This window comes from Bradysia coprophila, unplaced genomic scaffold (genome assembly GCF_014529535.1).
Source record: "Bradysia coprophila strain Holo2 unplaced genomic scaffold, BU_Bcop_v1 contig_476, whole genome shotgun sequence".
NCBI lineage: Eukaryota > Metazoa > Arthropoda > Insecta > Diptera > Sciaridae > Bradysia > Bradysia coprophila.
Genome location: NW_023503727.1, coordinates 1,065,312 through 1,304,906, shown reverse-complemented (window position 1 = coordinate 1,304,906; position 239,595 = coordinate 1,065,312). Strand labels below are relative to the sequence as shown.

The 239,595-nt window shown below is 37.3% G+C and overlaps 22 protein-coding genes, 1 long non-coding RNA gene and 2 pseudogenes across 31 annotated transcripts; 9 read left to right on the top strand and 16 right to left on the bottom strand.

The window, feature by feature from the left end:
- Window positions 1-12,509: 12,509 nt before the first annotated feature.
- LOC119082628 (1,5-anhydro-D-fructose reductase-like) lies at window positions 12,510-17,748 on the bottom strand. Of its 2 annotated transcripts, XM_037192193.1 has the most exons (6): window positions 17,591-17,748; window positions 17,391-17,495; window positions 15,286-15,289; window positions 13,427-13,596; window positions 12,820-13,371; window positions 12,510-12,752 (listed from the first exon to the last, which is right to left on the bottom strand). In XM_037192193.1, exons 1-6 carry the CDS (start codon window positions 17,621-17,623, stop codon window positions 12,564-12,566), a joined length of 1,053 nt encoding a protein of 350 aa, XP_037048088.1. In that variant the 5' UTR covers window positions 17,624-17,748; the 3' UTR covers window positions 12,510-12,563. The 2 variants fall into 2 exon arrangements, with proteins under 2 accessions (XP_037048088.1, XP_037048087.1); XM_037192192.1 differs by lacking the exon at window positions 15,286-15,289 and having other exon boundaries at window positions 13,427-13,594; window positions 17,385-17,495.
- A 6,522-nt stretch (window positions 17,749-24,270) lies between these two features.
- On the bottom strand, window positions 24,271-51,774 carry LOC119082631 (1,5-anhydro-D-fructose reductase-like). Its single transcript, XM_037192197.1, has 6 exons — window positions 51,541-51,774; window positions 40,091-40,097; window positions 29,159-29,301; window positions 28,554-29,105; window positions 28,296-28,487; window positions 24,271-24,319 (listed from the first exon to the last, which is right to left on the bottom strand). Exons 1-5 carry the CDS (start codon window positions 51,574-51,576, stop codon window positions 28,296-28,298), a joined length of 930 nt encoding a protein of 309 aa, XP_037048092.1. The 5' UTR covers window positions 51,577-51,774; the 3' UTR covers window positions 24,271-24,319.
- LOC119082625 (1,5-anhydro-D-fructose reductase-like) lies at window positions 24,273-78,253 on the bottom strand. Of its 3 annotated transcripts, XM_037192188.1 has the most exons (6): window positions 78,138-78,253; window positions 77,936-78,046; window positions 75,770-75,937; window positions 75,165-75,716; window positions 74,899-75,098; window positions 74,004-74,014 (listed from the first exon to the last, which is right to left on the bottom strand). In XM_037192188.1, exons 1-5 carry the CDS (start codon window positions 78,177-78,179, stop codon window positions 74,907-74,909), a joined length of 1,065 nt encoding a protein of 354 aa, XP_037048083.1. In that variant the 5' UTR covers window positions 78,180-78,253; the 3' UTR covers window positions 74,004-74,014; window positions 74,899-74,906. The 3 variants fall into 3 exon arrangements, with proteins under 3 accessions (XP_037048084.1, XP_037048085.1, XP_037048083.1); XM_037192189.1 differs by lacking the exons at window positions 74,004-74,014; window positions 74,899-75,098; window positions 75,165-75,716; window positions 75,770-75,937 and adding exons at window positions 24,273-24,512; window positions 24,579-25,130; window positions 25,184-25,351 and having other exon boundaries at window positions 78,138-78,247; XM_037192190.1 differs by lacking the exons at window positions 74,004-74,014; window positions 74,899-75,098; window positions 75,165-75,716; ... (1 more) ...; window positions 77,936-78,046; window positions 78,138-78,253 and adding exons at window positions 24,273-24,512; window positions 24,579-25,130; window positions 25,184-25,351; window positions 26,109-26,219; window positions 26,316-26,375.
- LOC119082637 lies at window positions 47,837-53,567 on the top strand. Its single transcript, XR_005088673.1, has 4 exons — window positions 47,837-47,920; window positions 52,988-53,035; window positions 53,106-53,126; window positions 53,211-53,567. It is a non-coding gene; the product is annotated as an uncharacterized LOC119082637 (long non-coding RNA).
- LOC119082627 (1,5-anhydro-D-fructose reductase-like) lies at window positions 54,506-72,609 on the bottom strand. Its single transcript, XM_037192191.1, has 6 exons — window positions 72,527-72,609; window positions 72,329-72,439; window positions 71,483-71,650; window positions 70,878-71,429; window positions 70,616-70,811; window positions 54,506-54,522 (listed from the first exon to the last, which is right to left on the bottom strand). The coding sequence occupies exons 1-5, from the start codon at window positions 72,557-72,559 to the stop codon at window positions 70,620-70,622; spliced, it is 1,056 nt and encodes a 351-aa protein (XP_037048086.1). The 5' UTR covers window positions 72,560-72,609; the 3' UTR covers window positions 54,506-54,522; window positions 70,616-70,619.
- A 12,425-nt stretch (window positions 78,254-90,678) lies between the features above and the next one.
- LOC119082634 (1-acyl-sn-glycerol-3-phosphate acyltransferase alpha-like) lies at window positions 90,679-94,852 on the bottom strand. The gene is made up of 5 exons (XM_037192202.1): window positions 94,833-94,852; window positions 91,609-91,784; window positions 91,410-91,543; window positions 90,998-91,345; window positions 90,679-90,931 (listed from the first exon to the last, which is right to left on the bottom strand). The coding sequence occupies exons 2-5, from the start codon at window positions 91,677-91,679 to the stop codon at window positions 90,783-90,785; spliced, it is 702 nt and encodes a 233-aa protein (XP_037048097.1). The 5' UTR covers window positions 91,680-91,784; window positions 94,833-94,852; the 3' UTR covers window positions 90,679-90,782.
- A 9,566-nt stretch (window positions 94,853-104,418) lies between these two features.
- LOC119082632 (1-acyl-sn-glycerol-3-phosphate acyltransferase alpha) lies at window positions 104,419-109,039 on the top strand. The gene is made up of 6 exons (XM_037192198.1): window positions 104,419-104,634; window positions 107,801-107,924; window positions 107,995-108,052; window positions 108,123-108,256; window positions 108,399-108,746; window positions 108,812-109,039. Exons 1-6 carry the CDS (start codon window positions 104,632-104,634, stop codon window positions 108,967-108,969), a joined length of 825 nt encoding a protein of 274 aa, XP_037048093.1. The 5' UTR covers window positions 104,419-104,631; the 3' UTR covers window positions 108,970-109,039.
- A 10,222-nt stretch (window positions 109,040-119,261) lies between these two features.
- Window positions 119,262-121,360, bottom strand: LOC119082618. Its single transcript, XM_037192177.1, has 2 exons — window positions 121,053-121,360; window positions 119,262-120,883 (listed from the first exon to the last, which is right to left on the bottom strand). The coding sequence occupies exons 1-2, from the start codon at window positions 121,214-121,216 to the stop codon at window positions 119,587-119,589; spliced, it is 1,461 nt and encodes a 486-aa protein (XP_037048072.1). The 5' UTR covers window positions 121,217-121,360; the 3' UTR covers window positions 119,262-119,586.
- A 3,881-nt stretch (window positions 121,361-125,241) lies between these two features.
- On the top strand, window positions 125,242-138,079 carry LOC119082623 (homocysteine-responsive endoplasmic reticulum-resident ubiquitin-like domain member 2 protein). The gene is made up of 5 exons (XM_037192185.1): window positions 125,242-125,838; window positions 136,371-136,573; window positions 136,630-136,833; window positions 136,901-137,293; window positions 137,368-138,079. Exons 1-5 carry the CDS (start codon window positions 125,704-125,706, stop codon window positions 137,705-137,707), a joined length of 1,275 nt encoding a protein of 424 aa, XP_037048080.1. The 5' UTR covers window positions 125,242-125,703; the 3' UTR covers window positions 137,708-138,079.
- Window positions 132,793-134,543, bottom strand: LOC119082617 (carboxypeptidase N subunit 2-like). Its single transcript, XM_037192176.1, has 2 exons — window positions 133,497-134,543; window positions 132,793-133,329 (listed from the first exon to the last, which is right to left on the bottom strand). The coding sequence occupies exons 1-2, from the start codon at window positions 134,474-134,476 to the stop codon at window positions 132,804-132,806; spliced, it is 1,506 nt and encodes a 501-aa protein (XP_037048071.1). The 5' UTR covers window positions 134,477-134,543; the 3' UTR covers window positions 132,793-132,803.
- A 3,345-nt stretch (window positions 138,080-141,424) lies between the features above and the next one.
- On the top strand, window positions 141,425-143,213 carry LOC119082636 (clotting factor B-like). Its single transcript, XM_037192203.1, has 2 exons — window positions 141,425-142,308; window positions 142,943-143,213. Exons 1-2 carry the CDS (start codon window positions 141,852-141,854, stop codon window positions 143,104-143,106), a joined length of 621 nt encoding a protein of 206 aa, XP_037048098.1. The 5' UTR covers window positions 141,425-141,851; the 3' UTR covers window positions 143,107-143,213.
- A 4,961-nt stretch (window positions 143,214-148,174) lies between these two features.
- On the top strand, window positions 148,175-150,620 carry LOC119082629 (zinc finger protein 83-like). The gene is made up of 6 exons (XM_037192195.1): window positions 148,175-148,335; window positions 148,414-149,006; window positions 149,066-149,199; window positions 149,870-149,951; window positions 150,018-150,109; window positions 150,181-150,620. Exons 2-6 carry the CDS (start codon window positions 148,436-148,438, stop codon window positions 150,337-150,339), a joined length of 1,038 nt encoding a protein of 345 aa, XP_037048090.1. The 5' UTR covers window positions 148,175-148,335; window positions 148,414-148,435; the 3' UTR covers window positions 150,340-150,620.
- A 1,199-nt stretch (window positions 150,621-151,819) lies between these two features.
- Window positions 151,820-160,016, top strand: LOC119082633 (androgen-dependent TFPI-regulating protein-like). Of its 3 annotated transcripts, none has more exons than XM_037192200.1 (3): window positions 151,820-152,254; window positions 158,217-158,437; window positions 159,405-160,016. In XM_037192200.1, the coding sequence occupies exons 1-3, from the start codon at window positions 152,090-152,092 to the stop codon at window positions 159,730-159,732; spliced, it is 714 nt and encodes a 237-aa protein (XP_037048095.1). In that variant the 5' UTR covers window positions 151,820-152,089; the 3' UTR covers window positions 159,733-160,016. The 3 variants fall into 3 exon arrangements, with proteins under 3 accessions (XP_037048095.1, XP_037048096.1, XP_037048094.1); XM_037192201.1 differs by lacking the exon at window positions 151,820-152,254 and adding an exon at window positions 153,981-154,211; XM_037192199.1 differs by lacking the exon at window positions 151,820-152,254 and adding an exon at window positions 157,586-157,878.
- A 3,498-nt stretch (window positions 160,017-163,514) lies between these two features.
- Window positions 163,515-166,818, bottom strand: LOC119082616 (zinc finger protein 271-like). The gene is made up of 4 exons (XM_037192175.1): window positions 166,237-166,818; window positions 164,969-165,575; window positions 164,209-164,901; window positions 163,515-164,090 (listed from the first exon to the last, which is right to left on the bottom strand). Exons 1-4 carry the CDS (start codon window positions 166,393-166,395, stop codon window positions 163,693-163,695), a joined length of 1,857 nt encoding a protein of 618 aa, XP_037048070.1. The 5' UTR covers window positions 166,396-166,818; the 3' UTR covers window positions 163,515-163,692.
- A 1,045-nt stretch (window positions 166,819-167,863) lies between these two features.
- Window positions 167,864-169,947, bottom strand: LOC119082624 (tRNA-dihydrouridine(20a/20b) synthase [NAD(P)+]-like). Of its 2 annotated transcripts, XM_037192186.1 has the most exons (5): window positions 169,842-169,947; window positions 169,678-169,772; window positions 169,413-169,610; window positions 168,727-168,785; window positions 167,864-168,666 (listed from the first exon to the last, which is right to left on the bottom strand). In XM_037192186.1, the coding sequence occupies exons 1-5, from the start codon at window positions 169,860-169,862 to the stop codon at window positions 167,870-167,872; spliced, it is 1,170 nt and encodes a 389-aa protein (XP_037048081.1). In that variant the 5' UTR covers window positions 169,863-169,947; the 3' UTR covers window positions 167,864-167,869. The 2 variants fall into 2 exon arrangements, with proteins under 2 accessions (XP_037048081.1, XP_037048082.1); XM_037192187.1 differs by lacking the exon at window positions 169,842-169,947 and having other exon boundaries at window positions 169,413-169,605.
- Window positions 169,948-175,152: 5,205 nt separating this feature from the next.
- On the bottom strand, window positions 175,153-177,783 carry LOC119082535 (annotated as a pseudogene).
- Window positions 177,784-177,840: 57 nt separating this feature from the next.
- Window positions 177,841-179,377, bottom strand: LOC119082534 (tigger transposable element-derived protein 1-like). The gene is made up of 3 exons (XM_037192046.1): window positions 178,988-179,377; window positions 178,259-178,942; window positions 177,841-178,152 (listed from the first exon to the last, which is right to left on the bottom strand). The coding sequence occupies exons 1-3, from the start codon at window positions 179,375-179,377 to the stop codon at window positions 177,841-177,843; spliced, it is 1,386 nt and encodes a 461-aa protein (XP_037047941.1).
- A 160-nt stretch (window positions 179,378-179,537) lies between these two features.
- On the top strand, window positions 179,538-196,350 carry LOC119082621 (piggyBac transposable element-derived protein 3-like). Its single transcript, XM_037192183.1, has 6 exons — window positions 179,538-179,665; window positions 181,601-181,852; window positions 191,903-191,971; window positions 192,673-192,844; window positions 192,902-193,142; window positions 193,210-196,350. Exon 6 carries the CDS (start codon window positions 194,393-194,395, stop codon window positions 195,800-195,802), a length of 1,410 nt encoding a protein of 469 aa, XP_037048078.1. The 5' UTR covers window positions 179,538-179,665; window positions 181,601-181,852; window positions 191,903-191,971; window positions 192,673-192,844; window positions 192,902-193,142; window positions 193,210-194,392; the 3' UTR covers window positions 195,803-196,350.
- A 2,689-nt stretch (window positions 196,351-199,039) lies between these two features.
- On the top strand, window positions 199,040-201,708 carry LOC119082533 (annotated as a pseudogene).
- Window positions 201,709-210,032: 8,324 nt separating this feature from the next.
- Window positions 210,033-211,836, bottom strand: LOC119082619 (mitochondrial ribonuclease P protein 1 homolog). 3 transcript variants are annotated; one of them, XM_037192179.1, is made up of 5 exons: window positions 211,403-211,834; window positions 211,209-211,341; window positions 210,496-211,136; window positions 210,253-210,411; window positions 210,033-210,207 (listed from the first exon to the last, which is right to left on the bottom strand). In XM_037192179.1, the coding sequence occupies exons 1-5, from the start codon at window positions 211,760-211,762 to the stop codon at window positions 210,094-210,096; spliced, it is 1,407 nt and encodes a 468-aa protein (XP_037048074.1). In that variant the 5' UTR covers window positions 211,763-211,834; the 3' UTR covers window positions 210,033-210,093. The 3 variants fall into 3 exon arrangements, with proteins under 3 accessions (XP_037048074.1, XP_037048073.1, XP_037048075.1); XM_037192178.1 differs by having other exon boundaries at window positions 210,033-210,411; window positions 210,496-211,138; window positions 211,211-211,341; window positions 211,403-211,836; XM_037192180.1 differs by lacking the exon at window positions 210,033-210,207 and having other exon boundaries at window positions 210,233-210,396; window positions 210,476-211,136; window positions 211,403-211,833.
- A 5,564-nt stretch (window positions 211,837-217,400) lies between these two features.
- LOC119082630 lies at window positions 217,401-219,218 on the bottom strand. Its single transcript, XM_037192196.1, has 2 exons — window positions 219,150-219,218; window positions 217,401-218,488 (listed from the first exon to the last, which is right to left on the bottom strand). The coding sequence occupies exon 2, from the start codon at window positions 218,474-218,476 to the stop codon at window positions 217,478-217,480; it is 999 nt and encodes a 332-aa protein (XP_037048091.1). The 5' UTR covers window positions 218,477-218,488; window positions 219,150-219,218; the 3' UTR covers window positions 217,401-217,477.
- Window positions 219,219-220,499: 1,281 nt separating this feature from the next.
- LOC119082622 lies at window positions 220,500-223,057 on the top strand. Its single transcript, XM_037192184.1, has 11 exons — window positions 220,500-220,610; window positions 220,671-220,850; window positions 220,914-221,018; window positions 221,080-221,223; window positions 221,284-221,395; window positions 221,540-221,676; window positions 221,736-221,876; window positions 221,937-222,043; window positions 222,566-222,620; window positions 222,689-222,858; window positions 222,917-223,057. The coding sequence occupies exons 1-11, from the start codon at window positions 220,593-220,595 to the stop codon at window positions 223,047-223,049; spliced, it is 1,302 nt and encodes a 433-aa protein (XP_037048079.1). The 5' UTR covers window positions 220,500-220,592; the 3' UTR covers window positions 223,050-223,057.
- Window positions 223,058-225,132: 2,075 nt separating this feature from the next.
- LOC119082620 lies at window positions 225,133-226,764 on the bottom strand. The gene is made up of 2 exons (XM_037192181.1): window positions 225,601-226,764; window positions 225,133-225,535 (listed from the first exon to the last, which is right to left on the bottom strand). The coding sequence occupies exons 1-2, from the start codon at window positions 226,631-226,633 to the stop codon at window positions 225,156-225,158; spliced, it is 1,413 nt and encodes a 470-aa protein (XP_037048076.1). The 5' UTR covers window positions 226,634-226,764; the 3' UTR covers window positions 225,133-225,155.
- A 2,821-nt stretch (window positions 226,765-229,585) lies between these two features.
- LOC119082532 lies at window positions 229,586-233,285 on the bottom strand. Its single transcript, XM_037192044.1, has 3 exons — window positions 232,517-233,285; window positions 229,797-232,237; window positions 229,586-229,621 (listed from the first exon to the last, which is right to left on the bottom strand). The coding sequence occupies exons 1-3, from the start codon at window positions 233,283-233,285 to the stop codon at window positions 229,586-229,588; spliced, it is 3,246 nt and encodes a 1,081-aa protein (XP_037047939.1).
- Window positions 233,286-237,177: 3,892 nt separating this feature from the next.
- Window positions 237,178-238,757, bottom strand: LOC119082615 (N6-adenosine-methyltransferase non-catalytic subunit). Its single transcript, XM_037192174.1, has 3 exons — window positions 238,580-238,757; window positions 238,330-238,488; window positions 237,178-238,271 (listed from the first exon to the last, which is right to left on the bottom strand). Exons 1-3 carry the CDS (start codon window positions 238,643-238,645, stop codon window positions 237,318-237,320), a joined length of 1,179 nt encoding a protein of 392 aa, XP_037048069.1. The 5' UTR covers window positions 238,646-238,757; the 3' UTR covers window positions 237,178-237,317.
- Between the last annotated feature and the right edge of the window lie 838 nt (window positions 238,758-239,595).

The window sequence follows — 239,595 nt, the reverse complement described above, 5'->3', positions numbered from 1 at the left end:
ACACCGCTCTCCAGTTTTTATATGAAAAAATGTAATTTTGGCAACATTTCGGTCGAGGTGATTTCAACTTACTTCGAAGCAGAATGAACCAAAAATCTTATAAAAATTTAACTTCGTGTCATTTGGTCCAATTGTGGAATTATAGCATTCACTTGAAATGTGCCGAATCCTGACATTTTGCTAAACCCTAAATGTCAGCCCTTCCAAGTGAGGGCGTTAAGATCTACAGGGAAATAATTTTACAGAAATCATTTGAGATTTATTGAGAATATCTTGGAAAGTCGAATACAAAAAAACACTTTTTGGTCATATCTCCCCGAGACGTTATGCCAATGACCTCATATTGGTGTCAAACTACGCATCTTGTCAATAGCTTTCAGCAAAAAAAAGTTCAGTGAAATCGGTTCAGATTTCATGAAATAAACTAGAATTTTCAAAAATTTGCGAAAAACAAGCATACACTTTTATGGTGGTATCTACCCGAGATTTTCGGCCACCGACCTAATATACGGCTTTAACGTCTGGTCAACAACTTTCAAGGAAAAAAAAAGTTTACCGAAATCGGTTGTCATTTGGTGAAAATATTTCGAAAAGTTTCAAATTAGCTGGAGTTACCCATATACCGTTCTATGGTGACACTGCATCACAGACAGTATATAATCAAATGTCTATTCTTGCTCGTGGTGTAGATCAAAATGTATGAATGAATGCGTTTAGCATGAAAGCGTTTTTTTTTTTAAACACCAAAGTACCCTTATAGCGTTTGCATCACCCAAGCTGCTCATGTTTCCGGTCCAGATGCTATTGTTTTCGTTTCCTTTCTAAAGAATTACAAAAAAACCATCCCTCGTATCAGATTTCCATTTCACATGGAACGTTCAATATGTTTTTTGCTGCATTTTGCATGAAAGAGTGCGACTTTGGTTTACTTGCATGCAAAATTAAAGAGGCACGGAAAAGCATGGGAAATTCGTTATCAGCAAAAGTTTTAGAGAAATACGAATTTCTTTAAATAAATTTTCTTTCATAATTTTTCGCCAACAATTTTTGTTGTTGGTGGAAACGTTGGTAACGTTCAATGGCATGTGGCATCCCGGTCTGTGGAAATGAACTTAAAACTCATTTTGCAGTCAGAGCACGTACTAGGCTTTCTTCATTTTGCCAATGAAAAACCTAGGAGTAGCTGTATTTTGTGTACATTTGTGTTTACGTGACTGGTTTTTCAAAATGTCCTTGTACACTGCTGACTTTTCCCCATTTTGCGATTGTCTCGCAAGTATTTTATTTTCCTGTGAACAACGCAGTATGTTTTTTGGGGTGGTAATAAAAAAAAAATTTTGATCGATTTTTTTGGCTCCGTTATCGTATCACATGAATTTGGAAGTAGATGTTGAATGCTCATTGTGTTTATGTGAATCTTGTGTAAACTGTCCGCGACATTTGAAAAGAACAAGTTTCTGGATGCGAAAATAAATCTTTTTTCTTCAACACAATTTCCTCGAAGGTATGAAATTCTTGTTCTACTGTTGAAGATTAAAAACGACAGCACCGACCATAAATCACCTCCATATACTTAATTAATGATACAATTTAATTTAATTACATTCTTTTTACCCATGAAATCTTGATCAATTCATTATGGAAATGAAAATTGATATAAATTGACTGTAACAGCCTTCTATCACGCATTGAACAGAAATGTGGTGGAAATTGACTTAATAAAATGAAATTATTACAACTTATAAGATGTGTAACGGTTTCTTCAGGATTGCATGTTTGTGATATTTTTGGTTTGTTTAAGTTTTGTTTATTTTATTGGCTTAATGGTGGAGTATCCCCGGCTTCGCTTGGGACCGCTTTAATTTAAAAATATTCAAATAGCTTTCTCTCAAAGATATTTTGATCCGTCAAAAGTAAAAGTTTTTGCAAAAATATTTTTGTGCGTGAAAAATAAATTTTTGGTTTAAATGCCCACGCGTCTAATAAGTTCACGCGTCAAAAATGTTCACTCGCCAAAAATGTTGAATCGTCAAAAAAGTTCCTGTGTCAAAGTTGTTCGAGCATCAAAAATGTGTCAAATATATTGATGCACCAAAACTTTTCACGCATCAAAAATGTTTATGCTTCAAAAATGCTCATGCGTCAAAATTGTTCACTCGCCAAAAATGTTCAATCGTCAAAAATGTTCACTCGCCAAAAATGTTCGATCGTCAAAAATGTTCTCTCATCAAAAAGGTTCATGTGTCAAAAGTGTTCGAGCATCAAAAATGTGCATGTGTCAAAAATGTTGGTGCACCAAAACTTTTCACGCATCAAAAATGTTCATGCGTCAAAATTGTTCATGCGTCAAAATTGTCCAAGCACCAAAAATATTGACGCACCAAAAATGGTCGTGCATCAAAAATGTTCAATTGTCAAAAAAGTTCTCGCATCAAAAAAGTTCATGTGTCAAAAATGTTGATGCACCAAAACTTTTCACGTATCAAAAATGTTCATGCGTCAAAATTGTTCATGCGTCAAAATTGTCCAAGCACCAAAATGTTGACACACCAAAAATGGTCGTGCATCAAAAATGTTCAATTGTCAAAAATGTTCTCGCATCAAAAAAGTTCATGTGTCAAAAATGTTGATGCACCAAAACTTTTCACGCATCAAAAATGTTTATGCGTCAAAATTGTTCATGCGTCAAAATTCACCAAGCACCAAAAATATTGACGCACCAAAAATGGTCGTGCATCAAAAATGTTCAATTGTCAAAAAAGTTCTCGCATCAAAAAAGTTCATGTGTCAAAAATGTTAATGCACCAAAACTTTTCACGCATCAAAAATGTTTATGCGTCAAAATTGTTCATGCGTCAAAATTGTCCAAGCACCAAAAATGTTGACGAACCAAAAATGGTCGTGCATCAAAAATGTTCATGCGTCAAAAATATCACGCACCAAAAATGCTCATGCGTCAAAAGAATAAATTAACGTCGGAAATGGAAAAAGAACGCGTCAAGTAACGCATGAAAATTAAAAAAGTTTCAAGTTTTTGAAAATTTTATTTTGACGATTCCGAAAAATTCAGAAAAAAAATCCTAAAAATATTCTTACAGTCAGAGGCAGTGAAATTTCAGCAAGAATCAGCTGTTTTTCTGCTAATCCACACATGCAATCAAAACTGTTTTTACTTGTTAATACGCATGTGCGTACGGGGTAGTGTTAAAACCGTGTAAAACATAAGCAATTTTGATTCGTTGTGTTGATCAGCTGAAGAGCAAATTCATCCTGAAATTTGACTACCCTTAACTGTAGGCATTTTTCGGAACTTTTTCAGAATTCAAACCCCCGAAAATAGGCCCTTAACTTTATGTTATAGATTTTCGTTTCCTTTTGTCGAAACGACACAAACCTTATACCGTGCAGCGATAATAATAAATTAAAAACAGAAAAATTAACGATATATATCCATACATCCAACCAATTTCAGTTGCTCTATTATTATGAAACGACCATAATCATAAACAATATACAACAACAAATATTATTGATTATTAATGGATTTATTGAATTACTCAATATAAACGCAGGACACAAAAAGTAAATAAACATTAAACTACACGCTCGAACCGTATGATATGTATACATATTCTCAATTACATTTCATTCAAGGACCATTTGCTACATATTCGCAAATATTTACGCAAATAATATGGACGAGAATTTACCCGCACATCATAATCATTCCTGCATGTTCTGTATATAGAAATGTAGAGTGTAGAGCTATGTGGACAGGAGGCAATATGTATAAATTTTAACCAAACAAATTATGTCACAACGAGTATAATATCCCATTCTGATCGTCCTGTGTTCGGTTCTAAAACATGAAATTTCATCATGCATATTATTCGCCGTATATATAAATATACAACACAGTAGTGGCGTCGCTAGAGATATGAGTATGCATCGCACATGTTGTATTGTAATGTATAACATAGTCAACATAGTACATGGCTTTATAATGGAAAATATTTTATGTTTTATTCATTGAGTGTACGTACATACAGCCGTAAAGATAACATGATACTAAAGTTTTTGCCAGGAGTCATACTGGAAAATATTAACATCGAAATGTTCATTATAATTTTCGACGAAGTTTCGTAAGACATTAAGATAAATCACATAACTGTCTCGCTTGAAACACTCAACGTGATGTTGCAATTTTTTATCAAGTCATTCTCTCCCAAATTGACAAGATCAGGTCACAGTTCAGGAGCAAAAACACAAGCAATCCTTGCAACTGTTTCCAACATCGTCTTCTAGCTTTTATAATCGGAATAGAAATCGACCAACCACATAATTGATATCAGTGGGGAGTTTCCTCGTACTCAGCAGAACATATGAAATGATATGGTCCACACGAAGTAATTTAGCTAATATATGATATTGAATGTATCGGTAATATGTTGCTTAAAAAACGTTTAGTACTGCGGGGTTAAGCGGCTATTACTTTTATTTATTATACTGATATGGTTGGTTATTTCAATGAGGACATTATGATCGATCGTATTTGTTCAGAATGGCACTGCTCAGCGGAGATGAACGGGTTGTAATGGTTCACAGCGAAAAAGTTTAATTAAAATAGAAAACGTGAACCGCGAGATCCTATGATATAATATTAAATTGCATAAGCAGTGGGTTCCAGCACCTCTGTTTCTGGTCTCTGATACGAGAGTCTGATAGAGACCTATTAAAAGAAACAAAAAAAAATTGTTGAAAGTCAAGTCGTGCATACATGACAAGTTGTTAGAAAAACGTCTAATTAAACCTTTCTCGAAACGGAACAACCAAAGAGGATTTTATCAAAACATGCTAAGACCACTTCATGTAAGTGTGAGTGATGTAACAAGACAATGGTCAGTGTCAGAAGTGTGCACTGTGCAGACAGTAATGGAATTACCACGTTTTGATAAAACACTCTAACGAAATAAACAAGTTCAACCCACATTTAACTCGTGTTTGTTAGAAGTACTTGCCTTGACGCTAACAGAGAAATTGATTTTGATTTTCCTATAGATCTCACTAACAACCTTTTTAAAGCCAATATCAACAGCATGTAGTCTGGACCATCGGCTTAACGTGACTTCCGAACAAGCCAATAACAACTGCATGTAGTCTGGACCATCGGCTTAGTGTTACTTCCGAACAACGCCTCGAAGTAGTAAATGATCTCCGAGGAAAGTTAGGTACTTAATTGATATCTCGCCTAAATTTAGGCTAGATATATGTACACAAATTCATCGTATTTTTGTTATACGTCGTCATACAAGACATTCAGTGTTAGGGTTCCCATTTTTCAATTTTGAAAAAGAAGACATTTCGGCATCAAAACAGAGGACAAAAAGAGGACGCCTTGACATTCTAAAAAGAGGCCGAAAAGTGAATTTCTGACACGGAATTACAGCAACTGTACATGCTCTTTGTGCAACTATTGTGTAATTTACACCAGTTCATGCTAAAAACAAAAAATTCTGTGTTCAATATGCATTGAAATCTTCCTGATATTCTTTTGGATTCCTTCTCAGTGATAACATCCACTCCATATTACCTGAATACAGACTTCGTTTTACCTTATCCTTGCGTGATCTTTGGTATCTCACACAACGCTACGCTGTTCTTGTAAAATGACTAACTTTTATTTTAATGTATGAAAAAATGAGGTGGTAAAGAATGCGAGCGGAGCGAGCGATTTTTTTTTTTTGTGATGAAGATTTTGTTGTTTAATCGTTCAGAGATTCTCTAACAGAGAAGATTATTAGTTAAATCAGCGCAGCGGAAATTTTTCGTTCTTCAGGTATGAGCCGCATCAAAACTTAAATAAGAAGAAGAGCTGAAAAAAAGAGGACAAAGACGACGTCTTCTTCAAAAAATTGATGTTCTTAGAATTTTTGTAAAAAAGATGAACGAGATGAAAAAAGAGGACATGCCCTCAAAAAAAAGGACGAATGGGAACCCTATATCAGTGTGCACATCGCTACAGTCACCAAATACAATGTAACTACCCAAATTATGAAGCTTGAGTGAACTGTAGGACGATACCAATGTGATATAATCGCTAGAAAAATTCCATGTGGAATTGTCTGAAACATGGGAATCGAAACGGGATCACTTTAGTTGAAGACAAGTACGTAAACCACTGAGCCATAAAATATCATATTTTATCGAAAATCCGGCCGAGAACATTTCACCTTTTTGGCATCGGGAAGAAATTTTAGGCCATAGATGTATTGCCATCTGCATCCATAAAACCATCAAGAGGCGTAGTCACTTGCTATCGACAACGAATACGAAAATAACCCGTTTATTTTCACCCAATGCATTACCTTTTACAGCAAAATGTATGTGTTACAACAAACGAAGTAAAAGATTTTCTATCAAACACTAAGATTTGTCTCAAAGAACTTCAAAAGTAGCAGATTATTCCATAACATTTGTCGTTTTTCTCAATACTTCCGAGAAACATAACTACATCAACGCTGTGAATGTATTGAGTTCAATATTCGATATACGAGCATTGCACTTCATCTAAATTTGAACTGAATACACTGGAGGATAAAAATGCAATGACAATCGAGTGCTAATGCGATAAGTCTGTTAGTAAATAAATTCCATCAGTAAGTACAAATTGAAATTAAATTTGTTCTCCTCAAGCAATTTTCCTAGGGGTTGCTCCGTCATCACTATGACAATCATTGCGGATGAGCTACATTCGCATAGAGGGATTCTTTTGAAAAACAGTCTACCGAAATCGGACACATTTTCCATTTCAATTTGTGACAAGAAAAGCATTCGGGACCAAAACCACTTTCGAAATTTTTTCGAAACTATGGCCATTGGCCAGTGGGAGATGAGCAGAAACCGAAGATATGAGCTCTTCTTATTAAAATTTCTCCAGGTACACGAATCGTGCAGTATCGTGTTGGGTGTCATTAGAAAGGTAATTTCATGCTCCTTGGGGACAAAGAGGGTCTTGTGGGGGTTTAAAAGTATATTAGCGAATTATCAACACTTCTATTTGCCTCGAAAGTACAAACATACAATCACGTTTCTAGTGACGATCCGCACGACCATGTACGTTTTGTTTACCTGATGAAATTTTTATAAGAAAAATGGTTTTGGCGTCTGGGCTAGGGTCTAATACCCTTCTGGCCGCATAAAAAAAATTCCACTGGAAAATGCGTTTGATTTCGGGAGGCTGCTTTTCAAAAGTATCCCTTCAACGTATGTGACAACCTTTCACCAAGCTCACTCCAAATAATTGTTTGTGATTGCTTTAGACGTTCAACGACAGCGAAATATCAAAGGATTCCAGAAAATTAAATTTGAAACTCCAAACAAAAAGGAATCTCACAATATGCATCATCATCATCACGTTGAATAAAAACCTGATCTAAATTTCTTATTTCCCTAATCACACATTCAATACCTTCCACGACGCCGACACATGGTGCATGAATAACAACACACACAACATCAACAAACTTTCTTCTTTGAACGTTTTATTATATCTCCTTATACCCATGAAAAGTCTTGAGAAAATAAATGATTCCCTCGCTTGTGTAGCATACGCGGTCGTAAACTAATTGACGTAGACACATAATTTTCCTTTATATCACTTGATTGTATTAATTGTACTGAATATTTGATCAATTAAATTTCGTTCCCTAAAATAGAGTCAAAACAACGGAAAAAAGACAGATGTTTCACTCCCTCCAACATGTTTACGCAGTGATGTGAATGCCGATCAAAATATTGGTTAGGCAATCAAAATGTTCGTTCGAAGTTTTTCTATTTTTTTCGCATTTGCGGAGAGAGAGGGAGAGAGAGAAAGATGATAATTAAAATTATTAATTCATAATACTCACGGTAAATATCAATTTAATCCACTCTAGATGACTCTGTGGGGATGGGATGTGCACATACGTAAACAATAATTCGGTTTAACTTCTTCAATAATTCACTTCACGTTGACTTCACACAGCTATGAGAACTACACTATTATTAAGTCATTAGAACTTTAAAACGAAAATGTCGTAACCAGTTGGGTGGATACGATGACTTCTACAAGACGAGTCACTATTATCCTCCACTGTGTTACGAGATCTTCTTTTTGTAGTCCGAACTTCAAAACATTTTCGTTACAATCGCCTAGGACTTCGGACATGTGGGGGTGAAATACATTTTTTTTTCGTCCCAGATCACATCACACACAAAATTCAAGTCCAAGTTCTAAGTGAATGAAAAATGATGACAACGTACACAATGCGGCGAAAAGTTTTCCCGAAAAGTTTCGCTTTAAAACTAAAATGAAAGTCATTAAATGATATGGCAATGCATTGCTGGTACAGCAGCTATAACTCTATCAAAATACATTCCGTCGTCTTCGTACGGGGAGAACCGTAATATATTCAAACATATATCTTCTAAATTACCCTCAAACCCCGCACGGTTCAACCGAATGAATATAGAATCGAATAAAAACTGCAAAAATAAGAGGGAAATCAAATTATTCTCACAAAGATGTTTTTATAACAACATTCCGTTACTAGTCCGCTTAGAGAAAGTTCTTTGTGTTTTGTAGGAAGATTTTTGGATGTAGGCACTTGTCGACAAAAAAAAAACTTTTTCTTTTTTGCGTTTCACGACGATAACTTTACAATCGCAAGGTGGAGAATATCAAACACTGCAAGCACAATATCGTAATTAAGATTATTACATCTGATATACATCATCTACACCACAACACTACCGCCTTCACGGTCTTCTCAAAATTGAACCACAGAAAGTATGTGAAACACGTGAAACGTGAGAAAAATATCTTACCCTTCTGTGAACAACAACGGCCGATGTTAAACTAATTTTCAGCTGATGGTGTGTATGTTGATGTTTTCCTACTTTCCGTTTTAGTCACTAGTTCGTACGATAGAAACAGAGTGCATGACATGCGCCACTTCCGCTTTTTTTTCCCTACAAATACTCTCTATGCTCTGAAAAGGGAAAATGTGAGATTGGTTTGAACGTAATGACAAAATTGTTTATTTGCCGTACACGCACATAGTATATGTGTGCACGTTCCGGAGAGCGAGTGAATATTATTTTGGGGCTGACTGGGGATACATTGTTTGGATATATACACAATTCGTGTTTGTTCATTTTTTTTTGCCGATATTTTGGTTCACCTAATGGTATACGTAGGGAGTGCCAGTGTTGAACGGTAGATTGTTTTGTTATATTTTATCCAACTATCGCGGTAAAAGTTAAGTATAACAAAGAATCCACTTGAAATTTGATACGATTTTTGTTTTACTGCGGGTTCATTTTTGGGCGAACACAAACAAATGAACGGACAATATTTTCAACTGTTATTTAAATTTAAAATTTAACATGCTGCAGCAGATGGTAGCGATGATAGTGGTAGATTATAACCAGCATTTTGAATATGAATGAACAATCACATAATTTTGAATCAAATTGCATTTGATTCAGGATAACTTACATTCAAAGAATGGGAATGGTGGGAAAATAACTTAGCGAAATATTGCGTGCTTTGTCATTTACTTTCTTACGTAAAGACACGGCAGAGTAAAGTTAACCAGTTGATATAACGATCTTTTTAACGTTGCGGCCTTAGCAACGGACAACTCGTACATACCTAAATCTCGATGGTGTTAGGACCATCGAGAGTAAGAAAAGACAAACACAATAGCAACGCCAACAGAAACAGACAGCCAGAGTCAACAGGGTAAAGAGGGAAGATTGATGTACACAACATCAAAAGAAACTGTTTCGGCCTCAGATTACAATAGTGGCCCTAGGTCAGCGTGGTCTGACCATCATCAGTTGCTTTTTATTGTACCTTTTAGCAAGACAGTACATATTAACGCATTCGAACATGTAAGGCGTTATAAAGGTAGTTTTGACTGGTCAGTCATGCATAAATCTGATTGATAGGAATGAAGACTAGAGAGCAATAAAGCAGACAAGACAGCAATGGGAGACACATTCAAATCAACAAAACATCGACCTCACTCATATCAGCCCATTTTGCCTGCCCACATAGCATCCATAAATCTTACCTTGAGAATTCTTGACTCTGACAACACTCAACGAACGGAACAGTGTGAGGCTCCGCGCAGATGCAGTACAAAATTCAAATGAGCAAATTCCTAACCGTTTTACACCGAACGAGCTTCCGGGAGGCTTTCAGCAGACCAGTCCTTCAAACATCAAGTCATTCAATAAAGGGCAAAATTCGAACGAGAGAATTCCTTTTCCTTACTTTTAACCACACGTTACCACGGCAAAAAAAACGTTGGAAATGTAAATGAAACGGCAAAAGATAGGTAATGTCGATACCGATCCAGGAAAAAAAAGTTGTTTATTAAAATCGGGTGTATGGCCCGTGAGTTAGGGCCCTAGAAGTGAAGGGCTACTCGGCCCTAAGTGTATTAGTATTTTGCATATAACTCGAGTAAATTTCATCCTTTTTTCGTGATTTTTGTTTCATTTGAAAGGTAATTGAATACCGAATAGAATGTGATGAGAAAAACGTTTGAAATTTGGGTCCTTGGACTGAGGCCGCTCCTCGGTCCTAAGTGTATTTTGCATATAAATCGAGTAAATCTCATCCAATTTTGCTAATTTTTGTCTTATATGAAAGGTAATTTAATACCGAATAGAATGTGGTGAGAAAAATGTTTGAAAATTAGGTCCTTGGACTGAGGCCGCTCCTCGGCCCTAAGTGTATTTTGCATATAACTCGAGTAAATTTGATCCGATTTTCCTAATTTTTGTTTCATTTGAAAAGTAATCGAACGAGGAATAGAATGTTGTTGAAAAAAAAATTAAATTTGGGTCCTTGGACTAAGACCGCTACTCGGCCCTAAGTGTATTTTGCATATAACTCGAGTAAATTTCATCCGTTTTTCCTAATTTTTGTTTCATTTAAAAGGTAATTGAACACCAAATAGAATGTTGTTGGAAAAAAAAATAAATTTGGGTCCTTGGACTAAGCCCGCTACTCGGCCCTAAGTGTATTTTGCATATATCTCGAGTAAATTTCGTCCGATTTTCCTAATTTTTGTTTCATTTGGAAGGTAATCGAAGGCCGAATATAATGATGTTGAAAAAAAATTAAATTTGGGTCGTTGGACTAAGGCCGCTACTAGGGCCCTATGTGTATTTCACATATAACTCGAGTAAATTTCATTCGTTTTTCGTAATTTTTGTTTGATTTGGAAGGTAATCGAAGGCCGAATAGAATGTTGTTGAAAAAAAATTAAATTTGGGTCCTTGGACTAAGGCCGCTACTAGGGCCCTACGTGTATTTCACATATAACTCGAGTAAATTTCATCCGTTTTTCGTAATTTTTGTTTCATTTGGAAGGTAATCAAAGGCCGAATAGAATGTAGTTGAAAAAAATTTTAAATTTGGGTCCTCGGACTGAGGCCGATACTAGGGTCCTATGTGTATTTTACATATAACTCGAGCAAATTTCATCCGATTTTCCTATTTTTTGTTTCATTTAGAAGGCCGAATATAATGCTGCTGAAAAAAAATTAAATTTGGGTCGTTGGACTAAGGCCGTAACTAGGCCTTAGGCCTCTCAATAAATTAAAATTTTAGGTCAACTTGAAATTTGTGTTACATTTGAAAGGAACGTCGTACGGAGCTTCGTAATTGCGCTATGCGCAATTTGTAAGATGTACACATTTCATAATAATTAGACTTCAACTAGGGTGACAGACGCACTAGGGTCACGTGCGCAATAGATGTACGGGTTCGTACGGGGCTCAGTCGCAGCAAACGCTCCGACTGTTCTGACGGCTCGTTTAGTTACAAAAGCTTGCTTTATTCTGTTCACACTAACCTACCCGTTCTTAGGGTAGATTTGCTGCCTAATGCTACTCTTAGTACTAGTTTAATTCTGCCGTGGTAAAGATCATTCACGGTGTGCCTGAACAATTTTTTATTGCGAAGTAGTTGCATATGTCATTTCTCCTCAACTCTGGTAACTGTGGTTATTACAGCAACATTTTTGTTCAGTCACGGCAGAGTAAAATAAACCAGGCAGGAGCGGTTCATTTTCGAAACGTCAAATAAGGGATAAATGACAAAAATTGAAAAATTTTATTCGAAAAAAAAAATATTTCACTACTAGATTATTCAGGTCCCTAGTCAAACAAGCGCTCCTGCCTGGTTAACTTTACTCTGTCGTGGCTCAGTTGATGGAAGTAAAAGATTTTGTATGGATCTGAAACAACTAATGGTGTTGGGGTGTTGGGGAAATCACAGCCCTGTCCTAATAATCGCTTTGCAGCTAGATTTTTCGTTCAATTTTCACTTACAAAATTTAGACTTTTTGCTATGTGTTACACTTTGTAACGGTGGTAAAAGCCTCGCCAAAAGCGTCAATAGAATAAAATTGTTGGTAGTTAGGAGCCAATATTTCTCGTATATTCTTCAATTGTTCTTAAGACTCGGTGTATTTCGGTGTATTTCATTTTTATTACAAAGAAACTTAAAACTCAATGTTAAATGGGTAATTTTTGTCATGAACGGGTTCGTCGATGGCCAACAGACGATTGTTGGTGAGGCCGTCAATAAATTCCATTTCCATTTGGCTCAATTCAAAATCGAAAATGTCAATGTTACTCCTGATCCGTTCCTTGTGCGTCGATTTCGGAATAACGACGGCTCCATTTTGATACTAAAAAATTATCGAAAAATTTAAATAGTTTCTCGTATGATAATTCGACTGTCCATTGAATTCATACCGTATACCGTAGGACAACTTGATTCGGCGATTTTTTATGAGCTGCTGCAATCTCAGCTATATCTGGATCATTTAGTGCTAAATAATCATTGTAATTCCAATGCGGTCGACCCAGCGGTGAATGCGCTGTTACTGTGATATTACGTGCAGCACAAAATTTAATCAATTTATGCTGATTGAAATTTGGATGGCATTCCACTTGATTCACAACTGGCTTTATCGTTGCCACAGACAATAGACGGTCGATCTGTTGACTGTTGAAATTCGATATACCAAGGCTGCGGATTTTACCGTTTTCCATTAGCTTTTCCATGGCACGCCACGTATCCAAATAGTCAATTTCGGCTGCAACATACGTTCCATTATGAAAAAATGGAGACAGTTCCACATCCTCAATATCTGTGGGTGGTGTGTCTGAACGGTCTTTGTTGATTTTCGCATATGCCATCGGCCAATGCAGTAGATAGAGATCGATGTAAGTCAGATTCAAATTATCGAACGATTTCTGAAAGGCGAGTGGAACGTCGGCTGGATCGTGAAATGTGTTCCATAACTGGAAACGAATTGTGTTTCAACAAAATACTCGAAACTACCAATAGCATAAATACCTTTGTCGTGATGAACATATCTTCCCGCTCGATCACTCCTTCATCAATTTTTGCACGTACCCCATTGCCAACTTCTTTTTCATTTTCGTACCTATACGCTGAGTCTATGTGACGATATCCAGCATCAATGGCATCTTTAACAGCTTGCTCGCAGTAATTTTCTTTAGCCTAAATCGGTAAAGACGAAAGACGAATTCACTTCTAACTATTAACGCATTATGTTGGGTTAATCTGTGGACAGTGACGATAAAGTAAACGAACTCTGGTCCGTGTGCTCTTAGCTCTTATATGCGGCAGAACTATGTTAAAACGGATGAGATCAAAAATTGTGTACTGTTGGAAATAGGAAGTGAAAGATTGACGACTATAGTGATCTAAACTGGTACCACAAATGTGACTACAAAAATTGAAAGTGTGCACGGTAACTCAATCTTTTAGAGCATCGCCTTGAAAAGGTGAAGATGATGTTGAAACCAGTACTGGATTAACCTGTGGGCTAAATAGGCTAAGTCCAAGTACGCTGAGAAACTAACCCCAGTACGCTGAGAAATAGAATAACGAGCGCCGGTAAATACCTGCTTTCCGTTCAAAATGCAAAATTTTGTATCTCGCTCCGCTTGTGATTATATGTATATTTGACCAAGATAAGATTTCCAACAATCCAGTGTTAGTCCAGCCCCTTGTGTCAATCCGCTCGCTTTAAGTTTTTCGAATTTTTTCTTTACATTATGTGATTGAGCATGAAAAACTATGGAACTATTTTTTTTTTTGAAAATGGAAAATCGCTTTTCCGGCCGGAAAAGCGGTTTATATGAAAAAATTAAAAGTCAAATATCTACCGAACGCGATAACTTTTTTGAAAAATTCTTTTTTTCCTTGAAAGCCTGATTCAATACCAACATTTCGTGGAACAACTTTTTTTTCTGTAAAATAAAATGGCGTCGATATAGGAATCTTCCCAAAAAATGACCCGGAAAATTTATAAACTTTGAGTTCACCTCACACCGTCAATTCGAAACTGATTTCTAAAAATGAGGGTTCTTTAGAAAGCTAGAGTCAGTACCTTTCGAATGCTGCCCGGCGGGCTTCACGCCGTTTCCTGGATATCGAGATATAAGTCAGGATTTCCACGGTTCCTAGAACTGATATTTTCCAACATTCTTTGGTATTTATTTCTGAGCAAAATAGTGACGCATAATTAATTTTTGCTGATAAGTTTTGAAGAATAGCCTGTCCACATCGTTTTGGAATTGAATCCTAGTCACAAAACTAGCTCAGGATGTTGTGGATGCCATTCGATACCCAAATTTGTATAACTCGTCAAAGTAAACCCTATTTATGCACTAAACTACTTTCGATTCGACAATTTAACACCAGAAGTGTTTTAAATGGTGATAACTAACTGCACCATATACATTCCATTTGTCTTAAGCACCTTCCTGATGTTCCACTGTCTTTTCAACTCTAGAACCTAAAGATTTCTCGCATTTTTATCGAATTTTTTTTATGTTTTTCTGGATTTATGTCATTATTGAGGTAATGAGGGGTCAGTTCCTATCAACTGATCATTCCTTATGGGTCCTCCAACTTCTAGGTTCTAGAAATCTTAGAAGTCTGAAATTATACCAGTATCCTGTGTTATCCTGAGTTATTAAAAGGTGATCGAAAACTTTATGTTTTTGGAAATCAGCGATAGGTGTATCAGTTGCCTCAAAAAATATAAAATACAGATAAAACTAGAAGTAATACTAAAGACTTCAGATTTCTAGAACCCGCCGGGCAGCATTCGAAAGGTACTGACTCTAGCTTTCTAAAGAACCCTCATTTATTGAAATCAGTTTCGAATTGACGGTGTGAGGTGAACTCAAAGTTTATGAATTTTCCGGGTCATTTTTTGGGAAGATTCCTATATCGACGCCATTTTATTTTACAGAAAAAAAAGTTGTTCCACGAAATGCTGGTATTGAATCAGGCTTTCAAGGAAAAAAAGAATTTTTCAAAAAAGTTATCGCGTTCGGTAGATATTTGACTTTTATTTTTTTCATATAAACCGCTTTTCCGGCCGGAAAAGCGATTTTCCATTTTCCAGAAAAAAAATTAGTTCCATAGTTTTTCATGCTGAATCACATGAGATAAAGAAAAAATTCGAAAAACTTAAAGCGAGCGAGACGACTTTTTCTGACACAAGGGGCTGGACTAGGTGTGCTTAAATTGATAACCTTCCCTGACTACAACACTACTCGTGAAATGCACATGCTACTTTCTTGTTCTACAGTATCTAGACCGTGACTGGTGGATAATAGTTTCAGCAATACAACACCCTCTCTAGCAAACGAACTACTTTTATTAATAGGTTTCTTCCATCGTACAGAGGGATTCTTTTGAGAAACAGCCTACCGAAATCGGACGCATTTTCTATTGGAATTTTTTATATGTGCCTAGAAAGGACTTCGACCCTAGTGGCCAAAACCACTTTCAAAAAAATTCTTCGAAGTTTGTGTGGCTGGTCAAAGGTGAGCAAAAACCGAAAAATTGCAATTTTCTTACAAAAATTGCTCCAGTTACACGAGCCGTACAGGGTCGTGTGGGGTGTCATTAGAAAGGTAATCACATGTACTATTGAGCCGAATAGGGTCTTGTTGGGTTTAAAATTCATCCACACTGAAATATGTGCAGCTAAAGTTTTTAACCGAAGACGTACACTGTTCTTACTGAAATTTCTCGAGGTACACAAAATGTACATGGTCGTGTGGGGTATCATTTGAAAGGTAATTTTATGAGCTTTTGAGCCAAATAGAGTTTTATGTGGTTTGGATACATATGCGATGAAAAAGAAGTTGAAATGTTTAAGTGTCCATATTTCATCATAGATGCATCCAAACCACATTAGTCTCTATTTGGCTCAAAAGCACATAAAATTACCTTTCAAATGATACCCCACACGACCATGTACATTTTGTGTACCTCGAGAAATTTCAGTAAGAACAGTGTACGTCTTCGGTTAAAAACTTTAGCTGCACATATTTCAGTGTGGATGAATTTTAAACCCAACAAGACCCTATTCGGCTCAATAGTACATGTGATTACCTTTCTAATGCCACCCCACACGACCCTGTACGGCTCGTGTAACTGGAGCAATTTTTGTAAGAAAATTGCAATTTTTCGGTTTTTGCTCACCTTTGACCAGCCACACAAACTTCGAAGAATTTTTTTGAAAGTGGTTTTGGCCACTAGGGTCGAAGTCCTTTCTAGGCACATATAAAAAATTCCAATAGAAAATGCGTCCGATTTCGGTAGGCTGTTTTTCAAAAGAATCCCTCACAGTAAAAACGAATTTTCACAGGACGAAAACAGCCGACCGTCATCCACAGAAGCAAACATAACCGCAACTTAAACAAATTCGTTCGTTAAAACTTCAAAGTGAGGTTGTATTGGCTTCTCTGTGGATGACGGTTGACATTTTGAACGGCCTTGGAAGAAACCTATATAGTAAAATCATAAAAAGCATAAGGTGTGAATTTGACACAGAGAGCTGAGAGTTTGGTTGCTAGAGAGAGTATTGGTTTCAGCTTATTTTAAAGAACAAACGTCATGTCAATGAGAGCAGCATTTTCATAATTGGACTAAGCAAAACAAGAATTTTTTAAACAAGTTTTTTTATACGTGTGGGTAAGACGTACGTACGTACATTATGCACCAGCTCGGAGAGGGAGTTTGGGTATATCTTTGCATCGACACATAAAACATGATATGCACCTATTGCCCAACCATTTATTTTGACGAGTTGGAGTATGATCCGCTCCTTCGGCTTAGGATCACAATCACCAAATCGTCAAAGTAAACATTTGGACACCGGTGCAGAATCTACTATTCTCAATCGTAGTCAGTACTTTCTTTATTCGATTGTAACACTTATATCATACAAAGAGCAAGTAAATTTTCACAATCTGCTACTTACCGCTGCTGTACCCAATCCAATTGCAGGTATTTCGTAGCCGTTACTCAACCGTATAGTCGGTATTGCTTTTGGATTTGATTCGATCTTGAAGAGTGTCACAGCACCGACACACTAATAACAAATGAAAACAATGAATTTGGCGACGATGATATTGTAAAGAGTTCATCCTCGAAATATTTTGAATTTTCTCGTATAATAATACGTACTAGCAACAGCATAACCAAATTGAGAGAAAACATCTTTGTTCAAATTCTGAACAAAATTGCAGACTTTTTACAGATGATCTCGCGAAGATTCTTGATTGTGTTTGTGCACTGGTCGAACTGAAACTGAATTACTGGTTCTGGTTTGTTACATTAATGTTACATCGTAGGTTAAAAATAATGTGAGAAACTGGAATCTTAGGAAAGTATAAGTAATAGGAGATGAGTATGTGTATAAAAGATGCGTATAAACGTTAACCCGTACAACCACCTCAATCTAGTGCAATTTAAAATAATAAGGCAATTCCTTACGTTTTCGTACCCGAGTATAAAACAAAGTAAACATTTTTGACAGAACTGGAATGTATCGATGAACGGTTCAGTAATTTGATAGTAATTACCACCAAAGTGCTGCCGAAAAATCTGTAAAGCTGATGTCTGTTAAGCTAAAGACAGTGATCTGGAAAAAAAAATATTTTATTGGGATAACTGTAAGCCCGAACGTTGACAACACGAACGACAACGATTGCATCCACAGAGATGAACATAACCTAAACGTCAACAAATTTCTTTGTAAACGTTTCGTTAATCTGAAAGTTGATGTTAAATTGCCTTCTGAGGATGAAATTTGACATTTCGACATGACCTTGGAACAAACCTATGACATGAAAGCACGACTTCGATTGTCAACAGACAAATGACAACAGATGACGTTACTGCCGCCTCACCATGCTATCATTTTTCTGATTGTCAATGATTGATTGTCTGATTGTTCCAAGGCCATATGAATTTTCAAGTTACTGTCAAATTTCATCCTTAGAGACATAATTTCATCACTGTTTATACGAAAACTGATCTCTGAGGATGAAATCATGTTCGTTCGACCAGTAGAAATTCGTGTTTACAGTTACTTGGATCAAACCTATTGACAACAGCCTGTTTCAAGGTTACTTGAGCTGTCATCCACAGTGCCATAACCAAACGAGCCATCAGAACAGTCGGAGCGTTTGCTGCGACTGAGCCCCGTACAAACCCGTATATCTATTGCGTACGTGACCCTAGTGCGTCTGTCACCCTACTTTGACCGTAAGCCTATTGCGCCGGTTAATGTAGTTAAAGTAAAATTATTATGTAATGTGTACATCTTAGAAATTGCGCATAGCGCAATTACGAAGCCCCGTACGACGTTCCTTTCAAATAAAACAAAAATTTCAAATAGCCCTAAAATTTTAATTTATTGAGTATAAATACACATAGGGCCCTAGTACCGGCCTTAGTCCGAGGATCCAAATTTAATTTTTTTTTTCAACTACATTCTATTCGGTGTTCGATTATCTTTCAAATGAAACAAAAATTACGAAAAACGGATGAAATTTACTCGAGTTATATGTAAAATACACATAGGGACCTAGTAGCGGCCTTAGTCCAAGGACCCAAATTTAATTTTTTTTTTCAACAACATTCTATTCGGTGTTCGATTATCTTTCAAATGAAGCAAAAATTACGAAAAACGGATGAAATTTACTCGAGTTGTATGTAAAATACGCATAGGGCCCTAGTAGCGGCCTTAGTCCGAGGACCCAAATTTTTTTTTTTCAACAACATTCTATTCGGCTTTTGATTACCTTCCAAATGAAACAAAAATTACGAAAAACGGATGAAATTTGCTCGAGTTATATGTAAAATACACATAGGGCCCTAAAAGCGGCCTTAGTCCAAGGACCCAAATTTAATTTTTTTTTCAACTACATTCTATTCGGCCTTTGATTACCTTCCAAATGAAACAAAAAATACGAAAACGGATGAAATTTGCTCGAGTTATATGTAAAATACACATAGGGCCCTAGTAGCGGCCTTAGTCCAAGGACCCAAATTTAATTTTTTTTTCAACAACATTCTATTCGGCGTTCGATTACCTTCCAAATGACACAAAAATTACGAAAAACGAATGAAATTTACTCGAGTTCTATGTAAAATACACATAGGGCACTAGTAGCTTTTCACTTCTAAGGCCCTAACTCACGGTCCACTCATCCGATTTTAAAAAACTTTTTTTTCCTGGATTAGTATTGACAATACCTATCATTTGCCGTGTCACTTACATTTCCATCGTTTATTTTGCCATAAATATCACCAAAAGACCTTAAATCACTTAGGTGGCCCTAACTCACGAAGGGCCGACCCGAATATGCCCATCTTCGAACTTAGCCTCACTATTTTGACTATCTTTCAGGGAAATTTTTTTTTTTGAAATCGGATTTGATTTACTCAAGATATCGACGTGACGGACAGACGGACAGACGGCCCAAATTTTTATTGCGGATTCGTCATCTATAAACATAGGCAAACACTTTGCCCTTACCGTCTGCTTCGAATTCCATCAATTACACACGGCATCGTAATCCTATAAGCCCCTTCGTACTTCGTACGGGGCTAAAAAATCATGAAATTCGGTCAAAATTTACTCGAGATATTGACAAAATACTCCACGTTCACTGTACGGCCGAGTAGCCAGATAAGAGCTCATTCCAAGAGACCTAGCTCACGCTCCGGAGAACATAATTTCATAAAAAAATTTTCCCTGATTGGTACGGTCAATACCTATCTAATAAAGCTAAAACAGACGAAATATGTTCAAATGTGGCCGACCTACAAGCAAAAACTGCTTGCCGCCCTGTGCCTGTTTCACACCAAGGGGTCTAACTCACGAGTCGGTCATCCAATTTTCATAAACTTTTTTTTTGTCGATCGGTATTGTAAATACCTTATATTTGACGTATCACTTACAAGTTTAACGTTTAAATGTCCGGAGATATCTTCGAAAAACCGTAAAGCACTTATTGGGCCACAGCTCGGGAGGGGTCGATCCAAAATCACTCATCTTCGAACTTAGACTGTCTTTTGACATTACCAAACGGGAAAAAAAAGAATTTTCAAAATCGGATGCGTTTTACTCAAGTTATCGTGCAGACAGACAGACGGACAGACAGACGGACATTTTTTTTCCGCGGATTTGGCATCTCTAGACAACCACAATAGGTTTCCCCTTACTCAGGGAGTCCAATTCGACGTGTTACAAACGTATGCGTAAACCTATAAGACCCCAGTACTTCGTACGGGTCTAAAGATGTGTATTAAACGTTAACCCGCACAACCACCTCAAACTAGTGCAATTTAAAATAATAAGGCAATTCCTTATCCCAGTTTACGTTTTCGTACCCGCGAGTATAAAAAACATAAAGTAAAAATTTTTGACAGAACTGGAATGTATCGATGAATGGTTCAGTAATTTGATAGCAATTACCACCAAAGTGTTGCCGAATCGTGATTTTATTGATGAAATCTGTAAAGCTGATAGATCAAGTCCGAGTAACTGTAAATCCGAACACTGACAGCTGCACTGTCATCCATAGAGAACCCTAACCTCAACTCGGTGAAGAAAATTAAAACTATTGTGATGCCGTTAAATTTTATGTTGTTCCCGGATCTACAAAGACGTTTAATTTAATAGATTTCCAATGTATAACTTGTGAAATTATGATCGTTTGTTATATGTCGTAAGTGTAAAAGCTCATTCTTTTACAAGAAAACCATGAAAACCATTAAAACATTTGTTTCTATTTTCAAACATGAGCAAAGTACCTGCTCAATTTCACTGCGCATACGTTGAGGCTATGGTTCTCTGTGGATGATTTTTGACATTTCGAATAACCTTGGACTTCATCTATGTCTGTGAAGCTAAAGACAGTGATCTGAAAAAAAAATCTTCACCTAGCGCTATTCAATGACAACTAAAAATATTGAACGTCAAACACGTGCTCCGATGCAATACGTTTGTTCCAAATAACTGTAAACCCGAACCGTTGACAACACGATCTTTGTAAATTTTTCGTTAAATTTTTTGTCAATTTGTCACTGTTTATATGAAAACCGATATCTGTGGATGAAATCATGTTCGTTCGGCCAGTGAAAATTCGTGCGTACAGTTACTTGAAACAAACCTATTGATAACAGCCTGTTCCAAGGTTATTTGCTGTCAAAACGTCATACACAGTGCCATGTTATGCCTCTGTGGATGCTCTCGTTCGTTTTCGGCTTGTCAAAAATCGTTTTTACCGTACGATGGAACAAACCTATTTACAAATACGAATAATTATTTACAGCTCAGTTCAGAGACATCAGCTTGACGGATTTACTGTCAAAATTTTATACTCGAGGATAAAAACGTAAACTCGGTAATTGCCTTAATATTGAAAGCATAACCAAAACTCGTTTTACCTCATTCTTTGACTCTTAGAACCGTGTTCTTAGTGGTAATATTCCTCCCATCAAACAAGTAAATCTACTCTATGAATAACTGTTATGATACAAGAAGGAATGGCTTTGGACGCATCGTACACTGTCCGTTTTAGAAAATGAATATTATAACTTGAAGTTACACCTAAACAGCGATCCATCCTCGTAATCGTATTAAAGCAGTTTTTCGTTCAATTTTCTTTTACAAAATTTAGTCTCTTCTCTTTCACGTTGATATGTGTCACACTTTGTTAGCCCCGTACGAAGTACAAAGGGGCTTATAGGATTACGATGCCGTGTGTAATTGATGGAATTCGAAGCAGACGGTAAGGGCAAAGTGTTTGCCTATGTTCATAGATGACGAATCCGCAATAAAAATTTTGTCTGTCCGTCTGTCCGTCTGTCTGTCCGTCTGTCTGTCCGTCACGTCGATATCTTGAGTAAATCAAATCCGATTTCCCTGAAAGATAGTCGAAATAGTGAGGCTAAGTTCGAAGATGGGCATATTTTGGTGATATTTACGGCAAAACAAACGATGGAAATGTAAATGACACGGAAAATGATAGGTATTGTCAATACCAATCCAGGAAAAAAGTTTTTTTTTTTTAATTCGGGTGAGTGGACCGTGAGTTAGGGCCTTAGAAGTGAAATGCTACTAGTGCCCTATGTGTATTTTACATATAACTCGAGTAAATTTCATCCGTCTTTCGTAATTTTTGTTTGATTTGGAAGGTAATCAAAGGCCGAATAGAATGTTGTTGAAAAAAATTTAATTTGGGTCCTCGGACTAAGGCCGCTACTAGGGCCCTATGTGTATTTTACATACAACTCGAGTAAATTTCATCCGTTTGTCGTAATTTTTGTTTCATTTGGAAGGTAATCAAAGGCCGAATAGATTGTTGTTGAAAAAAAATTTAATTTGGGTCCTCGGACTAAGGCCGCTACTAGGGCCCTATGTGTATTTTACATACAACTCGAGTAAATTTCATCCGTTTGTCGTAATTTTTGTTTCATTTGGAAGGTAATCAAAGGCCGAATAGATTGTTGTTGAAAAAAAATTTAATTTGGGTCCTCGGACTAAGGCCGCTACTAGGGCCCTATGTGTATTTTACATACAACTCGAGTAAATTTCATCCGTTTGTCGTAATTTTTGTTTGATTTAGAAGGTAATGGAAGGCCGAATAGAATGTTTTTGAAAAAAAATGGGTCCTTGGACTAAGCCGCTACTAGGGCCCTATGTGTATTTTACATATAACTCCAGCAAATTTCATCCGTTTGTCGTAATTTTTGTTTGATTTAGAAGGTAATGGAAGGCCGAATAGAATGTTGTTGAAAAAAATTTAATTTGGGTCCTCGGACTAAGGCCGCTACTAGGGCCCTATGTGTATTTTACATACAACTCGAGTAAATTTCATCCGTTTGTCGTAATTTTTGTTTCATTTGGAAGGTAATCAAAGGCCGAATAGATTGTTGTTGAAAAAAAATTTAATTTGGGTCCTCGGACTAAGGCCGCTACTAGGGCCCTATGTGTATTTTACATACAACTCGAGTAAATTTCATCCGTTTGTCGTAATTTTTGTTTCATTTGGAAGGTAATCAAAGGCCGAATAGATTGTTGTTGAAAAAAAATTTAATTTGGGTCCTCGGACTAAGGCCGCTACTAGGGCCCTATGTGTATTTTACATACAACTCGAGTAAATTTCATCCGTTTGTCGTAATTTTTGTTTCATTTGGAAGGTAATCAAAGGCCGAATAGATTGTTGTTGAAAAAAAATTTAATTTGGGTCCTCGGACTAAGGCCGCTACTAGGGCCCTATGTGTATTTTACATACAACTCGAGTAAATTTCATCCGTTTGTCGTAATTTTTGTTTGATTTAGAAGGTAATGGAAGGCCGAATAGAATGTTTTTGAAAAAAAATGGGTCCTTGGACTAAGCCGCTACTAGGGCCCTATGTGTATTTTACATATAACTCGAGCAAATTTCATCCGTTTGTCGTAATTTTTGTTTCATTTGGAAGGTAATAAAAGGACGAATAGAATGTAGTTGAAAAAAAATTAAATTTGGGTCCTCGGACTAAGGCCGGTACTAGGGCCCTATGTGTATTTATACTCAATAAATTAAAATTTTAGGGCTATTTGAAATTTTTGTTTCATTTGAAAGGAACGTCGTACGGGGCTTCGTAATTGCGCTATGCGCAATTTGTAAGATGTACACATTCCATAATAATTTTACTTTAACTACATTAACCGGCGCAATAGGCTTACGGTCAAAGTAGGGTGACAGACGCACTAGGGTCACGTACGCAATAGATATACGGGTTTGTACGGGGCTCAGTCGCAGCAAACGCTCCGACTGTTCTGATGGCTCGTTTAATAAGAATCCAACATTTCTTTAAGACTCGGTGTGTATTTCAACAATTTTCATTACAAAGAAACTTAAAATTCAATGCCAAATGGATAGTTTTCGTCATGAATGGTATGGTTGAAGGCCACTAACCGACTGTTGGTGTTGAGGCCGTCAATAAATTCCATTTCCATTTGGCTCAATTCAAAATCGAAAATGTCAATGTTACTCCTGATCCGGTCCTTGTGCGTCGATTTCGGAATAACGACGGCTCCATTTTGATACTGAAAAATATCGAAGAATTTCAATACTTTCTCGTATGCCAATTGGACTGTCCATTGAATTCATACCGTATACCGAAGGACAACTTGACTCGGCAATTTGTTGTGCGCTGCTGCAATCTCGGCTATTTTCGGATCATTAATTGCTAAATTAACTGCATCACTGTTATGCGGTTGACCCAGCGGTGAATACGCTGTTACTGTGATATTACGTGCAGCACAAAATTTAATCAATTTATGCTGATTGAAATTTGGATGGCATTCCACTTGATTCACAACTGGCTTTATCGTTGCCACAGACAATAAACGGTCGATCTGTTGACTGTTGAAGTTCGATATACCAATGCTGCGGATTTTACCATTTTCCATTAGCTTTTCCATGGCACGCCATGTATCCAAATAGTCGATTTCGGCCGCAGCATACGTTCCATTATCAAAAAATGGACGAATGACCACATCCTCAATATCTGTTGGTGGTGTGTTCGAACCGTCTTTGTTGATTTTCCCATAAGCCACAGGCCAATGCAGTAGATAGAGATCGATGTAAGTCAGATTCAAATTATCGAACGATTTCTGAAAGGCGCGTGGAACGTCGGCTGGGTCGTGAAATGTGTTCCATAACTGGAAACGAATTATGTTTCAACAAAATATTCGAAACTACCAAAAGCATATACCTTCGTCGTGATGAACATATCTTCCCGCTCGATCACTCCTTCATCAATTTTTGCACGAACCCCATTACCAACTTCTTTTTCATTACCGTATGAATACGCTGAGTCTATGTGACGATATCCAGCATCAATTGCATCTTTAACAGCTTGCTCGCAGTCATTTTCTCTAGCCTAAATCGGTAAAGACGAATTCACTAACTAATTAACGCATTATGTTTAGCTTATCTGTTATCGATAGTGACGATAAAGTAAACGAATTCTGGTCCGTGTGCTCCTAGCTCTTATATGCGGCAGAACTATGTTAAAACGGATGAGATCAAAAATTGTGTACTGTTGGAAATAGGAAGTGAAAGATTGACGACTATAGTGATCTATAGTGATATCACTGGTGATCGTGGTACAACAAATGTGACTACAAAAATTGAAATGGAAAGGGTGTACGGTAACTCAATATTTTAGAGAATCGCTTTGGACAGGTGAAGATGTCGTTGAAACCAGTACTTGATTAACCTTAGACGTAACAGTTATAGACTGGCATTTCATTCAAAAATTTTGTTCGAGCGCTGAAGCAAAAGTAAATACGAAATGTATCAATGGTGTTAGTGAGTACCATAAATTTATGGCACCAGAAAATAAGCGACAACGTTGATTGGTATGGAATATTTTTCAAATTTTGCTTGACGTTCGATCGACGTATCAATGAGTTTTTGCATTGTGTGTGTTTTACGTACGTAATAGCGGTTTTCTTTAGCTTCAGTTTTACGTCTCCGTATTTAGTCTAAGGGATTAACCTATGGGCTAAGCCCAAGTATGCTGAGAAATATTTTCACGAACGCTGCTTTCCGTTAAAAATCCAAAATTAAGTACAAAACACATATTTACTATAGCACACAAAGAGCAAGTAAGATTTTCACGATCAGCTACTTACCCTTGATGTACCCAATCCAATTGCTGGTATTTCGTAACCATTACTCAACCGTATAGTCGGTGGTGCCTTTGTATTTGATTCGATATTGAAAAGTGTCACAGCACTGACACACTAATAATAAATAAAAACAATGAATTTGACGACGATGATATTAAAGAGTTCATCCTCGAAATATGTATTTTGGATTTTCTCGTATATAATACGTACTAGCAACAGCATAACCAAATTGAGAGAAAACATCTTTGTTCAAATTCTTGACTCTTGATTGACACTAGTCGAACTGAAACTGAATTACTGGTTCTGGTTTGTTATATTAATGTTGCATCAAAGAGTTGAATAGTTTTTTAAAAAAATGTGAGAATAGGAGACCAGTAGGTGTATAAGATAAGATTTAAACCCGCACAACCATATAAACCATTTTAGTGCATTTTAAAATAAAAAGGCAATTCCCGATCCCAGTTTACGTTTTCGTGCTCGAGTATAAAATTTTGACAGAACTGGATCGTATCGATGAACGGTTCAGTAATTTGATAGTAATTACCACGAAAGTGCCAGATCTTGATTTTATTGATGAAATCCGTAAAACCGATTAGATGTATTTGAAGCTAAAGACAGTGAGCTATAAAAAAATTCTTCACCTATACGTAGCGCTATCGAATGACAACTAAAAACATTTAACGTCCAACACGTGCTCCGGTTCAATGACATAAAAGCACATCTTCGATTGTCAACAGACAAATGATAACAGATGGCGTTGCTGCCGCCTCACCATCTGCTATCATTTCTCTGATTGTCAATAACAATAGGCCTGTTCCAAGGTTATTATTTGAGGTGTCGGTCATCCACAGAGCCATAAACAAAATATTATTGTCGACGAATTGTTCGAAAAAGCGTTGAGGCTATGTGAATGCTTTCGTTCGTTTTCGGCTTGTCAAAAATCGTTTTACCTTGCGATGAAACAAACCTAGCATGATCTCGTTTAAAAATTCGTTTGGAACTCGTTCAGGAAATGCATCAAGCGTTGCAGTTTCAAATGTAAATTTTCTTCTTCTTCTTCTTTTACAGCTGTGTATTCGTTATCTATATTTGAACAAATTTCAAGTACAGATACATTCAGCTCCAAATGTTGAAAGTTCGTAGTTTGGTAAAAATTATTTTCGAGTGAGTTCACGCAATTTGACGTGACATTTTTATTTTTAAAGCAAACTTATTCGCCGATCCAAAATAGGTACGTGGCCATAATTCGGAAGAACTTACGTTGTTGCATGACCCTGACCCAATGCATGTACGTTTGCCAAAAATGATGATTTCCCGAAGCGTAAGGTGCCAGTAACTGCAGCCCTGATTTAAAATTGTTACATACGTCAGAAAAATTGAAATAGACGCGAAGAAAAGTGGAATTATAGAGAATTTTTGTGTTAGTATACTTCAATCAAAATTGAAGCTCAACGAAAGTCGTGCCGCGGTAGGTTCATGGTGTCATGGATAGTAGAGGTCACTACCTACCCAACGACCTTCGAAGTCTATCGTTGTAACTTTTTGAAAACACTCTGCAAAAGGTGGAATTTTTTCCCCCTAAAATAGCTACTGCACCGCATACACGAAAAATTTCGAAATGTTTTAAAGGCCAGCTTATGCGGCGTCAACACCTCTACCAATGACCATAATTTCAGATAAATGCGTTACAAGTTGTTGGTGATATGCAACAAAAACTATTTTGGTCACCCTCGCGCAGTACATTTTTTCATGATTTCTGGCGTGAAAACATAATTATTTCGAGGATTTTTTATTTGTTGCAAATGACTCAGGAGGATCACCTGAATCGATTACTGTGTACCCGCCGAAAATCGCTGATGGCTTGTTTTTAAGTTGTTCGAAGTTTTGGCGAATTGACTCTTAAGATCGAATTTAGAGCTCCGATCTGAAAAGTTAATCAAACATTCGCTAAGTTTTAGGATTCATTTATTGTGCTCTTTTAACGTTACAGTCAATTCTAATTCTCAAAATAGAAAATCTACAAAACTATCTATCTCTAGTATCATTTCGTCTTTTTTATTGAAATAAATTGACCATAAAGGTAATGGCGTCAGTAATTGAGCTCTCTAAGCACAAAGAAAGAACGAAATTTCATTTGTGTCGCACAGGCGGAAAGTAAGTATACGATGTATACGCGTTAGAGATAGAAACTTAAAATTCAATGCCAAATGGGTAGTTTTCGTCACGAATGGTATGGTTGAAGGCCACTAACCGACTGTTGGTGTTTAGGCCGTCAATAAATTCCATTTCCACTTGGCTCAATTCAAAATCGAAAATGTCAATGTTACTCCTGATTCGGTCCTTATGCGTCGATTTCGGAATAACGACGGCTCCATTTTGATACTGAAAATTATCGAAGAATTTCAATAGTTTCTCGGGTGCCAATTCGACTGTGCATTGAATTCATACCGTATACCGAAGGACAACTTGATTCGGCAATTTGTTGTGCGCTGCTGCAATCTCGGCTATTTTCGGATCATTAATTGCTAAACTAACTGCATCACTGTTATTCGGTTGACCCAGCGGTGAATACGCTGTTACTGTGATATTACGTGCAGCACAAAATTTAATCAATTTATGCTGATTGAAATTTGGATGGCATTCCACTTGATTCACAACTGGCTTTATCGTTGCCACAGACAATAAACGGTCGATCTGTTGACTGTTGAAGTTCGATATACCAATGCTGCGGATTTTACCGCTTTCCATTAGCTTTTCCATGGCACGCCACGTATCCAAATAGTCGATTTCAGCTGCAGCATACGTTCCATTATCAAAAAATGGACGAATGACCACATCCTCAATATCTGTTGGTGGTGTGTTCGAACGGTCTTTGTTGATTTTCCCATAAGCCATCGGCCAATGCAGTAGATAGAGATCGATGTAAGTCAGATTCAAATTATCGAACGATTTCTGAAAGGCGAGTGGAACGTCGGCTGGGTCGTGAAATGTGTTCCATAACTGGAAACGAATTGTGTTTCAACAAAATATTCGAAACTACCGAAAGCATATACCTTCGTCGTGATGAACATATCTTCCCGCTCGATCACTCCTTCATCAATTTTTGCACGTACCCCATTGCCAACTTCTTTTTCATTACCGTATGAATACGCTGAGTCTATGTGACGATATCCAGCATCAATTGCATCTTTAACAGCTTGCTCGCAGTCATTTTCTTTAGCCTAAATCGGTAAAGACGAATTCACTGACTAATTAACGCATTATGTTTAGCTTATCTGTTATCGATAGTGACGATAAAGTAAACGAACTCTGGTCCGTGTGCTCCTAGCTCTTATATGCGGCAGAACTATGTTAAAACGGATGAGATCAAAAATTGCAGACTTTACTTTTTCCCGTCGGTGGCAAGCTTTATACGGGAATTTAGAAAATTCGCTTAAAAAAAATACCTTTATTTATCACAATTATCATGTGAATGTAACAATGGCAAACGTGTATAATTTTAACAGACACGCCGACTTCTACTTTCTTGTTGGGTGCAGTGCAGCGCACAATGTAAAATACAAGGAAATGGTTGTATATAATATGCTGAGCTGATTGAGGGGCTTTCAATCTAACGTTACGTATTTAAAGGTTCAGTGGAACAGAATGGAGATAGGAAGAGAAAGGATTTCGCGAGCGGAGCGAGCGAAATTTTTTGATTCTTTGTCATTCACAAACAGTAAAATAGCTCATTTTATTAAATAACAAATTCATTTCATGCTAGCTCAACATTATCATTTACAATGAGAGCTAGAATGGCATCAGTGGCCGCTGAGAGTATAATGAATCTTAGGACAGCCAAAGATAAGATATTCAAGCTGTGTGGGTCGTATTAAGTTCAAATTTGTTCGTTTGTGTGGTTACAACACATTGAGCATGAGCCCCACCTCAAGATGTTTCACCACCCACATGCTCTACGATTGCTTCAACAAGCAGCAACTTAGAAACTACTACCTCACATTTAAAACAATCGAGACCGGAAACTCAAATTTGTTTACAAATAGTCCTTAAATACTGTTGCTGACGGTTGTTTCTCCTTTAAATTCGACTAAGTTCGAAGTAAGTAGATCGTTCAGAGAGAACCACTGACATAAATTAAAGTCACGAACTAACCGGAAATTGGTTTAATGGTGAATTTATGTACTCTTCTTTAATGACTTCATAGTTTGAAAAACAACTTTCGTCTAATTACGAAGGAGTATGCAGGCGCCGTTGGCAACATTTTCGGATTTAGTAGTATTCATAGTGTCATCATTCGTTCAAAATGTTATGAGATTCAATATATTACAACTCTAAGACACTTTGTTATTTTTAGAATTCTCGGATTTGATCGTTGGATGCATTGACGAAGGCTATCACTGAAAGTCGTCGCGCCTGAAAAATTGTGTACTGTTGGAAATGGGAAGTGAAAGATTGACGACTATAGATCATTTTCATTATACGGTACTTGCCAACGTAACCAAGGCTGTATACTTTGGGGAGGTCACGCAGATACAGATACGCGGGTTACACACCACAGTTGATGATAAAATGGCCGATTTCATACAAATATTCACCTACTCTGATGATTCTCGTCGTCTTGATGATGTGGTGAAATTTTTTACATGTAAAATCATCAGACGTGGTGTGTTCCCGCGTATCTAATAAAATGGCGGTCTGCGTGACCTCCCCAAAGTATACAGCCTTGAACGTAACCCCACTTAATTTTTCGTCAAGGAGTCCTTAACCTCAATCAATTGACGTTAACTGATTAACCTTAGACTAAAGTATAGTTTCCACTTAAAAAGAGCACTCCGTTTAGACTCCGTCTACATGACAGTGACAGTTCTTTTGTTCTATTTTACAACTGTCATGTAGACGGAGGCTAAACGGAGTGCTCTTTTTAAGTGGAAACTATACTTAAATAGTTATAGACTGGCACTTCATAGAAAACATGCAAATACGAAATGTATCAATGGTGTTAGTGAGTACCATAAATTTATGGCACCAGAAAATAAGCGACAACGTTGATTGGTATGGAATATTTTTTGACGTTTGACGCTTGACATTCGATCGACGTATCAATGAGTTTTTGTATTGTGTGTGTTTTACATACGTAATAGCGGTTTTCTTTAGCTTCAGTTTTACGTCTCCGTATTTAGTCTAAGGGATTAACCTATGGGCTAAGCCCAAGTACGCTGAGAAATATTTTCACGAACGCTGCTTTCCGTTAAAAATCCAAAATTACGTACAAAACACATATTTACTATAGCACACAAAGAGCAAGTAAGATTTTCACGATCAGCTACTTACCCTTGATGTACCCAATCCAATTGCTGGTATTTCGTAACCATTACTCAACCGTATAGTCGGTGGTGCCTTTGTATTTGATTCGATATTGAAAAGTGTCACAGCACTGACACACTAATAATAAATAATAGTAGATTACATTGGATGCTGCGGAGGTAGTTCATTACATGAGGGATCAATTTTGTGATACGAGCCGAACGCACAAGTGTGGTTATAAGCAACAAGCTTTGGAAACGGTTATTTTGATAAGTGTAGAGTTTGCATATCCGAGCCGAAGGCGAGGTATGCAACTACACGAGTCAAAATAACTGTTTCCAAAGCGAGTTGCTTAAAACCACACGAGTGAGTTCGCGAGTTCACAAAATTGATTCCGAGTGTAATGAACTACCAAGCAGCATCCAATGTATGCTGTTTTATTGCCTATCCACCAGGAATATTGTTGTTACGAGTACATTTTCCCACCCAAGGACCTGAGAGTTCAAAACCAAAAGAGTTCCTGGAGCACTGTTCCAGTAGACAACTGTCAGACTCTTGAATATCAAAAAATTATTCTAAATTAATGCACAATTTCACAACATTTATGTCGCGCTATTTCATTCACTGCCAGACTAATACTAAACATAATAACTACCGATACAACAAAACCAACAAAAATATCTGTTGTTGCATTGAAACGTTTAAAAACGAATCTAGTCTGCTCATGAAATCGGCTCACACTTCTTCATTATATTAATCCCGAAAGCATCACTGGCAACACTACTGTTTTGGTGACATGTTGACAAACTACTTCGACTGTTTTGTTTTTGTGAAGTGCTAGATTCATATTTTGCGTAATATTTGTCGATTTTGGTGGTGTTTCAATAAATTTTGCTGTGAAGTGAAGTGAATACATGATAATAAAAGTAAAAGTGTTAAGTGTTTTTGAAAATAAGTGAAAAATACAAAAATAAAATGGTTTGGCCATTGGTGTTCGTCGAAGTTGAAAAAATTGAAATTATGGCTATAGACAAAATGGCCGTCACTTTTATTTTTCTGTTTTTAGCCCCGTACGAAGTACGAAGGGGCTTATAGGATTACGATGCCGTGTGTAATTGATGGAATTCGAAGCAGACGGTAAGGGCAAAGTGTTTGCCTATGTTCATAGATAACGAATCCGCAATAAAAATTTTGTCCGTCCGTCCGTCCGTCCGTCCGTCCGTCCGTCCGTCTGTCCGTCCGTCTGTCACGTCGATATCTTGAGTAAATCAAATCCGATTTCAAAAAATTTAATAATTTAGGAAATAGTGAGGCTAAGTTCGAAGATGGGCAATTTTGGGTCGACCCTTCCGGAGCTGGGGCCCCATAACTGATTTAACGTTTTCCGAAGATATCTGCGGCCATTCAAAGGCTAAACATGTAAGTGATACGTCAAATAAAAGGTATTTACAATACCGATCGACAAAAAAAAGTTTATGGAAATCGGATGACCGACTCGTTAGTTAGAAGTTGGAGTGAACTAGGTACAGGGTGGCAAGCCGTTTTTGCTTGTAGGTTGGCCAAATTTGAACGGATTTCGATTTTGCTTTATTAGATAGGTATTGACCGTACCAATCAGGGGAAAAAAAGTTTATGTTATTCGGTTTACAGAAGCGTGAGCTAGGTCTCTTGGAGTGAGCTTATATGTGGCTATATGTGGCTATATGTGAACGTGGTGTTTTTAGCCCCGTACGAAGTACTGGGGGCTTATAAGATTAATATGCCGTTTGTAACATGTCGAATTGGAAGCAGACAGTAAGGGCAAAGCATTTGGTTATGTTAATAGATGACGAATTCGCAATAAAAACAAGGCATCAGAACAGTCGGAGCGTTTGCTGCGACTTAGCCCCGTACAACCCGTAATCCTATTTCGTCCGTAGCCCTAATAAGCCCGGAACCCTAATACGTCTACAACCCTCTAATGCGTCTGTTACCAAAATGCAAGTCAAGTTGGGCATTGTCAAATTTACTGAAACTGATCATTTTTAAAATTGCGCATAGCGCAATTACGAAAGCCCGTACGAAGTACCTTTCAAATAAAACCAACAATTTCCGACATTATTTTAGAAACCCAAAATTTTTTGCCAACTTTCCATTGGGTATTCAATTATCTCTCAAATGAAACAAAAACTAGCAAAATCGGTTGAGATTTACTCGATTTATGTGCAAAAAGCACTTAGGAGGGCCTAGTAGCGGCCTTAGTGCAAGGGCCCAAATTTGAAGCTTTTTTTGCCATCATTCTATTCGGCATTCAATTATCTCTCAAATGAAACAAAAACTAGCAAAATCGGATGAGATTTACTCGATTTATGTGCAAAAAACACTTAGGGCCGAGTAGCGGCCTTAGTCCAAGGGCCCAAATTTGAAACTTTTTTCGCCACGTTATTTTCGGTATTCAATTACCTTCCATAAAAAACTAAATCTAGCAAAATCGGATGAGATTTACTCGACTTATGTGCAAAAAACACTTAGGGCCGAGTAACGACCTTTGAGCACTCCCAATAAGCCCACGTTGCATCTTACCCAAAAACAATGTTCAGCAACTTTGTTCTACTCGTCAATACCTTTCATTTGATATATTACAAGCAGCTATTGCGTGCGTATTTCGGTAGATATCGTCGAAAGACTGAAAAACACCTATAGGGCCCTAGCTCTGGAGGGGCCGACCCTACCATGCCCATTTTCGAACTTGACCTTACTTTTGTCGATACCAATCGGGGAAAAAAAGAATTTTGAAAAAAGGTTGTGATTTACTCAAGCTATAGGGGTCACGGACGGACGGACGGATGGACGGACGGACGGACGGACGGACGGACGGACGGACGGACGGACATTTTTTTTATTGCGGATTCGTCATCTATGAACATAACCAAATGCTTTGTCCTTACTATCTGCTTGCAATTCGACGTGTTACAAACGGCATATTAATCTTATAAGCCCCCAGTACTTCGTACGGGGCTAAAAATGTCCGTCCGTCCGTCCGTCCGTCTGTGACCCCTCTAGCTTGAGTAAATCACAACCTTTTTTGAAAATTCTTTTTTTCCCCGATTGGTATCGACAAAAGTAAGGTCAAGTTCGAAAATGGGCATGGTAGGGTCGGCCCTTCCAGAGCAAGGGCTCTATAGGTGTTTTTCAGTCTTTCGACGATATCTACCGAAATACGCACGCAATGGCTGCTTGTGATATATCAAATGAAAGGTATTGACGAGTAGAACAAAGTTGCTGAACATTGTTTTTGGGTAAGATGCAACGTGGGCTTGTTGGGAGGGCTCAAAGGTCGTTACTCGGCCCTAAGTGTTTTTTGCACATAAATCGAGTAAATCTCATCCGATTTTGCTAGTTTTTGTTTCATTTGAGAGATAATTGAATGCCAAATAGAATGATGGCAAAAAAAGTTTCAAATTTGGGCCCTTGGACTAAGGCCGCTACTCGGCCCTAAGTGTTTTTTGCACATAAATCGAGTAAATCTCATCCGATTTTGCTAGTTTTTGTTTCATTTGAGAGATAATTGAATGCCAAATAGAATGATGGCAAAAAAAGTTTCAAATTTGGGCCCTTGGACTAAGGCCGCTACTCGGCCCTAAGTGTTTTTTGCACATAAATCGAGTAAATCTCATCCGATTTTGCTAGTTTTTGTTTCATTTGAGAGATAATTGAATGCCAAATAGAATGATGGCAAAAAAAGTTTCAAATTTGGGCCCTTGGACTAAGGCCGCTACTCGGCCCTAAGTGTTTTTTGCACATAAATCGAGTAAATCTCATCCGATTTTGCTAGTTTTTGTTTCATTTGAGAGATAATTGAATACCTAATGGAAAGTCGGCAAAAAATTTTGGGTTTTGGGTTTTGACCATGCCCAACTTGACTTGCATTTTGGTAACAGACGCATTAGAGGGTTGTAGACGTATTAGGGTTCCGGTCGTATTACGGCTACGGACGTATTATGGTTACGGACGAAATAGGATTACGGGTCGTACGGGGCTAAGTCGCAGCAAACGCTCCGACTGTTCTGATGCCTTGTTTGTTAATATGTCGAGTAAACTTTGACCGAATTTCATGAATTTTTTTTTGTTTGAAAGGTATTATTGAATGTAAAGCAGCTGTACTAATTTACACCTCCTAACAAAATGGCCGTCGGCCGCCATTTTGGATTTTTGTAAAAACAATAGAAATCGGTGAAAATGATACTTACAGAGTTACTGATCAGTGGGAAGTGATTGGTTATGTGTCTGGGGTGTTTCAAGCATCCCAAATATGGATATCTATTTATAAATAGTGTGCCTAAAAAGTTTGGAAACATGTAAAGACAATGTAAACAAAGGAATTATATACATGACAACAATAGAACAATAGAAGCATGTACAATGAAATTTTTATTGTTCTTTTGTCTTCATGTCTATTGTTCTTTTATTTATTAGTTCTCATCAGGGTTCCTTAACGTTAAAACTTTATCATAAAAGTTTCACTTCGTACCGTTTCGAAATAGAACTTTTGCTTTTTGGGTACAGTTCATAACGAAATTGGTGTAACGAAAAATTATTTCGGTATCGTTTAACGTTATAAAGAGAAACGAAATTTTTTCCGGTATAACATAACGTTACAAAGAGAAATGAAATATTTTCCGGTGTGGCTTAACGTTACGAAGTAAGACGAATTTTTTTCCGGTATGCCTTAACGTTACATAGAGAAACGAAATCGTTTTTGGAAAGACTGTAACGTTACAGAAATAACAAAGAATTGGTGACAAAAAAGTTGCGGTTTCCGGAGCTGTAAATAATAAAAATACAAAAATTTCATGATAAATGCTTCGTTTTATAATTAAATTACTTTAAAATTCAATAAAAAAACATTTACAATAGAAAATATTCGTATAAACCTTCATTTAGACCATGCTATTACTGTAATTTTCAAGAGACTGTATTGGTACAGTTAATTGTCTTAACGTTATTTCATTTCTCGAAAAATATTCCGTTTCATGGTAACGTTACGGAATGTAACGGAAAGAATTTCGTTTTCTTTTAACGTTACGATATGTACCGGAAAAATTTACGTTTTCTTGTAACGTTACGAGATGTACCGGAAAAATTTTCGTTTTCTCGTAACGTTACGAGATGTACCGTAAAACATTTCGTTAGCAAAAACCGTTTTAGATTGTGTAACTGTAACATATGTACCATTAAATTTTTCGTTATGATAATAACGTTACATTTGAATCGTTTTTGTAACGTTACGTCCACGTAACAAAAAATAACGTTAAAAATAACGTTATGCCGGAACCCTGGTTCTCATATGTTTCCAAACTTTCAACTGACACTGTATATACAGCTATATTGAGCTATATAACGGTGTAGATAGTTCTTTTGAGCTATATACTAGCATATTTATTAGTAAAATGTTTATTTATAGGTAAATATAGGTTAATATAAATTGTTGCAAAAATTTTTAAGTTTGGGTTACAGTTGAAAGGAACGTCGTACGGGGCTTCGTAATTGTGCTATGCGCAATTTTTAAGACGTGCACATTTCATAAGAATTTTAGGTTAGTAGGTTTAGGGTAAGAGTAGGGCGACCGACGAACAAGGGTCGCGTACGCAATAGATGTACGGGTTCGTACGGGGCTCAGTCGCAGCGAACGCTCCGACTGTTCTGACGGCTCGTTTATTATAATTTTCTTCCTAAAATTTTTCTGGTAAGATTTTTGTTGATAAAACTTTCGCGTACTTCCCTCATCAGCTGCCATTTGTGACGCATACCTTTTTGCGTGTCGAATCTGTAAGCGTCACCTACACCGATATCAGGTCTTTTGTAAGTGGATAACAGGACTTGCGTCACACCTCCACTGTAAGTGGTTTTGGGCGATTTGATATCCCAACAAAAACCTCTGAAGAGAAAAGTGTGGCGCTAGCCTTGTGAAACTTCTAATATGAATGATATCGCTGGAGGTGTCGCTTTCAGCTCTACGCACAAATAGTTGACTTCATGTAAAAAATCATGATAAAAAATTAGCGACCCACATTTGCCAGGTTATTCTGACACTATCTGGAAAATTACTCTTATATTTCTTCAAAATTTTTATATTAGTAGTAGTAGTAGTAGTAGTATTTATTCTTCTTTTCATCAGTTTTGTACAATAATTAAAAAAAATTTGAAAAGAAGGTAATAGCAATTAATTTTTGACAAAACAATAAATTTAGGGCATCAATTCCAGCGAATTTCTTCATTTAAGGAATTTGATTGATAATTTAATAAAAGTTTAATACAATTATTTTTAGGTTAAAATCAATAAAAAATTAGAAATAAAATAAAATTATTCCGTAATTGTTTTGATATTCAATCAGGATTATAATAATCGTAGCTTTGATAAAATGTCAAGTTGGGATCTTTCCAACAACCACAATTTCAAATTTTCTCTGAATTTAAAGAAACTAGACGTATCACTTATTGAATCAGGAATATGATTAAACAAATAAGGACCAATATAACTGATCGCACCCTTACCAATGTTAGTATTCGCGAATTGATAATATAAAGCATTCCTTGATCGAGTCTCATATCTATGCTTTACGACTTGAAAATCAATCGTCGAACATTTTCTTCCCAAAATCCTATCTTTAACGTACAGACAGACCTGGTAATAATATAAAGCTTTAAGTGGAAGTATACTTGTCAGACTATAGAGATCAGCCGTGGAGTATAACAATGGCAACTTATAAATCGATTTAAGTACTCTATTTTGCAACACCTGTAACGGTTTCAAATGCGAAATTACAGCAGAACCCCATAGAATACACAAATAATTTAGATGGCAATGAATCATTGAAAAGTACAGCTGTAACAAAACCTTTTTAGGTAAAAAGTAAGATAATTTTCTTAAAATTCCCACCCTTACAGATAATTTAGAACAAAGATAATTTACATGATTTCTCCAGGTGACGTGTTTATCGAGAATAATTCCCAAGTACCTAAACTCATTAACTTCTTCAATATTAACTCCACTATAATTTAAAAATACCGAAGGCTCTAATTTTCTTCTCGCATACATATTCATAAATTTTGTCTTCTGTACATTCAAAGTTAGCTTATTTAATCTAAAGTATTCGGTTAATTTATCTATATCACATTGAGCTCTAAATTCGTTGTTAGCAAAATCTTTATCAGCATAATGTAAAAACGTATCATCCGCAAACAAATTAGGCATACAATTAAGACCTAAATTACCAATGTCATTGATATATATTAAAAACAAAAGTGGACCTAGAACGCTGCCTTGTGGTACACCACAACAGATGTCCAACTCTGAACTCGAGGTACCATTCACATAAACGAATTGCCTTCGTTCTCGAAGATAACTTTTTATCAAGTTCAGCACTGGACCTCTTATACCTGCCTTTTCTAACTTATACAGCAATATCTCATGATCTACCGTATCAAATGCTTTCGCTAAATCTAAGAAAATTGCAAGAACATAATCACCATCATCGATCGCACTTACTATTTTATCTAATAACTCAGCCGTCGCAGATTCAGTATTAAATTTGTAACGAAATCCATACTGGAATTTGTAAAAGAAACATTTACTATCCAAAAATTCAGTCATCCTCTTATGAATCAACTTCTCAAAGATTTTATTCATTATGCTCAACAGGGATATCGGTCTATAGTTACACGTCAATCTAACGTCACCACATTTGAATATTGGAATAAGCTTAGCAATTTTCAGTGTAGACGGATACACTTGTGTCTCAAAAATTCTATTGGCTAAATTAGAAAGATGACCACTAATCTCTTTGACGCAATGCTTAAGGGCAAGTACTGTAACAGTATCTGCACCGGGCGATTTATTGCTATCTAAGCCTAGTATAATGTTCTTGATCTCTGATTCATCCGTAGGCGAAAGAAACATACTGTCAATTTGTGACGGAATCGAATTAAAATAGTTAATATCGTCATTTTGATTTACTAGCACGTTTTCTAACAGTCGCGTCGAAACTCGTGAATAATATAAATTGAATTCTTCTGCCATCTTCCGACTATCTGTCTCTTCAGCATCATTTACTATAATTTTATTTATATCCTTGCTAGCCTTCTTACTTCCCAAAATTTTGCTAATATTCTTCCAGGTTTCTCTCGGATTCTTACTACAGCTCTCAAATAGATTCTGATAATATTCTAACTTCAAATTTTTACTTTTCGAGACAATGACCCTACTTATCACTCTTAGTTTATGTTTCAACGCATCACAATTAACATTACTTCTGTCTAATCCCTTAATTTTCTTTATCAAACTCGTCTTATAATTTCTAAGTTTCTTTATTTCTACATTATACCATGGACACAACAGGTCCTTCTTTCTCTTTTTTACACTTCTTTCTTCTCGCGCATCAGCGTCTGCACTATTAAGCGCCTGAATAAGAAAATTACAATAACCGTTAACATCTAGTTCATCGAAGTCTTCTTCCGTTAAAAATGAATTCAGCCTTTCTTGAAATCTCTTATAGTCTACACAAGAACTAACTTGATAATCACTTGATACGGAATTAAATTCAAGTTCAGATAGAACTAGATTATGATCACTAAAGTCATTTGCTATCGTATGATTAGTTATACTCATCTTATGGGAGAAATTAGTAATAAAGTGATCCAACAAAGTTCCTGAGGACGGTCTCGTACAAAAAGTATTAGAGACATTAAATCCATACGACTCTATAAGGTTTTTGTAACCATTATTTCCATCAACTTTCAAGAAATCAATGTTCATATCACCACAGATAATACAATTTTCAAAAGAATACGATGATAAAAAAGATTCTAAATGTCTAATGTACAAGTCAAAGTCAGTCCAGTCCGGTCTATAATATGATGCTAAATATATAAATTCATCTTCATTCATGTATATTTTCAGCCAAATCGAATTGAACGTTTCGTCGTACGATTCAACTAACTCAACATTTAAGTTTTCCTTAATAAATACACACACCCCACCCCCCATAGAGCCTGGGCTACGACCACAAAAGAATGCTTTATATCCAATTATATTATAGAAATGAAATAGATCTTTGTTTAACCACGATTCTCCGACGACAATGACGTGCAATCTTCGAAAATCATCAATAACATTTTTTAAGATATCAAATCTATCAAGATCACGAATGCTTCTCATGTTGATCTGGAGTACTTTAAATTTAGTCGACAATTTATCAAATTCATAAATCAAATAATCCAAAATTGAATTGTGCAAAATATTATCAGAAAGATTTTGAAGCGTATCGTCAATATCCATCATACAATTTTAAGTTAATTTGAATTTAGTTAATTTTGATTAGCGGTTGGCAAATTATTTATCAGATTATCAATCATCTTCATCGAACGAATAATAAGAATATTGCTATTACCTGTTTTTCTTACAAAAATTTTACCAAACTTATACCAAACGTAATTGTATCCATGTTGTTTTAGGGACTTGGCATGGTTAAACAAATTGAAGTTAAATTTCGTCAATTGCTCATTGATATAAATTCGTTTAGCATTCGGCATATGATTATTCTGGGCACTGAATACGTCTTTTGTTTGGTTTATGAACATTTTTTTCTCCTTTCTCTTCGTCAGGAACATATTACGAGTTTTTTCATCTTTGAATTGGTATGAGTAATTCACGATCTTCAGTCGTTTGTTTTCCAACTTAGAGATTTTTACGATATCTGAATTATCGATCTCAATATTAAGTTCTTGAGCTACGTCTTTGATCGCTTGTACTTGTTCTTCATCATTCAATTGTGGCAGACCATTAATATTTATCGATTTGTTCAGCTCTCTTTGCTCAATTTCTTCAAGCTGGTACTTCAGTTCGTCTATTTCTTTTGTTAAATTATTTATCATCGAACGATCCATTTCTCAACATAAGGCTCACACCAAAAAAATATATTTTTCTCGTGCATTTGATCAAATAGTTATAGTCTTAACTTCAGTTGTTAAAACAAAGTAATTTCGTTTTTTTCAAATGCATTTATTTACAATCGTTTTTATTAATACAGTTCTGCACATGAATAGCGATGGTGTAGTGCAATGTTCAACGCTTGCGTGTTATATATTCTTTGTGCAAATAATTTTTACGAAACACCTTTTCTTTCAAAAAAAATAACGTATTTATCGAATCTAGCAATGGAAACTTTATTCTCAACGTATGAATTTGCTGAAGAGACGCAACGAATTTCAAGTTTTTGATGGGTCTGACTAAACTATATTACGTGTTACAACAATGCAAATGGCGCTAAAAATCTGCGTCGCAAAGTGGCAGATGTTCAGGACCAGAACTACAAGAAACTTCATCTGCCCGCATGAGGAAAACTAAGCCAGCTTGTTTGAACTAATTGAGTGTGAAATTTAATTTTTGCGTAACGAAGCTGAAAGCGTCAACGTCAACTCTAGCGATATCATTCATTTTAGAAATTGTACTACAAAGAAGGTGTCACTCTTTTCTCGTAGAGATTTTTGTTGGGATATCAGTCGTTTTAGAAGCTTAGTCAACACTGCTTTTCGTGTGGCGAATACCTTTCATTTGATGGGTCGCACGCCTCTGTAGGTTTCAATACAGCTGAGCTACAGCCGAAAACGCGTTTCCGACTCTCAAAAACCACACTCAGAAGCCACTCTCAAAACAAAATTCTAATTTTTCCTGGGTAATTTTCTAGTATAGGTAGTGGCTCTCTCCAAAGAAAAGCTATATTTATTTTCTTTGGTAAGTAACTAGCGCCACGCCCTCCGCTACCTATGCCATAAAATAAAACCAGTGCACAATCTCAGTACAAAATTGCACATTTCTTAAGAAAAGCGTAGGATCGGCGTTGCCTTTGTTATTGACGAAATTTTTTCACATAACCGTATCTTGTTCATAAATCTTGTTCGAACTAAATTAACACAAAAGTGCGATTTCAAGACAACCAAATTATAGACGGAAAATTCTTAGCAACAGCTAGTAACTAGTAACATCGATCAATCCCCAATATTATTGTTTCGTCCTACCTGAAGGAATTACATTTTTTCAATTTCTAGCGAAGATTAAAAATCTATTCCCGAAAGAATTTCTTTTTGAAAGTAATCCCCTCGAACCTAAAAATTGTAAACCCATATCAGTGTTCGTTGATATTTTGTGTTTTTATCAGCATCGATTCATAAATTGTGTCTATAATACAGGGATAGAGAGAGAGAGAGAGAGAGAGCTTAACTGCGACACGAAAGAGACCTAATTTAAAATTTTCTTTTCTTGACAGAATTGTTAGTGGACCTGCTTAGGCAAAAAATCGTGCATCTTTGAAAATCGTTATTACGATGATTGTATGTTGTTCCGTATCAATTCCTGATTATAAATTGATGTGGGGCCAAGACGGCAGCTCAACGGTTCTCTGGTGAGCAGCCGTTATGTCCCTTATTTTTCTATGATTTTTCATTCGTAAGCGAGAAGAGATATCAATCCACTTCCAAAGGATAAGTTATAGAGAAAAGTCTAAATTTTTTTTGGTGAAATTTATTTTTTATCCTAAAATTATGTCACTGCACATGCACAATATGTTCCTAGCTCTAGAACGTAAGTATTATGAAGGATATCTGAGATTTTATTGGGTTCCCTTCTGGACTTTTGGGATTGTTGAGGTTATATTATGTTAGTTCCTAAAATTCCACCACCTTACATAGTATACCATGCTATCAGTTCTAGAATTTGAGTAATTTGAAGGATTTGTCAAGTTTTTCTGGGTTTCCTTCTGGACTTTTTGGATTATAGAACTGGTCAGATCCTAAAATTTAACCATTATGGTACATCATCTGGATATTCAGGATTATTGAGAGTCATCTTAACAATCCCGTAAGTTCAAACGATATCCTAAGAAACCTCAAAACTCTAGAACTGGGAAGATAGTAGACCATGTTGGATGGAGGAATTTTGAGAACCAAAATACTACCATATCATTAACACCAGAAGACCAGAAGGAAACCCAGAAAAACTTGACAAATCCTTCAAATTACTCAAATTCTTGAACTGATAGCATGGTATACCATGTAAGGTGGTGGAATTTTAGGAACTAACATAATATAACCTCAACAATCCCAAAAGTCCAGAAGGGAACCCAATAAAATCTCAGATATCCTTCATAATACTTACGTTCTAGAGCTGGGAACATATTGTGCATGAGCAGTGACATAATTTTAGGAACTGACCACCTCAACAGTTCAATAAATCCTGAAGAGAATCCAAAAAACCCAGAGATCCTTCAAAATCCTTAAATTCTAGAACAGGGAGCATGTTTTCGTGAAAATATAAAACTCGGTTACGCCTTGCGTTACTAAAATTTACAGAAAATACAACTTTAGGTCGATTGTCATGGAAATACGTATGATTATTTACTCTAAAGAAATAATAATAATTTCGATGTATTTTTCCATGAAGAGCATGTGGTGACTTCACTGTTACGGACATAGCTCCGACCGAGCTGCCCGATTTCAATCAATAAAAAACGAAAACGTAGCTCTTTAAACTCTCTATAAACCTTTTGAAGAAAATTTTTGCGAATTTACAGTCTTTCTAACGGTTTCAGAGATTTTCCTTTGAGGAATAAATATTTTTCGAATTTGACCAATTTTTTCCGCCATTTTGGATTCAAATGTCAAAAAATAAATTTCACCAAAAGAAAATTTAGACTTTTCTCTATAACTTATCCTTTGGAAGTGGATTGATATCTCTTCTCGCTTACGAATGAAAAATCATAGAAAAAAAAGGGACATAACGGCCGCTCACCGGAGAACTATTGAGGTGCCGTCTTGGCCCCACATCAATTTAGAATCAGTAATCGATACGAAACAACCTACAATCATCGTTATAACGATTTTCTAAGATGCACGATTAAGCCCATTTTTCAGCCTAAGCAGGTCCACTATGTTGAGACGTTCGGAATGTAATCCTCGCCTTCGGCTCAAAAAACGAACTTCCCACACGTCTCAACAATAAACATCCCTGTGAAATAACTTTAAACGTTACTTGTTAAATTTTCAAACACTTTATTATAATTATTTAGTTTCACAAAATCAAAGTTCTTTCTTATTTAATTATTCTTTACTTATGCTATAGTACTGACACTAACTGTGTTCAAATATCAACTGACAAATGTTCATGGAGGATGAAGGCCTTTTAGAGCGACCAACTACATTGGTTCTTATGGGCTCCATAAGAACCCATGTATCTAAATTTAAAAGTCGTCACATGAAAATTAAACGACGGCTAGAGACATTTTTCTAGATACTTTTTCTATGTTGTAAATGGGAAGAATGTGGTTGACGTAATGTCTTGAGACGGGTTAACGTTTGATGGCCACATTCCCACATTCTCTGTACGGGTTAACAGTTGGGTCTTCTCAATTTTATGTAAACAAAATTTGTTTTCTCATTTTGTTCTACCAACAGACGACATTGAATATTCCCAATGGTTTTTTCATTATAGGTTAATATGTACAATGCGTTGCGTATATGTTGGATGAACTCGTAAATTTGGGAATGCAAGCGATCTCGTTGCTCATTCCTTAGTACCGACCTCTGTTAATAAATGATTCGATCGCTGATGAGCTTTTACAATTTTACATGTTCAACAGTCCCTTTACTTATCAAGCTTAATTATGGTTATCCATATGTTTTGTAGTGTGGTGCACTACAGCCGACAATATAAGTTTGTGATTGAGTAATAACTCCTTTACACCTGCGAGACAGTAATGCACTAATTTCTTCCCCCTTTAACTATGCGCGGGGTGGATCCTTGGCACCTGAAACCTCTCCGGTACAGCACTGAGCCTTAATATTTACGCCACCTCGTCAATAATATATAAAAAAAATCGTTCATACCTGCAACACCTAATGACATAAGAATTCATCGCAATGTTGAAACAAATGAAAACGAAAAAAGTGTTGTGCACATCTATTTAAAAAAATTACCTAAAAGACCATATGGAGTTGAAAAAAAAGTTTATTTTCTTCGCATAAATATCGTTCAAGGCGAGGTTCAAGGCTCAATTTCGGGACTGTTCATAAATAACGTCTGCGGTTAGGAGGGACGGGAGGTTCAAGACGGCCATAACAAAATGGAAGAGACTATTGGCACCGGGTGCCAATAGTCTTTTTATAATACTGTGGCTAATGGCCACAGTATTATAAAGAAACTATTGGCACCTGGAAAAATTAAAATTTGAATAAAAAATCTGGACATTTTGAAAATTAAACTTGTTTTGTACACAATTGAGTTACAAACAAATTTTTTTTTTATTTTTTATCGATGGAGAACCTAATTATAAGACACTTTGTCTCGTATCATATGCCAAAAAAAGTTAAAACTTTTTTTATAAATCATTTTGAAAGTCACTGAAAACACGAAAATTCGAATCGAAATACAAAAATTTTTGATGACATACTGTATTTCTATTCGAATTTTCGTGTTTTTTAGTGACTTTCAAAATGATTTATAAAAAAAGTTTTAACTTTTTTTGGCATATGATACGAGACAATGTGTCTTATAATTAAGTTCTCCATCGATAAAAAATTTAAAAAAAAATTGTTTGTAACTCAATTCTAGAGAATTCATTCTTTTTCGAAATGTAACGTAAAGGTATCAAACAATTTGCCTTTACGTTACATTTCTCAATAGGATGGATTCCCTAAGATCGAACAAACAACATTTACGTTACATTTCGTAAAAGGATGAATTCCTTAGGATCGAACAATCCGCCGTTACGTTACATTTCGTAGAAGGATGAATTCTCTAGTATTCTACACATTTGCGTTATATTTCGTAAAAGGATTAATTCCCTAGTATCGAACAACCCGTCTTTACGTTATATTTCGTAAAAGGACGATTTCCCTATGATCGAACAAACTACCTTTATGTTACAATTTGTAAAAGGATGAATTCCTCAGGATCGAACAATCCGCCTTTACGCTACATTATGTAAAAAGATAAACATCACCTAGGATTGTGTACAAAACAAGTTTAATTTTCAAAACATCTGGATTTTGTATTCAAATTCAAATTTTTCCGAGTGCCAATAGTCCAATAGTACTGTGGCTAATGGCACCGGATGCGATTAGCATTAGTATAATAAAGAGACTATTGGCACCTGGTGCCATTAGCCACAGTATTATAAAGAGACTATTGGCACCCGGTGCCATTAGCCACAGTATTATAAATAGACTATTGGCACCCGGTGCCAATAGCATATTCGTAACAAAATTGGGCCAAATTTGACCATTTTTGCTCGACGATGGGGTCGGGGATCTAAAGCCGACCAAAAGTAGTGGACGTCATTTATGAATGGTCCCTTTTTGTAAACTGTTGTTTGTTTTTTTAATCTGCGTGTCAGTTTTTGGTTTGTCTATGGAAGAGATAATGGCGAGGGGGAAGCGCCTATTCAAAATGGCATGAATAAAATGTTTAAAACAAAAAATGTGACGGTTTCTAAAATTCTGAATACAAATACTTTATCATAGATTAAGACCGCCCTTTCTGACTACGAAGTTAAACCTAGTTAAAGCTAAGGTTTTCTCATACAGTTAAATGTCAATTGTAAAATTATGATTCAAATTATCGGTCTTAGTTGAGTCAACAATTAACAAATCCAGAAATCAATGCGAAGTGGTCGCATGAAAATATTTTACGAATACGACGAAAAGGTTGCACTCGATGAGCTCAGCTTTTACGAAGAAATTATATGAAATTTAATTTTACGACCCATTTTACGAAATCGCGTAAACTTTGCAGTTAACGTCAATTGATTGAGGCATTGAGGGTAATGATAACTTAACGAAAACTAAAGTTATGTTGACGAGTACCGTATAATGAAAATGATGTATACAAATCCACTTTTCAGTTATCATCTCTTAGTGAGCGTTCGACCAAAGTATATAAACATTGAACCTTTGCGATCGACAGCCTTCAATTTTTTTGTCGTCATTTTCCAGAACTCAGTGCGGAATCAGCGTACGTCAGAGAGCTTGGCCCGAAAAAACGTCCAACTTTAATCGAACGTTTACTGAGCGATAAGAACTGAAAAGTTTTCGTTTCTGAATCCTGAAACTTTTAGTTAAAATGTTAAAGCCAAATCAAAAAACACCTGCTCAACAGGACATACAATACGTCACGAAATTAAGTATATTTTGGCATAAGCCGGTGTCGCAATAAACATGTGCATTCAGTTGTTCATCCACTGATTTGACTGATACGACGTGAGTTCGGCGAGAAGACGGATACCATATGCTAATAACCCCTCACGCCAATAATGTCAGCGTAATTTTTCGCGAAAATATTCCGATATTTGTTGAACAGTATAAAAAGAGAGATTTTTCGATGTATTAACAATATAACTTCGGGAAACTTTGACAAAGTGAAATCGAAATGAAAGTCTTGTCAGTAATTTTATTGGTTGCTCTGTGCACCGTTTTCGCCTATGGTAAGAGATGTGCTCAACATATCAATTAATTGGAATTTAATTATTGTAATTGTAAAATAATTGTATACCTACCACAAAGTGTATTTCATTTTACTTTCGATTGCATATTAATGGTCGGATGACTTTTTTTCTCAATTTTTTTTTTGCATAAAGTAGTTAAAAATTGAAAATAAAGATACCCGTGTCTCGTCTTTCGACGAAAAAACTTGAAACCGGAAAGATTTTTCACTTTATAAATTCCTGAAATATGTGCCTCATTTTCCAACCAAATTCCACATAAGGTCTTAAGTTTGCGACATTATAATTACAGTAGTATTGTTCAGTCAGTTCACTCAGGTTTCACTAGTTCAGTGAATTTTGTTTTTGATGAAATGTCAAATCGCCACAGTAAATTTTTAATCTTAATGCTCAAAACAAACGAGGCATTGAAAACGTGTTTTGGTCCTAGTTTTCATTGACAGATGCAGCAGTCGCGATTTTGAATAGAAAAAGTTCTAACTTCATTTGACAGTTTCGAAAATTTCGTCATGAAAAATAGGACCACGTTTTCAATGCCTCGTTTGTTTTGAGCATAAACAATTTTGTGTCCAAAATTTGTAGTATTTCGCGTAAAGCGAAGTGATTCAGTTTCAATTTCGGTCAAAAATAGTTCCGAGTGCATTAAATAGAATTTGGGACAAATTTCCCGAAATAGTTTTAAAGTCGAATTAATTTGGCGAAACACTGTGGGTATTGTGAAAATGCGATTTTTTAAAGCAAATACGAAAGATTCAACTGTGTGTGTGAATTAAATTTATGTTACTTACGTATTTTCGTACTTACAGTGGATTTTTTTTAGTTCGAAACATTTTTGAGATTTTTTAGAGTTTTAAATGCTTTTTACCAGTCAATAAAGTGCTTCCAGCTCATAATAGGTAATTTTATTTGGTGTGCATAACTAGCAACAGCTGGTTTTCCATCAGCTGACACGCACACATTAGTAATTTACATTTACTTAATAGCATATTTTGATACAAATAATAAGAATTCGATCACCATATGAAGCTTCTGCCATCTGTATGTAACTTCAAAAATTTTTATTATTTGAATATTAGCAAACGGATAAAAATTTAGTAATTCACTTCAGTCGATATCAATGATAATAGGCTTAAGTCCAAAAGTATTATAAAACTGAATAAATATACATCTTACATAAATGGCTCCAACAAACATCGATGTAATTTCGATCAATTTTTGGCTGAATTAATTTAAAATTGTCTAATTCCCATCTCTTGAGTGTCAGTGCTACAATCAAATTTTTTTTTTATTGTTTGAGACCCATAAGTCAGTCAATGACAGCAAGCCAAATGACTACACACAGCGTATATTTCCTATGTGGAAATTTCGAAAATAAAAATTTTATTTACGCAATAAAGTTCAGCGAAGGAAAGTGGTACTATTTTGACGAAAACTACCCTTTCATCCAACATCATACCAGTGTTTCAACACATTTGGAACATCACATTGACCAATTAAGAAATGAATTGCGACCATTGTTTGTGTCGTTAAGCGACGAACAGTTCCATGTGTATGTGAAAGATGGAAAGTTTGTTTTTGAAGGAGTCGCTCTGAAGACGCGTACGTTGCTATCAACAATTTAAATAAATTCCTTCTTTAAATGCATATGTTCCTCTACTAGATACGCAACTCAGAAGTCAACCAGATCCGCCTTCTCCAAAACAGAGATACAGGTCAAATTCAACTACTGACCGTCTGGTATTCAAAATCGGCAAGTCTTATCCTGCAGATTTTTTGTTGGATTTTGAAAAGTGTACAGACGTGAAAGTGGAAAAAGATAAATTGTTCAAGATCCGAGACTTTGTAAAACGCGAAGACAGACAGGAGTTTAGTACTCTATTTTTCAAAGGCGATTGGGAGGCTGCACGAAATTTGTTTCTAAAGAAGTACTCCTATGCCTTCACTGAAAACAAAAAAAAATCGCTTACTTTAGCTTTCGATGGGGAGACAAGTCTCCAAGAATTTTTTATCTTAGCTTTAAAAACCAGTTTGACATGATCTTGGCAGATCTACCAAACGAAATATCAAATCTATTTATTATTAAGGACAAGACGAATTGCTCAAAAGCCGAAATTTTAAAGTTTTGCGATTCAATTCAAGAATTCGCGAATGAATTCAACAATGTGAGTTCTGGAAGCACAACTCCCATTGCTCCGTCTGAAGAAGAAGATGTAGTTGAACAAGACATGGAGATCGTTTGTGAATTAGATCCTGGATCAGAGGTTCAATCTCTGTCGGGTTTAAGTTCAAGCTCACAACTCTATCGTAATCGAAACAAAGAGCGTGGGATTCAACTTGATCAAGGTGAACCGTCAAAAAAACGAGCCGTCAGAACAGTCAGAGCGTTTGCTGCAACTGAGCCCCGTACGAACCCATCCATCTACTGCGCACGTGACCCTAGTTCGTCCTTCGCCCTACTCTTACCGTAAGCCTCCTGCGTCCGTAAACGTCGGTAAAGTAAAATTCTTATGAAATGTGTACGTCTTAAAAATTGCGCATAGCGCAATTACGAAGCCCCGTACGACGTTCCTTTCAAATGTAACACAAACTACACTTCCCACTGATCAGTGACTTTGTAATTATCATTTTCACCGATTTATATTGTTTTTACAAAAATCCAAAATGGCGGCCGACGGCCATTTTGTTAGGAGGTGGAAAGTAGTACGGCTGCTTAACATTCGTTAGTACCTTTCAAACAAAAAAAAAATTCATGAAATTCGGTCAAATTTTACTCGAGATATTAATAAAAAAACACCACCTTCACTGTACGGCCGAGTAGCCACATATAAGCTCACTCCAAGAGACCTAGCTCACGCTCCGGTAAACCGAAATTCATAAACCCTGATTGGTACGGTCAATACCTATCTAATAAAGCAAAATCCATCTAAATCCGTTCAAATTTGGCCAACGTTCAAGCAAAAACGGGTTGCCGCCCTGTACCTAGTTCACTCCAAGGGGTCTAACTCACAATCGGTCATCTGATTTCCATAAACTTTTTTTTTGTCGATCGGTATTGTAAATACCTTTTATTTGACGTATCACTTACATGTGTAGCCTTTGAATGGCCGCAGATATCTTCGGAAAACGTTAAATCACTTATGGGGCCCCAGCTCCGGAAGGGTCGACCCAAAATTGCCCATCTTCGAACTTAGCATCACTATTTCGACTATCTTTCAGGGATTTAAATCGGATTTGATTTACTCAAGATATCGACGTGACAGACGGACGGACAGACGGACGGACGGACAAAATTTTTATTGCGGATTCGTCATCTATGAACATAGGCAAACACTTTGCCCTTACCGTCTGCTTTGAATTCCATCAATTACACACGGCATCGTAATCTTATAAGCCCCTTCGTACTTCGTACAGGGCTAAAAATGAAAAGACGACATATGTACGAGGAGTCTGATACGAGTCAGACTGATTCTTCGATTCAATCAGCAACGTCTCCGTGCTCGGACTTTTGAAATAAAATTTTGTATTTGCGATATGGAACGGTTTTTATTCGTATTTAAAACTTACATACAGTTACGCTTCCGATAATCAATCAGTTTAAGCACGATATTTTTAACGTTGCGAAGTGGCAACGGACACATTAGAATATCTATGAGTAAGTGTTACGTTACATAGAAAGCTAATGAAGGAAAAATCATCTTGCCCAGCCGCAGATTTGAACACGGGACCTCTCGATTATGAGTCGAGAGCTCTAGCGCCAAAGCCACGGGTTCAGACAAAATGATATTTACTTCGAACGCCTTTATGTTGTGTAGCATGCTAGATTGAATGTGTAGTGTATGTGTAGTGGGTCTGAACATAGATGTTACATTGGTCTTTCACAAGAATTAAAAAAATATTCCGCCTTTGTGAGGTTAGCTATAATTTAGTAGTTAGCACACAAAATATAGTCAAAGTGAACTCGGCACTGTCATTAGTTTCGCCAACTTAAGTATAGTTTCCACTTAAAAAGAGCACTCCGTTTAGCCTCCGTCTACATGACAGTCGTAAATTAGAACAAAAGAACTGTCACGCAAACGGAGTGGAAATTGAAATAAATTCAATTTCCATTCCGTTTGCGTGACAGTTCTTTTGTTCTAATTTACAACTGTCATGTAAACGGAGGCTAAACGGAGTGCTCTTTTTAAGTGGAAACTATACTTTAAGAGATCTAATAAAATTCGCTTTCTAAATATGTATGAACACATTGTATTTTGAAATGTACGCGCGAAGGAAATTTGCATTTCTACTCTTTATTGGAAATTGTTTTGAGAGGTTCCGAGTCTTCAGTTTCGATACAAACCAAATTCGCAATAATTAAGGTCCAAATTAAGTAGTCACGTAAAATGAAAAGTAAAGGAAGTTTAGTCGGAAATCAACATCGTCAGTTATTAAAATTTCGGGACATTTCATTTTAAAAGTTAAAAAATGTGTTCTAAAATTGGTTAGAAAATGTTTGTAATTAGGTAGTGAACAGTTCAAATGTAATTGAGAGTACCAGCTAATAGAAGAATGGTCGGTTAAAGTTAATTTCGTATAAGTCCGCAACAATTCTGTGTATCTGTGTCTCAAAATCATAGATCATGGTTATTCGAATGTTAAAATTCATACACAGAGACCCTTACCTGAAAATATGTGTAGTGAGAATGAGCAGGCACTTCGTTTACGTTTGAAAATGGAAACAAATGTTTGAATGGTTTTCTTGTAAAATATTGAGCTTAAACACTTACGCCATACAAGAAATTTCGCGCCTTATACATTCGGAATTTAGTGTTTGGGTTTACAGTTACTCGGACTTAATCTATACGCTATTTTATTTGCTGATACCAAGGTAAACGAAATTTCCCTCTTCCGAACAACCCAAGAAAGAACAACCCAACAATGTGCGATATATTCGACAGAGACACATAAATGAATATTACACTCGGTTTACTTTCGCTTTACGATTTCGTCTACGTAATTCTTGTCTATCCTAACTTTAATGTCACTGAACATGATCATTAAATTTTATAGGTCAGTTATGCGGGTCCGGTCTTTACACTCAACCTCGGTGCTGCTCTAGTAAGTAAATAACGATTGACTTGAACGATATTTGTACGTAGACAATAACCTTTTTTTTCTACTCTATTAGTTATTGGATTCCAATTATTAAGTATGAACGACTTTCTTTTTATATATATTTGACAAGGTGGCGTAAATATTAACCGGCAAACTCTTGACTGTCTTTATTGTACAGATGTCCAGTGCTATGGCGTGATTCAGCCATTTTCGACCGTAGATGAGTTTAAAATGGCTTGTCAACATCAAAGAGGCGTGGCTCAGTGCTGTAGAATTGCGGTTGTAGGAGTTGCGTTACTGTGCCGAGATCCGTAGTGAAAGAAGGAAGTAATTAGTGCATAACTCTCTCCTAGCGACGTTTATTGTTGAGACGTGTAGGAAGTTTGTTTTTTGAGCCGAAGGCGAGGATTACATTCCACACGACTCAACACAAAATATCACAGCGAGACAGAACGGCTTTTGTTTTGCTTGCGCAACTATTTTTTTTGTTCTTTTTTGTCGCGTGGTTGTAATTTTTTTAAATAAATAAATGAAAGTCAACGCAGTTTTTTGAACAATAATTTTTCGTTTGTTTGCATTATTACTACACATAGCGACGCGAAAGAGACCTAATCCAAATTTTTCTTTTGTTCTTTTGTCAAGAAAAGAAAATTTTGAATTAGGTCTCTTTCGCGTCGCATTTAAGTTCTCTCTCTCTCTCTCTCTCTCTATTAGTACTAGGCCCCACCTTTTGGGCGGGTCAGGTCCCTTGACTGACAATTTTATTCGTATTATTATTTTTAATCAATTTCATTTTATTTTCCGTTGATAAACTTCCGAAACATCACAGATAACTGATACGAAAACCTTCGCTTGAGTTAAAATTCTTTGGAAAAGCATTTTTTGTGTTTTCAATTTTTTTGTAAATTTGCGGCAAGATTTTTAATCAACCATAAATCATAAATTAAATACAGGGACTCTTGTTAATTACGGCCCTCGCTCCGCTCTAGCCGCAAAGTTCCCACTCGTATGAGTTATCTATTATATTTTAAATTTTCTGATTCTCTTCTTTAAGAAAAGACGATGTAGCTCAGTTGTCTATCTAATTTATATTTTTCGCCAAATATTTCGCTCATCACATCGGATGGCATCTTCAGTGGCTGTAAAACATACATAATTCTTAGCACTATTTACAGATTCAGATTTCGTTTAACATTTTACCTAAATTTCACTGAATTTACAGTTTCGTCATATAATTTATCACAGATTTTCCAACAATCATGACTAGGTTCAATCACTTTTTGTTTGTTTGTTTACTCGAAATCCCAACAAAAATCTCTTCGAGAAAAGTGTGACGCAGTCTTTGAAATACAATTTCTAAAATGAATGATATCGCTAGAGTTGACGCTTTCTGCTTCGTTACGCAAAAATTAAATTTTACACCCAATTAGTTCAAACAAGCTGGCTTAGGTTTTCTCATCATCTGCCAAATAATTTTTACAAAAAAAAAATTTTACTGGAAACAACCAAAATTTTACCAAAAAAATCTGCGTCGCATGTGGCAGATAAATTTTCTTGCTGGTCTGTTCCTGAACATCTGCCACTTTTTGACGCAAACTTTTTTATTATAATTTTCTTCCTAAAATTTTTCTGGTAAGATCTTTGTTGATAAAACTTTCGCGTACTTTGCTCATCAGCTGCCATTTGTGACGCATATCTTTTTGCGTGTAGAATCTGTAAGCGTCACCTACACCGATATCAGTTCTTTTGTAAGTGGATAACAGGACTTGCGTCACACCTCCACTGCAAGTGGTTTTGGGCGATTACAAATAATCGACAGAAAATGTATTGCCCTAGAATGAGGTCGGAAAATTAATAAAGATAGGGAAAAACAGTTAGAAAATTAAAGTTTTATCTGAAATTTGCAGTGTCACGTCGATATCTTGAGTAAATCAAATCCGATTTCAAAAAATTTTTTTTCCCTGAAAGATAGTCAAAATAGTGAGGCTAAGTTCGAAGATGGGCATATTCGGGTCGGCCCTTCGTGAGTTAGGGCCACCTAAGTGATTTAAGGTCTTTTGGTGATATTTGTGGCAAAATAAACGATGGAAATGAAAATAGCAAATGATAGGTATTGTCAATACCAATCCAGGAAAAAAAAGTTTTTTAAAATCGGGTGAGTCGACCGTGAGTTAGGGCCTTAGAAGTGAAGTGCTACTAGGGCCCTATGTGTATTTTACATAGAACTCGAGTAAATTTCATTCGTTTTTCGTAATTTTTGTTTCATTTGGAAGGTAATCAAGGGCCGAATAGAATGTAGTTGAAAAAATTTTAAATTTGGGTCCTCGGACTGAGGCCGATACTAGGCCCTTCAAAAAAATAAAATTTTAGGGCGATTTGAAATTTTTGTTCCATTTGAAAGGAACGTCGTACGGGGCTTCGTAATTGCGCTATGCGCAATTTCTAAGATGTACACATTTAATAATAATTTTACTTTAACTACATTAACCGGCGCAATAGGCTTACGGTCAAAGTAGGGTGACAGACGCACTAGGGTCACGTACGCAATAGATATACGGGTTTGTACGGGGCTCAGTCGCAGCAAACGCTCCTACTGTTCTGATGGCTCGTTTATTTCATTTTTTCGAAAGTTTTTAATGAATTTGCTTAGATTGGTGTGCACTTAATTCAAGTGACAAAGTTTGTCATATTAAAACTAAAATAACATCGCGAGTATTGTTTCTCAGTGCTAAAGAATATTTCATGTGATACATTTTTACTGATGTAATGAAAATCTGCTGGTATGTAATGAAAATCTCCTGATATGTAATGAATTTTCACTTGTGATGTAATGAAAAAGTTCCCATATGTAACGACCGCTTTCCGCGGGTGGGAAATGTACGTGTAACAACAATATTCCGGGTGGATAGGCAATAAAAACAATGAATTTGACGACGATGATATTAAAGAGTTCATCCTCGAAATATGTATTTTGGATTTTCTCGTATATAATACGTACTAGCAACAGCATAACCAAGTTGAGAGAAAACATCTTTGTTCAAATTCTTGACTCTTGATTGACACTAGTCGAACTGAAACTGAATTACTGGTTCTGGTTTGTTATATTAATGTTACATCAAAGAGTTGAATAGTTTTAAAAAAATGTGTAGGAGACGAGTAGGTGCATAAGTTTTCAACCATAACCCACACCACCATATTAACCATTCTAGTGCATTTTAAAATAAAAAGGCAATTCCCGATCCCAGTTTACGTTTTCGTACCCGAGTATAAAATTTTGACAGAACTAGAGCATCGATTAACGGTTCAGTAATTTGATAGTAATTACCACGAAAGTGCCAGATCTTGATTTTATTGATGAAATCCGTATAACCGATTAGATGTATTTGAAGCGAAAGACAGTGAGCTGTAAAAAAATTCTACACCTATAGGTTTGTTCCAAGTAACTGTAAACACGAACTTTGACAACCCGAACAACGACAATTTCATCCATAGCAACGTCGCTTACGTGATATTTCATACAAATCGACCAACGTCGCCTACGCGATTTACACAGAGGTATTATTGGGGTTATGATTATATGGATGAAATTTGACAATTCATATGGCCTTGGAACGAACCTATACGTAGCGCTATCGAATGACAACTAAAAACATTGAACGTCCAACACGTGCTCCGGTGCAATGACATAAAAGCACATCTTCGATTGTCAACAGACAAATGATAACAGATGGCGTTGCAGCCGCCTCACCATCTGCTATCATTTCTCTGATTGTCAATAACAATAGGCCTGTTCCAAGGTTATTTGAGCTGTCGGTCATCCACAGAGCCATAAACAAAAAATTATTGTCGACGAATTGTTCGAAAAAGCGTTGAGTTTATGTGGATGCTCTCGTTCGTTTTCGGCTTGTCAAAAATCGTAATAATGGTCGAGATATGCGTCAAATTCGTCTCACTCTGCTCGGAGGGACCAGCAGTTTCATATGTTTTTTCGTTTCACCCTGCCAAACAACCTAAGTGGTCCTGCGTGAAATAACGCACATCTCGATCATTATTTCTCGATCATTATTCCCGTAGAGTGTGTGTTGTTTGTATGGAGGTTATTTACCTAGCATGATCTCGTTTAAAAATTCGTTTGGAACTCGTTCAGGAAATGCCTCAAGCGTTGCAGTTTCAAATGTAAATTTTCTTCTTCTTCTTTTACAGCTGTGTATTCGTTATCTATATTTGAACAAATTTCAAGTACAGATACATTCAGCTCCAAATGTTGAAAGTTCGTAGTTTGGTAAAAATTATTTTTATGCCAAATACTGCGAAAGTTTGTATTTTCGGTCCTCAAATGGTGACCGAAAGTAAAAAAATTCAGGCCTTGGGCCAAAAGTAAATGTCACTGTCATCATTTTACTTTCGCTCCGTGGGCTTGCGTATTTGCGGGCCGAAAGTAAATGTCACTGTCATCATTTTACTTTCGGTCCTCATATGTCTCGAAAACACATGTTCACTTGATTGAAAGTACGCATTGAGTGTAGTGTTGTGTTGACGATAGCCAAATGTTTTGTGAGCAAGTGAATGTATGTTTACAGTAATTTCATTTGTTAAATTGTTTTTATTTTTATAGCAAGGGGGCTGCCGCCCCCTGGACCCCCGCGCTTTTCGGCATTTTGGTGTTTCTACAGCAAATTTTGTTGATAACTCAACAGTTTAATTAAAATTTTGTTTTGTTTCGGACCGAAAATACAAATCTTCCGCAGTATTTGGCATAAAAAATAGTATGCATCACTAGAGGTAAAAGTAAAAAAATTCAAATCGTGTGATTGCCGCCCTTGCCTGCGGAGCGGGCTGCAAACTTCACACGTTTGAATTTTTTTACTTTCGCCCCTTGTTTTGCAAAATACTATTTCGAGTGAGTTCACGCAATTTGACGTGACATTTTTATTTTTAAAGCAAACTTATAGATCTCTTCGTTTGGTGAAACTGATGACGGAAACGTGAGGAATGGTGGGAAAAAGTGTGCAAACTAATTGAAACCAACTTCACAATTTCACATAGTAATGAATAAGTGCTTTGAAATGAATGTAAATGAACTAAATACGGGGAATTCCCTTAGAAGTAAAGTTGGTTGTCATTAGTTTGCACACAAAACCGAACCGTCGATCGTCACGCCAGCGGTCATTTTAGTGATCTATTACCATAGAACATTGTTGCATGCATCCTTAGCAATGCATTTGAACATTAATCTTGTTTGTTAATGGTGTTGTCATTGTATTGTTTACATAAAAACTTATAAATATCAAGTAAACATCAGATGGTCCGTTCAGTACAAAGTCTACAGCCGAATCGAAAAGATGCAGGTCAGTCAAATACTTAGTTCTGTGTGAAATTGCGCATTTTGTCTCTCTGTCTGTTTTTTTTTAAATTTTGCTTCTTTTTTGGTTGTTATTGTAAACTTTTTCTTTTATTTTGTCAAAGTAGATTGTGATCATTTTACATGGGTTTGTTTTTCAATATTATTGGTGATTAGTAAATTTTGTCTTCATTCTTGAAATTCGTTGATTTATGAAATTTTTAGGATATTTTATTTTCGATCAAAATTGTTGTGATGTGATTAAGTTCTTCATTTGTTGCCCATGTCTGAGGTACCATATGACTGCCATGATATGGCTGCAACAACCGACTCAATGGTACGAGAACCTGTCGCGCAGCTTCATAACTTCATAACCATTGCTATACGGTTCATCCTCTTTATCGCTCAGAATAGGTACATACGTGAAATAAGTTCAATAGAGCGAAAGCAACGAGAAGAGCGTCGTAGTCATCTCAGTTCCAAAGACTGAGAAACATTTTCATATTTTTTGAAGAAAATTCTCCGAAAATCGAAACTTTTAATTTAACGATTAAGGACGAAAAACATGTCACTCGGTGAACATGGAAAGATTAGGTTCGTCGAGAAAGAAGTCATCATGTCATGACAGTATTCTGACTTTCGGTGGTTCAGTGCTCAGCTGAACATTTATACTGATATTTTCATGTATTTTTTGCAAGTTCATCGCTGTGAGCATTTACATGTACCCATTACTCTGTCTATTTTTACAGTCAAGCATATTTACACTCTGTGTACTACCTTTTATGGCAATATTTGGCGCTTGCCAGCTACATTTGACGTGGGTGGACGACTACGGGAACCCAATTTCAGAAACCCATTTCGGTAAGTCCGCATGTATTTCGAAAAAAAAACAGTCATTTGTAATAGTAGATTACGTTGGATGCTGCGAAAGTAATTCATTACACAAGGACACAATTTTGTGATACGAGCAAACTCACGAGTAAGTTTTTGAGCAACAAGCTTCGGTAACTGTTTTCGAGGCAAGTGTAGAGTTTGCATATCCGAGCCGAAGGCGAGGTATGCAACTACACTTGTCGAGAAAACAGTTACCGAAGCTTGTTGCTCGAAAACACGAGTGAGTTCGCGAGTTCTACAAAATTGTGTCCGAGAGCAATGAATTACGTCGCAGCATCCAACGTATTCTGGTTTATTGCCTGCTCATGCGAAAATTGACTATTACACGGCTGTTCTGCAGAAATTCTACATAAATTCAGTATCTCAATAAACCAACACCAACAAAACAAAAATAAATCTGTTCTTCCGATAAAACGTTTATGCTCAAAACAAACGAGACATTGAAAACGTGTTTTGGTCCTATTTTTCATGACGAAATTTTCGAAACTGTCAAATGAAGTTAGAACTTTTTCTATTCAAAATCGCGACTGCTGCATCTGTCAATGAAAACTAGGACCAAAACACGTTTTCAATGCCTCGTTTGTTTTGAGCATTACAAACAAATCTAGTGTACTGACGAAATCGGCTCACACGCTACACGTCCCCTAAAAAATTGATCCCGAAAACAGCACTCGTGTTACATTAGTATTGTCAAAACAGTAGTTACAATTGCGTTGGTGACATGTTGACATTGAATAGTTTTTCGCAGTTAGTATCGATGAAGACGCATTGTTTGTGCAATTGTTTTGTTAGTCCTTTTTAATGTTTTCAAAAAAATGTGCAACAAAGTGTAGTGTTTGTACTATAAGCAAAAGCAATTAGTGTTACAAGTGGAAAATACAACGAAATGTGTGGCCATAAAGTGTTACTTCGGAACATCAAAATTATTGTTACAATAAATATGGCCGACAATTTTGTGTTGTTCTAAAAGTATGTTGTAACCAGATTACTTGCGTAACAAGTTTTTCTGAAATAACTGTGTTCATCGATCAATATTTTTATCAAAGAAATGTTATTTTAGCGACATTTCTTACATTCTTTTTCGATCGATCGATTCATTCAACAAAAATTATAAAAAAAGATAAAATGAAAGCAAGGCAAATTTTACTTGAAAGAACTGTCAACTTGAAATAAACCCCAAATATCCCTAGTGTAATGGATCACTTTCGCAGGGGGTAAACAGCCGTGTAATAGTAAATTTTCGCATGGGACAGGCAATAAAAGTGGTTATTGTGCAATCGTGTGCTAAAAGCTCCATAATTCCTTATTTAGGAGTCTGAATTTTGAATGAGCGGCCTGATTTACAGTAGATATGCATTTTTTTTTGTTCTCGGCTCTCGAAGCGAATTTGAATTTTCGGAGTTGGTGTAATAGAAAAGACATTTGCCGATAACTTATCACCCCTATTTATGTTCACGAAAGTAATTGAAATGCTGAGCATAAAGGAAGGCAAATTAAATTGACATTTTCATGTTTGATATGATGTGAAGGTTACTGTATATCATCTCATATTCACGGTTGAGCTCAACTGAACCTTAATGACAAGGACGACCACAAGTTTCTCCATGTACGAAATGTCGCCGCAAAATTTTGAGCTTTTAAAGACGTTTCTTCGAAAAGAAATTCTGTTTCTTTTGTAGACTTTAGGCAACTGAAAAACAAAAGAAGAGACTCAGTACCGGACTGGCTCGAAAAAGCCCATCGGGGCTCCATGCAACTCAATTTAAAAAGCCCACAAATTAAAAATTCTCATACAAAAATCCAAAAGGCCCATCGGGAATTCCCCGAATTCACCATATGGCCAGTCCGGGCCTGAAGAGACTACTTTAAATGACTATTTTGTTCATTCCCTCTTTTCATTTAGTCCATTCACAAGTTCCTTTCCAACCTCACCCACAAATTGTCTCGGTGCCACAACCGCCGTATGGAGGACAGAATCTTGGAATACCTCATCTTCAACAGCAAATGCGTAAGTTTCGATTGCCAAACTTGAAAAAATAAAATTATGCTGAGAAACTATAATGTTTTGACAGCTTCTCCAAGAAATTCAGTGCCTTGTCGAAATGGGGAAAAGGCATGCTCATTGTTGAATCAATGTATTCCAGAGGAGGAATTTTGTGACGGAACTGTCAATTGTTCCGATGGGTCCGACGAGGTGAATTGTTCGTGTGTATCAAGGCTGAACAAGAAAAAAATATGCGACGATTTCGTAGATTGTCCGAATGGCGAGGACGAAAGTGAATGCGATATGTGCGGCCAAGATTCATATAGTTGCTATTTCGACAGCAAATGCTATCCGAAGAGTACGAAATGTGACGGTACGATTGATTGCTGGAACGAGCATGATGAAGATGATTGTAATTTGTTGACTACATCTGCTGATATTGTCAATGTGAACTCATTCGTAAGAAGCACAGAAGGAATTTTGCTCAAGAATCATCAAAATATATGGTACCCCATATGTGGTGACACAATATTGATGTCGTATTCGGCAGATGCTGCATGCCGGGCAGAACTAGGGTGAGTTTTTTTTTACCGATGACATACATGTGCCAATAGTCAATAAAGTCAGTATTGGCACCCAGGTGCTTACAGTCAATATTAACACTATTAGGCCAGCATAATCGGTACTGCCACATTAACTAAATTTTTGATATTTTGCCACTTCTCGCTAGCTTTATAGTGGTTCTTTTTCGAATAGCACGGCAGCATAGATTTGAGAGATTTGAAATTACCAAGGTAATGCCATTCAGCGCGGCCTAGCACAATAGTTCGTTGCCACTGACATTTGTTTTTTGAAATGGTTGACTAAGATTTACTTGTGTTTCACAAAATGTTGTGCCTATCACAAAACAGATGGCCCAGGTTTCTAAGCAATTTTGTTATTTTAAAGACAGGGAGAGATGGCGTTTATAGCAAACTTTCGTGCCACTGTACAACTGATTCGGTTGTATATGGCATTGCCTCGTCACTATATTTACCTTGGAAATTACTCTATGCAATTGACAGATCATTACTATCTTGTTTTTATTTAATTATTTGAATAAAATGCTTTACCAAAAGTTTTTTTGAATTACGATGAAAATATTTCGTCCAGAGATTTTGATTCTGGTAGTGTACCCATCACGCAGCCAGCATTGTAATTTTGTAATGCCACACTAATTCTTTGAAACAGATATTGGGTTGACCTTCGTTCACCTGATAAGTCTTCGATTCTTTTTGCAATGTTGTAGACACATTTTTTTGCCTCGTCACAAATGGGTCGCAGTATTTCAATTGCAAAAGGAACGAACAAATGATTGTTGTTGGCTAACAGGTCCTTGTACTTGTTTCGCTTCCTTTTAGCCAATTTTTCGGCAATTTTACCGCAAAATGTACTTGATACATCAATATATGAAGTACTTTACAAGTGGCATCCCATGTTTGGATTGATTTAAGTCAGCCGTACAAAATAATAATTTTTCACCTCGACTCAGCTTTTTAAGCGCTAATATCTTTACTGATACCAATCCGATTCACAAAAAGTTTGCTTAACGTTCATTTGTTGATTTGAGCAAACATTTTTACATTCAAATTGATTCAATGCCATCGAGATCAAATGTAATTATTTTTGTAATCAAACCAAACTGTCAAAATTTTGCATACATCTTTATGAAATTTTGACGCTTTAATCGTTCTGCGAAAATATTCGTCAGGCGTGTCCCAGCAACGAGCTGCCGCGCTAATTATTTCTCTGGTAATAACAGAACTGCAAAAACGTTTCTCAATGTGTGAGTGTCATGGATTGCTCCACATCTTTTTGTTAATTATCAAAGCACCACATGCACCCCAGCACAGGATTCGATCCCAAAAACAGTATCTAATGTGACAGATATTGACAATAACTTTTTTGGAGATGGGTCGAGTAGAGATTGCGCTCCCGCAATATTACGAAAAACAAGTAAAAATTATCAAGACATCGAGTTAAGAAGTTGTGTCGTTGCTAAACATATTATGATTCGAAGCTTTAAATAGGATACAAGAATATAATCGGAATTTTTATCTAATTGCTAATTGCCAGCCTCTAACATCAACTTTCGTTTGGAAACCATCCTTGAAATGATCGAATTCATTTTTTTTTCATTATATTTAAGTGTACTAAATTTCGAACAATGTGTCAGCAGTGAGCGAGTGTGGTTATTTTAGTATATTTTGTGGGGCTCTTTTCGAATGTTTGTCGCAATTCGTTGTTCAATATGTGTACATGTTGGAATGAGGCTAGATTTTCAGACACTAAGTTTTGGCTCCGTTACTTCAAGAAAAATGTAAATTCGTTCTATTTTCTTTCTATTTTTTTCTCGAAAAAACCTGAAAAACCCTAGGCTGAAAACCTAGGGTAAAGGATTTTCTAATGACTCACTGAAAGATATGAAGCTCTGGTACTCAAATTTCGATCAACTTGAAATTGTGTTGAGTAATTTTTCGTTTCAAGAATTTCGTTGTATGAATGCTATCTGTCTATAATCAGATTATGTAATCTTGGTAATTCAACAAAATTTCATACAATATTTTTTGGATATGGGATGTAGTAAACGTGAAAGCGCTCTTCTGAAATTTAAGTATTTTTAGCCCCGTACGAAGTACAAAGGGGCTTATAGGATTGCGATGCCGTGTGTAATTGATGGAATAGATCATTGTCAATGTCGTTTGAGATGTCAAATGAGCTGTCATTTTCACAAAGCTAACCAAAATGTTACAAAAATTTATAAGGAGCTGTCATTGTTTGAGGTTAGCTTTGTGAAATTGACAACTCATTTGACACTATTTTGAGAGAAGAACAGTGATTTGACACTGATCTATTGGAAGCAGACGGTAATCCGCAATAAAAATTTTGTCTGTCCGTCACGTCGATATCTTGAGTAAATCCAATCCGATTTTAAAAAAAATTTTCCTTGAAAGGTAGTTGAAATAGTGAGGCTAAGTTCGTAGATATTCGGGTCGGCCTCTTGTGAGTTAGGGCCGCCTAAGTGTTTTAAGCTCTTTTGGGGATATCTACAACAAAATAAACGATGGAAATGTAAATGAAATGGCAAACGATAGGTATTGTCGATACCAATTCAGGAAAAAAAGTTCATTAAAATCGATTGAATGGACCGTGAGTTAGGGCCCTTGAAGTAAAAGGCTACCCGGCCCTAAGTGGTTTTTGCACATAAATTGAGTAAATTTCATCCGTTTTTCCTAATTTTTGTTTCATTTGAAAGGTAATCGAAGGCCGAATAGAATGTTGTTGGAAAAAAAAAGTGATTTGGGTTCTTGGACTAAGGTTGCTACCAGGGCCCTATGTGTATTTATACTCAATAAATTAAACTTTTAGTGCTATTTGACATTTTTGTTACATTCAAAAGAAACGTCGAAAGATGTACACATTACATAATAATTTTGCTTTAACTACATTAACGGGCGCAATAGGCTTACGGTCAAAGTAGGGTGACAGACGCACTAGCGTTCACGTACGCAATAGATATACGGGTTCGTACGGGGCTCAGTCGCCAGCAAACGCTCCGACTGTTCTTATGACTCGTTTTTTATTAAACTTAATTTATTTCAGCGCAGGTTGATCCCAGAGAGCTGAATGTTTATGTGTAGCTAGAAATCTATTAAGGCATTTGTAGTTAGTCGGGCTGTGTCGCATTCAAAGTGCCAGTTACTTGTGTGATTGTGCTTTATCAGCACACCACGGCTAACCTAGCGTAATCTAGGCCAACGACGTACAGAAAAAGATTTTACCGTGAAGGTGATAAACCTATGGATGTATAGAAAAAATAATGAAATTATAAACGAGACAATTTTGTATTAGATGCGGTTGGCTTTGGTACATGACCTGAGTCCCAGGAGTGTACAAATTGACTATTGGCACCCAGGTTCCAATAGTCTATGCGTTTTTCTTAAAAACTTTATTCGTTTTTTTATTAATCGTTGCCATTCAATTTATAAATAGAGAATACAGTACGGGAACACCTATCAGAGTGTTCACTACCTACAACGGACCGTTCATAGAGTTATTAACAAAAGATGGATTGCAACGGCGTCGGTTGGTTCAAAGATGTTATGAGACATCGAATTATTTGGTACATGTAAACTGTAGCATGAATTGTGGCACGTATACAAAAAGTGCCAGCTCGGGTGGGAGAATCTCTGGTGGCAGAAAATCCGATCCTTTATCCCATCCCTGGATAGCTGCATTATATTTGAATGGTTCGTATCAATGTACTGGGAGCATCATAGGGGAAAGCTGGGTAAAAGTGGAGCCAATCTTCGACGCCTTCGTTCGAATACTCATTGTATACAAATTCCGTTTCAGATCATAACTGCAGCACATTGTTTTTACAATAACGAAAAGCTGATAACCGAAAAAGACTACCTTCAAGTCAGGGTCGGTTTTAAACGACAAGACAGCTTTTCACCCAACGAACAATTTGTTAGAGTTCGTCGCATTTTGATTCACAATGAACACAAAATAAAAAGTAAGACAGAAGCAATATTGTGCTTGCTATTGCTAACGTTTTTTCGGTGTAAAAATCATCGACATCTACTTTAGCGCAATGAGATAATACTATTATGTCATTGCTTTAGCGCTACTAGCAACATATTTCGAAGTTGAGCGGTGCTAGTGACGGCAATTATATAGTGTCGCTGATGATAGACAGCGCTAGCACAGACTTGTAAAATTGATTTTGACGAAAACTGACAGTGTGTTTCCTCTCCCACAGCTTTTCTCAATGATATCGCTTTGGTGGAGCTTGAGAAACCTTTGTTTTTCAACCGTTATACAAAGCCTATTTGTCTGCCATCCAAAGAGCGAATAGGTAACGGTGCTGACGGTAATTGGATGTGGAAACCAGAAGCAGGCACTATATGCTACGCAGTAAGTGAATCGTCGATAGTTTGTTGTAGATTATTTCAATTTAAACTTTTCCGATTGATCGATCGATGTAGGCTGGATGGGGTGCTTTGACGATGCGCGGACTAGATCCAGTGGATTCTTTAATGGAGGTGGAACTGCCGATAACTGCCAATGACAAGTGTGTTTCTGATAATACGAGAATTACTTGTGCCGGATCGTTAGGCACAGCATCCGCTGTATGTCAAGGTTCGATTTGTTATAATTCACAAATATATGAAACAATTCAAATTATGATTTGATTATTATTTATGGTCTTTAGGCGATTCTGGCGGCCCGTTAGTCTGTGAAACAGGAAGGCAACGCGGCGAATTTTTTTTGAACGGAATATCGATTAGTGCATACAATCCAAATGCAAGCACCCAGGAAAAAAGTGTCTGCGGCGATGGAAATACAGTGTCTGCATTCACGAAAGTGTCGCTTTATGTTGCTGATGGGTGGATAGAAAATGTAATGGAAAATGCGGCAAATTCTACTGAAATTCGGACGCGATCTGTATGTCCAGGCGTTTCTTGCAAATCAAATGGAAGGTGTGCAATAGCGTTAGATGGGATCGTTGAGTGTTTGAATGGGGAGGATGAAATAATTGAAAAACCGTAGTGTTTGGCTTGGTCCGACTAGTTGTAAATTCGTTTTTGTTAGTAAAATTTAATAAAATTATGAATATGCGAGTGCAACAAATATAGTTTTGACAAAAAGTTAAAATCAACGACACCTCGATGTTTCGATGTTTGACGCAAATTTCTAGTTGTAAAATCTTCTTTCACAAATTTTTTGAGTCAATTTTTTTGTTGATAAAACTTTTGCGTACGACGCACAATGCGTCACCCTCGGCGACATCAGTTATTTTGTAAGTAAGGTAAGGGACTTGCGTCACATTTACCCTTTAAAGGTTTTTTGACTGATATTACCATTTTCGTAAGTATGTCATTTCGACAACATCAAAAAACCTTATGGAAATTTAAAAAAATTCTAGATAAATCAGTCTGAATCCCAAAATCTAGAAACCAATCTTGGAACACCTCACCTATATCGAAAATAACCCAAATCCATCAAAAAGTTCGATGGAAGTTAGGAAGTGCCAGAGGAATCATCTGTCATCCCAAAATTTAGGAACCAACCTTGGAACATCTTACTCATGTCGAAAATAACCCAAATCCATCAAAAAATTCGATGGAAGTTAGGAAGTGCTAGAGGAATCATCTGCCATCCCAAAATTTAGGAACCAACCTTGGAACACTTCAATCATGTCGAAAATAACCAAAATCCATCGAAAAATCCAATTGAAGTTAGGAAGTGCTAGAGGAATCATCTGCCATCCCAAAATTTAGAAACCAATCTTGGAACACCTCACTTATATCGAAAATAACCCAAATCCATCAAAAAGTTCGATGGAAGTTAGGAAGTGCCAGAGGAATCATCTGTCATCCCAAAATTTAGGAACCAACCTTGGAACACCTCAATCATGTCGAAAATAACCAAAATCCATCGAAAAATCCAATTGAAGTTAGAAAGCCAGAGGAATCATCTGTCATCCCAAAATTTAGGAACCAACCTTGGAACACCTCAATCATGTCGAAAATAACCAAAATCCATCGAAAAATCCAATTGAAGTTAGAAAGCCAGAGGAATCATCTGTCATCCCAAAATTTAGGAACCAACCTTGGAACACCTCAATCATGTCGAAAATAACCAAAATCCATCGAAAAATCCAATTGAAGTTAGAAAGCCAGAGGAATCATCTGTCATCCCAAAATTTAGGAACCAACCTTGGAACATCTTACTCATGTCGAAAATAACTCAAATCCATCAAAAAGTTCGATGGAAGTTAGGAAGTGCTAGAGGAATCATCTGCCATCCCAAAATTTAGGAACCAACCTTGGAACACCTCAATCATGTCGAAAATAACCAAAATCCATCGAAAAATCCAATTGAAGTTAGGAAGTGCCAGAGGAATCATCTGTCATCCCAAAATTTAGGAACCAACCTTGGAACACCTCAATCATGTCGAAAATAACCAAAATCCATCGAAAAATCCAATTGAAGTTAGGAAGTGCCAGAGGAATCATCTGTCATCCCAAAATTTAGGAACCAACCTTGGAACATCTTACTCATGTCGAAAATAACCCAAATCCATCAAAAAATTCGATGGAAGTTAGGAAGTGCTAGAGGAATCATCTGCCATCCCAAAATTTAGGAACCAACCTTGGAACACTTCAATCATGTCGAAAATAACCAAAATCCATCGAAAAATCCAATTGAAGTTAGGAAGTGCTAGAGGAATCATCTGCCATCCCAAAATTTAGAAACCAATCTTGGAACACCTCACTTATATCGAAAATAACCCAAATCCATCAAAAAGTTCGATGGAAGTTAGGAAGTGCCAGAGGAATCATCTGTCATCCCAAAATTTAGGAACCAACCTTGGAACACCTCAATCATGTCGAAAATAACCAAAATCCATCGAAAAATCCAATTGAAGTTAGAAAGCCAGAGGAATCATCTGTCATCCCAAAATTTAGGAACCAACCTTGGAACACCTCAATCATGTCGAAAATAACCAAAATCCATCGAAAAATCCAATTGAAGTTAGGAAGTGCCAGAGGAATCATCTGTCATCCCAAAATTTAGGAACCAACCTTGGAACACCTCAATCATGTCGAAAATAACCAAAATCCATCGAAAAATCCAATTGAAGTTAGAAAGCCAGAGGAATCATCTGTCATCCCAAAATTTAGGAACCAACCTTGGAACACCTCAATCATGTCGAAAATAACCAAAATCCATCGAAAAATCCAATTGAAGTTAGAAAGCCAGAGGAATCATCTGTCATCCCAAAATTTAGGAACCAACCTTGGAACATCTTACTCATGTCGAAAATAACTCAAATCCATCAAAAAGTTCGATGGAAGTTAGGAAGTGCTAGAGGAATCATCTGCCATCCCAAAATTTAGGAACCAACCTTGGAACACCTCAATCATGTCGAAAATAACCAAAATCCATCGAAAAATCCAATTGAAGTTAGAAAGCCAGAGGAATCATCTGTCATCCCAAAATTTAGGAACCAACCTTGGAACACCTCAATCATGTCGAAAATAACCAAAATCCATCGAAAAATCCAATTGAAGTTAGGAAGTGCCAGAGGAATCATCTGTCATCCCAAAATTTAGGAACCAACCTTGGAACATCTTACTCATGTCGAAAATAACTCAAATCCATCAAAAAGTTCGATGGAAGTTAGGAAGTGCTAGAGGAATCATCTGCCATCCCAAAATTTAGGAACCAACCTTGGAACATCTTACTCATGTCGAAAATAACCCAAATCCATCAAAAAGTTCGATGGAAGTTAGGAAGTGCTAGAGGAATCATCTGCCATCCCAAAATTTAGTAACCAACCTTGGAACACCTCTATCATGTCGAAAATAACCAAAATCCATCGAAAAATCCAATTGAAGTTAGGAAGTGCTAGAGGAATCATCTGCCATCCCAAAATTTAGTAACCAACCTTGGAACACCTCTATCATGTCGAAAATAACCAAAATCCATCGAAAAATCCAATTGAAGTTAGAAAGCCAGATGAATCATCTGTCATCCCAAAATTTAGGAACCAACTGTTAAGAATTCTACGGTATCTAGCATCCTCTTGAAATGAAAGTGGTCGGAGTGGGCCGAGCTTATAAAACGATCAGAATAAATACAACAGTGAAACGGGCTGGATGCCCTAAATATTTGTGTTTATTTTCAAAGTTATTCGTAGTCGCATCGAAGAAGAATCGAAAGCATCTAAAATTTTCGACACCAACCTTGGAAGATCTCACTTCATTGTCGAAAATGACCCAAATCAGATTACAGCAATTTTACTGCACATCCCGAGGGAATTTGGTCTCTACCTCCTTCGTACAGCAAAATAGCATACACGAGAAAATTTGTGATGGGTTTTTATGTACTTAGAAATCAGTAACGCACACTTTTAAAATAGTATTTTAAAAGCAATTTTATAAACGACTTTTCTGATCGTCCCTTCAAAGATCACTTTCAGCTGTTGGGATCAAATTAAGATCGAATTTAGAGCTCCGATCTGAAAAGTTAATCAAACATTCGCTAAGTTTTGGGATTCTTTTATTGTGCTCTTTTAACGTTACAGTCAGTCAGACACACTTTAAATGAACTTCTCAATTTTCTAATTCTCAAAATAGAAAATCTACAAAACTATTCTCTATCTCTAGCATCATTTCGTCTTTTTTATTGAAATAAGTTGACCATAAAGGTAATGGCGTCAGTAATTGAGCTCTCTAAGCACAAAGAACAAAATTTCATTTGTGTCGCACAGGCGGAAAGTAAGTATACGATGTATACGCGTTAGAGATAGAAACTTAAAATTCAATACCAAATGGATAGTTTTCGTCATGAATGGTATGGTTGAAGGCCACCAAACGACTGTTGGTGTTGAGGCCGTCAATAAATTCCATTTCCACTTGGCTCAATTCAAAATCGAAAATGTCAATGTTACTCCTGATTCGGTCCTTATGCGTCGATTTCGGAATAACGACGGCTCCATTTTGATACTGAAAAATATCGAAGAATTTCAATAGTTTCTCTTATGCTAATTCAACTGTCCATTGAATTCATACCGTATACCGTAGGACAACTTGATTCGGCAATTTGCTGTGAGCTGCTGCAATCTCGGCTATTTTCGGATCATTAATTGCTATACTAACTCCACCACTGTTATGCGGTCGACCCAGCGGTGAATACGCTGTTACTGTGATATTACGTGCAGCACAAAATTTAAGCAGTTTATGCTGATTCAAATTTGGGTGGCATTCCACCTGATTCACAACCGGTTTTATCGTTGCCACAGACAATAAACGGTCGATCTGTTGACTGTTGAAGTTCGATATACCAATGCTGCGGATTTTACCGTTTTCCATTAGCTTTTCCATGGCACGCCACGTATCCAAATAGTCGATTTCGGCTGCAGCATACGTTCCATTATCGAAATATGGATTAATGTCCACATCCTCAATATGTGTGGGTGGTGTGTCTGAACGGTCTTTGTTGATTTTCACATATGCCATCGGCCAATGCAGTAGATAGAGATCGATGTAAGTCAGATTCAAATTATCGAACGATTTCTGAAAGGCGCGTGGAACGTCGGCTGGATCGTGAAATGTGTTCCATAACTGGAAACGAACTATGTTTCAACAAAATACTCGAAACTACCGAAAGCATATACCTTCGTCGTGATGAACATATCTTCCCGCTTGATCACTCCTTCATCAATTTTTGCACGAACCCCATTGCCAACTTCTTTTTCATTTTCGTACGCATACGCTGAATCTATGTGACGATATCCAGCATCAATGGCATCTTTAACAGCTTGCTCGCAGTCATTTTCCCTGGCCTAAATCGGTAAAGACGATTTTACGAATTATTAACGCGTTCTCAACAATGACTACAAAGTAAACGAGTTCCGGTTCGTGTGCTCTTATAGCAAAATCTATCTTAAAACTGAACTGGTGAGGTCAAAGATTTTATACTGTTGGAAACAGGACGTGAAACATTGTCGACTCTAGTGGACCAATGTTATTAAATGTGACTACAAAAGTTGAAATCGAAAGCGTGCACGGTAGATCAATCGCTCAAAGACGACGTTAAAACATTTGCGTCGAAGGATTTATTAAGTAAAGAGCGCTGAGAAAATAGAATACCGAGCGCTGGGAAATACCTACATACTTTCCATTCAAAATGCAAAAATTCATATAATTAACCATGACTTCTAATAGTGCGCTTAAAATCCGGCACTGACTGCAACACTTCTCATGAAATGCACATTCTACTTTCATGTTCTACAGTCTACAGACCGTAACTGGCAGATAATTGTCACAGTTTACAACATAACACGAAGACAACATGTTTGAAGAACAAACTTTAACCTGCATGATAGCAACATTATCATAATGTAAGTAGCAAAAGGTAAAGTTTATTCTCTCAATCGTAGTCAGTACTTTCTTTCTTCGATTTTAACACATATTTACACACAAATACCAAGTAAATTTTCACAATCAGATACTCAACTCACCCTTGATGTACCCAATCCAATTGCTGGTATTTCGTAACCATTACTCAACCGTATAGTCGGTGGTGCCTTTGTATTTGATTCGATCTTGAAGAGTGTCACAGCACCGACCCACTAACAGTAAATGAAAACAATGAATTTGGCGACGATGATACTATAAAGAGTTCATCCGCGAAAGTTTTTGGATTTTTGTATACGTACTAGCAACAGCATAACCAAATTGAGAGAAAACATCGTGATTGTGTTGTATACACTGGTCGAACTGAAACTGAATTACTGGTTCTGGTTTGTTATATTGATGTTACATCATAGAGTTGAATAGTTTAAAAAAAATGTGAGAAACTGGAATCTTAGAAAAGTATTAGTAATTGGAGACGAGTATGTGTATAAAAGACGTGCACAACCATATACGCCATTATAGAGCATTTTAAAAGAATATTAAAATCAGAACCATAGCTCCTAACTCGGGTGCTCTCATTCTCTGACTCTTAGAACCGTGTTGTTCGTGGTAATATTCCTCAATCCTTCAATCAGACAAACCGCGCGAGACTCAACAAAGACCCATATTTTAAAAATCATCCTTTGTTCCACTCGAACGCCTTCCTGCCATCAGCTGTCCTACGCAGATCAAATGGCTCCCATTGACCAATTCCTTTCACTTCGCCCCAGAGCCTAATATTTGGGAATCGTTTTTGAGAATTTTTGGGAATTTTGGGAATTTTAGGGAATTTTTGGGAATTTATGGGAATTTTTTGGGAATTTTGGGAATTAATTCCCAAAAATTCCCTAAAATTCCCAAAAAATTTCTTTTCTTTGCATTTTTATAATTAAATGTTCGTAAAAGATCAGGAAAAGTTCAAAAACCTTTAAAAACTATGTACAAGCAAAAAAAATGGATTTTTTTTTAAATTTTAGTGAACTTTTGAGACTTGGTTCCCAAATATTATGCTCTGAAGGATATAATTCTTGTCGATGTACTTGCACCAGCCAGGGCGTATACTCTACTTGTAGGTCTCTCCAAAGCCGACATTAGTACAACACCACAATAATTTAAGAGCAATCTACACTCCGACCCCCTATGAAATACATTTTTGATGATAACTTTTTATTCGAATTATTTTTGAAAAAAGTGGCCTCATCGTTTGGTGCCAGAGAACATATAAGGTTTCGATAGCCACTGGAATTGTCCAGATTGATGTAGTGTACTGAGAAAAGACTCAAAACTCCTAAAATCTGTGTTTTTTGTGATATTTTTTGGACTTTTGAGTTTTCTCGGCGTAGACTGCATCAATTTTGACAATAAACCGCGAGCCTTTGTCCATATTATTTTTATTTCAATGAACACATCAAAAACACTCTGAAAATGTATATTGATATTGGAAAAGTGGAATTTGAAATTCTTAATTTCAGTTTAAAAAGCCGCTCCAATTTTCAAAAAATCTCGCGCTTGAAAAAAAAAACAATTTCGTGACTTAACAAATTGGGATGTTTTATTTGTTGACAGTTTGTTTTAATTGTGATCACCGAGATAACCAAAAAACCAACACTAACAAACAAAATATTCCTATCAGCTGACAGATACCTAATATCACATTTCGATTCTTTAGAGTTTCCGTACGTGAGTTCATCATGGCAGTGATTTTTTTAATTAAATTCTATAAAAAAATATAAAAAGTTTTTATTACAAAACTAAACTTTTATTAAAAAAGGCTCGCGGTTTGTTCTGGTGGCTATCGAAACTTTATATGTTGTGGCACCAAACGATGAAACCACTTTTTTCAAAGAATATTCTAATAAGAAGTTATCATCGAAAATGTTTTTCATAGAAGGTCGAAGTGTAGACTGCTCTTAAAAAAATTATTTTTGAGTTATAGCCGCAAAAAGGTTTTCGGTACCCTCTGACATGCTTTCACCTTTGAACACTTTAACCGAAAATTTAAAAAAATGTTCGAAAAAAAATGGAAGATACGATTCTCTAGAATTGAAGACGAATCTATCACTCCTTAAAATCGGAGACCACTTGTTCCCCTATCACCATCACCTCCAGTTTTGGCGATATGCCGCTTAAGCTCAATTTACTGAATATATTATATTCAATATGTTCTGAAATATTTGTTGTTTTTTTGGGAATTTTAGGGAATTTTGGGAATTTTTGGGAATTTTTGAGAATTTTGGGGAATTTTGGGAATTTAGAGAATTAATTCCCAAATATTAGGCTCTGCTCGCCCATCCGTTCATGGTCAGTCATCAGAAAATTCAGGAAAATTGGTTGTAGCTATGATTCAGCAGTCGTAATAATGCACGATCCATCCTCGTATGGGCATATATGATAGAGAAATCACAGCACTGCTCCTAACGTTCCCTTTGCATCCAGATTTTGTGCGATTAAAGCAGTTTTTCGTTCAATTTTCACCTGCAAAATTTAGTCTTTTTCACGTTGCTATGTGTTTCACTCTGTAACGGTGGTAAAAGCCTCGCCAAAAGCATCAATAGAATAAATATGGTTGGCAGTTAGAAGCCAACATTTCTCGTATATTGTTCTTAAGACTCGGTATTTCAACAATTTTCATTACAAAGAAACTTAAAATTCAATGCCAAATGGATAGTTTTCGTCATGAATGGTATGGTTGAAGGCCACTAACCGACTGTTGGTGCTGAGGCCGTCAATAAATTCCATTTCCACTTGGCTCAATTCAAAATCGAAAATGTCAATGTTACTTCTGATCCGTTCCTTGTGCGTCGATTTCGGAATAACGACGGCTCCATTTTGATACTGAAAATTATCGAAGAATTTCAATAGTTTCTCGGGTGCCAATTCGACTGTGCATTGAATTCATACCGTATACCGAAGAACAACTTGATTCGGTAATTTGCTGTGCGCTGCTGCAATCTCGGCTATTTTCGGATCATTAATTGCTAAACTAACTCCACCACTGTTATGCGGTCGACCCAGCGGTGAATACGCTGTTACTGTGATATTACGTGCAGCACAAAATTTAAGCAGTTTCTGTTGATTGAAATTTGGATGGCATTCCACCTGATTCACAACCGGTTTTATCGTTGCCACAGACAATAAACGGTCGATCTGTTGACTGTTGAAGTTCGATATACCAATGCTGCGGATTTTGCCATTTTCCATTAGCTTTTCCATGGCACGCCACGTATCCAAATAGTCGATTTCAGCTGCAGCATACGTTCCATTATCAAAAAATGGACGAATGACCACATCCTCAATATCTGTGGGTGGTGTGTTCGAACCGTCTTTGTTGATTTTCCCATAAGCCGTCGGCCAATGCAGTAGATAGAGATCGATGTAGGTCAGATTCAAATTATCGAACGATTTCTGAAAGGCGCGTGGAACGTCGGCTGGATCGTGAAATGTGTTCCATAACTGGAAACGAACTATGTTTCAACAAAATACTCGAAACTACCGAAAGCATATACCTTCGTCGTGATGAACATATCTTCCCGCTTGATCACTCCTTCATCAATTTTTGCACGAACCCCATTACCAACTTCTTTTTCATTTTCGTACGCATACGCTGAGTCTATGTGACGATATCCAGCGTCAATGGCATCTTTAACAGCTTGCTCGCAGTCATTTTCTTTAGCCTAAATCGGTAAAGACGAATTCATTTACTATTATGTTCATCTGTTATCGACTGTGACTACAAAATAAACGAGCTCCGGTTAAAACTGGTGAAGTCAAATAGTTATTTACGTATATGTGGTGCAGTACCGGACTGGCTCGAAATGCAACTCAATTTAAAAAGGCCCACAAATTAAAAATTATCATACAAAAATCCAAAAGGCCCATCGGGAATCCCCCGAATTCACCGTATGGCCAGTCCGGGCCTGATGTGGTGGACCGTAGATTTTAGGCAATTTCGCGGGTTGTAGCCCGAATGAAGTGAGAAATGTCTACTTTCCGTTGAAAATGCAAAATTTTATCTCGCTCTGCTCGCGGTTTTATACTCAACTATAACCAAGAATAATACAGTTAACGTTTTCGTTTTAGTGGTGTGTGTGATATAATTTTTTAACGAATTCTGAGTCATAATTCCTCTAGGTAGTCTACCTCTATGACTATAACCAGGCATGAGCGCCGCCGAAAATAAGCCGCCGCCGGCCATTTTTGAGCAAGCCGCGCCGCAGCCGAGCCGGTGCCAAAAACACGGCTCAAGCCGGCTTGAAACGGCTGGAAAATGAAATAAAGATTTCGAAAGGTGAATGGGTGAAATAATTTTGAAAACCGAGATTCCTGTTGATCCTAAGCAGCTCATGTACATTTTGAATTTTTTTTTTCCAAAATTAAGAAAATTTTGAAAATTTTCTTGAATTTTCATGAATTTTCCAGAATGGTATATTACGTCCTCGCTTCTAAGTTTGTTGTTTTGGCAAGTATGACCTTTGCGGAACGAGCCGAAGGCGCACAATCAGTTAATTCACAAATTTGAGAAAACTTTATCGATCTTTACGAATTTTTTTTATTTACTTGATTTTCGTGAGCTTTCGATTTCTTCTCGAAAACCATTTTCTTAATGAGTTAAATGAGTGTACCGGAGCATGATTTTCCATTTAGTTCAAGTTTTGAGGCAATAAAACTTGACGTGTTAGTGAACCTTAGACTTAGAGACTTGCTTGTAACAAGACCAGTTCCACTTGCACTTTGAACAACCTAATCTACCTACATTTTCGCTTTCCGTACAATTTAATTTTCATGCTTACTAGTTCATTGACCATGAATTTATCTAAACGTTTTTATTTTGAAAAAAAGTTAAAAGGAACCTCCAGCCGAGCCGTTTTAAGCCGGCTCAAGCCGATTTTTTCGCCGCCGCCGAGAAATTTTTTTCGGCTAGCCGCCACCGAGGTTTCTCCGTCGGCGCTCATGCCTGACTATAACTTCAAATAACACAGGGTTCCTAAACTCAAACACTACTCATAAAATGCATATTCTACTTTTATGTTCTACAGTCTACAGACCGTGACTGATAGATAACAGTTTTAGCTTTGAACACGAATATTTTTAAGCACAACCTTTAAGAGGCACCGGTACTTAGCTAAAATTGTAGCCTACATTTGTGTGCCTCTTATTTCATTTTTAATGATATTTTTCCATCTGAATCCTTTTTCAAAAATATACGACCGCAATTGTGACCACGAATGTTAGCTTTCAACAGAAAATACATTCGGTTGTAGTCGTTTGACCAGCTCTGAGAAAAGTGAGCAGCTTAGCGAAATTTTCATAAATTACTCACTTTTCTCAGAGCTGGTCAGACAGCTACAACCGAATCTATTTTCTTTTGAAAGCTACCACATTCGTGATCGGAATTTCGGTCATACATTTCTCAAAAAAGGATTCTGATGGAAAGATATCATCAAAAGTAAACTAAAATCCATTATTTAAGAGTCGCTTTGCCTAGTATGCTTTTCAGAAAAGCACCGATGCCTCTTAACTGAATGATAGCTTATCATAATGTAAACAGCAAAAGGTCAAGTTCATTTTCTTAATCGCAGATTATACTTTCTTCCGTAGAATATTTGCTTTTAACACGTATTTATCCAACGTTCATCCAACGAGCAAGTAGATTTTCACAATCAGCCACTTACCCTGAATGTACCCAATCCAACTGCAGGTATTTCGTAGCCATCACTCAACCGTATAGTCGGTAGTGCTTTTGGATTTGACTCGATCTTGAAGAGTGTCACAGCACCGACACACTAATAGTAAATGAAAACAATGAATTTGAGAACGAGATTAAAGAGTTCATCCGCGAAAATTTTATAGCATTTTCTCGTATATAATACGTACTAGCAACAGCATAACCAGTATAACCGAATTGATAGAAAACATTTTGCTCAACAAAATTTCAGACTTTTTATAAAATGTTTTTTGCGAAGATTGCCTTCACTGGTCGAACTGAAACTGAATTACTGGTTCTGTTTTGTTATATTTGTATTACATGGTAGGTAAAAAAATGCGAGAAACTGGAATCTTAGAAAAGTATTAGTAATAGGAGATGAGTATGTGTATAAAAGATGCGTATAAACGTTAATCCAGCAAATCACATACGCCGTTCTAGTGCACTTTTAAAATAATATTAAACACAGAACCATAACTCGGGTACTCTCATTCTCCGACTCTTAGAACCGTGTTTTTAGTGGTAATATTCCTCCCATAAAACAAGCAAATCTACTCTAGGAATTACTGTTATGATACAAGAAGGATGTTAGGTGTAAACAGTAATGAAGAGTTACTGTATCATAATAGCACCCCAAGCGTTACTTTTCTTACGTGCGATATAAACGAACATAAGAATTACCTCGATGTTATAGTTAATTAGCACGGACCGGACATCAATCTACGAAATAAGTAAAGGCAACAGATGTATAACATTCATCTGATACGAACAAAAGTGTCTGACTATAGTTGTTGAGGGAATGTGAATACGTTTAACTATATACTTACATCACGTTACACAGTTTTTGTGGTAATAAGATAAGATTGAAATGGAAACGTTGATCATTGTGATGACGAAATGAAAACTTTGACCTCGACTTTAACTATGAAGATTGATCACGTAACGTGAGTGAAGTTCTCACTGTGACCACAATGTAAGACTAACCTAGACAATCTCTGCCTTGTATTGACTTCTTCTTCTTCTTCTTTTACTGACTTATATAACAAACAAATAAATAAATGAAGCATCCGATCCTAAGCCCAAATATGAAGTAAATTTTAGTTTTGACCCAAAATGTACCTGAACCTGAAATGTTCAGGATTCTTTCATTCATTCATAATGTAATTCCCCTAAAATTAACCGAAAATATTATTTCATGTAATGGATCATTTTCACAGTGGACAAACTACCATGTAATGGTCAACTTTCGTGTGGGACCGGCAATAATAGTATATTATGTCAATACGCACAAAAAGGCGCTCCGATGCATTCTCCGACGTTTTCACCACCTCGGTCCAAACACGCAACTTTTTGGTCCGCGCGACATACTATTTTGCATTCAGGCAGGTAAAAAAGTCACATTCCGAACAATAGTCACTGTGTCAATCCGCTCACACTACGTTTTTAGAACTTTTCAGTTCTCATACATGATTATGGGAATGAAAGGTTGTGGAACGGCTGCTAGGAATTTCGCGCCGCGTCATTCACAATAATTGACAAAATGACACATTTTGTATAAGGGAAATATCACTTTGTGGGTTATTGTGGCGGCGCAAAATTACTCAACACCTGTGGAACGGTTCGAAAATCGACTTTTTCAGTACATTTTTGGCGAATGGAGCCATTTTTTTCCGACATAATGGCCTAGACTACAAAATGTAACAATAAACTTGAATATTTCGAATATTCGGTCTCCGTATGCACACTGCGATGTATCACTCATATTTACGCGAGTAATCAAAGAAATCCAATCAATGTTACGGAAGTGTTACTCAATTCTGCATAACAGAAATTGTTCCAATATTTGATTTTCATTTCGAACAATAAATAACGAATTCCGTAATAAAATTGACACAAATGGGAACGAAAAGTGTAAGAAAACATGAGAGAAAGAGATGTTGTTTTGGTGCTCTATCTGGTGAGAGAATGTGCCGTTTCTGGTTCGCCTGAATGAAAATTATTTTTCTTCCTGAAGTACCAAAACCGTCACATTCACTCACCAAATTTAGTACCGAAAGAGCTACATTCTCCGACACTTTTTTCTCTCAATTTTCATTCCCGCTTATGTCATTTTCGATCCTATCTTTATTCTTTCCCAAATGTGTCATGTGATATAATGAAGTCAATTTAAACTCAAATCCAGCAATTTATTGTGTGAACTGCAATAACATACACTAATTTATGTTCAATATTCATTCTGTATTAATATTAAGCGTTGCTTCACTACATTTCGAATTTCGGCCTCAATTAATTCCTGATCAATTTCAATAATTTTTACAAATTCCTTACAGTTCACGATTCGACAGCTTACAACACAGGCTGTTGATTCGTGTAATTATAATGTTCCGCGAACGTTTCGCCTGTAAATCAATCAAACTGCAAATGAAAACCTGCACACTTGGTGCTTCACGAAAAAATCAATTTTTACCTCCTTGGCAAACTCCGCTAGCAACAATCGTTATCTCACAACACAACACACTACGTACTTCGATTAAAAGAAATAATTGATCGATTTGAACGGATCGATTTTACGATTAAATTAAATTTACTTCGAGCTTTGAATCACTTGGCCGTTTTCTAATGAAATCAAAAGAACAAATGTTTTTCCGGTACCACGACTGTCACTAATTTACAGCAGAATCAGGCAATCCTGTTGCTGAATGAAATGGATGTAGATCAGTGTTGCCGGTCATGTGTTGCTGCCCAACAAAGAGTATTAAATATGATTTTCTTGTTATAAAGAATGCACTAAATGATAATGCTACGCGCGTATGCATTAATTGGTATTGCTACGCGCTGAACGAAAAATGCTGTACGGTCAACAAATGTAAACAACGACATAAAATTTTTGTATGTTGTTTTGTTCGGAATGTGACTTTGGTACTCCAGGAAGAAAAATAGTATACATACCACGGATCAAAAAGGTGTGTTTTAGACCACGGTGGTGAAAACGTCCAGGGATGGAGCGACGCGAACCTGGGTCTAAAACGCACCTTTTTGATCCTTGGTATGTAACGTAACATACTATTTCATTCCGGCTGACCAACGTCACCAGATAGAGCACCAAACACTTTTCGTTCCCAATCACGTCACTTTTCGTTCCCAATCACGTCACTTTTCGTTCCCAATCACGTCACTTTTCGTTCCCAGTTATGTTATCTTCATTTAGAAATTTGTTAAATTTTATTTTCTTTCTGTAAGAAACAGAGCCTAATATTTGGGAATTAATTCTCTAAATTCCCAAAATTCCCAAAAATTCCCTAAATTTCCAAAAATTCCCAAAAATTCCCTAAAATTCCCAAAAATTCCCAAAGAACACAACAAATATTTCAGAACATATTGAATATAATATATTCAGTAAATTGAGCTTAAGCGGCATATCGCCAAAACTGGAGGTAATGGTGATAGGGGAACAAGTGGTCTCCGATTTTAATGAGTGATAGATTCGTCTTCAATTCTAGAGAATCGTATCTTTCATTTTTTTCGAACATTTTTTTAAATTTTCGGTTAAAGTGTTCAAAGGTGAAAACATGTCAGAGGGTACCGAAAACCCTTTTTCGGCTATAACTCAAAAATAATTATTTTAAGAGCAATCTACACTCCGACCTTCTATGAAAAACATTTTCGATGATAACTTCTTATTAGAATATTTTTTGAAAAAAGTGGTTTCATCGTTTGGTGCCACAACATATAAAGTTTCGATAGCCACCAGAATAAACCGCGAGCCTTTTTTAATAAAAGTTTAGTTTTGTTATAAAAACTTTTTATATTTTTTTATAGAATTTAATTAAAAAAATCACTGCCATGATGAACTCACGTACGGAAACTCTAAAGAATCGAAATGTGATATTAGGTATCTGTCAGCTGATAGGAATATTTTGTTTGTTAGTGTTGGTTTTTTGGTTATCTCGGTGATCACAATTAAAACAAAATGTCAACAAATAAAACATCCCAATTTGTTAAGTGACGAAATTGTTTTCTTTTTCAAGCGAGAGATTTTTTGAAAATAGGAGCGGATTTTAAAACTGAAATTAAAAATTTCAAATTCCACTTTTCCAATATCAATATACATTTTCAGTGTGTTTTTGATGTGTTCATTGAAATAAAAATAATATGGACAAAGGCTCGCGGTTTATTGTCAAGATTGATGCAGTCTACGCCGAGAAAACTCAAAAGTCCAAAAAATATCATAAAAACACAAATTTTAGGAGTTTTGAGTTTTTTCGCATCAATCTGGACAATTCCAGTGGCTATCGAAACCTTATATGTTCTCTGGCACCAAACGATGAGGCTACTTTTTTCAAAAATAATTCGAATAAAAAGTTATCATCAAAAATGTATTTCATAGGGGGTCGGAGTGTAGATTGCTCTTAAATTATTGTGGTGTTGTACTAATGTCGGCTTTGGAGAGACCTACAAGTAGAGTATACGCCCTGGCTGGTGCGAGTACATCGTAGAGAATTATATCCTTCAGAGCATAATATTTGGGAACCAATTTTCAAAAGTTCACTAAAATTCCAAAAAAAATCCCATTTTTTTTCTTTGCTTGTTCATAGTTTTTAAAGGTTTTTGAACTTTTCCTGATCTTTTACGAGCATTTAATTATAAAAATGCAAAGAAAAGAAATTTTTTGGGAATTTTAGGGAATTTTTGGGAATTAATTCCCAAAATTTCCCAAAATCCCCAAAAATTCCCAAAAATTCCCTAAATTCCCAAAAATTCTCCAAAACGATTCCCAAATATTAGGCTCTGGTAAGAAATATAAATTTCTTATGAACAATTGAGTTCATTTCATTTCATTTATTTCATCTTTAAAAAAATTCTGTTTACATGACCTGCGTAACTCTAGTTTGCACTAAACAATTCAAAAGAGCTACTAGAGAGTTAACTTGCGAAACATTGATTAGATTACTTTGATAGACTATTCTATGATCAGAGCGAGAAAACCGAAGACTAGTTAATTATAGCTTGCCTTGGGGTACTTGTCCTAACATTTCTTTCTCTCTCATCATAATAGTCTATTCATTTCTTACTTCGAAATTAATATGAGTGACATCAAAGTGATCGCAGTGTATATAACCCAGTAAACAAAACATTCAATTCAAGTTTGTTGTTATGGTTTGTTCGGAATGTGACTTCTTGATCAGCCTCTTCTGACGCTTTCACCACCTGGATCAGATACGCACCCATTTGTTCCTAGTAACATAATAATGTACTATTAAACAAAAGAACTAACAGATTTAATGATTATAACGCGATGCGTTTGAAAGATTAACAGAAATCTCTCTTAGGTAGATGAAACGTTGCTTCACAATGGGAACAATATGAACCCTTCATTTATTCGATTAGGGAAACAAAACCAAAAAAACAACCACCAACTCGGCTCAGCTTACTTCATTAACACATTTTAACGCAAATACGCATTTTATTATAATTTTGTTTGATGTGTCGTCCGGAGTATAGATTAACGTATACATACACCGAATCAACCATACACACCATGTATGCATTCTCCTAGCCGTCAACATCAATCTAAAATCACCCTTAATTTGAAAACACCCCAACAATCAGATTAAACATACCAACACCCGAGATATAATCTCCACACACCGGTATGTAAAATGTATAAATGGGAAAACATCCTCACCAGTTCTGCCATGGTAAAAGTGTTCGTAATTTATTTCCTCACTTCCAAATTACAATGACATGGGATTGTTCTATTTATTTTATTATGCGAATGCTCTCTTGGCATGCCGACGTATACATCAGTATATATAGATAGATATAGGTGTTTGGAGGTCTATATTTTCCCATTTCCAATCCATTGGAAATTCTTATTCGGTGTCATTTGAGCTCAATAAATTTTACTACACGTTGTTATTGGTAACATGATTAGGATGACTAAATTACATCGTCGATAGAGTTTGGCAAATTTTTGGGAAATGTTATGATTAGCTGAGAGAGAGCGTGGAAGAGAATGGGGTGTAGAAGCGTGGAATGTCATTTGTCTTTGTCATTATCGACTGGGTATATAAATTGATGGCTGACTTATTTATCTACACATTCGTAGTGTAAATACCTATGGTGAGTCCTTTTATGAAACGAATATGATGCATTGGCTAATTACAGTGTCGTGTCGATATTAAATATGTTGATTATATGTGTATAGTCTTTGTGATTATCTCCTATAACTATCCATCTCTTTTACCATCCGTACGGAGTTGAACTCAGTCAGTCAGTCTGATCGTACTTTTTATCTCCAATCTACAGCAAAACGTTTGTTACATAGTCTGGACCCCATATCTAACTCATTCAATGAGACCATTGTCGACCAAAAACTGGTAAAAATAAAGGGTTTTCAACAACAAGGGTTTCAAAAAAATAAGCTTAAAAGGCCCGTCATTGGGAAATGACAGGACAGTTTCCCGAAAATGTATGGAAAATGTTATCACAAAAATTCACCGAAAAAATTCAAAGAAACTCACCTCTTATGCTTTCCATTGTATTCGGACATAGTCTCTTTAGGTCGCCAAGGCATATTTGAACACTAAAACACTTTTTACTCGATGCAAAAACAATTTTTTTTTGTTTTGTCGCGACAAAAACACAGAAAATATTTCGACATAACTGTGACACTCCGCTACTATAAGTAATAGAATGAATGTTTGCTGTGTTCACTTCGGCGGTAAAATATTTTCATTGAAAAATTGTCCGACACTTCAGCGATGGTAGACATTTATTAAAATTGTAACCTCTCCCACTTCTTTAGTAAGCTAACAAGACTTCGCTGAGTCTAATTATGCCACCTCTTTGAATAAAAATATCGGCTGAGGTCGAATAATTCTCCGCTGAGCTTGGGCAAACCTCTAATGAGCTCTAATAATTATCCGCTAGGCTTCAGTACGAGTCCGTCAGACCTTAGCACGTTGTAGTAAGGCAATGAAGCTAAGCGAACACTCAATAAGCATCAGCGGATACCTAATGATGCTATGATTTGATAGCTCCCCTTAGCTTTGGCAGATCTCCGCTGAGTGTCCGATTCGCTCCATTAGGCCTTCCTGCAACTTGCTTAGGCCTAACGGACACTTCCTGAAGCCTAGCGGAGAATAATTAGAGCTCAGCGGAGGTTTGTTAAAGCTCAGCGAAGAATTATTAGAGCTCAGCGGAGAATTATTAGAACTCAGCGGAGAATTATTCGACCTCAGCCGATATTTTTATTCAAAGAGGTGGCATAATTAGACTTCGCGAAGTCTTTTTAGCTTACTAAAGAGAAACGAACATTTATTTCCGCTCAGTGCAGTCTTACGAGAGGCTAAATTTTAATAAATGCTCTCCCATCGTTGAAAGAATGTCCGCTGAGCTCTCGTAAAGCTTTAAAAAATGGTCGATGAGCATTATTAACTGTATACGCTACACTTTGTCAACTGTTTCATGATTTTTATAATATGTCCGACACTTTTTTGAATGAAGATATTTTACCGCCGAAGTGAACACAGCAAACATTCATTCCAGTACTTATAGTAGCGGAGTGTCACAGTTGTGTCGAAATATTTTCTGTGTTTTTGTCGCCACAAAACAAAAAAAAAACTTTGTTTTTGCATCGAGCAAAAAGTGTTTTAGTGTTCAAATATGCCTTGGCGACCTAAAGAGACCATGCCCGAATACAATGGAAAGGCATAAGAGGTGAGTTTCTTTGAATTTTTTCGGTGAATTTTTGTGATAACATTTTCCATACATTTTCGGGAAACTGTCCTGTCATTTCCCAATGACGGGCCTTAACGAGGTACTAGGTACTACATTATGTAACAAACTTCTGTAAACATATGTGGACCGCCTCAGTACATGCCAATGAATACCAGATTTTTTTTGTAGATATAGGAGGGATTTGTGAGGGTAAGAGAAGTAACTGCTTTTGAGAAACACCCTAATGCTTCATGCGTCGAAAACCGTATTTTTCATGTTTCAAACACTTCTGTTGACTCCCTTAATCCATTACAAAACTCGGAATAAACATGAAATGTCACGTTTTCGCGTGTTTATTGACATCGGCGTCGTCTTGGATCAATAAAATTCACACGAAAACTCTGATTTTCATCTTGTGTGTAAAAGACTATTTGCTTCTTTCGATCTGATCCATGCACTTTTAACCTGTTACAGATAGCAAGAATATGACCAGTATTACTATCGGATCTATTACTTCAATCGATCAAATTATTTTTAATAGTTTGATTTCAAATCTTGTACTTCAATTTTTTTAACATGCATTTTACTGTATAAAGGACCATATTATCCAGAGCTTGGCATAATTTTTGTCGTCGTTATCGATAACAGATGAATAGCCGTAAGTGACAGGTTAACGAATTTAGTGTAGTAGCTTTGCAGTCCCCTCTTTGGGAATAGACCGTAGACAGATTATAAGATTTGCTGATTGAATCCGTGCAAGTCAACTGAAGTTAAGTATAGAGCTATCGCACTGCTTACCGGTAAAAACATCGTTTGAGGAACCGGTATACAACTCCTACTGGTTTCGCGCGTAATCCGTCACAGATGGCACTAGGTTTTTCGCTCAGCTTACCAATAGTGTCAGTAAAATACTTCGTTAATTCCCTTGACTGAAAGTCAGGGTCTTATGAAAGAAAATACCCTTAAATGTCCGTAACGCTAAGTTCACTTTGATATTTTGAAAATGTTCTACATTGGCAAAAAACGTTAAATACAGAAAACGTCCGTACACTTGTGGACTCGATAACTCGAGTAATTCTTTATCGATTTGCAAAATTTTGGTTTTAATCGACGGAGAATGAAAATCATGAGGTTAAGTTCGTAGATGGACAATATTGGGGTTATGAGATGGGAGTAATTCTCAAGAGAATTTTATTCCTTGTTACCGCGATAACTTCACTAATTCTTATCAGATTTTCCAATTGTTTGTGTTATTCGACGTAGATTGAAATTCTTGAGGTTGAGTTTGCAGATGGATAATGTTAAAACAACAAGATGGGAGAAATTCTACACAGACGCTTTTTCTTGTGGACTCGATAACTCGAGTAATTCTTTATCGATTTTCAAAATTTTGGTTTTAATCGACGGAGAATGAAAATTATGAGGTTAAGTTCGTAGATGGGCAATATTGAAGTAATGAGATGGGAGTAATTCTCAAGAGAATTTTATTCCTTGTTACCGCGATAACTTCCCTAATTCTTATCCGATTTTCAAAGATTTTGTCTTAATCGACGTAGATTGAAACTCTTGAGGCTGAGTTTGCAGATGGATAATGTTCGAACAACGAGATGGGAGAAATTCTACACAGACGCTTTCTCTTGTTACCGCGCGATTACTTGAGTAATTTTTACCCGATTTTCAATTTTTTTGTTTTAATTGACAGAGTTATATTGGAGTAGTGAGTTTGGAGTAATTGTAAACATAACTTGTTATACGACGACATTTTTGCAACGGATTTCCAGAAAAATTTCTTATTTGACGAGTTGTGAAATTCTGGATTTCTGGTCTAACAATTAAGAAGTACTTCCCAAAAGAGTTTTTGCTTGCTTGCTTGAGAAACCGATAGCTCGAGTAATTCTCAGAGGCTTCAAAAATCAATTTCGACCAGTAGCGTAATTCATGTGGTTAAACTCGAACATTGGAATTTAATTGGACTAGTAATCTGGGATATACGACAATTTTTGCGTGAAATCCGTATTCTTAAAAAGAATTTTTTTAGAGGTAGGCAAGAAATACGCCACCTTTTCAGCGCCTTTAGTAGACTATATAGGAGACTCATATCAGGAGTTAAACGTACTTCGCTAGACCTTCCACTCATTGCGCTTTTTAGGAGACAATATTCAATCGTTGTAAGTATTGTTTGTTTGTATTCTTCTCAGTTGTATAACATACTCAAAAATGCCTCTCCTGATCACATCGTGTTATAATTTCCTATTTTCCATGCTTAGGCTTATGAATATTTGAACGAGTGTGAACTTTGCGGCCAGAGCGAAGCGAGGGCCGTAATTCACACGAGTTTAATTTATTCAAGAGGTAGGCAAGAAATATGCCATTTTAAAAGCGTTGTGATGATGTAGCAAAGAGACTAAGAGGCTTTTTCATCTGACTATAATTTTGTGTTTTTCAAAACAACAGATTTTTTAAAAATGGTAAGACAACTGGGACTGGAATTATTGAAAGTATTGATAGTCAGTCAAGGGAAATGACCCACCCAAGTGGTGGGGCCTAGTGAAAAGGTCTCAAAGAGAAGAATTACAAGCAGCGAAATTAGTATTGTAATGATCAAACCCCAAACCCTTTGTGGGTTGTTTGGACAGATTATTCCCTTGACTGAAAGTCAGGGTCTTATGAAAGAAAATACTCTTAAATGTCCGTAACGCTAAGTTCACTTTGATATTTTGAAAATGTTTTACATTGGCAAAAAACGTTAAATACAGAAAACGTCCGTACACTTGTGGACTCGATAACTCGAGTAATTCTTTACCGATTTGCAAAATTTTGGTTTTAATCGACGGAGAATGAAAATCATGAGGTTAAGTTCGTAGATGGGCAATATTGGGGTAATGAGATGGGAGTAATTCTCAAGAGATTTTTTTACTTGTTACCGCGATAACTTTCCTAATTCTTATCAGATTTTCAAATTTTTTGTGTTATTCGACGAAGATTGAAATTCTTAAGGTTGAGTTTGCAGATGGATAATGGTAGAACAACGAGATGGGAGAAATTCTACACAGACGCTTTTCCTTGTAGACTCGATAACTCGAGTAATTCTTTACCGATTTTCAAAATTTTGGTTTTAATCGACGGAGAATGAAAATCATGAGGTTAAGTTCGTAGATGGGCAATATTGGGGTAATGAGATGGGAGTAATTCTCAAGAGATTTTTTTACTTGTTACCGCGATAACTTCCATAATTTTTATCCGATTTTCAAAGATTTTGTCTTAATCGACGAAGATTGAAACTCTTCACTCTTAGTTTGCAGATGGATAATGTTCGAACAACGAGATGGGAGAAATTCTACACAGACGCTTTCTCCTGTTACCACGCGATAACTTGAGTAATTTTTACCCGATTTTCAAATTTTTTTGTTTTAATTGACAGAGAATGATATTGGACAAGTGAGTTTGGAGTAACTGTATAACATAACTGTTATACCAAGACATTTCTGCAACGGATTTCCAGAAAAATTTCTTATTTGACGAGTAGTGAAATTCTGGATTTCTGGTCTAACAATTTAGAAGTACTTCCCAAAAGAGTTTTTGCTTGCTTGCTTGAGAAACCGATAGCTAGAGTAATTCTCAGAGGCTTCAAAAATCAATTTCGACCAGTATCGTAATTCATGTGGTTAAACTCGAACATTGGAATTTAATTGAACTAGTAATCTGGGATATACGACCATTTTTGCGTGAAATCGTATTCTTAAAAGAATTTTTTTCGTTCCTAAAATGTTTGAACGAGTGTGAACTTTGCGGCCAGAGCGAAGCGAGGGCCGTAATTCACACAAGTTTCATTTTTTCAAGAGATAGGCAAGAAATACGTCACCTTTTCAGCGCTTTAAGTAGACTATATAGGAGGAGACTCATATTAGGAGTAAGACATCGCTCGCTTGACCTCAACTCATAGCTCTTTTTGAGAAAATTTGAGTAAAATGACTGCTGTTTCATAAATAAAAGAGACATCACCTTTTCATGTGACTTTAATTTTGTGATCTGAAAAACACCACCTCATTTAAAAATGGTTAGAAAACTAAGACTGGAATTATAGAAAAAAAAAATAGCCAGTCAAGGGGCCTGACCCACCCAAGAGGTGGGGCCTAGTGTTATCACGGTAAAACATGAGGTTAATTAACTGCTACATGTGTAGAGGGAGCTTTTCTACTAATATTTAATCTAGCGTTTCAAGTTTAAAATCAACGCACATCTAGCATGATTGATCTTTTGTAATCTGTCAAATACTTCACTGTTTTGTTTGCAAATCGTTTACAGTGCCAAAAGTGATACACTCTCCAGTTTCAGTACTCTATTAAGCGTATCACTCATGCTTGAAGTGCGTTGTTAAAATTGATAAAAAAAATCGCTTTTATATGAAACAGGATGTCATTGTGATATGATACATGATAAGTGTCAGGCGGTGTGAACGATAGAATTGTTGTAACTCTTGCGAAATATGCTGTTGCGGTAACTGTTACCATAGTAACCGTGTACAGTTGGCAGAGAAGACATAGTCATCGATTCCATACAGTAGCTACCAATGTAGCTACCGCTACTTACTCAGCACAAGTGTGTATCGATAAAATTTTCTGATTTTGAAATCGTTTCTAGTGTAAACGGTGTAGACACACATAGACTAGACACACTGTTCAGTTTATTGTTTTAATTCTCCGTCTCAAAAAATATCTTTTTGCATTCAACCAAGATACAAAGCGTAATTGTCGCAATGTTATATCTGAGAGGCATACCAGTCGACTGATAAGATAATGTGACACATCTTACAACATCAAAGCCAGTCGAAAATTGATTACTGCTTTTAAGTGTCACTTACGAACATGAACTGAATTTCATCAACATCGGTTCAAGAGAACACGGGCTGATTGCTGGAAGAGTTTGAGGAATTTTAATTACTTCTGACGTTGAGAGCTGACGTTGCTGGTGCTAAATTTAAAACGTTCATTTTATAACAACTCGTCTTATATTATATGTCTCGTGTATACAGAGGTGTAACAAAATTTTTAGTTAACAAAATTTATCTAAAAAGATTTTCGCAAATTTAACTTTTAACTGACAGCGGAATGTTTCGTCTCTTTACTCGTATCGGTAAATGTAGTTTGCATTAAATTTCTAGTTCTTTCTAACAATTGAGGTAGATCGTCTTTAGTCAGTCCTTCACAGGATATCTCTGGTAGAACGGTTATAATGGTATGTCCTGCGAGAAATAAATTCCGAATGAATTTAAAAACCGGAATCAGAACGACAATCCGTTCCGCCTTACCTCTTCCGAACACCTTCCTTCTATCACTGAGGAAATGATATTTGGATACAACTATCGGTTGAATCATACTTTGACTTTGGATTGCAATATGGAACGGTCCCTTTTTGAACGGCAACAGTTCGTCTTCCTGCGACCGCGTTCCTTCCGGGAATATCACGATTTTGTTCGAACGCATTTTGATTGCATCACATTCTTTGTCCAATTTGACGAGAGTGTCTTTGTGGTTTTTCCGGTCAATGTATAGCGTTCCCCACAACCAAGCACCCGGTCCGAACGGGAATACATAGAGAACGAACTTTTTAACGACGGTCGTTCCACGTCCAATTAGTGGCCATATTCGGGCGATAACTGAAAATTGAATTTGTTTGAGTTTTGGGAACACAAACCATTTCTTCGTATTTCATCAACTAACTGGCTAAGTCAATGCCGCTTTGGTGATTGATCACAATGACGCCACCTTTTTCCCTATTTATGTGCTGTTCACCTCTCACTTCATAAGTAAGTCCCATCAGCCACATAATGAAGCGTGTGCCCAAAGCTGGAACTCTAGTAAAATGTAAGCCGAATCGTGAGAAGCGCGTCAAGTTGACAACGTTCCTTTGTATACTTACAAGCCAATCCTTGGATCACGAATGGGATACACTAAAAGACTAGGAATTGGAAGTACTGCGGCGGAGAACATTGCGCCCAAGACGAAAAATGAACACTTGACATAATATTTAACGGATTGTGACAGTGAACAGATGATGTATATGAAAAGGCCAACAGCGAGTGCTTGGAGAACAACCTGGAAATTGATTAAAAGAAAATTTGAATTATTTTCTGACGTATCAGGGACACTCAGGGAATGCATTAATCCTTCAAGAAAGTTTTTAAACCAGGACTTAAGGGTCACTAGTTTTGTAAGCATCTCATGTCGATAACAGCGCAAATCCAATAAAAAGTTAGGAAATTAGGAAGTGCCAGAGAAATCATCTATCATCCCAAAATTTAGGAGCCAACCTCGAAACACCTCACTCGAAAAAATACCCAAATTCATCAAAAAATACGATGAAAGTTAAAAAGTGCCAGAGGAATCATCTCTCATCCCAAAATTTAGGAACCAACCTTGGAACACCTCACTTATATCGAAAATAACCCAAATCCATCGAAAAATTTGATAGAAGTTTGGACGTGCCAGAGGAACCATCTGTCATCCCAAAATTTAGGAACCAACCTCCGAACACTTCACTTCTATCGAAAATAACTCAAATCCATCGAAAAATCCGATGGAAGTTAGGAAGTGCCAGAGGAATCATCTGTCATCCCAAAATTTAGGAACCAACCTCCGAACACTTCACTTCTATCGAAAATAACTCAAATCCATCGAAAAATCCGATGGAAGTTAGAAAGTAAAAGAGGAATCATCTGTCATCCCAAAATTTAGGAACCAACCTCCGAACACTTCACTTCTATCGAAAATAACTCAAATCCATCGAAAAATCTGATGGAAGTTAGAAAGTGCCAGAGGAATCATCTCAAATCCCAAAATTTAGGAACCAACCTCCGAACACTTCACTTCTATCGAAAATAACTCAAATCCATCGAAAAATCCGATGGAAGTTAGAAAGTAAAAGAGGAATCATCTGTCATCCCAAAATTTAGGAACCAACCTCCGAACACTTCACTTCTATCGAAAATAACTCAAATCCATCGAAAAATCCGATGGAAGTTAGGAAGTGCCAGAGGAATCATCTCTCATCCCAAAATATAGGAACCAACCTCTAAACACCTCACTTATATCGAAAATAACTCAAATCCATCGAAATATCGTTTAAATTGCCTACAAATAATCCCAGTTGCAATTACTGCGTAATGTAGGTGTTAAAAGCATCTACCTATGGTTTATGTATAAAGAAATCGTTTTTTCAAATCGAGGCCAATTCATATTTACCCTTAAAACGTTTATAAGGTCAAAGAATAATGGGAATCAATGAATGTCAGTACAACTGACTCAGTTGCAATATGTTTTTCTGTTAAAATGAAATTTTCATTGTTCGACTAGGTCAATGGAGATTATTCTTTTCACATTTACCTTGCCTGTAAAAGTTCTGGTGACGAGTTTCTTTGAGTGTTCGGCACACAAGTGCTAGATGTGAGTTTAACCGCATTTTTTGTTGTACACATTATTGCCAAGTGAAGACGATTGTAAGGTTCTAAGCTTTGATAAGTGATAAATGCTTTTCTGTGCCTTAGGATCATTGGATTGAATTGGATTGGATTAGATGGGAAGGGGGTTAGCCCAGCACCTAAGCCTCTAGTGGGCCTGAGTTGTGCTATTGCACAAGTCACTTGATCATATGAATTGTGATTTTTTCATCATATCTCTCCGGACTCAGATAGTTCACAAATCGACCGTGTAAACGTCCCATACGTTGTGAATTCTCTAAGCCACGAGTGGTATGCGAAGACCACAACCATCACTAATGACTCATGCATTTTTCCCAATGAGCAACTAGTCGATCATAGATGGCGCTTATCCTACAGTCTGTTGTATATTGTGAATTGTGTCATTGCCATTATGTCAATATGGCGTGATTGTTGCGAAGAAATCGAATATTGGATTTCTTTGAAATTTGCGACTTTGTTACGGTCGTACAGCCATTAGATAACTAATAGCGAGTGCTTAATCACCAAGTGATTAGAATAAAACCAGGCAAGCATTTTTGCACCGGGAGTCGAACCCGGGACCTCTTGGGTATGAGTCCTATGCTCTACCGATTGAGCTACCTGGACTACTATTCATTATGATCCTTACGGCACAGAAAACGTAGTTCGTGACTCGTGACGAAAGCAGAATTTTTTCAGGACACGTCTTAAGCTTGTCCTAACGAGGCGAAGCCGAAAAATTCCTGAAAGTCCTGAAAAATTCTACTTTTCGTCACTTGTGACGAAAAATACTATTTTAGGCACTAGATGTAAAGATTATCAATCGTGTGCCCAAAAAAGCATTTATCATCGAGTTGTATACAACGTTTTTCGCAATAAAGGCAACGGAAAGTCATACTTTTTGTCACTTGTTGCGAAAAGGATAAATCGCAGTTGCAAAATCAATTAGATGGTTTCCACCAATTCCGTTTAGCGAATTAACATTTTAAAGGTCCTACCATATCTGTAAGGATTAAATGAGTCATAGTAACGCACTTCAAGCATGAATGTTACTCTAATTAGAGTACTGAAACGGGACAGTTTATTAAACAATTTTTGGCACTGTAAAAACGTCTGTAAAATTTTTTCATACAAAATAGTACTGTACAGCAGTCAATTGAAGCACTTTTGCTTGAAGTGCGTTGGTAATAGGTACCCGATACCCAAAGAATACGTCAACTCCAACGAATAGCGGATGTGGTACTTGATAGCTATTTCAAAGGTCAAAGTGCGATAGTACAATATTTAGAGATGAACGCGTTAGGATGAGTGGCTATATAACCAACAATGGACTTATTACATCTAGACCAACGTTGGGTCTGTTGTCCATACCAACAATGGCTCAATATCTAACGTCTAGACTACTTTCTCATTCAAACTTATAAACATCAACTCTACACATCAAGAAATCGTCGTTGTTTTACGATGTTCATTAGCAGCACCATTGTACTATATGTCCCATAGCAGTTATAACATATTTCTTTCAAAATTATGTTCATTTTTCACATCATCAATGATAAGTCGTTTTTTTTCATAATTTTAATGTTATTTAAAAACGTCCGACATAGTTTTTGCACGCTTCACTAACTGAAGCAAACAGCGTAGTAATCGGAGGAGTTTCTGTTTTGGCAACACACAATCATCTTACTTTATATAGAAGGCAATGTTGTGCGCTGTTGTCTTTCGAAACAGAAACTTTGAATGAGTCGACAATGACAATCTCGTTTAAGATTTGTAAAAAAGACGTATTTCAATTCATTACTTGATTCACTTTTGTTCATTTAAGGTAGTGCATCACTATGGTCCAGTATTCAGTTAGAAAGTGAAAACCGTGTAGTATGATGTTGTTTTCAAAACCCAGCGAATAAATATCCCAAAATGAATGCTTTGTATACACACAAGATATATACCCAAAAAAATCGATATTAGCCACCGTAAAAAAACACACTGCTGGGTAAACATGTTATTTGCGCAAAAATAGAAACGCCAATTAATTCATGAATTTCGTACAATTTACCATTATCACAATGAAGTACAAATACGTTACAAAACTTCAGTGTTTGTATATATATTGTTCGCACTATAAAATTCAGTTTAAATTTACCTAGTAAACGTTCGAAATAATACTGATCGTCAAACAATGAGAATGGATTGCCCGTCAAAAATTTTCTATATATAAAACCCCACTTTTATAATCAAACAGATGCAATGTTGTTGGTATACAACATCGGTTATAACGGTGTATTGGTTTGATACTTGTTGGTGTTCTTGTTATGAAATTGTGTAAACTCTCTAGTTTATGTATATACCTTACGATACATGCTCAATGCTCATGCTCAAATGCTCATGACATTGAAGATTTTAATAATATGGGAGCGTGTATACCGCTGTCTGTATAATGCAATGTATCCGTTGGAAAAAAAAAAACTTTCGTTTAAGAAAAGAAAAGAAAGTGAGGAACTCTGCATCCAAAAAGTAATTTGGATTTGCAAGAGATGGTGTCACTTCATATTGTGCCACTCCACTCGTAACGTACAATAATCATATGCAATGAACACACACATATACATTTATCAACGTTGTAAAACCATTGAGGTAAATATGCTAAGTAGTTACCTCAATGATGGTTAAAACCGTTAAAACATTGGTAATATTCGGAAGTTTTTTTTCACCTTCATGAATAGAAGTAAAAAACAAAAGATTCATTGAATCTAGACTTTACTCGGTTACTGGTTAGCTTATTCAAACCATAGTATCGCATATACCATGGAAATTTATTTCATGTATGATGTATGTAGGTTTGTGTCCACATCGTTAATTACGGCACATATGACTGTAATGGTTCAATAATCGAGATAAATATCAACTTCCCGCTTAAAAGAATCATTAGGCATATAAAGTGTCAAAGAGTACCTTTTGAACAATTTTTATTTTTTAAATGAAGAAGTCATGCTGCCTGGTATATAACACGATGTAGAAAAATTGTCATCCGATCTTATTCAAAAACGTGAGGTAAAGTTAACTTTACTGTACGGATCCAAAACTTTACCTCAAGTTTTAGAGTAAAACGCTTTATTGCCTGCCCCATGCGAAAATTGATTATTACACGGCTGTTTACCCCCTGCGAAAGTGATCCATTACACTAGGGATATTTGGGGTTTATTTCAAGTTGACAGTTCTTTCAAGTAAAATTTGCCTTGCTTTCATTTTATCTTTTTTTATAATTTTTGTTGAATGAATCGATCGATCGAAAAAGAATGTAAGAAATGTCGCTAAAATAACATTTCTTTGATAAAAATATTGATCGATGAACACAGTTATTTCAGAAAAACTTATTACGCAAGTAATCTGGTTACAACATACTTTTAGAAGAATCGCAACACAGAATTGTCGGCCATATTTATTGTAACAATAATTTTGATGTTCCGAAGTAACACTTTATGGCCACACATTTCGTTGTATTTTTCACTTGTAACACTAAATGCTTTTGCTTTTAGTACAAACACTACACTTTGTTGCACATTTCTTTGAAAACATTAAAAAGGAGTAACAAAACAATTGCACAAACAATGCGTCTTCATCGATACTAACTGCGAAAAACTATTCAATGTCAACATGTCACCAACGCAATTGTAACTACTGTTGCGACAATACTAATGTAACACGAGTGCTGTTTTCGGGATCAATTTTTTAGGAGACGTGTACCGTGAGAGCCGATTTGTTTGTAAACGTTTTATCGGAAGAACAGATTTATTTTTGTTTTGTTGGTTTATTTAGATACTGAATTTATGTAGAATTTCTGCAGAACAGCCGTGTAATAGTCAATTTTCGCATGAACAGGCAATAAACCAGAATACGTTGGATGCTGCGACGTAATTCATTGCTCTCGGACACAATTTTGTAGAACTCGCAAACTCACTAGTGTTTTTGAGCAACAAGCTTCGGTAACTGTTTTCTCGACAAGTGTAGTTGCATACCTCGCCGTCGGCTCGGATATGCAAACTCTACACTTGCCTCGAAAACAGTTACCGAAGCTTGTTGCTCAAAAACTTACTCGTGAGTTTGCTCGTATCACAAAATTGTGTCCTTGTGTAATGAATTACTTTCGCAGCATCCAACGTAATCTACTATTACTTGGCAATGGATTAAATGATGGAAATGGTGCTTCTAGTGAAGAATGACCATTTTCATAATTCACACCGTAAGTGTGCCTAAAATTTGAATTTTAAGTGAACGATTTGATGAAAAAGTGAACCAAAAAATACATTTCAACGCTTCACTGTATGAAAATGACGCTACGTTAAAAAGACCTCCGCACTTTCCATTTTGAATTTCGACCGCACTTACGGCGTGAATTTGCGCCATTGATAAGTAATGTACTATTAATCACTTCCCCCCGTGGAAATGAATCATTACTCTATTGACATAAACTCTTTTCACAGTGGATTAGTCAGCAACTTACGTAGTTCACGCCGTGTAAGTGCGGTCGAAATTTCAAATGGAAAATGCGGAGGTCTTCTTAACGTGGCGTCATTTTCATACCTGATTCAATACCAACATTTCGTGGAACAATTTTTTTTTCTGTAAAACAAAATGGCGTCGATATAGGAATCTTCTCAAAAAATGACCCGGAAAATTCCTAAACTTCACCTCACACCGTCAATTCGAAACTGATTTCAATAAATGAGGGATTTTTAAAAAGCTTAAGTCAGTGCCTTTCGAATGCTGCTCGGCGGGCTTCACGCCGTTTCCTCTATGTCGAGATATAAGCCAGGATTTCCACGGCTCCTAGAACTGGTATTTTCCAACATTATTTAGTATTTATTTCTGAGCAAAACAGTGACGCATAGTAATTTTTGCTGATGAATTTTGAAGAATAGCCTGTATACAACATTTTAGAATTGAATCCCAGTCACCCTTCAATACCCAAATTTGTATAACTCGTAAAATAAACCCTATTTTTGCACTAAACTACTTTCAATTAGATGATTTAACTGGACTTATGTCATTCTTGAGGTAATTAGAGGTCAGTTCCTATCAACTGATCATTCCTTATGGGTCCTTCCACGTCTAGGTTCTAGAAATCTCAAGTCTTTAGCATTACTTCTAGTTTCATCTGTATTTTATATTTTTTGAGGCAACTGAGACTCCCATTGCTGATTTCCAATAAAATAAAGTTTTCGATCACCTCATCGAGCCTAGACGTCGAAGGAATGATCAGTTGATAAGAACTAACCTCTAATTACCTCAATAATGACATTGATACGCAGCCAAGGTTAATGAACACACGAAAACTTTTCATTTTTGTCTCGAGTTTTGTGTTGAATTTTACATGCTGAGGGTCGAAAGCAGTGCTTGAAACAAGAAAAGAACTGTTTTCGACGCATGTAGCATGTAATAGTACATTATGTAACTTCTTCAAAATTATTGTGACGTTTACATAATATGTATAATATTATGAGATGAAGGCAAGGGCCACAAATCTAATTATGCACGAAATGCAGTTAAAGAGAACCTTGAACTCACGAGTCACAAGTCATCGTTATTGTCATGCTCGTTGAATGAACCTGACAATAGTTCCTCGTATGATTGATAGATATTCTCTTTCTGAATGTTTTTAGCCCCGTACGAAGTACAAAGGGGCTTATAGGATTACGATGCCGTGTGTAATTGATGGAATTCGAAGCAGACGGTAAGGGCAAAGTGTTTGCCTATGTTCATAGATGACGAATCTGCAATAAAAATTTTGTCTGTCCGTCTGTCTGTCCGTCACGTCGATATCTTGAGTAAATCAAATCCTATTTCAAAAATTTTTTCCCCTGAAAGATAGTCGAAATAGTGAGGCTAAGTTCGAAGATGGGCATATTCGGGTCGGCCCTTCGTGAGTTAGGGCCACCTAAGTGATTTAAGGTCTTTTGGTGATATTTATGGCAAAATAAACGATGGAAATGTAAATGACACGGCAAATGATAGGTATTGTCAATACCATTCCAGGAAAAAAAAAGTTTTTTTTAAATCGGGTGAGTGGACCGTGAGTTAGGGCCTTAGAAGTGAAATGCTACTAGGGCCCTATGTGTATTTTACATAGAACTCAAGTAAATTTCATTCGTTTTTCGTAATTTTTGTTTGATTTGGAAGGTACTCGAAGGCCGAATAGAATGTTGTTGAAAAAAAATTAAATTTGGGTCCTTGGCCTAAGGCCGCTACTAGGGCCCTATGTGTATTTCACATATAACTCAAGTAAATTTCATCCGTTTTTCGTAATTTTTGTTTCATTTGGAAGGTAATCAAAGGCCGAATAGAATGTTGTTGAAAAAAAATTAAATTTGGGTCCTTGGACTAAGGCCCCTACTAGGGCCCTATGTGTATTTTACATTGAACTCGAGTAAATTTCATTCGTTTTTCGTAATTTTTGTTTGATTTGGAAGGTACTCGAAGGCCGAATAGAATGTTGTTGAAAAAAAATTAAATTTGGGTCCTTGGCCTAAGGCCCCTACTAGGGCCCTATGTGTATTTCACATATAACTCAAGTAAATTTCATCCGTTTTTCGTAATTTTTGTTTCATTTGGAAGGTAATCAAAGGCCGAATAGAATGTTGTTGAAAAAAAAATTAAATTTGGGTCCCTGGACTAAGGCCACTACTAGGGCCCTATGTGTATTTTACATATAACTCGAGCAAATTTCATCCGTTTTTCGTAATTTTTGTTTCATTTGGAAGGTAATCAAAGGCCGAATAGAATTTTGTTGAAAAAAAAATTAAATTTGGGTCCTCGGACTGAGGCCGACACTAGGCCCTTCAAAAAAATAAAATTTTTAGGGCGATTTGAAATTTCTGTTTCATTTGAAAGGAACGTCGTACGGGGCTTCGTAACTGCGCTATGCGCAATTTCTAAGATGTACACATTACATAATAATTTTACTTTAACTACATTAACCGGCGCAATAGGCTTACGGTCAAAGTAGGGTGATAGACGCACTAGGGTCACGTACGCAATAGATATACGGGTTTGTACGGGGCTCAGTCGCAGCAAACGATCCGACAGTTCTGATGGCTCGTTTTTTCTTCACTTTACTGAAATCGGAACGAAATTGTCGGGGTGAATCGACTGTAAATACAACAGCATCATATAGCACAAATTGACTGACTAATTTCGTTTAATCATTTGAAACTCGTGTCCAAATATCTAATTCGATTTAGTTTAATTAAAGCTGAAAGATCACCAATGCCCCACATGCTACCATTTGAATAAAAAAAAACTGATTGTGAATGTCTTATCAATCGACGTTATCTCAATTATCCAATAATCTACAAGTGTAAGTACGTGAACTATGGGTCTAAAGATTGATACATCATATATAGTTCGAGTTAGGCTCATATCGATAGGACCGATAACGAGCGAATAAAAGTTTTTTTTTACGTCGGATCTGTCCTGATCTGTAGTCGAATAGTTATTTGTTTGCAGTGAAAAAAATAGGAAATTTTGACAAGGGTGAATCAATTTGTTACACTATCTTTCATAGCAAAAACAAAGTGACATTTCGGGGTAGAAAATTTCTCTTTTCTACTCACTACTGTCGTCCGAAAATAACCGCAAAATGGGGTTATTCACGCCGCACGTATGAAATAGTTATTTGTTTACCGAGGGACGAAGACAGAAAATTCCAACAAAAGCAAAGTTTTCGCCCAGAGCGGGAGCATCGTTTGAGTTGGAATTACCTATCTTCTCCCTCTCATCTGTGCGAGGTGTGATTACCTGTTTTCTCTACGAAACAAAAACGTCAATATGTTACACGGTACACCATTTTTCAAAACAGTAGTGGAGCAAATAGACATTTTAGGTAATTTTTTAGTGATTTTAGGATTCGCGTCTCTTCCTAATTCAGCATCCACATATTTCTACCTTTCATATATCTGAATGTGTTCGTCATTACTGAACAATCCCTTAAGAATGGAGTGTCCGAGACAATGCGGCTGTCGAGTAATACAATTACTTAAGTCATTTACATTGTGAATGTATTCCTCCGCATACACTTAACCTTTCACACTTTCATTAATGTGAACTATTCCCAACTTAGCCATCATAAACTGTATATGCGGCCAGAACCTACGACATCAAAACACGCTCACTCGATTTTCGAGATTCGAAACCGACTTGTTCATAAAATTGGCTTTATTAAGTCGGTAACAATCGTTTGTTGTTACTACATTACAATTTGAAAGAACGTTTATGCTGATAAAAAAAACGGCTACTACACGCAACAAAAAAATGCAATTTGTTGGGGACAGGTGACATTCGGCAATGCCTCGTCTGTCTACAGCTAATATACTAAAATTAGAAAATTAAATGCTTCCGACCCAGGTGAATTTATTTTTCTTCTAAAACCTGAGGTAAAGTCAACTTTACTTTCCTGGCGAGAAACTTTACAATACTTTACTTTCTTGTGTGAAATTTGACGATCAAGGCGTAGCTGAGGTCGGTAAACGCACAAGATATGCCATTTTCACCATTCGTCCTATTGTCAAATCAATAAATATAAACTACCAGGTATGATGTAATGTTACCGCGGAGGACATATCGATTTTAAAAACAGATTAAAACGCACTCATTTTCATTATATTTTGACATGAATAATGAATACGGTCAAGAGAAATTGATCGATTTTGAAGAATCTGCCATACCTGTTATATTCATTGTGCCAATTAAGGTATTGTAAAGAACGTTTAGACGCCAGAGAAGTAAAGTTGACAGTTAAATTTGCCATCGACTCTAATGGAATAAATGATGGGAAAGGTGTGAAGCTTACCGATCCGAGGCGAGGTAGAAGTCGGTAAACACCCAATGAAGTTCCATTTTCACCATTTTGTCCCATTGGTAAGTAATGTACTGGAAAAGTGAACGTTACTACACGACGGCGTAATATTGCCTACATTACAATTCGATAAATTATCGAAATGACTTCTTGTCTATTTACCGACTTCTGCCTGATCGGTGAGTTTCACATCGTTTCCATAATTTATCCCATTAGCGTCGATGTATATGGCTTGAAGAGCCAGAGTCTTAAAGACAAGAACTCTAAAACTTTATAATTCTTACTGATAATGACACGTTACTAAGAGTATGTGGTGGCGGGACATTTCCACACCGTCAATATCGTCTGGAACGATATTATCGTTTTTTTGGACGATACTATCGTCTAAAAAACGATACTATCGTCTAAAAAACGATAATATCGTTTTTAGACGATAGTATCGTCCAAAAAAACGATAATATCGTTTTTTGGACGATAGTATCGTCTCAAAATCGATATTATCGTTTTTTAGACCAAAAAATTTTCATCCAGGACGATAATATCGTCTAAATTGAAAAATTCTAAAATATTGTCTGGACGATAGTATCGTTTTCTTGTCGATATTATCGTTCAAAAAACGATATTATCGTTTTCTGGACGATATTACCGTTCTAGAAAATCTAATGGATATTTTCGTTTTCTGTACGATAATATCGTCCAAAACGATAATATCGTCCTGGGCGATATTATCGTTTAGTTTTGGGTGGTAATATTGTCCAGGACTCAATTTTACTCAGAGGTGCAGCAAGAACCGAATTCTCTTCCAAAATATCGAAAAACAATTGTCAGAGGAAATCACCTACACTTAAAAAAGGCGTTTAGTTCGTCCCTAACTAATTCATCTTTTTACGAAATGAATACCAACTTTGATTGTACATAAAAAGCGTTTTAACACGCCGAGCGATCCGGCCCATTGCCCCGGAGCGAAGCGGAGGGCCGCAATGCGAGCCGGGCGCCGGAACGGTGTCGGAACTTAGGAGTTAATTTTTTATTTCTCGCATCGTCTCACAATTAGTCTGTGTAATTTTTCCATATAAAATTTAAATTTACGGAACCAAATGAACCAATTTTTAATATATATTTGCCGTCTATAAAAAGGTGTTTATCTACAAGATTTTGTGTTTCGTCTTCAACAACCATCCAGAACGATAATATCGCCCAGGACGATATTATCGTCTGGAATTTTTATTTTAAATAAATTAAAAACGATATTATCGTCCTGGACGATATTATCATCTCAAATTAAAAAAAAATAAATTAATTAAAAACGATATTATCGTCCCAAAAATTATCGCCCAGGACGATAGTATCGTCCAAAATAACGATAAATTTGTTCAGAAAAAGAAAATAACGATAATATCGTCCAGCGGATATTTTCATCCAGGACGATGTTATCGTCAAAAAAACGATATTATCGTCTTCTGAACGATAATATCGCTTTTAGACGATAGTATCATCAAAAAAACGATAGTATCGTCCAAAAAAACGATATTATCGTTTAAAAACGATATTATCGTTTAAAAACGATATTATCGTTTAAAAACGATATTATCGTTTAAAAACGATATTATCGTTTAAAAACGATATTATCGTTTTTTAAACGATAATATCGTCAAGAAAACGATAATATCGTCCTGAAAATATTTTAAAATTTATAATTTTAGACGATATTATCGTTCTGTATGAAATTTTTTTGGACGATAATATCGTTTTTTAGACGATAGTTTCCAAAACGTCCAAAATAACGATAAATTTGTTCAGAAAAAGAAAATAACGATAATATCGTCCAGCGGATATTTTCATCCAGGACGATATTATCGTCAAAAAAAAACGATATTATCGTCTTCTGAACGATAATATCGTTTTTTAGACGATAGTATCATCAAAAAAACGATAGTATCGTCCAAAAAAACGATATTATCGTTTAAAAACGATATTATCGTTTAAAAACGATATTATCGTTTTTTAAACGATAATATCGTCCTGAAAATATTTTAAAATTTATAATTTTAGACGATATTATCGTTCTGGATGAAATTTTTTTGGACGATAATATCGTTTTTTAGACGATAGTTTCGTCTAAAAAACGATATTATCGTTTTTTAGACGATACTATCGTCTAAAAAACGATAATATCGTTCCTGACGATATTGACCGTGTAGTTATGTCGCCTCATCAGAAAACACAAATGTTTAAAAAAATGAAGTAACAGATCAAACCCTAAAATACACTTTAAGCAAATGAAGTAATAGATCACAACGCGCCACTTGTAAAAGTGTTCAATCGTCACTTTTCGAATCAAACGTAATATACCGACCGGAGCATATTGGTATTGCAAGGGTGATTGAATAATAATCCACAATTCACTCTACTCGCGACGGTTGCACAGAATATCGGGTGAATTAATTCCGTTTTATCAGTGTATGATATGAACACTGCTCTCTGGGGTAATATCTTTCTAAACAAACATCAATCAGTAGTTCAACGGCAAACGTCAGTAAATCTTCAACTTGATTAGAATTTCAATCAGAGTGTATCAAGTGTCAACAGTAAAGTCTCGGTGCGGTGTGTTACGATAGCCGTTTTCATTACAAAAATGGTATTAATGAATTCAATTTTATTCAATTAAATTTGTTTTTTTAACAAAAAAAAAAAATTGCGGAGACAAGATTATCGTTGTTGCTTTCTTTAAACTTTTTTTTTTAGCGTAAAAACGTAAAATGTTTATTCTTTCGAACAAAAAGTGCATACAGCGATTACACCGCATATATATAAGTGACATCATACCATGTCACTTTCAATAAAAAGCAATTTAAACCAAAATGTGATTATTCAAATTTATGTAATTCAGTGAAATTATGATATTACTTATTATTGACGAAACCTACGCGCACGTCGAAGTTGTATGAAACACGAAACACACACACACACCAGATAAGTTTGTTTGTCCTTTAAATTTTCGATGTTACTCGCCGCGGCGGCGTTATCTTATCATGCAAATGTTTAGTGTGTGAACCTCGGACCTGGTCGAAATGTAATCAATTTCTCACCTAATACCTCTATGTTGCTATGAATACCTCTGTCATATTTTTTGCGTACCGTAAATGACTCCAGCAAAGAAATTATCTAAATGGAAAAATTAATTAAATTTTATCACAACGATGCATATAACAAAGAACCTTTAAAGTCATCAAAACCGAATGTCTGCTTATAATTGGTGCGTTTGTAATTTGTCAAGGGGATACATACTTTTGCCACTTCTGATTTATTCTTTTGAAGCAGCAAAATTATTGTTTTTGTCAGAAAATTCATTCTGTTTGCAAATTTATTTACTCACAAGGCCACCGGGAAGTGTGCCGTTACTTCATTTAAATGAGAGTTAAAACTCATTTTCCAGTGGCTCAGTGAGTTAAATATTTTGCCATAAGTGCGCCAAAAATTTAAATATTTACAAGTGTCAGTTGGACAAAATAACGCTGACGTCATATAATTAATCCTTTTTCCTTTTTTGTCAACATTTTTTTTTCTCTGTCGTCTGTCGATATTTTGTTCAACCGTAGCGAATTCAACTTTTACGAATTGAGATAAAGTTACTGCTAAAATCTGTTGATCCGAGCATTAACTTCTGCTGATTACTCAGATAAGAATAAAACTGGAAGAAACGAGCCATCAGAACAGTCGGAGCGTTTGCTGCGACTGAGCCCCGTACAAACCCGTATATCTATTGCGTACGTGACCCTAGTGCGTCTGTCACCCTACTTTGACCGTAAGCCTATGTGCCGGTTAAAGTAGTTAAAGTAAAATTATTATGTAATGTGTACATCTTAGAAATAGCGCATAGCGCAATTACGAAGCCCCGTACGACGTTCCTTTCAAATAAAACAAAAATTTCAAATAGCCCTAAAATTTTAATTTATTGAGTATAAATACACATAGGGCCTAGTATCGGCCTCAGTCCGAGGATCCAAATTTTTTTTTTTTCAACTACATTCTATTCGGCCTTTGATTACCTTCCAAATGAAACAAAAAATACGGAAAACGGATGAAATTTGCTCGAGTTATATGTAAAATACACATAGGGCCCTAGTAGCGGCCTTAGTCCGAGGACCCAAATTTAATTTTTTTTTCAACAACATTCTATTCGGCCTTTGATTACCTTCCAAATGAAACAAAAATTACGAAAAACGGATGAAATTTGCTCGAGTTATATGTAAAATACACATAGGGCCCTAGTAGCGGCCTTAGTCCGAGGACCCAAATTTAATTTTTTTTCAACAACATTCTATTCGGCCTTTGATTACCTTCCAAATGAAACAAAAATTACGAAAAACGGATGAAATTTGCTCGAGTTATATGTAAAATACACATAGGGCCCTAGTAGCGGCCTTAGTCCGAGGACCCAAATTTAATTTTTTTTCAACAACATTCTATTCGGCCTTTGATTACCTTCCAAATGAAACAAAAATTACGAAAAACGGATGAAATTTACTCGAGTTGTATGTAAAATACGCATAGGGCCCTAGTAGCGGCCTTAGTCCGAGGACCCAAATTTAATTTTTTTTTCAACGACATTCTATTCGGCCTTTGATTACCTTCCAAATGAAACAAAAATTACGAAAAACGAATGAAATTTACTTGAGTTCTATGTAAAATACACATAGGGCCCTAGTAGCTTTTCACTTCTAAGGCCCCACGGTCCACTCACCCGATTTAAAAAAACTTTTTTTTCCTGGATTGGTATTGACAATACGCCCCTTCGTACTTCGTACGGGGCTAAAAACTGGTCGAACACGATCTTCTGTCAAAAAATTATTTTGCTGCTAAAAGAATAAATTTGCTGACAAAAAAGTAGATGTCAAAATGATATCACTTTTATCGTTAGATAATAAATTGCATTTCTCAATGGAAAACTTAAATGCATGACTTTAATGACTCAATTTGTTCGGAAGTTTTAGCGGTCGTTCTTAAGTGACATCCATGTGATGACGAGATTAGAGCTTATTACATAAGACTTAACGTAAAAAAATCGGAAAAGTCACGATCAGATGCAAGACTATCTCCTTCCAACAGTGTCACTAATTTTCTCAATGAAAGAAAAATGTGGAAAATTTCGGGAAAGTTTAGGAAAAGTACTTGTCAAGTCTTGATAGTATTGATTTGAATGGTTATTTAACAACTTACAGTTACAGTTACAGTCAGAGGCCACTAAAATTTCAGCTGATCCACGCATACAATCAAAACTCTCTATACGCGCATGGTGGTGGTAAAACCGCATAAAGTATTAAAAAGTTTTGATTGTTTGTGTGGATCAGCTGAACTGTACATTGACCCAAAAATAACTAATTTATCTGTCAATTTGAATTACAAATTCGAACTGAGAAACTTTGAATGATCCATTTACAGTAGTAACAATGTCAACCGAATTTGTGTCTCTGTTTTACCAGCTGTTTCACTTACACAATCAGACTCCTTATGTGTGCTCATAAGGTTCTACCACTACACTGCCTTGCGTGTAGTTAGCTAGTAAACAGACGTATGAACACTTCGTTGTATGTATGAATGGACCAGATGGTATAACAGCTGAAACAATCTTAGGCTCAAATTTGGTTGACATTCTGCTGTAGGACGTTGTTCATATTTTGTGGATAAAGTTGACGGAATGGAATTGTGATCAGGTGATTTTCATAAAACAATGTCTCCCCGGGGTGAATGTACTCTAGGCGATCGTAAAATCTTTCCCTAACAATTTCTACCTTTTTCCACAGGAATGTTGTTCCGGTGAATTAATCGCTGTTGTAACGCTGGCAGCATTTTTCCTCTACGTGTCTCACACTGCTCGGTATTATGCGAAATTTATTACATTTTTGATTGCATCAACATTATTTGCAAGTAAAGCTTTTGCTTAAATATTGACCAAATTCGCGAATGTAATTTTGATATTTTATTGTTACATCTGAAGCGCTACTACCTCCGTTGGGCTTACTGAAGTATCCGGTTAAAGATCATCGGATTGCATTGTGAGTTGCAAATGAAATGAAATTTAACTTTTCCTTCTCAAGCACACTTCGCTTCCGATTAAAATTTTAGGCTACCAGCATGGGCATGTAAATCAATGCTATCATTGATGGGCTTAACATATGAGGTTCGTGGTCATGATAATATCGATCGGAATAAAGGTGGCGTTGTACTTATCAATCATCAGAGTGGAATCGATTTAGTTGGTATGGTGGTGCAACTAAACAGCCTCCATACAACTTACGCCACACCCTATTGAGAGTGTGCCATCAGTTCTGTGGAGGCTCTTTCATTACGTGTTTTTTTTTGTGTATTTTCCGTGTAAACTAACGTTTCCCTCATCACCAGTTCTGGCTTATTTATGGCCAATACTTGGACGTGCAACTGTTGTCGCAAAGAAGGCGATACTGTATGCATTCCCGTTCGGTACTGGAGCTTGGCTATGGGGTACTCTATTCATTGATCGCACCAATCGAAATGATGCATTGAATCGACTGAACAAAGAATGCGATGCCATCGAACAGCGAGCGAACAAAATTTTAATGTTTCCCGAAGGGACCCGATCGCAAGAGGAAAAGCTACTGCCGTTTAAGAAAGGACCATTCCATCTAGCCATACAGAGCCAAAGTATGATACAGCCAGTTGTTGTATCGAAGTATCACTTTCTCGATTCGAAGAATAAACATTTCGAAAAGGGTAACGAGAATCAGCCGTTTCATTGTTGGATCCGTAATCGAAACACTGTCTTCTTTCCATGCTAGGTCATAATATCATATCAATTCTGCCGGAAATATCGTGTAAGGGTCTGACGAAGGATGATCTACCACAACTGATCGAAAAAACGCAAAACTTAATGCAGGCACATTACGAAGAGTTGAGCAAAGAAAGCCGACGTGTTAATCCACACCTTACGTTCTAAATTAGTTTGGCGGAGAGTTTGGTTTTTGTGTTAAAAGATTTTTATTTTTATAAAATTATTTATTTACTGAGTTAAGGTACTTTTCCCTGCGCATGACAACACCTTCGTTCCACTGCTTTCCAATAGATACTTCATCGATAAATCAACAACAATTCTGCCGTATTTTTACTACCTCCCCATGCGAAAGTAAACCATTAGATGGTAATTTGGCAGCCAACTTTCGCATGGAACAGGTAGTAAACGGGAATACATTGTGTGCTGCTTCGTGCTTCATTATCATTACTTCTGTGACAACTTTGTGATACCAGCACACTCACTCGTGTGTTTTCGAGCAACTTGATTCGGTAACGGTTTTTCGACAACTCTACACACAGTTACCGAAGTTTGTTGCTCAAAAACACTCACTCGTGTACTGGTATCGCAAAATTTTTACTCCATATACTTTCGCAGCATCCAATGTAATCTACTATTGAGCACGGTCTTTAGTGGTTAAGTAAGAGAATTTGTACTTATTGATACGTTCCTAGATTGGGTGTAAAGTAGTCAAGGCGGATGAAATCCCAAGAAATAAATAAATTTTAAAATTAAATTTTGTTTTCCTTACAAACCCCTACACGTAAATCCTTCACTACCTAAAAACTAGGCCCACCTTTTGGACGGGTCAGGTCCCTTGACTGACAATTTTGTCAGTAGATTTTTAATCAATTTCATTTTATTTTCCATTGTTAAACTTCCGAAACATCACAAATAACTGATAATCTTCGCTTGAGTACAAATTCTTTGGAAAAGTACTTTTTCTTGTAAATTTGCGGCCAGATTTTTAATCACCAATAAATCATGAATAGACAAGGACTCGTGTGAATTACAGCCCTCGCTTCGCTCTGCGACAAACTTCCCACTCGTATAAGTTGTCTATTATTCAGTTTCATAGTCTTATTGTTAACGCAATTTTTTTTTTTTTTTTCACACACAAAATTTTTTTTTTATTGTCGGAGAAAGCGTCCTCTCCCGCACTAAAACTCCGAAAAAAATATAATTAAATATTACAATTAAGTTTCATTACAAAACATTTCATTTAAATAATTAAAATAAATCTAAAAAAAAAAAAAACTAAGTAAAAGTAACGAGTATTGATTGAATAAAAGTTCTTCATCGAATTGTGCTCGAGTTAATTACCGAAAAACATGAAAAAGGAAACAAAATGATTAGTATGTTTCCAGACAAAACAAAAAGAAATTATAGCTAGAGCAAATAAAAATCATCAACTCTCTTTTCAAAAGTTCCTAATATACAAGCCGCATTGCGTCTCTGTATTGATATGGAAACCTTCTGAAGCAAGTAATCTAAAGACTTCTTCTCTCCCGAAGCCTTCTTCATCATCTTTCCTAAACTTACGAGAAAAGCTTTGGTCTCTTGACCACAACTACCTAAACTTTCGAACGCTATTGGCTTAAACAAGTGATTCTCTTTCAGACTGACGTAATGATTATGTTTCCTACGCTCTGCCTGATCAGCCACAGCTCCAGCTTTAGTTGTCGAAATAGATAAGTAAGACTGAGCTAAAGTATCTCGAACGGTCACGTCCCATATCAGTGATTTTCCTCTACTCCATGGTATTAACGTCATTCCGTCTGGCCTTTTTCCATCGTCTCTCGAAATTCCTGGCGGTTGCAAAACATTAGGGATACCGGCTGAAGAAAAAGCATGTGAGAATATATTGTTGATATCATCGAGTCCCGGAACCCATCCCTTACTATTCTTACAAGACAGCCCATGACGACCATATTCGTCGACTAGTTTCCCACAAACACAACGGTGTTCTTCACATATTTTGCAGCCCAACCTAAGTGCTACGGCTATTCTTGCCGCATTATTGTCTAAAAGCAGCCCCAGATTACTTGAAGGTACTACTTGCAACCACTTTGAAGATTCTTTTGTTGATGATGCAAGCAACCTAGCACGATCCACTGGAGAACTGGAAGCCAATAACCCGTCAAAAACCTTTCGCACACCTATTAAGTCCCATTTCTTTTGAATACTCTTATCTTTTTCACCTAACAAAGAGTATTCCGAAGGAAGACTTCGTAAGATCGACAAAACGTTATCGTTCAACACTTTCAAACCAAACCTGCTTAGGATCTCATCCGACAATTTCGAAGACTGATGGATAGACGACAAGTATGCAGGATAGGCCAACTCTGAGGATTTCCTAATTCCAAGACCACCGAAAGAAAGAGGGAGAGATGCCTGATTCCAGGAAACATCTCCGAGTTTCGTGTTCGTAATAACTTCAAGAGTAGCGCGAAACGATTCGTCTACTCTGTCTAATACCTCTGGTACTAAGAATGACTTGCATGTACGCAACAGATAATTGAACCTAGGAGCTGAAAGAGAACTCTTAAAAATACACAGAGCAGGATGAACGTCCAAAAGCTGTAAACGCTTGGACAACAGCTCGACGCTTTCAACTTTAGTCGAAAACATACCAATGACGCCTTCCTCGAAAATAGGAGTACCAAGCAATTCAAAATTAGTTTTGTCAACTATACGAATGCCTGGTAAAAGATTTGATATCTCTCTATACATCCTTTCTTCCTCGTCTACTGACGCATTCACGAAAAATACCTCGCACTTTTCGGCGTTCAACTCCATCCCTGAATGCTCACAAAAGGCTAATATTCTTCTAATATCTGACAAGAGAGCTTCTAGTTCGTCACCTATTGTCCCGTCATCGAGATACCAACCATTTAACCTTGAAACTAGAGAATGAGTCATCTTCATAATCCCTATGCAAAAGGCAGGTGGACCTAGAGGATCGCCTTGCTGCACGCCTCTCTTCGATAGAAAGGTCTCTTCGTCGTAGATCAAATTGGAATAACGACTATAAGCTTGTCTTACCATTGGAGACATCTCTGGACAGATCTCTTCTACTTCAGACAAAAGCAATTTCCTAAATAACATGTTGAAAGCATTCTTAAAATCAAACTTGATTATAGCCATAGCTCTTTCGTGTTCCGCTGTAGCGAAACACCTAACCGCATGGATAAGAGCTTCAGCGCCCCCTTTCACCCCAAAACCTATCTGGATTGGAGCTAAAACTTTCGCCAACTCATCTCTGATGTGATAACAAACTATTTTCCCTGATACACGTCTCCAAGTAATACCTGCAGCTAATCAGAAATCAAAGATGCGAATGTGGAACGATTAGGGGACTCTTTCACTTTGGTACAATACAAAATAGTACGGTAGACGTTCTTCCCTTACACTTATGTACAAAAAAGGAAGCCCCCGGTACTTATTACATTCACAAAACCTTTAATCATGAATAAAATAGCTCGACTCGTGCGAATTACGGCCCTCGCTTCGCTCTGGCCGCAAACGTCACACTCGTAGGAGTTTTAAAGTTTTCTGTTTGATTGTTTTTTTAGTGTCATTCCATACATTTGAAAAACGATTCAGAAATTGGTTTTTCATAAAATTTTATAAATATTTTATGTCATGGCGTGAAATCTGCTTCTTTTGCCAGTGATACCTGATTATCACCGTTATAGAAAACTGTCATGCGTGATAGGTGACTTTCACCTGACTATCACCTGACTTTCACCTGACTATCACTGATAGCTGACTATCACCGTGATAGCTGCATATAACTAACCGACAAAATCAAATTCCATCAAAGTAATTTTTTTCGATTGATTGAATTTCCAACAGTGTAAAATACTGTTTTTCTGGAATAACTTCCAGATCCTTAATCCCACATAGCCCATCTTTGAACTTAACCTCAGGAATTCAATTCTGCGTCGATTAAAAAAATAAAATTTGTAATTGGTTGATAATTACTCAAGTTATCGTGTTTACAAGCAAAATATTGGGATAAACAATTCTGTTTTTCATAACATATCATACAACCTTTCATACAAAAATTTTAGGGTATTTTTCAGGGGCGCCGACTTCTAAGGACAAGCTAGGCTCGGGCACCACTACTCGAATGATGAGCACCACTACATCTTTCCAGTTTTACTTGAAAGAGCACCACTACTTCCAGATTCGCTTGTTGTATGAGCACCACTACTCCCAAACACAAGTCGGCGTCCCTGGTATTTTTCGGCATAAGACCCTGACTTACAGTCAAGGGAATAAGTGAATTTACATAACAATTAATAAAAAGTAGAATGTTCGTGTGAATTTTGTTGATCCGAGGCGAAGCCGAGACTTTTCAACTTTTATCCCTTGTTTATGAAACTCATTCAATTTACATCCTTTGTAAGCTAACCCAATTTTCTTGTCTTATCTAGGTGTGTAAAAAGCCACTTTTGACCAGAGGGAAAACAAAAGCATTAAAAATTCTATTGAATCTTAGTGTACGATACCCCGTATGTAATGAATACTATACACCAAAGTACGTACTGGACAGGTTTGAGCAATTTTTCGAATACCGAAAGCAAAAGTCATATATCAGTTCTGTTGCCTTATATACCAACAGTACACAAATCTTGTATACATTCTATTCGATTGCATTGCATCTGTTCATACCGCTTTACGAATTCCTATTTATATTTATGAACTCCTGTTCACAGTTTTTGTATATACGAGAGAAACCGTCGATGAATTGGTTGTTTTGAGGACGTACGGTGTATACGAATTGGCTAGAGTGTATGAAAACCATCTGAGTTTCGTCTACGATACGACCATTTTCATGTAATGGAGCTACGGTCTGTATATCAAGAGGTAGTTTTGAGGACTTTATAAAAATGTAGAAAGATGTTCGTTCAGAATTGTGTAGAACGTTCATGAACGCCTGTTCAAAATTTCGTATATGTATGAAAAATCGGTAGAAATGGTTGTTTTGAGGACCGTTTTATTTATATGAAATTATGGTTTCGGAGATGTGCACATTATGTGTACATGCTGCGTACAAACTGTGCACCGCTAATTCGGTTCTCTCTGTTGGTTGCTGCTGTTAGACACCACCGACTGAAGCTACACTTTAAATGACTGACAAAAGTAAAATTTTCGGGTTTTGGTTATCATTTCAAATAATCATTTCAAGTAATTTTGTAAGGTTTGTAAGGCTCGCTTACTCTTAGGTTCTATTATTATAAATCAGGTGGGTTACATTTTGTTGGTATGCCAAGAGGTCATGTCTAAGAAAAGTTGTTTCTTTCGAAAATGTAATCAGATCAACTTAACCTGTCACATGAGGCTATTCATCTGTTATCGATGACGACGACAAAAATAATGTCATGCTCTGGGTAATAGGGTCTTTAATAGTAAAATGAATGTTAGAAAAATTTGAAGTACAAGATTTGAAATCAACAGATTGAAAATACTTTCATCGATGGAAGTAATAGACCTGGTAATAATACTGGTCATATGCTTGTAGCAGGTTAAAAATCGTAATTTCAAATTGACGTTTTTATCGAAGTTGTCTGATTTGTCGAAAAAGTGAATGAGAATTTATTCCTGTAAAACTGATAGTATGGAGTAAATAGTTCGCGACGCGACGTATCGTAATTTTTCAGACAAGTTAATTGCGATAGGCGGCTGAATGGATGAGAAATTCTGTTTGTTGACTAGCTCAATAATTAATTTTACTATGCTGGTGCATGTAATAAGGCTATTACATGTATAGGCAATAACCTTTACATCACTCGCATAGTAAAACGTCGTACTACACACGGAAAATAAAGTGATATCTCGTATCACGATGAGTAAAAGTACCTCGGGCTGACGCCCTCGGATACTTTTTCTCATCTGGATACGAGATATCACTTTACTTCCCTTGCATAGTAATGTACTATTACATGCCTCATGGGAAAGTTGAACATTATATGGCAATTGTTCCCCTGTGAAAATGATCCATCACATAAAGAAAATTTTCGATTCATTTTTCGCGAATATTTATGTGAATTTCAACTTTTGCAAGTGGTAGACAGTCAAACATAATACATTGGATGCAGCTATGTATTCAAATGACACCCCACACAACCCTGTACAGCTCGTGTAACTGGAGAAATTTTTGTAAGAAAAGTGCTAGTTTTCTGTTTTTGATCACCTCACACTAGCCACACAAGCGAAGAATTTTTTTGATAGTGGTTTTGGCTTCTGGGGTCGAATACCTTACTGGGAACATGCTTTTTTTGTCGACAATCAAATGTTACGGATGTTACCCCTGAAAACGTTGTACTAAGTACAAGGGTGTAGTGATTTCTACAAACTGTTTTGGTTCGTCTGGACATTTTATGAATCATTGAAACTTACTTTGTTTTAAGTCTTTGCAGGTATGTACAAAGTTGAATCCAATTGTCCAAGGTTCTGAAAGAACAGGTTAAGACAACTCTGAGTTGATCACGAGGGCAGTGACACACAATTTTGCGTCAACGGCTGCGAAGTTTATATGTAAAATGGAACTTAACAAAAACAAAATTTTTGAGATAAATGTATTTTCTTTAAGTTGATTTCTTTCACACTATCTGTTTATGAAATTTGGTGTCACCCGCCTTCGTGGTTGTCTTTACCTCTATTCTAAGCAAAAAATTGTTCTACAGTCTGCCTCTAAAATGCACAGATTTTTTTATAAAATTAATTTTGTTTGCAAAGTACGACCCTAAACCGACCCAATTTTGTCAGCCGCCTAAAATGTACCGGAGGCCGTTTCCAAGGTGAATATAGTGAGGAGGTAATGGCATATATATAACCGAATCAGATGTGAAGTGGCACGAAAGTTCGATACAAACGCCATCTCATCCCTTCGTTGAAAGCAAAAAATGGAATAGAAAGTCGGGCCATCTGTTGTGAGATAGCGAAAATATTTTTGTGAAATACAAGTAAATCGTAGGCAACCATTTAAATAAAAAATGTCATTGGCATCGAACACCGCGCGTCTGAATGGCATTACCTCATCACTATATTTACCTTGGCCGTTTCCAGTCTCGATGAAAATAAGCATGTGTAAGGTGTTCCGCAGCAAGGACTACATGGGTATCGACAATTCTGATCAAAATAATTTCTAAAATATATGGCCGCAATTTTGTAATTTTCTTACGGGCGGCTGTACGTTTCGAAGTTTAGACGAACTTTTAAAAAGATCAGGGCGTTTTAGAGACATACCGTTGAACAATTTTTTGTTTAGAACAATGTTTTACGTCGATTAAAAATACCTTGCCAAAATTTCAATCCCCCATTGTCTATCTAACTCTAGACTTCAGAAACTAATTATCAAAAACGATGAAGTCTAAAATAGTGGGTTACATTGGATGCTGAGACAGTCCGTATGTAATGGATCTTTTTCGCAATCGGCAAAATGCTACGTAATGGCCAACTCTCGCAATGCGCAGGTAGTAAAATATTTTTAGCCCCGTACGAAGTACAAAGGGGTTTATAGGATTACGATGCCGTGTGTAATTGATGGAATTCGAAGCAGACGGTAAGGGCAAAGTGTTTGCCTATGTTCATAGATAACGAATCCGCAATAAAAATTTTGTCCGTCCGTCCGTCCGTCCGTCCGTCTGTCCGTCCGTCTGTCACGTCGATATCTTGAGTAAATCATATCCGATTTCAAATTTTTTTTCCCTGAAATATAGTCAAAATAGTGAGGCTAAGTTCGAAGATGGGCGATTTTGGGTCGACCCTTCCGGAGCTGGGGCCCAATAAGTGCCTAACTGTTTTTCGACGACATCTCCAGACATTTAAGCACTACACTTGTAAGTGATACGTCAAATAAAAGGTATTTACAATACCGATCGACAAAAAAAAAGTTTATGGAAATCGGATGACCGACTCGTGAGTTAGACCCCTTGGTGTGAACTAGGTACAGGGCGGCAAGCCGTTTTTGCTTGTAGGTTGGCCAAATTTACGTATTTAGATGGATTTTGCTTTATTAGATAGGTATTGACCGTACCAATCAGGGAAAAAAAAGTTTATGAAATTCGATTCACCGGAGCGTGAGCTAGGTCTCTTGGAGTGAGCTTATATGTGGCTACTCGGCCGTACAGTGAAGGTGGTGTTTTTTGTTAATATCTCGAGTAAACTTTGACCGAATTTCAATTTTTTTTTTTTGTTTGAAAGGTACTAACGAATGTAAAGCAGCCGTACTACTTTCCACCTCCTAACAAAATGGCCGTCGGCCGCCATTTTGGATTTTTGTAAAATCAATATAAATCGGTGAAAATGATACTTACTTAATTTTAGGTCAATTCGAAATTTGTGTTACATTTTTCCTTTCAAATACGTACGGGGCTTCGTAATTGCGCTATGCGCAATTTTTAAGACGTACACATTTCATAAGAATTTTACTTTACCGACGTTTACGGGCGCAGTAGGCTTACAGTAAGAGTAGGGCGACGGACGAACTAGGGTCACGTACGCAATAGATGTACGGGTTTAAAATCGGGTGAGTAGACCGTGAGTTAGGGCCTTAGAAGTGAAAAGCTACTAGGGCCCTATGTGTATTTTACATAGAACTCAAGTAAATTTCATTCGTTTTTCGTAATTTTTGTTTCATTTGGAAGGTAATCAAAGGCCGAATAAAATGTTGTTGAAAAAAAATTAAATTAGGGTCCTTGGACTAAGGCCACTACTAGGGCCCTATGTGTATTTTACATTGAACTCGAGTAAATTTCATCCGTTTTTCGTAATTTTTGTTTCATTTGGAAGGTAATCGAAGGCCGAATAGAATGTTGTTGAAAAAAAATTAAATTTGGGTCCTCGGACTAAGGCCGCTACTAGGGCCCTATGCGTATTTTACATAGAACTCAAGTAAATTTCATTCGTTTGTCGTAATTTTTGTGTCATTTGGAAGGTAATCAAAGGCCGAATAGAATGTTGTTGAAAAAAAAAAAATTTGGGTCCTCGGACTAAGGCCGCTACTAGGGCCCTATACGTATTTTACATACAACTCGAGTAAATTTCATCCGTTTTTCGTAATTTTTGTTTCATTTGAAAGATAATCGAACACCAATAGAATGTTGTTGAAAAAAAAATTAAATTTGGGTCCTTGGACTAAGGCCGCTACTAGGGCCCTATGTGTATTTTACATATAACTCGAGCAAATTTCATCCGTTTTTCGTAATTTTTGTTTCATTTGGAAGGTAATCAAAGGCCGAATAGAATGTTGTTGAAAAAAAAAAAAATTTGGGTCCTCGGACTAAGGCCGCTACTAGGGCCCTATGCGTATTCTACACAACTCGAGTAAATTTCATCCGTTTTTCGTAATTTTTGTTTCATTTGAAAGATAATCGAACACCGAATAGAATGTTGTTGAAAAAAAAAAATTTGGGTCCTTGGACTAAGGCCGCTACTAGGGCCCTATGTGTATTTCACATACAACTCGAGTAAATTTCATCCGTTTTTCGTAATTTTTGTTTCATTTGAAAGATAATCGAACACCGAATAGAATGTTGTTGAAAAAAAAATTAAATTTGGGTCCTTGGACTAAGGCCGCTACTAGGGCCCTATGTGTATTTTACATATAACTCGAGCAAATTTCATCCGTTTTCCGTATTTTTTGTTTCATTTGGAAGGTAATCAAAGGCCGAATAGAATGTAGTTGAAAAAAAAAATTGGATCTTCGGACTGAGGCCGATACTAGGCCCTATGTGTATTTATACTCAATAAATTAAAATTTTAGGGCTATTTGAAATTTTTGTTTTATTTGAAAGGAACGTCGTACGGGGCTTCGTAATTGCGCTATGCGCAATTTCTAAGATGTACACATTACATAATAATTTTACTTTAACTACATTAACCGGCGCAATAGGTTTACGGTCAAAGTAGGGTGACAGACGCACTAGGGTCACGTACGCAATAGATGTACGGGTTTGTGCGGGGCTCAGTCGCAGCAAACGCTCCGACTGTTCTGACGGCTCGTTTTAGATTATGTCTGAGTATCAAAGTTGCTCTTTCCTCCTGATAGGAGTTGTAACTTTCTACAAATTATTACTCTCCAACTGTTGTATTTTTCGGAGGACTTGCACCTCCTGAGGAGCTCTTAATTACCTGCAACTCTCAAGTATATTCGACTGTTTCGCCTTCAACCTGCAAATCGATACGGTTTATTTTTACCTAACCCGCTGATCTGTGACGCAGGCAGCCGTATATATTCCCGCTATAAGTCCGCATTTCACTCTATAACAATGTATAATTAACCGCACAATCAACAATGCCAGTACGATAAAGTATAGTAAGTCGATGATATTGCCGGATAACAAAATCAATCGTCCCAATTATGTTCCATGGTCATGCCAGCCTATCTATCTATTTCAATAACAACGTGACAAATAAACGCTTGCTTGTTGTTGGTTCAAGTTGTTTGCTTTCAATGAGAGCTAAAGTAAAGTACATTGCTTCTTGGAGGAAATTTTCCATTTATTTTTGTCTTAAAAATTATTTTGGCTTTGTGACTACACTCATAACATTCATACAGTCAATTGCACGGAAGGAAGTAAGGAAAAAGCGAAATTTCTGATAATAGAAAAATTTGGAGCAGCAATTTAATTCCGGTCATTCGATGACGGTTGGAATCACCAAGGTTCACGACCTTGGGAATCATGGCATGTAGAAATATCTCTCATGAATTTATCCAATTCACTCAATTGATTCAGTCAGTTGATCGTCGTCTCAGAACAGTGGATTGTTCTTCTTGTTGATGAACGTGAAATCGTAATTTCCGTTGCGATAACACTGAACTAAATCACCACAATCTTCGTCCGAATAAACACTCAAATACGTCAGATTCACGAACCGGTCAATTAACCGTTTCACACCCGCACGACTAAACTCTAATTTACGGCCCATTTCGATGTGTTGAACATTTTCCGGCAACGGTATCTCGTCGAACAAATGGTCGACATTAGTCCGATTCAGTTTTTCTTCTAATTTAAAATTCTTAAAATTACGCGCATTCCCCGTCACAAATCGGATGACATTCAGCAAATCCAGTGCCAGCCCGTTGATGAATAGATTCTCCAAATGCTGGAACTGGTTGATGTTCACCGGTCGTTGAATGAAGTGGTCGCTACGATTGTCGATGGTGCTGCAACCGAACGATTTCAAATTCGGACACAGTCTACCGATTGTTATCAGATCAGCGAATGTGATCCCTTCATACTCGTTGGATATTGATAGGAAAACGAGACTGGCACCGATCTTCTCGAGAAATGGTACGAAACTGTTGCCACAATTCAGATTCTGCACTTCTAAGGCGCGCAGACAGTAGCTCGAATTCAGCAATTCGTCCATCACACCCTGCTGATCATCATATTTGAAGAACACGAGGTACAGCTCCTGCAAGTTATTGCACAGCCGAAAAATCTCGAATAGGCTTGCCTTGGTGGCATTGAAATGTCGCAGAATGTTTATGTTCAGTGCCTCGACATCATCCATATTTTTGGCAATGACCGTACCCAGGTCACTGTACGTTATATCTTCGAGAGTTTTCACCTCCCTCAACAGCTTTCGTATACCGTCGTATGTAATACTGTTCCTTAGGCCCCGAACGGCACTGCGTGGATCGTTGATAGTTAAAATTTTCAATTTCCTACAATTGCACAGGCACGCCAAACCAACATCCGTCACCGATAACGTAAACGATGTAGCATTGCCTCCCTGGTTCACCCGTTCATATTTGCATGTCGCATTCAACCACTCCAGATTCGGACAGTATTTCGGAATCATTTTCAGTATTGCGTCGTTGCAACTGAGCGCTAAGTTCAGAACTTTGACATTGATGAACGATGTCTTGAACAGACATTTCCAATACGATACGGTCAGACGGTGGTTTTTGGCCTGAAACTTTTGAACATTTCCGTGCAGCACGGCTCTGTAGAAATAGTATGAGTAATACGAATCGGTCGTTGATAAAGTTAGGTCCTCATTCTTGGCGGTTTGGTGGCACAGTAATATGTCGTCCAGGATTCTGTAATGGGAGACGTGGATCCGTAAATTATATAATGAAAACTGGAAAATCTTCAAGGTCGACACAATCGTCGTATATGTGAAAAATGTCGTCGCAGTACCCACATATAGATAACAACTCGCAACACAAAACACTTTTCCACCATACAACCAAGGTCTCATCTACTTACTGCGTTGGAATCGTTTTGGTCAAAAATCCATTTAGGTCGGCTATTTTCACAGATCGATTGTCGATTCGATCTTTTTCTAGGTGAGTGCTGTACGAATAAATCACATCGTGAACGGTCTTTATGCAAGTGTCATACAATGACTTCACTGGTTTGATAAACGGCATCTTAAATCCAATGAGCCCCGAATTTGTCGAACATTTAGCAGATTCAGCTCTACGTTTTACACATTTTCGTTTTATTTTTGTTTATGTTTATGTTACGAGCTGTGCAGCACCTCAGGTTTATATGTTTTACAAATGTCATTTCTTTAGTCGGGAGGCACGTTGAAAATTTCGAACTTTGGAGAAAATCTTTGCATAATGTGAAGTGTCAGTGATGACTGAGAGTGGATATTGAGTATTATCCGGAACTTATCCGGTTTATTACAAGGCCCTTCAAAATGTCAATGGTCATCCACAGAGAAGCCAACACAACCTCACTTTGACGTTTTAACGAACAAATTTGTTTAAGTTGCGGTTATGATTGCATCTGTGGATGACGATCGGTTGTTTTTGGCCTGTCAAAATTCGTTTTTACCGTACAATGGAAGAAACCTGTAGTAATCTGTATGAAGTACAGAAATTGCAAATTAAAATGAAATGTTTTTTGACATTTGAGATGAGAGCTTTGTTTGAACAATGGAAAGTTTGCGAATGTCAAAAAAAATTCATTTTAATATGCGATTTCTGTAATCGATTTTGTATAAAACAATAAAACATTTAAAAGTGAGGAAAACAAAATTATTGAAAGCTTCAGCGATTTAAAGTATAGTTTCCACTTAAAAAGAGCACTCCGTTTCTCCGTCTACATGACAGTTGTAAAATAGAACAAAGGAACTGTCAAGTAAACTGAGTAAAAAATTGAAATAAATTCAATTTCCACTCCGCTTGCGTGACAGTTCTTTTGTTCTATTTTACAACTGTCATGTAGACAGAGTTAGCCTCACGGAGTGCTTTTTAAAGCAAAAAAAAATTAGAAGTCTAAAGAAGGTCTGGTTTTTTCTTATTTATTGAAACAGTGTGTTAGTATAATTAACACGTTTCGAATCAAAATATAACACATACAGCCTGGGACAGTCAAAAAAGTGCATTTTTATTCTATACGTGTTTCATAGATTTCAGCTGTTTTGCCATTGTAATTTGTATTGTTAAAACAGCTGAAATCGATAAACACGAAAATCATAAAAATACACTTTTTTGACTGTCCTTGGCTGTAACAACCGTTTTGATGTTTTACTAATAGATCACTAAAATGACCGCTGGCGTGACGATCGACGGTTCGGTTTTGTGTGCAAACTAATGACAACCAACTTTGCTTCTAAGGGAATTCCCCGTATTTAGTTCATTTGCATTCATTTCAAAGAATTGGACGCACTCACTTATTCATTACTATGTGAAATTGGTTTCGATTTGTTTGCACACTTTTCCCCACCATTCCTCACGTTTCCGTCATCAGTTTCACCAAACGAAGAGATCTATGGTAGTAAGTAGGATATTAGCAGCAGTTAGCTCTCATAAAATCCAAACAGGGCACTCCACGTGCAGAGGACCAGACATCTGGAAAAATGTGGTTAAGAGACAATTTATAGAATTTATTTGAGGATTTTAATCGACACTAATTTAAGAAAGACTCACTATTATTGTAACAGCAATCGTCGCACATACTGCGAATACATCCGAAACCAGCTAAAAAAATTTAAATGAAAAACGTTAAGGATGAAACTTTCTTTAACAGAATTTCTAGCTCACAACAATGAGCTCGCCGTTTTTCACGATGATGTTCATCTCCATCTATTTATTGACAAAATATTACCAATCTGTCTGATATATGCTTTTTCAACTTATAAGTTACCATCAGCCAATACTGTTACAATGATCACAATGATAAGGAGCATCATAAAAAGACGTGTAGAGATTTTAGAAGACATTTTCTTTACTTTTTCTACTGATCAGTTGGTTTGATCAACGAATCCTTTTGAGGAATACTTCTCGCATAGTGCTTTTATACTGTAGATCGTAGATGCGTGACCGCCCCAAAGTTTACAGCTTTGGTTCCAAGTAACTGCATAAACACGAATTTTGACTGGCCGAACGAACCCGATTTCATCCACAGAGGTCGGTTTTCATATAAATATTGATGAGGTTATGTCTTTATGGATGAAATTTGACAGTAATTTGACAGTTCGTATGGCCTTGGAACAGACCTATAAACATACGTCCTGTGAATGACGTGTTAAATCTAGCCCTTTTTGGTTCTATAAATGTGACACTCAAATTGTGAATATTATGAAATTACAGATCAATTATTTTTTAATTTGCATAAATGTAATTTCTTAATCATTAATGATTCAACGGTTTCTTTTTTTGGATACTTAAAGTTGTTGTTTCGGAAACGGTATAAAATTCAGATGTTTTTGTTGTTGCAAATGTATTTTTGTTGCGCCAACAAAAATACTATATTTGTAACGTACACTCAATGTTTTTGGTCGATATACAGTGCCGGACTGGCCCTATGGGCGTTTGGGCGATTCCCGAATGGCTTTTTGATTTTTGCATGGATCAGGGACAACGAAGGGCTTCAACGAAGGACAACAATTTCTTCATACATCGCCCGAAGGGCTTTTTTGAGCCAGTCCGGCACTGTCGATATACGTACCTATTTGTACTCATAAATTACTCTGCTCAATCGAACAATTGGCTGACGGAGATCTGATTATCAACGATGTTTTCCCCCGTGATTCACGAGTCGTGCACAGGAGGAACATGATTATGAACATTTATGTGTGGAGTTCGAGTTTTGCACTGAAAAAAAAACTTCTTTTAAAGAAGTCGCTTTATTTCGGTGATTCCGAAAAATTCTTGTTCAAACAAGCCATCTTATCGGCATGATTGTCTTCATGCAACGACACATTTGACATCAAAATAATCCTCAACCATCGAAAATTGTGCCAGCTCTCTGAACGGAATAACAAGAGAGAGAGTTGATCAAAACAGATCTGTTAAAAAGACACGCACTTCATCAATTTATCCTCAACTCAATTATCATGAAAAATGGGTCTCTTATCTAGTTCGGTCAATTTCATTTGCTGAATCGTAACGAGTAATCAGTCGAAAGTAAATGTTTGCTTATCTCTGATGTTGATGAGGTAAATGCAACGTGATCTGAGTAAAATGCGCATGGTAACACCGAAACGCATTAATGCGAGGCTACTAACACGCCGGGATACTCGAAATCGTCAAGGAGCCGATGACAAAGACAAAGGTTTTTATTTTGATTCCATATAATTCGATCAAACATACAAACAGCTCGCCATTTGTATAAGTTTCCCTACAATTTGGACTTGAGGTTCTCCTCGCGTTTGAAGAAGAAACAGGGCATGTTTTTTCGTTGAATCGTTCCAGTGCCACCTTTGGGCAATTGATCCGTTATACGTAAATGCGTTTCGGCACTTTGAATTTGGCAACTTTGGATTAAATGTAGCTCATAAGTAAAGACCCTTAGAACCAAACACTACACTCTCCTTACACAACAAATGCAAATTAGGAGAAGGAGTAACATTCATTTCAAAGACCGAATAGAAAGCCTCGGTTGGTCTGTAGAAGCACCACAATTTTTTTTCAGTACTGCAATCTTTGCGCTCTATTTTCAGGTGATACCAACAGAAAGATGCTAATATGACGACTGGGTCGTTTCGACGGATAGAGCGAATATGTCGAATGATTTTGAAATTGGTTGAGAGAAAATGTATTGAATTCTCTCTCAAAAACCCAACTGTCATTCGACATATTCCCTCTATCCGTCGAAACGACCCAGTCGTCATATTAGCATCTCTCTGGATACCAAAGCAATGTCATCGCTGTGAAGTTGGTTCACGAAAAAAATAGAGCGCTGAAATTAGTTTTGAAATGCACTAGAAATGTAACAGAATTCTATGCAAAAATCTAACAGAGCGTTACTTTCCAAACAGCATTTCCCTATTAGGGCCATGACTAATCATAAAATCGGAAATGACCCCGACTAATTTCCAAGCAACGATATTATGTTTAGAATGTAGATGTCGCTGAATGTGAACTCGACTCAAACGAAACCGATGTCATCTGGGATGCACACACACTGCAAACACGCACACACACACACATCCGAAATTAAATTTTCATTTATTTCCGACCAATCCAGTTCGTACAAATATCCATTGCTTTTCAACACGTACTATAATCAAATCAAATAATAAAAATTTCGAGTTTTTATCAGTAAAATTTATAACCTGCATCTCATTGCCGTCACCGAATCAGTACTCATTGTTCCGATAAACAGAAAAGACGAGCTGAACTGAAATTAAACGACGCAATAAGAAAATTTCGAGTGTTCCCTGCAATCGTGTTGGATTATTATATTTTCATCAGAGTGTCAACAGAAATTGATTTTTTGTTATTTGTTTTTCGGGGTCTGATCCGTTTCGGTTCGAATTGGAAAACATTTTGCTTTTGTTTAAATTGTGTGCAAATTTCCGCCAAGTGCCGTTCAAGACAATCGAGCGAACGTTTTTACATCACAGTAATCATTCAAATAATTTTGATTTAATTGGTGTGTGGCAAATTGAATCCGTATCACAATGGATAACAATCCAGTCACAATCATTGTCAAAGCCCCAAATCAACAGTTCGAAGATCAAACAATACAATGTGAACTCTCCTGGACAATAAAACGGCTCAAGGGATTGCTGTCGGAAGTCTATCCATCAAAGCCTGTAAGTGTTTAGAATTTATTGAACGATATGGACAGTCGGTTTTGATGACATATGATAGCTAAATATAAAAACACGAAAACAAAAACAACTGAGCTTATTAACGACAAATCGAAATATAGTTAAATAGACGGGATATGAGATCATGATTTGAAGAAGAAGAAAAACGAAAAAAATTTTGAAGTTCAGACATTGCAAGTGCTTCGGTCTGACATAATTCGTCTAATAAAATTTACAAGTTTTTATCAATTTGTTTTCGTATTTTTTCGGTATACAAAGTGGAATGATTCGTTCATTACATGCATAAGTGATACGCTATGTCAAATTTGTATAACATAGTGAATACCTACAAAAGTTAATAATATAACTCAAAGACAGCCAGTTCTAACCAAATTATAGCTTCATGTATACACTAGGTCCCACCTTTTGGGCGGGTCAGGTCCCTTGACTGACAATTTTTTCAATATATTTTTGATCAATTTCATTGTTGAACTTCCGAAGCATCACTGATACAAATGCCTACATTTAATATATCGATTACTGTAAACATGACAACAAAATTTGACAGAAAAAGTTCTTCAAATAAACCTTCGAAGACCGAATGATCTTTGAGTTCTCATTTTTCTTATAAATTTGCAGCAAGATTTTCAATCAACCACAAATCGTAAATAAAATGCGACTCGTGTGAATTACGGCCCTCGCTTCGCTCTGGCCGCAAACTTCCCACTCGTATGAGCAATCTATTATTCTGTTTGATTGTCATTTTGTCAAATTTAATCAGAGCGAAGTTTTACGAATGTGGAACGATGAGAGGACTCTTTCACTTTGGTAAAAAATAAAAATAAATAAATAAATGAAGTATGAATTCGCTAGGAACGAACCGCCTTTGCTTTATATTTCCAAAATCGACAAAGTGTGAAGGAAAGACAATTTTTAGACCCGTACGAAGTACTGGGGTCTTATAGGTTTACGCATACGTTTGTAACACGTCGAATTGGACTCCCTGAGTAAGATAAAACCTATTGTGGTTGTCTAGAGATGCCAAATCCGCGAAAAAAAAATGTCCGTCTGTCCGTCTGTCTGTCTGCACGATAACTTGAGTAAAACGCATCCGATTTTGAAAATTCTTTTTTTTCCCGTTTGGTAATGTCAAAAGACAGGCTAAGTTCGAAGATGAGTGATTTTGGATCGACCCCTCCCGAGCTGTGGCCCAATAAGTGCTTTACGGTTTTTCGAAGATATCTCCGGACATTTAAACGTTAAACTTGTAAGTGATACGTCAAATAAAAGGTATTTACAATACCGATCGACAAAAAAAAAGTTTATGGAAATCGGATGACCGACTTGTGAGTTAGACCCCTTGGTGTGAAACAGGCACAGGGCGGCAAGGAGTTTTTGCTTGTAGGTCGGCCACATTTGAACATATTTCGTCTGTTTTAGCTTTATTAGATAGGTATTGACCGTACCAATCAGGGAAAAAAAATTTATGAAATTATGTTCTCCGGAGCGTGAGCTAGGTCTCTTGGAGTGAGCTCTTATCCGGCTACTCGGCCGTACAGTGAACGTGGAGTATTTTGTCAATATCTCGAGTAAATTTTGACCGAATTTCATGAATTTTTTTTTGTTTGAAAGGTATTAACGAATGTAAAGCGTCGGTACTATTTCCGGTCTCCTAACAAAATGGCTACCGGCGGCCATATTGGATTTTATTAAAAGTGATATAAAGTGGGAAAAATGATGCTTAGAGAGTTTCTGTTAACATGGAAATAATGTGTTAAGTGTGAGGGGTTTCAGGGATTCCATATATGGACATCTATATATACATCTATATACAGCTATATTGAGCTATATACAGGCATATAGAGCTATATAATAGCATATATTTATCTGTGAAATGTTTATTTATAGTTAAATATAGCGGTATATAGCTGTTTAAATAGGAATTTATTAGCTATGTTTTTTTTTACTTTTTACTGATTTACTGAAGAGGTGCCAGCGACATGTACCACATTTCTATCGGTATTTTATTATTTTTTATCGGTAAAATTGAATTTTTCTATCGGTCGAATATAATATCCCATAACATATTTACGACTCGTGAGAATTACGGCCCTCGCTTCGCTCTGGCCGCAAACTTCACACTCGTATGGGAGTTGTAACATATTTTGTTTGATTGTTGGAATAATGAATTTAAAAAAAATATTTTGAAATTAGTTGAGAATGACTTATCTTATACTACCTACAAAGAATGATGGTTACATTTAACGTTTTTCATAAAATTTCCTACACTTTTCAATCATAGTGTGCTCATTGGCATTTTTTTCCGTAAGACATTGAGTAAAAAAACATCTTTTTTTGGTAGTAGACGCATTAAAGTTAGTCAACTATCAAATTTGATGGTCAACTATCAAGTTGTTAGCAGTTCACTAACAAGAGACGTTTACCTGTTAGAGGCTGGGCATGTAGTGACGAAATTTTTCTTTCTACTTGTTTCATGCACATTATCGTAAACATACTTATACGATTTACACACACAACGCAACAAAATCAAATTTCATCAAAGTAATCTTTTTCGATTGAGGCTATAATCAACAGTGTAAAATCCTGTTTTTCTGGGATATCTTCCAGATCCTTCGTCCCACATAGCCCATCTTCGAACTTAGCCTCGGTATTTTACTTCCACACATTTAAAAAAAAAGATTCATCCAAATTGCTTGAGAATTACTCAAGTTATCGTGCATTCAACGATTTTTTGTTACCCACATTTAACGTTTTTCATACCATTTCACACATTTTCAATCATAGTGAACTTTTTTGTCACCCACACATTTCGGTATTTTCTGGTGTAAGACCCTGACTTTCAGTCAAGGGAATAACGGTTGGATGTACATACCTATACCTATATAGCTTGAGACGTTGTTTTTTTTCGTTCGTGCTTATCAATTTATTGAAATGAAACGGGCTGACAATAACAAAATAAAGAGAATTATCATGGAAAATATCGACATATCTAAGTCGTGTCGAATAGCCAACCAAAATGCAGAACAATGTTAGTTAGTGGTGCCACTTTCATTTGAGATAAAAATAAATTTTTTATCGCAACGAAGAAAAACCGGGAAAAACCCCAGCTATTACGGCAATTGAATTCAATTTGCAAATTATTATATCAGATCCATAACGACCTGTCATTGTATTTGCGTATTGACATTGGTGAAAGTGTTGAAACTTTTACTTAAGGTCACTTGGCTGAGCAGAATTCAGATTCTTTCATTAACATTGATCTAATGCGGTTAAAAATTCGTCGGTTTTCTTAGAGCAGCTGTCTGATTTACGACTATATTTTGGGCTACAATAGTGACCACAAGTTATCGTCATTGTATATTACGTCCATTACGACGCAATCAAATTAACAGAGTGATAACTCTGAAGTCAAACAAACTTGAAGTAGAACAGAAATGCAACGGATATTAACAGCAGTGCATTTAGCAGAGAAATGATAAGTTGGTATGCCTGTGGCGAGATAGAAGGAACCATAGAAATGATAAGTTGGTACGCCTGTGGCGAGATAGAAGGAACATGTGAATGACAGTTGGCTCCCATGGGAGAGAATGTTTCTCTCACATGCTCTCCCATAGGAGCCAACTGTCCTTCACATGTTCCTTCTACCTCGTCACAGTCGTACCAACTTATCATTTTTATGGTTCCTTCTATCTCGCCACAGACATACCAACTTATCATTTCTCTGACATTTAGCGTCCGTTTGACAAGTAGATCGCGAGAGGTTTAGGTCGCTTGAGGGGGTAGTAAACAGATACTGATAAACTTAGCTTATTTGAAATAAGGAGCCTACTAAACGCAGTTGTCAGTCTTTTTCTTAGAAATTTAGTGGTTTATGTTGGTATGATACCACTGCGGGACCCAAAGGACCCAAAATAAGAAGCTTTTTGACCGTTGTTCCTGTGCCTGTTAATAATGAGTTGATAGAAGCAAATAAACTGAACTTCAACTTAGGCGGGCACTACAACCTACTATTGGTTTTGGCCTCTTCCAGCAAACTTCTCCAATCGGACCTATTCCGCGCCAACGTTCTCCAGTCGCTCACTCTTAGTACGTTTAGATTAGACTCAATTGCATCTTTCAATCTCGCTCTTAGTCTTCCTGGTCTGCGTCTTTCATCGGGATTTGTATTTAGCAGTTTCAGTGATACACGTTCCTTGTTCATTCTTTGTACATGACCGAGCCATCTTAATCGATTGATTTTGGTGAATTTGACTATATCAGGCTCCTTGTAAAGCTGATACAGCTCATGGTGGTATCTTCTTCTCCAGTTACCGTTCACATTGACACCTCCAAAAATTGATCGAAGAATTCTCCTTTCAAAAACCAAAAGTGTCTGTTCGTCACTTTGTGTCATGCACCAAGCTTCCGATCCATATGCTACAACTGGTCGAATCAGCGATCTGTACAATTCGCACAAGGTTGCGGTTGAGTGTTTTTGACCGGATGAGTTTTTGAAGACTGTAGTAACTCCTGTTACCAAGCGTTACCCTTCTACGTATTTCCTCTCCGATGCTATTATCACTATTCACCAGCGACCCAAGGTAAATAAAGCTGTCGACAGTCTCGACGTGTTTTCCATTCGCCTCCAGCGTATGGTCCGTTGATCTGCCATCAGACAATGAAGTTGTCATGTACTTGGTTTTTCTCTCACTGACCTTGAGACCGAACTCAGCACCCCTATCTTCAATTTTCGTGAAATTCTCTTTAACGATGCCAATGTTCCATTAAATTAAGTCTAGGTCATCAGCATACTGACAAAACAACTGACTCAACTTTCTGAAGATTGTACCGCTGGTTTCCACGTCGCTATCGCTTATCACCTTCTCAAGAACAATGTTGAAGAATAAAGCTGCCAGTCCATCGCCTTGTCTAAGTCCTTCCAAGCTTAGAGTAATTATAACTAGAGAGGAAATTTGTACGACGAAATGTGGTCCCAACATCAGTTTGTATAAGATACACATTTCGTATACTTTTACACCAATACATGTATACGCTGACGCTATTTCGCTTTTGACAGTTCAATTTGCCCTCTTAATTAAGAGAGAAAACACACACACCAATAAACATTTCGTATTTCATGTTGGGACCACATATTTTACGTAAATTTGATTGAAATTTCCTCTCTTGGTATAATTACTCTTAGCTTCCAAGGCTTCAAGGGAATCAGATAGATTGTTCCGAATTCTGACCTTGGCTCTCACATGTGAAAGAGTCATTCTAGCCAAATGAATAAGTTTTTTGGGGTAACCAAGTTCCACCATCACATTCCATAGTTTCCTCCGAAAAACCCTGTCATATGCCGTTTCAAAATCAACAAACAAATGGTGTACTTTCGTTAAAACGTCACAGTGAGGTTGTGTCTTGTATTGCCTTCTCTGTGGATGACGATTGACATTTTCAGTGACCTTGGACCAGACCTGTTCAAGCACCTAATCGACGCTACAGTAGGAAATGTTGCCAAAGTTAAATAACTAAACAGGTCAACTCAGGTTCAGTCTGATAGGTCAACCAGACTCAGAGATTTTACAATGATAACATTTAACAAAACAAGTGATACAATAAAAGCCTCTGTCACCTGCTAGAAATTATGCCACATCCGGTCTATTGTCCTGTTAACCTAAAGTCTCTTGAATCATTTTTGCACGATCTGAATTTGATCTGTTCCTCGCCTTATTTATGCAACAGTATTTCGAGGGGGTAACCACTGGCAAAAAATCTGTCCCAACAATTCCACTCAATTCCAAAATGTTCAATTTAATTTGGTTTGGACTCGAAATTCCAAAGATTCTGTTACATTCCAAAAATTGCACAAATTCCTCTTAGGGCATGTCAAGGGCTTAACATATGACAATGGAAACATTTAGCCTTAATTTCAAAAATTCCATTGACCAGTCCCAAAAATTCCACAGTGGTTACCCCCTCGAAAAATTTTAAACGTGCCTGAACAAGTCGTATAGACCGTCTATACTGCGACGAATTGCTGCAGCTGAGTAAATATTTTTGTTCGTTTTTGAAAAGAATGATGAATATGGAACGTACGTAATACTGGGGCATATTTAAACACAACCAAGTGTATGTCAAGTAAATTTAATCAAATGGTATGGTAATATCAGGTCTGGGTTCACATATTTTATGGACTATTGTTCATCCAGGCCTTCAAGTAGATTAATGAATCGATTAAGTTTTTATCAAATTTCTGACTTAAGACATCAGGATTGAGGAAACACTCGCCAAAAGTTAACTTACTTGAAAAGCATTCGAAAGAGTCACATTGTGTTCAGTGTCTCCATCTTAAATTTCGAGCCAAAGATAGAGAAACGCCTCACTATCCCTTCATTCTTTGACGGATCTAAAAATTGGCCACATATTCCAATCCTTTGCCCTTTGAACATTGCCACAACATTCTAAGATACAATAGAGGTGTGCGGGCCGATGTTTTTTTGAAGCCCGTCCGGCCCGAAGCCCGGTCCGAAATTCATTTTTAAAGCCCGGCCCGAACTGGCCCGACGTATTTATAGCCCGTCCGGCCCAAGCCCGATCGGGCCGCAAAAAAACTCGGACGGGCCGACATTTTCGGGCGGCCCGAAAGCAAATTTCATATAAAAAAGTGCGCGAAACTTTGAAAATCGGGCCAAAAATTTAATTTTTTAGGTCCGGTCCAAGCTCGGCCCGACAGATTTGAAGCCCGCCCGGCCCAGGCCCGGTCGGGCCGGATAAAAACCCGGGCGGCCCGACATTTTCGGGCGGCCCGCACATCTCTAAGATACTGTCGAGTCGCTTACCATTTTGTTGTTTGATTGTTTCTACAAAATGCAACATTTTCGTTTTCAATTCTTTATTTTCACATTTCCTGTGGACTAATTTTGCAAATTGAATAAAAAGGTTCACCAGGTTCAAAATTCATTTGTTCAACAGTCAACATTTATAACGGCTGTCCCATTTAAATTTAATGGACTAGCGCAAACGGTGTCATTGATGTGTCTCTGATAATAGGCTGCTGTGACTTCGGCATACTTTTTATACGCATTGACGCTTAAGCATTCACAATTGATTGGATTCCTTTCCACATTGATGAAACTGTCTTCGTTTCCTTTGACCAAACCATCGAAACCGCTCAAATCAGTGATTGAATTCCAGCGAAAATCGAAATAGCCACGAAATTGCGATAGATACGAGATGCGCTCGCGACTGAGACTTTCGAAGCCATTCATCATGAAGTAAATGTTAAATCTATCACTGCCCCAGATCGGTTTTGTTAAAAGATTTTCGAAAAATTGGTCCGAACTTTGGCTGAATCGATTCGAACTGAAATTGATGTGACCCAATTTGGTTTGATTGGCCAGGAAATTTTCCGGTAGATCAGTCAACGCATTATTTCGCATATTCAAATCATAAACGTTCGTCGAGTTCTTGAGTAGATTTTCCGGTACGGATTTCAGGGGCGCCGACTTCTAAGGACAAGCGAGGCTCGGGCACCACTACTCGAATGATGAGCACCACTACATCTTTCCAGCTTTACTTGAAAGAGCACCACTACTCCCAGATTCTCTTGTTGTATGAGCACCACTACTCCCAAACACAAGTCGGCATCCCTGACGGATTTTAGGTTACAAGCGATGATGTAAACGGTTCGCAAATTGGGTATACTCGATAGGAATTCGTCTGGTAATGTGTCGAGACTGGTGTCTTCGTCGCATTCGATGCGAAAGTAGTTAAAACTGTCTGTTTTTATGATCAAACGTTGCGGAATATTTACAAATTTATTCTTTACCAATGACATGCCTTGCAATTTCTCGAGTGATTCAAAGGCATCGGAGTCAATCGATGTAATTTCATTGAACTTTAACGACACCGTGAGAATATTCGGCACACTCGCGAAAAGTTTCTTTGACAAATGTTGAATTTTGCTCTCAGTCAAACTGAACGAGGTAAGCTGAGTCCATTTCTTCAGCACTTCTGTATTGAATTCACCGCTAAGACCGCCGACATTCAAAGCGGTCACATTCGACGGTTGATCGAATATTTTCTCGTTGATTTCCTTTGATATTATTGTCAGATCAATCAAATAGGGTAGGTCTGTGACAACGTCGTCAGCCAGGTCCATTGATGAGCTCGATCTCAAAAACAATTCCTGAAGGTTACCCAATCCATTGAAGTATTCCCTGGTAATTGAAACGCTTTCGGTTGTGTTGAAGTGAAACTCATACAAACCGGAATGAATTTGGCTGAACGATTTGCTTAGCGGCAACGGGCATCCATTGTATCGAATGAACACCAAATTGACGAAATTAAATTCGGAAACAATTTCGTACGCAAAATGATCTGCTGTTGTGCAATTCACGGTCAAATGATTACCACGGATATGAGTGAATTGGGGGGATGGGAGAATCGATGTTTGTCTCAGAATTAACTCCAACGACGACCCATTTCCACTACACTTTGTTTCCTTGTAATAATTCAATTTGTCACAATCACAACTTTTCGGACAGGAAAATTCCGATGGTGTGGGAACGTGTTTTCGTCTGCCAATGGTCGAACTTACAAAGCACAAAATGACGATTAAGAATAGTTTAGCGTTCATCGTTTCTTGTAGTGAGTTTACCACTTCGAATTCTGCAAACGACTGAGGACTGATGAGTTCAATCAAGATACAAAAACTTGAATGATGTGCACCTCACAACCACCACCTAAATATCAAACTATAAGCAAATTTTTGTGTCTCCGTTCCTTCTTCTTTCGTGTAACTTAGAACGCAAATTCGAAATTGCAAAATAGCTATTTATGCCACCGGGTTATTCTTCAACTCGCGTTCATTTATAACTTGGAGGGTCAGAAGGAGGTTCTGTCGGCGACATTTGTGTTACCAAAGTTCCACCATTCAAGCCCTTCTGGTCGTGTGCTAAGGCACCAGGCTTGAATGTGTCTAGTCTGGTCACTAGCTGTGTAGATCGTCATTCAAAAGTTTTACTTTTCGTCACCGAGTTGAGATTTTTAGACCCGTACGAAGTACTGGGGTCTTATAGGTTTACGCATACGTTTGTAACACGTCGAATTGGACTCCCTGAGTAAGGGGAAACCTATTGTGGTTGTCTAGAGATGCCAAATCCGCGAAAAAAAAAATGTCCGTCTGTCTGTCCGTCTGTCTGTCTGCACGATAACTTGAGTAAAACGCATCCGATTTTGAAAATTCTTTTTTTTCCCGTTTGGTAGTGTCAAAAGACAGGCTAAGTTCGAAGATGAGTGATTTTGGATCGACCCCTCCCGAGCTGTGGCCCAATAAGTGCTTTACGGTTTTTCGAAGATATCTACGGACATTCAAACGTTACACTTGTAACTGATACGTCAAATTAAAGGTATTGACAATACCGATCGACAACAAAAAAGTTTTTGGAAATCGGATGACCGACTCGTGAGTTAGACCCCTTGGTGTGAAACAGGCACAGGGCGGCAAGCAGTTTTTGCTTGTAGGTCGGCCACATTTCAACATATTTCGTCTGTTTTAGCTTTATTAGATAAGTATTGACCGTACCAATCAGGGAAAAAAAGTTTTTGAAATTATGTTCTCCGGAGCGTGAGCTAGGTCTCTTGGAGTGAGCTCTTATCTGGCTACTCGGCCGTACAGTGAACGTGGAGTATTTTGACAATATCTCGAGTAAATTTTGACCGAATTTCATGAATTTTTTTTTGTTTGAAAGGTATTAACGAATGTAAAGCGTCGGTACTATTTCCGGTCTCCTAACAAAATGGCTGCTGGCGGCCATATTGGATTTTATTAAAAGTGATATAAAGTGGGAAAAATGATGCTTAGAGAGTTTCTGTTAACATGGAAATAATTTGTTATGTGTGTGGGGTGTTTCAGGCATTCCATATATGGACATCTATATATACCTATATACAGCTATATTGAGCTATATACAGGCATATAGAGCTATATAATAGCATATATTTATCTGTGAAATGTTTATTTATAGTGAAATATAGGTAAATATAGCGGTATATAGCTGTTTAAATAGGAATTTATGAAATTTGTCTTCGTACGGGGCTGTCTATATTGCCTCCGGCAATTTAGTTGTATATGATAACAAGGCAAAGAGTGGATAATGTAAGTGATTTAAAAGGAAGAATAGTTTTTCAGCAGAGAAGAAAATGAAGTAAGAGAAATGAAGAGTTTCACATTAAAGGCTTTTGATACGAATAGGTGTTTCGTACGGGTCGGCGTTAGCTATGTTTTTTTTTTGACTAGAGGTTATCGGGTTTAAAACGCGTTTCGTACTTCGACCGCCAATTCGAATGATAATTAGTTGTCTGAAGAATTTGGTGTTAGAACCGGTTTCATTAGGGAACCATCATTGTTGTGTGACTATGACTGTGGACATTACGTCCAAAAATGTTAACCAACCAACAATTTGTTATTTTGTTTGATTTAGATACAGATCTCCGAGAGTACCAACCAAGTCTCTTCTTTCTTTCCACAGAAAACGGATGAACAAAAACTCATTTATTCGGGTCAACTTCTCAACGATCAAATCGTTTTGAAAGATATTCTCAGACAATACGAAGGCCAGGACACACATACAGTCCATTTAGTTTTGCAATCAAACAAAGTGTTCGAGACATCACGATCCATCAAAAACAGTGCACAGCCCTTGCAACCAGACATTAGCACAGATGGCTTACGGTAAGATTATAACGTTACGTTACGTGGAACCATTCATTAACCGTCCAACGGTACAGGCAACGAAATACGACACACAGTAACAGCTCCGAAACTGATGGTTTGTTCAGACCTGCAGCCGATTGGAGTAACAGTTTTGCCAGTCAGCCGATAGCCGACATGAATCGGCAATACAATGAATGGGTATCACAGCAGTTGCCTTCGTATAATTTGATGGTCGAACAAATTTATCGGCAATACTACAGTCAATACATGAACGCTTTGTAAGTTAGAATCGTTTTGTTAGAATGATCGCGACAAATTTCAACGAAAGAAATTTTTATTTTGCAGAAATCAGCCGAATAATTTGTACATGTCACAAAACGGAGGAATGAACAACCTGCCTCAAATGCCTTACTATCCACAAAACTATTTTCCAACACCAAACCTGTACAATTCGCCAGTGACGCAACAGCAGCAAAATAATCAGGCACAACCACAAGTGCCACAACCGCAGGCCGTTGCCCAGCCTCAAGTTCAACCGCAACAACCGTTACCTGATCAGCAACCGAATCCTGCCCAGCAAAGATTTCCAAACATTGTGCAAGAGGAGGTGGAGAATCGCGATTGGTTGGACCTGTTTTATGCATTCAGTCGACTGATGGTGCTGGTGACACTAATTTACTTTTACTCATCACCACTGCGATGTTTGATCGTAATATTCTTCACGATTTTATATTACGGGTAAGGAAGACATTGCAGTCATTCTCATTGCCCCCGACCAAAAATGCTAAACTTTGTGTCGTTGTCGTCTATAGATACCATGTGGGTTACTTCAGACAACTCAATCGCGAACCAAACAATAACCAACCAGCCAATGTAGCGCCGCCAGCTAACAATAACAACGAGAATGTTGCTGCACCAGTCGTGGAACAACAACCACAACAGCCTCAGCAACCGGCAGCGGACGCTGTCAATAACGAAGAGAATCCAATCAATGAGGCTGAACCGTTAGTCAATGCTGCTGCTGCTGCTGCATCACCTACTGATAATGATGGTGCAGTGAACGAAGCCAATCGAACACCAATGATTGTCCTAGTTCGAACGTTCATTATGTCCTTTTTTGCCTCACTGATACCCGAAACGCCTGCATTGTAATTTCAACTGTGGTCAATTAATTCCAATAAAAATCTAAATTTCAAAATGAACTGAAAACAAGTCATGAAGAGAAGAAGATGAGCAGAACGAACAGAAGAAAGAAAATGAAGATGTGTTGAAGAGCTGCTGTGGAAGAGATTCAGTTTACTTATTTATTTAGTAGCTAGACGTGAGACCTATTTTGATTTTGCACTTTGTACATCCGATCTACCTAAAGAATTCGTTATTTAATACATATTATATTCGGAGGGCATCGCTTTCTAGAGTTTACTCCTAGTACGTAAGCCAAATAAAAAAAAAGGAAGAGCAAGACTCAAGTCTGTGTTGTACATTTTCGATAACAATAAAAATGAGAATTTAATTTATGATCACGACGTGTATCTCGTCTTCCGTCAGTTTGTTATCATGGGCGCGCGTTAGCATAGCGCCCGTGACGCAAGTCCTATTACTAGAAAAAATTTTAAAAATTTTTTTTTGTCGTAGACTGCAGACAGCAAATATTGAAGTTCCACAATTCAAATACAAATGACTCCAAATTACCATTAAAAAAAACTAGGCGTCCGTGCGAGTTCAACGAGCTATAGCACGTTCTTGCAGCTTAAAATTTGGCCACGCAAAAAATCTTCCAAGAAGCCCCATTTCCATACATTTTGGTCAATTTCAGTACTTTAAACGAAATGAAAAAATCCTACGTTACTTTGTTAGTCCGTCCGTCCGTCCGTCCGTCCGTGTTTCCTATCTTCTAAAGTCTTCTTTAGATTTTGTTGAAATTTTGGGAGTAGATTCTAGTCGTCATTCTAAGACATTCCAGAAAAAAATTTTTGGGGGGAACCGGCCTCGTTTCGGAGCTAGGGCTCCTCGAAGTTCCCATATAAGCCCCATATAAGAACACCTTTAAGTGTGTGTGTGTGGATGGGTATGGTAGAACAAATTTGTTCGCTTTTGGTAAGCTCTGCTCGCCTCATTTTTTTTCCTAAATTTAGAATTTTTAAAATTTTTCAAATTTTTCAAATTTTTTTAAACTTTTCAAAAATTTTTAAAATTTTTTAAATTTTTCAAAATTTTTCAAATTTTTCAAAATTTTTCAAATTTTTCAAAATTTTTTAAATTTTTCAAAATTTTTTACATTTTTCAAAATTTTTCAAACTTTACAAATTTTTTAAGTTTTTAAAAATTTTGAAACATTTTAAAAATTTGAAATTTTTAAAATTTTGAAATTTTAAAAATTTTGAAAATTTTAAAAAATTTTCGAACTTTTCAAAATTTTTCACATTTTTTAAATTTTTCAAATTTTTAAATTTTTCAATCTACTAATTCTTCCAAAAGAACTGATCTCAGTCAAAAACACTCAAAGAGTAAAAGTGACGCAAGTCCCTGTGCATACTTCCAAAACAACTGATATCGCTGGATGTGACGCATTCTGCGCTTGTACGCAAAAACTGTAACAGTAAAAATTTGACCAAAGAAATTCTAGAAACAAAATTTTACCAAAAAAATTTTGCGTCACAAGTGGCAGATGTTGAGGAAAGTACTTTTAAGAATTTTTTTAAAATAGGAAAGAATATGTCCTAATACGTCCGGATCATCTGCCACTTTGTGACGCAAAATTTTTTTGGTAAAATTTTGTTTCTAGAATTTCTTTGGTCAAATTTTTACTGTTACAGTTTTTGCGTACAAGCGCAGAATGCGTCACATCCAGCGATATCAGTTGTTTTGGAAGTATGCACAGGGACTTGCGTCACTTTTACTCTTTTGAGTGTTTTTGACTGATTTTTTTAAGGCCAGGGGATATAAACGATCCGTAATTGTCCGCTAATTATCAAACAGCTCGGCATCGGGGAATCTGGCACAAGCGATCATAGTATGCACCCTTTTAAAGTCACGATCGTGGCAGATTCGCCTCGTAGGGGTGAATCTGGCACACCATCACGCCGTTTGATGCAGAATCACGATTTTTTTTTTTTTATAGAAAAATGGGAGCAGTTTTGGTGACTGTGTAGGAAAGAATTTGTTAACTGTATATGATAACTACTCGTAGAGACTGTGGCTTCAATTTAGCATACTTTAAAATTACAAAAATCGTCTCACCGATGAAAAATTGCAAAAAGTGCTCCTGACCATGACTTTTTCAGAAATTTTTGGGATTTAAAGCTTTCTAAAATCTGTGACTGGAAAGAAAAATAGTCGTGTCGTATAGCTCATTTTAGAAGGAATTTCAAGAGCTTTCGAACGAATATAGAGTCGACGTAAAGTTTCACCGGGTTGGAGGTTCATTGTCCTTCTAGAGGTACGAAAAAAACATATTTTTTTTTAATTTTTCACAGAATTTATGCAAAAACGGTTCCAAATTGTTTTTAGGAAGCTGGCGTTAACCATGCAGAAATCCTAGGTAGAAATAGCTGACTTTGGGCCAACTTTAACGGTCACATCTTTATGATAATCGAAAAATCATCACTTCGAGTGACAGCTGCCAAAAGTATGACAAAATTTTACAGTGCCAAAATTTGTTTGATACACTGTCCAGTTTCAGTACTATATTTAGAGTACCACTCATGCTTGCACGGTGGGGCTGAACAACTTTATTTTGCGAGGGTCGTGAACATGGGATATTTTCACTGAAAACGATAGAGGGATATGCTACGAGTAATTATCAAGCGAAATTGAAATGAGTTTGCAGGGATAGCATATAAAATTTCCACGTGTTAACTCTCTCATGGGACACATGGGATACAGAAACAAATCTAATGGATTTTTAAGAATCCAAGTGGTGGTATATGAATGAAAGAAGCTACTAACTTACATCCATTTGAGACTCAATACACTACCATTTACTCAAACGAAATTCAATTTGAGAAGATTCGATATCACCTCGAGGTTACAAATTTCTACTTATTGCATTCGCATCGCTCATTTCTTTATTGAATTGAAATTGAAATCAAAATGTCTCCTGGAGACAGAAGCTTCAATTTGGTGTACTTTGACGTTCCTAAAATTTGGTTTTTCCACAGGTGCATAGCGATAAGTGTTCCCTATAACTTTACGCATGAATTGTTACACTTTTGATGCTCGTAGGTGCTATGAATGGAAACTAAAATAGACTTGTTGTTGATTGTTTTGTAGGTAGGGCTTTCAAACGTTTGTAAGGTTGACGAAAAATTTTCGCGGGTTGCAGTGCTATTCCCTTCCCTATCCATAAAATTTTCGGTTTGTTCTTAAAACCATAAAATTATGGTACCTGACGGAGTTTTTAATATTTTACCTCCTATGTGCTGCGAAAATTCATTTTTGTAGACAATCTGTAGATGTTGCAAACGTTTGCAGAAAGTTTTGCATGGAGGTTGCAAAGTAATGTTGATTACAAAAGAAGAATGTCGAAAAAAATCACGTTCGCCGCACTATTTATTTATTTATTTATTCGCCGCACTTAGAGGTAAAATAACTTACATAATTGTGCGGAAACCGTTGCTTTGACTCGTGTGGTTGTATACTTCGCCTTCGGTTCAGCATACAAACTCCACACTCTTCAAAACAACGATTTTCCAAGTATGTAATCTACTATTACTGATGTGTCTGCCGCTCGTATATTGTGATGGGTTGGTTGTGCCTATCCGTTGATCCAATATAACTCTATGGATTGTCTTTCGCTCAAAAAGTATTTATATTTTGTCGACATTTTACAACCATCAGCGTAAAGTTAATTCCGATACAATTCTCTTAGACACAGCTAGCTCATTTCTTTAATATTTTTGTTTTCGATAAATTTTATAAATAAACTTATGGAGAAACAGTTTCCATGCATTGAAAACCCAGCATTAATGCAGACAGGAACGATTCAGCATTTTTTAAGTTTTTACAAATTATTTAAAAACAAACAGTAACGAGAATGGCTTCGCTTTCTCGATTAAAGTTTATGCATTGTATATAAGTATGTCTGTGATGTCTCACCAAGTCAGGCAGTTTTTGAAAGTGATAAAAAACGGTTCAGTTGTATAGTGCGAAAATGTTGAAAATTGTGGTTCTAGTTTTGTTGATACAAAGTGTAGTCAGTTTCGACGAACGTTTGACCGTTGTGAATGGTTTAGCGGTAGACATAAAAAACGACCCTATCAAGTAGCGATGAATGTAAATTATATACCGTTTGCTTATGCTGACTGTCATGGGTGTGATAATTAGTAGAAATTATGTCTTAACCGCTGCGGACTGTGTGGACAAAACCGAATATACTTACGTTATTCGTGCTGGTAGTTCGGATTGTACGTGGTGGGGTTCTATCTACAACATCAAAAAAAAATTCATTCATGATTTGTTCGTACGTAAACCATCATTGAAATACGATATAGCCGTCTTGGAGACGGCTACAGAAATCCAGTTTACTGATGCCGTACGGTCAATAATAATGGCTGAAAAAGACTTTGATCCGAGTGATGTTTTCGTGGAAATCAGCGGCTATGGAAGAATTTGTGCAGATAATCAATGTCCGAACAGCGACAAGCTGATGAAAGTGGAGATGGAAGTAATCACTCGTGACGAATGCCTAAACTATTTTCCAAAAATTTTATCTAACGAACTGTGTCATATCGACAGTAGCCACCATTCTGCAAGTAAGTACTACAGATTTTATCAGTTAGGACCGACCATTTGATCGATGTACACAGATCAGTGGATCCTTTGTACTACCCTGTCATCATTAGAATCTTGAAGACCAATCTAAGACCTCATCTCCTAACCATTAATCGCATTAATCACAGTCCTGGTCATTAACAATCACAGAGCCCGTAACTCACATTTCGCAAGGCTAGCCTGTCCGAGCGTTCAATTCAGGTTTAGTCGTATTTTTATAGAATGAGAAGACTTTCCTGTCTGGGATCCGACCAAAACAGAAATGAGCCAAGTGTCATCCCTTCTCGGCGGTCCCGTCCTTTGAAGTCACTTAGGTATTTTTCATATTTTCGTATTTCTAAGGGTCGAAAGTGGCCTGTGTCAACGTTAGTGAGGAGAAGCTAGTCGTTACATAACTCGGGATGAAAGCGAAGCGTCATTTTTTTGTGTGATTCACAAATCGTGTGATCGATAACAATTCACACAAAAACTGGAATTTTCAACCTTTCATCTCTAGCATAAAACAATTTGCAAAAAACTTTAACAAGTGAAGAAGCCGAACTAATGTTTAAATAGTTATTATGCTTGCCAAATTTTAATAACAATTTTTAACATAAAATTCAAATAAATTTTCAGTGTGTCAGGGAGATTCGGGAGGACCCGTCACCCTCGCTAGGAGTACCGAGGAATTATTGGTGGGAGTACTCAGTTATGTCTATAAATGTATGCAAAATGATACCAGCGTATCGTCATCCATTCCAGAATTCAGAGACTGGATTAAAAATTATACCAAAATATAAATACCTTTCTCACACATTTATTTAATTTGAATTCAGCAAAACAACCATGAAAACAACATCAAACACAATTTAATTTAATATTTTATTTTTCAATAAAATTTAGTTTGTCCATGTCGATGTTCGTTGGAATTTTTCATTTATTTCTCTCTTCATGTCCATGTTCAGTCCATATCAATTTTAGGCTGGCACAACACTTGAAGAAAGTTTCTGCTTTTTCCACAATGTTCGCTTAACTGCCCGATAGATACACCAATACACAGCAGAAACAACAAGAAGAATGAAGAAAATCAAAATCTAAGAAACGAAATTCCAGAAAAATCGATTAGTTCTTGGTTCGTTCTACCAAAAATGGACCTTTCTCACCAAAAGTGCCTGGTACGTTTCGAATCCGTATAACTCCCATATCCAGCAACCTCCTTCGTGTCTAAATTGCAAGTTTTTATTATTATGTTGATCACATTGCAGTTCCTCTAAATCATTGAAATTCCCGAAAAATCGGCCATCAAATGCGCACACTGCGTCTGAACCTCTTGGTTCATTGTATGGAATTATACACCTCATAGTTTTAATCGGTTCAGAGGAGATTATGAAACAAACGATATGTTTTCCACTTTACAACGAAAAACAAACAGCAGAAAAAATCATCACACACAATCGATGGGCGATATAACACAATCGATGATGGTAATGTCCCAATGTCGAGATTTGTCCTCTGAAGAATGCTATTTTAAATGAAAATTGCGCAGCACCAAATTTCCTTTCTTTTGCTTCCAACATACATCTTTTACATGTTTTACACGTGCGTGGAAAACCGTACTCTTCAACTCCCTTAAAAAATTTGGTGTTTGACTGGTCCTTTCAACTTTTCATCCATAGATAGTGTAAGTTTTTCTGTTTATTAATTTTCTGAAGACAACACATACTCAAAGACCTGTGACCATCTATCTGCAATAGTTATTTACTCGTCTTCGCCTCGGACCAACAAAATTAACGCGAAAACTCTACTTTTCATGTTTTTATCCCTAGTCTAGTCATGTGAAGTACTATTATACTTAGACCACGGCAGAGTAAAATAAACCAGGCATGAGCGGTTCATTTTCGAAACGTCAAATAAGGGACCTAATACACTGTATGAAAATGAACTCAAATGAATTTTGATGTTCCATTTGAAATAGTACTTTGACATCCGTCTCAACGATTTTTTTAGCGTATAAATGATTGATTTTGGGCGCATGTTGTACGGAGCAAAAAGCCGAAACGGATTACTTTTGTGAAAAACGATTTTCATTTACCACAAAGAAGTCAAAAAACATCAAAATCATTGTAGTACAGGTTCTCACAAAAACATTCTCTTTTGGACTACAATTCCGTTGACCTATAATTCTTGTGATTACCGTGAAATAACGTTTCTCACTAAACAATTACGTTTTTATAATACAGATGTTGAAGGAATTTTTCTAACATCTCAAATCGTGCGAATGTCAACTATCTCTTCTCCTGACCCTGAGAACGAGGGTCATGTCACGAAGAGAATTTCCAAATGAAGGTTAAAGTTTCGCGAAAATTAAAGAAAAGCTTGTAAGTAGTGTGACATCAGATGAGATTCAAACGGCTTGTTACCAGGTAATTGTTTCCCCTTGTGGCTTTATATTATTCCACATTGTATTGTGCATAGCAAGTAAGTCATAGTTCTATGTTAACACTAGAAATAATGACAAATATAGTTCCGATATTTTTCAGATTATCCTATAAGACTAAGTTCTCAGGACGAGCAATCACAATTTTCCTATTAACATGCTCACATTTCTTCATCTTATTCTGTCTTTCACAAATATTGTGATCCACCCTGTATTGTTCTAATGCTTGTAGCCATATTTCTAATTGTTAGATGTTCGATAATTTGACGAGTGAGTGAATATTAACTTGGAATTTTGCTTACTTCTTAATGTCAATATATATCAAAAAAGTAGGCAGACTGATAGGAACCTGCCATTTTTCTAAAAAATTTCTTCGTTAAAACTTCTTTCTTAAATACGCTGAAGACCCTGCTACACTAAACAAATCATTAAAACATAGCTAACGCCGACCCGTACGAAACACCTATTCGTATCAAAAGCCTTTAATGTGAAACTCTTCATTTCTCTTACTTCATTTTCTTATCTGCTGAAAAACTATTCTCCCTTTAAAATCACTTACATTATCCACTCTTTGCCTTGTTATCATATACAACTAAATTGCCGGAGGCAATATAGACAGCCCCGTACGAAGACAAATTTCATAAATTCCTATTTAAACAGCTATATACCGCTATATTTAACTATATTTCACTATAAATAAACATTTCACAGATAAATATATGCTATTATATAGCTCTATATGCCTGTATATAGCTCAATATAGCTGTATATAGGTATATATAGATGTCCGTATATGGAATCCCTGAAACCCCACACACATAACAAATTATTTCCATGTTAACAGAAACTCTCTAAGTATCATTTTTCCCAAGATATTTCTATTTTACTAAAATCCAATATGGCCGCCGGCAGCCATTTTGTTAGGAGACCGGAAATAGTACCGACGCTTTACATTCGTTAATACCTTTCAAACAAAAAAAAATTCATGAAATTCGGTCAAAATTTACTCGAGATATTGTCAAAATACACCACGTTCACTGTACTTCCGAGTAGCCAGATAAGAGCTCACTCCAAGAGACCTAGCTCACGCTCCGGAGAACATAATTTCATAAAAAAAATTTTCCCTGATTGGTACGGTCAATACCTATCTAATAAAGCTAAAACAGACGAAATATGTTCAAATGTGGCCGACCTACAAGCAAAAACTGCTTGCCGCCCTGTGCCTGTTCCACACCAAGGGGTCTAACTCACGAGTCGGTCATCCGATTTCCATAAACTTTTTTTTTGTCGATCGCTATTGTAAATACCTTTTATTTGACGTATCACCTACAAGTTTAACGTTTAAATGTCCGGAGATATCTTCGAAAAACCGTAAAGCACTTATTGGGCCACAGCTCGGGAGGGGTCGATCCAAAATCACTCATCTTCGAACTTAGCCTGTCTTTTGACATTACCAAACGGGAAAAAAAAGAATTTTCAAAATCGGATGCGTTTTACTCAAGTTATCGTGCAGACAGACAGACGGACAGACGGACATTTTTTTTTCGCGGATTTGGCATCTCTAGACAACCACAGTAGGTTTCCCCTTACTCAGGGAGTCCAATTCGACGTGTTACAAACGTATGCGTAAACCTATAAGACCCCAGTACTTCGTACGGGTCTAAAAATATAATTCCATCGTCATTCTTCAACATTTCTGCGACAAATTTAGTTAAAAATTGTTATCATTATTTCTCTACAGACGTGACATAACTATTGTTCAGGACCACCCTGTAACCTTCTGGTGCCTCTACGTATTCGAAATATTGGATATGAATAGAGAATTTTCCGGGCAACAATATTGTAGAACATTATCTAAACATTGGTTCCATCTGAAATATGACAAAAACAGTGAAAAAATAGGTGTTTCAAAATATTTATTCACTTTGACCACATTTTTGGACCACCCTATGTTGTACAAAAAATTTGAAATTTAATTCTCTATCGATATCATCCATAATAATACGAAATATTTTGTTCAGAGTGTTCGAAAATGGTCAAAAACTGAAAAAGTGCACTCCAGACTTCCCCTCCTCCTTTTCCCGAAAACTGACAGGATTTCAGCTTGGCATCCGAACTTTTCTTTTTCAGGGTACCAAGAGCTATCCAAATCACCTAAGACATCCCGTGCACCTTTCATGGACACTGGCACTTCTATGGCTACTGCACTAATACCAAAACAGTACGCCAAATGGTGTGCCTTACACTGATGTCGTTCAGAATAATCCCATCGCTCGCCTTGATCACATTGCTAATCACATTGAATAGTATTTTGTTATTTATTGCTCACAACCTTATAAACACATTTCGAATGCTCAATGACACTTCGAGCAATTTTACAGACTCGACGAAATTAGTAGGTACACACAAACGTATTGGGATATCTAGATTTGAGAATCTTGTGCTATATTGCTGATAGATCTCAAACTTAAGCTGAATTTCCCTCTTCTTACTCGCTTAATTTTTAGGGTAAGTTGAATTCCGAAGTCTCAAAAATTAAATTAGGATCGAATATCGCATAGAGTTATACTGTATAGTGTAACTCTATGGAATATCGAGATGCTGCTTACTTTCTGAACTAAAGACTTCCTAATCAATCTTTACGAAAACAATCAATTAGTTTTAGTTTGACGATTGTCACAAAAGATTTATTTTTTTAACAAAAGAAATACTTTTGTGCCAACGATTCGAAATAAGCTGTCACTAATGGCTGAAGAGCAACATTAGCAGGATCGTGGACTAGATATCATGAGGTCGAGAGTTCAAAACTGCTACAAGGTAAACATTTACAAATATTTTTTTTTTCTGTTATAAGTGTATTCACGCCGTAAGTGCGGTCGAAATTCAAAATGGAAAGTGCAGAGGTCTTTCTAACGTAGCGTCATTTTCATACAAGAAAGCGTTGAAATGTATTTTTCGGTTCGCTTTTTCATAGAATCGTTCACTTAAAATTCAAATTTTAGGCACACTTATGGCGTGAATTCAGGTGACTTGTTTGAACATTTTCAACAAAATCTATTACTTCATTAGTTTTAACATACATTTTCTTATAATAGGACACCAGAGCTCATTGCTGATTTTTGTCGTTTCCGTCGATAACAGATTGTCTAATAAATTATAGTCGCTGGGGAGTGTCCGAATCTTCATTGATATTTTACCAGAATCGAAGTTATTTCATTAGAAAATGGTGCACAAAAAATGCAGTACAGCCTGTGGATACTACAGGCTAACGAACTCACATATTTCTCTATCTTATTCTCGACATCTGAATGCGATTTGAACGGTCTATTTCCGCCGATGATTTGTTTCAATTTTGTTCGCGACTTCTGTTTCGAGATCGCACATTTTCAAAAATGTCGTATCGGTGATTCAGTGAACTGAAATCGTATCGAACAGCGCAGTGCATCCAACCTCTGATTCCACTTTCTGTCAGAGAAAAATTTCGAACAGCTGTTCAAAAAAGTAAAATGGATGTCAAATAGCATCGTTTTTGTTATGGGAGGCGTACGAAAATAACTTCACTGATTCTAACCAACGATTACTATCTTAACAAGTAAGCAATCGAATAATGGCCTTGTTTACTGTTGTCGTTACGTAGTATCAACTGACCGGTATTTTCCGTTCCGTGTAGGTACTTAAACTAGCTAAAGAAAATGACTCCCTTTCAATACGCCTCACCGATGCCCGTCAGACCGAACAATCCACCAATTTTAGAAACAATTCAAATCAATCACAGTTGCGGTATTTGTGGTCGTGAATTTCTCAAGGAAAGTGGTTTGAAGCGCCACCTCAAAGTACATACAACACATATCAACACAACAGCCGAAGCCAGTGGCCCATCATTTCATTGCCATATCTGTCGACTGGTGTTCAGCTGCCCGAATCAGTATGCCGAACATGTAAAATTGCATCACAGTCAGTCACAGGCATTGAAATGCTCCAATTGTGCATGCTTTCGTCCGGTCACAACCAGTTGCCAGACAAATCCATTCAAATGTGAGAGTTGCTGTCGGACAAACATTACGAGTCACAATAACGAAGTGCCACCCAATTCTAATCAAATGACAATATCCAACAACGTTCCACAATATCAAAGTCTCAATCAAACGCCAGTAGCAACAGCCACCAAAAAACGATCGAAAAAGGAGAAGCAGCAGGTTCACTATCCAGTACAAACACTCATCGCTAAAATAAAGCCCTACCAGTGTCAACAGTGCGGAAAAGGTAGCAGTGATTAGTCAAATGCCGGTGGTTTGGGTCTTATGCAGATTCTTGTGTTTCAGGATTTTCGCACAGCAGTACGCTGGCCATGCACAAGAAAATACACGCAGGAATTTACAAATATGTTTGCGAATATTGTCAGAAACGTTTCTTCCTCAATGAGTATTACACTCGTCATATTCGAGTGCACACAAAGGTAAGTTTCGCCTTACAAATTGATTGATACGTATACAACATATGCATGAATCGTGAACAGTTGAACCAGAAAGTGCAAAAGCCTTAAAACGATTTTTAAGTGACGGGAGGGGTGTGATCAAATAATTTCTTCAAAAGGAACTAAATCTTCATTGTGCCATTCCAAAAATCTATCGCAAACATTTTGCACAAGTCGAATCTACTACTTCCTTTGATCTGGATATTTTCAACAGAATCTTTTACTTCGTTCAGTTGCAACATTTATTTCGGTATCATCGGTATTAGGCGTCACCATCCAGAGTTTAACGCTCATTTTTGATGTCACTGGTGTTAACAGACGAAACAGAATTATGGAATTTCGTGTCTTCTTTTGTGAAGTAGAAACGTCTGACGTTTTGCAAATTCTAAATGATCACAAGTGAAAAATGACAGCGAGTTTGAATTAAGGATTAAAACAGGTCAGGTTAACCTGAAGGTGTCGATGAACAGGTCAGGTTCGAGGTCGAAGAATTTTGTGTTGGGCCAGACTCAAGGCAGGTCTGGTCTGTCGTTATGAAATTTCCTGTTTTTTATGTCGAGTCATTTTTTGACCGAGTTCGACCGATTCCGAACCTTAGTTTGAATATAGGAGACATTTCTCATGGATTTTTATGATTTTTTTTTATTCTCAGGAAAAGCCATACCGTTGTGATCTATGCGATAAGTCGTTTTCACAGTCAAACACTCTGACGCAACATCGGCGAATACACACCGGTAAATGAGCGCCAAATTTGAATAATTGAATAATTTCAACTAATTTTAACACATTTCCGAATTCAGGTGAGAAGCCCTATAGCTGTCCCGAGTGTTCCAGATTATTTAGTGTACGTGACTATCTCAACAAACATATGCGTACACATACGGGTGAAAAAGTGAGTGCAAAACAATGCCATTTTTATGAATTTATCCGATTAAAATTTCCGTAATTCCATCTCCTCAACAGCCGTACATATGTAACATATGCGACCGAAAGTATTCTCAAGCTAGTGGACTACGAACACATCGTAAGTCCCATACAATTCGTGATCTACCCGAAAACAATCCAAGGCAAATTGAATTAAAGCCACCGATGATGATGGCGACAACTGGAAACGGTCTGTGACTTAGCTAAAGTGGTCGCAAATGCACTCAGAATGCGCTTAAAAAAATTAATTTGAAAAAAAAAAACAAACAGAGAACTTAAATGTAAAACCAATGTCGTTCCAAGGCTTCGATATTTAAACCACTAGTTTATAGTTCCATACATTGTAATAGACGGATGGTTGTATTGCTCGAATGTTAAGATTTTCGGTTGTTGAGTCAGCCCTAACCAATTTTTTTCTTTGTTATTTTGTGCTTTAAGTTGATTTAAGTGGAGCACAATAAATTATTAGATGAACAATGGGACGGATGTTTTATGACAAGGAGAAAGGTGGCGATCATTTTTGGCGTTCCCTTAGAACTGGTCGCAGCGTCCAAAACTCGGAAATGGTTGACCGTGGTCAAAAAATTAGTATGACCAGAAATAAAAGGTTTTTGCGTTGAAACAACCTGACCGGACCTAAATTTCTTAAAGCTGTCAGGCCAGGTTTCAGGTTGACCTGAAAGTTTAAGAAATTTTCATACAAATTTGTCAAAATTTCAGGTTAACATGAAACCTGACCTGACAGGTCGGACATAAAATGCGAAATCAGGTAAATTTCCTTCATAAGTTTCAGGTCAATCAGGTTTCAGATAAATCCAAGAAAAATCTAGGTCTGACCTGTTCCGAGTCTATCAAAGATAGTTGGACCAATTCACTTTTGTTACGATATTTAAACCTTCGGAATGGTCTTCAAAAAGTCCTTTGTTGTGGATAAATATCACAAAATTTTTCCAGATTTAGACCGTTGTCGTTCCTTATTTTTGGTCGTTGGGTCGCCTCGGTCCATTGTTCCAAGCGAAACAATGACCAAAAATAATTTTTGCTTCGGAACAGCAATACAATACCAAAACCATAAAGTTGTTGCTACTCATACAAAATGCTGACAGGTCAGTTTAACTGTGAGAATGTAATTCCACATTCTGCCAAACTCCAAACTGCGAGGACAGACGTTTCGATGCAGAGACTACCAAATCTTTGAAAATGTAAGTCAGATTTTTAGAATGCAGCTGACTGAATGGAGCAATTTTCATTGAATTTTCATTCCATTCAGTTTTCTCTGTTTGTTTTTTTTTCGAACACCATAACATCAACAATCTCAACACAAAGCTTTTCAAGTTCAATTATAGTATCGCACTGACCTTAACGAAGTTATACTTCTCATGATTGGTCCGATTATACACTACATACTATACAGTGTATAACGCCTAGTACATAGTCTCTACAAAGCGATGTGTCGATGCCGTGCGTGAATGTAATTAAAGTTTAAGTGGAAAACAATTAGAATTGCACACGAAATGCAAAATTAAGTGTACACTATATGTAATATTGCTGTATCGCGTAACCATCGCTACAAAACGAACGAGTGTATTATGAATATGGTTCATATAGATCGATCGATAGTCTGTTCTTAGCTCAGCTGGAATGAAAGTAAAAAAAAAATATTTCCTCAAACGAAGTTTAAATAACGGGAAAAGGTTTTTCTGATGTATTAAATAGTAAATGACTTAATGACCCGAATAATTTAGTTTCTGGCATTCAATTTTTTATCATATCAATTGAAATACACATTAAAGTGCATCGGTTTGAAGTTATCTTGTTAAAAAATAGAAACTTAAAGATCAGTGCATCGTTATACGTACGGACGGCAATCTACTAGAGTTTTATGTTCATTCCTAAACAAATTTAACGAAAATAAAATTGTTTGGGTTTTTTTTTGACACGAGTAAACATGGACGGGAAACTAGTTTTTCACGGAATTGCGTTATTCAATTTCCTGTTTGGAATTTACTACGATCAGAACTATGTCAATTTACCGGATCCTTTTAAAACGCTGGTAGAGAGTTCGGGTACATTTCTGAAAGGTCGCACAGCCTTTTTAACATTCTTGAATATGGTAAGTGGAATTAGTGGCGTTGTTGAATGTTGATACCACACTAACAGCATTTAGTGCGAATGGTTGAATGATAGATTGTGTCTTTGGTAATTGATATGGTATAAAGATTCAAAATCGAACTGAATTCAGTGCAGCCATTGAATTTCATTGAAATAAGTATCCTCCTCTCACCCCTGAAAAGAAAAATATCGCGAAAACTGGACAACATACAGTCAAGAGATGACAAACGACCCTCTTTTCCTTCCAAATACTTATCGTTATTTGTCAATCATCGAAAGAATTGTCGATATCATTAACGATTTACACAACTAGATAATTCTAAGTAGAAAAATCCAGTCCCAGTGTTCCTATTTTGTTGATAAGAGGCGAAGAGACGAGTTATTCATTAGATGTACACATTACATAAAATGGGGATAAAACGTTGAAAAGTCGAGTTGACGTGTGAATTTTGTTGGTTCGAGGCGAGGCCGAGGTCTTTCGGCATTGGGGAATCTGGCACACGCGATCAGAGGATGCGCCCTTTTACTACATGTAACGAAAAATCATGACTGTGCCAGATTCGCCCCTTAAAGGTGAATCTGGCACACCATCAATTTGTATGGTGTGCCAGATTACCTCACTCACACCCAACTTTCACACGTAAACATGAATTTTCAATTTTTTTATCCTGATATCTGTACACCACTTTATACAAGATCTATAAAACTAGAAAGCAACAAGTTGTGCAATGGGGTTGTTTTTGGCACTAGGTGCGATGTTATCAATGAATTGCTGTAGCAATTCAAAGAGGTGGTGTTAGATAAGCGTTGCGTTTTGGTGTTTTTATTTACGGTCAATGCTTAAAAAAGAGCGACAAAAAGTACATATGAAGAAACATTTCGTCACTAGTGACAAAAAGCAAATTATAGAAAAACAGAAACCCTTCGAACGTCACCCAAATGACGCATGAAAAAGTCCACTTGCAGTGCTTTGTTAGGCTCTAAATGTGTAATTATGACACGAGGCCGCAGGCTGTGTGTCATATTACACATCTTGAGCCTAATAAAGTATTTTGCATCGAGTTGCATACAACGTTTTATGCCACAGAGGCATCTAAAGTTTACAAATTTTGCAAATTTTGATGCTGAGTGGCATAAAATACTATTGTTCAGAAAATCGTATAGTTTTAACATTTCAAGTATAGTGTTTCAAGAGAATGTCAAAAAGAGAGTCAACCATCGAACTCAGTTAAATTACCATGCAAATTGTGACGTATCACCCATCGAAACCAATTCGTTTGTTTCTCTTTTTTTTTCGCTCTTTAATTCTCTATATGTCTTTTACTTAGCCTTTTAGAAATGGTTCATTTCAAACGACTTTCATTTTTTTCTTTTACAAACCTTTCATTGCTAAGTAGTAATCTCTTACAGCTTTTGCTAACAATATTATGTTTGATGCAAAATCTTTTACTTGATTAGCTTTGTCAATCGCTTTGCTACATAAAAGAACGTATTAGCCAAAATTCATCGTTATTTTTAAAGTCGTCGTCGATAACAGATGACAAGAACTTTTAAGTTAATAAATTTCCTACGATGAAGACCTCTATGTCAGGAAACATATCTAATATAAGTAAAAACTAGTTGACGCTACTTTGCTATCAGTGGAATAATAGGCATAGTCACTTTTAAAAAATAATTATTTCTCAGTCTGTGCACAGTATGAGTATGAGTAGAGTACTGGTATAGACATAATCAAATCAAATTTGTTAGCACATTCATAATTTAATCGTCGTGTGGTAAACTTCAATAAGTAGTAGATAGAAACAATGTCAGCCGGAACCACTGTAATCCATTTAATTGGTGCTATTAGTTTCTGGTACGGAATTCTGTACTTTCATTACGATGTTCAATTCCCGGAATCGTGGACTGGATACGTGCCATTTGGTGGGAAGTTCAAATTTTTAACGTTTCTCAATGCGGTAAATAAAATTGAAATTTTTCGTTTTGTTCAGTTGTTTTGGGGCTTACATCGCCCACATTTTATATGAACGCATTTTTGTGATACGATGGGCAAAGGTTAACTCACATAAAAAATGATAAGTGCTGTTCGATACATTGTTTTTACTATGGAAACCTGAACGTACCGGTCATACATGATTATACAATATTGTAATCTCGATTGTAATGTTCAAGGTAGACAATGATTATCGAAAAACGAACTCTGAGCAAATAGCGAGGCAAATTGTGGTTGTTATAATTTTTGTGATGGTTTCAAATTTGTTACTCGTATACATGTTACAAGTTTCGACTATTCACTGCGAATAAATCGGACCTAATGATTTAGTCTCGGATTAGTCATTTTAATATTTTTTTTTTGCTAAGTTGTGAAGTTTATGTGTGAATCTGATATATTTAAGAGACTATCTATTGCGGGTTCATCGCATAAAATCCAACTTACGTTTTTCATACAATAGTTTATCGAATTAATATCAATAGCAGAAGGTCTCACACACTGTGTTTGATACACATCTATTTTCTAACTAAGTATCACCTGTTTATACACTTTCATATAGTCCACACATTGCTATCAATAAAATGTAATAAATAAGACTGACGATCTCTAAGCTACTATTTCATGTAGTATTTGTTCATTGGCTATGATTCAAAATCTATGCCATGGTTTTGGATGGATTCTGTTGGTTTTGATGAGGCGACAAAACTACACGGTCAATATCGTCAGGAACGATATTATCGTTCAAAAGACGATAATATCGTTTTTTTGACGATAATATCGTCCTGGATGAAAATATCCGTTGGACGATATTATCGTTATTTTCTTTTTCTGAACAAATTTATCGTTATTTTGGACGATATTATCGTCCTGGTCGATAATTTTTGGGACGATAATATCGTTTTTAATTAATTTATTTTTTTAAATTTGAGACGATAATATCGTCCAGGACGATAATATCCTTTTTAATTTATTTTAAATAAAAATTCTAGACGATAATATCGTCCTGGGCGATATTGAAGACGAAACACAAAATCTTGTAGATAAACACCTTTTTATAGACGGCAAATATATATTAAAAATTGGTTCCGTAAATTTAAATTGTATATAGAAAAATTACACAGACTAATTATGAGACGATGCGAGAAAAAAAAAATTAACTCCTAAGTTCCGACACCGTTCCGGCGCCCGGCTCGCATTGCGGCCCTCCGCTTCGCTCCGGGGCAATGGGCCGGATCGCTCGGCGTGTTAAAACGCTTTTTATGTACAATCAAAGTTGGTATTCATTTCGTAAAAAGATGAATTATTTAGGGACGAACTAAACGCCTTTTTTAAACACTGATGTGTAGGTGATTTCCTCTGACAATTGTTTTTCGATATTTTGGAAGAGAATTCGGTTCTTGCTGCACCTCTGAGTAAAATTGAGTCCTGGACGATATTACCACCCAAAACTAAACGATAATATCGTCCTGGGCGATATTATCGTTTTTTTAAACGATAATATCGTCCAGGACGACACTATCGTTTAAAACAACGATAATATCGCCCAGGACGATATTATCGTTTTGAACGATATTATCGTACAGAAAACGATAATATCGTTTTTTGAACGATAATATCGACAAGCAAACGATACTATCGTCCAGACAATATTTTAGAATTTTTCAATTTAGACGATATTATCGTCCTGGATGAAATTTTTTTGGGCGATAATATCGTTTTTTTGGACGAAAAAACGATAATATCGTTCCTAACAATATTGACGGTGTGGAAATGTCCCGCCACCCCATTATCTGCCACAGCTGTATTTTTTGTATGAGGCACTACAGCTGTGGCAGCTATTGAAGATTGCCTGAAAACAAAGTTACCTGCTGCAGGTAAGATTTTCAACTCTTTTTTGTCAGTGTAGTAGGGTGCTAATGTCATTAGCCTAATGTAGGATATTACCATAGCACTGAACAAAGCATTAGAACAGATTTTTTAACGGTGATTTGGCACTTCGTTTGTGACAAATGCTACTGCGGGTCAATTAATTAATTTATTTTTTATGAGAAATTTGGACTACTGCGTCGAGAAGGCCCCTCTTGAAAATTCTGTTCTAGTGCTTTGTTCAGTGCTATGGTATTACCAAGTGTATGATTCAGGATACTTCGCAGATAAAGCAATTCTTGTGAAGGTATTGAACCTCTGTTTACGGATCTACTACTTCATTTAAAATAAGTTTTTCTTAATCTTCTGCTTCAATTTGTTGAGCATGTGTTTTGCTACATAAGATCGGTGTAATCAGTGCTTGTCGTTCATTCCAGAAGTCGCTATCGATAACAGATGGCCGTCCGTTTCCTTTCTCTTTCTATTTTCCTTTGTTTATTCTTTTTCCGACTTCAGTCTTGCCCTTTACTGACAGACTACCATAATTTAGTGTATGATCTTGGGTGGTACTCTAAATAGGGTCAGTGGACAGTGTGTCATACAACTGTAAACCACTCTAAAAACAATTGCATACAAAATAGTACTCTGTTTGGAACAAAATAAAATAATTCTTACAAAATAAAATAAAATTATTTCAGAAATTTTTTGGATTTTTTTAAAATCTAATTGAAGTTTTGTATAGAGTCTGATTCTAAAAAAAAAAGGTTTTTTAGTCCTACAAAACCTATGTAAGTACGCACGTCTGACGCACTTTAACTGAAGATTTCCTTCTCAAAACTCTAGAACCATTAATCTTTCCATTATATCCAGTGCCGCTTTTAGCTTTTGTGCGCCATAGGGCAATTGGAAAAATAGGCGCCAATTTAGTAAAGCCAACTTTTTTTAGGGACCTCGGGCGCCATTTTCTTCTTCTCCACTTCAGGCGCCACGGGCATTTGCCCATTTGGCCCATATGTAAAGGGAGCCACTGATTATATCATCCTCATCTTTCTTATCCTCTTTCATCTCCCCAACAAACTTCGTCTAACAAAAAGACGTATTTTATGAATCGCCTCCTATTGACAGCCACAGTTATCTTTTCGTTTTATTTTCGCCGGAAAGCTGACAAGTTTGCTTCAACATTTGATCATTTTGTGTAAATTATCTACAGATTTTAATTCGTTGAAAAAGATTCCAATGAACTTGGTTATTACCGTAGTGTAATAAAACGTCGAGTTTCCAAGAACACAAATCTAATTTCAATTGCCTAGAAGTCGTTTGCGAGTCAAACAAAGACCTCGCTGTCAACTTGATTACCATGTTCGAATCGATTAGCAGTCATAGGTTATACAATAATCGGCAATGAACGAATTCATTTCCTTCACTTTGTTTTGTTTTGCTTCACAAACTGAGTTTTTCTGAACGAAGTGAGAGAGAGAGAGACCGATTCATAGATTTCGAGTGTTTCTTAATCAATCGCAAATCATTCAACGAGCGAATTACACCTTTTCAATTTATTTGTTTTTCCAATTACAATGGTCACCGGAACCGCAGAACAATGGAATCGGGGTGTTTTTCTAGCCATTCGAACGCTAATGCATTTCATTGCTGCATTTACGTTTTGGTATGCAATTTACTATGATTTTACATTCGTTCGATTTCCTCATGCGGTAACCGGATACGTGCAATTTGGTGGAAAATTCAAGTTTTTGACCTTCCTTGATGCGGTAAATAATCAAATTTTTTGAGAAATTTTCTTTTTGGTTTGAAGTGTGAATGAATGAATGAGTGAATGAAACACATACACGTCCACCATATTTTGTGATAGCAAGGGGACAAAGGTTAATGCCATGGTCAAATTGCATTTCTATTGAATTTTATAATTTTGCTTTGATTTATTGGGTATACAGCGTGTCCACATTAAATTGTGTAAAATGCTGGGTCATTAAAAACAAATTAAAAAATATATAATTTGCTGAACATGTTTCTGTTAGCCACGGAAATAATGCGCGGATCAATAAGAACAAGTTTCATAAATAATATTTGTAAAAAAAAAATGTTTTAGATAATTCAAGCCAGCTACTTTACACTGTGCTTGTTGAATGATATATTCGGAACGAATGAAGTTTCGCCACGGAAATCGTCATCGCTACGACAACTCAAAGATTATGTGTTTGGTGCCTTTGCCTGGCCACTTGCCTTAAACGTTGGCGTATCCTTTTGGACGTTGATGGCCATTGACAGAGAGTTGGTGCTGCCGAAAGCATTGGATGCGTACTTTCCAACGTAAGTGAATAATTACCTAATCACCAGGGTTCCGGCTTAACGTTATGTTTTTCGTTGAATGACTCACTTGACATTACAAAAACCTTGAAAATGTAACGTTACCATCGGAACTAAAAATTTCAAGTTACCAGTAACCTAGGTTGGACGTTATAACATTCGGTTGTAACGTTCGGTTGTAACGTTCGGTTGTAACGTTCGGTTGTAATGTTCGGTTTTAACGTTCGGTGGTAACGTTCGGTTGTAACGTTCGGTTGTAACGTTTGGTTGTAACGATCGGTTATAACGTTCGGTTATAACGTTCGGTTATAACATTCGGTTGTAATGTTTGGTTGTAACGGTTGGTTGTAACGTTTGGTTGTAACGTTTGGTTGTAACGTTTGGTTGTAACGTTTGGTTGTAACGTTCGGTTGTAATGTTCGGTTGTAACGATCGGTTATAACGTAAAGGATACCTGCAATAACTACGGCCAATTATTTCAATCATATTTCGGAAAGGTTCAGTTAAATAATTTACTTAAATGTCAGATTTTGGTAACTGATGAGATTAAGTTGGGTGATAATTCCAGATCTTACGGTTTTTTGGAATTTAGTTCGCAACAATTACCATAGTTTGTCGTTGAGTTTTTTCGAAAACTTTTAAGATTGAAAATCTTAGAGCTTGACGTTGAACTCAGCGAAATGGAGAAACTTTAGTTTGATTTAAGCTTTAGGGGTTTACGAGATCGCAAAGAAATCGTACTGCCGATATTACTATTACTGTGCCTGGAAATCGGTTGGAGCCGTTGGAGCTTTGTTCCAATCAAAGAAATTGTCCTTAATGTTAATGCCAGGTACATCATAGGACAGAGATTACCAATAGATTCTTTACAGAACTTCATCTAGCCAGGCCTGTTAAAAAAAATAGCCAAAAACGAACCGACATTGCCTTAACCTTTGCTAAAGAAACTAATTTCTTCCACTCGTTACAGATGGCTGAACCATGTTATGCACACCAACATTGTCATATTCATTGTTTTGGAACTATTTACAACATTCCGTCAATATCCATCGCGTAAATCAGCCTTAACCGGTCTGAGCATTTTCATGCTCGCCTATTTGGTATGGATTCACATCATAAAGCATTACGCTGGCGTATGGGTGTATCCCGTACTGAACGTTCTTGAATTCGGCCAACGTATCGTGTTCTTCATTGTGATATTGTTGTTCTGTTTGGGCCTGTACTTTGTGGGCGAATTTTTGAACAATAAAATTTGGGCCAGTGAGCTGCGACAAATTAAATCGAAGAGGAATAAGTGAGAAGTTAACAAATGTGTGCAGCAGCAAGTGCAGTATGCGAGTCGTATGTGTAAGAAAACTGTTGTTCGGCGAATTCACAAAACAAAATAGTATTTTGAAGTGCCGCGACGGTTGAATTTTGATAAACACGGGAACTTATATTTAACGGCACTACTTTTAATTTGGAAATTTTTTATATTCGGGATAATGTATTACAAGAGCAATATGCAATGTGACCTTAGTAACTTTCGTAGACCTAATAATACGGAGTAGTTTTTCTGTGTATGATCTCGGACTATTACGTTCAGAATGTTAAACGTTTTATTTTTGCCAATTCTTTTATTTTGATTGTTTGATGTAAGAGGCTACCATTATCGAACTCAAACGAAATTTGTTAATTTTTTGTAATTTTTAATAAATCTTGTAATCGAATATCAATAAATCATAGTGAAGCGTTAAACGAAAGTTTTGATTGAATTTGAATCTGGTGCAGAGCTTCCACAGAGTATTCCTTATTTTCAGAAAAAGAGAGCAGAGCGAAAGAAGAGGTCATTACTTACAAATCAATTATTGTAGATTCGTAGGTGGTGCAACCTTAAATTGAGCGACGGTGGTTGTTGTTATAGTTACCGTTAGTATTTATACAACGACATAATAAGAAAATGCATAACATGTGGCGACCCAGCGCTGTTAACTAACATGCATTTACTATCAGTACTATCATTCAGTGACCAGAAGTACTCAGAAGTATGTTTATTTGTCTATAGACCTGAGCTCTGTCAAGAAACACCAGAATGTATCACCTTGCGTGTAAGGTAAGGTAAGGTTTCGAGTAGGTCGACTTACCCACATATTTGACATTGTAAAGAATACAAACCAGATAGCGAATGGGGCAAGTATTGTATTTTTGGAAAGGTGCGGTCTCAGGCTATGAGATATAGTAGCAACTGAAACTCTACCCATCAGTGGATGAGCTAGACGTTACCAGAGAGCTTCCCGATGGTGAAAAAATCAGTGAAAGTTGTCCACATTCACAAAGTAAAAATGTTACATTTCTTGTTAGCGCATATAATTGTTCGGTAGACCAGAGACAACCAGTAAATGACAGTTAATTTCATTTTTAGTCGAACTTTCCATACATTTCTATTAAAAAATCTCAGAAATGTGGGCACCCATAAGAAAGTTTTTTAAGATTTTTTGAAAAAATTGAAAAAGCCTATCCCAATTTTTTGATATGTTAAATGGGATGTGCTAGCCTTCATTTCAAGCCAATAAAATGAAAAATCCGAGCCATGTTTCCTTCGAAATAATTTATTTTCTTCTTCTACCACAAAAATTTGTCTGTCCGAGTAGACCCCAAACATTTTTTTCCGCAAGTCTCAACGATCGATTTTACACCTGCTAAAATTCGTAGAAGTTTCTCATAAGACCACGTTGGTTAGAGAGGGATGGAGATATCTTTTTTTCACTCTAACCAACGTGGTCTTATGAGAAACTTCTACGAATTTTAGCAGGTGTAAAATCGATCGTTGAGACTTGCGGAAAAAAATGTTTGGGGTCCACTCGGACAGACAAATTTTTGTGGTAGAAGAAGAAAATAAATGATTTCGAAGGAAACATGGCTTGCTCATTGACAAAACCATAAAATTGGACTTTGATGCCTCACGCTCACTCACAGCTACAACCATTCAACCTGACGATACTTTTATTAGAATCGTCTGTCAATTCTCTACAAACTACCATTAGAACAAAACCGGCCGGGTCGTTTCATTTCGGGGACAAATTTTCAGAAAATGTCATGATTTTGAAATTTTCAAATTTTCTAAAAAAAAAACTTATTTTACGAAATAACCACCTTGAAATTCCCGATCGATAGCAAACTCCTGGCAATTATATTGATGTAGATATTGGAGGCATTTACAGGGGTAAGAGAAGCAATTGCTTTTGAGAATCACCCTACTGTCGGTCTTGACAAGTTGAAAATTCGAAACTTTCACTTGTGAATTATCGTACCAATTTCCCTTCTCTACGATGGATGTCATCTTCAAAAATATCCTACCAGATCTATAAAAATGCTCAAATTTTCGTTTGTCACAAGACATTCTGTATCTCAGTCTCCTCTCCATTATTCTCTATCAGAGACACTTTTCAGAATTTTTGAGCACTGAACAAATGTGTCCTAATATGGGTAATTACAGGGTTAGTTGCGTTACAAATTTCGTCATTTCTGAGGCATAAAGTGAGCTGTGTTGGCTATGTTTTGCGGTAACAAATCAGTCTGTAAATTTTCTAATACTCAGGAGACCCAGTAAACTGATTTCTGTTTCCCTGTTGTTTTTTTTTCCCTGAAAGCTATGGTCAAGACGCGCAGTATGAGGTTGGTAGCCCAAAATTTGTGGGAGATGTGTCTATAAAAGTGATATTTTTCGGTGGTCATTAATAGCCAGATTTTTTTTTTCCAAATTGGTGGTTGTTACTCCACAGAAAATGTGCTTTGGCTCAAAACCGTTAAAAAAAATGGTTAAAAATTTTTTCGAGATAACCTCGACGAGTCAAAATTCGAGGATGACACTTATCACCACTAGGAAGCTGATTTCAACTTCTTCACTCACCCAACTAACCTAATCGAGTTAAAGTTATTTTTCTCGTAAAGTCATATGCTGTAGCTTTCGAATGACACCGACCTTCAGTTTTTATATGAAAAAATGTAATTTTGGCAACGTTTGGGTCGAGGTGATTTCACCTTACTTCGTAGCAGAATCAACAAAAAATCTTCTAAAAATTTAATTGCGTGTCAATTGGTGCAGTTGTGGACTTATAGCGTCAGGATCTACAGGAAAACAAGTTTACCGAAATCATTTGAGATTTATTGAGAATATCTTGGAAAGTCGAATACAAACAAACACTTTTTGGTCATATCTCTCCGAGACGTTATGCCAATGACCTCATATTGGTGTCAAACTAGGTATCTTGTGAATAACTTTCAGCAAAAAAAAAGTTTAGTGAAATCGGTTCAGGTTTCGTGAAATATACAAGAATTTTCAAAAATAGTGGTATCTCCCTGAGATTCTCGGCCACCGACTTAATATGTGGCGCACATTCCATTCTACAAACAACGATACACTTCGATGATAACGACAAGATTTGCACAAAAATGAACTCAATCATTGAACTCAATCAAACCTTAACAGAGTATTAGCTCTTCCCTCCCCAACCGATCATCACGTACAGTGAATTTGATAGAGAGTTCTATCGAAACGGAAGTACTGTTTCGGCCTCAGAGTCCGGTGTTGGCCCTAGGACAGTATAGGACTGTCCATCATCAGTTGTTCCACCGGCTCCTTTACAAGACAGCATAAATTTACAACGTTGAACAGGTTGTTGACTATTTTATAAATTTGGATACTTTGTCATCAGATGATGAAGGTGATAGAAATTGGAGTGCTTAGAAAAATCCCCAATACAGCACGGAGTAAACGCTAACTTTGAACAAACTCAAAATAAACGAAATTTGAGATAAATTCACACAAATGAAATCCGAACTCTCCTCACGACAATACGAACTCTCCTCATGACAATATACAGGAACTCAAAATTTTGTAATTAATATAATTGCTACCTGATCCATCCTATCAGCGTCCTGATCCATCTTATCAGAGTCCTTGATGTTCTCTCTTTCCAAAATTAAATTCTTTATTTTTATCTGCATCATAACTACAAACGTAAATTACTGTACAACGTTGTCGTAGTAGTAGTTTGAATTGCTAGCTAACGTTCGGACATGTTTCCTTGTAAAACAACGAATCTAATGAATGTTGGAGCTGTTTATTTCCTGACTCTAATGAAACGAAATTAAACATTGACTTAATTTCAGAGCACAGCTTAACGAGAATGATTTCAGTGTAGTGGTCACTTCCGCACTTAAATGAACAATTTTTTTCCCTTTTTTTCGCATTTCTTTGTCTTATAAATCTTCTTCCACTACTGAAAAGGTACGTAATTATCGTGTAGGCCCAAATTCGGCCACGGCGTATACATTTTCGGCTGGACGCTCGATTGTTCGGTTACAATTAAATTCATCGGAGCCTCATATTCGTTTCTCGGTCGAACGAACGCCATTGGATTGAGCAATTCGTTTTGCGATCTAATGTTTGCATGCAACAGCTCATCTTTTGCGGCATTGTCGGTACTCTCGTGCATTTTCAGGTGCAAGAGCATTGCATCTTTGCGGTTGAATGCTAAATGGCATTTTGGACAGAAATATTCCAAATGCGTCTTCTCGTGTCGCACCAATTTGTCTTTCCTTCCAAACTTTTTGGGACAACTGTTGCAGGCAAATGGGCGGTTTGTGGTGTGAATGGTGGAGTGGCGATCGAGTTCTGTGCGGGGGGAAATATTCAAATATTTTAGTACTGTGGTCTCATCACCTCTGACCCAACATGTCACCCTCACGTCCTCACGTGACTTCCCTAACATTAAAGCAAACTGTAGACTTACCTCTCTTCCGGATGAAGGATTTATTACAAACAACACACACATGATTCCGAATGTCCAAATGAATGTTTCGGTGATTCAACAGTGACGACTGCGTCGCAAATTTCTTGGGACAACTGGTGCAACAGAATGTTTTCGGCTTGACGACTGGTTCTTTGTTCGACTTATTTGGCATGAATGTAACTGCATCGCCAGTCACGTGACGGGCAAAATCCACCGCATCCGATGGTACACTTCCCTTGTACAATAACGAAATGCTTGTCTCTGGTTCCGGTTCTATTTCGATGGGATCGATTGATTGAACGGGCACTGGTATGCTGGGCTTTGGTGCTGGGATGTTGATTGGATTCGGAAGTGACATGTGAATTGGTGGGAGACTAGGTGGAACTGGCGGTATTGGAACTGGATTCATGTGATAGTTTTGCTGTAGAACTACCGGAATAGATTCTGGCTGGTTGAATGCAACGTTTCTGCGTAACGGTAGAGCCTTCAAGTGACTGTCATCGTCCACATTCGAATCTTGATCATTGAATGGGTCCAGCGAAATGACCATATTCTCGGCGTCGTTACGGTTGCGTGAGGTACTGGCCAGTTGATCGTCTCGTTTGATTTGATCTTTATCATGGATTCGCATGTGTTTGGTGAGGTTGGTGTTTCGCGAAAAGTTCTTGCTACAGATCTTGCAACTAAACGGCCCTGGATGAGAAATTGAAATTATTGTCGGCTTACGTGTCAACGTGTCCAGTGAGTGAAGCGAACTTACGTATTCCTGTATGTACAACCGAATGTTTGCGCAGGTCCGACCGTCTTCCAAACTTTTTGTGGCACTGTGTACACAGGAATGGCTTCAGATCATGGCATTCCTTAATGTGGGCAATGATCGTGTTTCTCGATGCACATTGGAATGTGCAAAACGTGCAGATATGGGGATTCTGTTGATCGTGGCTGGTTAATTGATGTCTGAGACATTCCTCCTGACTGACGAATGCCTTATCACAAAATTCGCAGAAGAAAACGTTTTTAATTTGCTGGGCCTTGAACCGATTCACCTTTGCATTCTGTTGCTTAGCCGGCGGTAATGGTGTCGTGAAAATTTCCGTGTCCGACGCAGAGCTTTCGTCATCAGTACTCTGGTACTCTTTCGACGGATCGATAACGGTAACGCTATCGTTGGCATTCAACGGTAATAATCCGTTTGTTGCGCATTCAGCAATTGGTGCATTGGACACCAATTCTATCGATGCAGAAGATATAAAATTTTGCAGTTTAATTTCGCACTGGCGAACACTTTCGCTGAAATCCGTGTACATCTCTGTCAGGTACAGGCAACGGTGACATATGTTTGTCGGCAGACCATCGTTCGGAGACACCTGGAAGGAAGGAGTCGGTTGTGATCAGTTGAGAAAAATGAAAAATTAAAGAGGAACATCTTCCAGCTAGATGGGTAGTTCGTCCTAAAGTGGTGTAATGTCCCTACGGGTGAACGGCATTAGCATCTTTTAATTCACTAGGCAACACAGGTAATATACAACATGGATGGTGACATAGTGCGTTGGATAAGCATTTTTTTGCCCTTTATTCATACGAAAATCAAAATGCCGGGTCTGTATGACCTTGAAGAGCCGATAAACACTAGCCTCACGTTTTAGGCTTGATTTCCACTTACGAAAAAATCGGTCTGTTTTCTATCCGCTTGCTCTTTAAACAATAGAAAAGAGGCGTGGCTTAGGTAAACGGAATGGATTTTTTGTAGGTGGAAATCAAGCCTTACAAATTACAGATTTTCGTACTGACAATGCTCAAAAATTGTCCCGGAAAATTTCAAAAACCTAACGACGAAATTGGAAAAGTGAAAGTGAACGCAATCTTTGTGGCGAACTCGCGCGTGTCATGACAAAAGATTGCTTGGAAACGTTGGGAACGCAAAACTGAACGAATGTCATATGAATGAAAAAATGTCTTCCATCCAATAAATTATCACAAAAAATTGACAAAAAAAATCGTCGAACCGTTCCAAATCGAATTCCTTACCTTCACCGAATACATAGCCCATATTCGGTCTTTCAATGGCTTTTTATTTGGATTTGGATCGACTCGATCAAAAATACTGATTGAAATTTTCGGCACTTTCAGGCATAGCCTACAAATGCTCGTCAAATTTTCACGGGTTAAATCCAAACTATTTTCCATTTTTCAGCAATTTTGCTTTAAAATTCCGGTCGAACATTTGTCACTACGCGTTTATTGTATCACAATTTGTGCAAGGAATCGAAATCCGTTGTTGCACATTTAAATCGTTAGACGCGGAATGCTTTTATCGAAATATTTCGTTTTGTGCGTCTACAAAAAAATTTTCGTCACTGATTCACTGCGTCGCGTATAATCTTAAATATCACAATTTTAACGTCCCGATCTAATATTTCAACTTCAAGATAAACGGTGACCGGAAAACGATCCGATTACATCATTTTCGATCGAGTTACTGGTCGAGGAAAGGTGTACTCCTTCCCAACAGCACAGCCGTGACACACTGAACAGATGTCTTTTTCAAAATGGGGCACATTCGAGTGTGTTCGCGTAATGTGCACCATTATACTCGGGCTTGGTTTTTATGACGCGAAGTTTTTTTTTTTTTTCTTCCTTGTCCATATTGCATGAACAGGGGTACACGTGAGGTTGCATAATTGCATCATTTCGAGTTTATGCATACGGACCTTTGTTTACCTTTTGGTAACATTTAATTTATGGAGTCAGTGTCAGTGCGATATATATCTAGTGTCGTTCGTGGTATATATGTTGGTTTCGTTGTTCGTCGAAATATTTTTTGGATTTCAATCGTCCGGATTGAGGAGAATGCACTCCCCAAAAATACCGGTCATTGTGGAATGAACATGACTAATTATATGCATTTCAGTGATTTAGTGAATTTTTCTCCTGATCAAATGGAGAGAAGTTTAATGAGTGGCTGATTCAGAAGATTTCGTTAAAAAAAAAATCACCGAGCCTTGAGAGAGCAGCGAGAGGAATTAAAAATCCAAATAACCGAGCCTTGTTTTCTTTAGCCTTAATCAAATGACGAATTGTTAATTTTCAGTCCAGTAATGACTGCCATTATTTACGGCTTAATTTGGCAAGGCTTCTCTTTATGGTTATACAGAAGACTAGAAGTGAAATATAACTTTCCCTTTACGGCCCTTTCTGCCGTAGCACATTGGTTCGTCCTACGCGTAATCCCTGCTTTCGAAGCTCTCTTTCTTCCCAATTTCTTTACGAAAACGATTGACTCTCTTAGAGAACCGTAGCAAATTTATCGAAAGGGACAGATTTTGGTAACGACGACGGTTTCTCGCAACACAAATTTCCTTCAGACAAATTGAACTTTTTCGACAGGACTTCTTCCCAACAATTTCCGTAATATTGAGTGATGGTGTGTTAGGTCGGTCCCAGTATGTTGAGTATGAAACAGACCACCCCAGTTCAAAAAAAAAAAAAAATTAAAATTAATAGCCAATGCAGTAGGACCTTCCAGTCTAACCCTCAATGCTACGAATTAAAACTTTGGTTGCCTTTGAACTCTGAAACAATTTTCTTGGTTTTATGAGCACAATTAGTGGCTCCTCTACATAAGGACGACTTAACCCAAAGAAAAACACTTAAAATTCGCTTACGTATCGAATATATTACTAAAAATGACCCCGTCTTCATCACTTTCACCTTCATCATCACTCGTCAATTGACTCTCGAAAAACTTTCCCGGATTATTGCCACTATTGTATTCGATTCGCTTGGCTTCAATGTCATGCTCTGTCGATCGTTGTCGAAACTTACTTTCATCGTACTCGCACACAATCGTTTCACCAGTCTTCGATCGGTCAGGCACAATTCCGAAGTGTTGCTCCAGAAAGTCATGCACTTGCCCTTTGCTGGAAAGTTGATTGAACGCGATCCGTTGCTTCCGTCGCAGCAACTTCTCCATCATGAAACTCAAATGGTGATGGAAACATTGAAATGTTACATTCGGATTCGCATGGACTATGTCGATCCAATTCTGTAGACACGAAACTGACGGCACATTTGTACCCGAAAATAATGTCGGATTCGATAGAATACCCCGGGCGGACATGGTTCCATCACATTTCGTTCGCTCGTACAACTCGTTCGCTTCGTCTAACGTTTTTACATCGCCATTCGCGACCATTGGTATCGAAATGGATTTCTTAATTTCGGCTAAATACTCCACGTTCGATGGTTCACCGATTTTTTGTGTCGGCGTGCGACCGTGTACTGTGATAAAGGTGACACCACATTTTTCCAGCTGACGCACCAAATCAATTGTTATGTCGAGGGGCCTTTGAACGCGAATTTTAGCCGACACACTGAAGTTGGTTGGAAAGTTTCTGCGTATTGTCGATGTTAGGTCTTTCAATAGTTGGGGATCTTTGAGTAGTGCACAGCCATAGCCTGTAAATTTTGCACGATTTCATTGAAATGTACAGTTCGAAGAATGAAAGCAAAAATTACCAGTAGAAACAGCCCATCGTTGAGGACAGCCACAGTTCAAATCGACTCCATCAACATAACTGGAAATGAACAGAGAAAGTCTTTCAGTCTCGAATAAATTGAGGCTGTTGGAATCAAAAGTTGGTCTATTACATCTTTCAAAGTGACGTTTTAAACGTCAAACAAAAATAAATGTACAAAGAATTTGGTTTGGATTATCAGCCAATTTTCATTATTTAAACGTTCTGGCAGTGGTGGTTCAACGGTCACTTTCGGTCTTCGTATTTCTTGGACAATTGTTCGTTGTTCATCGAATGATTTGTTTGACACATATCCTGTCCGTGAGTAAGTCTTAACACTCCGACAGGACACTCAAAAGTGGCACATTTTTCAGTCATACTTCGGAATCATTAGATTTTGCTCTACTTTGAAACTGGTGCAAGTGTACCACAGATGGCCGGATTGGCTCGAAAAAATCTTTAACATTTCTTAAAAGTCCTTCATTGATACAAAAATCCCTTCGTGCATCGCCTGAATTCCAATAGGGCCAGTCCGGGCCTGGTATTCACGATAAACGGTCAACAATTTTTGTTTGGGGTTTCCCAATCGATTCTTTTTAAAACTTCCTTTACAAGTCCCAGCACCTTATTCCTAAGCCTAATCGCCCACGACTACATTTAACGTTGTTCCCATTCCATCATACTTACGGGAAGACCATTTCTGCACAGGACAAATATTCGTATGTTGTTTGTGCTGCGAATTGAGCAATTACCGGCGTATCGTTGTAATTAGTCGAGAATTCATTTTGTCGAGCCTTCTCACTTCGACAAAACGAGTCAGCCATCACCATCGGAGTGAAACACAGATCGACTCCATAGTTGCGAACCAGCGTACGAAATTCTAATCTTGTGAAAGGGAAACACTGATAAATGCGATCATCGAAACTCTGTGCCGTAAAAAGGCTGCACTCACTTGCTGTATCGTACCATCGGTGCACATATTTTGAGATACGAGTTCGCCTGTTTGGCATTGTCGAAGAGATCGGCAATATTGGTTTTTAACTTGATCTGGAATTGATTCCAATGAATTGACTTGGATAATTGATGGACATGCACAGAATTATATGGAAATTATACCTGATTCGGGCCTGGATCCATATTTCAATCGAAAGTGTACAAAAACACACGCGTTTCAACTTCAAAATATTATTTACAATCTTGTGGTCGACATCGATGACGTTTGACAAAAATGAATTTTTTTATGAAAATGAACGGAGCCGGTTCCACTAAACTTTTGTTTCAGTTTTGCACGAATATTTTGATTAGGTGGCGGGACATTTCGACACCGTCAATATCGTCAGGAACGATATTATCGTTTTTTTGGACGATACTATCATCTAAAAAACGATACTATCGTCTAAAAAACGATAATATCATTTTTAGACGATAGTATCGTCCAAAAAAACGATATTATCGGCCAAAAAATTTTCATCCAGGACGATAATATCGTCTAAATTGAAAAATTCTAAAATATTGTCTGGACGATAGTATCGTTTTATTGTCGATATTATCGTTCAAAAAACGATATTATCGTTTTCTGGACGATATTACCGTTCTAGAAAATCTAATGGATATTTTCGTTTTCTGTACGATAATATCGTCCAAAATGATAATATCGTCCTGGGCGATATTATCGTTTTCTTAAATGATAATATCGTCCAGCACGATACTATCGTTTAAAAAAACGATAATATCGCCCAGGACGATATTATCGTTTAGTTTTGGGTGGTAATATTGTCCAGGACTTAATTTTACTCAGAGGTGCAGCAAGAACCGAATTCTCTTCCAAAATATCAAAAAACAATTGTCAGAGGAAATCACCTACACATCAGTGTTTAAAAAAGGCGTTTAGTTCGTCCCTAAATAATTCATCTTTTTACGAAATGAATACCAACTTAGATTGTACATAAAAAGCGTTTTAACACGCCGAGCGATCCGGCCCATTGCCCCGGAGCGAAGCGGAGGGCCGCAATGCGAGCCGGGCGCCGGAACGGTGCCGGAACTTAGGAGTTAATTTTTTTTTCTCGCATCGTCTCATAAATTAGTCTGTGTATGAACCAATTTTTAATATATATTTGCCGTCTATAAAAAGGTGTTTATCTACAAGATTTTGTGTTTCGTCTTCAACAACCATCCAGAACGATAATATCGCCCAGGACGATATTATCGTCTAGAATTTTTATTTTAAATAAATTAAAAACGATATTATCGTCCTGGACGATATTATCGTCTCAAATTTAAAAAAATAAATTAATTAAAAACGATATTATCGTTCTGGACGATACTATCGTCCAGAACGATATTATCGTCCCAAAAATTATCGACCAGGACGATAATATTGTCCAAAATAACGATAAATTTGTTCAGAAACAGAAAATAACGATAATATCGTCCAGCGGATATTTTCATCCAGGACTATATTATCGTTCAAAAAACGATAATATCGTTTTTTAGACGATAATATCATCAAAAAAACGATAGTATCGTCCAAAAAAACGATATTATCGTCCAAAAAAACGATAGTATCGTCCAAAAAAACGATATTATCGTTTAAAAACGATATTATCGTTTTTTTTAAACGATAATATCGTCAAGAAAACGATAATATCGTCCTGAAAATATTTTAAAAGAGGCCGTCAGCCAATAACGATAATTCAAACAATAACAATAATATCCAAACATAAACGATAATTCCCAACAATAATGACCTGTCAGAAAAAAGAGCAATTGTGAATGAGTCTAGACGTACAGATGTGTACCATTCACAAACGGCCTTACTTCAAAATTTTGGTGGTGCATTGGTTCAAATGCAAACTAGATTCAAAATTTTGGTGGCGAAAGACATTTTTCGAAATAGATTGAAATTTTTTTTTGATTTATTATTTCTAATAAGACGAGGGTAGCCCTAGTGTATATCTCGGCAACCACACATCGTGGAGAATCCAAAGTGGTGTCAAAATGAAGGTATTTGAGCCAAATGTGGAATGCCGGAAGGAAAAAGGAATTTTTTGTTGGAAGGTCTAGCGTGCCTGAGAAATCGTTGAACAAATGTTTTTTTGTATTTGGTATTTGACATGACGGACATATGCTTGCCCGAAGTGAAACTGTTGCAAAACTGGAGCAAAAATTCCGAGGGTGGGAGAATCCTCCGCATTTGTGCGGTGACGCTGGCTATCCGTTGTCAAAAGAGCTTATTGTACCATTTAAGGGGCGGGGCGTCTAACCAAAAAACAGCAAACGGTTAACAAGAGAATGAGTCGCCTCAGAGTTTCTGTTGAGTGGGGCTTCGCGAAAATTATTCAGTTGTTTCCATTTGTTGATTTAAAAAAAAAATTAAGAATCAGACATGAGAAAGTTACTGACTTTTATAAGGTCGCAACGATTCTCGCAAATTGCCATACCTGCCTTGTCAAGTCTGCCAATATTTCGAAATGGAACCTTCAACATTGGAGGAATATTTGAATTAAAAGTGATCATCCCTTCAGAAATTTGTAGTCTAAATTTGGGAGGAAAAATATTCGGCTTTTGATAATTTCTCTGAACCAAAATCTTTTTTGAAAAACTAAAACCATTAAAACAAGCAGAAATGTGTAACTTTTAAAGGAAAAAATGTTTTTTGTATGATAACTAATTCCACTTGGAGTAACCTTTGCAGACTGTGTAAATTTGTGTAATCTGCACATGTTTCTCCAAGTGGGATCAGTTATCACCTACAAATCAAATTTTCCTTTAAAAGTTACACATTTTTGCTTGGTTTAATGGTTTCACTTTTTCAGAAAAAGATTTTGGTTCAGAGAAATCATCAAAAAAACGAATATTTTTCCGTCCAAACGAAGGCTACAAATTTGAAAAGCATTCATTGCTCTTAAACTTTTGCTATACTTTGTTAAATGAATGAAAAAATTTACATTCAAGGATAGCAATTCCTTTATCAAATTCCTCCGAATGTATTTGAATAGTAAACTGAACTTTGAATTATAACTATCATTTTACAAATTGTTATTGAAGATGCTTAAATGCTTGTCTTTTATTTAAAAGAAACATCCTGTTAGACTGAGAACCCACACGTATATCAGTCCCTCATAAGGCAGTGGTCAAACACCCATGTCAAATTGCCGCATAGCCGAATACAAAATACATTTGTTCAACAACTTGTCAGGCACACCAGACCTTCCAACAGAAATTCCTTTTTCATACCTAGGACCCGAAAATTACGACTTCGTCGCACTTTTTCTCCGTCGGATATGAAAAATATTATTCGTACCACCGCCTGAAAGTCTTTTTTAGCGTATTCGATTCCAGACTTCGCCTTCGGCTCTGTCTGGAAACCTCTCACACGCTAAAAAAGACTTTTAGTCTTAGTAACATACTATATCCCTCCGGCATTCTTAATTTGGCTCCAATACCTTCATTTTGACACCGATTTGGAATCTCTACGTTGTGTGGTTGCCGAGTAATTACAGTAGCATCAAAAAAGATTTTCAATCTATTTCGAAAAATCTCTTTTGCCACCAAAATTTTGAATCTAGTTTGCATTTGAACCAATGCATCACAAAAATTTTGAAGTAAGGCCGTTTGTGAATGGTACACATCTGTACGTCTAGACTCATTCACAATTGCTCTTTTTTCTGGCAGGTCATTATTGTTGGGAATTATCGTTTATGTTTGGATATTATTGTTATTGTTTGAATTATCGTTATTGGCTGACGGCCTATAAAATTTATAATTTTAGACGATATTATCGTCCTGGATGAAATTTTTTTAGACGATATTATCGTTTTTTAGACGTCCAAAAAACGATACTATCGTTTTTTAGACGATACTATCGTCTAAAAAACGATAATATCGTTCCTGACGATATTGACCGTGTAGTTATGTCGCCTCACCTTTTGATTAGATTGACACTAAGACGATAGAGTAAGGAATTTGTTCCAGCATTATTCATTTCAAAGTTCTAAAAGAGCAGGCTAGGACAACTAGGAAATTGAAGAAAATATTTTTTTGGAAAATTCAGAATAGATCATCTTCATTATACGGTACTCGTCAACGTAACCCCACTTAATGTTTCGTCAAGTAGTCCGTAACCTCAATCAATTGACGTTAACTGCGTTCAATTTACTGGTTTTTATATGAAAATCGTTCGTTTAATTCATTCGATATTTTTCGACATGTCTAACAGTTGGGATCGTGTCTGACGTTTACAAGGTCATGAAAATGATCTATTTTGTTTTTTTTAAGTTGTATTTTTCATATAAACTTCGCAATTTGTGTGTCATGATCAACTCAGGGTTGTCTAAACCTGTTCTTTCAGAACCTTGATTCGTTCGTCAAGCGATTTTTTATTTTTACAAGTTGGCACACATACATTGGTACATTATACCCCTTAACACATATTAAGCGAGCTTGCCCTAATGATTAAGGATTAATCTATTGTTGACCAGTGTCCAATGTCGCTTTGAGTCCCTCACAAGGTCGTAGTTAAAACATATGCCAATTGTTACATTATCCGATATGATTAAGCATTTTTTGTTCAGCGACTTTAATTTTTGAGCCCTAGAAGTGCCTTAATAAGGGTAGACCTAGTGTATAATTCACACCACAAGTGCGCTTCAGAAATTGAATTTTCGATGGATGAAACAATGAACTACAAAATAAATTTATTGATTTTTGTCGATTTTCTTTGACCATTTGATAAGAATGAATTGATCAAACCCGAGAAACTCGCCCAAAAGTAAAATAAATTTAATTTGATATGAAAAGCGAATTCACGCTGAAAGTGTGCCTAAAATTTGAATTTTAAGTGAACGATTCGATGAAAAAGTGAACCGAAAAATACCTTCAACGCTTCATTGTATGAAAATGACGCTATGTTAGAAAGACCTCAGCACTTTCCATTTTGAATTTCGACCGCACTTACGGCGTGAATTGACCAAACACAATGCTGCCTCTGATTTGGTCGTCGTGCGTTTCATTTTGGTCGTAGAAAATCCAACTGTGCGAAGATTAAGGTAAAACTGCAAATTGTCTCCACTCTGGTGTTTCAACGTCGTTGAACTGCATATTTTCCTACTTTTCCTCATTTCCCGCACCTCACTAGACGGACATCTACACTTATCCGATGCTATCATTTCATAAGAGATTTGAGGTAATGTTGCGTTCCGTTTAACCGTATCGTGCTACACATAGATAAAATCAGCCACATTGTAGAAAATCTTTGAAATATTGAATCGGGCTGCATCTGCGGCTCTTATCTGCGGAGGTCTTTTTAACGTACAGGGAAGCGTTTAAATGTATTTTTTGGTTCACTTTTTCATCGAATCGTTCACTTAAAATTTAATTTTAGGCACACTTACGGCGTGAATAGACACACTTAAAATCACGTTGGATGTCATACAACAGGTATACGTGGGTCACATTTAACTATTTGATTAGCTGGTTCGAAACAGGCGTTTGTAATTTCAGCAACGGACAATTGCTCGTGATAGGCTTTTTCAGCTGAGATAACTGGGGCATCTGTAAAAATGAATTACGAGAAATGTATGAGCATCACAGCGTCGAAGGCATCAGTTTCGATTAACTTACAGGTGACCGATGGGAAATGAATACGTGGGTATGGAACCAAATTGGTCTGGAATTCGGTCAAATCAACATTGAGTGCACCATCGAAACGGAGAGAAGCGGTGATTGATGATACAATTTGGCCAATCAATCGATTCAAGTTGGTGTATGTTGGTCGTTCAATATCCAAATTACGTCTGCAGATGTCATAGATAGCTTCGTTATCAACCATGAATGCACAGTCAGAATGTTCCAATGTGGACAGCAGTTGAAACCTGTGGTGCTGGGTAGATAGCGAATTCCAATTTGGATTTCTTGGTTCTTGCCATAGTCAACGGATAAGCGTTCCATCAAGAGGGAGGTGAATCCGGATCCGGTACCACCGCCGAATGAGTGGAAAATCAAGAAACCTTGAAGACGAGTACATTGAGCGGACCTCTTTCTCCAATCCTGTTCAACATTGCAATCGATTTTAGCTATGAGGGAATCTGTGACACGCAATTCGCTGACATCAACGGATATAAGCTTTCGGAAGAGTACGATGAGCTATGTTTAACGGGTTTTCAGGCCACAACATCAAAATCAACAGAATCGGCAGTTCGTACCATCGATTTAATTGGAAAGAATTTTTCGAAAATCGGATTGTCACTGAATCCCGCCAGGAGCCAAGCAATAATTATTAAAAATGGAATTTTGGTAGAAGGCACTCTTCGTCTATCGGACGGTAGCACCATAATTGGATCGAAACCTAACGAAAGGATTAAATACCTGGGTTGCTCGTTTACAACGGAACTAGTTTTCCATCACACCTGCATAGAGCACCTAAACTAGAACCTCAACCTCATGTATACATCATATCTTCTCAAGCCAGGCCAGAAATTGAACATTATTAACCAATACGTTTTTCCGATGTTAGTCTACCCACTGCAGACCGCGCCAGCGAACAAAATTCCGTCGTATGTAACTAGTGGTCTTGACGTGATGATTCACAGAACAGTGAAGGATATAATTGGTTTACCAATGAGGACCAATGACAACCTATTTTACACACCGAGAAAGCTGCGGGGCCTCGGACTCTTTTGCGCTTCTTGGGAGGTTAATCTTCAACATTTTTCCATCGCTAGCAAGCTTTCTAATATCAACGACGGATTATTTCAAAGCGTTACGGATTGCCCAGCGGAAATGGAGTCATGCGTTCAAGCTTTAAATGTCACCGGAAACTCAACAAAAACACTGCGAGCAGCACTAAGAAACGAAGCGTTCGATAAATGGTGCAGCCTCAGATACCAAGGTTCCGGAGCAATTCACTTTAAGAACTTCACCGCCGGCAACGACTTTGTTTACAACAAAAATTCTCTATCTTCGTCGGAATGGGTGTCAGCGATAAAACTAAATATCAACTATGCGAGTCTGAACGGAGTACCCGGAGTCGAAAGCTCTTCCAACCTCTGTCGCAAATGCGACCGAGAGACAGAAACAATTTCTCATGTAACTGGAAGCTGCCCTTCAAACAATCTCCTGGTCACCGCCAGCCATCACAGAGTTAAACATCGCTTGAGTAATCTTCTGCAAGAGAAAGGACGTCAATGTTTTGAAGAAGTTCAGGATACGACAACGACGAACGCTCGAGATTCAGCGACATAATTGCATTCGATACTAAAAAGAATAGAGCGTACATTATTGATCCGACCATTCGGTACGAAAACAATGACCTGGATCAGGACAGGAAAATTGTTGAAGAGAAATCGTCCATTTACGAAAAATGCATTCCAATCTACAAAGAAAAATAGGCGAATTCATTCAAAATCAAAGACTGGTATATACGTGGACTTTGGTTTGGTCGACGAGGAACATGTGGCGTTAGTGTAATCAATTTCTTCAACGAGCTCAAGCTAGACAAGTCAATTTTAAAACCATTCATGGAAGAGATACTGAGCTCAACGATCCACCATTATAAACAATCACATTTACAATTAATGACAAATTTTAACTTTTATGTTTAATCTTTTAACCAAAACAAGTAAATCAATTCGACGATTCGTTAGTCTAAATTATATCTATAAGACTGATCAATATGCTGTGTATTCGAGCAACCTGTTTTATATGGGCAGCACATTTATGTTTAATAAATTTTTCTCAAATTAGCGCCGATTTCCAACACAACGCATCCAAAAGTACTGCAACTTAAAAATGCATGGGCGCGAAATTACCACTCTAGTGATAGATTCCATTTTGCACTATATAAACGTAAGAGTTTTTAAGAATTTAAAAATTGACTATGATAATGAAGTACATGCGGCCCGCAATCAATGCGACACTTAAGACCCGCATATAAGTAAAATCCGCACATTTCAAACTTCTCCATGTTGTAGATATATTGAAATATTCGCGCAATTTTCAGTTTAAAGAATTTCACTCACCTCACTCACAGCTAAGTTCAATGTATTTTTACTTCTGCCATCGCTTACAGGTTAAGCTGTCTGACGATTGAGTTTATGTACGTGAATCAGTAACAAAATTATTGTTTTGAGGATGACGATTCGACTTCTTCATCGTGGTCGTCCGTTGTCGTTAGCAAATGATCAAAGAAGTGCTCGTCTACATGAATTAGCTGTTCGTTAAGACGATCAAATGTCTTTTTCAGCTCGTGGTAAAGCGCCATAATGTTGGATAATTCGCGTTCGAATTTAGCACTTCGTTCCAGGTTGTCATCGCAATCCAACGCACATTTTCGTAATTGGTCCGATAGTTCGAGAATATTTTTAATCGCAGATGTTGTCATGATTTGGGAGAGGTCTCGCTGTTCGTCCACGATCTCGATTTCGATTGTCTGGTTTTTAAGTATGTCAAGTATGTCCAACGGAGTGTGCAATGGCAACAATGGCGCCGATGTGTTCAGCAACAGGTGTGATCTTTCCAACAATTTCGTCAACTACTTTCACCGGACAAATGTTTTTCCAGCAGCCGGCCAGAGTTTCTTTTTGAATTGATTGTAGTGATCGTCGAATAAAATCCAGGCAGTCAACCATTGTGTATTTTTTCCATATCTCCGAGACGGTGTTGTTGCTGTCAGAGTCGAGCTCTCCGAGTAACCATTCGAAAGTGTACAGCAGCATCAATGCTTTAAATGTAGCAATGATTCCTTGATCCATGGGTTGAATTATTGAGGTCGTATTAGCCGGTAGGAAGACTACTTTTACATTCGGATGGCTAAGATCCTCAAGGTGACATGTGGCGTTGTCAATGAGGAGCAAAACTTTGAAACTCAAGTTTTTCTTCTTTAGGTATTGCTTGACCTCTGGAACAAACATGTCGGTAAACCACTCTCGAAATAAAGCTGCCGTCATCCATGCCTTCTTGTTCGCTCTCCAAAATACAGGAAACTTCTGCTTGTCTGCATTCTTGAATGCTCGTGGATTGAGAGACTTATGAATTGCTAATGGCTTTGTCATCAGGTCACCCGATTTATTGCTGCAGAATAGTAAGGACAGTCGATCTTTAGCGACTTTGAAACCTGGAGCCCTTTTTTCTGTCTTCGCCACATAGGTCCGTTTCGGCATCTTTTTCCAAAACAATCCGGTTTCGTCAGCGTTGAATATTTGATGGTCGTTATATCCGCTCTCTTCGATGTTTTTTTTTTAGGATAGGAATAAATATTTAGCTGCCTCCTCATCGGCAGACGCGGCTTCACCGGTGAGACATATATTATGCAACGCAAATCGCTTTTTGAAATTGTCCAGCCATCCTTTGCTCGCTGAAAATTCGGGAATAGCCACTGAGAATTGTGAAATGTGGTCGTAAATCCGTTTGGCTTTCATGCGTATGCACTCTCCATTCAATGGCATGTTCTTCTGATTCTTATCTTCAATCCAAATGTTCAGCAGTCTCTCCATTTTTTCAAACAACGGATTACGCGCGTGAGATGTTTTGCTCAAACTTATAGTTGCACCAGCACTGACTGACGTTCTGATCTTGTCCTCGAACTTGCCGATGCCTCTTACGGGACTAAAATTGTTATCGCACTGAAGGAAAAACGCATATTTCGGGTATCGCATTAAATGCGAGCGACCTGTATCAAAAAATGAAATTCTGCACCGCATAAATCATATTTTTGCGCCAAAAAAACTGCAAGAATTTAAGAGTACAAGAAAAAAAACTTGACAAAACAACATGCTTTCGGCGAGCATGTCCAATGTAAACAGTGTAAAAAAAAACTTCACGAATCCACCGTTCGCTGAATTTTTAATATCAAATGTCACATTCATTTCGTTTCAACTTTTTCTACAGTTCTTAAAACTACTCGTATTCGTGTGTTTCTAGTCTTCGAATTCACAAATAAACTGGTAATTAACGTAATAAGTAACGTGAAGCTGACAATCGAAAGTGAATTGATGTTCTTCAAAACAAGGCATCAGAACAGTCGGAGCGTTTGCTGCGACTTAGCCCCGTACGACCCGTAATCCTATTTCGTCCGTAACCATAATACGTCCGTAGCCGTAATACGCCCGGAACCCTAATACGTCTACAACCCTCTAATGCGTCTGTTACCAAAATGCAAGTCAAGTTGGGCATGGTCAAATTTACTGAAAGTGTTCATTTTTAAAATTGCGCATAGCGCAATTACGAAAGCCCGTACGAAGTACCTCTCAAATAAAACCAACAATTTACGATATTATTTTAGAAACCCAAAATTTTTTGCCAACTTTCTATTGGGTATTCAATTATCTCTCAAATGAAACAAAAACTAGCAAAATCGGTTGAGATTTACTCGATTTATGGCAAAAAACACTTAGGGACGAGTAGCGGCCTTAGTCCAAGGGCCCAAATTTGAAACTTTTTTCGTCACGTTCTTTTCGGTATTCAGTTACCTTTTATAAAAAACTAAATCTAGCAAAATCGGATGAGATTTACTCGATTTATGTGCAAAAAACACTTAGGGCCGAGTAGCGGCCTTAGTCCAAGGGCCCAAATTTGAAACTTTTTTAGCCATCATTCTATTCGGCATTCAATTATCTCTCAAATGAAACAAAATCTAGCAAAATCGGATGAGATTTACTCGATTTATGTGCAAAAAACACTTAGGGCCGAGTACCGGCCTTAGTCCAAGGGCCCAAATTTGAAACTTTTTTAGCCATCATTCTATTCGGCATTCAATTATCTCTCAAATGAAACAAAAACTAGCAAAATCGGATGAGATTTACTCGATTTATGAGCAAAAAACACTTAGGGCCGAGTACCGGCCTTAGTCCAAGGTCCCAAATTTGAAACTTTTTTCGCCACGTTATTTTCGGTATTCAGTTACCTTCCATAAAAAACTAAATCTAGCAAAATCGGATGAGATTTACTCGATTTATGTGCAAAAAACACTTAGGGCCGAGTAACGACCTTTGAGCCCTCCCAACAAGCCCACGTTGCATCTTACCCAAAAACAATGTTCAGCAGCTTTGTTCTACTCGTCAATACCTTTCATTTGATATATCGCAAGCAGCTATTGCGTGCGTATTTCGGTAGATATCGTCGAAAGACTGAAAAACACCTATAGGGCCCTAGCTCTGGAAGGGCCGACCCTACCATGCCCATTTTTGAACTTGACCTTACTTTTGTCGATACCAATCGGGGAAAAAAAGAATTTTGAAAAAAGGTTGTGATTTGCTCAAGCTAGAGGGGTCACAGACGGACGGACGGACGGACGGACGGACGGACATTTTTTTTATTGCGGATTCGTCATCTATTAACATAACCAAATGCTTTGCCCTTACTGTCTGCTTCCAATTCGACGTGTTACAAACGGCATATTAATCTTATAAGCCCCCAGTACTTCAAATTGCAATGTCTGCTAAGAGCGATCGGTTACTAGATAACAAATAACAATTGATTTGCCTGGTATTGGTTTGCTCATAGTAGCATTGCAATTTACCACCGTGGTAGTCAACTACCAAATTTGTGAGTTATAAATAGGCAAGCAGGCAGAATAATTTCGTCATTCGGTGCGTAGCTCTCAAACGGTAAACATCTTTACTGCTAAATATTTTGCGGGTCCAACTACCAACAACTACCAAACTTTCAAATTGCAATGTCTGCTTTGAGTGATTGGTTACCAGTTAACAAATAATAATAAATTTGCGTGTTGGTTTGCTCATAGTAGCATTGCAATTCTAACTTTTATCAATCACATTTGGAAAATCACATCCTATGGAAAAAAGACCTAAAAACCAGCGAACACAAAATTGGTTTTGTTTTTCCCTTTCGCCACTAAGAAATAAATATTTTCGCCGTAGGCACAGACAAAGCTGGATTTCTAAACGTGGCTAAAGATGAAGAAGCCGAACCGATTTTGCTACCAATTGAAGAGGATGGTAGTCTGTTGCTTTCTACACTGCAATCGCAGTATCCGGGTGCGACCGGAATGAAGTATAAATGTCCGGATACAAACTGTGACATCGGCATTCGACTGAATGAGGGGCGAATGTTTCCTACACCCGGAAATAATGGATGGGGGTCAACAGTATATTTATGCGTCATCCCGAAAGGTTTGTATTATTTCGAAAAGAATTTTAGTGTTAAGAGTGATATTGCCAAAACTTGATCCAATTTGAAAACAATGGTTCGCCGATCCGGGCAAGCGACGGATCGTTTGAATCGTCTTTCAATTTTGAGAAATATAGATCTTTTACTTCATCTGCTGGTTTCCCATTTTCGATGGGAGCACGTGAAAAGTCATAGGATGTGTGGTGAAGTATTAATTGCTACTGGCAACGGATGTTATGGTCACCGGTTGTTGTATGACTTACTGCCCTCGATCGAAAACCAAAAACAATTCAGGGTTTATCATTATTTACAGCCTTGCATTCGATTCAACCGAGTCATTTTCATGGCTAAAAATTCGATAATGAAGACAGCAATGAATTGCTTGGGCGTATAACTTAAATAGCTTCGGAACTTACGCTAATATTTTGCTACAATCAATTAATGGAAATATTTTGTCAAACAAAATTTGATTTTCGTTTCTTATCACAGATTGTTGAATAGGATTGAATAGGATTGATCGATTCGATTGATGGTTCACCGTATGATGTGTCATCTAGTGTTTTCAGACTCGGAGCTTGCGACTTTTCTGTCTCTCATTTTCTTCGTGATGAGATTGTAAAATACTGGAGAGACGTGCTTTGCGTCCTTTTTGAAAAATACCTTGTGGCCTTCGTTCAGGATAATCTGGTTCGCTTCATGTATCTTTAATAGACCTCTGGCTCGAACCTTTTTCAAAACTTTCACCGTACTGAAGTCGAATTCGTGGTTTGTTGCCGTCACATGTGCTACCAGAGCCGTTTTTGTTTGGTTTCTTAGCTCGGTTAGCCACATCCTTTTCGTGCTGGGAGCAACGTTCACATAAACATCGTGACGTCTCACCAATGTACGTCCTTCCGCACTGTTTGCATCGAATGGAGTAGACGACGTTGGAGTGTTTGCCGATGTCCAATTTCTCTTTCTTGTTGGAGAAGACTTGTGACACTTTTCTAGCTGGGCGAAAAGCAACTTTGAGCTCAGGAGCGTGTCGTTTCAGTTGATTCTTTAGCGTGTCGGGTCGGACAGACCTTCGATGTATGTCACTCCAGCAAATCCAAACGCATTCTTGGGTATTTAGGCTTCGGTGTGGTGGTCATCTCATGTAGACGGAAAAATGTTCTTTGTCAAAATGTCTTTTCTAATTTTCTAATTTCAAATTGTTATTGTGGAACGAACGGAAGCTAACTGAAAAACACCCGTCGACTTGGCCACGTTCTTAACCATCTGTTTTGGATGCTTCGAATAGTAGTTGAGGATTCGGTTCGACGGTATGGCTTTGTGGTACCAGTTCGTTTTCAGGTTTGACTCTTCGTTGTACACCGTGAGTTCCAAAAAGTTTATCGATTTCGTTTGAGGGTCTCTAGTTCGACGGTGAACTGGACGTACGATTTGAGCTGGTCCTTCAGAGCATCGACTTTAGCTCTTGGAATCGAGTTCAGGTGGAAATCCACCGCGTGTGGAAATTCACGCTATCCGCGGTATCCTGGATACCGGGAAATCGTTTGACCAAAATTACGGATACCGGGAAATTTTAGTCATAACGGGAAGCGACCGAGAAGCGATTTCTTCTATTTCTTAATTTCCCGATCAGAGATTGGTCTCTCGATTAGACTTCATTTACAGATTCATTTCCCGGTGAGATTTCAATTTCCCGTTGAGACTTACATTTTCAGGTGAATTTTAATTTTAAAATTGCAAAACCATTTCCCGGTAAGATTTCAATTTCTCGGTGAATTTTCATTTTCCAATTGCAAAACCATTTCCCGGTAAGATTTCAATTTCCCGTTAAGACTTACATTTTCCGGTAAGATTTCAATTTCCCGTTGAGACTTACATTTCCCGGTGAATTTTCATTTTCCAATTTCACAACCATTTCCCGGTAAGATTTCAATTTCCCGTTAAGACTTACATTTCCAGGTGAATTTTCATTTTCCAATTTCAAAGCCATTTCCCGGTAAGATTTCAATTTCCCGTTAAGACTTACATTTCCCGGTAAGATTTCAATTTCCCGTTGAGACTTACATTTCCCGGTGAATTTTCATTTTCCAATTGCAAAACCATTTCCCGGTAAGATTTCAATTTCCCGTTAAGACTTACATTTCCCGGTGAATTTTCATTTTCCAATTTCAAAGCCATTTCCCGGTAAGATTTCAATTTCCCGCTGAGACTTACATTTCCCGGTAAGATTTCAATTTCCCGTTGAGACTCACATTTCCCGGTGAATTTTCATTTTCCAATTTCAAAGCCATTTCCCGGTAAGATTTCAATTTCCCGCTGAGACTTACATTTCCCGGTAAGATTTCAATTTCCCGTTGAGACTCACATTTCCCGGTGAATTTTCATTTTCCAATTTCAAAGCCATTTCCCGGTAAGATTTCAATTTCCCGTTAAGACTTACATTTCCCGGTAAGATTTCAATTTCCCGTTGAGACTTACATTTCCCGGTGAATTTTCATTTTCCAATTGCAAAACCATTTCCCGGTAAGATTTCAATTTCCCGTTAAGACTTACATTTCCCGGTAAGATTTCAATTTCCCGTTGAGACTTACATTTCCCGGTGAATTTTCATTTTCCAATTTCAAAGCCATTTCCCGGTAAGATTTCAATTTCCCGCTGAGACTTACATTTCCCGGTAAGATTTCAATTTCCCGTTGAGACTCACATTTCCCGGTGAATTTTCATTTTCCAATTTCAAAGCCATTTCCCGGTAAGATTTCAATTTCCCGCTGAGACTTACATTTCCCGGTAAGATTTCAATTTCCCGTTGAGACTCACATTTCCCGGTGAATTTTCATTTTCCAATTGCAAAACCATTTCCCGGTAAGATTTCAATTTCCCGTTAAGACTTACATTTCCCGGTAAGATTTCAATTTCCCGTTTAGACTCACATTTCCCGGTGAATTTTCATTTTCCAATTGCAAAACCATTTCCCGGTAAGATTTCAATTTCCCGTTAAGACTTACATTTCCCGGTGAATTTTCATTTTCCAATTTCAAAGCAATTTCCCGGTAAGATTTCAATTTCCCGTTGAGACTTACATTTCCCGGTAAGATTTCAATTTCCCGTTGAGACTCACATTTCCCGGTGAATTTTCATTTTCCAATTGCAAAACCATTTCCCGGTAAGATTTCAATTTCCCGTTAAGACTTACATTTCCCGGTAAGATTTCAATTTCCCGTTTAGACTCACATTTCCCGGTGAATTTTCATTTTCCAATTGCAAAACCATTTCCCGGTAAGATTTCAATTTCCCGTTAAGACTTACATTTCCCGGTGAATTTTCATTTTCCAATTTCAAAGCCATTTCCCGGTAAGATTTCAATTTCCCGTTAAGACTTACATTTCCTGGTAAGATTTCAATTTCCCGTTGAGACTTACATTTCCCGGTGAATTTTCATTTTCCAATTTCAAAGCCATTTCCCGGTAAGATTTCAATTTCCCGTTAAGACTTACATTTCCCGGTAAGATTTCAATTTCCCGTTGAGACTTACATTTCCCGGTGAATTTTCATTTTCCAATTTCAAAGCCATTTCCCGGTAAGATTTCAATTTCCCGCTGAGACTTACATTTCCCGGTAAGATTTCAATTTCCCGTTGAGACTCACATTTCCCGGTGAATTTTCATTTTCCAATTTCAAAGCCATTTCCCGGTAAGATTTCAATTTCCCGCTGAGACTTACATTTCCCGGTAAGATTTCAATTTCCCGTTGAGACTCACATTTCCCGGTGAATTTTCATTTTCCAATTGCAAAACCATTTCCCGGTAAGATTTCAATTTCCCGTTAAGACTTACATTTCCCGGTAAGATTTCAATTTCCCGTTTAGACTCACATTTCCCGGTGAATTTTCATTTTCCAATTGCAAAACCATTTCCCGGTAAGATTTCAATTTCCCGTTAAGACTTACATTTCCCGGTGAATTTTCATTTTCCAATTTCAAAGCAATTTCCCGGTAAGATTTCAATTTCCCGTTGAGACTTACATTTCCCGGTAAGATTTCAATTTCCCGTTGAGACTCACATTTCCCGGTGAATTTTCATTTTCCAATTGCAAAACCATTTCCCGGTAAGATTTCAATTTCCCGTTAAGACTTACATTTCCCGGTAAGATTTCAATTTCCCGTTTAGACTCACATTTCCCGGTGAATTTTCATTTTCCAATTGCAAAACCATTTCCCGGTAAGATTTCAATTTCCCGTTAAGACTTACATTTCCCGGTGAATTTTCATTTTCCAATTTCAAAGCCATTTCCCGGTAAGATTTCAATTTCCCGTTAAGACTTACATTTCCTGGTAAGATTTCAATTTCCCGTTGAGACTTACATTTCCCGGTGAATTTTCATTTTCCAATTTCAAAGCCATTTCCCGGTAAGATTTCAATTTTCCGCTGAGACTTACATTTCCCGCTAAGATTTCAATTTCCCGTTGAGACTCACATTTCCCGGTGAATTTTCATTTTCCAATTTCAAAGCCATTTCCCGGTAAGATTTCAATTTCCCGCTGAGACTTACATTTCCTGGTAAGATTTCAATTTCCCGTTGAGACTTACATTTCCTGGTAAGATTTCAATTTCCCGTTTAGACTCACATTTCCCGGTGAATTTTCATTTTCCAATTGCAAAACCATTTCCCGGTAAGATTTCAATTTCCCGTTAAGACTTACATTTCCCGGTGAATTTTCATTTTCCAATTTCAAAGCCATTTCCCGGTAAGATTTCAATTTCCCGTTAAGACTTACATTTCCTGGTAAGATTTCAATTTCCCGTTGAGACTTACATTTCCCGGTGAATTTTCATTTTCCAATTTCAAAGCCATTTCCCGGTAAGATTTCAATTTTCCGCTGAGACTTACATTTCCCGGTAAGATTTCAATTTCCCGTTGAGACTTACATTTCCTGGTAAGATTTCAATTTCCCGTTTAGACTCACATTTCCCGGTGAATTTTCATTTTCCAATTGCAAAACCATTTCCCGGTAAGATTTCAATTTCCCGTTAAGACTTACATTTCCCGGTGAATTTTCATTTTCCAATTTCAAAGCCATTTCCCGGTAAGATTTCAATTTCCCGTTAAGACTTACATTTCCTGGTAAGATTTCAATTTCCCGTTGAGACTTACATTTCCCGGTGAATTTTCATTTTCCAATTTCAAAGCCATTTCCCGGTAAGATTTCAATTTTCCGCTGAGACTTACATTTCCCGGTAAGATTTCAATTTCCCGTTGAGACTTACATTTCCTGGTAAGATTTCAATTTCCCGTTTAGACTCACATTTCCCGGTGAATTTTCATTTTCCAATTGCAAAACCATTTCCAGGTAAGATTTCAATTTCCCGTTAAGACTTACATTTCCCGGTAAGATTTCAATTTCCCGTTTAGACTCACATTTCCCGGTGAATTTTCATTTTCCAATTTCAAAGCCATTTCCCGGTAAGATTTCAATTTCCCGCTGAGACTTACATTTCCCGGTAAGATTTCAATTTCCCGTTGAGACTCACATTTCCCGGTGAATTTTCATTTTCCAATTGCAAAACCATTTCCCGGTAAGATTTCAATTTCCCGTTAAGACTTACATTTCCCGGTAAGATTTCAATTTCCCGTTTAGACTCACATTTCCCGGTGAATTTTCATTTTCCAATTGCAAAACCATTTCCCGGTAAGATTTCAATTTCCCGTTAAGACTTACATTTCCCGGTGAATTTTCATTTTCCAATTTCAAAGCAATTTCCCGGTAAGATTTCAATTTCCCGTTGAGACTTACATTTCCCGGTAAGATTTCAATTTCCCGTTGAGACTCACATTTCCCGGTGAATTTTCATTTTCCAATTGCAAAACCATTTCCCGGTAAGATTTCAATTTCCCGTTAAGACTTACATTTCCCGGTAAGATTTCAATTTCCCGTTTAGACTCACATTTCCCGGTGAATTTTCATTTTCCAATTGCAAAACCATTTCCCGGTAAGATTTCAATTTCCCGTTAAGACTTACATTTCCCGGTGAATTTTCATTTTCCAATTTCAAAGCCATTTCCCGGTAAGATTTCAATTTCCCGTTAAGACTTACATTTCCTGGTAAGATTTCAATTTCCCGTTGAGACTTACATTTCCCGGTGAATTTTCATTTTCCAATTTCAAAGCCATTTCCCGGTAAGATTTCAATTTCCCGTTAAGACTTACATTTCCCGGTAAGATTTCAATTTCCCGTTGAGACTTACATTTCCCGGTGAATTTTCATTTTCCAATTTCAAAGCCATTTCCCGGTAAGATTTCAATTTCCCGCTGAGACTTACATTTCCCGGTAAGATTTCAATTTCCCGTTGAGACTCACATTTCCCGGTGAATTTTCATTTTCCAATTTCAAAGCCATTTCCCGGTAAGATTTCAATTTCCCGCTGAGACTTACATTTCCCGGTAAGATTTCAATTTCCCGTTGAGACTCACATTTCCCGGTGAATTTTCATTTTCCAATTGCAAAACCATTTCCCGGTAAGATTTCAATTTCCCGTTAAGACTTACATTTCCCGGTAAGATTTCAATTTCCCGTTTAGACTCACATTTCCCGGTGAATTTTCATTTTCCAATTGCAAAACCATTTCCCGGTAAGATTTCAATTTCCCGTTAAGACTTACATTTCCCGGTGAATTTTCATTTTCCAATTTCAAAGCAATTTCCCGGTAAGATTTCAATTTCCCGTTGAGACTTACATTTCCCGGTAAGATTTCAATTTCCCGTTGAGACTCACATTTCCCGGTGAATTTTCATTTTCCAATTGCAAAACCATTTCCCGGTAAGATTTCAATTTCCCGTTAAGACTTACATTTCCCGGTAAGATTTCAATTTCCCGTTTAGACTCACATTTCCCGGTGAATTTTCATTTTCCAATTGCAAAACCATTTCCCGGTAAGATTTCAATTTCCCGTTAAGACTTACATTTCCCGGTGAATTTTCATTTTCCAATTTCAAAGCCATTTCCCGGTAAGATTTCAATTTCCCGTTAAGACTTACATTTCCTGGTAAGATTTCAATTTCCCGTTGAGACTTACATTTCCCGGTGAATTTTCATTTTCCAATTTCAAAGCCATTTCCCGGTAAGATTTCAATTTTCCGCTGAGACTTACATTTCCCGCTAAGATTTCAATTTCCCGTTGAGACTCACATTTCCCGGTGAATTTTCATTTTCCAATTTCAAAGCCATTTCCCGGTAAGATTTCAATTTCCCGCTGAGACTTACATTTCCTGGTAAGATTTCAATTTCCCGTTGAGACTTACATTTCCTGGTAAGATTTCAATTTCCCGTTTAGACTCACATTTCCCGGTGAATTTTCATTTTCCAATTGCAAAACCATTTCCCGGTAAGATTTCAATTTCCCGTTAAGACTTACATTTCCCGGTGAATTTTCATTTTCCAATTTCAAAGCCATTTCCCGGTAAGATTTCAATTTCCCGTTAAGACTTACATTTCCTGGTAAGATTTCAATTTCCCGTTGAGACTTACATTTCCCGGTGAATTTTCATTTTCCAATTTCAAAGCCATTTCCCGGTAAGATTTCAATTTTCCGCTGAGACTTACATTTCCCGGTAAGATTTCAATTTCCCGTTGAGACTTACATTTCCTGGTAAGATTTCAATTTCCCGTTTAGACTCACATTTCCCGGTGAATTTTCATTTTCCAATTGCAAAACCATTTCCCGGTAAGATTTCAATTTCCCGTTAAGACTTACATTTCCCGGTGAATTTTCATTTTCCAATTTCAAAGCCATTTCCCGGTAAGATTTCAATTTCCCGTTAAGACTTACATTTCCTGGTAAGATTTCAATTTCCCGTTGAGACTTACATTTCCCGGTGAATTTTCATTTTCCAATTTCAAAGCCATTTCCCGGTAAGATTTCAATTTTCCGCTGAGACTTACATTTCCCGGTAAGATTTCAATTTCCCGTTGAGACTTACATTTCCTGGTAAGATTTCAATTTCCCGTTTAGACTCACATTTCCCGGTGAATTTTCATTTTCCAATTGCAAAACCATTTCCAGGTAAGATTTCAATTTCCCGTTAAGACTTACATTTCCCGGTGAATTTTCATTTTCCAATTTCAAAGCCATTTCCCGGTAAGATTTCAATTTCCCGTTAAGACTTACATTTCCTGGTAAGATTTCAATTTCCCGTTGAGACTTACATTTCCCGGTGAATTTTCATTTTCCAATTTCAAAGCCATTTCCCGGTAAGATTTCAATTTTCCGCTGAGACTTACATTTCCCGGTAAGATTTCAATTTCCCGTTGAGACTTACATTTCCCGGTGAATTTTCATTTTCCAATTTCAAAGCCATTTCCCGGTAAGATTTCAATTTCCCGCTGAGACTTACATTTCCTGGTAAGATTTCAATTTCCCGTTGAGACTTACATTTCCTGGTAAGATTTCAATTTCCCGTTTAGACTCACATTTCCCGGTGAATTTTCATTTTCCAATTGCAAAACCATTTCCCGGTAAGATTTCAATTTCCCGTTAAGACTTACATTTCCCGGTGAATTTTCATTTTCCAATTTCAAAGCCATTTCCCGGTAAGATTTCAATTTCCCGTTAAGACTTACATTTCCTGGTAAGATTTCAATTTCCCGTTGAGACTTACATTTCCCGGTGAATTTTCATTTTCCAATTTCAAAGCCATTTCCCGGTAAGATTTCAATTTTCCGCTGAGACTTACATTTCCCGGTAAGATTTCAATTTCCCGTTGAGACTCACATTTCCCGGTGAATTTTCATTTTCCAATTTCAAAGCCATTTCCCGGTAAGATTTCAATTTCCCGCTGAGACTTACATTTCCCGGTAAGATTTCAATTTCCCGTTTAGACTCACATTTCCCGGTGAATTTTCATTTTCCAATTGCAAAACCATTTCCCGGTAAGATTTCAATTTCCCGTTAAGACTTACATTTCCAGGTGAATTTTCATTTTCCAACTTCAAAACCATTTCCCGGTGAGATTTCAATTTCCCGTTGAGACTTACATTTCCTGATGAGGTTTTCATTTTCCAATCGCAGAACGATAAATAAATAAATAAAAAGCTCATACAACTGTGAGTATTACTATAGGATCACGAATAGGGAGCAACTCGACAAACTTGACGGAATAGATAATGATCCTTTCTTATTTTCTTGTGTGGGACTGAGGGATATCTACGAAGTAATTGGTAGAACGTCCACGCAGTTCAAAAACCTGCCTTTACTTCTTGGAAAATTTCGACTTGTATTGATACCTATTTGAACGCACTCGAAAAAATGGCAGAGCATTTGCACAGAGACATTTCATCTTTTTATCCCGAGTTATGTATATGGATTTTGTATGCTTTGGGCGTCGAAGGTAGTGCGTGAAACATAAAAAATACCGTTTTCGACGCATGTAGCATGTAATATAAATATAGTACACAAAAAGATTTCATCTAAAGTTCTGCTTCAGATCTGCTTTCTGCCTTTGTCAGATGTGAGCTAAACTGTCCTTTCAGAATTTTCATTGACGATACCTAGGCTTCTTTAACTGCTTGGATACGCAAAGTATATGGTGCAGATAATGAGAACTAACCACTTGTATGTAAATGTAAATGGTGCCAATCGACAAAATCAAAAATTAAATTGAATTCGTTGGTTCAATTGAATGTGGGAAGTGTGTAGGATGTAAGAGTAATGCATCCTACAGCCCTAGTCATAATATAGTAGTACAAGTAAAGTTTTTATTAATAAAATTGTGGTTTACTTTCACTTTCACCTATGGGGGAGTCACCGGGAAATACTGTTTTCACCACCGGGAAATTTTACTGGATTTTGCCGGATACCGGGAAATCGAATTTGGATACCGGGAAGAAAACATTATTTCCACACGCGAAATCCACACACGTGGACCAGCAATCCGGTTCCAATTTCAGGTCTTTCAATGCCCTGTCGACAAATTCTTCAATCACTCGACCAGAATTGGTGCCAGTGAAGAACTTTTCTTAAGTCCTACACATTTATTTAAAATTGGTTTTCTGTTTTTTTTTTAGATAATGAATGCAGGCCAGTGGAATCGAATTCGGAAGCATCATGGTCACATATTTGGACTAAAATCAAACGTAAGTTCATTTACTTCATATTTTGTTGAAAAAAAAGAATTACATGAGCCAGGCGCGCCGACTTTTAATTTGGTTGTTGGGTGCCATTCGGGCAAGGAAATTTTAAGCTCAGTCAATTACAATGACAAGGCCTGTGCAAAGCATTTAGATCTATCAGGGTGATCGAGGCGGGTATGTAAGTAATGTTTTCTTCCCGGTGAACCAATCAAAACTTCCCGGAAACAAATCAAAATTTCTCGGCGATTCGCTTGATTTGATTTGATCAAAAGAAAACAGATTCGCGAGCGGAGCAAGCGAGACTTTTCGAAGATTAGCTTTTGATGATGCAAAAAAGTATCGCTCTTCAGAAACGCTAGCTATTTTCTGTGACTTTTTATTTATTTTTCTTTTCTTTATCTTCAGCGGTTATTATGCCATCAGATATTGGTGGCAGAATTGCCATCACTTATTCGATAAATGATATACTTGTAAAGTTTGTAAAGAACGAGATTTGGAACTACTTTCTAGTCATTATTTGTGCTTAACATTGTATTTAAAAATATCGCTAAAAATAGTTACTAAAATTTATAAAAAAAGACCCATTGAAAGGTGTCACAGTTACATTACTGTTAATAGCGTTTTTGTCTTTTATAAGTTGTGTTACTGTTCTTTCACATAAAATTATAAATAATTATAAATTGTAACGCACGAACATACAAAAGAAATCTGTCGCTATCGAGGATTACCGAGTAAAACACACATCGACTAGAACAATTCAATGCTCCTCACCAACTACGGCTGCATTTCGAATGAGGGCAAAAATCCGATTTACATTGATGGTATGCCGTTGCTCTCGGGTAGTTAATTCGAATAAATAACAATTGCATTATCGAGGTATGGCTATAGTTTAATGTTGTTTGTGAATTTGTTTGAGAATTTTTCCGCTTTTAGATTGCCGGTCTACGATTCATTTTTCTTACCAATAATGAGCTCATTGAAGCGATTGGTCTGAACTGGACGCTTAATTAGATCATGTGTGCTAGATGAAATATTTTGTGTATTTACGATGTTCCAATTAATCGTAGTGTCACTGACTTAACGAAAAGAAAGGGACAACAAGAACACAGCACTTATGTCGCCGATATTTGTTGCATAACTGACTATGAGTAGTACCAGAATGATTTGAGCTGGTGTAAGTGCTTGCATCGCTTATCTTCTCGCAGCCAAATAATTTGTCCACTTTCGCTTTCGTCTTTCAGAAAACGGCGAATCACACGGTTGCTACATGACATTCGTCGACGCACATGCCAGAGTGATCAAAATTGGGAAGAGTTTAAACAAAGCTTTGCTTTAACTCATTGCGCAGAAATGGGCCAAATTTGACCCATTTTCTAAAATAATATTAATGTGTCCCAAATATCTCGGATATTGAGCCTCTACTCAATACATGGCTTAGAGATTTGATAATACTATTGGAAATATACCCGATGGGTGTTCTGAAATGGTACAATATACGTTTTTGCGAGCAAATGTAAAAAAAAAATCAGATTCATCAACTTTGTTATTCTGAAGGTACGCGAAGTCATAATATAGTTTTTGTGTAAGATCTATCGATCTGGGGCGATATTGAGATCAATAGGCCTATGCTCTTGAACAGCTTCTTCAAATATTGATTATTTTTTGCATCTGTACTTGCCGTGCTGCAATACAACACAAATACTAGCATTTTATTATGAATAACAGAACTAATGTGGCTCAGCAAGTTATAGTAGCATGAATCTCAGTAGCTTTGATTTTTAAATGTAATGATATGTCACGACCATTCCTTATTTCGTGTTGGCAAAGCGTTTGGAAATCACCAATAAAAAAATTTAGCCTGTAAAGCTTGTGTATATAAATTTCTAAATTTATCTTTTTTCGTAAAATTTACAAATTCGCCGTGATGGCTCCTCGTAGCAAAAGGTTAGTGACAAAAGTTATTGATTCGAAACAATACAACGAATCAACGAATTTTTTCTGTTGCGTACCAGGACCGAAAAAGTTGCTCCAGAAGATTTTTGTAATCTATTGGTAGAATCAGAATTGGAAGATAGCGATGACGATGAGGCAGAATGCACGTTCGAGCAACAGAGCCGACGTATTAGAATCGGCAGCCAAGTATTGACACTGGACGAGGAGCAATTTGTTGAGGACGATAGCGATGAAGATGATTTTGAAGGATGGTCAAGTTTGGATCTATTGACAAACGTGAATGCTGCTGTTACGAAAACTGGTATCGATCAATGGAAGTGGACTCCCAAGGACAAAGTAAAATGGGGTAAAGGAATCGTCAACAAACACAATTTCGAATATCAACAGACGGATGACGACGATGCAGACGAAGAGTATTGGTCACCTCTTGAATATTTTTCGAAATATATTCCAGAGTCAATCTTTGACGATATGGTGACATACACGAACTTATACGCAGAGCAGCAAGACGCTAAAAAATGGAGACCCACGGATAAGGCGGAAATGAAAATTTTTATCGGACTTCAAATTATGATGGGCAATTTGAAGTTGCCGCGGATCGAACTGTATTACAGCAAGGAATTGGATTTGAAAATGTTTACAGACAGCATTCCAATCTATCGCTTCTATTTGTTGCGAACTAACTTCCATCTGATCGATGTCACGACCATTCCGAATAACTCGTCCGACAAATTTATCAGAGTTCGCCCATTGATGGATTCGGTGCGACGACGATGTCTCCAACTGCCACTCGAAGAATATTTATCAATCGACGAACAAATGATACCAATGAGAGGCAGAGCTACGAAAGGAGTGAAGCAGTTTGTGAAAAATAAACCAAAGATCCGATGGGGCATCAAAAATTTGGTTTTGTGTGGTAAAAGTGGCCTGGCCTACGACTTTATTTGTTACCAAGGCTCAACCACGGAATTTGATCAGAAAATGCTATCAACATTTGGGTCAGGTGCTACCATGGTGCTGCATTTGGCGAACAGAATTGAAGGAGTTGGCCACAAACTGTTCTTTGACAATTATTTTTCCACCTTCCCACTTTTCCAAATCCTGGCTCAAAAAAAAATTTACGCTACCGGTACAATTCGATTAGACCGTTTTTCGAAGCCGCCATTTTCTACGGATTCTGAAATGAAGAAGATAGGACGAGGATGCTCTGAAGAGGTCGTCTGCTCGGATCGATCTGTCGTTTGTGTAAAATGGTACGATAACAAATGTGTGGCTTTGGCGTCGAATTACGTTGGGGTTGGAACACCTGACAAAGCTTATCGATTCGATAAGAATTCCAATCAAAAGATAAGTATTGATCGTCCGGAGATCGTTCAAAAGTACAACATGAATATGGGCGGAGTGGATCTAATGAACCAAATGATCAGCTACTATCGTATTTTCATTCGATCGAAAAAATGGACTTTGAGAATGGTCTCCCATTTTATCGATTTTTCTATCGTGCAGTCCTGGATTGAATATAAAATTCACTGCAAACGGGCTGAAGTACCACAACGACAAATTATGGACCTCTTGGCATTCAGAATGAAATTGGCGAAACAACTTATATACTTCGAACAAACCGGCAAACGAAATGCTCGAATCACACTCGAAGATGTTCGAACGAAGCACCAACGAAACGACAAATCACGAGAATGCCGTACCGATAAAGACATTCGATACGATGGAAGCTATCATCTGCCAAAGTATTCTGAGAATCGCCTGCGATGTAAGCTCGAATCATGTAACTCGAAATCTCAGATCTACTGTACAAAGTGTAATGTTCATCTTTGCGTGAACAAAAGCAACGATTGCTTCTATGAGTATCATCGGAAACCTTGAGAATTATGTTCATTTCTTACTGGCTTCAATTTAAATTTTTGTTTTTCTTCTCATTTTTAATAATATTTTTAAAACTTGAACTTCTGTGGTGAGTGGAACAAGTATGATATGAATTTTATGTAATAAAGTTCCTCTTGTCTAAATAAAAAAAAATATTTTTCTCAATCGGTGGAACTTGCGTCACATCTCTTATGATCATTGGGCCAAACTTTCAGATTTATTTATTTATTCATCAGAGAACAACATTGAATTGTTCGCCCCTTGCTCACTGTTCAAATTTTAGATATCTTTTATTATCGTTGCCTTGCTTTCGTTCGTTCGTAAAAAAAAAATGTTGTCAAACAATCTGCTCTCGGACTATCACAATAGGTAGAAATGTTTAGATGAATAACAGAACAACATTCGATTTTTTGTTCTCATATTGTATTAGTAGCGTACATGGGATGCTGCGAAAATAACTCATTGCGTATGAGGTAAAAATTTTGTCACTAAAGCAAACTCGCAAGTTGCTTTTAGCAACAAGTTTCTGTAATGATCTTTTCTATAAATGTAGCGAGTGAGATCAGGGCCCACCATGCAATGTATGCAACAAATATTGAAAAGGCCACTGAACGATGCCTTGTTGCTTAGCATGGCCAGTTCAGCCTGAGTGAGATGGAGTCTGGTAATGAAAGTTCCCACCAGGAAGGCAATTTTGTGAGCGTTACCGAAGCAAGTTGCTCAAACATACGCGAGAGAGTTTTCGAGTATCACAAAATTATTTCCGAATTTATAAATTACGTACCGTTTTACTGCCAACAACATGCGAAAATTGAATTTCACATGAAAATTCCCGAAAAATGAATCTGAAAAAATTCCACTTGTAATCTATCATTTCCGCAAAGGGCAAATGGCTACGTAATGATCAATTTTCGCATAGGGCAAGCAGTAAAACATGTCTCGTGATTGTTGCACCTCTCTGCAAAAGCTGAGTGCGGGATTCGTTCTCAGACCGTTGTATTACAACTATTTGTTCTTAAAAAAATTCTCGTTCAAAATAAGTGTTTGTTTTTTCTAATCGAAAATTTTTTTATCAGCTGTGATGTCGACACCCAGGTGTTTATTGCAACCGTTGTCATTTTCGATCAAGAATTTATTTCGTTTTTTTTTCAAATAGCCAGAAACGTGAAAGTCGAACCGACGACAGCACCCGATACGACGGACTAAATCACCTTCCAAAGTACTCAGAGACCCGGTTACGTTGTAAATTTGAAGCGTGTGATTATAAGTCTCACATATACTGTGCTAAGTGTAATGTCCACTTGTGCCTAAACAAAAATAATGATTGTTTTTACCATTATCACGTAAAATGAAAAATTGTCCGTGAAATATTCTTTGTGCGGTAATGCATGATCCGATTATGTAAAATAATTTTTTATTATAAATAAAAAAATGAATTCTGGCATTAATATTCGGTAGAACTTCCTTGAGCTGGGAATCGGGAAAAGTGATATGAACAAACCTACGAAGAAACATTGAAATGTCTGAGTTCTTGAGCTGGGAATCGGGAGAAGTGCTCTAATATTAGGAATCAACCTACGGTTGCTCTTATAATACCATTAGAACGTTTTACAAACAAAAAGAATTGCTACAATCCTTGAAAGGTCAGGATTCTTCAGCTGGGAATTAAAGGAAGTAGTCTAATGCTAGGAACCAACCGATAGTTGCTTTCACAATCACATTGAAGAGCCATATGAGAAGAAATAATTGCAAAAGTCCTCAAAACACCTAAGTTCTTGAGCTGGGAATCGTGAGGAGTTGTCTGATCCTAGGAACCAGCTTACAGTTGCTTCCATAGTCCCATTAGAAGTCTCCACAAGAAAAAATAATTCAAAAGGTCCTCAAAATGCTTGAGTTCTTGAGCTGGGAATCGCGAGGAGTGGTCTGATCCTAGGAACCAACCTACGGTTTCTTAAATAATCCCATTTGTGAGCCACACAAGAAGAAATAATTCAAATGGTCCTCAAAATGCTTGAGTTCTAGAGTTGGGAATCGCGAGGAGTGGTCTGATCCTAGGAACCAACCTACGGTTTCTTCAATAATCCCATTTGTGAGCCACACAAGAAGAAATAATTCAAAGGGTCCTCAAAATGCTTGAGTTCTTGAGCTGGGAATCGCGAGGAGTGGTCTGATCCTAGGAACCAACCTACGGTTTCTTCAATAATCCCATTTGTGAGCCACACAAGAAGAAATAATTCAAATGGTCCTCAAAATGCTTGAGTTCTAGAGTTGGGAATCGCGAGGAGTGGTCTGATCCTAGGAACCAACCTACGGTTTCTTCAATAATCCCATTTGTGAGCCACACAAGAAGAAATAATTCAAAGGGTCCTCAAAATGCTTGAGTTCTTGAGCTGGGAATCGCGAGGAGTGGTCTGATCCTAGGAACCGACCTACGGTTTCTTCAATAATCCCATTTGTGAGCCACACAAGAAGAAATAATTCAAATGGTCCTCAAAATGCTTGAGTTCTAGAGTTGGGAATCGAGAGGAGTGGTCTGATCCTAGGAACCAACCTACGGTTTCTTCAATAATCCCATTTGCGAGCCACACAAGAAGAAATAATTCAAAGGGTCCTCAAAATGCTTGAGTTCTTGAGCTGGGAATCGCGAGGAGTGGTCTGATCCTAGGAACCAACCTACGGTTTCTTCAATAATCCCATTTGTGAGCCACACAAGAAGAAATAATTCAAAGGGTCCTCAAAATGCTTGAGTTCTTGAGCTGGGAATCGCGATAAGTGGTCTGATCCTAGAACTAGAACTGGTATATTAAATGATGGGCTTCAACATGAAACATTACCACAAAAAAATATAAACATTCTATTCCCAGTAGAAATTCAAGTTAATGGGTTAAAACGAACAACGACCATACTGCTGTGTTTACAATAGGAATGGTGACATAGATTCGGATAATTTCAATCGCGTTCAGTTGGAAGTGTTTCCATCCAGCTGTGTCAAAACGGCTGCCACTGGAGGTACGGCAAAACTTGTTGTCTTCTTGAGCGAGTTTCCATAAATTTTATTGTGATGATGCCCTTTTCAGATACTGTCTCAACAGTTGGAGGTCTTGCAACCACCCGTATTATTATAGCGTCCGTAGCAGCTGTTCCAATGCTTCCAATTGTTGTTACCGGTGCATTAATCAAAGGGATTAGCATCAGTTGTCGGCAGAGGTTCGAACATATCAAAGGTGAGTGAATTGAATGAGAAGTGAACTGAATGATATAAAGTTCCATGAGCAGGTGGTCACACCTGAAAACTTCATACTTTTAGAGTATGTACGGTGTGTACGCTACGCGACACTTATTTAGATTAGGAAAATTGTCCACTTGGAGCCTAAAGATGGAAAGAAGATAAGATTTTTGATGTGGATTTATTCTCAGAAGTATTTCCATCCACGAACGCTTTATTAACTCTTCGTGTATTTGTAATTAAAGGTTGCACCTCGAACGACTCGACTGGTGGCCACATCTGAAACTGGCAACACAGTTGTGTCTGTACCAGTATCACTACCCATCGGTTCGTTGATTGGAACGACATTTAATGTCATAACACCGGATCAATTGCCTCATTTGAAGCAAATGTTGTGCGTGGACAGTAACGGTTTCATTTCGGGCAATGCTGTCGTTGGCGATGGTGATATTAAAGCCACTCACACTGTCATCCAGCAACAAGCGACCGAAGCACAAATACTCAAGAATCGACAACAATGACAGAATCAACAGCCCTGTGCACAACCAATTGGAATGATACGATGAATTCGGAAGTGTTACCAGTTCGCTCCAAGACTACCACAGCTGAATTGTACAAATCTCGATTGGGTTCAGGCGGTCGCTGTCGTTGCATAAAGTTTAAAGATCAATGGTTTACGCCTAGTCAATTTGAAAATTTGTGCGGTCGTGGTTCGAGCAAAGATTGGAAGCGATCGATGCGGTGCGGTGGCCGGAGCTTACAAGCGCTAATTGACGAAGGAATTTTAACGTCACACGCAACTAGTTGCATCTGTGCCGCATGCTGTGATGATGATTCGAGTGAGTAAATATTATTTTTGGTTTTTGTTGGCTGAAAATTTTTGTTAGTTTTTCGGTTTGATGTTTTTGTATTGCAACAACAGAACCCTACACTCAAACTCATGTTTTAATACGGTGAGACGGAAATAATGCAAATTCGGGTTCTCACTCAGACTCATCGTTTAGACATCTGAAAATTCAGTCCCCATGAAGATTCGCATTAGCTGATTCTCAGTGGGGTGACAATTTCTCCTTTCCATTTACAGACTGGTCAATTTTGTCGACCTTTCAAAAGATAGTGCATAACAACACACCTGAGGCCACTAGGGCTCTTTTTAACGATGAATCTGGTTGAATCTTCGACTTTAAAATTCTGTGATTAAATTGTCGTAACTTTCTGACAGTCTACACAATATAACTGCAACAACAATATGTTCCTCGAAATCTTCACCTAGGCTAGTAAGACGATAAAACATTTCCATCATTTCGTTAATGTGAGTTTCACCGTTTACGGAATTCAGTTTCTTTTATCGTTAAACTCCAGTTATATGGCCCATAACCTGTTAACGGAGTTCAGGTTTGATGAATCAAGGAAAAGATCCAAGACAATAAATTAGCAGTTCTTTATTGCTCATTCAATTTTTACAGAATGAAATTATATCGAGAAAAGCGGTTGCTTTTGTTAGATCTAATTTGCGCTAATTTGCCCACCAATTTAGTAGGGAAAAACTCAACTCACACGATGAAATATTACATATTTCATGTCGGGACCACAAATTTTACGTAACTCTATTCGTAATTTCCTCTCTAGGTATAATTACTCTAAATGTCCAACTCATTGCAAGAAATGAAAACAGGTTTTTGAGACGTTTCGCATCTTTGTTGATGCATCTTTAGTCGTTCATTTTCCGGACTGAAGATCCATTAATTCATTCATATCTTGTAATGAGTTAGACGTATAAATCTACCAAAGCCAATACCAAAATCAACTTGCTTTCACGGTCAAGTAAAAGTTAGAAGAATACATGACATCGGTCATATCTAACGCTGGATCTAACGACACCAAAGTTATTTCCAATCGATCACGTTTCTTTTCGATGTACTCGAGCAGTCAATTTCTTTCATCGAAATTGGGAGAACAAAGAACGCATGTCAAGCCTAAATGAACGATCAAATAATCGACATTAAACTGATTATTGAATCGAATAATTACGATTTTCAGCTGCATCCGGTCCAGTTCGATTATTCACCCCTTACAAACGACGGCGAAAGAACATAGTTAATCGTCACGACTCATTGCAAACCAAAATAAAGAAGCAGAGCTACGACGATAGTGAAAACGACCAGTCAATTGTTACCAAGGAAGAAACGAACTGGCCAGCAATCACTGATGGAATTGACGCATCAAATGATTACCTCAATTCGTCCACACAAAGTAAACAAATTTTTTCTTTTGCAATTCGTTTGTTTAAAAATGATTAACCAAACATTTGTGTTGTGCACAGACGATTTTTCAGTGGTGTCTGTTGTTCAACTAGACCGACTAAAGACGCTCTGCGCACAAATGACCAAAGCGACCAACGAATTTCGAAGATGTATAAATGAAGCCAAAGAATTACATGCTCATCAAATTGATCGAATTCAACATCTCAATTGCACATAATAGTCTTTCGTCAGTCGTCCTATGTAAATATTATGTTTTGTTTGTCATTGTACTGTTCCTAAGTAGGTAAAAAATCCATTGGTTAATCATTGTACATTTCCCTACTTTTTCCCTCTATTTCGAAATGCATTAGCACACATTAAATATATTTAATTAGCGTAACACAAAACACCCTTCATTTAACGAAATAAAAATTTGAAAAAAATAATAAAAACCAGAAAATGGCTCATCTGCCGTACATTTTGTTACGAGTGATAAAAATTCAATTCGGCTCCGCCTCGTTAGGACAAGCTTACGACGCGACGTGTACCGAAAAATTCAACTTTTCATTGCGAGTCACAAACGACGATTTTCGCGCTTGAAAACTGAAATGAGACGAAACCACAACAACATTCATAAAGGAATCACTCTAAAGCCATTTCAACAACAAAGCATGCACACTTGATCGCGGCCGGATCCGATGCTATCATTTCATAAGAGATTTGAGGTAATGTTGCGTTCCGTTTAACCGTATCGTGCTACACATGGATAAAATCAGCCACATTGTAGAAAAACTTTGAAATATTGAATCGGGCTGCATCTGCGGCTCTTACACCCAAATTCAGGCCGTAAGTGCGGTCGAAATTCAAAATGAAGATTGCGGAGGTCTTTTTAACGTACAGGAAAGCGTTTAAATGTATTTTTTGGTTCACTTTTTCATCGAATCGTTCACTTAAAATTTAATTTTAGGCACACTTACGGCGTGAATAGATACACTTAAAATCACGTTGGATGTAGTAGTCTTCGTTTGTGTCCACGTGTGTCCGCGTAGCACCCAACAAAATGGTGGACTCTAGCTAGAACTTATATTCTAATTTTAAAAACAAGGCATCAGAACAGTCGGAGCGTTTGCTGCGACTTAGCCCCGTACGACCCGTAATCCTATTTCGTCCGTAACCATAATACGTCCGTAGCCGTAATACGCCCGGAACCCTAATACGTCTACAACCCTCTAATGCGTCTGTTACCAAAATGCAAGACAAATTTACTGAAAGTGTTTATTTTTAAAATTGCGCAGAGCGCAATTACGAAAGCCCGTACGAAGTACCTCTCAAATAAAACCAACAATTTACGACATTATTTTAGAAACCCAAAATGTTTTGCCAACTTTCCATTGGGTATTCAATTATCTCTCAAATGAAACAAAAACTAGCAAAATCGGATGATATTTACTCGATTTATGTGCAAAAAACACTTAGGGCCGAGTAGCGGCCTTAGTCCAAGGGCCCAAATTTGAAACTTTTTTCGCCATCATTCTATTCGGCATTCAATTACCTTCCATAAAAAACTAAATCTAGCAAAATCGGATGAGATTTACTCGATTTATGTACAAAAAACACTTAGGGCCGAGTAGCGGCCTTAGTCCAGGGGCCCAAATTTGAAACTTTTTTCGCCACGTTCTTTTCGGTATTCAATTATCTCTCAACCGAAACAAAAACTAGCAAAATCGGATGAGATTTACTCGATTTATGTACAAAAAACACTTAGGGCCGAGTAGCGGCCTTAGTCCAAGGGCCCAAATTTGAAACTTTTTTCGCCACGTTCTTTTCGGTATTCAATTACCTTCCATAAAAAACTAAATCTAGCAAAATCGGATGAGATTTACTCGATTTATGTGCAAAAAACACTTAGGGCCGAGTACCGACCTTTGAGCCCTCCCAACAAGCCCACGTTGCATCTTATCCAAAAATAATGTTCAGCAATTTTGTTCTACTCGTCAATACCTTTCATTTGATATATCACAAGCAACCATTGCGTGCGTATTTCGGTAGATATCGTCGAAAGACTGAAAAACACCTATAGGGCCCTAGCTCTGGAAGGGCCGACCCTACCATGCCCATTTTCGAACTTGACCTTACTTTTGTTGATACCAATCAGGGAAAAAAAGAATTTTGAAAAAAGGTTGTGATTTACTCAAGCTAGAGGGGTCACAGACGGACGGACGGACGGACTTTTTTTTTATTGCGGATTCGTAGTCTATGAACATAACCAAATGCTTTGCCCTTACTGTCTGCTTCCAATTCGACGTGTTACAAACGGAATATTAATCTTATAAGCCCCCAGTACTTCGTACGGGGCTAAAAATGTTATTTCTTCCACTCTAACTCTATCAAAACTGACAAATGTAACCAAGAGTACAAACTACAATTAGAATTTCTGTAGAAAGTAGAGAGCAATGACAAGAATTTGTCGACACAACCTTCCCTACATATTGAAGCATTCAGTGAATGTTGCACTGATTGAAAAATCGACGACACGAGAAACGACAACTTTCTGAAAAACGGCTAGTTCCTGTAGAAGCGGTGGGTAGTCGTAGATTCTTCAAGAACTCGCCTTTTTTTCAGGAAATCGTCGTTCTGTAACATTTTGTACAAATATACAAAATGTTAGAAAACGACGATTTCCTGAAAAAAGGACGAGTTCTTGAAGAATCTATGACTACCTTGTACGTAAGGGCCTTGTGCGTAATTTAAAAAAGACGAGAAAAAATGGCAACTTCTTGAAGAAAAGGTGAGTTCATGAAGAGTCACCACTTTTCCAGGAACTCACCGTTTCTTCAGAGGGTCGTCGTTTCTCGTGACGTCGATTTTTCAGTGCAATAATAGTAAATATCTCTGCCGAAAAATGCGTTCGGTAGTCCATTATAATATTGGTAGTCAGCTAAGTAGCAACTACAACATTTTTGAATTGCAATGTTAGTTGTGAGTTATCTGGTATAATTCATTCCACTTTTTTTCCACTAATATTTCTTTTCCCGTGAGGTACTAATTAACAAAGTATAAGTGAATGTATCCGAAAATCTCAGCATAGAAATGGCAAAATATGAGAGTCGTTGATTTTTCGCTTTCACAAATGGACTCACCACATCCAGAAAAAGTTTCTAGTGATAGGACACTTATAAATCTGTCATTAGTGGGACTAGGGCCTCTCAACAATATAATTTTAGGCTATTTCTTCAAAAGTTAAAAGAATTTCATCCTTTGTGCTCGAGCTAACAGATTGTAATAAAATCTTGGTGTTGCTAACTTCAGCCACATTCATACCTTGGCGAATTTTAATTGGCATACGAAAACTCAGGCAGTAGTCAGTCGCCCCCTTTTCTCTTCATCGTTTTTAGCCCCGTACGAAGTACAAAGGGGCTTATAGGATTACGATGCCGTGTGTAATTGATGGAATTCGAAGCAGACGGTAAGGGCAAAGTGTTTGCCTATGTTCATAGATGACGAATCCGCAATAAAAATTTGGGCCGTCTGTCCGTCTGTCCGTCACGTCGATATCTTAAGTAAATCAAATCCGATTTCAAAAATTTTTTTTTCCCTGAAAGATAGTCAAAATAGTGAAGCTAAGTTCGAAGATGGGCATATTCGGGTCGGCCCTTCGTGAGTTAGGGCCACCTAAGTGATTTAAGGTCTTTTGGTGATATTTTTGGCAAAATAAACGATGGAAATGTAAATGACACGGCAAATGATAGGTATTGTCAATATCAATCCAGGAAAAAAAAGTTTTTTTAAATCGGGTGTGTGGACCGTGAGTTAGGGCCTTAGAAGTGAAAATCTACTAGGGCCCTATGTGTATTTTACATAGAACTCAAGTAAATTTAATCCGTTTTTCGTAATTTTTGTTTCATTTGGAAGGTAATCAAAGGCCGAATAGAATGTTGTTGAAAAAAAAATAAATTTGGGTCCTCGGACTAAGGCCGCTACTAGGGCCCTATGCGTATTCTACATACAACTCGAGTAAATTTAATCCGTTTTTCGTAATTTTTGTTTCATTTGGAAGGTAATCAAAGGCCGAATAGAATGTTGTTCAAAAAAAATTAAATTTGGGTCCTTGGACTAAGGCCACTACTAGGGCACTATGTGTATTTTACATTGAACTCGAGTAAATTTCATTCGTTTTTCGTAATTTGTGTGTCATTTGGAAGGTAATCAAAGGCCGAATAGAATGTTGTTGAAAAAAAAATTAAATTTGGGTCCTCGGACTAAGGCCGCTACTAGGGCCCTATGCGTATTCTACATGCAACTCGAGTAAATTTCATCCGTTTTTCGTAATTTTTGTTTCATTTGAAAGGTAATCAAAGGCCGAATAGAATGTTGTTGAAAAAAAAAATTTGGATCCTCGGACTGAGGCCGATACTAGGCCCTATGTGTATTTATACTCAATAAATTAAAATTTTAGGGCAATTTGAAATTTTTGTTTTATTTGAAAGGAACGTCGTACGGGGCTTCGTAATTGCGCTATGCGCAATTTCTAAGATGTACACATTTCATAATAATTTGACTTCAACTACTTTAACCGGCGCATAGGCTTACGGTCAAAGTAGGGTGACAGACGCACTAGGGTCACGTACGCAATAGATATACGGGTTTGTACGGGGCTCAGTCGCAGCAAACGCTCCGACTGTTCTGATGGCTCGTTTCTATAACAAGAGCTTAAAGATCTGAAGGAAGCAAAAGTAAAATCAATTCATATAATTTCACTTTATAGTTAGGGATAGTACTAGTACACTCATACTCAAAGGTTTTCAAATTTAAATTTTTCGCTAGTCTTTTTATAAAATCTTTAGAATTTATCTGGTCCATTTTATTTGGCCCATTATGCTCTTTGTAAATATCGTGAGGAGCTATTAAATGGAAAAGAGATCATTTGTTACGTGGTATATGTTAGCTACATCCAAAGTCGCTTCAAGAGCTGTAGAAGAAAATCTTGTTAATCTCGATTATGTCATCCTAACAATTCTTCCTCCAAAGAAGGGATATAAAACCCTATGCTCAAACAAATTGGAGTAGATCTGGTGGTCAGGAAAACATTGTATAAAATTATAATTTTTGTCATCGTTTCCGATTAGAAAAACTTAGAAATTTCAATTACAAAATTTCGCCTACGGCGCTAAAGTCTTCAATTTTATGTCACTAACTTATCGAACTTTAATATGCGTAATACTCAGAGCTATTATTGATGCGACATTATGACGTAACAGGAACATCCGTATCTGCTGAAATTTCGTGCTACGCTTTCTAATAGGCTTTGAAATGAGAATTTATCTTTGAGCGCTAGCACCCAACACCCAAAACAAAAGTCGGCGCGCCTGGGTGGTAAGGTTTTGGAACATTTCTTACGAGAGGAAAACATCTGCAGCAGAAAACTTTCTAGGTTTAGCTGAGTATTTTGTCGATGAGGACCATAGGAAAGTATTTTGTCGATGAGGACCATAGGAAAGTATTTTGTCGATGAGGACCATAGGAAAGTATTTTGTTCCGTTTCGTTACCACCCGAACCATATCTCGAGTTAATATTCCACAAAATAACAGGGAATATCAGAAGTTGAGTTGCAATCGGATTCTGGAGTAAACGACAAAAAATGTGGATGAGGAGCATAATTAAGTTGGATTACCCTAATTAAACCAATTAAACATAAAGCTTGTGCAGAATCACGAACAGCTGGTCGACAGAGACAATACCTTTATATCGAAAACAATTCAAAGGCAAGCTACACAGTGAAGAACACCAACATTAAGGTCATCTATGTGCGCACAAAACACGTATGACTGTAGTAAACTCGTTATTTAGAATGTGTTTTGAATCCTTATTTTACAAGTAGAGTGAGTTTGTAGATCAACTGGTGAAGTTCAGCTGTTGCTAATTGTGCACAAGTTTTGGTTTAGTGTTACGTTTGGTGTTACGCCCGATACACGAGTTTCTTATTTTTCGTATTTCTGCTGATATTTGACAAAAAATCGATAAGTTCGATAAGTACCTTATTTAACGGAAAATGCGCAAATTGACAACTTGGCCGCCACGACAGACCTTCCAACAAAAATTTAAATTTCCTAAAATCATACTTTAACATCTAAAACCGAGTCAGTCAAGGAGTGCACAAATTCACTCAGTTTTTTAACGTTGCAAATTGGCAACGGACCATTCAAGTATAATATGACATGTAGCTTCAGACAAACGTAACAAACAAGAACTCTCGTTGGAGCCTATACATGGGACTCCGTTAAGGAGAAGGTGATCTTGATAAAATCAAGTTCTAAACAGAGACAACCTGTTTCGTCATTTAGGAGCTCTAGGAACTGCTACTCATCAGTCGGTGGCAAACAGTCCATAGAGGTCTCCTAAATGTGCCATCGATACAGGGGACATGTACAATTGAACGCGAAGTGTGTACAATGTCAGGACATTTGGACGTACGTCCGAAATGACATTAATAAGAAATTTCGATCGAACGGTTGATCGTCTCTTCCTCAGCAGCAAGACACCACAACGCACAACAACGATACAAAAAACACATATGACAAACTCCATGTCAGACGGAAAACGCAGTTACAACGGAAAAAGGTAGTCATAATGGAAAAAGTAGGAAAATCTCTCACCTCAGTCTCACTCATAACGCACGCCAAAATCAATAGCCGGACAGATGGACGAAGCTGGACACACGCACGCAAACAGCAGGAAAAACCTCACTTCGCTTCTCGTGAAGGAAACAATCCGGTTTTCAGACTCACTTCTCTTATCAGCTTCGTCGCGAAAAATCTCAACAATTCCTAAAGTCGAGATCTAGTTAAACAAACGCTGATACCTCAACGAGTTCAAACTTACGCACGGAGAAAAACAATCAGACACGGATCTAGATCAGACACAGCACGACTTCTGGTTCAGGCAGTCACGAGAACAGAAATCCTTTTCTCAGCTTGACAACGAACAACAAAAGTAAAAGTAAAAGTAAAAGGCTACTCACTCATCGTCGAACAAATTTTATTCTCAACACAATTTCAACGGTTGCTACTACAAGAAAATTGAAACTAAGAAAATCAAAGAAATTGAAATCAAGAAAATCAAAGAAAATTGAAACTAAGAAGAGAAAAGTCTTCACAAAGATCCACACCTTAACAAAGAGATGATGAGCCCATGGGTCAATAATCCAGCCGCCTAACAAACCGACGACCACGGACATCACGCTCGTAGCCCGCAAAACCCAAACGACCTTCCGAATCTCGATTACCGTACGGGTTCTGACCGACATAAGAGAACGGAGTTTGCGCATGCAGACCGTCGCGACGACGAACTAAATTCCTCCCGTTACTGTCGGTAAAGGGAACTTTCACTCTAGGGCGACGATAACGGACCCGGCTACGTTCGAACCGGTTTTCTTTTCCATCGAAATTTCCACGCAACGGGACACCATTGTTCGAACCAACATTCTTTCCACCGTCGCTCTCGGCTTTCTCGGGTTTGCCTAAATGCACACTACTCGAGGTCTCTCTAGGTACGCCGTTCAAGATCTTTTCAGGTACGTCGTTCAAGATCTTTTCAGGTACGTCGTTTAAGACCTTTTCAGGTACGTCGTCATCGTCACTGTGTGCCTTGCTCTTCTCTAAGTTGACCAAACACAACAACTCTTCGACAGTAAACTCAGCTTGGTCATCAACGGACTTCAAGGCGTCAGTACCTTGGACATCCGCATTTCGGATGCCATTGGAACCATCATTACCAGAATAGCCGTTTTCTACTTCATCAGAAACGTCGGACAACCTACGCGAGCTACACTGAGGCGGTGCTTCAGCAAACGTCGACGAAGAGCGAGCATCACTTTCGCGCGTAGGTGGGATATCGACCGTGCCACCATTGGAGAAGCTCAAGCAGCCGATCGCGGACGACTTTCCGGCCTTAAACAAATCATCATCCTTACACGCGCCTTTCAAATTCGCAGTCAACCGTGCCCAAGCATTAACTGACTTGTCTCGAGTTTCCTTCTCAATCAACGCAGCCTTCCAGACGACTTCATTCTGCCTACCACACCGATTTATACAGACAGCCCTCTCAACAGTCAGAAAATCGACGCTAATCTTAAACACGGACTCGGTCGCAATCGCCTTCAGAAAACGCCTCTGTTGTGAGCCTAAACGGTTTAGCTCAACCATCTCACCTTCCAAGGCTTTTGACTCTAGCTGCATCATCTCTTTGTAAATGGAATCCTGGAAGCACAACACACCGTCCCTATCGCCATAAGGGTTGCTCAAAAGCTTAGTAACAACTTTCTGAACGTCAACGTCACGATCCAAAACGACACCCTTTTCAAGTCCTCTGCGTACAAAATTCCTCTTCGACTCTTTTTCAGCACTTAACCGTTGGAGATCCATAATGCGCGACATCGTCTTAACAATGAGATGAACCACTTGCGTAGAGCTCTCATTGTCAGCTGCCAACTCGCCTCGAAGTTCTCTCAAGAAGACCTCATCCTGGAAAACAAGACATACGAACGCATTCAGATTCATCAAACTGCGGGAACGACAGCAGCTATTACAATAAGAAAAACGGAGAAGGACAAAAACAGACCTCGTCTAAAACACTAGATTCACTCTTGGTAGAACTCTACTTCGATTCGATGAAATTGGCTCCGTCTCTGTCCGCAACACTGATTATAAAAAGTTACGCCAAGTTCATGGAACTGTGTGGTGTAAAGCATGAAAAGTAGTAATAATGTGTCTTCGTCTCATTTATTTCGACATTTGTACAGCTAAACTAGACCGAGCCAATTGACTCATTCATCCAACAATTTTTTTATGTCGACCCGCGACTTACTACCAGTTCGATTAGGCTTCTTGACTTTATTGGAGATGCCATCGGTTTGACTGGAGTCGAAACTAGGTCTCTCTTTCCATTTGCTCGACAACTGTCTATTGTCATTTCCTGGTTTCTCCTTCGACTCGATCGTGATATCAGTTCGTCTGACGTCAAACTTTGGTTTTGTGTTCCTTTCGTTCGAAAACTGATTGAACGTACCAGGTTTGCGTTTGAATTTGTCAGCAGTCGACAATCCGCTTACGTCATTTCCCATCGAGTCCAACCAATTATCGAATGAATGGTTGTTCGAGAACTGTTTGTACGTTCCAGGACTGCGTTTGAATTTGTCATTTCCCGTTGAGTCCAACCCGTAATCGAAAGAATTTTCGTTTCGATAATTCGGTTTGAATTTGTTCGCATTTACGGTCCATTTTCGGACTTCAACGTCTTTATTCATGACCTTCCGTCTCGGAACATGTTGCAGTGCTTTCTCCCAGCTCTGGGTCGCTCTCCACTGCAACATAATCTTCAACATCTGATCGAGGGTCAGCGTTTTGTCGCCCTGTCCCCAATCTAAATACCGTTCCAACGGAAGTTTTGCCATCTTTATGCCCAATGTCTTTGCTTTCATCATTGACAATGGTTCGTGATTGCTTGTGTCGACCATTGCGCCAATTATGTAAACGGCATCCGGATCGTAATCGGTCAGATCGGTTTTGCAATGAGGTGTCAAGTAGACCAGTTTATCTTTCGGGAACACATCCAAATAGCTTGTCTCGTGTAAATGCAATGGAAATGCTCTATCGCGCAGAGTCGGTATGAGGGACTGTACTCTTTCGAATGTGGGGCTGTTAAAGTTTACATTGCAGAAATGTAAATCGAACGGGTCTCTGTGTAGTCGATTTCCGGAAAAAACTTCAATCAATTGCTTAGCTGCTGATTTTGCTTCTTGCCTGTTCATATACTCATCGTACGAACAGTCGAAAACTAATTTCTCGCTGAATTGCATCGCACGGAACAGTCTGAAACCATTGTAGAGGAACATAAGATTAACACAGTGTCAAGATGTGCCGCCTACGGCAAATCTAACGTACCTATTGTTTCGCCATCTGTTCATCGTTTGGTCATAAATGCGCAGCAGAAATCTTGACCTAGAAGGGGGCTTATCATTTGCCTGTTGCTCCTTAAATGCCGCGTTTGCCAACGCTTTTTGTTGCTTTTTCGCCTAAATCAAAAATTCCTCTGTCAAAGTATGCACACCAGCTGACTGCCAATGTTTTACTCACCTTCTCCACTTCCACTTTCATTTGAGTTACGAACAAGAAATTGTAGTACTTTCGCCGGGCAGATTTGCTATCTAACTTTAACATTTCGTTCCAATGTTGTTTTTTAATGAAACTAAAATCGGGCATATCTCGGCCGTCCTCACGCATACTTTCCATTTCCAATTTGATCAATTTCATCTTACGGTCCTCCTTTTCGTCTGTCTTGACCGGCGACGATTCATCCTTAAGATCAATCGAGTACAATCTCGTAATACTATCCGAATTCAGTGTGCATAGTATCGTGTGTTGGTTGACAATCGACGGGTGGCGACTCAACGACGAAAAATTTCTTGTCAGATGAATTAATTGTCTCGCCAGCATAATATTTGAGATTAAACTATTGTAAAAACTTAAACGAACGATCCAAGTTGGAAGTTGACAGCAAATAATGTCATAACCTAGTCTGTCATATCTGTCATCGAGCAGAGTAGCAGTGTTGTCACAAAGTTTACACACGTGTGTTGTTTGCTACGCGCGCAAACCATTCAAGTTTTATTACCATTACTTTTACGGATTAGGCTTCCGCTGATGAAAAAGCTTCCCCGGTTGTGTACAGTTGTGTACAAATCTCATGTAAAGCTGAAAAATTTTATATATGGGCGAAACGGGAAGTTCCTCGTCTTTTTACTGCTTTTAAACCTTTTTTCCATCAACGCAGAAGTTCCTATATGCAGAAGTTCAATTACAATAAAAAATGTCTGAAGGTATCCAAAGCACTTTTAAGGTATGTGAATCAGTAAGAATTCGGGTGAATATACAAAACCATTCGCAACACTGACTGCGAGAGTTGCGTGATTTTTGTCCTTCTAATTTTGTAAACGGTTGCTAGAGAGGCTAGCCATTTGTCCATCGTAAATTGTTGCATAAATACTCATAGCACAGCACTGCTTATACTATAAGCCTTATAGCATGAATATTTTTAGCCCCGTACGAAGTACAAAGGGGCTTATAGGATTACGATGCCGTGTGTAATTGATGGAATTCGAAGCAGACGGTAAGGGCAAAGTGTTTGCCTATGTTCATAAGTGACGAATCTGCAATAAAAATTTTGTCTGTCCGTCTGTCCGTCTGTCCGTCTGTCACGTCGATATCTTGAGTAAATCAAATCCGATTTCAAAAAATTTTTTTTTCCCTGAAAGATAGTCGAAATAGTGAGGCTAAGTTCGAAGATGGGCATATTCGGGTCGGCCCTTCGTGAGTTAGGGCCACCTAAGTGATTTAAGGTCTTTTGGTGATATTTATGGCAAAATAAACGATAGAAATGTAAATGACACGGCAAATGATAGGTATTGTCAATACCAATCCAGGAAAAAAAAGTTTTTTAAAATCGGGTGAGTGGACCGTGAGTTATGTGTATTTTACATAGAACTCGAGTAAATTTCATTCGTTTTTCGTAATTTTTGTTTCATTTGGAAGGTAATCAAAGGCGGAATAGAATGTTGTTGAAAAAAAAATAAATTTTGGTCCTTGGACTAAGGCCACTACTAGGGCCCTATGTGTATTTTACATAGAACTCGAGTAAATTTTATTCGTTTTTCGTAATTTTTGTTTGATTTGGAAGGTAATCGAATGCCGAATAGAATGTTGTTGAAAAAAAATTAAATTTGGGTCCTTGGCCTAAGGCCGCTACTAGGGCCCTATGTGTATTTCACATATAACTCGAGTATATTTCATCCGTTTTTCGTAATTTTTGTTTCATTTGGAAGGTAATCAAAGGCCGAATAGAATGTTGTTGAAAAAAAATTAAATTTTGGTCCTTGGACTAAGGCCACTACTAGGGCCCTATGTGTATTTCACATATAACTCGAGTATATTTCATCCGTTTTTCGTAATTTTTGGTTCATTTGGAAGGTAATCAAAGGCCGAATAGAATGTTGTTGAAAAAAAATTAAATTTTGGTCCTTGGCCTAAGGCCGCTACTAGGGCCCTATGTGTATTTTACATATAACTCGAGCAAGTTTCATCCGTTTTTCATAATTTTTGTTTCATTTGGAAGCTAATCAAAGGCCGAATAGAATGTAGTTGAAAAAATTTTTAAATTTGGGTCCTCGGACTGAGGCCGATACTAGGCCCTTCAAAAAAATAAAATTTTAGGGCGATTTGAAATTTTTGTTTCATTTGAAAGGAACGTCGTACGGGGCTTCGTAATTGCGCTATGCGCAATTTGTAAGATGTACATATTACATAATAATTTTACTTTAACTACATTAACCGGCGCAATAGGCTTACGGTCAAAGTAGGGTGACAGACGCACTAGGGTCACGTACGCAATAGATATACGGGTTTGTACGGGGCTCAGTCGCAGCAAACGCTCCGACTGTTCTGATGGCTCGTTTTTTTTTGTATCTTGTGTTATTCACACTTTTTGTTTTTTTCCCCCATTTTACATAAATACATTGTTTTCTAAGTTAATATCACCGAAAGTATCACGGATGCTGCAGGAGTTGCCCCTCTGAATCGCTATTGAAATGCGCTGCAAGAGGAAATCGAGCGATCTATTCTCACCTGTCTTCTTCTTCATAAGGTTACCCAACTTCTTGAGGAAAATTTGTGTTTCGGGCCCGACGGCGCCAAAAGTTTCGAAAGCTAGTGGCGTGAACTCATAGTGTTGTTTGAGGTCTAAGTAATTATTGTGCTTAGCTCGCTCAGCTTGGTCAGCCGCAGATCCACATTGCGCCGATGTCAGGTTCAAATAGGAAGAAGCGGTTGTATTGACCACGGTAACGTCCCATATTAAAGATCTACCACGGCTCCAAGGATAGCACGTTAAACCGTCTGGTCTTTTGCCATCACGACGAGAGAGTCCATAAGGTTCAAGGTCGGTGGGAACACCCGCTGAACTGAAGGCCATCGAAAATATTTTGTTTATTTCGGCATGTTGAGCGTATTTACCCTTCGTCTTGTTACAAGTGAGTGCGTGGTAACCTTTGGGATCGACCATTTCGCCGCAGATGCATTGATGCGGTTTGCATACTTTGGTACCAAGACGTAGCGCGACCGCGATCCTAGCTGAGTCGTTATCCAGCAAGAGACCTAATTGATGGGATGGAACTGCTTGAAGCCACTTTGAAGATGAATATTCGGAGTATTTATATGTGTTCTTAGGGTATTCACGCCGTAAGAGTGCCTAAAATTTGAATTTCAAGTGAACAAGTCGATGAAGAAGTGAACCGAAAAATAGATTTTAACGCTTCCTTGTATGAAAATGACGCTGCGTTAGAAAGACTTACGTGAGAAAGATTTTGAATTTCGACCGCACTTACGGCGTGAATTATGTCACTTATTCAGTTTAGCTGGAACAACAATAAATTCTGTATTTATAACTGGTACATTTTTGATGGAATTACTTGTTTCAGCTAGTTCAGCTACTTAGGTCCGAGGTTCAGACTGGCCTGACTTGTTCCGAGCCTTAATTGGTTTAAAATATCTGAGGCAATATATAGTAGGGCTGTGCGATGGATAAAGGATCGAGAGTGGCGTAGTACACAAAAAATTGTTATCGTCCCAAGATACACTTAAAAAAATTTACTTTAAATCACATTTTCGTTTTCAACAGATTCTACATAATTTCTAGATCCACAGATTTGTCTTGATATTGAATGGTTTTTTGGTTTGTATCCCAGTAAACTGGTCGTTACATGTGTGCGACAAAAATTTCGACTGGGAAAAAATTCAAATATTTCATTCAATATAACAGCTGTCAGAGTCTGTGGGACTAGAAATATCAGATCCTACATAAAACAAAAATGTGATATTAACTAATTTTTGATAGCTGTATCAAAAATCAATTTCAAAAATTTTGAAAAATCAACGCACTCCAAGCAAAAGTGCTTCGATTGACACCTGACAAATAGAGTACTATAAATGATGGAATTTGTTTATGTACTGTCCGTTTGACAAGAGGATCGCCACGGTTCAGCAGGGGGTTTTGAACATTTGTTTTTTACGCGTTGGCTCTTGTTGTGCTCTTGTCAGATTCAAGATTCTTTTTACGAAGGTTACGTTGATTATACTTTGTGAAAAAGGCCAATACCTTGCAAATATGTCACATCTCAGACAGAATTTGACACTGCAATATCTGCAACATGAAAAAACTAAATGTTCGAAACCCCCTGAAACCCCGTGCTTCCACCAACGTAATATACACAAACTAGGTGAGCCAATCTTAATTTATTTTGTATGAAATTTTATCCCCACTCTTTTTACAGTGTAAAATTTTGTATGGAGCACTGTCAAGTTTCAGTACCCTATTTAGAGTACCACTTTTGCTTGAAGTGCGTTGGAAAAATTCATTTACAATTTGCGACAAATCATAGAAGCTAAATTTTCGAGTTTTCTGCCTTCCACCTATTTCGACCTCTACCAAAAAACTTCTTTGAGATTTTTGCTAGCTGTATCAGTCCTATTCTACTAATTGGAGTCGAATACAACAGAAAAAAATAAAATCCGGAAGAAGTTTGTCGAAAAATTCTTCTTCCTGAGTCGTCAAAGTTCGTCGACTATGAAAAATTGAGTTGATCTTGAGCTGGAAAATTCGTAACTTCATCTAGAAAATGATTCGATTTTTGGTCAACTGGGCTTAAATTCTTGGGAATTTTGTAGGCTATCCAGAACAGAAAAGTTTTTGAAAATCATCAGAGAAACGTTTGTGTCGTGAGTGTTTGTTTTTCCCAAAATTTAGAATTGACTCTTAAACGCGAATGTAGGATATTTGAGTCATACAGTAACACTCGAAAGATAGTATGGTAGCGATGATCTTTTTATACATGTCAGTCTGTCCATGGGATTGTTGAGTCCAGACTAGCATAAGCGCTTACATTGCCCCTTTCGGAGTACAACTCTATGATTTGAGATATCCAAAAAGTATGAAGCTTTACATTTGTTCTTATGGGAGTATGTGGTCGGTCGTTACCAAATAATTTAGGACAGTTAGGGCGAAGGGGAAGAAGTCGAATAGTTTGCTAACCTCCACAAAAACAAAAAGTGACTCAATTATTTCATAAGTTTTTACCAAAGCACTGAACTGTTGTTACCAAAGCAAAAGAATAGAGAACAGAGGCACAATTTTCCATTAAAACAAGGCATCAGAACAGTCGGAGTGTTTGCTGCGACCTAGCCCCGTACGACCCGTAATCCTATTTCGTCCGTAACCATAATACGTCCGTAGCCGTAATACACCCGGACCCCTAATACGTCTACAACCCTCTAATGCGTCTGTTACCAAAATGCAAGTCAAGTTGAGCATGGTCAAATTTACTGAAAGTGTTCATTTTTAAAATTGCGCATAGCGCAATTACGAATTTTTTGCCATGTTTCCATTGGGTATTCAATTACCTCTCAAATGAAACAAAAACTAGCAAAATCGGTTGAGATTTACTCGATTTATGTGCAGAAAGCACTTAGGGCCGAGTAGCGGCCTTAGTGCAAGGGCCCAAATTTAAAACTTTTTTTGCCATCATTCTATTCGGCATTCAATTATCTCTCAAATGAAACAAAGACTAGCAAAATCGGATGAGATTTACTCGATTTATGTGCAAAAAACACTTAGGGCCGAGTACCGACCTTTGAGCCCTCCCAACAAGCCCACGTTGCATCTTACCCAAAAATAATGTTCAGCAACTTTGTTCTACTCGTCAATACCTTTCATTTGATATATCACAAGCAGCCATTGCGTGCGTATTTCGGTAGATATCGTTGAAAGACTGACAAACACCTATAGGGCCCTAGCTCTGGAAGGGCCGACCCTACCATGCCCATTTTCGAACTTGACCTTACTTTTGTCGATACCAATCGGGAAAAAAAAGAATTTTCAAAAAAGGTTGTGATTTACTCAAGCTATAGGGGTCACAGACGGACGGACGGACGGACATTTTTTTTTATTGCGGATTCGTCATCTATTAACATAACTAGGAGATCTCATTCTAAGGTTATGAATGTTGAGCAGAGGTTTTTGAATGTCTTCTTCTAATCGAATTTATTGATCCAATTCAATTCATAGAGAGCATGTAGCAAAGGATGGAAATTTATGGCCATTGTCTAATCCAGATGGGTCAAATAGCCTTTGCCAGTGAATTGGAAATCGTAGATTTGTCCTCTAGCCGGAGCACCACCAGAACCGCTGTATTGAATTTGTTGCGATACAAAAGACCACACGCCGTCCTTGCGAAATATAAACGGTGTCGTAAATTTCGGTCCGGTGCGATGAGCTGCAAGGTCTGCTTCATAGTTGGCGGGAAGATTGGAACTGTATTGTTCCCAAGACACGGATCTTCCTCCTCTTAAATCATAATTGAGGAATTGACATATCTCGTCCGTTCCTCGGTCTACATTATCGTTTATCAAATTCTCCACTTCCTTTCCATTGATTGTCGTTATTCGATTTCCATATCTGTCCAAAATGCCGTTATTCAAAGAAATTTTACCGTTTGCCACTGCCGTAATTTCGTTCCGATTTTTGTCCAAGAATCTTGTAACACCGGCCAATTCTCGTATTGGCGCACCGTTTCCATCGATGGCCTGTCGATTAGCATCGAGGTAAATTTGATGCAGATGCTGTCGGTTGCGATGGAACACTTCCAATTTATTGGAAACAACTTTTGCATGTATTGAGCATCCCTGAAGTTCACCGGTAAAAACGAATGCAGGACCGTCATTCAAGTTAATGGTAATCTTGTCGGCAGTATTCAGCCAATAGCCCTTAACACCGGCACTTGACTCCGGTGTAGCATAGTAAACGTATTTGTTGGTTCCCACCCTTGCAAATCGGAACGAAAATATTTCGCCATTGCGTAAATTCACACGGGTTCGTTGGTTGAGTGCGTACGTGAATATAGCCACACTGCTAATTGAATTTTTGCCCAACCAAGAAACTGGGTCAGCATTAAATGCGTTTTCAGCGGCAACGTCCGGTGTGGGGTTCAAGTTCAAGTTCAGGATATCGACAGATCTTTTGTTTCTTTCTGCGGGTATTTCAAAGATTTGTGCAGCTAACAACAACGCCAACCCTATCACCTTTACTGGATTGATCGAAGTCATGGCGAACGGTAGCTGTAAAGATAATGACAGTAAATTACGTACTAGCTTGGAAATCTATTGTTTTCCCTGTGGGATTACAAAGTTCCTACTAATCAAATCAACACATTTGCAAGCAATTACTTAATCCACTAGAAACTAATAATTGCTAGCCCCCACAAAGTTTAAAGATCATTCATAAAGTATGTCACGGTCACGTTGTTTCAATTCTGCAATTAGACTGAAATCATAAACCTGTCACATACGGCTATTCATCTGTTATCGATAACGACGACCAAAATAATGACAGACTCTGGGTAAAATGGTTCTTTATATAGTGAAATGCATGTTTAAAAAAATTGAAGTACAAGATTTGAAATCAACCAATCGACGATTACTTTGATCGACGGAAGTAATAGATCCCATAATAATACTGGTCATACGATTGCCGTCTGTAACACGTTAACAACTATGCAAGTATGCAATTTTAGAAGCACGGCAGAGTAAAATAAACTTTAACTTTACTCTGTCGTGTTAGAAGTAAAAGGTGCAAACGCCCTCTTTCCACACGTGGAGGTGAAATATGTTAAATTTACTATTGAAAACACATGTACTTGTTAACATACTCTACGAACGATCCCATCGCATTAATCACTTTTACAATTTGAAACAATTTATTTTTCCACTTCAAACTTACAATTTGATTTAGTTTCCAATATAGCTGGTTGACATCAGGAGAATGAATAGTTTGTTGAGCCAACTTGCATTTAAATAAATTCGCTTATAATCTTGAACTGAATATTCAAGAGAGGTCAAACATCATTGAAGATAAGAATTTCTGTTTCGAAAAACCTATTGGGAAACCAATTCCATTGAATGAACTATGTTCTACGTGTAAAAAGTAAATTGTACCATATTCGCCCGCCATGCTGCGCGAAAAGAAATCTTTTAGCTTTTTTTAAAAATTAGGAAAATTTCGAAACCCCGAAACTAAATTGCATCCCGAAGAGATTGTGATCCAAGTCCAGGTTTTCGCAAATCTGCGACTATATCATACACTCGCGGAATTTTGAAAACCAACACATTTTCTGTTTCGTGGTTTCCTGGTTTTTTGTGAATTTTGCTTGTATTTTTATATGGAGAATCAGAAACTCCAGTAAAACACAGAAACAGAAAATGTGTCGGTTTTCAAAATTCCGTTCGTGCAGCTCTTTGCATTAACACTGAATCAACAAGCGTCAATTATGCTGAAAATTTCCTATATTAATGCTAGGAGCAGTGCTTTTCAGGTAACACATAGTGGATTAATCAGAACCACTGATACGATTAAGCAGTAAATGTTTTTTTTTGACTGATAACTAGAATACAAATGAACGACAAAGTCTGAATATTTATCGAGATTTCTTATTGAGAGGCTAGATATATGATAAAAGCCGTCTCCGTGTGCGAATAGTGCTCTAGCGAGCGACTATTCGTAAGCGTATGCTGAAATAGAATCTACCAATGTATTCAACTTTGCTTATGTCTCTCGTATCACCCGACGACAAAGTAACTACATTTTATAGACCACACTTGATACATATAAAATGAACGTCAGCGCGCGTGTACTTGCCATTACTGTTAATCTTGATCTTTTCAGATGTTGCACAACAAATCATCGTCAGCAAAGTAATCGGCCCTTATCTGCTCTTTAGTAATTCAGAAACTTTACGGTACACATACATTTTGGTAAGTTGGAAGTGTATTAATTGTACTGTTGAACGTGCAATATGGACTTCTGGAAGGACACACTGTAAGTGTTAAAAGTGAGTACTTACAACAACACGCATGGGATACGATTTGTAAAAATGAGGTCAAAGATATTAGTGTATATTTGACCCTAGGCAATATCTTAAACAATAGAAGTAATAGATTCATCATATTGACAGACTGTTTGTAAAAGGTTGATGCTAATATTTAGGGCATTTTCATAGTCAATAGTCACTTTTCACCATTTATTTCGATGAAGGAATTTTCACTACAATTTTCGTTATATGACCTAAGTAGCTTTAGAACTCGTATAGTTGTCCGACTAAATAATTCAATAACTCGCCGGAATTCTTGTTAACAATACCAAAATTACGCATACAATTTACAACCAATGGATCGCGCAGCAAAAGTAAGTTTACGACATTGAAAATGCAGCATGTAAAACGGAACATTTTCCCCAATCCTGCAGAAGGAATTACTTCGGAGAAAACAACTAGCAAAATTTCGTTTCAAGACTTTATGTAGAAAGGTAATTGTAAATGCCTACTGGCTAAGTGCGATTGAAGACGTAACATTGGGTAGTAATCCACGACGGAATATCAACATCATTGTTCGACGTTCTGGTAGGAAAGGCATTTTAACTTTGAGAGTACGTATCCTAGCCACACACCATGCCGGCTCAATTTTCTTGACGTTCAACTTTACTTCATAGGAAAAATCGATTTTCAATAAACCGAATCAGGATAGGACGACGGCAGAGAAAGAGCAGTTAACTGCAGTTATACATTCGTTGAAATGCTTTGAAACGATTCCAGAGGTGAAAACACCAAGAACTCTTTGACGAAAATGATTCAAATAAGAATCTGCTCTTTCAACAGACTTTCCGAGGTCATTTGATGGAAATCTGCCACTTCTTATACTGCAATGCCGGAAGAGTTATACTACGCGAGGGACATCATCCGTCGGCATTGTATTTTATTCTTGACGGTGAAGTCAATGTCAGCAAGAAAGTTTACTCCGCAGTACTGCATTAGTTGTCGTTAAGTGCATCGATTCATAATTTTAAAATTGATTATCGATAGGACGAAGGAAGAGTCGCTGACAATGTTCTGTATGCCCTTGTGCCTGGAGATCGTTTTGGATTAGATGGAGTGATTTTAGGAAACCGAAGGAGTGTAACATGTAGCGCTGCAAGTTAGTAAATCTGTAGCGTAGATACGCCAAACATTTTAGTGGTAAAAATCTAAAATGTCCGTAGCATAACAATGTGTGGCATAAAACGTTCAAAACGTTATTGTTGGCCAACGAATTATTTTGATTTCCACTTTCGCTTTATAGTTCCCACAGAACTTCTGTACATTTACGAACAAGACTTGACTGACGAACTAAGAAAATCTTTGAATATTCAGTGCGAACACATCCGAACATCATTGAATCGCTTTGATTATTTCTTCGGTCACTTCACAGACCAGCAGGTGCAGTGCAATGTAGAATGTTTTATTATGATTAACTAAGATCCACCGCTCAATGGCAGATATTGGAATGTTGTACATTTTCAAAGATACGAGAATATGGAGTGGACGCCAGTGTATACGATGATGATGAGAAGAAACAGGCCACAACGTTTTTCTTACTGAGCGGACAGTGTTACATGCTGCAATATCTGAAGATAAAAGTTTGTGTGGTACACCTTTGACGCCCTTTAAGTTTGGGATAAATTTACGTTTATTTCAAGTCTAAGACCACCGTTGGCAGTAGAAAAACCTTCGTCCTAATTGATGAGACAGTAAGTGACGTTGATGATGGAAATGAAAGGCAATATGTGAAAACGGATTCAGTAAAGTAAGTCTGTTACGTCTGTTAACACAACTAAACAATAAATTGGAACATAACGCCAGCTCAAGTCCAACCACGAACTGTGAGGTGAAGTAGATATTTACGTCAAAAATACGGAAAAGTTGAAAAGTCGGGTTTTCGCGTGAAGTTTAATGCTACGAGGCGAAGCAGATGACAATAATCGCTCGAAAACTCGACTTTTCATTTTTTGTCCGAGTACAATGTTTTACATGGGGGCACCGAAAAAATGCTTCATTAATAAAATGAACGGTTTTCGGTGCAGAAGACAGGGACTATTTTTGGGAATTTAAATTCTGAAAAATTCCGAGAAAAATTTTTGGAACTCGAAATTATTCGGAATTTTCCCAGAAATAAAATCCCCAAAAATAAGCTCTGGCAGAAGCATGTAAAGGTCAAGGTCGTCATTGCCTCAGTAGATTTTCAATATCTTATCTATAGCCTCAACAAACCTATTTAACCAAATGGTTACCTGAATAGCCATCACCCTTCCTCACATTTTACTTTCAGTGAACCTCAACCACAAAAACTACACAATTCCTCAACTAAAGAACACGATGAGACGGTGAGACAGGAACGTCTGTCCTTTCGTCTTTTAATTTCTACTTATACCTTCGACTCACTTATGTTCAGGTCGAAAAGATTTTCATGGAAATCGCAACTTTAAGCGCTGGCTCAATATTCGGTTTAGGTGAAGTAATTGCGGATCGAGCGATAGTCGCAAGAAATGTAGTCCAATGTCTGGAAATTCCACGTTTTTGGTTACTACAACGATCTCAGAATGTTGGAAACGTTTGGCAAAGGTAATGTCATCAGATTCGACAGTTTTCATGTTCCCATTAAAAATTCTCGATCTCAAAGAACTCGAATATTTTACAATGCAACGATTCCGTCACGCCAACTGATATTTGATGACTTTGTGCGATCGTTTAAATGGAGTCAGTACAGAGAGACAACCACTAGGCAACTGCTTCAATTGAAATCAAAGCTGTGAAGTCAGATCATCAAAATTTTGTTTGTCTTAAATTTTGACATCTTGCGGTTGGTTTCGTTTTTATCTATTTTTCAGAATTGTACAGAATACAAAACTCTTAAAGTTCCTACAAAGTTTAATTCAACAGTAGTCTCAACGTATTTCTTCAGCTTGGCGTTTGTTCGCACTCTGGCGATTTTTCTTCATCATTTACAGTTAATTCGTTTCTTCACACTCACTCTAGCGATTTTCTGTGGCAATAAACCAAAAAGAAAAATCGTCAGAATATGTTACGAAAGGCCAAGTAGAATCGCCAAAGTGTGAAGAAACGCCACGAAAAATCGGCAAAGTGCGAATTTGAATTTGTTCACACTTTGGCGATTTTTCTTGGTGTTTCTTTACACTTTGGCGATTTAACAAAACGCTAAAATGTGACGAATCGTCAAAAAAATCTTTGAAAGTGATTGAACCTAGTAGTGGACCTGCTTAGGCTGAAAAAAGGGCTTAATCGTGCATCTTAGAAAATCGTTATAACGATTATTGTAGGTTGTTCCGTATCGTTCTAGAATTTGCGTAATTTGAAAGATTTTTCAAGTTTTCCTGGGTTTCCTTCTGGTCTTCTGGTGTTAATGAGATGGTAGTATTTTGTTTCTCAAAATTCCTCCATCCAACATGGTCTACCATCTTCCCAGTTCTAGAATTTTGTGGTTTCTTAGGATATCGTTTGAACTTACGGGATTGCTAAGATGACTCTCAATAATCCTGAATATCCAGATGATGCACCATAATGGTTAAATTTTAGGATCTGACCAGTTCTATAATCCAAAAAGTCCAGAAGAAACCCAGAAAAACTTGAAAAATCCTACAAATTACTCAAATTCTAGAACTGATAGCATGGTATACCATGTAAAGTGGTGGAACTTTAGGAACTAGCATAATATAACCTCAACAATCCCAAAAGTCCAGAAGGAACCCAATAAAACCTCAGATATCCTTCATAATACTTACGTTCTAGAGCTGGGAACATATTGTGCATGTGCAGTGACATAATTTTAGGAACTGACCCACTACCACCTCAACAGTTCAATAAATCCTGAAGAGAATCCACAAAAAAAAATCAGAGATCCTTCAAAATCCTTAAATTCTAGAACAGGGAGCATGTTTCCGTGAAAATATGAAACTCGGTTACGCCTTGAGTCACTAAAATGTACAGAAAATACAACTTTACTATAAATAAATAATAATTTCGATGTATTTTTACATGAAGAACATGTGGTGACTTCACTGTTACGGACATATCTCCGGAACGAGCTTCCCGATTTCAATAAATAAAAAACGAAAACGTATCTCTTTGAATTCTCTATAAACCTTCTAAAGAAAATTTTACCGAATTTACAGTCTTTCCATCGGTTTCCGAGATTTTCCTTCAGGAAAAAAATATTTTTCGACTTTGATCAGTTTTTTTCCGCCATTTTGGATTCAAATGTCAAAAAATTAATTTCACCAAATTTTAGACATCTCTCTATAACTTATCCTTTGGAAGTGGATTGATATCTCTTCTCGCTTACGAATGAAGAAAAATCATAGAAAAAAAGGGACATAACCAGAGAACCATTGAGCTGCCGTCTTGGCCCCACATCAATTTAGAATCAGGAATCGATACGGAACAACCTACAATCATCGTTATAACGATTTTCTAAGATGCACGATTTTTTGCCTAAGCAGGTCCACTGAAGCCATGTTCAGCTATAAGTTCCAATGAAAATCTGTGAAACTCAGTGAAATTTAGCCACTGTGCCAAATTTAGCCAATTTGATGTGCGAAATATTTGGCCGAAAATAAAGGAAGAAATTACTGAGCTACATCGTCTTTACAGTTTGATCATATTAAATTCGAACGTCGTAAGATTTTTTAGAGTTTTTAAAGTCAAGAGTCACTGATGGCAAATAGCAAAAATGCGTCCGTTTGTATTTTTACTCGGGTACACTGCGAGGACGAAAATGAAAGGCTTTTTAAAGACCGTTAAAAAACTTGTTCTGTTTTTGGTTTGCCTGTTTTTAGTGCGTTGATAAAACAGGATGCGGAGTCTAACTACTTGCTGTAGATTTATTTCAATGATTTTCAAATTCAATAGTTTTCATATTCGTCCTTCCACTGAGTACTTATGAAAATAGTATTTTCGCCATGTCTCAAAGCGTCTTGTGTTAGCAATTCACCAATGGTTGTGTCTGCTCGTAGCATCAAATCGTCAGGCGAACCCAGAAATCCGGAATCATCGTCCCACATTTCAAGTGTTATTTTTGCTGTTTTCTGAACCCTTGATGTTTTAAACGTTTCAAAAAAGGTCGCCTCCGGCGCATTACTTTTCTTTGAAGTGGTAAAAACGTGGTGACCCTCAATGGACACCTTTACGTATGGATCACAGAAATCAAAGGTGTCGCAGCTCGAACCATCAATTAACTGATGTGCAGAAACTCTAATGATTGTAAGAGTCAGCCAGCCGTTTCCTGCATACAACCAATTGATGATGTTTTATTGGCACAACCGTGACTTTATGTTTATTTCAATTTACCTGTTACGGTTCGTGGTCGGTTGCGTACAGCCTCACTGCAAGTTCGACCCACTAAATACATTGGATCGATAAATGCACGTTCTGTTCGATATCTGACCAGTTCTAAATAGCCTACGACACATCCATACATTACAACAGCATTCCCAGCATAGTATTCGGTTGCATCGACACTGTCATGAACGCAACCCTGACGATATTTGAAATTTGGATCAAAGTTACATCCCTTCGATTGACACGCTATTTCTCCAGAATTAGTTTGGTTATATCCGTACTCATTGTACGGTCTATTCAATAATTCCAATAAATTGTTCTGAATCTCGAATGCTGTACCCAATTGATCAACGACAGAAACTTTCTCTAATCGTCCACGAATGGCGATCGATCGATATTCTTTCAAAGTATCGCTCAATTTGCATGATGTGTGCGATAAACGTGCTAGCGCGGGTACAATAACATTTTTGATGGGATCAAACACGGAGATGAAAGACGACAGAAGAAATAGTGGTGGAACGGAAATCAAAGGATATCTCCTGAAGATTGCTCGCTCATCAGTAAATTTATTGACTATTTTGTCAAGCTCAGTGTGGATGATATGGACAATGGCAATTTTACTTTCAGATGAGAAATCATCTCCATTTTTCAAGAATTCAATGTTTCCGCTAACAGTTTGCATAGCAGCTTCTATATTACGAATATCGTTTTCAGCTAGCGCCCGTTGTGTTTGATCAGGTATGGCCTTCGCTAATATTTCCTTCCAATCACTTTCGGATGCCAATACTTTCTGCAATGCAGGTAGAATGCCTGATACTATGTTTATGTAAGGAATGAAGCCCACAATTTTCGCCCCAACTTGTGCTAGTATTTTAGCCTCATCGCTGGCAAAAAAATTCTTTGTCGTAGTCAATGCGTTTTTTATCTCAATTTCAAATGTGCTCGTTCCATCGTCACTTATTTTTATTTCAATTTGGTCGTATGGAATTCCTGCATTAACAGTAAGAATAATTAGGGCGAAGACCGAACCTTTAATTAACATTTTCACAAATTTATTTTATCACTTATAACGGAGGAACAACCATTCTCAACGACGTTGTACGCTAAATTAAAATATTTTTGATCGTTTGCTCTATAAATATAAAGGCACGTTCCTAATCAGCGTTCAGATATACAGAAAATGATTTCGCCAAGAGCCATCAGTTCTTCGGTGGATTTAATATGGTCGTGTAAGACAAGTTTATAATGTGCAAAAGAATGTTTTCTTGATGAACAACTGGTAGTTAATTAGTTTTTGATAAGTCTTTTATTAGGCATCTTCGAGTAAATAGACTTTAGTCAACGCACTTCAAGCAAAAGTGCTTCGAGTCACTCGAATCGACAGATTTTTTTACAGTGCCTAAATTTGTTCGGTACACTGTTCCATTTCAGTACTGTATTTAGAGTACCATTAATGCTTAAAGAGCGTTGCTTTATTACATAATATCTAAGATCAGCCAAAACAAACTCTGAAGGAGACGCAAGTCTCTGTGTCAACTTACAAACTTGCAACGAACTAACTAACTCCTAAATGGGTTTTAGGAGATAATATTTGGAATTTTTAACTTTTTTGTAAAAAAGAAAATTTATTTTCATAACTATATGTATGTGTGTCAGACGCTGTACGTCTAAAGGAAGATATGTGTTTCTCATTCTTTTGCATTGCGTTTAATATGAAAAGTGCCGTATAGCGACAAAAATAAAATATACAGCGGAACTGAGCGAATCCTCTCTCGATAAATTTGCTTAAAACGCATGAAAGCCCAAATTGATGCACCCAAGATGTATGGGACCTAGTTACATATAAGCCTGGCAAAGTTTAGAAAAAGAATGTCTGCAATCTGCTAGATTCTATTAGTCAGACATCAGGGCTTATTATTGGGAATTTCAGTTCTCAAAATTCTAAAAATTCTTAAAAAATTCTAAAATTTCTCAAAAATTCTTAAAAAATTCTTAAAAATTCTTTAAAATTCTTACAAAATTCTTAAAAAATATTTTGCATTTACAGTCGAAGAAAAATAGATTTCGGTTTTTTCAACGATGTTATTTAATCCACGTGCGATTTACAAGTTATAATACATATACATACATAAATATCGTAACATTGGTAATGAATGTGGGATAAATAGCATTGATTGGATTGTATTGCCAGTTTCTTATATTTCTTCGACTGTAATATGATTAAATTTTTCGTTTATGCAAAATAACCTTAAATGTCCGTAACGACAAGTTCAATATGATATTTTGAAAATGTTCTACATTGGCTTAAAACGTTAAATACAGAAAACATCCGTACACTTGTTACCGCGATAACTCAAGTAATTCTTTACCTACTGATTTTCAAAATTTTGGTTTTAATCGATGGAGAATGAAATCATGAGGTTAGGTTCGTATATGGTGAAAATTTTTTGGAATCGAACACACCATTTTTGTTTCCGGACGTTTATGGTGCTATCGATAGGGAATTTCAAAGTGATCATTTCGTTGAAGATGTTTTTTTTAAACAACCTCTCCGGCTCGGGGCGACTCTAAGAAAATTTCAAAATTTCAAAATCATGACTATTTCAGAAAATTTTACCCCGATGGTTTATCTAATGGTAGTTTGTAGAGAATTGACAGACGATTCTAATAAAAGTATCGTCGGGTCGAAAGGTTGTAGCTGTGAGTAAGTGTGAGGCATCAAAGTCCAATTTTATGGTTTTGTCAATGAGCACCCCAACCGATTTTTCATTTTATTGGCTTAAAATGAAGGCTAGCACATCCCATTTAACATATCAAAAAACTGAGAGTGGGTTTTTCAATTTTTTCAAAAAATCTTAAAACACTTTCTTCTGGGTGCCCACATTTCTCAGATTTTTTAATGGAAATGTATGGAAAGTTGTGAATGTGGACAACTTTCACTAATTTTTTCACCATCGGGAAGCTTTCTGGTCATGTCTAGCTCATCCACTGATGGGAAAAGCTTCAGTTGCTACTACATCTCATAGTCTGAGAGCGCACCTTTCCAAAAATACCATACTTGCCCTATTCGCTATCTGTTAGCGCAAATACAGTTTTTCTCAAATTATAAGTACTTTATTCTACGATATTCAAACAGCAAGTGATATTACAATTTAGATGTTCTACAGTGGTCGGTTATACAAATGAACTTTTCTGAGTGAAATGAATTAATGAATGAATCTTATCTACATGCGCCGATGCGCCGGAAACTTGGTATATTTTCCAACATTTCCCCCCACTTGAAGCATTTAATTGCTGAAATGCTTTAACCACTTGATTGCCTAGCAAAATTAACTTTTGAATACACTATGTTGAACAACTAGCCGAGTCGACCCCGGTTTAGACTAGCCCGAACCCCATAGTGCACCAAAATTTTTTTTTTTTTTTTTTTTTTTATCCAACTCCACATGCTAGACTAACTAATCGACATTTCTGAACTTTTTTTTTTTTTTTTTTTACATCCGAACAATATGAATGTGATTCCTACTTATTTCTTATTGTATTCATCTTCCTTTCAATCACTTAATTACAAAAAAAAACTTTTACAAAATGCAGGAAAAAGGTATCTAATTTGCTTGTGAGCCATTAAAACCTGCATACCAACAACTTAATTAAATTTTACGTTAATTCAACAATTATTCTATTGGCAATATTGAGACCTTATTGATCGTGCGTTTGAATGTTTTACCTCCCGATGTCTTCAGCGTGATTACTCTAGTATTATTATCGTTGCCTGGATGAATTTCTATAATTTTTGCTAACGGCCATTTCGTGGGTGGTAAATTGTCTTCACGATAAAGTGCGAGTTGACCAACTTTTATGTTTTGTTGTTGTTCTTCCCACTTCGGTCTTTGTTGTAGCTTTGATAGGTAATCTTTGGACCAATAATTCCAAAACTGCTGATACATTCTTTGGACCAACTTCCAACGTTTGAGACGACTGATATTGTCATCGATTAAGCAAGGTTCGGGAACAGTGGTTGGAGCCTCTCCTAAAATGAAATGACCGGGTGTTAGATAGTTCAAATCATTTAAATCGTCGCTAATTGAACATAATGGGCGAGAATTTAAACAGGCTTCAATTTGACACAGAATGGTACACATTTCTTCAAAGGTGAACGTATAATCACCGACAACTCTTTTCAGATGATATTTTATCGATTTCACCCCAGCTTCCCAAAGACCACCATGGTGAGGGCTTGCGGGCGGATTGAAATGCCAAGTGGTTCCTTGTCTAGCAAAGTAATTTTGAATCGTTGGGTCTTTGTTTAGTTCTGCCATGTGTTCTCGTAGGATGTTGTCTGCTCCTACAAAGTTAGTTCCGTTATCGCTGTACAAATCAGTGACTTGTCCCCTTCTAGCCACAAATCGTTTAAACGCTTCGATGAATTTCACAGACGTCATATCGCTGACGAATTCGATGTGGATAGCTTTTGTTGCAAGACATACGAAAATCGCAATGTATGACTTTGTTTCGATGTTCGCGTATTTCCCTCTAGACCTTCCAATGAAATTCTTAACTGTTACTGGTCCAGCGAAGTCTACGCCGGAATGTGAAAATACTCGATTGGGAGTTACACGATTTCTAGGTAAATCTGCCATGACTTGTTGTTGTGGTTTACAATTGAACGGATAACATTTTATGCAACTGCTGACGACTTTACGTATCTGTTGTGACCGTCCAAAAATCCAAAATTTGTTGAGGAATGCTGACATCAAACTTGGACCACCATGCAATGTGAGATCATGTGCTTGCTCAATTAGCAACTTCGTAAGATGATGTCTTTTAGGCAATATAATCGGATGCTTCGACTCAAACGGTAAATCGGAATTTGACAGCCTTCCCCCAACTCTGAGAATACCATCACTATCAAGAAAGGGTCTCAATGGCAACAATTTGCTTTTTCGCGGTAGTTCATCCCCGAACAAACACAATTCAATTTCAGTCTCAAAACATTCTGCTTGTGTACACTTAATCCAAGATTTTAATGCTGCTCGATATTCGTTCGCTTTCGGTGTATTAGATTTTGGTTTGTCCTTATAACTTGGCAACCATCTTAAGACAAATGCTGTTGTTTTTAGTAACGATGATAAGCTCGAAAACGACTTCAGTACATTGCTCATGTGAAGATCAGTATTCTGCACTCTGACATGCATTGTATGAATAGCATTTTTCCTTTCCTCATCCGTTTCGTAATGTCCAGTTTGTTGATTCGGTCTGTTAGTTTTATCATTCATCATCCATCCTGGTCCTTTCCACCACAATTCATGATCATTTAAATTTTGTGGTTCTACTCCTCTTGTTGCACAATCAGCTGGATTATTGTTAGTGTCGACGAATCCCCATGACTTTACTTGCGATAGCTGTTGAATTTCTGTTATTCTATTCGCTACGAAGACGTTCCAGTGATTTGGATGTGACGTGATCCACGCAAGACAAATTGTTGAATCCGAGTATAGGTATGTGTCAACATCTTCAAAACTTAATGATTTCTTCACTTTGTTGACTAGATTTGCTAACAGTACACAACCACATAGCTCCAATTTCGGTGTAGATATGACTTTAATCGGTGCTACTTTCGTTTTGCCACTAATTATGCTGACCTTTACTGTTCCATCTTCATATTCAACTCTGCTGTAAACTACTGCTGCGTATGCTTTAATCGATGCATCGGAAAAGCCGTACAGTTCCACTTTACAAGTTTTGCTTGTTCCGAGCCATCTTTCTAGCTTGACTTGTTCTAGAGATGCCAAATTACTTCTGAATAACATCCATTCATCATATTTGTCCTTTGGTAGATTATTATCCCAATCTAAGCCTTTAATAGTCCACAAAGATTGCATGAATATCTTTGCTATTACTGTCGATGGTGATAACCATCCAATTGGATCAAAAAGCTTCGCGATGTCTGATAGAACTTCTCTTTTAGTGACGGTGGGCTTGAGTTTGCTCAATGTAACCTTGAATTGAAAACAATCAGTTTTCTGGTTCCAATATACTCCTAGAGTTTTAATGCTTGTATCAACTAGTTCCACTATAGCTTCTGCGTCGTGACGATTTTCAATGGGTACGTTCTCTAAAATTTCTCGTTTATTCGAATACCATTTTCTTAGAAGAAAACCACCTCCTTTCAGCATTGCAATTAATTCGTTTTGTAGTTTAATCGCTGACTGTACATCATGACTGCCTGACGAAACATCATCCATATAGAAATCCCTTCTTGTGACTTGAGCTGCTAGAGGATAATTCGGTTCTTCGTCTGTTGCTAATTGATTTAGTGTTCGAGTTGCTAGAAACGAAGCCGATGCTGTACCATCAATTACTGTTGTAATACGGTATTCCAGAATTGGTTCATTTGGTGAGAATCTCCATAGAATTCTTTGGTAATCCCGTTGATGTGGTGCCAGTTTAATTTGTCTAAACATCTTCTCTATGTCTGCTATGAATGTGACGTAGTGCGTTCTCCATCGTATTAATATATCGTACAGGTCATCCTGTGTTTTCGGTCCCACTAACAATTTGTCATTCAGCGATATTCCATTCGTTGACTTTTTCGATGCATTGAAGACAACTCTCAGTTTGGTTGTTAGACTTGATTCCTTCATAACTGCATGGTGTGGCAAATAGAATTTTTCGTTCGTTGAGATGTTCATCCGATTGCTTGGTACTATTTCCAAATGCCCAGAGTTTAACAAGTTTTGAATATATTCGTGATATCGCTCCTTTAGCAATTGATTTGTCGAAAACCGTTTTTCCATCCTAAATAAGCATTGAAGTGCAGCAACTCTCGAGTCGCCCAAATTCTCATTCGATTTGTCTGGATCAAATGGTAGACTAACTTGATACCTTCCATCCTGTAGCCGTTGTACATTGCTCTGATAATTACTTTCTGCTTGTTGTTCCTTTACTGTGTATTTCCGTTGTTGCGGTACCTCTTCCATTTCCCAGAATGATTTTAAAATATCGTTCAAGTTTTCGTTGTGTATAACGGTGTGTAAGCTATTAATCTGCGGCACGACATCTTCTACTTTCACTTTGCCAAACATCAACCATCCAAGTCTTGAATTCATAGCAGTAGGTGAATTGTCGATTTTCCGAATGATTCCATCCAGTATAATTTCTTCGTACACTTCAATTCCTAACAGAATGTCAATTGACGACGATTTATCGTAGAATTCATCGGCTAGCTTGAGTCCATTCAAATGTGGCCAATCTTTGCGTTGAATTTGCGTTGAAGGTAGATCTGCCGAGACATTCTTTATTGTGAATGCTTCTACTTCAACTTTAAACTTCGTGTCGACGCGTGAAGAGACTATGAACCTTACAACCGACGTGCTTTCTTGTACTATCATTCCTCCTACTCCCTTGATTGGTATATTCTGTGGTGCCTGCAGAATACCTAATTGCCTTGCCAATTGCAATTTGATGAGAGAGCCATTAGATCCTTCATCGATGAGTGCTCTAGCAATAATCACTTTTCCGTCAGTTGTTTCCACGTTAACTATTGCTGTTGCTAGTAGTGCCGTTCTAGATGTTGCGATAGTGTTCGAATTGATGTCTCGATTAAACTGATTGCTTTGGCTCGCATGATGAGCATTCGCTTGTGGAGCATTCGATTGTTGTATATTTGCCTGATATTGCTGACTTGATTGCATGCTTGAGCTTGGTGTTGAGTATGCTTTGTGGATGAGAGTATGATGCTTCTTGCTACATTGTTGACATCTGCTTGGATTTTTACACTCAGAAGTGTTGTGGTTCGGTCTCAGACAATTAAAACAAAGCTTTTTCGATTTAATTACATTTACTTTACTATCATGACTGAGGCTGATAAACTCAGTACACAATCCGATCATGTGTCCTTGCTTGTTGCAAAAATTACAAAAATTTGCTTTAGGTTGAGTTGATTGACTTGCTTGTTGAACATTTTTGTTCTTGCTTTGATTTCGATACGCTGCTGCATGATGAATTTCGTTGATACTTTTTGATTTTGAGCTGCTTATCATTTCTAATGATTGCCAACGATTTTCAAGAAATTCGCTTAGTGCCTGGAACGTAGGTAATTCATCTTTCTTTAACGTGAGCTCCCATTGCTTGTGTGTTTCTTCATCTAGCTTCGATGCCACAATATATACCAGTATAGCATCCCATTGATTCACCGGCAGACCCAGTACTTTTAGCGACCGAATGGATTCATTTGATTTGTCGATCAAATTTTTTATCGCACCAGCATCCTCACATAGAATTGCTTCCTGACTAAAAAACGTCTGTAGATGTGCATCGACTATAAATCTTTTGTGCTCGAAACGATTCGTAATAAGTCTCCACGCCTCAGCATAATTATTGCCAGTCATGTGCAAAGATTTGATGAGTTGTTCGGCTTCCCCAAACACGTTGTCCTTTAAATAATGGAACTTTTGCACGTCCTTGAGCTTTTTGTTTTCATGAATCATCGAAATATAAAGATCCTTAAACGCTGGCCACTCTTTGTAGTCGCCATAGAACTGAGGAATATTTAAACGAGGTAACTTTATTTCCGATTCAACTAAATTTTGTTGATGACCTTGATCATTCTGCTGTATGCGCTGATCACGTAACGTAGCTTTACTCTCAATGGCTTCTTTCAATTTTGCAACACAAAGATGATAGTAGTCCTCTATTTGCCCGCGATGTACATACTCAACTTCGATTCGATCATCACCACATTTTGCTTCAATTTCTCTTTGCAGCGCCTTAAATTCATCATACAACTCAATTATGGAGTCTAATCTAGTTTTAAGGTCATGTATCGTAGCGTTAGGGTCAATTTTCTTACAATATCCAACGTATCTGTTGAACTGACTTTGAATAGAGGCTTGCCTTTTGAAGTCAGCCATGTTGCACCCTCTTTTTACCGGCAATTAACGAAGAAAAGAAAACGCAATCAAATCAGATTTAGATAAGGACAGTCAAATTCCGATTTCGTACAGAAAAACTTTATTCAATCGACCAGTAAAGCGAGATCTAATACTTCCGGTACACGTGTCCGATTAGCGGTAAACCTCCAGCGTGTTACACCACCTGATATGCCGACCGAAAATGTCTAGTCCGTGGCAGAATTCACACAATCATTTATCTTAATCAAACGTTAGAAAATATCAGGTTGATAAACAGTTCGCAAAATTTCGTTCGATTAATTAAATGTTCACAACCAACCGGTAATTATACTACAATATGCGAAATGCAACCGGACTATAAGTTCAATGACCTAACCGATCGCACACATTACTTCGTATCGTTCGATGTATGAATCTCTAAATCGTTCGCATAGATTCGTTCATATGCTTGTGCCACTCTGCGCGTTTTCAATGTTCTATCGTCTTAAGCACATGTACCGAACAAACAACGCGTCTAATTATTCACTCATTCGATGCTACCGCTACTTTATATGTCTTTATTGCACTCCAATTTTGTCCTCTTTTCCTTTAAATCATATCATAAGTATAGCTTTGAATATAAATTTCTCTTCAAAAACGCTTGAGCAAGTGCCTGTTCATACACTTGTAAAGTTTAATTCACATGTTTGACCATCATTTGTTGCTTTGGAAGTTTAGCTTTGTAATGAATATTTGTACTTATCTTTTGATAAATTCGCCCAGTGAAATGAGGTGCGATTCAAGCCAATTTTTGAGCCAAAATGCATACGAAACCAATCCACCATGTATATTGCCAATTGCCGTTATATGCTTCAGCTCTACAATGCTCGTTTCCGGGAAATTGATATTCGTGTACTTTAGTTACGAATTATTTCGGCAAACAATTTACTCGCGACTGTTTTAATTCGGTTTTAATTTTCAAAAAAGACTTGAACTTTCACAACCACGCTCTGCTACCAATGTTAGCGCAAATACAGTTTTTCTCAAATTATAAGTACTTTATTCTACGATATTCAAACAGCAAGTGATATCACAATTTAGATGTTCTACAGTGGTCGGTTATACAAATGAACTTTTCTGAGTGAAATGAATTAATGAATGAATCTTATCTACATGCGCCGATGCGCCGGAAACTTGGTATATTTTCCAACACTATCTGGCTTGTATTCTTTACGATGTCAAATATGTGAGTAAGTCGACTTACTCGAAAGATTTTTGAGGCAGTTTTTTTGTTTCCAATTTTAACGGAAATAAAGTTTATCCAGTCCAATATCCAATATCACATAAGGTGGTTATGGACTCATTTAATGAAGTTCACATGTAAGGTGATACATTCTGATATCATTCTGAACCTTCAACTCACAGCTCTCTTTGTTTCTTCAGAAAATTAAATTAATTTTGAGTTTTCTAAACGGCCAGTGGAAATAAAAGAGAAACACAATTAATGATGTAGCAAATAGACCATTCTTGTATCGCTTTTTCATCTGTCTTTAATTTTGTGTTCTTAAAAACACCAGCTTATTTAAAAATGGTAAGAAAACTGGGACTGCAATTATTGGAAAACTTATTCAGTCTTCAGTCAAGCGACCTTGCCCACCTAAGAGTCTTCACATAAATTAATGGTCGTATCAGACACAACTTCATCCGATAAAATTAAATTTTGAATTGTTCGATTTTATAACCGTAATTAGCAAATGAATTGCATGAATTTTGTTTGCAGCAAAAAAAAAAAAAATCTTAAAAAATTCTTTAAAAATTCCTAAAAATTCCTAAAATTCTGAAAAATTCCTAAAAGTTCTTAAAAATTCTGAAAAATTCTTTAAAAATTCCTAAAATTCTCAAAAATTCTTAAAAATTCTTAAAGAATTCTTAAAAAATTCCCAATAATAAGCCCTGTCAGACATGATTACAAATATCGACATAATGAATTGCATTCTTCGTTGATTGAAAATGGGTGTAGATGGGGGTGGACTTCTCTCTTTGTAGATCGAGTGTTAGTGAGTCATTCTCTACAAATCGAACTTTGGAATTTATCAAGACTTTACAGATCGAACTTAGGAATGACCATTGAGCAACTGATTGGCTGAAAGAAAGGGAAAATGACAAAACATTTATCTGATTAAAAAACCATTGACCATAAAAACACTTTGATAAGGAAGCAAATGACATTGACGTGGCGGTGATACAAGAAATTCTTTCCTTTCGTCTTTTAATTGAAACTTACCTTCGACTCACTTATATTCAGGTCAAAAAGGTTTTCATAGAAATCACTACCTCGAGCGCTGGCTAATGAAGTAATTACGGATTGAACAGTAGTGACAAGAAATGTTGTTCAATGTTTGGAATTTCCACGATTTTGGTTACTGCAAAGATCCCAGAGTGTCCGAAACTATGACAAGGGTAAGATCATTAAATCCGACGCTTTCCGTATTCCCATTAAAAATCCCAACTCAAAGAACTCGAATATTTTACAACGCAACGATTCCGTATTCCCAACTGATATTTGATGACTTGGTGCGATCGTTTAAATGGAGTCGGTACAGGGAAAGAACCAAAGAACAACTAGGCAACTACTTCAATTGAAGTCAAAATTATGAAGTCAGATAAATCAAAAACAAATTTTGTTTGTCTTAAATTTCGACATCTTGCGGTTGGTTTCGTTTTATCTATTTTTCAGAATTGTACAAAATACAAAGCTCCTAAAGTTCCTACAAAATTTAATTCAAAATATTTTTTTTTTATAATTTAACTTACACGACAATTTCGTCACGCTTCCTATCTACCTCTTCCGCGTCCACGAACGTAGCCGCCACGTCCTCGTCCCCTCATCATCTTTCCATTAGTTGGTGGACTTTTCGGACGCAACGCTTCTATCCTGTCCGTACAACCGGTAGTCGTATTATCAGCGAAAGCGCTCGCATACAATTCGCCATTAAAATTGGAATTCGTCAATTCGGGTCCAACGGTTAGCCAACCAGGACGTATACTAGTGTCCCGACCGAAAATGTGCAACCGACGACGGCCCAAACAGAAATGTTCGATGATGTGGAACAGTTCGATGGGCTTTTCGAAGCTTCCCAGTTGCTCCTCCTCCGATATGATTAGGTCAATATCCACATTGGCATGGATGAAATCAAAATCGGTCGAACGACGAACCGTTCCCTTAATTCCCATCAAACAATGTTCCTTTGTTCGTTGGAACACCGCTTTCGGTTCCAAAATTTTGGAATGTCCTGGATTCTCGATATTTGTTCGTATCCAACAAATGTCTTCGCAACGACGAAATCCCCATTTCCTTAAGCAATTCCGTCCCATGTCCAGTCCTTCGGAACTGCCGCACCATAAAAACACAAAACTTCTGTGCGCTGCCACCTCACCAATGTCCAACGATAGGATCTCGTCCCAGGACCAGAATGTTCTGGTTGAGCTGGAAACAGCCACACCAGCGCCTGCACGAGCATATTCTTCCAATGGTGGTTCGATGAGAATGACATCGAATTTCGTGCCGAGCGACTTTAAATCGAGCGTTTTCAAGTCAGCCTGCAGATACATTGGTGGCGTTGCTGTCTGTTCGATCAATTCATCTTTTAGTCGGATTAACTCGCGCAGTTTTGGATACTCCTCGAAGCGATCGGCCAGACCCACATCGCGAATGAAGTTTTGCGGTCTTTGTCCGGTATCAACGAAATGTTGACAGTAGTCATTATGCGGATTGGATGATTGTGTACCCTAATCGAGAGGACGCTGTATATCATTGCGGTTGGAAGCGTGTCAACGTTCAACTTACCTTTAGAAATGTCGAAGAGTCTCGGTAGAACATACTTTCGGATTGGAATTTTTTCGTAGAAGATGTGGGTTCATCGTCGTCGCGTTGTGTTTTCGTTGATTGGACATCTTCAGCTGTCCCCAGAACATGTTTGAGATCCTCAACTTTGGAAACTCCTAACTACAGAAATGGAGAATGTTTGGAGAGTGTAAACAACAGTCCGTGTCTTTTAGGTTAGAAATTTTGATTCTCAATCTACGATGCCACTTACAGTCTGAGCTAGCAATTTTTTGCGTTTTTGCGATCTGATGCGTAAATTCTTTAAAACGTCACCCATTTTAACACAAACAATGATACTTTAAACGAAAAATTGATAAAAACCAACCGAATAGGTCGAGAGTCCCATTCAAACATTTAATGCATCGCAAACTTTTGACACTCCTTTCATTTGACATGATTAATGTTTGACATTTCTGACATTTTAAGGCGCAAAATTTGAATATGGTGCAAATAAAAACTGTTGCAAGTCGGAATATTTTGTATTAACCTAGACGTTGTATTTAATGTGCAAAATGGGAATTTTAGAAAAACTTCCCAGAAAATCAGAGTTTTGGAAAAAAATCCAAAAAAATGACAGTTCTGGAAGAAGAAAAAATCTGTTTCTACAGTCGCTTTTAACTCATTGAATTGATTATTGCAGCGCGTTTCACATCGGTAGGTCTAATGTAGAAAAATTCCGTTTCACAGAAGGGTTAAAAACATTGATTATTTTTGGATCTTCGAAGCTTCTGTCTCTGGCCAATGATCAAAAACCGAAAACCTGCACTTTTCTTACAAAAATTTCTCCAGTTACACGAGCCGTACAGGGCCGTGTGGGGTGTCATAAGAAAGGTAATCACATGTACTATTGAGCCGAATAGAGACTCAAGGTTCAAAAAACGTACATGGTCGTATGGGGTATCATTTGATAGGTATATTTATGTGCTTTTGGGACAAATAGGGTCTTACGTGGTCTGGATGCATGAAATAGAAGTTGAAATGTTAAAGTGACGATATTTCATCTCTTATGCATGTATCCGAACCCCATAAGACCCAAAAGCACATAAAACCATTGAATGTTCGAATCGTTGCCTCGTTTCAGTGTTCCACGATTGATAGCTGGGTTGGTTTGGAATATTCTGAAAAGAATTAGTCGAGACTATCAGTGAAAATTCCGGATTGGATAAGTTAAAAACTACACTCGAGAGCTGCATGCAACTGAAAACAGCCCAACAGTTCAGAAATTTC

Bases quoted from the DNA above. Each gene is read 5' to 3' on its own strand.
- LOC119082628 (XM_037192192.1), bottom strand. From the start codon at position 17,623: ATGTTTTCTCTCAATTTGGTTATGCTGTTGCTA. The intron at 13,372-13,426 runs GTATTTATGCTA...ATTCGTTTCCAG, and splicing joins ATATGTTCATCACGACAAAG to TTATGGAACACATTTCACGA. The intron at 12,753-12,819 runs GTATGAATTCAA...ATAATTTTTTAG, and splicing joins AAGTTGTCCTACGGTATACG to TATCAAAATGGAGCCGTCGT.
- LOC119082631 (XM_037192197.1), bottom strand. From the start codon at position 51,576: ATGTGTCCGTTGCCACTTCGCAACGTTAAAAATATC. The intron at 29,106-29,158 runs GTATATGCTTTC...ATTCGTTTCCAG, and splicing joins ATATGTTCATCACGACGAAG to TTATGGAACACATTTCACGA. The intron at 28,488-28,553 runs GTATGAATTCAA...GATAATTTTCAG, and splicing joins AAGTTGTCCTTCGGTATACG to TATCAAAATGGAGCCGTCGT.
- LOC119082627 (XM_037192191.1), bottom strand. From the start codon at position 72,559: ATGTTTTCTCTCAATTTGGTTATGCTGTTGCTA. The intron at 72,440-72,526 runs GTACGTATACAA...ATTTACTGTTAG, and splicing joins ATTTGGTTATGCTGTTGCTA to TGGGTCGGTGCTGTGACACT. The intron at 71,651-72,328 runs GTGAGTTGAGTA...TTACCGATTTAG, and splicing joins TTGGATTGGGTACATCAAGG to GCCAGGGAAAATGACTGCGA.
- LOC119082625 (XM_037192188.1), bottom strand. From the start codon at position 78,179: ATGTTTTCTATCAATTCGGTTATACTGGTTATGCTGTTGCTA. The intron at 75,938-77,935 runs GTAAGTGGCTGA...TTACCGATTTAG, and splicing joins TTGGATTGGGTACATTCAGG to GCTAAAGAAAATGACTGCGA. The intron at 75,717-75,769 runs GTATATGCTTTC...GTTCGTTTCCAG, and splicing joins ATATGTTCATCACGACGAAG to TTATGGAACACATTTCACGA.
- LOC119082634 (XM_037192202.1), bottom strand. From the start codon at position 91,679: ATGTTCTCCGCCGCAGTACTTCCAATTCCTAGTCTTTTAGTGTATCCC. The intron at 91,544-91,608 runs GTAAGTATACAA...ACATTTTACTAG, and splicing joins CGTGATCCAAGGATTGGCTT to AGTTCCAGCTTTGGGCACAC. The intron at 90,932-90,997 runs GTAAGGCGGAAC...TATTTCTCGCAG, and splicing joins AAGGAAGGTGTTCGGAAGAG to GACATACCATTATAACCGTT.
- LOC119082632 (XM_037192198.1), top strand. The intron at 107,925-107,994 runs GTAAAGCTTTTG...TTACATCTGAAG, and splicing joins TGCATCAACATTATTTGCAA to CGCTACTACCTCCGTTGGGC. The intron at 108,747-108,811 runs GTAACGAGAATC...TTTCCATGCTAG, and splicing joins GAATAAACATTTCGAAAAGG to GTCATAATATCATATCAATT.
- LOC119082618 (XM_037192177.1), bottom strand. From the start codon at position 121,216: ATGCCGTTTATCAAACCAGTGAAGTCATTGTATGACACTTGCATAAAG. The intron at 120,884-121,052 runs GTAAGTAGATGA...CTCCCATTACAG, and splicing joins ACCAAAACGATTCCAACGCA to AATCCTGGACGACATATTAC.
- LOC119082623 (XM_037192185.1), top strand. From the start codon at position 125,704: ATGGATAACAATCCAGTCACAATCATTGTCAAAGCCCCAAATCAACAG. The intron at 125,839-136,370 runs GTAAGTGTTTAG...TTCTTTCCACAG, and splicing joins AAGTCTATCCATCAAAGCCT to AAAACGGATGAACAAAAACT. The intron at 136,834-136,900 runs GTAAGTTAGAAT...TTTATTTTGCAG, and splicing joins AGTCAATACATGAACGCTTT to AAATCAGCCGAATAATTTGT.
- LOC119082617 (XM_037192176.1), bottom strand. From the start codon at position 134,476: ATGAACGCTAAACTATTCTTAATCGTCATTTTGTGCTTTGTAAGTTCG. The intron at 133,330-133,496 runs ATCCGTCAGGGA...GGCGCCCCTGAA, and splicing joins ATCATCGCTTGTAACCTAAA to ATCCGTACCGGAAAATCTAC.
- LOC119082636 (XM_037192203.1), top strand. From the start codon at position 141,852: ATGCTGACTGTCATGGGTGTGATAATTAGTAGAAATTATGTCTTAACC. The intron at 142,309-142,942 runs GTAAGTACTACA...ATAAATTTTCAG, and splicing joins CAGTAGCCACCATTCTGCAA to TGTGTCAGGGAGATTCGGGA.
- LOC119082629 (XM_037192195.1), top strand. From the start codon at position 148,436: ATGACTCCCTTTCAATACGCCTCACCGATGCCCGTCAGACCGAACAAT. The intron at 149,007-149,065 runs GTAGCAGTGATT...CTTGTGTTTCAG, and splicing joins GTGTCAACAGTGCGGAAAAG to GATTTTCGCACAGCAGTACG. The intron at 149,952-150,017 runs GTAAATGAGCGC...TTCCGAATTCAG, and splicing joins ACATCGGCGAATACACACCG to GTGAGAAGCCCTATAGCTGT.
- LOC119082633 (XM_037192199.1), top strand. From the start codon at position 157,687: ATGGTCACCGGAACCGCAGAACAATGGAATCGGGGTGTTTTTCTAGCC. The intron at 157,879-158,216 runs GTAAATAATCAA...AAAATGTTTTAG, and splicing joins TTTTGACCTTCCTTGATGCG to ATAATTCAAGCCAGCTACTT. The intron at 158,438-159,404 runs GTAAGTGAATAA...CACTCGTTACAG, and splicing joins TTGGATGCGTACTTTCCAAC to ATGGCTGAACCATGTTATGC.
- LOC119082616 (XM_037192175.1), bottom strand. From the start codon at position 166,395: ATGGAAAATAGTTTGGATTTAACCCGTGAAAATTTGACGAGCATTTGT. The intron at 165,576-166,236 runs GTAAGGAATTCG...CCTTCCTTCCAG, and splicing joins GGGCTATGTATTCGGTGAAG to GTGTCTCCGAACGATGGTCT. The intron at 164,091-164,208 runs GTAAGTCTACAG...CCCCCCGCACAG, and splicing joins ATCCTTCATCCGGAAGAGAG to AACTCGATCGCCACTCCACC.
- LOC119082624 (XM_037192186.1), bottom strand. From the start codon at position 169,862: ATGGATCCAGGCCCGAATCAG. The intron at 169,611-169,677 runs GTGAGTGCAGCC...CCCTTTCACAAG, and splicing joins CCGATGGTACGATACAGCAA to ATTAGAATTTCGTACGCTGG. The intron at 168,786-169,412 runs GTAAGTATGATG...GTTCATTTCCAG, and splicing joins TGTGCAGAAATGGTCTTCCC to TTATGTTGATGGAGTCGATT.
- LOC119082534 (XM_037192046.1), bottom strand. From the start codon at position 179,377: ATGCGATACCCGAAATATGCGTTTTTCCTTCAGTGCGATAACAATTTT. The intron at 178,943-178,987 runs GCAGCTAAATAT...AACATCGAAGAG, and splicing joins CCGCGTCTGCCGATGAGGAG to AGCGGATATAACGACCATCA. The intron at 178,153-178,258 runs GTAGTTGACGAA...CTTAAAAACCAG, and splicing joins AAAACATTTGTCCGGTGAAA to ACAATCGAAATCGAGATCGT.
- LOC119082621 (XM_037192183.1), top strand. From the start codon at position 194,393: ATGGTGACATACACGAACTTATACGCAGAGCAGCAAGACGCTAAAAAA.
- LOC119082619 (XM_037192178.1), bottom strand. From the start codon at position 211,762: ATGCTGGCGAGACAATTAATTCATCTGACAAGAAATTTTTCGTCGTTG. The intron at 211,139-211,210 runs GTACGTTAGATT...CAATGGTTTCAG, and splicing joins AACAGATGGCGAAACAATAG to ACTGTTCCGTGCGATGCAAT. The intron at 210,412-210,495 runs TTCGATTACGGG...AACAACCATTCA, and splicing joins ATTATCGAAACGAAAATTCT to TTCGATAATTGGTTGGACTC.
- LOC119082630 (XM_037192196.1), bottom strand. From the start codon at position 218,476: ATGACTTCGATCAATCCAGTAAAGGTGATAGGGTTGGCGTTGTTGTTA.
- LOC119082622 (XM_037192184.1), top strand. The intron at 221,224-221,283 runs GTACTGCATTAG...GATTATCGATAG, and splicing joins GCAAGAAAGTTTACTCCGCA to GACGAAGGAAGAGTCGCTGA. The intron at 221,877-221,936 runs GTTTGTGTGGTA...GTTTATTTCAAG, and splicing joins TGCAATATCTGAAGATAAAA to TCTAAGACCACCGTTGGCAG.
- LOC119082620 (XM_037192181.1), bottom strand. From the start codon at position 226,633: ATGTTAATTAAAGGTTCGGTCTTCGCCCTAATTATTCTTACTGTTAAT. The intron at 225,536-225,600 runs GTAAATTGAAAT...GGTTGTATGCAG, and splicing joins CCGACCACGAACCGTAACAG to GAAACGGCTGGCTGACTCTT.
- LOC119082532 (XM_037192044.1), bottom strand. From the start codon at position 233,285: ATGCAATCAAGTCAGCAATATCAGGCAAATATACAACAATCGAATGCT. The intron at 232,238-232,516 runs GTAATTATCAGA...CACACCATGCAG, and splicing joins AAAGGAACAACAAGCAGAAA to TTATGAAGGAATCAAGTCTA. The intron at 229,622-229,796 runs GTGAAATCGATA...ATTTCATTTTAG, and splicing joins GTGGTCTTTGGGAAGCTGGG to GAGAGGCTCCAACCACTGTT.
- LOC119082615 (XM_037192174.1), bottom strand. From the start codon at position 238,645: ATGGGTGACGTTTTAAAGAATTTACGCATCAGATCGCAAAAACGCAAA. The intron at 238,489-238,579 runs GTAAGTGGCATC...CCATTTCTGTAG, and splicing joins AAAAATTGCTAGCTCAGACT to TTAGGAGTTTCCAAAGTTGA. The intron at 238,272-238,329 runs GTAAGTTGAACG...CCTCTCGATTAG, and splicing joins ACTCTTCGACATTTCTAAAG to GGTACACAATCATCCAATCC.